The sequence below is a fragment of the Dasypus novemcinctus genome, chromosome 2 (genome assembly GCF_030445035.2).
Source record: "Dasypus novemcinctus isolate mDasNov1 chromosome 2, mDasNov1.1.hap2, whole genome shotgun sequence".
In the NCBI taxonomy this organism is placed as follows: Eukaryota; Metazoa; Chordata; class Mammalia; order Cingulata; family Dasypodidae; genus Dasypus; species Dasypus novemcinctus.
In genome coordinates this window covers 91,119,759-91,408,116 of record NC_080674.1, presented here as the reverse complement: position 1 = coordinate 91,408,116, position 288,358 = coordinate 91,119,759, and the positions used below count along the sequence as shown (strand labels likewise).

At 36.3% G+C, this 288,358-nt stretch overlaps 1 protein-coding gene and 1 long non-coding RNA gene across 45 annotated transcripts; one reads left to right on the top strand and one right to left on the bottom strand.

Moving 5' to 3' along the window:
* Window positions 1-129,723: 129,723 nt before the first annotated feature.
* Window positions 129,724-279,812, top strand: MEF2C (myocyte enhancer factor 2C). 44 transcript variants are annotated; one of them, XM_071208969.1, is made up of 11 exons: window positions 129,724-129,820; window positions 187,624-187,816; window positions 205,193-205,396; window positions 238,448-238,591; window positions 247,834-248,020; window positions 250,479-250,526; window positions 266,524-266,696; window positions 268,153-268,176; window positions 269,063-269,192; window positions 269,791-269,926; window positions 275,358-279,812. In XM_071208969.1, the coding sequence occupies exons 2-11, from the start codon at window positions 187,763-187,765 to the stop codon at window positions 275,581-275,583; spliced, it is 1,326 nt and encodes a 441-aa protein (XP_071065070.1). In that variant the 5' UTR covers window positions 129,724-129,820; window positions 187,624-187,762; the 3' UTR covers window positions 275,584-279,812. The 44 variants fall into 44 exon arrangements, with proteins under 44 accessions (XP_071065070.1, XP_071065035.1, XP_058131734.1 ...); XM_071208934.1 differs by having other exon boundaries at window positions 275,262-279,812; XM_058275751.2 differs by having other exon boundaries at window positions 187,621-187,816; window positions 275,262-279,812.
* On the bottom strand, window positions 249,884-255,174 carry LOC131273311 (uncharacterized). The gene is made up of 2 exons (XR_009180501.2): window positions 252,189-255,174; window positions 249,884-250,598 (listed from the first exon to the last, which is right to left on the bottom strand). It is a non-coding gene; the product is annotated as an uncharacterized lncRNA (long non-coding RNA).
* Window positions 279,813-288,358: the final 8,546 nt, after the last annotated feature.

Sequence of the window (288,358 nt, the reverse complement as noted above, 5' to 3'; positions counted from 1 at the left end):
ACAAATGAGGACATAATCAACATTAAAGGTTCAACTCCAAATTTCTCTAACTGTAGTGACTTTTGCCAAGTGGAGGTTAGCTTTGTAAAAGCATATTACCAGAGCATTTATATAAGTCTGAGATAACACCCCAAAATCTAAGTTAGAAAGATTTAGAGCCTAAGAAATAAAGTAAAAATGAAATAAAAATTTCCTTTGAAAACTGGTGGTAATGTGCTCTGATTTGTAGACAATTTTCCAACCTAGCTAATATTTTGACCATCAATCCTGTGCCACAAGAGATTATTTAACAAGAAACTAGATATTGATCTGTAGGATTGATCCCATCAGGTGTGGATGGCAAAAATAAAACATGCAAACTGAGTTGTGTTGAAAAGATACTAAGACACCGCATACTTTCAGTTAAGCTCTAAAGAAGCATTTTAATGAGTAACCTAGGACAATGGGGCATTCTAAAATGAATTTGGGAAGGTAAACTGGGGAAAGTGACAGGGTCTAGAAAACTAAATATAATGGCTATGACAAATTTTACACTACCTGGAATGTGATTATATCTGCGTAGCGTTTCTGCATAAACTTTTTATTCTAAGGTAACCATTCTAATTCAAACAATTGCCAAGTCAGTCAAACAACCAGGTGGGCTGACTTCCTTGCTGAATTAATTGCCTGATTGATTGAACTAACTGAATGTTTAGGAATGAAAAAGATTTTGTTCATGATTTAAAGTGGCCTTAGAAGTCAGAGTATAGCTGTAAAAAGTATTTTCTAAACTTAAAGTAACATACAGAATGCTATGCCACAAACCACCAGCCGTCCACTAAAAGAGTGCACCCGTTTGTCCATGGAGAGTTGTTGCTGGAAAGCGGCTGCAGCCCAGGGACTCCCAACCCCCCTGCCATTCAGGTGAGGCCGTGTGACCAGCTATCATCAAAGAAAAATGAACCTCAGTGATGTGGGTTATTTAGCGGATGAAATATCTAGAGAAGAAAACAAAACAAACAAACAAAACACCTATATGTTTTCTACAGTCTCACTGCACCGACTAACCAGGCTCCTCTTCTCCCTTATATGTTTTGTTTGTTTTTAGAAAAGGGATGCTTTGCAACAATTTATTAAGACAAATGCCATATTCTAAAGTCTTTTCCTTTTAGTCCTTCAGAAAGAAAAAAATTATTTCAGTTAAATCAGCTAAGCAAAGAGCTCCAGCAGGCTCTTTATAACATCAGAAAGGGAAAGTCATATAAGCCTATTGCAACTTATTACCCCCAAGGCGTTCATTGTTCAGGCCTCCAGGGCACTACTGGAGCCAAGTGCTAAAGTCACTGATTTAAACCACAGTCCACCCAAGTAAGCTCCCTGCAGTGCCCTAACTACCACCCCATGCACAGATTTGTGTTGTCTTTCAAAGCATCTAATTTAGCATGAACATATATGATCTCTTATCTACACTGCTGTCCTTGGGGAAGGCAGCATCACTCTGAAACCCGAACAGGAAAAAGTATAGTATCAGGTACTGTGAACTGGAAAGGAAGGAGTCAAATCCCATGTGTCCAGAAGATCTTGGAAATAAAACACACTTTACCTAATTGCTCTATAATTTCTTGAACTGTTAGTTAATATTAGCAATTAAAAGGGAAAATAGGAAGTAGTTTAAGCTTAGAGTCCTATTGTTTTTTGTGTTTTTAAAGAAAACATATACAAGAACTACTTCATCTTGGTTTGAACTCATTTTTCCCTTTTCCGCAGCTTGTGCTCTGTTATTTGGGGTTTCCAAATATAACAGCGTTTCTGACCATTCTTAATTGCACCTTAATGGGTGTTAAGCATAGGAGTGTGTGCAAACATATTCGAGTTTCCTAGCCTTTGACTGCTCCTTGCCTCTGGCCTCTGTCAGGGAGGCTTGCTAACTGCATCTCAGGGGAGCAATCACAAGGCTTGACTCAGCCCGTGGCTCTGACTATTGGGACTTCCCGAAGTCACAACCACTTTGGCATCCAGAACTGGGAAACAGCATGTCTACTCTTCATAAAATCCAGAGATTGCAAGGGAAGTGTGAAACTTGAGAGTTGATTAGGGATGCACCTTAAATGGTATCAAGGGAGCCAGTTAGCAATGCAAAATATGAGATAATATAAACATAACATTCACTGCCAGTTGATCACTTATATGAATGTCACAAAAAGCAAAATACAACAGAGAAAAAAATCTGGAGATCAGCAAGAAATACAAGATTTTCTCAAAGAAAATTTTTTCATTTAAGTTCAATTTCATTTTAAAATGGGTAATAAAATGACTTGGAATGACGTGTCAGCAAAATTTGATATGTTTATTTGTCTTTCTGGAACTTAGCTGGTGTAATAATTTCTAATGGGCATATCTAGCTGTTTTAAACATAGATCATGCCTTCCTTGCATCTTGCTGATTGGGAGAAGTCGAAGTTAGAAGATGCAATTATTTTGACTGTATTTTACTTTCTTCTGTGACTTTAATATAGTGATTCCATTTTCACTCATAAGAAACCAGAGTAATTTTAATTCAGGAATTTCTTTTTTAATCATTTGTTTTTAAGAACATAGTGTCATATTTAACTGAGACCCCCAATTTTGCTCAGTATTCTGGTACAACTACTCTTCTGTCAGCCTAAGCTTTCTTAGCTAGGAGAAAAAAGTCTTTATAAAAGCCTTGGCCTAATTAACAGGAATGAACTAGATTTTATGATGAACAATTTACAGGCAGTTAATAGAGCTCATACATGGTAGCCAGAAGCTAGATAATTTATCATAAAAGGAATCTCAGTAACACTCCTAATCCCCACTCTCTTGATATTGCTACCAACTGCATTCACAATTGCCATTTTATCAGCTTTTATTTACTGACAAAAGTTGCTGCATTTCATAGAGTCACAAAGAAACTTATAAATGCAAGAAAAAACTTCCATCTTTGCCCATATAAATTAAATTCTTTGCCAAACAATTTACTCTTCTATAATGTTATCTCTACATAAAGCAAATTGTTCAAACATCTCCTAAGGATTCTTCATTCTAGCGCAAATAATAACAAAAACAGATGATTATTAACCATCCTTGGTATTTGTTGAAAAAGAAACTAATTTATTCTTAAAAGAACAATGCACCCGATGTAATGAGTTATAAATGAGGATAGTTTTCAAAATTATGAGGAAGACAAAAGACCAAATATCCAAAAGTCACTTCCCAGGGCTGAATTTAAGGTAAGCGAGGCCTACGAGAAGCACAGACATGGTCTCTTACAACATGATGCCCTGCTGCTGTTCGTGTTTTAAAGTTATAACAAATTACAGCTCACAATGTTTGGGCAATCTTGGGTTACTGCATATGTACTGCTAACATATCAGGCTACATCTGCTTTATCCAATGCTCCCTACAGGGAGTTCTTGAAGTCCTCAAAGTAGACACTTCCTTCAGGAAGGTTCCCCTGACCACCTTATCTTTCCCAGATACTTCTTACCACACTGTTTTTCCCCCTGCCAGGAAAAACACACAACTGAGTTTTAATTGCCTGATAACCATCAACATCCCCCATTAGACTGTGAGCTCCACTGACAGAAGGGATCACCATGGTCTCAGTCCCGAGCCCAGCACCGTGCCTGGGACAGAATGTATTTGCTAATGAATGACACTCTGGTTTCCAAAGGCTGCTAATGAAAGTGAAAATAAATCATTCCAGCTTTATGTATGAGCCCACAATAAATTTAGTGAATAAAATTGACAGTGAATTAGTCTCTATTTTTAAAAAATAGGAACATTCAAAACCCATGCCTTATTCTACTCCTTTTGCATTATAGATATTATTAAACATTCTGTTCTCTTTGAATATTCCACATTTTAAAAGAGACACATTAAAATAAAAAGGGTAATAGAGAAAATAATAAAAACAAGAAATGACTAGAATTGAAATCCAGAGGGAAGGTCAGAGATGGAGAGTTGGTTGTTTAACCTGCAGCAGATGTGTGCTAAGTATTACATTAATCATGGTCTCCAGGGACATGTAGAAAGTGCTCTCCACTCCTTGAAGGGACAGGGCTACGGGCCATTATAAAGTTGTTCAGGCCCCATAAGTAACAGCTTCCTGACCTAATGGATTATGAGATATGAGATTATGTATCTCTGGGTTCACTCAACAGACCATTTTTCAAGTGATTATGAGATTTAGTTCTGTCTGCCTAAAGACCTTTTTTTTTGTATAACTGGTCATATTACAGGCATGATGTCAATTTTATTTTATCATCAAGTATTGTCAAATATCAGGAATACTTCCCTTCAATCCTGAGTTTCTTATCACCTATCTAGAGGTTATGAGTATAGATTCTATATTTTCTATTACAGCAAGACGATTTTTTCAGAGTAAAAAGAGATAAGATCCCATCCCTTCTAGTTTCATTCAGTCACCACAGAGAAGCCGAAGCTCTAACAACTGTTCCAGAAGGCAGCCCACGGCCTCTGACTCTCCCAAAGAAGAATATCCCCAGCACATGCAAAATGGCTAACAGAAGAATGAGGCTGAAAGGCTAGGACTAGTTCCCTGACACCTTATCCAGTGCATTCTTCTCATGGAGATGCAGACCCAAATGCAGAGCATAGCCTTAGCAATGTTTGCTAAGAACGCTCGGCCATTCTCTCTAAAGTGAAGGCCCCGACACCTGTAGGCAGATGGACCCAATAACTTTCTTGCCTGAAATCAAAATAAAGCCTAAAAATGCTATGTTTTATGTTCCTAATGTCAACTAAAAATAACAGAGTGGTTAGTTCAGACCTAAGATTCACCTTGGAGATATTTCCTAATTGGACATATCCCAGAAAGTGTCTTTTTTCCAAATGGAATTGGTCACTGACATGTGGATATGCTCCTAATAGCAAAATAAAAATACTCCCTGCCTGGAGCATTATAATAAAGTTGTCTTTTTCCATTTCATTGCCCCAGAAGATTTAATCAATTGACATGACATTTGGCACAGGTCAAAAGAAGGCACCTCTATTAATTTATAATTTCAATAGTCATTAGCTATATTGATGACATGCTCATTACTTTAACTTATTTTTAACAGTTTTAGTTTGGGTGTGCGTGTATGTGTTTAATGTTTTTAAACTGTAAGCTCTCTTGGGAGTCAAGGACAGACGCCTAGTTGCTTTTTAATGCTGGGTTCCCATTTTGAAAAAAAATTCATCCCCAAGGAAAATTCTGAGGTGGGCATATTTTGCCTAGAAAAACCTGGCCTCCCATTTAGGAGGGTCACCTAATTTCCCACCTAATTTCAAGGGCCTAAGAGCTTCCTTTCACCAAACCCTCATTCAAGTTTTCTATTAAATGAAATTTTTAAAATGTATTTTATTCTTCTAAGACAGAACTTGGCACATAATAGAAGCCCAATATTTATTAGCTCCCTTCTATCTCCATCTCAAAAAAGGATCAGTTATCAGTTGTTTCCAAATCTATGAAGGTATCAATAATTTTCCTTTACCTGGAGTATTGTCTCATCTCTAGTTATGCAGTTAAAGCCTTGTCTCTTTATTAAAACTCTGTGTGTGTGTGTGTGTGTGTGTGTGTGTTTGAATGGGAAAAAGGAGAGGGATAAACGGAATGAAAGAAATACAGATACTTCCCAGAACACTGAAATGGCACTGAAGTAAGCAGTTCCTTAGCTCCACCTACATATAAAACCAGCCTTGCACCCTTCTCCCTCCCTTCTGACTTCTGAGCAGAAGACTGCTTCTCCGTCTTTATCTTCCAAAGTTTACAACAGGATTCTGAAGACCCTATCTCAATTCTGGCAGCAGTGGGCTAAGCACTTAACTGACAAGACAAGGCTTATCCCAGGCAGACAATGGGAAGTAGATAACTGTTTAAAACGCTTAATTCCAAACATGGGAATGAATTAGCTAAACTACTTTGACAATGATTTCCCCCAGTAATGAATACCATCAGGAAAGGCATTCCTTAACACAATGGTTTGTATATGACAAGTGGTTGGGTTCATTTACTTAGCATGTTTTGCATAAATTGTGATCAATAGTCTACATTTTTTTCTGATACTGTCTCCATCTGATGGTGAGTTTTAGGTCTTAAACAATGGTTGTGTTTCAAATATTCAAGAACCAGACAGGCATCCCCCACACAATTACCAAAACAGTATAAATACTAGCTAACTTGGGAAATCTGCATCCCATATTCCTTCCCCACCAAAGCTTATAAAATGTCTGTGCATATGTGTATTCACATGCAAATTTTCTTGCTGAACATAAGTGTGCTCACAAAGCCATAGTCACGTTCTTATTTGTGCAGGCAGAAAGTCTGTTAGAACAAGGGCTGAATTGCATGTGCAGTTCTGGGCATCTTTGAATGGCACTCCCCCTCTACAGAAAGTGGGCCACTCATCTAGACATCCTAGTATTTTGACATAAGCCCTGTCAGATAGAAGATTCCATGCTACCAGATACACTTCTTTTGAAAATGTCATCCAGGGTAGAAATTGATTTTCTGCCTCAAAAGCAGCTGCTGCTCTAAGAAACCTCCTACCCTATTAAAAGTGTCCCTGTTCTACTTCTATCTAGACATGGACCATATGATGACATATTCATAGGAATGCAAAATTCCCACTGATTCATTCATTCATTCATTCATTCAACAATGTATATAAATCACTGTTCTAAATGCTATGGAGATAGCAGTAAACATAGCAGTAAAGATAGCAAAGGTCCCCGTTCCCATAGAAATAAACAAGAAGATTTCAGATAGTGTATTATTATGAAAAATGAAATAAAAGAGAGTAAAGTGATAAAGAAAAACTCTTTTGGATTGGACAGCTAAGGAGAACCTCTCCCAAGGCTGTGATTGTTGAGCAAATCATACAGAATTATAGATGCTAAATTACCTGATAGAGAGGACACAGGATTTGGAGACCAAAGACTAGTTCTTAATTTCTTTAGGCAAGTTCCAGAGTATTTTTTACTTTTTTGTTTTGGCATAGAATTGGCAGTCCAGTGAGGACAGTTCTCCTTCTCCATAAAAAGGTTCTTATTGGTTTAACTTGATCAATTTTCCTACTGTGATATTTATATCACAACCCAAACCCACTACTCCCAACTTTTATATATGAAGACCTTAAACTAATAGTTCTCAACTGGATACACATTAGAATCACCTGGTTGGACCCCACTACATACCAATTAAATCAGACCCTGAGGAGAGAGCCTGGACATTGGTATGTCTAACAATGCCGCCAAATTATTTTAATCCTAATCCTGCAGGCCTAGTGCTAAACACTGACATAAATAATGTGAGATGAATTGACTAGGAAGAATTTACAGGTGCAATCCAAGACTACTGCAAAAACAGGTTAACTGCAGTTTGGTGCTTTCAGGAGTGGTGAATCCATGGCCCCACAGCATTATAACATACTGCCTGATGTAAGTGAGGAAATTTGAAACAATTTAACATTTTAATAGCTTTACCACCACCACCACCTCCACCACCAGTGATTCAGCACTAGATATCGGGGGCGGCAGGGTGGGGGTGGTGGGGGAAGGGGACTCATAATATCATTCAGACCAGATTCTCAGATTGAAGGTGATGTGTGTTTGTGGTGCTATTACATTTTTTTTTCCAAGTCATGAAACAGAAATCACACTCTTTTTGGGGTTAAATACTGCCCTAGTCCCTTCAAAAGATTTAAAATCTAACACCTCCACCTCCACATTAAATTAGTAGTCCAAACCTTTGGAGGTTAACGTTTTACAGTTAGAACAACTGTCTTGCTCAAGTCTGTCCTTGCATTGCCCATTATTATTGCTTGTACCTTTAGCCTAATAGTGCTTTGGTTTGTTTCTGACATTAAAGTTCATTTAAGCTGTTCTAAATTTTGCCCTGAGCTATACAATCTTCCATGCCATGCCATGGCATTCATGGAATGCCTTAAAAAATAATATATTTGATCCGTCATTAGGAGGAATTGAGAATGAATTCAAAGATGAGTCAGAAGCATTTTGTAAACAGGAATATTCACATGCCAGCACCTTTGCATATGTTGTTTTCTATCTCACCCAAGAAAAGGCTATTTCTTCTTTCTACTCATCCCAGTCCTGCCCAGTTTTCAAGGCCCAACTCTATCCTCATCTCCTTTCTCCCTCTATCAACCATCAAGAAAGCATAATTTTGGTCCATATATGTTTTTGTTACCATTGGCTTTTCTTACCTTCTCATTGTTTTTTATGTTTCAGTTAACCGAAGTGTAAGTGCTTACAAGAATCATCTTACACTGCTGTTTCCTCAGTAGCTTCTCTGTAATTCGACCAGAGTCAGGCACACAGCAGGGACTTTGGAGATAGTCAATAAATTGTAGAAGAATCTTCTTGCCTAGGGCTATGGGATTAAAGTTTGATTTGAATCTTGTATTCATAAGGGAGCAATAGAATAGACCCAGTGAGTATGTTCCTGGCTAGAAGCCAGTAGTTTAGAGACAGAAGGGAAGATCTCGGAATCTGAAGGCAGAACTAGATTTGAAAGGTAGTTCAGTCACTCCTCCTCTATAAAATAAGGTTGTTAATTACAGCAGGCATAGACATAACATATGTAAAGCTCCATGTAGTGACTGTCATACAGTAGGTGCATAGTAAATAATACCTATTATTACAATGATCCGGTATTTCTATTCAAAGGTACTTTTCATATATCTTTGTCCTGAAATCCAATGTGAGATAAGATACAAATAATTACAGATGCAAGAAAAATCTATGGAAAAGATTAACTGGGTCACAGTGAATACTTGGAGCCATGTGGCATTTGGATTTGTGTAGGAAGAGGGCTTCTCTTTTGCTTTTCTCTCATTACCCCAGAAATGTATGTTTTGGCTTTCCTTTTGGTTAATCTTACAAAGCAGTAAAGCCTCCATGTTCTAGAAACCACAACAGTATGGAGGTACAAAGGGAAGAGTCAATGTTCTGAAATGAAAATATGTGGGTTCCAGTCTCATGGAAAATTTTAAGCAAGTATCTTAATCTTACAACCCCTCATTTTGATCGGCTGGGCACACTTACTCCATGACACTCTTGAGAAAATTAAATAAGATGATGTATAAAACTTACTGAGGCCTTAGAGCTGAGACCAGTCAAATGATTCTACAATCAAACAACAAAAACCATTAATCATTCCTGAGTTGGTACTTATTATTTACTCTAAGCAAAGAGCCATGAAAGATCCAAAAAGAGAAACCAGAGCCAGAAAACCCAGCCTAAGAGAGCTAGCTGCCAATGGGACTACAATATACTTTAAAAGGGCACGAAACTAAATTAAAGTTGTGCCAACTGTGAAAACACATTCTTCATGGTGCGATCACCCACAGAGCTTGAGCGTTAATCTCCCAGGCATTATCACTGAAAGGCCACCTCAACAGAGCTCTAACCCACCTCTTAAAGGCCTCATTCCCCAGGTCTTGCTTGGAAATCGCTTCTACCAAGTTGGAGCACATGCTATTCCCAGACATGTGCTGAACTTTCACTATGCTTGTTTGCTCATACTCCTTCACACACTCTACCCTCAACCACCCAGAGCCTTCCCAATTCTTAAAATCCCCCATTTATTATTGCACATCTTAAATGCTATATTTTCCAAGAAGCTTTTCCTAACTCTTCAAACTAAGGGCTAATATTCCCATTTTTTAACCCCCATTTCATTCTGTTAGTTTTCCTCTGTGGCAGTTTGCCTTGTCTGCTCACATACTCCCTCCTGGATTGTAATGCAAAAAAAGTACCTCATTTACCTTGTATTGCTCCCAGCAACTTGTACGGAGTAGGTATTACTTTTTGAAAACTGAATTCACTTACCAGATTTGATTGAGCTGCTTATAAATCATGCAACTTTAATTTTAATTTAGACAAACAAATCTCTTGCTGCATCACTTGTTTATTCCTTAAATACTTATTGGTGCCTGTGATGTGTCATGCACTGTGTAAGCCTATGGGATATGCGCATGTAAACAACTGATTGAAATACCTGTGCTTTGATGAATGAAGCTTTGAGGGAAAAAAAGGAATTAAAGAAATACAGGAGGTAGAGGTAGAATAAATGCTCATTCCTTACCTTTTTCTAAATGACTTTTAATTACTAAGACCACTGAACTACATCCTTTCCCCCTAAGAAAAGAATCGAGTGCCCATGAATCAGAATGCTAGCTTTAACAACAAATCTCTCTCTCCAAAAGGGATAGAAGCAGAATAATTCAAGTTTGGCCTGAGAAGAGATGTGAAACAAGGGTGGAGGAAGTAACATATTGAACTTGTGTTCCTCTGTCACAGGAAAATATTGGGCAAGCTGATAAATATTTTCATCTCCCATTAAAGACTTCATGGTACATACAAGCCTTCTTATCACAATTATACCTTTTCCCCCTTATTTCTTACTGTTTCAAAACAACCGGTGGTATTGAAATATGGCAAACATCTTACTTTCAGCAGTACTAAACTCAACACTGGAACATAATATTTGTTGTATCTTCTTTCCCTATTTCTCCTTTTGGATTGTAGATTATGAAAGAGGGATTTTATGCAGCAGTTGGTGACAAAATATATTTCTTATTAATGTGTAATATTTGAAACATTAATAATTTTATGGCTTTAATTATTGATATGGACTTAATTGTGCTCCATGTCCCTTTTTCTTGCAGCTCAATGAAAACTATATATTTCTTTAATTAGGCTTCATTTGAAGACTGGAAGACAATGTAGGAGTAGTTTCTTGCTAATTCACCTATCTACAGCCAGGAAAGAAATGGTATTAGTGTCTTGAATGTGGTTTAGTGAGAAAAAATATCTAACTATTCTGAAAGTGTGACTTTCCTCTGCACAGTTAACCTCACCCTGAGGCTAGGAAAACAAAGCCGAATGAAACTGAGCCCTGTGGCAGGGGATAGTTCTTCCTGGCTCTGGGGAGAAATTTCATTGATTTCAGTAGAGATGGAAAGGGAAAATTGGGGTCACCTACGTGGTTATCGTCCTGTCTTCCCTCTGTATATGCTCTGCTTTACTAGAAATGTAATCTTATTCTTTCCTGCTTGACTTCAACATTTTGTTGTGGTGCTTTGGCCACTTTATTCTGAGCCTGATTGTTCCAGAACACCTAAGAAAGAAAAAATGGAGGGAAACTAACATTTATCAAGCACCTGGTCCAGATTACACTAAATGCTTCTAATCCTTTACTTCTTTTTTTTTTTTTTAAAGATTTATTTATTTATTTAATTTCCCCCCCTCCCCTGGTTGTCTGTTCTTGGTGTCTATTTGCTGCATCTTGTTTCTTTGTCCGCTTCTGTTGTCGTCAGCGGCATGGGAAGTGTGGGCGGCGCCATTCCTGGGCAGGCTGCTCTTTCTTTTCACGCTGGGCGGCTCTCCTTAGGGTGCACTCCTTGTGCGTGGGGCTTCCCAGCCTTGCGTGGCACGGCACTCCTTGCGCGCATCAGCACTGCGCATGGCCAGCTCCACACAGGTCAAGGAGGCCCGGGGTTTGAACCGCGAACCTCCCATATGGTAGACGGACACCCTAACCGCTGGGCCAAAGTCCGTTTCCCCCATTACTTCTTTAATCACTTGGGTGGGTCACAATCACAAATGCCAACAAGATCATTAATGAAGAAAGCAGATTGGGTGTGAGAAACAAGGAGTCCTCTGAGCTCCATCTTTCATTTTTCCACTTTTGATGGAGAAAGGAGCGCAGAAAAACATTTTTCTACTTTAAGAATAACAACAAAGCAAGTCCAGTGAAAAACTGCACTTGATACTCAATCAGTCAGACCATAGGGAGTAGCAGGACTGTGGCAAACTGGGAAGTACACATCCCACCTAATGGGGGATGTTGACAGGTATTTACAGTTTTAAGCAAAGCTGAAAAATCTGGTTTTTATATGAAACTCCCTGGTTCTAAACGTTGTCTTAAATTTTCTTAAAACCATATACAAAACATATATGGAGATGGATATGGCCCAAGGGCCACTTTTACTCTTTAATACCTCTGCTACAGAGCTACTCAGCACAGATGAAACACATGACTCTAGACCTCTGCATGTCAACCATCCTACAACCTCCGTAATAATCGCCGTCTGTTTACCCCTAGAAGGCAAGGGGTCTTGAATATGATTTTCCTGGGAAACAACAAGTTCTTGGGCATGGTTTGCATTTTTTTATTTACTAAAAGGAAATCATATATACTCATTAAAGATATTTGAAAGATAACAAAAAGAGAGAACAAAATATTAAAACAGAAATACCAAAGTCCCTCATCCAAATAGTCACTAAAAATAGTGTTACACATTTCTACCCAGGATTTTGTATTATACCTATCTTTGGGTAATTTTTAAATCAGTACAATCATACAGTGTACACAATTCTGCATATTTTTCCCCCTTAACTTTTTTTATACTAAGTATTATTTCATATGATTAGTCTTAATTTAACATCATTTTTAATGGTATATAACAAGTCATTGAGGGATTTTATACTAGTTTATTTAATCAATCTCATTTAAATTTTCATTTGGAGTGAAATCTGCACATGACATAAAATAATGCAGAGAATACTCTCTTGCAGAAAATATTTTTCATATCTTAATTTATTTAGTATAGATTTCTTAAAAGTATATCATTGGTTAGTAGTTATGCATATTTCTAAGACGACTGAATTTAAAAGGTGGTACCAATTTATACTGTGACACTTCAGTTTACTAGTATCACTACATCCTTATCAGCCTACTAGTGTTAAAAATTATCAGAATTTTAATAATGAATTTCATCTCATAGGCATAAAGACAGTCAAATCTCTTTTTTCCCAATGTTGACCATAAATAATTGATGCCCACTCAATTGTTTTAATAACTTGTACATTTGCTCATTAATTTAATTGAATGAAAGATGCATATCTTTTACCCCCTTAATCTCTAGATATAGATACAGATAAAAATGTTGATAAAGACAAAGAGTTATAGAGTCTTATCTTTGAGATGCATATAGACAAAGATCTAAGATATTTGGAAGAAGACACAAAGCATATTATTCCATATGCATGTAAATTTGATACGAATTTTTTTTTAAAAAAAAGGAGAAAGACATGAAAAGAAGATACAAATTGATTTATTCTCTGGATTACTACTGGCTAAAACCTCTAGAGTCCAGAGCCATTTATAATCCTGCAAATATACTGTCCACATAAAAGCTTCATTTCCAGCTAGACTTATTTTCTATTGTTGTGTAAACACTCACCACAAACTTACTGGCTTAATACAACTCAAATTTATTATCACACAATTTTTCCTGCTGAGTAGGCTGGGCACAAGTTAGCTGAGTCCTCCACTTAGCATCTCGCCAGGCTGAAATCAAGGAGTTGGCATGGGCTACAGTTGTTGGCATGGGTGACAATTATCTCTGAGGCTCCAGAGGACTCTTCCAAGGACTGGCTGTTGGTAGAATACATTTCCCCGCAGTTATATGCCTGACAACTCGGTTGGCTCATGAGCTTTCTGCTGGAGACTGCTCTCAGGTTCTAGAGTCTACCCTCAACTTTTTGTCATGTATCATCTGACTACAGAGAAGCTTTCTTCTCCAAGGATGGTAATAGATTCTCTTTCATGCATCAAATCTCTCTGCTTTGAAAGTTTTCCTGATTAGGCCATGTTTACCCAGGATAATCTCTGTCTTTATTAACTCAAAATCAACTGATAAGGGATCTTAATTACATCTGGAAAACCCTTTCAGCCATATCATTTAATGGTCATAAAACTGATGTCCCATTTCATCCACAAGTCCTGCCCATAAGCAAGGGGAGGGGACTACACAGAGCATGTATACAATAGGAAATTCTTGGGGGCCATCTTGGAATTCTCTCAACCACACTTTTTCTCAGGCTTCCCACAAAAGCATTGCACTCTTAAAGTGAGATCCTGCATAGCCATGAATATTTTCTTAACTTCCTTTCATTTTCAAAAACTGCTTTGACTGCTTAGCACGATCATATTATCTGAATGGCCTAATGCCATCTACATGTAGTGCCTGTCACTATTTTTAAAACTTTAGTGTTGGAATCTTTTTCCTGCCATTTGATAAGTATAATAAATACTTGTCACCAAATAAATTTTAACAAAATCTGACTGTGATGTCAATAACTGGTACAGTTTTTGTAACTGTAATGTAGATTGATTCTTGAAATCCTAAATTTATCATTAGTACACTCTATTCAGAGGGACTGACTCTCTTGAGATACATAGAAATTCAAACATCAAAGCATTTTTAAAATGACAGCCATTTGAAAGTCGCATTTTTATTTCAAAGAAAATACCTTTTACAAAGAAGTAAAAATTTCCCACAAAATGTAAAGCAACTTAAACAAAATAAGGGAAATAAAAATCGCTATTATTCTCAGTAATATAACTCTTAAGCATGTTGATTTAGGAAAATCTTTGTGGATTTACTCAAGCAGTTGTAAGGTAAACTCAGTTCCCACAGTGACAGGAAAATGCTTTGAGGAGTTTGCTGGGGTTCCTTTTCACCTTATTTATTTCTTTGCCTATTAAGATCATTTATACAATTTTTAAGGTCAAACTATAAGACATATTTATGTTTGGAGAAGAAATCCATCTACAAGAATTCAAATTTAATTTTAAAAAGAAGTAAACAATCCTGTAAACAAAATCAGTGATTTCCCCAGATCCTTTTTGAAAATAAATAAAAACAATCCTGCTTGGTTGTCTTTTGTTTGTTTCTCAAACATTAAAGAGCAAGGCACTAGGATTTAAAGAGTAGTTGTATCATTTTAATTTTACAAATCATAGTATAATAATTCATGGTTTAGGAAAGAACTAGCTAAACTATGTAGCTATTCACTTTAAAGAGTCAACCTTCAGCTCATGTCATGCATTGAAAAGAATTCTAACAATCAGCTCACTTCATGCATGGAAGAGAATTCTCCAAACTATTCTCCTCAAACAAATATTCCTCAATGACATGTTTAAAAGAGAAGTATTTTGTGATTCCCAAATTTGTATTGATCAATCTCTCATTCACCATTTTTTAGTTCATCATGTTACCTAATGGCTATAAATGGATTGACTCAGACTTTTTATAGTACATGGATTTATTGGTCAGTTTAACCAAATAAAAATACTTCACCCCATTTGACTTTCAACACAGTATATTGATAAAATATATAAACAAAAATGTTTGCAGATATTATTTGCACCTTGGAGTGTCAATCTGACAGGGTTACCCAAATGTATTACTAACATAGAAGCTTAATGTGATAAGGAATCATTGCTGTACACTTTGTATAATTGTTCCAAGGGTGATTTTCCAAGAAACATGTGATGAATTTATTTAGACTTGAGAGAAAGTGGAATTAGCAATAAAACTAATTTTTAAAAGTATTTTCTGGTTTTGTTTTATATGATATTTTAAAATAAAAGTAAGGTTAACTTTAAATTTTAATCTGTTCCTATTTAACTCATAATTAATTTTAGAAACCCATAAAAGTTAAGCAGACATCTGGAATTCAGACAAAAACTTACAGAACTTTTTTCATATATCTAGGTAGCCTCTAAGTGTAATTTTCTTCACACTTAAGTAAACAGAATGATAAGCTTTCCCCAGATTGCATCTTAAATCCAGAGTACAATTTAGTACGATGGGAAATAGAGCTACTGGTTAGCAACTCGAACAATCACCACCAAGTAAAAGATTAAACCAATTATATATTTTTCGGATTTACAATATCAACATCAAAATTGGACAGAGTTTGAATTGAAATCCACAATATGTTCCTTGGGCTAGAATGGATCTTTAATTTTGCTACCTAGTCATTTTACCCAAGATGGTACAGATTCCTCAACAGCATAGTAATAAATTGACAAAATCATGATTGTTCTCGATTTATTTTTGCCTCTCAAAGATGATTTTTTAATGCAGCACTGTTTCTCAGAGTATTTTTCCCTCCCTTATTTCATGTGGGAGAGAAGAAACAAAGCTTGTTTGCATAGCGCCACAAGATCTAGGGATTTGTAACACAGGAAACTGTGCAATTGTTTCAGTATTTCCACCATCAGCTTTCTCATGGTGGATCATACAACTGTGTTTGATCAGAGGAACTTATCAGAGAAGCTCAGGATATGGATGTCAAGACATTGGACATGACCCAGCATTGCCTGTTACTATACAAATTATCCCAGAGTTCAAAAGAAGATCCACTGGAAAGAGCTACCTGGGGAAACCAGGGACTTCAAGATAATGTTTTAAATCTACCTACTCTCTCCTTCAGTGATGAATCATATCTCCTTGATTCAAGATGCCTGTATTTCACACTTTATGGTTTCCAAAATCAGGAAGCAACTTTTAATCAAGTTGTACTTCTAATGTGGCATAACTTTTGTTTTCCTTTTTGAAAATTTAATCAATGGTGAAAATAAGGTATTCCAATAAATAAATACAGGGTCAAACATAAGAAAATAAAACATTATGAGAAGACCAATATTTGCCTGACATTGTCAAAACCTTAGCAAAATAAATAGATTATAGAAAAACTAAAATTCCACACCACAATAGTGATCTTACCTATTAGATCCTAAATCTACATTTAAAAGCAAGTGGGATGCCTCATCAGACTAAATTTAATATATTGGATGGAAAATTTACTTGTTATTTATAAGAATACTGTATGCGTGTGTTTCCAAGTAATCCAAAGCATGTTAGAGACCATAAGACCATACCTACAGTATGACAATTTTTACTTTCATGAAAAATAAATGATTGCATGCTGTTAAATGTAATGATACCGAATGAATTTTTTTATTGAAAAGTTGTAACTTGACCTGTTTTGATGCATTAAAGGGAAGCTTCCGATCTAAACTTTTTAGCTAACACATGAATCAGTCAAATAATTCTAACTGGGGTGCTAATGGATCATATCAGTAATAGAAGGGGACTTAAGATATTAGCTAGAAGAGTTGGCTCATTTTACAGATAAGAAAAATGAGGTCCAAAGAAGAAAGTCATTTGCTTTGTCCAAGGTTGCCTAGTTAATCAGTGACAGAACCATGAATAGAGCAAAGTATTTCTGTTTTCCAACGTAATAATCTTTGAATTAGGGAAGAAAATACAATCTCCCTCCCTAAGCATTAATAGGATACTGTGGTTCGGTGCAGCTTTACAGAACCTAGAAACTGAACCCAGGTCCCAATGGAGTATTGAGGAAGCAGAGCTCAATTCCACCATAATATTTCAAGTTTTGCTCTTTACTCTCCTGGCCACTGGGCACAGATGCAATGTTTTTATAGTTTTTATAGCAGATCTGGGGAAACTTCCATTAAACAGCAGTATCATAAGCTATCAAGAAAGTCTCTTAAAAGTTAAAATCATACATCATTCTGATAATTGGAAGACTCCTTTTCAGTAATTTCATCTAATTCTCTAAATTTATAAATAAATTTATAGCAGAACTTATTGCTGGAAAACAGTAACTTTTCCAAACTTAATGTTTGGGAAAGTAAAATGACCTATCACATGTTGGGCAGTGCAAGGCCAAGACTGGAATACAAATGTTCCTTGCCCACTGCTGTTTCACTACACCGCAGCTTCATCATGAATAATGTCCAGGAAATGGAAAGATGCAAAGGTCACATGACCTAAGACAGCTGTCCTATGCAAGGTTCAAACAAAACAGTATGATATGGGTGATGCTTATCCTCAAGGCTGTCTAATACTCTGTTCTTGACACTCTCCATGGTCATTGTCCTCCCTCATGGGCTTTCCCCTGACTTCTTACTAAAATATGTTCTCAGGAATGCTTTTACAAACTAACTTACTTATTCTTCACTGCGTTCTATTGTAGGCATTAGTATTGTATCACCATTTTAGAGATGTAAAGTGAAAAATGCTGGAGAATTGAGTTACTTCTGCATGGCTTCAATGTAAGTGGCAAATAAGAATTCAAGCTCAGAATCATCAGGATTCAAGCACCTTTCCTTAAATACTGCTAATTTAGCACTGTGCCTAAAACATAGTATGTGCACAATAAATGTGGGCTGCATGAAGGAAGGAAGGAAGGAAAGGAAGGAGGGAGGGAGGGAGGGAGGGAGAAGCCTATTAAAACTAAGTTGTGATGAATAGCAGTTGAACTTGTTATCTTTCCATTTTCGTGTGAATAGGGAAAAATATTAAGCTAAAAAAGTAAGTTAGAATTTCAAGCATCTTCTCTCAAGGTGAGAAATTTGGTGGTGTAGCAGTTTGAATTTGGGGAATCCCAAAAGAGATTATGTTTTCTAACTAATCCATTCCTGTGGATGTGAGGCCCTTGATTGCATTGTGTTTGCTTAAGGGGCCTTGATTAGATTGCTTTATTAGATTGCTTTTGATTGGACTATGTCAGTGAGGCATGACTCAGATTGGATTTCTACCCTCTGGTTGGATCTTATATAAACTGAGAACACAGAGAGAGACACATACAGAGAAAGGGAGCCAACATTTTGATACTGCCTTGCAAGAGAGAAGACTATAGGAAAATAGAGAAGGCCCAAGAGATGAGAGAGGCCTTTGGAGCCTGGAGAGGGCAGCACACAGAGGCAGGGAAAGAGGTCTCCAAGGGTCTGGGCCCAGGGAGCAGTTCAAGGCTCAAGCCCTGCCAAATGCTTAATTGTCCCCAGTTGAACTCCATGAGATGGTGAGCCTTGAAAGAAAGGCAGGGACATCACCACAGATCACCGGACATCTTACTTCACAATGTGACAAGGCCCCAGGATCACCAGTAACTGACTTTGCTGTGAAAGCATCTCTGATTGTGCTTTGATTTGGACATTTCACAGCCTTGGGACAGTAAGATTTTCCCCTAATAAAATTCTCATTATAAAAGCCAACTCATTTCTGGTACTTTGCATCAGCAGCCTAGTGGCAAATTAAGACAAGTAAAAAGAAGATAAAGATGTCCTAAAATTTCACATTACCTGATGTCTCCTTTTCAGAGCTCAACAGATACAAACTCACAATAAAGCAGTTCTAGGAGTGTTTCAGGGAGAACTTTTCATAGTGCAGCAAAATTACCAACCCTGTTGCTGCTCAAAGACCACAAGAAGAATATTATTCCAGGAGGTGGCTATTTCCTGGCTTTTTGGGTGATTAGCACAGACAACCTCAAATCCAGTGGTAGTTAATGAAAAAAGCTCGTTGCAATCATTGTGGTCCATGACCACCCAGGGAAGACCATGGTGGGAACCCAGGGTCAGAATTCAGGTTTTGGGGAACTCATTCTAAATATCTTTAAGGTAATTCCCAAGATTTGGCTAAGTACCAGGGAGGCCTAGACATTGAGTCCAAGGACATGTTCCTGGAAATTTCATCAAGTTCCTCCATGTTCATCAAAATGGGCACCAGGAGTGAGGTGGGAAAGGGGTTTTACTAGAACACAAAAGCAAACAGCGAAAAGAAAAAGAGGAAGACTTGGGCATTCTTGTTATCACCTCACCTGAGCTCTTCAAGGATTTCAAGATTTGAGGGGTCTTCCAGATCATTCTAATATGATATGTGCTAGATTTCCTATGGTCCATTATTTAGTAGACAAACAACCAGGTTCTAGGCTCAGGACAATTTAACTTACTGATCAAACAGTATTGGACAAATTACCACCTTTGTGTCTCAGTTTCTCACTTAACATCAATGATAATACCCGTGTGGCCAACTTCAACTTCACTTGATGGATGTAAAAAAATATCACTTTATATTGTAAAATATTCTGCATCCATTATTATTATTTTGCTTTATGAACAATAGAATGTTCTATTATTCTCCTTGGCCTTGGATGTGTCCTTACCTTTTTTCGCCTAAATTTTGATATGAAGAGGAAACACCTTGTGTGGGGAAAACGGACATCGAGTGGCTTCAGCTGGTTGAAATGGCTTACCATATGAGGATATATCCTGATGCCTTGTCACATTTAACATTAATCGAAAACCTATTAATATAGAAATAGGATCCTAGCTTCCACCTAATTCCGATTAGTGCCATCAAACAAATGGTCAAATTCGCCAGCACATGAATACATAGGTTTAGAAACCTTAGGGTAGGACAAATTACATATATTTTGTAATAAAGCATTTTCTATTTAAAAATGTTTAAAATAGTCAAAGGCAAAATGTGAGTCATTTCTACTTTATAAAGACAGGATATATAAGATAGAGGAAGGATTAAGAAGAGCAGGACATCTAGATAACAAATGAATATGCTTCATATATGTATATTATACTTTACGTCACATATATAGTTATATATATATATATATAAATGGTACACAGATTGCAAGGCACAAGCAATAGGTTCTTCATTAATTGTTAATTACTGTCCATCATTTTAGAAAATAGAATACATGGGAAAAGGATAAAATTCATTCAATATTTCAGAAAGCGTGCCATAGCTGCCATGGGCAGAATAAGAAGCATACAGGGAAGTGGATGTGGCTCAACAGATAGAGTGCCCGCCTACCATACAGGAGGTCCAAGGGTTCAACACCCAGAGCCTCCTGGCTTGTGTGGTGAGCTGGCCCACACACAGTGCTGCTGCGCGCAAGGAGTGCTGGCCCATGCAGGGATGCTTCCATGTAAGGATGCCCCCCACGTAAGGAGTGGCCCCTGTGCAAGGAGAGCTGCCCCGCGCAAAACCGCAGCCTGCCCAGGAGTGGTGCCACACACACACAGAGCTGATGCAGCAAGATGACACAACAAAAAAAGAGACAGAGATCCCCAGTGCCACCTGATATGAATACAAGCGGACACAGGAGAACACACAGTGAACAGACACAGAGAACAGACAATAGGGGGAGAAATAAATAAATCTTAAAAAGAAAAAGCGTACAGATAAAAATTGGAAATCTCCTTGCAATAGTTTGAAGCTGGGTGGGTCCCACAAGAACATGTCCTTAGAGCTAATCCATTCCTATGCCTGCAAACATATTGCAAGTGGGAATTTTTTATTGAATTACTTCATTTGGAGGCCTTTGATCAGATTAGTTCAATGATGCATGACCCAGGGTGGGTTGTGGTCCTCTTGCTGGAATCCTTTGTAGACAGGATTAATACAGAGAGAAAAAGGTACAGAGACAGAGCAACCTCCAGAAGCTGAAGTGAACAGAATCCAGGAGAGAGAAAAGCCACAAATGGAGCAGCCCAAAGCTGAAAGCAACAGAGCCTAGAGGAGAAAGCAGAAAATGACAGATGCTTCCATGTGTCTGATCACTCATAGATCAGTTTGGGAAGAAAGTATCTCCTAAAGAAGCCTTGATTTGAACATTTTCACAGCCTCAGAACTGTAAGCTTCTAAGTTAATATATCCCCATTGTAAAAGCCAACCAATATCTGGCTTATTGTTTCGGCAACCTTTATCAAACTAAAACAGAAATCGGTACCAGAGGAATGGGTTGCTGTAACTGCAAATACCAAAAATGTGAAAATAGATAATTGATTGAGTAAATGAGAAGAATTGTGAGATGCTTGATAAAAATGGCCTAGATTGTTTTAAAGAGACTGTGGGTAGGAATGTGGTTGTTAAAGGTATTTCTGATGAGGCTTTAGTGAGAAATGAGGAATGTGTCATTGCAAACTGGAAGAAAGCAATCCTTGTTCTAAAGTGTCAGAGAACTTGACAAAATTGTGTTCTGATGTTAGATGGAAGGCAGTATTTGGAAGTGATGAGCTTGGATATTTAGCTGAGTTTTCCAAACTAAATGTGGTAAGTGTGGCCTGGCTTTCCTTGCAGCTTATAGTAAAATGCAAGAGAAACAGGATAAGCTGAGAACTAAACTTCTGGGCACAAAGAAACCAGAAATTGGTGGTTTGGAAAATTCTGAGCTTCTGGAAAGTGAGTCCCCAGAGAATCATGCCCCATGTGAGGACTTAATTGAACATGGAACTAGTCAGCCATTTCACTGCAAGTCAGAATTGGAAATGCAGTTATCCAGGAAAGATTTGTGGAAAGTCACTATCCAATGGCTGGGTCCTCTGTTTGCTGCATGTGAAACCAACCAGTTTTTTGCAAGAACTGTATGAACAGAACCACTGCCAGCTGGGACTAAAAGAGACAGAAAAGGGAGAGATTGAAAGAAAAAAGACTTCAGGACCACAAAAGCTGAGATCCAGAATTAAGACAGCTTCTTGGGCCAGGAAAACAGACCCATGCACAAATGTGGAAAGGGTGAGTATGCCCCAGCACTTGAAGAGGGCAGGCTTTCTGCCCATTATTCAGGGAGAGTATTACAACCCCAGGCTTCAGACAGGGTGTAAGGGGAAAGTTTGACTGCCACCCCATTGTGGACGTGCCCTGGAGATTGGGGAGAGTCTGGTTGTCACCCCAGTGTTCTTGGAGGGTGGGGCCTAGAGTTTGATCACCATCCAAATGCTTGATGAGGGTGCAACCAAGAACATAGCCACTGGACAAACCTTTGGAAAGAGTGAGACTGCCATACCATGAGGCCCTGAGGACAGGACATCATTCCATGGATGACTCTTAAACTTTGGAATCTAATAGAATATGTTCTGCAGATTTTCTGAACTATTTGGGACACATGACCCCTATTTTCATTCCAATTTCTCCTTATGGCACTGGGAATGCTTATTTTGTGATAGTCCCTTTTTTGTATATTGGAGGCGCATAGCTTGTCTCTAAGTTTCACAGGTCCACAGCCTCAGGAGAATTGTACCCAGGACAGACCAAGACTACATGCCTATATCCAATAATGATAAGATTTGTACTTAATATTGTTACTGAAATCTTGTAAGGTTTTTGAAATATTGTGATGGAATAAATGTATTTTCACATGGAAAGGACATGTTTAAAGATAGGTAGACCCCACCAAGAACATATCCTTAGAGCTAATCCATTCCTGTGCATATAAACCCATTATAGGTGGAATTTTTTGATTGAATTCTTTCTGTTGGGCGTCTTTAATTGGATTACTTCAGTGCCACATGATCCAGGGTTGATTTGGACACTGTCACAGTCTCAAAACTGTCAGTTTATAAATTAACAAACCCCCATTGTAAAAAACAACCAATTTCTGGTATATTGCCTTGGCAACTTTGAGCAAACTGAAACAGTCATTGTAAGCAGTATTGTTTTAAGATTTTTCTATAAAAGTCAGTTATTGTTTGCCAATGAAGTTTAAAAGAAGAGAGAGAAGTTTAAGCCTTTAAATGTTGTTAACATTTAACTAAATATAACATTTCTGTACACACATTACTTGCTAGGAAGTACATGATTTTTCCATAATAATTCCTCCCCCCACATACTTGTCTCTGTGTCTTCTCCATCTCAACACAATACAGCAAAATACCAAAAAACAAATGACACCACATTCTCACTAGATCCCCTTCAGGAGATAAAACAAATGGACAAACTCTATGGAGCAACATCAGTGACATAGAATGCCTACTTGTTAGTAATCTAGTAGCCACACTACTTTGCAGTTACACTGGCAATTGCTTAATACAGTGTGGCCAGAGGAAAAGGAGAAGAAAAATTGATGCAAGAGAAGAGGCTCTAAAAGGCAAGTTAAAAAGTTCATGGAAGTCACAAAGATGGAGATAATAACATAAGAACAGAAGCTGGAAGGATGAGGTCTAAATGGCCTGATGAAAATCAGCCAAAAACTACAGAAGGGAGTCAGAGTCCTGCCTTTCCCAGCATGCACTACCCAAAGACTTTAAACAATAGACCCACCTCTGCCTAGGGTGGAACTCTCTACTGGGTAGTCAGCAAGACAACAGAGGAGGTGTGACATCATAGGCATCTGTGGTCAACTTCAATTATTTCCCTGCCTCTGTTAATTTGTATCCAAACTCAATTCTTAGAAAATTTAGCTCATTTGTTGTTGAGAGAAACACTGGAATATCTAAGATTCTAAAATGAGACTACCTCTTATCCTCATTCAAGCTGAAATTTGATCAGACATATCTTTCAGAGAAAGTTGTCACAGGGTTATAATAAATTTCCCTCTGAAAAATCTCTAGTAACTAATTTTAACAATGACTTTTATACCTTCCTCAGTTGGATATTTTATTTAGCTCAAAAATAAATGACTATACTATTTCTGTTCTGATAAAGTCAGGAAGTTTCAACTATTGCCCAAAATGAAAACATTTCATTGTAGCCCAATTTCTCTCTCCATTATACAGCATAAAAGCTAAGAACCACAGGAATTATTATTTTCCTTATAATTTCAATCCTTCTGTTTCATACAGGAAAAGAAGAGAAAGAATGGAATCACTTCTCAGCACTCCCGAACTAGTTTTGCTTTTGGATTTTGCATATTCAGGCAGCTAACTGTTGGATGCTTTACTGGTTGGAAAAACCCATCCAAGGTACAAGAAAATCTAACTTTTACATTACAATTCACATCTGCTTATGCTAGAATGAAAACCCATCTGAGAATCAATGAAGCACATGGAGAGGGTCTAATTATAGCCCTATGCCATTTCCTCTAAAACTGTCAAATTGAAATTGTAATCGTGTATTCATTCACCCCCAGTGGTGTAGTGGTAATTTTAGAAGTGGGAATATTTAAGCAATAAGACCCAACAGGGTATGTTTTGCAAGGATATCAACAAGACTGGATAGTTCTTAGGTAAGCAGTCAATAGCGTGAAAACAAAACCTAAGTGATGGGTGACTCACAAGACCCTTCTGTAAGTGCACACCACACAAATGGCAAAGTCTTAATTCCATATTAAAATGAGAACATGTAATAGTTGTATTTATTAAATTATACCACAAAATCATCCTGAACTACTTAATGAAAATAATACAAAGCATTGATACCTTAAATCAAACTGATAATATGTTCAATAAATTAAAATCACACTTTCAAACTTACTGACTTTTGAAGTCACCATAAAATACCAAGTACTTGTTCTGTCTGCCTTCCTCTGTCTTTTTCTGCTTAATTTGACTATTGCCTTGAGTAATTCCCAACTAAAATCTAATTGAAAAGGTATAAGAATGTATGCTTTGCAACTTCATACTGCGGTAATCTCTCCCATCATTTTAGGGGACAGCATTACTTTAAGGATGAGTCTGTTTGTAACATGGATTGAAATATCCATATACTTATAACATATACTGAAAAGGTATATAGCTAAGAGCCACAATTACACAGGATGCTTTTTGGACTACATTTAGATTACGAATAGTGAAGAAAGAATACCACATTATATAGCTGGTTAACTGTTTCATGTAGACATATCCTGAATTAAGAGACCATGAGGGCATTTACGGTCTTCAACAGAAATATCTTTACCTTCTTGCTTTTGAGCTATAGAGCAGCTTACTGACTAAAGAGGTGATGACCAAATCCTTCAGAACAGATTGTTCAGTTGTTTCCCTTGAACTGGAAGATTCAGTAAACCCAAGTAGAGAAAGCTAGCAGGCTAGCATCCTAACAGTCTACATATTACAAAATCCTCCTTTGTATTTACCTTTCCTCATTTTATAGCCTCCTCTCCTCCTCTACACCCAACCCCAAACATAAACACATCTGTAGAGTTTGGGTGTCTGGGTGTTTTGCAGATACAACCCAGGCAGAAAAGATCATTAAGGTGGGGCAGCAAGAGAGAAAAATGAAGCAAGGGAATTTGATTCTGCATTAGCTACCCTTACTCTTTATGCCAGTCTTCTCTCTACACAAAAGTCTCTTTAAAAGCTTTCGTCGGTCAAGCAAGGCCATCCTCCTAGATCACTGTGTACAAACACAGAAATCTCAGAGAAAATTGAGGGAGGTTCCATTGTCCTGTGTATCCAGGGAGTCCTTCAGGAAACAATTAAGACAAGCAATGTTGACAGTAAAAGAAAATAAAATTGAGTATCACTTCTGTAAAAAGAACTATGGAAAACTGAGTCAAATTAAAGGTCACACAAAAGAGAGAAATAACTAGATAATGGAGGGCACTTTTCACATCTTCCTCTCCACTTCACTTAAGTCCATCCAACTCCTCATGCCTGGAGATGGGCAGAAGGGGGGGCGGGAGATGGACGCTTAGGGGGATAGAGGAAGCCCACCACTTTGATCAAATAAATTCTCCTTTTCTGAGCCCACTCTCATAGAATGTGAAAAACATTCACACAATCAGGGGAGAAAATCATAACTCCAAACCACATTATATTCTCTCCCTTACATTGACAACATAACTCTATAGAAACTGAAAGAATTTCAATACAATTTAAAGAAAGATGAAATTTACAAATGGTCAGTAAGAATAAAAAGGTATCAGAACCCCAGAAGGATGCATAAATTGCATCACTCCACAATAAGTCAGATCCTCAACCTCAGAGTCAGTGACAAGGAGAATATGTACAGGGTTATGACAAAAGTCCAACATGGCGCTCTTGTAAAAAGGAGCAGAAAACTTAAATGCCATGAGACTTCAAGAGAAGGTCGACATTTGAATTATAGGTGATTGCTCTTTAGGCTCTTATTTTACCTGAGCCATTTTGGTGCACACTTAAAAAGAGCACATTACTTTTAAAGAGCATATATTCTGACTTACCAGGATTAGTGATAAAATTGCTTTAAAAATCACCTGCAAAAACTAAATTATAAAATTACTTATTTTCAACATTCATTGGATAGCATAGTCATATGCCCAAGTAAATCAAGCATTGTCCAACAGATTTCATCAGAGGTGTCAAACAATGACACTAAATTGATTATCTTAAACTTTTATTTCCACAAAAGCAGAAATAAAGTGATCAATTTCACTGCTATAAAGTTACTATCCCCTAAACTAGCATTAGCCATTTTATTTTCTGTAAAGGATCCATGTAAGTTGGTTCCAAAAAGTATCTTTCACTTACAACTTTATAGGATATCTTTATCATTTTTGCCAGGTTTTCAGTTTTATGTGTTTTATAAAATATTATAAATGTCTACAGTGAAAGGGATGTGTTTGCATTTAAATAAGTGTGCTGATTACTAACAACTTATATTGACAGGAAATAATTTTAAAGCATTCAGATGACTCATTCTTTCATATATATCCAAAACAAAATGGGCCGTGTATAAGTGCTAAGCATTATTAGCTCTCTAAAATACAAGTGATTCTGCTACAGTGTAGGCAGGTTGATAAGGAAAAATAATTAGTAACCTAATTGGTCGTGGCCAAATAAGAGGCATGTAGAAGACACACAGGCCTAGGCATTGTAGATTAAATAACACCTGCCTTACCTTGAGAGAGAAAAATAACAAAACTTGTAAAAAATCTCTGCTGTTTTAATTAGAGATGTGGTATCATGTAATAGTTACTATTTGCTTTTCTCCTGCTGGTGTAAAAACACCTGTTCATTGCCTATTATCTGATCTTTCAGTGCCCAACGAATGGAGAGCAAACATTGAATATCAAATAGCTTTCTGAGTGTATGTCTCAACGAATTTTTACATATGGAATGATAGCTTGATAGAGGAAAAATGCTTCTAACTATCCCAGTAATAATTTTGCTGTAGAAGTTGAAGTATTTGTAAAATTTCCTATTTTATGTAAGGTTTTTGTCATAACTGCTCTGCCTTGCCACAAAGCTGACTGCAATATCAAAGGTGGGTTGACATGAAAAATGAAGTTAACTGGAATTGTGGTAAACCAGTGTTAAGAAAATTAGCCTAGCTGTAAAGTCAATGCTCAAAGAAGCAATTAAAGATGAAAATCTTTCATCTAAGGGGGCATCAAAATTCCATATGTAAGCCTGGCTGGTGTTTATATACAGGAGGCCATATAGCTGAGAGGCACGACAGCAGGGACTGGTAAAGCACTTGCAAGAGCTATCCAAGCGGTAAGTGTACAGCCAAAAGACTGGAGGTCATGGCAGGACCCTAGATGCAGCCCCTAGAACTAGATGACACTCAAGAAAGCAAGCACAGGGTAGCGGACCCTGGCTTAACAGATTGAGCATCACCTACCATATGGAGGGTCCAGGGTTCAATATCCAGGGCCTCCTGACCACCCGTGTGGTAAGCTGGCCCACGCACAGTGCTGCCAAGTGCAAGGAGTGCCATGCCATGTAGGGGCGCCCCCATGTAGGGGAGCCCCACGCGCTAAGAGTGCGCTCTACAAGGAGAGCTGCCCTGCATGAAAACAAAAAGTGCAACCCACCCAGGAGTGGCACCGCACACATGGAGAGCTGATACAGAAAGATGACCCAACAAAAAATAGATGCAGTTTCCCGGTGCCACCTGACAATGCAAGCAGATGCAGAAGAACACACAGTGAATGGACACAGAGAACAGACAACAGGGGGGAAGGGGAAAGAAAGGAAAAAAATGAAAGAAAGAAAGAAAGAAAGAAAGAAAGAAAGAAAGAAAGAAAGAAAGAAAGAAAGAAAGAAAGAAAGAAAGAAAGAAAGAAAGAAAGAAAGAAAGAAAGAAAGAAAGAAAGAAAGAAAGAAAGAAAGAAAGAAAGAAAGAAAGAAAGAAAGAAAGAAAGAAAGAAAGAAAGAAAGAAAGAAAGAAAGAAAGAAAGAAAGAAAGAAAGAAAGAAAGAAAGAAAGAAAGAAAGAAAGAAAGAAAGAAAGAAAGAAAGAAAGAAAGAAAGAAAGAAAGAAAGAAAGAAAGAAAGAAAGAAAGAAAGAAAGAAAGAAAGAAAGAAAGAAAGAAAGAAAGAAAGAAAGAAAGAAAGAAAGAAAGAAAGAAAGAAAGAAAGAAAGAAAGAAAGAAAGAAAGAAAGAAAGAAAGAAAGAAAGAAAGAAAGAAAGAAAGAAAGAAAGAAAGAAAGAAAGAAAGAAAGAAAGAAAGAACAATCATAGGAAAGGAACAGGAAAGCTACCACCAGATCAGGAGTTGTGGCTACAGCCTGGCAAGCTATGGATTGCTTATGCCTTGGCCAGGCCAGGCCACACATGGGACAGATGCAGGGTGACAAGACTAGAGCCCAGCCCACATGCTGGTGGAGATGTAGGTCATATTGCCCATTCAGTCTTAATTCTCCCGGACTTGAGACTGGACAGATATGAGACTTCAAGTTAGAGGGTTTCAATATCTAGAGTTAAATGAAGCTAAAGAAGACATGAATCTATCGTTCTATGATCATTTAAGTGTTTTTTATAAAAAATGCTATGTTCTCCACACCCACAGATGTACACACACACATAATACATTCATACACAACAACAAATTGTTTGTTAATATAATATGAATGATTTTGTGTTAAGTTTTAACTTTTTCAAAGACATCCAAGTCTTCCTAGAATAAGAACAAATAACAAATCACACGTACAATTTAAAAAAACAGAATTGGGTATGAATATATTTCCACTGGTTATTCCACAACTCTACATTTTGCCCACTAACTTTCACACTGTGATCAAGTAGGAACCTGAAACTCATCTCTAAATAAACTCCATTATTTTACAAACATTTTAACAATATTCCTGAAAGTGAAAGATTCACAAACTTAATGTGTTTTGCTAAAATGCATCATCTCAGAAATATAAATGTAAATATAAGGAAACAAATGTATATGAGCATGTTGTACATCATGCCTTGTTATCTAGAAGCAATATCCTTGAGCAATTTATTATTCTAAAGAAAGAATATACAGATATGCCTAATTTACATCCCACATAACAAATAATTTTTAGTCTTAAATTAAAGCCCCCAGCTAACCTATAGTGGTAGAAATCTGATCGGTGTTTGCCTGGGGCTGATGTGCAGGGGAGGACAGAGATTACATGGTTTGGTGGAAACTAAGAGGAAAGTGCTATAGTTGCTGCCATGAAGATTGAAAACTGCATAAACTTAGGTTTTCCTTTTGTTAAAAGTTAGAATATTATTAGAGAAGTCAATGCATATTTGCATAGTACAAATATTTGTTAGCTGAATATTGAACATGAGCTGTCACACAATTGTATTTGTATCTATTACACACATTAATCCCCCAAACCAGACACTGAAATGGAACCCAACGGGTCATCCAATTCATTCTCTGGCCCAAAAGCAAAAATCTCTTTTGCAGCATCTGTGAGAGATGATCATTTAGCACGACCATGAGGAATGTTATTCGAAAGACAGTCCAGGGAGCGAGCCTGGGGTGGTACTAGGACTCCAGAACTCCACCGCCCGGGCCACTGGAGCGCCAGCCCCATCCGGCGCAAGGTGGGGCGCAAGGCCGAAGCCCCTAGGGGCGTCCAGCCAGCAAGGCGTCTCCTCAGGCACTTCCTTCCGTCAACACGGTCTTTGGAGACCGGGGATTCTGAAGGAGACCTGAAAGCTGCCGAACAGCACAGATCTATTGATAAGGGACCGGCCTCTCGGCTTCCTGGTAAGAGACATGCGCTAAATTCTCTCGCGGTGTGGACCTCATTTGGCCAGCGCAGGCCCTTCGGCCCCACAAGAGGCAGCAGAACTACGCCTAGTTCTTCTCTCTGAGGACGCCTGCCGCCTCTCTACGTGCTGGCCGCATCACTCTTTTGCCCAAGGATGTGCAACTGGCCAGGAGGCTCCGAGGCATTCAGGAGGGACTCGGCTGAGCTCCTGCAGCCGCTGCGCTGTAAGCCTTTCCTGCTCCCTCAGCGAGCAAGCGTATTTTGAAGAGAAAACACCTAGCTTCTCATGGCTGGATCTGAAGTTTCTCTGAAGGAATTTCCCTTCAACCTCCTTAGTCCCTTGTCCTCTTGCTCTCCCTTTCTTCTTTAGAAAAGCCTGGACCTGTTTTTAACTTTGTGCTTGGAACACAAAAGCTAAGGCCCTTTTGTACAATGTTAAAGATCTTTTTCTACTAAGTAATGACCAGACAACTTGAATCTCTGACAGTTTTAAGCTTCTCCATATTATAAGGAACAGATGACCTCATTTTGATTAAGGGAAATTTTTCTTATATATGAAAGTGCTTTGTGAGTAAACGTGTTGGTGAAATTTTAAGGCTGATGCACACCAAAGACTCTCCCTAAAGCGGAGACCGGATTCGTGGAGTCTGAGTGCTGCCTGGAGACAGCTGGCCCTGGGCGGTATGTGCACATTGCTGTGTCGTTCTGGGCGGTATGTGCACATTGCTGTGTTGTTGCTTTTTTTCCAAGAAGAAGATTGAAGATTGCGTGGCTTTCCTGTGCAACAGAGGTTAATATATGAAATAATCAAGATAATTCCAAAGACCTCATAATTATTTTCAGATAAAGAGACTCCAACGTTGACTTCAGTTCACAAATTATTTGTATGACTATTGTAATGATTTTGAAGACATGGAATTTGCTGGTTAATGGAGAACAGGACGCTTTACTTGTTGCTTTAGACTTTTCTGTACTGCTTACAATTTTTCTCATGTGAATATTTAATTTTATTTAAAACAGAACAAAAAAAATTAAGAGATGGCCACTTCAATCAGTTGCCTGGGAAGGTCCAGCATCGCTAGCAGGCAAATCTCCACCCACCAGATTAATCTTATCTTCAGTGGTGACTTAAAGTTATTGAGTGGCCTGTGCATGTCAACAAATGTATAGCTTTTCAAAATCTTAATTGGGGTCAAAATAGAAAAAATTTGAGATTTAATCATCTAGTTCCTTCCAGTAAATTATTACATTATTCAGAAATTCTAACCTGTAGAATTTAACATTTTATTCTTATTTGTAAATCAAGATTTGTACTTTGGAATTTTGCATAATTCTCTGTGGAGAGGTAATAAAAATAATGCTTTAATGAAAACAACTTAAAACAAAGGTTATTAGAGGAAACAGATTACATTTTTTATATGTTTATTGACATTAAGGTCTATACTTATATTTTACATGTTTATAAATTTAAACAAGAGAATTGAGCAATATTTGTGACCCATTGGAGTTAATATGAACAGATAAAAATGTTGCCTTATTGCAACTAGAGGCAACTTAAAAGATTTCCAGAGAAATGAGAAGTGCCACCCAATGATTTCAGATTTTATGCATGGTAAAAATGACTAGTGATGGGGGCTACTCTTAATAAAGTGTCTGTCAACTGAATTCAGAGACAAACTGAAGGGCAGGACGAAGTACTATTGTTGGGAAACCTGTAGTTGTTCCACATTGTCATATTTATGCAGATGTTGAAATAAAGCACATCTGTCTGTGGAATATATATGTGTGTATATATATATATATATAAGAGAGTCCATTCCATTTGTGTTCATATTTGTGCTCATATTACTTTTTCTCAACTTGAGCCAAAAATTTGTTTCTCTATCCTTCACTGGCCCCTTTAAGCAATTTTAAAATCTGAAACATACTATCAATGGAAATTAAAGATTTGATATATCTTTTCTTTTGGAATGAATCATTGTAATTCTGGATCAAGAACTATTTTGTTCACAGTAGTGTTGCCATTTTCAAGGTATTAAAACAAATGCAACTTATACAATGCTACATGCAGTACCTTCCAATATTTATAAAGTCTTTGAAATTTAAAAAAAAATTGGAAAAATCTCTAGTCTATATACAAATAAAGCTGCAGATGTTAGCTTCTTGCTCTTTACATCCTGATTTATCAATCGTAATCTTTGAACTTCTCTAGTTGAACTATTTCTTAAATTCTAATGTAGAAGGATTTATGTATACTCCCCATTGTTTCATTTGCTTAAAAAACAGATTGAAAGAACAATGATGTTGGATTTCAGATGTCTGGAGGAAATACTGTATGCATGACATCTGTTTTCCCTGGGGATTTGATACACATTTGCTTTAATGTACTAGTGTGTTCCTCATTACCTTAGAAGCTATATTCTGAAAACAAGAGTATGTTCCAGTTTTCAAGAGAAGAAGGAAAAAAAACATAAATCCCAAAGCCTTTCTCTCTGGAGAACAATAAATTAGGGGTTAAGCTTTCAAAAGAAGACAAATGCAAATGACTTTGTTCCTAACATGGCCCAACTTTTAAAGATTATAAATAAGTCTTGATAAGCCTTCTCTACATGTAAGCCTTCCTTGTTATTGAAGATTTACCCAAAGCCAGAAAGTCCATGCTTTTGAAAATCAATAGCTAAAAGAAATAAGATCTGCATCTCTAGATAGATGGTCCAAGCCACCCATTTAAGATGTTTGTGGTATTAATACTCTGGAAAATTGTTAGGTCTCCAGAAGAAATGAATTGTTAAATGTCTTTGGCAGATGCACTGGAATTTTGCCACAAACTGACACAGAGTTCCACACCAAACATGGGATGCCACTATTCCACACTATACCAGCTGGCTTGTAACATCCACATTATTTGCCCTTAATTTAAAACATATAAAATATTCAGGACATTTTCATGATTCTCATGAACCAATTTTTAAGTTAAGGAATGTGTCCCGACAAGGTCACCTAAATTAAAAAACCATAGTAGAGCATATAAGATTCAGTAAAGGAACACAATTCAGTTTGATAGCAAGAGAAATAAAATATATTGCAAGTTGAAATTCACACATTGGTAGTTGAAATAAGTCTCTTTTTTTTTTTAACTTTTCGCCCTTTGCCTGAGATGACCACATCGAATGCTTCTCTGCAGCATGAGAAATTCATGGAGCTCTAAAATCAAATGTCTCAAATCATTTCATAAGTTCAGACAATGATAATAAACATCTCTTGAAGGGTCTAAGCCAGACCCATTAGTGAACATGAACTGCCTCCCATCAGCTGAAAGGAAAGCTGTCTCCTGAAATTAAAGAGCATCTGATATCAACATTTGCTTTCTCCTGGCATCATCCTCAAAATTTTGGATTCTTACCTTTGACCATGTATCCTGCTGCACTTAAATAAAACTAAAAAAACTGCAAAATTTCTCACTCAGTGAATGGAAGTACATAAGTGAATTTATTTTAAAGTGCATCCACACAATTAAATGCATTTCACAACTTAATTTGGGGAATTAGACTTAATTTTTTATTTATTATAATGCCATTTTCTATTAAAAATGGAAATATCAAGAGGGAATAGAATGAGCTAGGAACAGAGGTTAGAAAGCCCTACTGAAAGGATTAATAAAAAGTGACTTAAACATTCCTATCTCCCTGACAAAGTATCTAAGTGATATTTTCAGTTTGACTTGAGAACTCCATCCTTGTTTGTTGATATTGAATTCTGAACGTAAATTCTACAGCTTTCTGAAAGAGATGATATGGGTACACTTAACAGCTGAAACACTGACAGACTTGGAAACCAAAATCTTCTGTTCATTCAAAGATTAGGTACAGTGCATTCAGTCACAATACTAAGAATACCTATATGAGCTTGCCAATGACAGTCATAAGGCAGAAGAGTAATTTAATGCCCACCTTAGCTAGACATACAACACAGATGGTTGGCCAAATCTAGTTTACTAGGCAAGTTTTTGTTAGCAAATATCTCTGCTGAAGATGAAAAATAATCATTTTTATGGTCTGCATCTCCTTTGTTTCACTTTTTAAAGGCCAGGAAATGACAAAAAGTATGAAAGAGTTCTTTATTTATGGAATGAATAAAACAATAAATTGATAGATGACTGGATTGATATATGAGTCTTTCAAAGACTCTAATTTGCAATATACTTTTTAAACAAAAGACCAAAATATTTGCCTTTTTTCTTACAGAATTAGGTATGAAATTGTACTCCATAGCTTGAAGATAGCTGAAGAACAATGGGGGAAAATTTCCTTTACTAGACAATTCATTGTCTGCATATCATAAATGTTATCATAGAAGGTAAATGGAAGAGTTCCCAAGAAGGATAAAGGCTTCCAGGTACTAATTTTTCAATCAAGAAGTTTATTCTCACAAAACTCCATTGGTTTGTGGTTTGTATTTTTTATAAAACTGTATTTCAGACATCTTGGCTGGATATATATGAACTACATCAGAGCAAGTAACTAGTTCCTGTAAGCTAGATTCCACATACCACCAGGGTCATCTATGGTTGTAAATTAAGTACCAATGGAAGTCAAATCAGCAGAGTATAATTTATTAAGCTGCTGCTGTGTTAGTGTAACTTCCAAAGGTGGCTCACTTACTATCCAGAATTTGATTAGGCCCACCAAGTATTGGTTCATTTTATTCAGATAAGGCTATTTCAAATCACACACTTCACAAGTTGACTCTCAGAGAAAAAAATCTGTGAATTTAATTATGTTGGAAAATCTGTAAAATTCCAGTTCATTCATTTGCCACCCATATTGACACCTTGCTAGTTATAGAAGAAGTTATAAAATACATAATCCTGCTGTATTTCAAAGATGTGTATGTGGGGAGGCATATTTTTCTCAGCGATCCTTACACCATTATGACACTACCCAATATGTAATGGCAATTGTAATACTTTGTAGACTGGTGGAAAATATATCTAAAAATAACTGTGCCATTTCTGAGCAAAAGCAGAAGTAATTGATGTTTCCTAGAAAAATGATCCCACCTGGCTTTGTAGAAGAGCAGCATGAGCGTTTCAATGACAGGGAGATCCAGAACAGAGCTTTGTCCTCAATATCATTCCGATTCTCTGAAACCCCAAAGCAAGGTTCATAGAGATTCTTTAGAATGCTCTACTTGAAAGCCAGATTACATTATTTAAGTGGCCTATAGAGTTCTGTATTAAAAGCTCCCTGCTGCTCCGGCATTTTTTTCCATTATAATATATTGCTGTAGATTTAACACTGTAGATGTTCTATCATTTAACTTATATGGCTCAAAAGATTGTCATTGGGGACACTTCTAAATTATATCACTGCAAATAAGCCTTGCTATGGAAGGAAATGCTTATTTAGCAAAGACATTTTATGGCATATTAGCATAAAAATACTACTTGTCTTTCAAGTCCATTGGTATCATTGCTGCAGAGCAGAAGAGCATCGGATGTGTTACAAAGACCAGCAATTTTGGCAGCAAGCTGATTTGTAAATGCATATTTGCAAACTTTAAGGGCACTGCTCTACCCTAATTTATATCCTGTATAACCTAGAGAAGTTTGCATAATAAAAAGAGAGAAAAAAAAGTACTTATTACTGAGCTTTTCCATTTAACTTATAGGAAACTGGTAATCCACCCCTGGATGTTAATGTCGGCCCCCACCCCCCCAACTATATGTGCCCTGCAAAAGCATGCGAATGAAGCAATTCAATGGAAGGCAGTTTTCAGAGGAGAATTAACCATTGGTGGCATAGTTAGATTGTTTGAAGAGATTTTTTTCACTCCTCTTCTGAAACCAGCCAACAGCGAACATAGAGCTGACAAGAGAATGCAAGCTAATTCAGTAAGCATTTTCACATCCTTTTGATCCCAGTTGAGTATCTGTGCTTGCTGGATATTGCAGAATATGTTAATAGCTTAGGTTTTAGAATCAGAGAAGCTTGGGTTCAACATATGCCTTAACCTTTGTGTTATATGATCTTAGACAAGTTGTTTGAACTAAAATTCATTTTAAATGTGCATGACAGGGATTTTCACAGATAAAAGAAGTTAATAGCTTTTTGAAATGGACAAGGCAGATATTTTTATCCATATTTTGCAGATGAGGAAATTAAGGCTCTATGACTTTAAGTGATTTGCTTGAAGTTACACACATAAATAGCAGAGTTAGGTACAAAAATCCAAGATTTCTGACTCCTGGTTTAAAGCTATTTCCATTTCAAAATGTGGGATTCTCAATTCAGCTAGTTTTTGCTGGGTGTTCTGACTTCACTAATGTACACATGAGCTATTTTCATTTTCAGCCAAGTAACTCTCTATCTCATTCAGTCAGGTTACAAAAGGAAGAAAAAAATATCAAGCAGTCAGTCAAGTCAGATACCTCTCATATCTGCTATATTAGAATCTGTGCCTGGTCCTCCTAAACTGGTTCTGCTTTTTACAGACCTTTCTTTATTTCATTTCTGAACTCAAAAATATGATAAGGCTTCAGCTTCTCCCTAAGATCCCAACAGTGTCGTATGATACTAGGAAATAGCAGAATGAAGGAGTCACCTGTAAGTATACATCTTTCACATCACTTATTAACACAAGTATATCATACCATATAATTTTATGTATTTATTTTGTATATTGTTTGTGTCCCCTCTTTAGTACTAAAATGCAAGAATTTGTGTCTATTACAGCTACACTTATATCCCACATTTCTAGAAAAAGAACCTAGGAAATACACTTTTAATAAATATTTGTTGAATGAATGATTCTTTCCCCAACCAATCCATCCTCTCACCTTCTCATGCTCTTGCAATCTGACTTCAATCCTGTTATAATGTGATAAACCCCCATCTAAACCAGTTCTGCCATTTTTTCATTACATCCCATCCATTCCTCTTTGACAATTTTCTCTTCTTTTTTCTGTATTAATTTATTCTTCTCTCTACTAAATTCTCATCAACCTACAATCATACATTAATATATCACAACTTTTAAAAATACCAAAACTTCCCTCTAGTTATGTCTTCATTTGTCTGTCCCTTTCACTAGGATCTTTTGAGAGAGATGTCATTACTTCCTGAATCCACTTTCTCCCTTCTCATTATTTGACACACACACTTTAGAACTAAAATTGTTTTTAACGCCATCATTAACCTCCTGTTGTCAAAGCTAGTGGTCAGTATGGTTTTGAAACACTTTCTTTGACTTTTGACCCTTCTTTCTCTTCCTTTTCTACTGATAACAACTCATCTTTCTAACCAGAATCATTGGAATGTCCCAGAACTCAGTCCTCAACTCTCTTCAATTCCAGTCTCTATTGACATTCACCTTCCAGGTTATCTCATCCAGTTCAATGACTTTAAATACCATCTACATAGGAAAGTCAATTTGGCTCAATGGATCTCTATCCATTGGTAAGCATCTGCTTACCACATGGGAGGTCCAGGGCTCAAACCCAGGGCTTCCTGACCTATGTGATGAACTGGCCCAGTGCAGTGCTAAAGTGCACAAGGAGTGCCCTGCCATGCAGGGGTATCCCCTGCATACGGGAGCTCCACGCGCAAGGAGTGCGCCCCATAAGGAGAGCCACCCAGAGCGAAAAAAGTGCAGCCTGCCCAAGAGTGGCGCCACACACACGGAGAGCTGACGCAGCAAGGTGACAAAACAAAAAAGAGACACAGATTCCGGGTGCCACTGACATGAATATAAGCAGACACAGAAGAACACACAGCGAATAGACACAGAGAGCAGACAGCTCCGGGGGAGGGGGGAAGGGGAGGGCAGGGAAGGTGAGAGAAATAAATAAATAAATCTTTAAACACCATCTACATAAACTAATGAATCTTAAATTTTAATCATGATCATTAATCTATTTCCTGAACTCTGGACTTGCACATCAAATGCCTCCCTTGATGTGTTCCCATAGTATCTCACATTTAACATGTCCAAACCCAAATGCCTGATTCCTCTTCTACCTCCAAAACTGCATCTCATCCAGCCTCCCTCATTTCAGTAAATGGAATGTCCTTGGTTTCACTTGTAGAGGTCACAAACTTTAGTACCATCACAGGTACCTCTTTTTCTCTCACACCCCACATTCAATCCATTTAAAAAGTCCATAAGTTCTTCCTTCAACACATATTCCAATCTAACCACTCCTTAACACTTAGAGTTAGCACCCAAGTTGAAATCATCATTACCTCATACCTATACTACTGCGATGAATCCTTAAACTAGTCTCCTTTTTTTTAACCACAACCCCCTTATAGTCTATTTGCTACACAGTATCAAATGATGTTTATAAAACATAAACAAGATCATGTCAAAACTTTGCTGACAACATCCATTTTCTTCCTATATCACTCAGCATGAGACCTAAAGTATTACCACAGTATACAAAACCCTAAATTATCTCCTCTGACCCACCCCACAAATCCTCAAATTTGACCCGCTATCATTCTCCCGCTAATTCTAATCCAGGAACACTGGTTCCCTAGATTTTCCTAAAATATTCCAAGTATTCTGCTGCTTCTTCACAATTATAGTTTCCTTGCCTAGAAAAGTCTCTCTCAAAATGTCTACCTGGTTTGCTCTATCACTTCCTCAAGTTCAGTGCTCAAAGAGTACTCACTGAGAAACCTTAATTGAACTGTCAGTATAGAATAATTTCCTATGCCCATCACTCTATATCCCCTTATCTTTTCTTCAAAGCATTCATTCCTAACATAGTATATATTGTCTGTTTGCTGTCTTTCTCCTGCTTTAGAATATAAGTTCCAAAAGAGCAGAGATATTATGTAAACATTTGTTTATTCCTCTATACCAGTCTTGGGACAGTGATTGGTACATGACTGACACTTAGCCAATATCTTTTGGATTAGTTGAATGATCCCACTTAATTATGAAAAGATAGTGTAAGAAGAAACCATTGATTCTAGACGGGGATCTTAGTCTGACTTTATGGTCTGCTAATCCCTGAAATTCCTTTGCATTGAGAGCTCTAAGGTAGGGTTCAAACATTTTGAATAAGCACACCAGGGACCTTCGTGGAGGCAAGCTACCAAGACTCAGCTTCAAAATTTGAAGTTAGAGAAAAATTTAAGTATACCAGACTGATTCTGAGCACAAGAACACCAAAGGCCCAGGAGGGATCTCACCAGGCGGGCAAGGGGAGACTGGGCTGGAAACCCAGACTCAACACAAGAGCCTCTATGCTCAAGAAGCATTGTTGGAGCTAGAACAGATGCTTTCAACTGTATTCTGCTCTGGGGAAAAGTGAAAGAACAATGACTCTACAATGGCCCTCTAACATGAGTGCCCAGTGTGGGTCACCAGTGATCAACGGTAGACATCTAGCAAGGTGAGTCATCTTGACCAGCTTCCATTAGATTGTGCAAACCAGCCTTCAGCAGAGGGAAATCAGACTTATAGTTCACTCTCTACTCTATGTTTGGAAGCAGAAAAACCTCCTTTTGGACTTAGTATCAGAGTATTTAGACAATTCAAAAGAATTGGGGTGGGTAGGGACAAATATGTTGGCCAAAACACAAGGATCCAAGTCTTTAAATATTTTTTTTTAATAAAAGAAATATAACTGTTTTTGCATTCAGGATTTGTGCCTCAAATCAGATTGATTATGTGAACATTTTGTTACCAGATTTTGTCTATATGTTACCAGATTTTGTGTAGGTTCTTGATTATGTTGCATAGTGATCCAAGCAGAGGGAGAAGGCAGCCAGAACAGGGTCCTAAGGTGAGAGAGAATTCAGGCTTTACGCCTGCTTTTTGAAACTGTTAATTATTCCATCCCTTTGCTAATGGCCTAGGAGGAGTCCCAGCTGTTTACTGTTTTGTTTGATTACCCCACCCATCAATCCCCCATAAGGACCCAACAATAAAGTCCTTGGGGAATATCTGGGGCTTCTCCTGGCTTCCGGAGGAAATCTTGTTCTGAGTGGCAGAATCTTGGGGAGGGACTTCCTGGGACTGATGTCTATGTGGACATCTTGTCAGGTTCCAGATCCATCCATTGACTATCCATCCCTCCAGCTGGCCTCAATTTTGCAAAGTATTTTCCATGGACTTCAAGTAAGAGTTAACTAAAAAGAATTTTCACAGGATAAAGTAGGAAAACATAGGTTCAAATAAATTTAAACAGCTTTCTTGACTTGAGGACTTCTCAGAGGCTAGAGTACCACATTTCCCAATTTTATGAGATAAAGAAAACCTTCTGTTCAAGGGAAATTTCATGAGATCAACTTTCTGGGAAATAGTTGGAGAAATGTTCTCAAGTCTAAACTATATAGAATAGAATGTGTGTTTCAAGACAGTTTTAGTAAAGATTTAATTAAAGATTGCTGTTTTGATCCTGTTAGATATGGCATCGAATTCATACAAAATAAATTATTCAGTGAAAAATATTTCTCTAATTCCATAGCTATGGGAAAAAGAGAAATACTCTAAAACCCCTAAAGGTAAGAAGTTAGGAAGGGAATAAGCTACTATATATGACAGCTATGTTATTCAATTTATAGAGTCCCTTATTTCATTTTCACAGCAACACTCTATGTATTGTTATCCCTATTTTTCACATGAGGGAATAAAACTCAGGGTATTTAAGTGACATAAAAAAAATTAATGGTAAGACCAGAGTTTGAACCCAGGCCATTCCAATGCTAAAATCCCAAGGTTCCTTACTTACTTACTTCTTTCCTCTCTTCCTTCCTCTCACATACATTATGCTTCCCTAAAAGTAGTAGAAAGAGGAATGAATAGACAACCAAACAATCAAAAATCAGCAGTTTAAAATTCTGTTATGGGAGAAGTACTCTACTTCGGAAATCAGCAGTAATTGTACATGCTCAATGTAAAGTGAATAATGATTGTTTTATAGGACCCACCCTGTTTTTCCAATATTCTCCCCAAGCTCCTGTTATTTCATGGGAGCAAAAATTTTCTTCTCTTAAAACAAAAGTCTCATTTAAAAGAGCAATTAATTATTATTTAAAAGTCGGTGCAAATGCTATTTCAAACTATTTACTATTTCCTTTCAACCAAAACACTCTACATAGAATTGGACTGATTCAGTGGGACACTTACTATTTCTTAAATCGTCATTTCTTTCCAGTACATTTTCCAATCAGTTGTGTGGTAAGAAGGAAAGCAAAGACTTCATGCAGATGTGCTCAGAGACCACTTGAAACCAGTATTTTGCATTCTTGTTTTAATTTTCTCTTTATAACCACACAAAGGGCTATTCAAATTTGAAAGTTATGGCTGATCTAGAACTCAGTATATAAATTCAAACAAAATATTCAAAATAAGAAAATATATTATTTTGCCTTTATCTTCTATCAGTTAAAATTGATTATTATTTTGTCATTTTATAATCAAAGAGTTTTTTGCCTTAAATATAGGATCTCTCCCCCAAGCCAAACTCTATAATACTACTGCTGCAATAAATTCTGACTGACAGAGTTTGACTTCATAATTTTTTCTGCTGGCAAATTAAGGTGCTTTTACATTATGGGAAAAATGTTGGTCTACCAACTTTGTAGATTCACACTCATCATACAGCACCAAATCAGATGAAGGTTTCCACTGGAATTTTAAACATAGACAAGTACATAAATATATATAAATCCATATATAACATTCATCAAAAATAATACCAAATGATAGTCATCCTAAGAAAGAGGAGTATAAATTGTGACAGCAAAACACTTTAAAGAGTACTTTGACAGCATCTAGTCAAATTTCAAAAGGAAAATGAGCATATGCTATGATCTGGTAATTCCACTTCTTGATGGAGAGCAACTTTTGAACATGTGCTCATGGAGACATGAACAAGCATAGTGCTTGCAGCCCTGCATGTGCTATTGAAATAGATTTACTTATATATGGTTAATTCAAAAAAACAATTTTGATTGAAGAAGGGAAGTAAAAATGATAAAGGTAGTGATGCAATTAATATAAATATTTTAAAACAAAAAAAGTGTAGATTATTTAGATTACAACAAATAGATATATAATAAACATTAACCTGAAAGATGCACATCAAATTCATAGTAGAGTTTTCCCACAGGGACAGGAAGAATGGAGAGAAACTGGCATTGGCAGTCAATGGGAAACAAATATACAAAATATTCTCCACATCAGTGCTACAGTTTTTTCCATTACTAGTCACAATAGTTCTATAGTAGAATACCAACAAGTCCACTCTAATCCATATTTCATTCCTCCATCCTGTGGATCATGGGATGGTGATGTCCACTCCATCTCTATATTGAGAGGGGGCTTAGAATCTACATGGTTGATGGATGTGATTCTCCTGCTTGGAGTTGAGTTGTAGGCAATCTTGGTTCCCTGTTGTGGTGGTTGACCATCTTCACCTCCCTGTTAGCTGACATGGGTAAACCCAACAAACTGGAGCATAGGAACTACAACTCTGCTGAGGCTAAGGGCCCAGCTGACACATGTCCAGTCCAGAGATTCAATCTCCTGAGTACATCAACCCAGCACCATCCACAGGTCCAGTAAAAGTGAGAAAAGAGGCATTTGTAGAAAAGTCACATCTGAGTCCAAATCCATCACACTCAGGAACACAAATTCCAAAGTAGGGTCCACTACAAGGCATGGAACTCCAGAGCCAACAGCTATGACCATAGAACCTATGTGTCTCTGTAGCCCTCAGGAGTACCAATACCTGGAGAGGTATCTACTTCATCTGTCTCTGGGATCCTGCTGAGGCATTGTAAGCATGACCCCTCTGATGACTTCCTGACTCTTTTTTGAAGACTCTTAGCCATATAAATTCATTTGTCTTTACCATTTCCCCTTTTTATTCAAGGTCTTTTTCTAGTTGCATCACAGTTAGTGATTGGTAGTAATCCCTTGGTGCCAGGGAGGTTCATCCCCAGGAGTCATGTCCCATGCCAGGAGGAAGGTAATGCCTTTACATGCTGAGTTTGGCTTAGAGGGTGGCCACATCTGAGTAACATGGAGGCTTTCAGGAGGTAACTCTTAGGCACCCTGCGGCTCTAAGCCTAATTGAAATTTCAGGCACACAGGCTCATAAGCATAGTCATCAGTATCAAAGGCTCATCATTGGACCATCCTTCTTCACTGGTCTTTGCCCTTGCATTTGGGGGATTGTTGCTGTTCCATTGGGAAATGTGACAGAGATCCCCTGGCTAGGAACTCAGCACTCCCTCAGTTGTCATTTGTAACTATAACTACTATGGTAGCTGCTGAGGGCAGGGAGAGGGAAGAAGATAAGTGATGTGGGGGCATTTTTGGGACTTGGATTTGTCTGAAATGATATTGCAGGGACAGATGCTGGACATTATATACCCTGCCATAACCCACTGAATGTACTGGGGAGAGTGTAAACTACAACGTAAACTATAATCCATGTCATACAGCAGTGCTCCAAAATGTATTCACAAATGCAATGAATGCGCCACAATGATGAAAGAGGTTGTTGATGTGGAAGAAGTGGGGGCGGGGGGTATATGGGAACCTCATTTTTTTTTTTTCTTCTTTATTATATTTTTTAATGTAACATTTTTTGTGATCTACGTATCTTCAAAAAATACAATAAAAAATAAATAAATGCTCATAAAAAATACACAAAATGTTAATAATTGTTCTGAATGGCTGGATAATGGGTGTTCTATTATTCTACATACTTTTCTGAAATATTTACAGTTTTAGAATTAATTTTTTTAAATTCATTAGAATCATAGTACTTTATAATTAGCAAAAAATTACTGGCTAGACTGAAGTTGAAAATAGTCAGCTGAGGATTAGAAGGTTGGAGGAGGGAAAACGGACTTGACCCAGTGGTTAGGGCGTCCGTCTACCACATGGGAGGTCCGCGGTTCAAACCCCGGGCCTCCTTGACCCGTGTGGAGCTGGCCCATGCGCAGTGCTGATGCATGCAAGGAGTGCCCTGCCACGCAGGGGTGTCCCCTGCATAGGGGAGCCCCACGCAAGGAGTGCGCCCAGTAAGGAGAGCCGCCCAGCACGAAAGAAAGTGCAGCCTGCCCAGGAATGGTGCCGCCCACACTTCCAGTGCCGCTGACGACAACAGAAAGCGGACAAAGAAACAAGACGCAGCAAATAGACACAGAGAACAGACAACCGGGGGAGGGGGGGAGTTAAATAAATAAATAAATAAATATTTAAAAAAAAAAAAAAAAAGAAGGTTGGAGGAGTTCATGTTATCTTTGTTCATGAATATGACAAATGGGGCTTATATTCGAAGAATAACCAGAATTGTTTAACAGGACTGATAATGATATATTAGGTGTTCCAATGAAGCATTTATCCAATCTGAATGTTGGTAAGACATTTTCAAATGTAGAAAAAGTGAGCAAATGTATACTACAATATGCTAAGACCACTAGTTGGCATTCATAATGTGTTACATGATTGTATTAATTGCAATATGGGTAAAAAAAAAAAAAGTATAATTATATCCAATACTTATCACCCTAAAAGAAGAGTACAGTATTATCAAAAGGTGGAAAATATGGCTGTTATTAAAAGCAATGCAATGTAGACATGCATTCTAAACTAAACCACCACTGAATTCATACGCTGAGTTTCAAAGCAAGTTTGAGGTAAGGGATATTTTGCAAGAAAATACATAGAATAAAGGAGGAAGTATGGAAACATATATGTAAGCAGGGGAAAATGCATCTCTCAAAACTACAGGTAAGCTGGTGGTGAATATTTTAAGTCCTATGTGCTTCTCCAAGCAGCCCACTTTAAGGATCTAATGCCAAAATTTTGTGTATCAGATATTGATGCATATTAGCATTTTACTGAAACATGTTATACATATTACATTTTTATTATTTAAGGCTTGTATGTAATAAAGCAATATCTTTCCCAAAACTGTGAGTTAGTTGGCTCAAGCCTCCTCTATTGTCTGATTAATCTTTCAACTTATCCCCTACCTCTGGTTCCTACTCTCATTTAATTCATTCTTCATACCAATATCAAAATTCTCATTTTAAAAATTCTGATCATGTCAGTCAACATTTGAAAATCTATTTTTAAAATTCTCCAATGAACTAGTCCAGCTGAATCAAAGAATAGTTGAGTAAGAAAAGCAAGATGAAGAAAAATAGGCAACATTTTTTTATAAAGCTAACAATGGCCAAAAAAATCTCCCTCACTATGTATCTAGATATTAAATACATATACACACTGTGTACTTGAATATAATTATATAACCAAGTGAAAAATAAATAAAAGATACAAAATTTGTTAACATGAATTGAAGGTGAGAAGAGATATGAGTAGAGAAGGGGGAGAAAATGGGAGAAGAGAAAAAAATAGGAGAGAGAAGCCCATTAAAAAGGAAAAGGAAAAACCAGTATGCATGAGATAATCACAAAATATATGGATATATAATGTGTTCAATATTTTTAAATAAATTTTTTCTTAATTTAAATAAAAAATTTTAAAGTAATTCATAAAAACTTCACATTACCTATAGGAAAAAGTTAAAACTCCTTGGCATAAAACAGAATTTTCTCACTTCAAAGTCTTTACCTCACCCATCACACCAAACTTGTATACCGGCTACAGCTTCTTCACTTTTCTCAGACCACACCATCGAAACACTCCCTTTATTACTTTGTCATAAGCCATTGTGTATCTGGAATGCCCTTTCCTCCTGTCTCCGTAGGGAAGCCCTATCTTTCTTCAAGACCCAGTAAAATGTCCTTTAGGAAGCCATTCTTTAATTCAGATACTGTCTTCTGTGCTCCCTTAGGTCATTGTAGATCCCTTTATTGTGGTGTTCAATTGTATTGTGATGACTTCTAGAGGGATGTCAGCCTCTGATTCTCTCACTAGATAGTTAATGCAGGAGAAAAGGAATCTTACATTTAACTTTTGCACAATGAGCACCCAGGATGATGCCAGGATCTAGGAGATGATGGTAAACAGCTTTTGTCTAATCACTTAATTGCTTGCTGTTTAGTTATACATTTTAAAGCCCCATAAATCAGTTAGTTTTATTCTAGTTGTTGGCCATGATTTCAAACATCTCCAATGTGCCTATGTAATCATACGTTAAGAAGGAATCCTTTCTAAGTTTTGGGTGAGGCCAAAAAAATAAATCAGGAACAAAAAGACGATAGGTGGCAAGCCCCCCCATATTCCAAAATGAGGAACTAGACCTCCTCTTACAAAAAACTTGAAAGGAGGTGAATAAAACTGCTTGGTACCTTGACATCTACCTCAAAGGTCTAAAGGAGTTGAACTGAAGATGCTGAAAGAGAAATCATTTCTCTAGAGAAAGTTGGAGGCTGAGGCATTTGTCTATCTCCCTCAATATTAGAGAGACTTTGAGAGCACTTTTTGGAGATCTTGATGATTATTCCCTAAAGTTTGGAGAACAGAGGGCACAAGTGTTTAGTCCACTCTTGAGAAATTTAAGATAAAAGGCTCTATATCTGGAGCTGTCTCTGGGTGGTAGAGCAAAGAGTTCACTGGGAGCCAACTGCACTTCCACTGAGAAGCGGGTAGGGGTTCATGTTTCCATTGACCAAATGTGAGACCTATAACTAAGAGCTAGTTTGGGGTTCTTTTAAAATGATTTTTTTCCTAGGGATGACACAATTTTGGCCCTAAAGAGGCTGATGCAGAGGCTGAAGGAAATTAAAGCATTCAGGCAAAAGAGAGGTGATTGAATAGTTTGGGTAAGGGCAGCTGTATACACACCACCAGCCAACACAGATCACAACCATCCCTGCCCCTTTCCTTCCCTTGCTCCCTCCCCACCAAGGAGGGATAAAAATCCCAGAGCTGGTGGATGGGGAGATGGGAAGACATTTTCTCATCTACACCAGTGTCAACATAGAGAAAGTGAGAAACATTTAACTTTACATGAAATTTGGGGTTTTGAATGTTGTAGATACTAGTTGTTTTAACTACTGAAATTTGATTGTTGCTATGACTAGAATGCCCAAAAGCAAATGGAAAAGCTATGGAACTCATCTAAGATTTCAACCAGAGGTAGGAAAAGAAGTAATTCATATAAAGGGTTTTTTGTTTTTGTTTTTTGTTTTTTTTATCTGTGCTAAAATATTTTAATTTTTCTTTCAGCAGGAAAATAGCTCCTTTCAACATATTTTAAGAGATTTTCCCACAAATACTCAACAGCGATTTTGCTACAATGAGAAGCTACAATCAATAATCATTTTACAATAATGAAATGCTACAATCAAAAATAAATCTCAACAAAACCATTTTTCAAATTGCCACAACTTCATAGTTGGTACATATTAAACTAATGAAATTTTACTGTATTACTAACTCATATTCTAACATCAATTTTTTTTTTTTTTTTGCCAGGTCATAAGCTTCCTTTTTTTTTTTTTAATTATTTATTTTTTTTTTAATTACATTAAAAAAAAATGAGGTCCCATTCAACCCCACCGCCCCCACCCCCCACTCAGCAACACTCTCTCCCATCATCATGACACATCCATTGCACCTGGTAAGTTCATCTCTGAGCATCACTGCACCCCATAGTCAATGGTCCACATCATAGCCCAGACTCTCTCACGTTCCATCCAGTGGGCCCTGAGGGGATCTACAGTGTCCCGTAATTGTCCGTGAAGCACTATCCAGGACAACTCCATGTCCCAAAAACACCTCCACATCTCATCTCTTCCTCCCATTCCCCAAACCCAGCAGCCCCCATGGCTACCGTTCCCACACCCATTCCACATTTTCTCTGTGGACATTGGATTGGTTGTGTCCATTGCACACCTATGTCAAGTGAGGGCTTAGATTCCACATGGGTACTGGATGCACTCCTCCCGCTTCTAGTTGTAGACACTCTAGGCTCCATGTTGTGGTGGTTGACCTTCTTCAACTCCATGTTAGCTGAGTGGAGTAAGTCCAATAAGTCAAAGTGTAGGAGCTGAAGTCTGTTGAGGCTCTGGGCCTGGGTGTCATATTATCAGTCCAGAGATTCCAAATCCCCTACATATATCTTAAACCCAGCACCAACTACAATTCCAATAAAGTAGCATGCAAGTCTTGTGAAAAGAGATCCCCTCTGAGTCCAATTCCATCACGCAGAAACACCAGCTCCAAAGAAGGGCCATCTGTCATGGCAGTGAACCCCTTCTGCCATGACCATAGAACCCATGGGTCTCTTTATCCCTCAAAAGAACCAATACCTGGGGTTGTATCTACCTTATCTGTCTCTTAGACTCTGTTCAGTTGTACATAGGGGTATTCCTTCTGACAACCTCCAGACTCTTTTTTAGAGACTCACAGCCTTATAATCTCATTTCTCCTTTCCATTTCCCCCTTACATTAGGTCAAACCGCTTCCCGAAGTCATGTTATTATATGTAGACAGGTATATTCTGCTGTTCCGCATTGAATCTTTAATTCAAGGTCATTTTCTAGTTGCTTCTTCAGCTGGTATGTGGTAGTGATCCCTCAGTGCCAGGGAGGCTCATCCCCGGGTGTCGTGTCCCACGCTGGGGGGAATGCATCGCATCTACACGCTGAGTTTGGCTGTGAGAGTGGCCACATTCGAGTAACATGAATGCTGTCAGGAGGAAACCCCCAGGCAAAATGCTACTCTAGGCCTTGTTCTTATTGCAGGTGTATAGGCTCAAAAGTTTAGCCATTAGTATCAAGAGCCCACTGTTGGGCCCTCCTTCCTTCCTGGTTCTTGCCGTTGCACCTGGAGGATTGCCGCTGCTCTCCCAGGGCCCACAGCAGTGACCCCCCAGCCAGGAGCCCAGTACCCCCCCAGGTGTTGTTTTTAATTGTTTCCACTATGAGTATATATAGACATTACCATATACCCTGGGCATATGCCCTGTATAACTCCCTGTCAACCATACATATCCTGTCAATAACATCCCATATCAGTATTCCTCCGCTGCCATTGTTGAACCACTCTGTGATCCAAAACTTCCTGTAAAGTGAATCCCAACATAATGTCAGCTTCAGAAGAGTCTTAGATCACCGAAATTCATATATACAATATACAGTATTTCCCCAGATCCACCATAAAACCTTTTCCCTTCCACAGCAATAATCTTTTAACTTATTCATATCATATTTCCTGAAACTGATGTACAGATTCCGAAACTATAGTTTTCAAACAAGGTGACATTTGTGCTTACTATGTGGTCCATACTTTAGGTTGTACAGTTTTCTAAATTTTTTAGTTATCCTATGTTTTGTCTTATGGTTTTCATTATTAGTTTGTCATCCCCTATATGTTTTTGGTGTAATATTAGCTGTTTTATATTCATCCTCGTGTACTCTCACATAACTCCTCTTTTGCCCCCTTATTTACCTTTGTTCTATCCATTGCACATCCATTTTCCCCTCCCCTTAGGGCCCACAACACCTGCCAATCTAATGCCCTGGGAGCCGTCCTTTCTCACGAGAGATACAGTTCTCTCTATTCGACGGCATTAGTCTTCCCCAGGATATGGGTCCACCCCACCCAATGGTAGAACCCACCTTGGCAAAATGAGCCTTCAGCTATTCCCTCCGGAGTCCGTCCCGCATCAGACCATACCCCCTGAGCGTCCTAGCCAGGTAACCCTCCTACTTATACTTTGATATGTTTTACTCAACATTTAGTTCTCAACGAACTTCTGACACTCTCCCATGTTCGTATGTTGCCCCTCCCTCCCACCTATTTCTTGAACCATATTACCCCTCTTCCCATCCCCAGCCCACCTCAAACCCAGAAAACCCCACCCGAAGGTAACCCCTTGCCCCCATTTTGTCCCTTCTTTGTGCTCATACTTACCGCCAGCTCATCACAGATTCCACCCCTGCAGACATTAACTCACATCCTTCCTCCACCCCCCGATTTCCTGTAAGCCACTTTTCCAGACTCTAGCTCTCTGAGGCAGTTAACTTATTTCAAATCATTGAGGTCATATAGTATTTGTCCTTCAATGCCTGGGTTGCTTCACTCAACATAAGATTCTCAAGGTTCAATAAAGGGTTTGAGTGTATCAAGTTGTAGTTGTTCAAACAAACTGGCCGTATATGCTATTTTACACAACAGGAATGGAAAGAGAATTAAGTATATTTTGTATACATTTATTGTAACTACTGGAAAAAGAACTCAAAGTGCACGCTTGGCTCAGAGAGTAAATATTGAGCCATTTTTATTTTAAAGGCCAACACTAGAGTAGTAAACTATGTCTGTTTCTATGTATGATTGCATATGTGTATATATATATATACATATGTATGTATATACACACACATATATATTATAAATCTGAATAATAAATCTTATTTTTATAAATACAAAATACCCTATGATTCTCTTGACTTAAATTCACAGTTAAATCATAATAGCAATTCCAACAGAAAAATCTTATCTTCATAAAGAATTTTAAAGCTATCATATAATAAGACACTCTCACCATAATCCAGCAGAATAATTAAGAGAATATTTTTGGAAAATAATATTTTTTCTCTGCTCTACTAATTTACTGCAATATAGTAGACCCAAGGGGCACAAAGGTGAACAAGATCACAACCTAGTTATTGAGGAATTCGAAGCCTAGAAAGAGCACAGACAGGTAAACAAAAAATGCCAGCCACTGGGCTAGTGATGGCTCTTGGCAGATCACATCTGGACTATTTCAGTGCCTCCTAACTGTGCTTCCTGCCTCCAGAATCACACCTCTAATGTCCATCTTCTGCACTAATTTCCAAAATAAATCTAATATGAACATGGCGCACACCTGTATGGAATGCTCCACTGGCTTCTAGTAAATGTCAATATCAAGTTCAGGTACCTTAATCTAGGTTATCCTTTATGATCTACTCTCTGCTTACTTCTCCATCCTCCTTTTTACATAGGTTCTTCTCTTTTCTTTTTTTTTTGTCTTTATTTTTTTAATGTTACATTAAAAAAATATGAGGTCCCCATACACCCCTCACCCCCCTCACCCCACTCGTCCCATAACCACAACCTCCTTTATCATCATGGGACATTCATTGCACTTGGTGAATACATCTCTGAGCACCACTGCACCTCAGGATCAACGGACCACACCATAGCCCACACTCTCCCACAGTCCACCCAGTGGGCCATGGGAGGACATACAATGTCTGGTAACTGTCCCCACAGCACCACCCAGGACAACTCCAAGTCCCGAAAACGCCCCCACATCACATCTCTTCCTCCCACTCCCTATCCCCAGCAGCCACCATAGCCACTTCTTTTTTACCTAATTCTCCAGTGCTTCCAACTATACCACTTTGCTTCATACCTCTGAGCCTTTGCCCTTTGTCTTGGTTTCTAGGATACCATGGCAAATACCACACGATAGTTTGGCTTAAACAGTGGATATTTACTGTCTCATGGTGTCGGAAGCTAGCAGACTTACTTCCTCCCAGGGTTGGCAGCATTCTGACTGGCCCATAAATCTCAGGTCCTTGCTTTTCCATCACATGGAGATGCCCACTCCTTTCTCTTCCTGGAACTACTGGCTTCCAGCTCCAGTTTCTCCCCATGGCTTTCTCTCTCATGTTCAAGCTACTTAGAAGCTTATCTCTATCACTAGCCTTTTAAGTATCTAGTGTAGAACCCAGAACACTATACACAATGAAATACTTCACTGAACCAAGCTGACTTCATTTGAATTATACGGTGGTATCTTTTGACCATTATTAGAGTCAGGATAGTGGTTTTCACAGCCTGCTGATCTAGGGTTCGCTCAGGACTCAATGGAAAGTTGTTAAAAGACACTCCTATTTCCTCTGAAGAAAACTCAGAGGAAGCAGTTTGGAAGAGAGCTGGCTGGCTCACCTCTCTGTGAATCAGGCTCAGGATGTGTATGATGGATCTTGAAGTCCTTCAGAGAGTCCAGGCCTACAAAGAACTGGGGATTAAAGGAAACAATTACCTCACATTACTGAGAAATCAAACAAGAAATTTCTGTGATCTGCCACGATGTTTATCTGAACTTTGGTCATACTTTAGATTCTGTTTGTTTATTCATATGGCTTCCATGCTCATCTATCTTCCCCCAAAATCATACTCATGTTTAGAGAACCTCTAATAAAAAGATTAGGTAAACAATAACAATGGCTGCTTTTCACATATTGGAAATTCACACAATTTATATAAATGTATAAATGTTCAGGAAGATTTATTGACCAAACACCTCCCCTCCAGAAAATTACTTGATATTTTTCTTCTCCCACTTGATTCAGTTTTTTAAAAGAATAAAGGCTCATAATCTTTCTCATGATTTTTATTATTTCTGAATATAATTGAATGGTAAATATTTAAAGTAATTATGTCAGGGAAACGGACTTTGGCCCAGTGGTTAGGGCGTCCGTCTACCATATGGGAGGTCTGCGGTTCAAACCCCGGGTCTCCTTGACCCATGTGGAGCTGGCCATGCGCAGTGCTGATGCGCGCAAGGAGTGCCGTGCCACGCAAGGGTGTCCCCCGCGTGGGGGAGCCCCACGTGCAAGGAGTGCACCTGTGAGGAAAGCCGCCCAGCGTGAAAAGAAAGAGCAGCCTGCCCAGGAATGGCACCGCCCACACTTCCCGTGCCGCTGACGACAACAGAAGTGGACAAAGAAACAAGACGCAGCAAATAGACACCAAGAACAGACAACCAGGGGAGGGGGGGAAATTAAATAAATAAATAAATCTTTAAAAATAAATAAATAAAGTAATTATTTCATAACACCACATAGTATTTTCATTTTAACATTCATCATTAATGATGATAATTAGTCATTCCCCAACTTCAACTGCCACCACTACCATTCGTAGTTGAACATTCTCAGAAACTGCTTCTCCTGAAGGATACACTCTTATTAATTTTTAAGACTGACATGCACAAACAAGAACTAAGCAGTCCATATGGACATAGATTGTGATCTTGACTCTCCAAGTCCAAGAGCCAAACTACTGAGCAATCTATTCCAAACTAACTGAGAGACTAACGCCTAATTGTATAGTTTCTGACCATTCAATATTCAACTGACGTTTAGTAAACTTCTGAGGGCAGGCACTGTACTGTAAGTTATAAATACTAAGATACAAAGCACACACATTGCCCTTAGTGAATTCACAGGTAATTACAAATACTTACAGTAGGAGCTATGCTAGAAAATGATGGAAGAACTGAAAGGAGTCTTCCCAGAAGAGGTCATGCTTAAGCTAAGTTTTGAAGGATGAGTAAGAGTTAAGTCAAATGACTGGGAAGGGAATTCCAAGCAGCAGGAGCTGCATAGTCCAAGATATGAAATCATGAGCCTGGTGTACTTTTCATTTCAGGCTTTAGATGAAGTTGGCGCTGGGGTGTAGAGAAAGAGATGAAGCTGGATGAGCAGGCAGACCATGATGGTCAACAGGCTCTTATGCCATGTTTAGATTTTTACCATGATGGTGATGAGGAGTCACTCAGAAATTTAGCAGACAAATGTCTTGATCAAATTTGTGTTTTAGAAAAATGATTCCAGCTAAACTGTAAAGGAGACAAGAGAAACAGAATTACCTGCCCTAATTTAAGTTAAATAGGGGATCCTGAGAAATGAGGCAAGATGGTGAGGTCATTTTGGGGCAATGTGAAATATCTGACAGAAAATTGACTAGAGCACGCTTCCAGGTTTATATAGCTTATCCCTCGAGGCCTTGAAAGAGGATGTATTATCAGTTTAGCAGTTTAGGATTCTCACTGCATATGTTACAGGAGGGGTAAAAAAGCCAGTAAGACCATAAACTGCTACTAACTTTCAACTTTCTATTTTGTATTTTGCTAATATTACCTGCTTTTTTTTTTAAAGATTTATTTATTTCTCTCCCACTCCCCCCTTGTCTGCTCTCTGTGTCCATTCACTGTGTGTTCTTTTGTGTCCACTTCTATTCTTGTCAGCAGCCCAGGAATCTGTGTCTCTTTTTGTTGGGTCAACTTGCTGCATCAGCTCTCTGTGTGTGCAGCGCCACTCCTGGGCAGGCTGGACTTTCTCTCACACTGGGCAGCTCTCCTTACAGGACGCACTCCTTGCACATGGGATTCCCTTATGTGGGGGACACCCCTGCGTGGCACAGCACTCCTTGCCACTCCTTGCATCAGCACTGCACATGGGCCAGCTCCACACAGGTCAAGGAGGCCCTGGGTTTGAACTGTGGGCCTTCCGTGTGGTAGGTGGATGCTCAATCTTTTGAGCCAAGTCTGCTTTCCCTAATATTACCTGCTTTATCACGTTTGTGCTATGCTTGAATTACCCAAGCTGCAAAACATGGTCTTGGAACCTATAACTAGTACTAGAGTTGGCAGGTGTACGTCCAGGAGCCATAAGTCTTTGGGCTTCCTTGTGCCAGCTAGACCCTGAATCTCAATGGGGTTGCAACACCTACTCTCCAGTTCAACTAACAAGGAGGTGATGATGAACAACCACTATGCCAAGGAACCAAGACAGTCTACAACTGCAAGCAAGAGAGTCCCATCTCATCCTATGGGATCAAAGCCCCCTCTCAATTAGAGGTGGAGTGGACATCCATCCCAGAATCCTTAGGATTGGGGAGTGAACTCTGGACTAAAGTAGACTTACTGTTATTCTACTATAGACTTACTGTGATTCTAGCAACGGAAGAACTTATATCGTTGATGTGGAGACAGTGGTCGTTGGAGATTCTGAGGGGAGGGAAAAGGAAAACAGGTGTAATATGGACACATTTTCAGGACTTGGGAATTGCCCTGAATGACATTGCAACAACAGATATAGGCCATTATATATCTTGTCATAACTTACAAAACTGCGGGAGAGAGTATAAACTACAATGTAAACTGTAATCCATGCTTAGTGGCAATGCTCCAAAATGTGTTCATCAATTGTAACAAATGTACCACACTAATGAAGGATGTTGTTAATGTGGGAAAATGTGGGAGGGATAGGGAGTGGGGCATATGAGAATCCCCTATATTTATTTTTTGTGTATAATAACATTTATGTAATCTAAGCATCTTTAAAAAATAAAAATAAATAAAAAATAAAAATCAAATCTCCAGTGAGGGATCCTAAAGGGGGTGAGGGGAAATGTGCTCTAGGAATTTTAATCACTTTTGCTTTAGCCTTGAATCACAATGGAAGAAATTTGTTCTAGCTGTCTTGCTTACTGGGATGTCTGGTGAGAGAAAAAAATCAAAGTAATGTTAAACCTTCCCTAGGATTGTGTTTACTAACCAGATTTCCACAAGGACACAGGAAGGTAAGTTCAGGTAGAGGTAATCTTCTCTTCTGGTGTACCCAGAGGGAGAGGCTTGTAGTTCCTCGGGTTTTGGTCATAAAGATCTTTACCATGATTTCTTATGGGAAAATTACTTTTGATAAATGCATTTATGGATTGCTAATGCTTTCCCAACTATAATTCTATCAAATATGTCAAGGAGTTACTATATATGTGCCTGGAAATAAGGAAAAAGATCTAAGTTAGAGATATTCCATTATAATTCAAATGAACAAAGTAATGGACAATTTTTTCATCCTATACTCTAACATTTTGCATGTGAATCAAGTATTGTCTCTAACTCTATCTTAAAGATGAACCAGCAAAATAAATAAATGGCAGTGAGTGCCAAAATTTCAAATTATGAGATACAGTAACTAAAAAGGCATGTTTGGTTTTTTTATTTAATGATCAAAAGCCAAAATGGTACTATGCAATATTTTCTTATGTGAATGAATGTAGAGTTCAGTAATTATATCATATACCCTATTAATTTCGATTTCCAAATTAACTGTGAACTCCTTTTAAATGTTTTAAATATGATTAACAACAAAACTGTGATTTCAGAAAAAATACTTCATTACACTTAGGTTTAACAGAAAACAAATTTTAAAATAAGATTTCATCGATCTAAGATTCTACTCAGAATATTTAGAATTAAACTAATGAAACTATTCTAAGCACTAATTCATTAAAAGCTTTACACATTTCTAAACATGTATTGTACAAAAACTTAGGATTATTTATGGTGATTTCAATTGGTGTAACAGGGAAATGCTGAGCTCTTAAGTATTGCTCAGAAAACCCTCAAATGTAAATGCATTTTATTTCTTCATAAACCTGCTTTCTATTTAAAGGACTAATATGAAATAACCCAAGAAATCAGCACATTTTCTACCCCTTGATAGTAGTGGCTGGAAATAGAATTCTTTTAAAAAAGGAAAATAAAGTAAAACTGGCTTCTTAGTTAGCAACTTCAGAGTTCCCCTGATCTGTTCTGTGGTCAGTCTACTGCTGGAGAGTCTGGGTTGGGCTGGCCACCCATCTAGCTCTCACTCTGCATGCCCAGCTTGTGGGTGTCTTTCTGCTCTTGCGTTTTTGAAGCAGTTTGCTTTTTCACTGACCTCCTGGTATGGTGACCTGTGAAGCAAAAACATCACTACTCCCCCCATGGGCTGTGTGTAAGGTTGTTAAAGTTGAATTAAGTATTGGGCAGATGTGGGACCAGGAAGAGGTAGCTGAAAATCCTTGTTGGAGACCAAACAAATTGGAGAAAAAGAGAAAAATCTAAATTGTAAACTTCTGAGAATTTCCCAGGAGCCTCACACCATTTCCACTTTTTGAAAAGAACATAGTAAGAAGTTTTGAAAGACATAGACTGATGGAAATACATAGCAGAAAGACAGGGGAAGTATAATTAATTTGCTTAAAAAAAAGTACATTTTCGATATTGTTTCACCAATGCCTAGGTATCTTCCAGTTGCTACCACATGCCTTCTTAGGGTAGCCAGGGTTTGGGCTCTGCTTTGCTGATGATGTGTGGAGTGTGAAAACCAGGAAGAAGCTTAGAAACCATCCCAGCCAGAGGAGGCTTGGGGAGGAGAACCGAGCAGGGTTTCTGTCCACCATGGCCACCTCTACTTTAACCTGGATAGTGCTCCTCTTGTCTAGTTTACAAGAACCATCCATTCAGACAAAGTATTTCATAGCTTTGAGAAAAAATCGAAGTCACCAATCTAATGTGGAGCTCAGAAAGATAAATTTTATGCAACTAAAAAGAAGTGGATTTAGAAAAAGAATTCTTTCTCCTAGCTGCTAGTCTGGATTTTGTTTATCTGCCCCCAGTGAATGTAGTTCAAATGAATTTAGCCAACAACTATGAAAGAGATTATCACAATACAGTATAATTATGCAATAGGTCAGATCTTTTTTTTTTTTTTTTGTCTTCTCAGATACTCTACTCTGTGTCCATTTCCAAATGTTTTATCTTGAAACTTTGAGCCAGACTTTTTTTTTTTTTGAGACCTGTAACAGAGATTATTAGCTGCCTACAAGATATGCAATTACTCTTTCTTCCTTACTAACAGAACAAATTTTCCTTTGGGGTTGCAATATAATTAGATAAAAACTATGTTTCCCAGCCTTCCTTGCAGATGGGTGGCTCTGTGACTACGTCCTGCCAATAAAATATAAGCAGAAGCTGCTGGGTGGAACTGATTCAGCTAATATATGTCTTTTGGCCTTTTTCCCTTTCCCTATTCTTTCTGCCTAAAATGGACACATTTTGTAGAGAACTTCAGCATCGACACTTTGAACATGACATGTCCCTGAGAATGGAAGTCAGCGGTATGGCTATGGAACAGGAGGCTAGAGGATCCTAAGGCACTGGTGACATCACAGAATGAACACACTAGCCCTGGAACCTCTGACTTTTGTCTTGGTTTGTTGCTATTAAGCACAATCTTAATTGATATACTTTGCTACAAACATATATTGTAAAAAAATTTTCAGTTTCTCCCAAATTTAATAAGAGCATAGTAACAGCAGCACAAATGTATAAAGCCTTTTCAGTAGAGTTTATCACTCATTGGTTAAATTTAATAGCGTAATTTGAATCTTTGTCATTTTTAAAAGGAACCTCAAGTTCCACGGTAAGACCATAGATATTGCTTGACATGTGGGAAACCACTTTTCTGGAAATTTCCTGTGAAAACAACTCTCTGAAGAGTAAAACTGATTTTTATTCAGATTACATGAAGAGAAAGACCTGGAGTAGTCCGATATTCTGAGTTAAATTATGTCTATAAAAATATATAGTTTTATTGTTTTCCTGAAGATAATATCCATTTATTTGTAGCAGGCAATGTAGGGGTTTTGTTCATATGTTAATTAAATATATAAATCACATAATATCAGAGCCCTGGAAAAACCTTGAAGATGCTCTATCCCATCTTCTCATGTTTCAGAGAAAAAGACAAAAACACAATATGCTGGGAAACCAAGCCTGAGCAAGTGATATTTCTTAACTACTCACTATTCACTGGATTCTTTCTCAAAAGAAAAAAACTTATTAAATAGTGGAAGAAGAAAGTACTTCTACTACTTGTTTAGATTCCTCCTCTTTGTCTTGTATCTTACCTCCCCCAGATGTGAGCTCCCTCAGGAAAAGTTCCAAATCTACATCCCACTTCTCTCCGCCTTCCCACTGCCCCCAATACACAGCATAGAATCTGACAGAAAATACTTTCCCTAATACTTTCATTTTAGAAAATACGTATCACTGAACTCTAGTTCAGAGAGGACAAATGCTAAATCAGCAAATTTTACCAGGTTCTTCAATGGATTTTCAAGGCCTTTCTTCTATTGACTTCCATCCTACAGCTCCATACTCTCAGGGGAACTGGCCCCATATGTCCATAAAAAGTTTAGTAATACCAGAAAATTTTTAAACAACCTATACTAATGCATGGTCATACAATACAAAGTACATAGTTTTCTCTTTTGGGAGAGTGTAAGAATTCACTTTTAAAGGGCAAATAAGGGTATTGAGTAAACAGAACACACTAGATAAGATCATCTGTGCAAGTCTCTGATTGCTCAGGCTTGGTTTCCTAGCGTGTTGGGAAAGATACAGATTTTTAAATTAATAGGTTAATCTAGGCTTAAGAAAGAAAGATACAACAATGGAAAGAGCACTGATGCAAAATGCTGCAGAAAATAACTATTGGAGGAAGCATATTTCCCAGAACATACAGATAAAGGGAACTAAAATGTTCCAAATGATATTCATTAGATAACAGATATTAAATTTCTTCTTCAACATATCAATTCAAATTTAGTGATTTTAGTTGAAGAGATTTCTAAATGAGAGCCCTCTGATAATTTCCCCCATGCTTTTTAATGAATATTCTTTATCCATTCATCATATTTTAAATGATTCTATAAATAGTTTTTTATGTTAAAAATTGTCTTCTCTTAATAATAGAGTATTAAAAGGGGGTCCTATATAAAAGATCCTACAGAGTGAAATATTAGGAAATAACTTAACCAAATAATTGATAAAGTCATTTTAATTGCTACCTTGGTATCTATGACCTAGTTTGCTTGGTGGTTTTTAAGAAGCCTGATTCTCTGATTTAGTGGAGGATGTTAGATTCAGAAATGATGTAAGAATATTTTGAGCCCTCTTGTAGTTCTACTGGATTGACAGTATTTCTGTATTAGCAAATCAAGCTGATAAAACCATTTTTATTATTTTTATACAATATTTTAGGTTCAATTTAATAAAGAGGAAAAGCTATTTTTTCTATCATTATTATTCCCTATAGAACATATATAAATAAAAGCAGACAAGAAATAAATTAATTTTATATCTTCTCAGAAACACTACTGTAAACAATCAAAATTAATCTGAAGCCCACTTGTTTCTTTACAGGCTGATAGCAAGCCTGAGACCTCCTGGAGCCTGAGTCAGGTACAATGCCTTGGCTTTCTATTCTCTATAGCAGCTCTTTAGTCTACAAACTCTTCTTAAAAATATTCATCTCTTTGAGTCATTCCATCCAACCAATACACAAAATGGCACTCATTTGTGATTACAGATGTTCCCGTTGGCAGACTCCATTCCCAGAAAGTGGAAAAGGTCTGGATGAAAATGGTATGGAATTTGCGAAAAATTGACAACCACAGGTATGTAGAAAGGCTTTTTCAGCAGTGTCAGTGAAAATAGTAATAAACAATAGCACACAAAGGGACAGACATAGAACAAGATGTTAAGACACACACATACATTGACACACGTGTGTGTACACACACACATACACGTGGTTTGATTACAGGCTTCTGACTCTGATCAGTCTCCTTATCTGTCAGTTATTTCTTAGTGATGACCCCTTATCTCTCTGGAGAGGGTGAACACATGGACTGAGGTGGAGACCCATTTCTTAATATTTTGTTTCTTTGTGCTAGGTGGCTGTGTGGGCACCAAGCATATACCTATATCCAAGATGTTAGGAAGGCAGAATTTAAGCCAGACCATCAGAGACCTGTACCAAGCACCACAACCAAAGGACGTCATAAGAAACAAGCTGTATGAAACTATCACATTGTGGTTTGGGGCACTTCTGAATACCTGGTCTGTGAATTGAATGACTATCCTCTCTTTACATTGGCTGCTGTTACTTTTGTCTTTAAAGTCACACCTAGTCTCTTGTTTTCATGCCTCATTGGTCTCCACTTTCACTCATATATGATATCTATTTAAGGGGCTTAAGTCCTTTTTAATTACTTACTATATGTAAGTGTACCACTTTGACTCTTTTTGAATACAAAGCAAGGAAATGGAGGTGGAAAGAGAAAGACTGGGAGAGGGAGAGAAAGAGAAAGAGAGCAAATGAACATATATTCTGGGCTTTGGAGTTCATTCAAGTCCAGACAGGAATCCACTCATTTCTAGCTGTTTGACGTTGGGTATGTTATCTAACTTGTAATTTTTTTAACTTTTCTGGCTTCAACTTTTTCATCTATAATGGAGAGATATTAATATCTACCTCAATGAAGAATGAGTATACAGTAATAGATCAATAATGTTCATTTCTTTCTTCCTGATATTCCCATCAACATGTAAATTATCTATCTGTCTAACTAAAACAGATGTTAACTGTGTTCTTAGATAAATATTACAAAGAGAGAAGTATATATACATATAATTTTATACACACATAAATATATACACACATATGTACAACCTCCCTAACAATGACAAAAAAAAGCTGATTTCTGGGATCAAAACATTATCCAGAAAATGCCTCTTCACCAATTTCCAAAGGATTTCGAGGTAAGCTATTAGGAGTCTAACCTACCCATCACCAAAAATGCTGTTTAGTTTTTTGTTAAAATGATCTGCTGAAGATATTGGAAAAACGTCTAGGAAAGTAACCATTTTCATTAATGCAGAGTTTGGGTAATCTCTATGTATTAAAGAGAAGTCTAAAAGAAATCCCTCCCTTTGGGTCCCCCACATACCTCATGATTTACTTTCCCTGTCTGCTCCCACAATCATCGCCCTGCGCAGCGTTCACCACTGACCTATTGCAGACAGTTAATCAAGAGCAGAGAGAGCAGTTTTCACGTACAAGTAGTTACTTGTTCTCAACTTTTTAAAGTTCATAATTCAGTCTTACTGTCATTTCTTTCCTTTTGCTGGTGCTTTTATGAAAGGTAAAGCTGAACAGAAAGAAAACCAGAGTCATTAACTGTTTGAAAGTTTGATGTGCTACCAAATCAGAATTAGATGTGATAATGAAATTTCCACTGCTGAAAACAGGCTTTGCTAACTGATATATGTAGTGAGAAGGTGGTCACATAACCAATGCAAATAAAATTTGTGCTCATTTATCATATTTTCCGTTCATTTTTGTTTGTTTAAACTGGCCATATATCAAATTAGGCTTCAGTTAAGATACTTTAAAAAGGTGTTTAGTAAAATTCCATTTATTTTTCTTAGAAAACATATATTATACATTTACGGTACAGATGTTGATCAATTAGCCTTATATTTAGTGATACTGCAGAATAATGGTCAAGTTTTTAGCTTAACATTGCTAGACTCTCTTTATTCAGTCATCTTAACTGGTCGGAAAAGCCATCCAAATCACCCAGACCCTTTCCATAGAGGCACAGAATGGTCCATCCTGATTCATGCCACTCCTCAGTCTGACATTCACAGTATTTCTAAATAGGATTCCAATTTACCTTTTATAACTACATCACTTTCCATCCTCTATGTGCAATATAGTTAAAATGGATCACTAATTGTTCCCTAAAGACAACACATTCTTATCTTACCCCTTATCTGTGTATATACTATCCTCTCCTATAGTTTTCAGCCACTGTCTCTAATTGTTTCCCTCCCTCCAAGATTCCCACACTCCTTCTTCCTTTGTTCCTATTACTTTTATTCAGGGACCTCTCACATCATCGTCTTTTGAAATTACACCATTTGAAGTTCAGTTAAACTGCCCCTCTTTTCAAGAAATTTTTCTTTCCAACCCATGCCAAACTGACCTCATCACCTTCTCCTCTCCATCCCGAAGTACTTTGTATAACACCTTTCATAGTCTTTGACACACAGTAGGAGCTCATTTACTATGAGATGAGTGAATCAATGCATTACATATTATATTGCACTTTCATCTACCCCCTAGTGCTCTCCTCTATTTTAGCTTTAAAGCTTCTTAATTGCAGAGACGGGGTTAGTGGGAGAAGGTTGCTTATTAATCTTTATAGCCTTACATGATCAAATAGGTTTTATTGCACATAATGAAGACTTGATAAATATTTCTTGAATTGCACGATTAAACTGGGTCAGTCAGGCCAGGTTAGAAGTGTCTCGGGATCACCCCCTTGATTTATCAGGAGCAGAGCCATTGATACAAGAAGTAATTTTCTTTGCTGAATCATAACTGAGTTTATATCACATTAAGCTTTGGAAGGTACCATTTTTCAAATTAAATATAAAAACAATAACCTTTCTGTTTGTAATATTTTAAGTTCTCCTGGATCCTTTCAGGCATAGGGGGCATTTCTGTAAGGTGTTGACCTAAATTTCTTCTGACCTAATTTCCTTGTTGCAAAAGGAACTCGATGCAGCCAGTCCCCACTGCGGAAAGGTTTTGTTCTACATCACTGTCACATTTCAATGACAAATGGGATGAACCTTGTTAGTCCTTTTGAGTTTTCAGAAAAGCTCAGGATATTCCCCTCCAATATCTAAGAAGATTTCTGCTGGCTACAGAGTATAAAAGGGCCACCGCTTGTCCTGTGCATCCCCCTGAGCAGTTGGGCTTCCCTACATGGAAGAACCAGATACTACTTTCAAACATTTTTACGGCACGTTAGTTGGAAAACAAGGTTACTTATGCAATGGAAAAAGATTGGAAGGGGGAATAATTGACCCCTTGGACTCTCAAATCACAAAAGAGAATGCTTCTCAGCATTAACCAACTCTACTTTGGCTCTAGTTCTAAATATTTTGTATCAAAAACAAACTAACCTCTATTCCTGTGATAGGAAATAATAATTTTCCTCCTAATTATCAGATAGACAAAAAGACTATTTTCCCACTATTGGGAGTGTTTGTTATTTGTGTGTATATATTTTGAGAAGGGGAGATCTAGTGAAAGCACAGGACTTAACTCAAAAATTCACTAACTGTAAATAGCATTAAGCAATAGACAAGAATATAATAAATGTTTTTTCCTTACTGTCTTTTTTTTTTTTAAAGAAAAGACAGTCTTCTACTAAGAATAACTTCAGTCCTTTACTTTCTGGAAGAAGAGGGGTGTACCAAATATTCCCCAGGCCTTCTTTCTGGTGCTAATAACCAATGGCCATTATCTGAATCATGGATTCATATGTAGTGTTTTCAACATGGGATCGTTGATTTTAAGATTCAGAATTTTAACAATCGTTTCAGTAATACGGTGGTGCCTTAAAATGCTTAAGATTACTGGAATTCTGTCATGTTGATCTCAAATTATAACTCAAAAAGCTTCCTCCATTATTTCCATTTGGAAGCAAGTCTCTTGAAAGACCTAAGGGCACCACGCCCTGCCAGCTGGTGCTGTGGTCAGCAGAACCTAGAGGAGGTCAAAGAAAGCAGCTGTCCCGGCAATTTAGCCTGAACCTAAAAGGCAACATGAAAGAGAGTAAAGGGAGAAAAAAAGCTGACAGAGGAAAGAAAGAGCCCATTTCAAAAGAAAAAAGATGTTGGAAAATAAGTAACAGATAATAAAGAAGGATAGGCAGCAAAAAGGTATTGCTAACAAAAGTCTAGAAGGAAAAGAACTTGAAGAGGAAAGGGGATGAGGGGATGTTAACAACTAAAGAAAAGGTTGAACATCTTTTGGGGAACTCCCCTAAGAGCCAAAATCATGGGCATTGTGAAAGATGCACCTAGATAGCAGGTTATACGAAAAGAAAGCAAGCCAAATGAGAGTCCTCAGCGAGCAAAAAGTCACAGAGCACCTACTAGTAGTTGGCACTGCTCCAGGTACCAGGGACCGTGATAACCAAAACAGGCAAACTCATTACCAATGTGCCATCTGGCCAAGACTGTGCCACCCAATGGCCAGAAAAAACTGAATATGGCTTACACTTGCATTTTTTGTATTATACCCTGGTGCACAGTATTCTTAATCATTAAACCAAAAGAGAGAGAAATGAGATTGAGAGAGAGAAAGAGGAGATGCATAGAGCTAATAGTACTAGTTTAATGGTCGGCTCCTGAGTAGAGAGGGCTAATATTTTATCCCGATCAAGCTGAGTAAGTTCTCCCTTGAGAAATTAGCCAGAATACCTGGACAGATCATCTACTAAAAGGAAAATCGTATGTGAAATCAAAGGAAATTATTATTCCAGGAAGTTACTTTTGATGGAGCAATTTCCTGGCATATTTCTGTGAATTGTAAAAGATCACATGGATTTCCTAGCGTGAAGTAAAATTTGAAAAGGTAAATGGCCCAGTAAGAAATGGTGCTCAGCAGACACCATTACAAAATAGCACAGGATGAGCTGGTATGTAAATCAGAGACCTTGCCCAGGTCTTTTCCATATCTTTAACATCTCCTCTTTCTGTTTAAGAACTTAGCATCACCTCTCCACTTTGATTCACATATAATGCAGTAAAACGTTCATTAATCCAGTAAAATATGAACTTGAAAATACATGTCAACACATATGTAAGCTCTGCGGTGAGCTTAAAGCCATTTCCTCTTATGGAGACTATGTTTCCATGAGACTTTATTGCAGGATCTATTAGAGGAGCAAAGTACCTTAGGCTGTTTGGAGATTGTTTACCTAGCCTGGCATGCTGGCACCATTACTCTCTGATCTTGCTGTGACACACACCTGTTGCTCCAGAATCTCTTCTGTAGCAAACACATGGAAAAGCGGACAACTTCTGAAATCCGTTTCTACATTACGGAGAACAAAGATGACAACTGAAGCAAAAGCAGGGTCAAAGTTAGCTCTTCGTAAAATTGGCTGGGTCTGCCTCCGCTCTGGGGAAAGCCTTGCTGAATCTTTGCTTTCGGAAGCCACACTATATTGAACAATCAGACTGTTTGAAAAACCCATCATCCCACAAGGATTGCTGAAGTGTTGAGTATCTGGCACTAGGGTGTTCTGAATAATAGGATTTTGCCAGCAGTTTTGAGATCAGAGATCCATGATTAATTCTGACTGCTTGGATCAATAAAGATTGTTTTCCTTTGAAACAGAGCACCTATAAAATTATGTAACTTGAGGTGTAGGAAAATCATTGCCGAACGAGTAAAGAGTACTTTGCTGCCCGCAGAATCCATTTGGTAATAATTTCAGCATGAAAAGTAAGACCATTATTTTGATAGGACAAATGCATTTGAAAGTCATGAAAGATTATATCAGTCAAAAATTATATTTGCATAAAATACTTTTTTAGCACAAACTCACTCAGGTGTAGCACTATTCACACCAGAAATGCAATTCAGTGTGAGCTGTTTCCTAAAGGAAAAGTACATGTGAGAATTTAGATTATTTTGTCTAGCACAGCTGCTGCTTGTACTGCAAAAGCAGAGATGCAGCTGATGACAAGGTAGAATGGAACTTGACACCTCCACTGGCACACAGCCAAGAATACAGAATGTTTTAGCCAGTCTGTGGCATGTGATCCATTTCTTAATTGTTGATAACATATAATTAGGACAATCTAAGCCAGGTTTAATGAATGCAATAAGTTAAACTGCAGCGCTTGACTATACTTGGATAGACTTTGTTAGTCTTGGAGTATGAAACTGCAGAGTAACATTTTATAAACAGTACAAAATGGAATCTTCCCTTTACAAACTATCAGCTTAGAATTATGGCCAACATCCTAAGCCACAGTATAAATTCTGTGCACTGTATAAATGTCAACTGATATTCATGGCCAATGTGCCCAAAATAAATTTTCCCCTTGAAGATTTTAAAGGTAAGATTTATGTGAAGAAATTGGGCGCATATTTAAAAGTGACAGACTACACGTTCTGCTAATCAGTTATCAACCTGATTTATTTTGACAGACTTCTTTCTAAGCTGATCAGAGTTCAGTCTACTGTACTACACCTTTTTAAAAATGCAATGATTTTTCTCGAAAATAATGAATTGATTAACTTTTTATTAAAATATATTCATTGCATTGATCTTTTCACACTCCATATTACTACCTGTAGGTTTTATAAAACTTTGCTTTGTAAAATATGCAAAAGAAATTTATGCCATAAATAAATTCAGATGGATTTTTCATATCTCTGGTAAAAGATTTATTTTTTCCTAAAGGGGAAAAATCTTACCTAGACATAAAATAAGAAATGAAAACTTTAGTTTTGACAAATTTTTTCTTAAGGGTAGCTCTATTTATCCACGGTATGCTTTCTTTGAATTTTTTTTTTTTTTTTTTTTTTGGTCTTTAAATTTGTTCTAATGTTATCAGAATTGATTTTTAGTCTCAGTCTTCCCAAAGGAACGGTCTTGAGTGAAGCTCTTATCGGGGAACTGTAATGAAGAATCAGCTTGCAAAGCTGTTACTATGGTGCTCACATATCTGAAGAAATTTTTAGTGGAAATAAAATTCCAAAGCACTAAATTTAGAGGTATTTCGTTTCCTAGTAAGAAATATAAAAATAGTACTACTAGATACAGTTTAAATTCCAAGGGGGAGATATTTATTTCTGTACAATGCTCAACCATGTACATTTTAGAAAGCCAGTTTCTTTCCACAGGCCTTGGAACATATTAAAATAATGTTAACTAATTCCCTGTTCAGCCCCCCAAAGGATAATACTTTTTTAAAAGTAGATCCTCTTCATTTTCACATTTTCAGATTAGTGTTGCTTTTAAGATAAAACTTTATCAAGTGAGGGCATAACTATCTGAAAATGTATCATTTTTTCATACACTTAAAAAATTTTTGACAATATCTCGCTCTATTTTTAGAAACTAAATTGTCTATTATCACATGTACAGCACACAGAGTCAAAGAACATCATCAGTGCTTTGGTTGCTAGAAAGCTCAGGTTTACGCCATATTTTCCATTAAAAGCAATAATTCCTATAGTGTGCACAAGTCAATGAAATCTCCTTTTCTAAAAATAAAAAATAAAATATTTCCAACAATGTGACAAAGTGTACTCCTGAAATTAAAATTATTATAAATATCACATATAAATTTTTTTTCATTTATCACTCTTTAAAAGCCTCTGCCTACTATTCAAAAATGCACTGAATTCCTCAGTTCAAATTGTGTTCCAGAAGAATTGCCTAAGTTACTACAGAAATAGAAAGAAAATTTTTTGAAAATCATCTTTAAAGTTTTATTTTTAAGATTAAGACACCAGAAACCGCAGAAATAAGTCTTATAAAAATATTATATGGGTGAGAATATTATATTATATCTGCATTTGTAGGTTCTTAAGAAAAAAGAAGAAATTGCTCTCTCAAGAAACAAAACAAAAGCAATTTTAGATCTACACTTCTGCACAAATGATAGATACACATATAATTACTGAAAGAGAGGGCAATAAAGAATATAGCCAGAATTCTTCCATCCATTATGTGTAATTTTATACATGTATATTTGAATTTTAAAACTTTTAAACATTAAGATTTGACAAGTGAAATAAGGAAAAATGTTCTGGATTTATGCTGTTCTGTGCACACAGGAGAGAGGAGAAAAGAGTTTATGTGATAACCGACTTTGGTTTTATTTGTTCTTTCAAATTGTCCTTAAATGAAATTATTCAGAGAGGCAATCCACAGCACCATCATCTAAATTAAAATTCAAGCCTCATGTTAACATGAATAAATGTGCCCATCATTTCAGAGATTCTTTTAGGTATGTGATCTTTATGTGTTTCTTTTTATGACAACTTTGGAATTTGGGAGATATTTTGGCTCCTAATCTTTGGAATATCAAGATTAAGAGATACAGTAAAGCCCAATAGTGGGTAATTCCCACTATACTTTTACAAATATCTAATTCAATTCTTCTAATTATCAGTTTGCATCGCAAAGGACATATTCCTCCGAGTAAAGCAAATGTACCGCCTTCATTAGAGAATTCACACAATTTTCTAGGTACACTGTTCATGTTACCGTAATTTAATTTTCACCTCGTTTGACAAAGCCCACTACAAATAGTGAAATCCACAGGGAAAAAAAAAGTATAAAAGAAGCAAGTTTATCTTGCTATCACATAAAATAGAACTCTAAACTGAAGTGTTTGTCAAATAAAATTTACAAAAGCTTTTTTTTCTGACAAACACTTAGAAAACAGTCACTGAAAGTGCCAGTTTAAAAACAGTTCAGGAACATTGTGCTGTAAAAGTTATCTTTTTGTTAAAGTGTTATTTATTGATAAAAAAAAGTATTTGCCCTTCTTTCACTATGGCTGTAATTTTTTTTAAGATTTATTTTTTATTTATTTCTCTTCCCCTTGACTGCTCTCTATGTCCATTCACTGTGTGTTCCTCTGTGACCTCTTCTATCCTTATCAGCGGCACCTGGAATCTGTGTTTCTTTTTGTGGCGTCATCTTGCTGCGTCAGCTCTCCGTGTGTGCGGCGCCTTTCCTGGGCAGGCTGCACTTTCTTTCGTGCTGGGCGGCTCTCCTTACGGGGCGCCCTCCTTGCGCATGGGGCTCCCCTACACGGGGGACACCCCTGCGTGGCAGGGCACTCCCTGCGCACATCAGCACTGCGCATGGACCAGCTGCACAAGGGTCAAGGAGGCCCTGGGTTTGAACCGCGGACCTCCCGTGTGGTAGGCGAACGCCCTAACCACTGGGTCAAGTCCGCTTCCCTAATTATTTTTTTTAAAAGCTGAGTGTAATCTACTAGATTTTATCTGTTTTTAGTGCACAATAAAACCAGCTCTCTAACTTTGCTACTTGCTAGACAAAATGGATTAGAAAGTGATTCTCTGCTGATTTTACCAGAACCTACATAAATGCTTAGTGTGTGCAAACTACACATTAAGCTACACAGATGTCTGGACATTTGACTGTGTATATGTAACATACCAGGCATGGTATTTTGCAAATATTAAACCAAAGTATTTCACAACATTTCTTAAATAATATCTTTGCCATTCCTCACCTTCAAGACAGAGCCAGAAAACATTGCCCTAGATCAGGAAAGGCTAAGAATTTAGCTTAAAAACAAGGCCTTGTGTAAAAAGAGAGGATTTACTAGATTTTTTTAGTTCCTATTTAACCTTTCCAGGGCTAAGCCGGCTACACTCAGCCACAAAATTCTCATTGTGTAAAGAGGATGCACCCTCAAGCTAGGGCATCTGGAGGCATGATTTGGCTGCCTACTATACAAGGACTTGTGAATAAAGGGGACCAAAGCCCATCTCTTTTTTTTTTAAATACTTTTTTTAAAGTACTTTAGATTGCATAAATGGTACACTAAAAATATAGGGGATTCTTATATGCCCCACTCCTTACCCTTCTAACACTTTCCCATATTAACAACATCCTTCATTAGTGTGGTACATTTGTTACTATTGATGAACACATATTGGAGCATTGCCACTAAGTGTGGGTTATAGATTATACTCTGTCCTGCACAATTTTGTAAGTTATGACAAAATATGTAATAGCCTGTATCCATCATTGCAATGCCATTCAGGACAATTTCAATATCCTGAAAGTGCCCCCATATTATACCTGTTTTCCCCTTTCCCTCCCCTCAGAACCTCTGGTGGCCACTGCCTCCACATCAATGATAAAAGTTCTTGCATTGCTAGAATAACAATAATTCTACAGCAGAATACCAGTAAGTCTCCTCTAGTCCACCATTCATTCCGCAATCCTGAGGATTCTAGGATGGTGATACCCACTCCACCTCTAATTGAAAGGGGCCTTAGCAAAGCCCCTCTCTTTTATTTCTGGAGCACAGGATGGGAGAATATGGAAAGTGTTCAGAGCCTGTATCCCAATTTCCCCATTGTAGCTTTCTCTCTCAGTGGTAAGGTACAAGGAAGCCCAAGAGTAAAGCAACGTCAGCATCAGTTCTGTATCTGACTGTAGAATACAGTCTCACTGGGGCTGCTCAATAACAACCTCTTGAAAGCTCATCTATCAGCCTTGAGGAGTGGCTTTCCTGCACTGCTTTTGGGGTTAACATGGCCACGACAGAAATCAAAAGTTCCCATTGTATCACACCCATTATCTCTAGGGAATTGACAAAACAGCCGAATTGAGAGCAAGCAGGCAAGGTGCAGCCATGGCAGAGGTTCAATTTAAGCCTGGAGCCACTTGGGGAATATAGCAGAGTTTGGGGTTCTGTAGAACCAACCCAAGCCAAGATGAGGCCAAGTCTACTGCATCAAGATAAAAACTTCCCATATCATCTGTGAATGCCAGAAAGGCAACAAACAAGGGATATCACTCTGAAAACCAGAGGATCAAGAGGACCCCCACCGAAGGATGGCAGCTCTTCTCCTCTACTCCTAGACTGTGATAGTCTTTTCCCTCTACCATATACTCAGACACCAACTTGAATGGGTACCTAGGAGTGGACAAAAAAACTGAGAAATATGGAAGACTAAGCCTGTTTTCCTAATGGGACAACACTGCCTAAAGGGAGAGCTTTAATTATTAGATTGGCCTGAATTTTAATCTGCACTAGACTCTAAGGGAAAAACAGAGTAGTTATAGACTAAATAATGGAGCTACATTTTCCAGGCACATCAGAGTTTCTGTGTGACTGAAATGATTGTACATTACCAACCCAAAGAATAAGGTTTTCTGGAAGTAAAAGTAATTCCCTCTCCAAACACAAATTCTTATGCATGTATAAATTCACAATTCACACATCGTATTTGGTGGGGAATGAGGGGTGGCCTTTTTGACCAAATTGTCTGTACTGGGAGACTATATTAATTAAACTGGCCAAAGAGCTGCTTGGGTTTCCTTTTTGCTTTCTCCATGTATGTATTAGTCAGAATTATCAGGTTTTTAAAACTTGCTCTTTCTCTAGATTGACAATCTTAGATGCCTATCTAAAATGTAGTGTAATAGAAAGCTCATGGGTGTTTTGGTCAGAAGAGCAAAATAGGAGTTTAATTATAGGGACCTTCAGGAAAGTGGCACAAAATTTCTTAGTTTATTCATTTGTTAGAAGGGAATAGTAATACCCCATCTGGTTATTGGGGAATTAAATAAGATGATTTACATAAAGGTAAAGATTTAATGTAAATTGGTTAGAATAGTGTCTGGTGCTTTTTATCTCCAGTCTCTCTCCCATCCAATCTTCATGCCTTTTCTGTAATCTGCTAAGTTCAAACCTTCAGCATTGCTAACACTTTCCATCACCATCATTTCAAAACCCTAATCACTGAGTTTCCAAGTTTTCTTTGTTCTTCACCTAAAATAGTTCTTCAACATAACCCCTCGTCTCCTTTCTCATAGCCATAACAGTTGGGATATTATCTCTTCTCTCCTACGCCCCTGTTAGAATTACCTTCTAACAAGCATCTGCCTTCAACTGCAAGCTGCTACCCAGCTCTGAGCTTGACCCTCTTTTCTCCAAGTCCTCTCTGTTGTCCTTTCTTCTTGCCTTTCTTTTCTCCTGCCATGTTGGAGATTGAATCATACACTCTGCAAAAGACATGTTTAAATTTTAATCCTGGCAAAGTGAGTCAGGGTGTGGACTCATTTGTGAATAAGAACTCCAAAGATCCGATTCATTTGTGACCAAACTGAGTCAAGACAGACCTTAATCCATAAGACCAGAGGCCTTCAAATAGAGGAAATTCAGAGATGGTCACTCAGAGAAAGCAACAGAAAGATGCCAGAAATCAGTGTAAACCACAAGAGCAGACACAAGGGGAGAGAGAGCTGTGTGATGGGAGGCAGAGATGCAAGCCAAGGAACCCAAGGACTGCAGCAAGCCAGCACCAGAACACTTCAGACTTCAGGGAGAAAGCATGGCCTTGCCAATGCCTTGATTTAAACTTCTGACCTTCCGAACAGTGAACCAATAAATTCCTGTTGTTAGGCCAACCAGTGTGTGACATATGTCACAGCACACTTGCAAACCAAGACATGTTCTCTTCTCTCCTTTTGTCTTTTCTACTTTCCCCCATCTCTTTCTTTTTGCATGTGTGACTTCCATAAAGAATATGAGACAACTTAATATTGAAATAGAAAGAACATGAATCAATTAAAAGCAAAGCAGAATAAAGATGAAACAAAAGAAGCAGAGAAATAGATGTTCCAAGAACTTGAAATAGGCTTTTTCTCAGCTAAGGTCTAAATTTAATGCTGAGCTACATGGTAGGTCAAGTGAAAAAGGAGGTATTGTTTTTGGTGGACATTAATTCAAAATTTCAAACAATCAATTTTATGTTTAAAATTTAAGTTTCAAAAAGTTGAAATTAGCTACAGAATAAAAAAATTTTTTAAGGAAGTGCTGAAATTTTCTAATTTTAAAAAATGTTCATGTATTAGTATTATCACATTACAAAATTATCTATATATCAAAAAATACTTAGCATACAATTTCCTTACCATAATACATATATACCAGAGCCTCAATTAACTGAAACCTAGTTGACTTAAATACTTAGTTAATTGAATTTTTATTCCCTCATTTAAATAAGGAAAGATGGAAGGAAGGGATACTCCAAAAACAAAAAAAATTTTCCAAATATACCCTGGAAAATGCAACCCAATTTCTAAAAATAGCTTTATTTTTATTTTCTCTATAGAGATAATTAACATTAATATTTATTTGTACACACTGTATTATTAGTGTAACTAGCACAGAGCCCTGCCCATTTCAAAATTTTTGCTTATGAATAATTAAAACTCTGATACACTACAAAATCTTTTAATGAAGATCCAGAGTGACATTTGTACTGAAGACCAGCCTTCCTATTTTATTTAAAACAGTAATAATGATAATACCTGGCATTTGGGGAATTTAGGAAATTATCAGCAAGCTTGTAGAAGTATCTAATTTGATCCTCACAAGAAAACTGGGTGTCTGAGAAGTTAAGTAAATTGACTTGAATTCTACATCTTGTACATGGTAATGTGAGAGCTTGAACACAGCTTCTCTAAACTCTTTTCACAGCCCCAGTCATCTTCAATTGATTGATTAATTGAGAGTGATTAATCGCAAGCAGCTGGAAGCCATGTCACTGAGGGTATATTCTTTGTTGCAGTCTCATCCAAGCCCATTTCAATATTAAATTGTCCTCATTCCCTTTTTTCTACTTTTACCAACTAGATGATGGGAGAGATAAATGGTGAAGAAAGAGGAGAGTGACAGGTTGCATGTATATGAAGTGTGCTTCCAACCAGATTGATAAGATTTAAGGATATATTTGCAGAGGACTCCTGGGAAAGAAGGTTCCTCAGTAGCTACCATGTCTCTGTACGACATGAATGAGAAAACAGGTGGCCCTGGTGTTGTCCACTGGCAATCATTTTGTGACTATTGGGGAAGGGGGGGAGAGGCTGTGGACAGAAAAAAATCAAGTTTCATTGGCAGAATGGTGTCATCTACACCATCTTTCAGATAAGAAGTCCTGTTCTCATTTAAGCCAGTTTCAGTTGGGTTTTCTGCTATTTGCAACCAAACATATACATATACCCAGGAAAAGTTACAGTGGAGATGAAGTTTACAGTTTCAAACACATTCCAGATTTACATGTAAAAGTCTTTAAAGCAATATGGTACTTAATTTATTAAAATTAAAATATGCATGAGAACCTTTGGATTACACAAATATGACTTACAAGAAGTGGGAATTGAAGTATACACAGTGCACAAGGAAAATGGCAGATGCCTTCACAAAGGCTGAAGGAGGAACACAGAACAACCTCTCCACCCCACCCTCTACCCCCAGCCCAGCCCTGTACAACTCATTATGTCTGTGTATGTCCCATCTGGTTTACAGAAACAAAAAATGTTGAGGAAAATTTAGACTAAAGGAAAAGTGTAAGTGGAACGTCCTCTGCCACTCAAGAGGAAAGGGGAAGTTTTCCACCTATACGCAGAGCATTCTGTTTCACTTTTATAGGCTGTGCCCTACTCCAGTCCCTTTTCCCCAGTGAAAGGCAATGGGGAAAATAGACTTCACCAAAGCACAAGAGAGAAAGACCCACAGTGAAATTCTGGAAGACAGCCAGTTCCCCAGCATTGATGTGGTCCCACTTAACTCCGCTGGGGTGGACACATGTAGAGGTTTAATGACAGCAAACTATCACAGCAGCTGGCGTAAAAGGAATTGAAGTGGAGTCACTGCAAGTAGGGTGGGCAGAAGAAATGCTCCAGAAAATGCCAAAGTGTAATTTCAAGCAATGCCACATTGTTTTGGAATGTGGGAAACCACAGGAGTAAACAGGCCAAGCTGGCATGCAGCAAGCACAAATATGGTGGGACATTTTTTTCTGACCCAACTGAAAACCTGGATCAAAGTTGTGGAGCAATTGGCATCTAGCTCTACAATATTGAGTCATTCTTTTAGCCATTTATTCCGTACCTACTAAGTGCCACACACCCTGACACAGGAGTATGACAGTAGAAAAGGCATAATTCCTCTCTTTGCTGCACACACACCTACAGACCTGGAGCCGCCAAACACAGATGCACTCAAAATATATAATTTTATTTTTTCTGTAGTAATTTAATTGTGATTTGAAGTCCCCATTCACACAGGAACATAACCAAGGCCTCCTTCTAGCCTACTTTTCCCCTTGAGTTGCCTCTAACCTCCAGGGAGCTGAAAAGGTGCCAAGGAATCTGGTGAGCAGGGAGGGGGAACAGCCCATTTCTTCTGTGCTAGTGTGGGTCCGTCCTCAAATCCCAGATGCAAGGACTGTCCAGATCCCCTTCTGCCAGGGCTGCCATTTCCCTCCTCCCTGACATTCCTTCTCTGCTTCTTTGTATTCCAGGGCCTGTCTGGGCCCCTTCTCAGGACCCACCAGCCTGTAAGCTCTTGTCTTCCCTTCTCCACTCTCTTCCTTTCCTCAGACCCATGAAATCTTTACCTACACTGGGCTAAAGAGGGCACAACAGAAACGGACTCCATATTCTTTAAAACTCATTTTTCTCATTTTGGAAGTTAACTTTGAGTTCCCCAAACAAAGGCAACTCCTTCATTATCTCTTGTTTTACTTTTATGTCCCTTCCCCTAAGGTAGCCTCTCTGCCTGAATGCGGTGGAAGGGCAGGAGTTATAGGAAATACTAAGAGAAGGGATGCATTGGTTAATATCTCAAAAGACATCCCATGATATTAGGGCTATAATCTTCTTTCGGAAGTTGGGGAATTTTTCACTAAAAATTCAGTATGTGAAATGGGTCTGGAAAATGGATAGGTGTTCACCAAACGCAGATCAAAGAGCAAGACTTTCATTGTAAACTAAATTAGCCCAAGACTATTTTTAGCTCACAAAATAGTATAGAATTTAAGACCAACATTCAAAACCTCATAGAAAATGAGGATTCAATTTTCAAATGAAAAGTTCACCATGATTAGGAAAATTGACTATACACCACTATATTTTCTATGGTTAAACGTCAATTTGAAATTTATATCCCTTCCCTCACTTTAAAAGTGAAACACTGGAAAGCTTTATTGAAGAAAAAATAAAACTTGGGTAAGGTCCCAAAGCAGAGGACAGATGCAAATTAGGAACTTTATTTTCCTTTCCTTCTGAGGCAAAAACCTCTTTGACCAGAAACTTCCATTAGAATAATTGAGTAATGGAATATTTCATTGTGTATGAAGAGATCCCCAATAATGTTTTGACTTCTAAATTAGAAGTTTTTAGGTGCATGTTTCATAACTGACTTGATCAACTGTATCGTCACAGAAACATAAAGAAACAATAGACAAAAGCAATTAATTTTCATCACCCATCAATGTAAAATTTCCTACCAGCAACTTGTATTACAAATTTTATCAACACATGCACAACCTGCCCTTACATCAGCGAGCGGTGTCCATGCGCTGCAAAAAGAACCTCAAGAGCAGCACACATCACTCTTCCCAATTCACATTTGCAGTATCCTGAATTTAACCGTGCTCAGTGAATCTGACAGGGAGTGCTACCGAAGACTCAACTCTAAATAAATAGTTTAAAATAAAAAGTCGTATAAATATCAGTGTGTGCCAATGATGCGGTTTCAGAGGGAGTGCTATAAACACAAAGTAAATTAAATGGGATCTACTTTTGTGGGGTAAAAAACTACTTAGGCTGATTATTATAGAGAAAATTTTGTTGTGTGGTGCGACAGCACGTACCCATGTGGCTAACCTACAACTGGTAGAAGAAACAAATCCCACCCATACCTAGGAGCGGTGCCACAGCCAGACCACAATTCCTATGAGGGACGAACTTAATTCGCTAAAAATGAAGGCCAGGCTCTGTTGCAGCTCATTAGCTGGTTACAGACACACTGCAAGGGAAGAAAGTGGAATTTGGTCGATGTTCCAACTTCTACATGTGCTGTGAATAAAACAGACTATTGTTTTTTTGATAAAGAAGTATTGTTTTGAATGTGCAGAGTGGCTAAGTAAAGCCAGCAGAATTTTTTGGCCAAATATAGTCTCTTGCTCACTCCTAAAAATCCTAGCTTTCAAATAGGAGCTGAAGTCATTGAAAAAAAAAAAAAAAAGGTTTACATTCCTGCAGCCTGCTGCAGCAAAGCCAAACAAATGTTTGGCTTAAAGCTCACTTACATCTCTTTCATTAGCCTTTTCTTTAACATGGACGTCTGAAAAATACCGTTCCTTTTATCGAAACATTTAATGCTGTGTGTGTGCATGTGTGTGTGTGGTTATGTGAGGACACGCACACTCAGCAACTATACTATAGGGTCAGTGTAGTGGTTTTGAGGCATGTGGGTCATATTTGAATTTAAAGAAACCATGGTTTTACAGCTTCTGGCATAATTTAGGTCACAGTCACAAACTGTGATTTTTTTAGGCATCATTAACCACTGAATGGACAAGGAATGTGTTATTTTCAAGGAGTTTCTTTGGTGCCAGTTCAAGCAATAAAAACCTAAGGACAGGGGTCAAACTGGGAGGGTAACCTAGTATATAGCTGTCCTCCTGACGTACTTTTTACCTTAAAAACTACATGCTTTTCGGACTTAAGTTTCTGAGCCCAAGCTGGATAGTATGGGGTAACCTCATCAGTTTGTTGGAGGCAGGCATCTCAGTGGCCAATTTCTATACAGTCAGTCAGAATGGCGATTTGGCACTCTGAGGAACCCATTAAGATTACAAAATCACAAAATTGATTATGCAATGGTCTAAATTTTCAGGATCCACAGGTAGACTTTTACAATATCCTTTTACAATATTCTTCATGAGATGTCAATTTTTGCTGTAATTCCATTGTTTTGTTATAATGATGACATTCATAGGAAAAAAATTCCCAGGGTGAGAACAGAAAATGAAATAGTTTATATGAAACCTCTTTACAACTAATTGGCACCTGGCACCCAGAGCTGAGGAAAGGGAATTGGAGAAAGCTTTGCCTGCACCATCCTCATCCCTCTCCATCTCGGTGCATGTTGATAGAGTTATTTTGTTTTCAAGAGTAATTTGTGTGTTAAGATAGATTTCCCAAGTGCAAATGATTGGTGTGTTTGCGATGTGTCGAGTTGAGGAGAGCAGAGACTAATTATGCCTTGGTGGTCAAACAATAGCATGATGAACAGCTGAGAGCCTCCTTACACCAATTCTAGTTCCCTTCTCACCCTTAAAACACTAAACAAACGAGTATTTTCATTCCAGAGGGCACATGTTACAAGAACAGGGATAAAATGAAGCATTTGTTCTAAATAGTGCTCAATATTTATATTTACTATAAATATTATTTATTGATTACTTCTTTGATTTACATTTTATATATTGGTTATTCATACTGAATTCTTTTTCAGTGTAATAAGAAATCAATTGTTTTTTTGGGGTCACATCCGTAGAATCCCCAAACTATCTCTTCAGATGCCATTTTTTGTAGTAGCATTGGCTTTGTTAGATTTTACCTACATAGATTCACCTGTATAGTTTACAGCAATGATATAACAAACATATTAGCATCAAAGGAAAGGCAGAAGAAATGTGTTTATTGTACATTTCTCCAGATGTCCCTGGTATTGATTCTTTTGCTTTTGATGTGTGTTTTAAGATATTACAATCTACGAAAGAATGTTTTTGATTTATGTCAAAACCTCTGAGAATTAAATCTGGAAGGACTATAAGAGCAACAAAGAAAGTCATCTTTTGAGAGAATGAATGGGGACTGCCTTCAATTCTAAGCACAGCATCACTTGATTAACAAGATGTGTCCGAGACATACGTTCTCCAAAAAAATCTGTCTAATGTATAAAATAATAAAACACTTTAATTTTCACCACTTTATTAAATAGTTTCTATAATGCTTTATAAATGTTCCTGACTTCATAAAGAAAGGATTTTTTTGGTCTTATGAATATCCACTATTGTTATGTAACTACATGTTCTATGTTTGCCCTTTAAGTTGGCTGCTTCCTCTTTCACTTCCAAGTTCCCAGTTAAGAACTTTCTACTGCTGTGTCTAATAACATTCCACATTCTTCCTTCCAATTGGTTCTGAGATGAAAAACAGATCTAAGTTTGTAATCAATTTACACTAAATAATAATCAATATGACTCTGGATCAAGACCTAATATATAAATTCCTTTGCATTTTATGACATCATGTTCTGCCAAAAGGTTTGAGTTGCCAAAAAATCAGTATTCAGGTAAGTGAGGCATAATGTAATATACAAGTTGTTGGGAATAGACATGCCCTCCACAAAGACATGTTCAAACCCTAATCCCTAGTTCTATGGGTGTGAACTCATTTGTAAGTAGGATTTTCAAAGATCTTATTAAGAAAAGACTAAACTGAATCATGGTCAGCCTTAATCCAATATGACTGAAGTCCTAATAAGCAGTAGGGGTGACAGAGGCAGAGATTGAGCTATGGATTGCTGTCAGAACCATCAGAATGCTAGAGACATCAGAGAAAGCATAGCCTGCTGATAGTTTGATTTTTGAACTTCTAGCTTCCCAAACTGTGAGATAATAAATTCCTATTGTTTAAGCCAACCAGCTTGTGGCATTTGTTACAACAGTCCTGTCAAACTAAGACCCAAGTCCTAACTACCTTTAGATTACAACAAATGTCAAGGAAGAAATGTCTTTCAGGGTTGCAGCAGGCTCCTTCTTCAAGAATGTTTGAAGGGAAGCCAGCACTAACCCCCATTGACTGGCTGCCACTTCCCCACAGACCCTCAGACTCTGCTACTATCACCATCTCTCGTCAGCCACAGGCCATGAAGAACACGTCCCCCCCTCACAGTTACACTAGAAGTACAATGAAGATTTGGTGGCTGCCATCAACTTCCAGATCTACCTGGAGCCCTACTCCTCTTGCATCTACCTGTCCATGTCTTACTACTTTGACCATGATGATGTGGCTCTGAAAAACTTTGCCAAATATTTTCTTCTCCAATCTCACAAGGAGAGAGAACACACTGAGAAAATTAGGAAGCTGCAGAACCAACGAGGAGGTCAAATTATCCTTCAAGACATCAAGAAATCATAACTGGGAGAGCAGGTTGAATGCAATAGAGTATGCACTACACTTGGGAAAAAAGTGTAAATCCATAACAATTGGAACAACACAAACTGGCCACTGAAAAAACAACACTCCCACTTATGTGACTTCATTAAGACTATTACCAGAATGAGCAGGTGAAATCCATCAAAGAATTGGGTAACTATATAACCAACTTACACAGGATGGGGACCCTGGAATCAGGCTTGCCAAGTCATTTAGGAAACAGTGATGGTGAGAGCTAAGCTTCAGGTCTGCTTCCCTAGACAGTGTATGCATGTTGGGTTTAACTTTACCGTTTCTGTAAATTGTACCAAAACATCCAATAAGTTCCTTCATTTTTACCATTTCTTCAAATAAAGTAATTTGATCTTCTTCCTCTCCAAAAACTGTCAGGGAATGTATCTTGCAACCACCAAATGAAATTTCCTCTAAAGAACATTCAAGCTTTGATACCAATTTATTTCCTAAACTGCCCAGATCTTACCATATATTTGAAAACTAGTTTACAGTTTACAAATAACTTCCACATGATGTATTATTTTATTTTACCTTCATAACATCAGTATGCTTGGCTTTTTCACATCATAAGGAATAGAAACATATTCATGTTACCTTAAGTTATAAGGCACCACAGAAAAGTAAGGAATACAACCATCTTAAAAACAAGTCAAATGTACACTGGGAAGTCACTTATAGATGGGAAGAGTGTTCAGAATACCGTGAATCTTCACAAACCTGATTATCAACTTGTCACCTCAGCAGCAGGGGCCCATTTCTTTCTTGACTGTGGCTTTGCCATTATTCTCACCTATTTTCTTATTTTGGTATGTTCTAAGTAATACGAAATATTCATTGCGGTGGTTTGAAGATGTACTTACCCCAGAAAAACATGCTCTTGAATCTAATCCGTTCCTGTGGGTGTGAACCCACTGTAAGCAGGATATTTTGATGAGGTTTCTTCTGTTAAGGTATGTGTGGTCAAGCCCAATCAAGATGAGTCTTGGGGGGAAGCGGACTTGGCCCAGTGGTTAGGGCATCCGTCTACCACATGGGAGGTCCGCGGTTCAAATCCCGGGCCTCCTTGACCCCTGTGGAGCTGGCCCATGCGCAGTGCTGATGCGCGCAAGGAGTGCCCTGCCAAGCGGGGGTGTCCCCCGCGTAGGGGAGCCCCATGCGCAAGGAGTGAGCCCCGTAAGGAGAGCCTCCCAGCGCGAAAGAAAGTGCAGCCTGCCCAGGAATGGCCCCGCACACGCGGAGAGTTGATGCAGCAAGATGACACAACAACAACAAAAAAGAAACATAGATTCCCATGCTGCTGACAACAGAAGCAGACAAAAAGAAGAACACACAGCAAATGGACACAGAGAACAAGACAGCTGGGGCAGGGAAGGGGAGAGAAATAAATAAAATAAATCTTAAAAAAAAAAAACAGAGCTGGGCCTCTTCCCACACACAAAAAAAAGATGTGTCTTAACCTTATTACTGGAATCTTTATAAATGGAACAAACTCAGAAATGAAAGAGAGCCAGAAGAAGCAAGAAGCTGAAGAAGGGAGAGACCAGGAGATGCTGCCGTGTGCCTTGCCACGTGACAAGCTAAGGACCCCAGGATCACCAGCTACCAGCCCAGAATGCCACAGTCTTTGGAGAGAAAGCATCACCTTGATTTGGGCTTTCTTTTAGCCTCAAAACCATAAGCTAATAAATTCCCATAATTGTTTAAGGAAAACAATACCCCTTTCATGGTATTTGTCTGATTAGCTTGCAAACTAAAACACTCATTTTTGGTAATACATGAAATATTAAATGTTGCATATTTTTTTAAATAAACAAAAACAAAGGTGGTACTTATTCCACACACACGCGCGTAATAATATTGCTAGTGGAAAAATTACTATTCTACCTGAGTTCCTTGTATGGCTTGGCATTCAGTTAAAGATAAAGACTTGAGATGCTACCACTTTTATTTGGCCTAATGAAAATGAAAACATTTAGTTATCAAATCAGCTCTTGGAAAGGAATAACAAGAGTTTCTGGTCTCTTCCAAGTCTTCACTGTGTACTGAGGAGCTCTCTTATAGTCAGTGCTTTCATGCTGAAAAGACCAATTTTCATAGAAGAGAGGCAAAAAGAATCTCAGCCAAGAAACAGAATGAAAGCAGGTGAGGAAAACTTTGTCAAAGATAAAAAGTCAAGAAGTAATAACACCACAGTCTCCACAGAGGGATAAGGGAATGTATTGCCATCTCTTTGCCAACTTTGCTTCCCTGATTTGAGTTTACTTTTGTAAAGTTTCAGCCTTGGGATCATGAGAAAAGGAGAAACTCAAAAGGAAGTGTGGTGGAAATTTCCAAAATACAGACAGGCTCTTTGGATAAACACAGTGAAGACAGGCATCTATATTTAATGATGGCCCTGGGTTGCCTCTCTTCTGTGATCACTGGCGCTGTGTGGTACACTTTGGTGAGTTTATGATGGTGTCATCCCCCAATGAATGAAGTACTCCCTTCCCTTCAGTGCTGTTTTTTCTTAGCTTGTGCACACAAAGAGCAAAGGAAGTTGTCAACAACACATCCAGTTTATACATGAGCACTGCTAAGAGCTAGCTGACTCAAGTGAACCAAGAAGCTCTTATATCCTGAATGTCCTTCCTTCATTCATTCACACACACACAAATATTTACTCTGCACCTACTATGTGCCAGGCACAACAACAGAAGAGGTTAGTTGGGGAAAAGTGAAGAACAGGACATGGCAGTGGTGGAGAGGAGAAGGAAGAAAAAAATAGTTTGTATTTGCATTAAAAAGAGAGATTCTTTTCACTGTAAACTCTCAGTCTCCTTTCTCAGTCTAATACATAGCAGTACAATTTTAACTTGAGCCATAATTTTCTAAAGGGCTCTGTGTCAATTTTCCCATTGTTGCTGAAAAATACATCCATGCTAGTTCTTTAAAATATCAAAGCTACAGAATATACAACTCCCAATATTTCAAGGGTAGAGAATAATGGAGATGATAAATGGTTTGTTGCATTTATGAAACAAACTATTAGTTTCAAAATTATAAAAACTACTGTTGCTTCCATTGTACTGTTAGGAAATTAATAGATTACTGTCACAACATCTAAATTGTAATGTTTTTGATGTTAATAGTTTGGGAGAAGTTAGGAGGCAACTGGAAGACACATTTTTATAACCGGATTTGGAGGAGTTGTGGATCACTTTATACCTGTAAAAAATGAAGGCCTGGCCTTAGGAGAAAAAAAAAATTAGTAGTTCTGGCCAATGATAGGCTGTTTTAATATCATTCTGTGAATTGGGACAACAGAAATAGCACTTTTTGGAAAATGTTTTCAAGTCATGATTTTTAGAAGTCACGCCACTTACCACTATGTCAGAATATTTTTCTTCAGCCCTTTAGAAGCAGGTTTTGCCTTTACACTGCTTTCAAGGATTCCAAAGGTTCACTCACAGTGTCAGACTACAATAAAATTCAGTGTAATGTGAACCACTCTATGATATTGCCTTTCCTTATTGCCTTTCAGTTACACAGTTCTAAATGCAATAAAGGAGAAGTTGTTCTGAATGGGACAGATAGAGAAATGAGTATCATTCTTGAGTTGAAAAGTCACAGACTGGAATACACTAACAGCTTAGAGGAGAATTTCTTATATTGGTGGTTGGTTGTGCATGTTTGAACATGTGAGTAACCTGAAAAGCATGTAAAATTGCCCATTTTCAAACAGCAATGGTTTTTATTTGGCATGCATTCCATAATGGACAATAAAGCAGTGTCTCCACCAGATGCACACATATCTGTGCATTTTTCTGAAGTTCAAACCCAAGCAGCAGTGTGGTCATAGGAAAGAAGAACGAGTGGCCACTTGGTCTGCAGAGAAGCCCCTATGAGAATGAGGTGCTTCTTGTTTACACAGTGGCTTGACTCTCAGCAACAGGTCAGAGCTAAGGAAACAAGCGCTTGCCCAAAATATCATTCTGGGGGCTGGAAACCAAGGAATGCTCTCAGCGCAGCCAGTGCTGCCCCAAATGCTCCTGAGCAGTTTGCATACAACCTTGGCCCAGTAAAGACCTGCCTCTCTGGAGTAATTAGCCCAAGGTGACTTTCTTGAGAGGATGGCAGAAACACACAACATGGCCTGATTTTCTAGGCCTCCCTTGAACTCCCAATCAAAGCAGAACTTGAGGATAGCAGCACTGATCATTGTAGGTGATGTTGGGAGCATTCCAAGCATAAAGGCAGGCTTAAAATATTTAGAGTATATAATGGTTATTTGACATATGGTCATCTGTTTATTTGAAGATGAAAAAAAGAACTGCCAAACAACTCTGGCCTATAAATACCACTAACCCTGGTCATTATTTTAAGTGTTTCCTTTACCCTCACAGAAAAAAAGAGAAAAAAAACACTCAAGAGTAACATTTCAAGGGTAATTATACTCATATTTTGAAGGAACTTATCTTAAGTATATGAGTGATTACTGTCCAGCTCACATTTTGGGTAGTTTCATGCAGAAATCCCACTAAAGACTCTCTTGCCCAGGTCTTAAAATAAACTCATCTGTTTCTTCTCTCAGAAAGAAAACAACAAGAATCTCAATGGTTGCAGTGAAATTATCCCCTGTGCCATGAGTGAGTCATCTAAGCCATGGCAAGCAAAAGCTCACTTCTTTGAAAACTTCTTCTCTATCTCCCTTCTAAAGAACCTGCATCATTGCACCTAACTGGAAAGCATAATGGCTTTACTTCATTTCCTGCACCAGAAACAGTCCAAAGAACTTTTGTTTAAAGTTAATCCTTGTATATAAAATTATGTTTTCCCATTGACTTCCACTATAAAGTTAAAGCTGTAGATCCACAGAAAGCAGTTGGTCATTTTAGGTCTTAGTTAAGAGTTTGAACATTTCTTGTGCATTTTTATTATCGTCTTGAACTATTAATTTTGCAAAATAACAAACCTCATTCTGAGTGCACTTATTAAAGCACACTTATAAAACATAAAATATCCCCATTTCTTTCTATTTTTGACTTTCTGCAATTAATATTTAAGAAGTCAATCTATACCAATTTTATGGCTTTTTAGTGTATTTTCTGACTCAGGCTTTAAGAAGAACAATAGAAAACATTAATGAGTGTATTATAAGTTCCTTTTAGAGGTGTAAATGCTTGCCACTGTCTGTAAAAATTTATAAATACAATGGAGAAAGAGGCAAATAATGCCATAAGCTGAACAAAATAAATTTACGAATCTCAGGTGGGTGCCAAAAAAAAAATTACCGAATGGTTTTCTCTGTGGCATCAGCTCCCTTTACCAAAATGGCACCTATATTCAAGACCTCAGACTGACAAATCACTACTTTGGCACTACTACCCAAATAAGAATCAGAACCAAACATTTTGAGAAATTTCATAAGAAAAAATATAATTAATCATAGGAATAAAGGGCTGAAAGGAATTTAAGAAATCACTTGTGATGAAATCACCTATTTTCAAGAAATGAAACAGTCAGAGAAACCATAGCATTCTCTATATTTTCTGTAACTATGAAAGGTACCACACTATTGCAAAATGTTAATAATAAGGAAAATTGTAGAGGGAAGATATGGGAATGCTGTACTTTCTGCATGGTTTTTCTGTAAACTTACTAGCTGTTCTAATGAAAAAAAAGTAAAAAGCAAGATGAAAAAAGTGAATGAATATATGTGGCCTGCCAATAAAATGCCCTGGAAAAAAAATTAGAGCCAGCACCAGCATGACTCAGTGAATTAATTATATAACTAGGGTTTCATGATTTCTATAACTTAGATAAAATGGGATAATAGACACACTTCAGAGCTCCCCACTGTCACTTTTAGCATCTCTCTCTCCAACTTCTGTTGTCCCTTCCAAGTGACATCTATATCTCCTATTTCCATGGACTCTCTTTGGCCAAGTTGACAACCGATTCCAATTACCATTTTCACTGGCCATAGTGTAGAGTGTTATGATGGCAACAGGTAGTTCCACCGAAGAATACAAGTCCTCAAGGCCCCAAGGAATGATTAGAAAATTTCAAATCAGTGACATAATATTTAGTTCCCAAAAGGTTTTAGTTCCCTCAGGGGTGGCTGTCCAGTCAGCACACCTGTGGCAGACCTCCTGATGGTGGAAGTAACTGCGTTATGGAGATGATATCTGCACCCACACTGAACGGGAGGGTTTTGTTAGGATTAATCAATTATTAATTGTCCACTTCATAGACCAGCTAAATAATAACTAATTACACACAGGAGCTGGCAGCATTCTTTCTGCTAAACATTCTCGTATGCAGTTTGCGGAGAGTGGGGGGAAGAGATGGCAGGAAGTGTGCCTTCCCTTGTGAACATACACATCTTAATTAATTAAGCCATGTGTTGTAACTTTATCTAAGCAAGCAAGAATGCCCATAAAAGTACCTAAATTTTACAATTAGCGCTCAATCTAAAATATGAGCATGGACTGGATGAGTAAATTATTCTGAGTGGAAGGTGGTAACACTAGTACTTCAAAATTCATAGCAAAGCAACACTAAGCCTAAATGAAAGCTGCAGGCAAAAATCTCACTTGGGTGGCAAGGCAGAATGCTGAAGAATCCTGTCTGTGGAGGGAGGTTCATGACAGCCAGCAAGACAAGCAAAGAAATGCTCAACATGTGTTTGTTAGAGGAGAGTCATTCTTTGGAGAGATTATCTCCATTGTTCGTGGCCTAAAGGACAAAACTTCCGTGAAAAGTCCTCAAGTGCTGTGGTAATCTTTGCCACTCCCCTGTGCTTTAAAGCCATTGCAACTCTGGGAATTTCAGTGCAGATTTTTAATGAGCCAGCTACAAAAGCCAAGGTTGCCTTAATAGTTATTACTTCCAACTTCCATACTCAGGTTGTTCAGAATTAGTCAGCAGTGGAAGGTCCTAGGGAGGGATGGCTGCATCCTGAGACCAGGCAGACCCACTGATCTGGCAGGACAATTACTGGAGGCATTCGAGCAGCTGGGAGGAGCCAGAGAAGGATTGGGTATGTCTGGAAGGTCCATGGAGAATTAGTAGGGGTGACAGAGATTCAGAAGCAAGAGTTTTTACATGCAGTGGCAATGCTGGTGGTGGTGGTGGTGGTGGTAGTTTGTGTGTGTGTGTGGTATATAAGTAATGAGATATTTAGTTTATATATTGACCCCATGCTCATGTCTTCATGTGTGCTTACCTCCAAAGGGAACACACATACCTGGCTCACACCAAGGTTTTGGGAAATAAGATAAAGCATTAGACAGGGCAAAGGTATCTATGAGAGGGGAAGAATTGGGTAGATGTTTGGGAGGATAGAGGAGGAGGTAAGGAATGTCTGACAGGATTGGTTTTTTATTTGGAGGTGAGGATAGATTGGCTGGAACTATACTGAAATGTCCCACAGACACACAAGTCTTTTTCTTGTATGTTTTATATCATTTTCTCTGATGCTCAGAATCGTATTATCAGCTGGCATTCTTTCTGTCTTTTATTGGCCTGAATCTATAAATCCTATGGTCCCAAATCTGAGTAATATGCCCCTTCTAATCTCCAAAAGGCAAGGGAAAAATAAGTAAACAAAAGCTTTTTAGAATTGTATGTAAAATAAAAACAAGCTGGCTCTGAGTTGAAGAAAGACGGATTCTTCTACTAGTACCTTTATAGGCATTGTGAACATATTTTCCTTTCCATTTCTAGCACCTTTTGAGTCTATCTTGATTCCTAGATGGAATGGATACCAGGATATTTGGAATAATGACCAGTTGTTACATGGGACATTAGAATTTCAGGTTTACTATTCATTTTTTTCTACCAAATTTAGTTCTGAACAGCAATGAATACTTTTAAATAAAGATGTTGGGCATGTGGTTCTGATACTTCTTTGTGAGTTTCAATATCCCTGAATTAGCTCTTCTATACAAGGAGTGATGCTAAAAGCAATGATGCTGCATCTATAAACTAAACCTCATGTGAAAATAAACACATTATTTAAGGTAAATGAACCTTGTAAGGGTTTTGGAATAGCAATGATATGCATGTTTCCCTTGTAGAAAGATTTTCCAACATAACTAGTATGGGAGATTTTGATGAGAAGAGGACTCTCATTAATTATGAAAGGCTGGAGTACAGAAATGGTTCAAAGCCAAATCTTCTTGAACAAATATTTATATAGAACCTACATAAAATGTATAGATATAATCCCTACCCTCAAGAGGCTCAAAGCCTAGCTTGGGAGATAATATATCTTTAAGCATTGTACAGTGTGATAGATTATGAAAAAGTACAAAAATAGAGATAAAGTAGAAAGATTGACTGACTTCCTTGGTCAGGGAATGTTTCACCAAGGAGGCATCATGTGAACCCTATCCTGAAAGAATGAATACATGTTCCAAAGGTAGATAAAATGAAATGTTTTCCTGACAGTAGACATTCCATACATGGCCAGAACATAGCTGATTAATATTTGATCATTTGTAGCTTGAAGAAATAGTGTAGAAAAGACTGCAAAGTAGACAGTATACGAGGTCTTTGTGTGCCGCACTGGAATCTGAACTTAAACCTGTAGGTAATAGCAGGCCATTATAGCTTTTTAAACATATTTCATAATCTTGTCAAAAGAACAAAATGCAAGACTTTTAAATATTGTGATGTTCTTTGTCAACCTCCACCCTCACTCCCTTTGCATATTATCACTTCCCTGAAATAGAAACAGTAGAATGACCCTGGACTGCTTATAGAGTATCTGAGCCCTGGAAAGACTCTCCAATCCCCGAGCAGGCATTTCATTCCCAAACCCTGGTTAGTATTTTTCAGTATACCTCAATGAAATAGAACCCAACCCGCCAGTAAAATATTTCACAACTCTTGAAGTATTCAGTACAAGATTTCAGTTTGCACATTCCAGAAAACCATAATAAAACATATTTATAGCATGATGGACATCACTTTCGTCCCATGAAATTGTCAATATCATGAAAAAGTTCAAAAGCAAGTGAGATGCCTTCATGCCCTCCTTCATCTACCAGTAAAATCCAGTTGCCTTGCAAATTGGAGTTTTATGGCCTTGAAAAGTGATAGGGTAATAATGGGAAAGGCGATTGTTTGAGCTCATCATGTAATATATTTCTGATGCCTCACAGGAGTCCCTGAAGAACAACTTATTGTCACCTCTTCATTGACAATTGATATGTCAGGAGGTAAGCTCAAAATTCTGAAGACCGTGATTGTAAATAGAGACTCCAAGAAATTTCTTTTCAAGCTGTATATACAAACGATGGTTTTATTTTCCTTATACTCTGCTTTTTCTATCAATGTCATTTCTATAAATGGATTGAACCAAAGCCTTGGGAAGATACTGGCATTGAGAACATCTGAGTACTACCTAGGTTACACACCATTGCAATTGAAAACAAAATCAAAGTTCAGGAAGAAGTGAAGACCAAAACTTCATAAATCTCATAAACAATACATTGTTATATTGCTTTCAACCTATAAACCATTATGGTATTCAAGTGCAAAATGTCATTATCGATATAATTCTAATGAAAGTTTATGAAATAAAATTTTGTTGAAATGAAAATTGGAAGCAAAAAAGAGCAAATCTGTGATTTCCCAACTGGTATGCTCTTTTCTGTTGATATACATTTTACTTTTCTATATTTACTCTGACTCATTTTTATAAACCATTCATTTTTTTTAAAAAATCAGTTGCTTAATAAGAGAATCTAAGTGCCCTATAGCAAATTTCTCCTTTCTCCTCCCTTGACTCTATGAAAATAAATATGCTAACTGTGACAAATATTTCACAAGGATTTTTGCTCATAAAATATTTAATTGACAATGGAAATAAGACAGGCATTAAAGATTATCACAATTATATTGATTTTCATTTTATTTCCATTAGCAACTTTTTGTTAACTTTTCAAATTATGCATTGTTACCTTGACCTATTTTTTAGTTGTCTCAATGGATCTGAAAGGCAGTAATTTGGGACTTAAGATTTGAATTTTTCAGTTGCTATATTTTTAGAACTTAAAGGTATTCACAGGGAAACATGGATGTAGATTATAAAATAAAGAGTGTTTTATGAAAGCAACCACCCTTTCTAGTTTGTCACTTCTCATCCTTAATTTTTCCTAACAGAAGTTTTTAGTTGAATACCTGCTCTTAACCATTGGATTAATTTTTTTTCAGTGGATTTTCAAATAGTGTCCCTCTGCTAGCTACAAGAATAAAAATATTTTTAAATTATGTATACTAATTTAAATTTACCATTAATAAGTATACACTTTTAACTTATAATTTACAGCATAAAGGTTCCAGACACTGTACATGGCATGCTGGCTCCTACAAGAAATTGTTGAGATTCAGGAATCATGAACCATGCCGAAGTTCTTGGAAACTATGTGTCTGCTATGGTGGCTGTTGGCTCCTGTAAACGGAAAAAAAAGTGCCTAAGAGAATTTGAACCAACATGAAGCAACTGTTCCAAAGAATGTGGCTTAAGATTTTCAAAGACAAGTCAGACAGTTAATGCATGCAGCTGTACTAGAAGGTGACCAAGAAAAAGAATAGATGAATCAAATAACAAATGCATTACCACGAGACACGTTTGAATTGCCAGGACTAACTTAAGTTTTGTATTTTCACCTGGGGACCATTCATAGTTCAAAAGAAACTGAATTTAAAACTAATATAAACCTACAAGGAAAAAAATTTCAACAGCGAGCGGTAGCAAATAAAATGGTAAATAAACCAATGTCCCAAATTAAAGGAATTAGAAATTATCTAAAGTTACCTTGACAACAAAAAACAACTAAATCTTTTATGTTCTTTTGAGGATAACACATACAGCAAAATTTAAAATCACACTAAAATTCAACTACAAAATTCATCCAGAATAAATTAGCTTCCAAAAATCAAACATTTTCTGAGAGCTTATAAAAAAGATAAGTGTGAACTGGAGGCCTTCTGTAGAATCACCAAAATCTCTTAGCTCTTTATTCTTCTTTCTAAAAAGTTTCCCTACTGAAAAATAATTTAGAGAACTTGCAGAAAATAAATTTAAGATGGGCCAAAAAAGTATGAGGCCTGGAGCTCCAATGACAATTTAGAGAATAAAAATGTTATTAAACTTCAACACATCTCTTCTTGGTGAACTCAGCTCATTATTTCCTGAGGAAATCAGTCTCGACCAAGACCATTGTGAATTACTTATATAAATTAAATATGCTACTTCTATAGAAAACTTTAGGTCAGCAGCAGATGTTGGTAAATTCCTACAGAAATGCATGCCCAGAGAATTTTTTTTTTTAAATGGCAGAAATCTGCTAGCTATTCCTGCCTTATCTGCAACAGCTGAGCAATCTTTCAGTGCCACGCGGAGACGGAAAACTTGGCTCAGATATAGCGTGGACAAGCTTGCCTTAATCACATTGCTCTTTTACATGTGCACAAGGACATCAACATTGACAGTACAGAGTAAAGCAGCCATTTGCTGAAAACAACTGTCAACGTTGTCAAGTTTTTGGAACCTCTTATAATGTGATTTGTATGACAAATCTTGTGGCATTTTGTTTGTCAGCAACAGTAGTGAATTTCCATGTATCTGGGAAGGCAGGAGAACTGTTCAGAGTGGATTGGATTTCTTTACAGAGGCTGTGTTAAAGGAAAACACTTATTAATTTTTAAATGAGAGATTTCAAATAGATCTTGATTTTTATTTTAAAGAGGGAGTTTCATTTTAAATATTGTATCATATCAAGGGAGTATATTTTCCTCTTTCTGCTCAAATCTTAGAAATCTGTAATAGTTGTTCTATTTTCCTTTATTGCCTTCTACATTTTGGAAACTGTTCGTGTAAAAATATTAGTATCTTCCTAGGCTCAAATCTCTGGCAGTAATTAGTAGGTTGCTGTCTAAGTGACAATAGTAAGTTTCTGTCCTTTCCTCAAGAACTAGGTTTGCATTGCCACATAGCTCATGAAACTGGTTGTAACAAGTTATTACTAACCTTGCACACACCAATGTTATTCAACAATGTGCCTGTTAAGAGACGTTAGCAGAGACCTTATGGTTCATTACTTTTTCAACATTCCCCTTATTCCTACTCTGAGCTGCGTTTTTCATACAGCTCTCCTTAATGTGCTTCACTCGTGTGTCCTCAGCAAGGCCTTCCTGCACATGGGTGGAGTTAGCTTGGACAGGCTTGTATGCCACCACACACACCTGTGCCAGCACATGCCAGAGGGCCCTGGGGATATGTGATATCAGCATGCTAATCCCACCAGGAAAATCTCAGGCTCTTCACATCTACGTGAGTTATGGTTCCTACAGAACAGATTTGACCAAGTCTAATGAGAGCATTTTTATCTTTCTCTTTTATGCTTTCTCTAGGCAAATCTGGTAAGAGAACTGCAGAAAAGATATTCTCTCCCTCTGTCATGATTAAAATGATTTCCCTTCTCCTGCCCCCGAAGTAAGCTGAACATAATGTCTAGAGCCACCCTTAAAAATATTAAGTGCTTGTTGGGTTTTTTATTTGATTGAATTGAAAATGATAGACAAAACTGAGATATATTCTTATCACTAAAGAGTCAGTGCGCTGCTTCAAGCCTCATAATACCCAGCTTTCCCTTCTTTCTTTCCTCCCTTTATTATTCTGGAATAGTACTGGATGAGGAGCCCAAAGCAGGCATGGAAATATAAGGCAAGCCATAAATGCAAGTCCAATAAATAATTTTAAATTTTCTACCAGTCATATTAAAAAGTAAATAGAAACAAAATAAGTGATAAAATTATTTTATGAAATACTGTATTTAACCCAATATATCCAAAATATTATCATTTTGACATGTAATCAATATAAAAATTATTGATATTTTACATTCCTTTTTTTGGACAAAGTCTTTGAAATCTGGTGTGTATTTTACACTTACAGCATATCACAAATAGGACTAGCCACATTTCAAGTGCTCAATGGCCACATGTGGACAGCAGAATTCTAGAGAGCTCCATTCTAGTACTACTTTGTTCACTTGTTTATGTGACTTTAGGTAAGTCCCTTTTCTGTTGAGACTCGTTTTCTGCATCTATTAAATGGGGTTTAATAATTCCTATCCTATCCTACCTGTGTATAGTTTATGATAAGAACATGGAAAAATACATGTAAAAGCAGGTTTAAAAAATAGGAAGTTCTCTGCAGTTTTTAATTTTTGTTGCTGTTTCCTCTTTCATTCTCCAGAATTCCTTCATTCCCCACCCCTTTTTTTGTAGCTACTAGTTAAAATCATGTGGCAAGGCTTAACGTGTTTTATGGTGTAAAGAAACTACTGTCAAATGCATTAAAAGTACCAGTCTTTTTCTCTTCTCAAAAGCAATTTGTCCTCATGAAATCCCAAGCTTAGAGTAATATCAGCACCTTGCCTTTTCTGTAATACTCAGTATTTCTGAAAGACACTCACACTCTTCAGTCTTGGTCTCCCCCTTCATCTTCTAGTTGTATTTTGACACTTCTAGACTAGAGATTAGCTGGGTGCCAAAGACATGTAGAGATAAAAAGGGAGGATCTCTGTACCTAGATTTATTTTAAACATCCAGCTTCCTCCCTATTCATAAAAATACTTAAATTGAAAACTATATATATAACTCAATGCATGAGGGTCTGTCTCATATTCTACTGTGCCATTTCTTTAAATTCTAAAAACCAATTTTGCCATCCAATGATTCTTATTGGCTTTCCTCCTCCTGGTTATTTGAAATACACTGTCATTTCCTGTTCACCTCACCCCTCCCTCTCTTTCCTTCCCCATCCCCCTCAATCTCCTCACCCCTTTCCTTTTTCTACCCTTTCCTGAGAGGCGCTTGTATTCTGCACAGGGGATAAGTTGGTGGTGACAAAAGAGCTTTTAATGTTTTTTTGTTTGTTTTCCAATAACATTATCCTCTAGCCAATAAATACCTAGTTTAAAGTAAATTGTGAATTTAATATAAAATACATTAAGTTATATAACCTTATCACTTAATCTAGCAGAACCTAGAAGTATCACTGGTTAGCCAACTCACCTACTATCCCAGCAAATGCGCAATCTATCTGAACAGTGACCTAAACATTATGGGGTTATTTAACGTTTTTGAATACGATTTTAATCCAGCAGTGTGTCTACATAACAGCTACTGCTTTGCTGATTAGAACATCAATACCAATTGATTGTGAAAAACATACTTGCAATATCTATGGTATCTCATTGCACACTGTACACTATTGGTATTTATCTAAAGCTAAGAGGAAAAACAGAAAGATTAAGTGCAGAGCACATGGGCCCTAGAGAGTTTCATAATCCCACAAGAACAGAAGAATCAGGTATTCAATGTCAGACTAAATGGTTTCTTACAGCTAATGTGTTTGGTGGCCACAGCCTCAAATAATTCTCTTGTCCAGAGCCAGAGTTACTCAGCTGTATAATAACCTCTAAAATCTCTCCTTCAAAAAGAACTCAGGATTCATGGCTTTAATTTTGCCACTGATAACATGAAAAGTAGTCTCCATATAAGACTGTACTAGCATTCACTCTCAGCTTCTACGATAATGAAATTCTAATTGTTTCTAAAGTTTAGGAAGGATAAAATGGTTAATCTCCATGATGACAAAAGGAAGCCAGGAAAATAAAGTGACACACTTGAATGAACTGTGAGGAAATAAAGTGCACAACATGCGATAATGCCATGACTCCGTGTTACTGCACATTTCTGGGCTGAAAAGATATGGCTTGATGGGTAATTTGTCATGCTGTGCAATAGAGAACAACAGTAAAGAGACTTCAGACAGAAGAAAATTACACAAATAGTAGGGTGGAAAGGTATAATTGAAGATGGCAAAAGATTGAAAGAAAGACATTTAAAATTACTGTACTGACCTACTAAATGCACTTGGGCGTGGAATCCTGGCCTCACAAGAAGAAGCATTAAATGACTGCGGGCTGTGACACTACTGCGGAGTCATGCCAATCTCCTGAGCTCTCAGAGAAGAAAAACACAATGCACAGCCTAACCGAACAGCTTCAACCCAGCTTTCTTTCCAAGAGGAGCCTGGGCTGCTTGTGAACTTAGAGAGGAAAAGTTTCCTAAGCAATTTTTTTTCCATTTAATTATGAGTACATCTAATTTAGCATTTTGGGGAATTAACTCCTTGATTGTCTGAAGTCAATAAATCTCACCCTGTAAAATGGCAAAACCAGTTCTACGTTCTTTTTTAATGAGTTCAGTAAAAGGATTTGGCTTCTCACATCTGGTTAAGTTTCTTTCAGGCTGAGGAGTCCAGAAGAGTGGCCATGCGCTGTGGAAAGCACACCCATTGGTCCGAGAATCAGGAGACAGAAGCACTAACCTCTCCTCTTTCGCAGGCTCTTTCATCCTGCCCTGCCCTGGACAGAGCTGGGACTCGCTACGGGAAAACATCTAGACTTGCCTCCAAGATCTTTGGAGGCCTGACAAACAACCAGGCTGCCCCATGACAGATCCCTTAACATCGCCAATTGAATTTTGGACTGGATCGCATCACAAAGACATTACTACATTTTTGTCAGTCCTTATATTCTTTTTCTTCAAAGGAAACATTTCAGACTTTCAAATTTTGGTATGTTTTTTACTTGTAAATTACAATACCGATGATAATGAACAGCATAATGTCTATAACTCTATCCAAAAAGGTCTTTTCGTTAATTTATTTCAATTTATGTGAGGCTTCGTTCAAAACTTTAAGTGGAAAATGCATGGCAACGGAATCTAGCAGAACCTTTTCAAAACTTCCATGATCTGTGATCAGTATTTCACACATAATAGAGCAGACAGATAGGTAATTCTGAATAGTATCAATAAAATCATGTACTGATTACTTAATTTGAAATTCCACCTGAGTTGGAGCTCTATACACATGGAGTAAATCTTTTGAAGAATATGGTGAGCAAAGGCTCAGTCATCTAATAAGCACAAGTTTTGATGACTTTTAAGGTTTCCACTAACTCAGGGACTATATGGTGTACAAAATACATAATCTTGCTCAGGAAAATTATATTCAAAATAGTTGGTAAGATCAGAGCCAAAAACTCCTCAGTAATCCTCACAACTCAGTTTTACTGCCCACATTTTATGACCATTTATGAGAGGTCTACACAGGGCCATGAAAGTTATCATTCTTACCAGCAGAGGAACCACCAGGTACAAATTCTGTTGGTTAAAAGTAATAATAAATCACTCATTCATGCATGCCTTTAATAACCATTTATTAACTGCCTACTGAACACCAGCATGTGCTAGGCACCAGGAATAGAGGGGGAATTCAACTAAGTTGGCCCTGCCCTCCGTGTGTAGTGGAGAATAGCAGACAGTCAAATGAATAACAATGAAGTGTGATGAGCATTAAGACTGGATAATTGTGAGGAACTAGGAGATCATTGCAAGGAACTAGGAGATAACCCAGTCGAAGACTCTATTAAACCTCCTAGAAGATATGAGATGAAGCCGAGACCTGAGGAATTAGCCGCTGCTTTCGTGCAGTGCATCTTGCTTCCGCATCTTTGCACATGCTGTCCTCTCTCCCTACAGTGCCCTTACTTTATCACTCCTTCTCATTCTGTAGGATTCAGTTTTAGCAGCACCTCTTTAAGGATTCCTTGCCTGACTCCTGACCCCCACCAATCGAGAGCAGATGGCTGTCCTTGATGCTTTCATGGAGCCTATATATATTTGCATCCAACCACACTATAACTGCCTGTATAATTTTCATCCCTTGAGCTTGTAAGATCCATGAAGCTTCTGGGAAACCTCTTCTAGCTCAACTGAAAAGTTCTCAAAAAGCCCCTTTCTCCTTTTGGCCATCTTGCTACCACTCACTGGTGAAGCTGATCCACAGAGAGAGCTTGGAGAAAGATTGGAAGGAAAACTAAGCCAAAACTGCTGGATTAAATCAACCTAGAAAGCCACCCTGTCTTTGGATTTCCAGGGCTTGGGCTAACACATTTCCTTATTTCTTAAGCCATCTGGAGTTGGGTTTTCTATTACCTGCAGCCAAAAGCAAAGTGACTGACAATCCTTATGAATGGGGAGCATGTATTTGTTTCCTCAGCATCCAGTACACTACTTAACATAGAGTAGTTGCTCAGAAAATGTTTTTTGAATAAATGAAGTAGGTACTTCAAAGAAAATACCTGATAGCAATGATAATATGTTTTTCATATCAAAATAAAATGAAAAACAAGTTCAGCTTTTCAACCAAGTTTTATAAAAGGTTTCAAAATCTTTTCTTATATTTTCTTATATTGTAAAGAAATACTACCACCTTTCATGGCCACAGGCAGTTCCTCTCATTTCTTAGTTACCCAGTGTTCCCATATTTCTCTGTATTCCCCACCCTCACCTTCTTTCTCCAGAAAGAGCTGGTAAACTCATTCATTGAGTTATATCTGATTGAAACAAAGTGTTATTTTTAGAGACATGTGCATTAATCCAAAAATGATAATCTCTACACAAATTCAGGTATCAGCAAGCAGGTAAAGGAGTGATTTGTGGAGAATGATAGCCGACTCTGTGGTCGTGAAACAGTGACAATAGATGCCTGATGTCCCTGTGTACAAGTGTAATCCCGGACATTGTCATGGGTGGCCTGCCCTACTGCTTGACAAGGACCCACTCTCATTTCATTTTCTTAAGAGCAAATACATTCAGAAACCAGTGAACCATGTCCATCAAGTGATATTTGTATCTCTAAAAAGTTCTGGCTGTAGACAATCCCTGCGATAGGATTTGACACCATCTGTTCTATAACCCATTTGGAACTGAGTAACTTCACAATTATCATAAGCATCTATATTAGAAAGTCCCCTCCTCCAAATACTATCAGCTAATTATACACAATGCTTGATTAACCCCAAAGATGAGCAAACTCGGATACTCTGTTATAGACCCCAATGCTGATGAAAACTAATTTAAACTCTTTAAAAAGTAGATGTCCTACTTAAATGTATCAATCTGGAGCAATTACAAAATGTTTTAGCTTCTTCTTTTTTTTTTTTTTTTTGGCAAATCAGATATTCCAGAGCCACCTTTATTGCCAAACATAAAAGCATCCCTCTGCACACCTCAACAGAATTGCCTGTATATCCTTAATGTCTTTCCAAGCAATTTTATGCAGTCAGCACCCTATACATTAGGGAGGGAATAGATGTGTGCTCTATGGGTTTCTTATAATAGCAATGAAACTTCATAATCAGAAACATACCTTAATTTTGCTTACTATTTCATGCAGCTGCATAATACAGAACTACATTGCCAGACAAAGACAAGGATGAACATGAGACCTAAGTGAAAAAGAAAAGAAAAACAAACAAACAATAAATACCGCCATTGAGGGAGCAAGTGCTGAGCTTGTGAAAAAAAAAACAGCTCCCCCTTTTATTAAATAATCGTGTTCATGCAGGGATGTCTGAAGTACTCTGCAAGACTAATTAGGACAGATCAATGTACACTTACCTCTCCAGAAGGCTGAAAGGTGTGTAGTGACTATGTGTCATTAAAAATTTACCTGACCGTGGGCATCAAATGTCCATGAGAGGATGACCCTGGTAAGCACTCTAAGTTTCCATTTTACTCATTATCCTCAATGCATCAAAAATACTGTAGACACATTACTATCACCCCAACCTCGTAACAGCTGATGTGCTATATGTGTTTGAGAGGCTGGTATCAATTAGCTATATTATCTATAAAGCCATGCTTGCAATTACTACCACTTCACAATTTATCATGAACACATTTGGCAGATTTTTTTCCAAAGTAACATTTATTTAAAGGTTAATCAAAATTCTTAGAACAGCATTTATTATAATGTGATTTTTGATAATTGACTAAATCAGTGGCTCTTAAGAAAAACACCCTTGTCTCAGTCCTGCTCAGTATACACCACAGTGCCATTTGGGAAGAAGAAATACATATTAGAAATGTTCATTTCAGACCTCGTCATGGAAGATCATATATTAATGTAATCAGGTGGTACATTTACATGCTCATTAGTAATCCATCATTAGTCCAAATGCTCACTATTAGGAATAAATGTACAACGAGTTATTCAGAATACCCAGAAATAGTAATTCTTATTTAAACATTCAGAATAACCTGACTGAAATAAGTGCACACCTTGAATTTGAACTTTCAAGGCACATCACTAAAGTCAATCAGTTATGTCAGGACACTCTTCTTAATAATCTCAATTATAAAATTCCTGCACCTCCCAAGCATGGGAGATGGGGGCATTCAAATATCTGAATTTTTCTAATTCACTGTAGCTGCAAAAATTCCTGGTGAAATGTGTGTTTAAATTTTATGCTTTAATACATAGCATGCTGCTAAAACCACATTAGTTATGCTTTATGCTGTTTAATCATATGTCAAAATCTGTAAAATCTGTTCTTGCATGCTAAGGTAATTTAACTGCAATTAATCAATCAAGGAAATAAATAAAATGTAATAAATGCCAAATAATGTAACTTCTTTAAAAACAAACCACTATCTACGTATTTATTCTAAAAATACTTACTAGCCATAGAAGGAAAACAGAATGAAGATTAGACCTTACTGAATCTTTTTCCCATTAGCAGCACACTCTAAATTTATAAATGTTGTAAAAGGGTCTTTGGCACACTCTGACTTTCCAACTAAAATGTGAGCAACTTAAGGGTCAAAACCTATGTTTCTTTTAGCCTCTGTGCCCAACAAAATGTTTTAATCGTAATAGGTGTCTAGTAAGTGTTGACTAAAACAATGAACATTTGAAATCTTCATGAATGGATTCTTTCATCATAATATTTAAGACCTACAACAATAGCCATACTTTCTGTTCTAACGGATATTATCTATTATTCTTTATTGGCATTTCACTAAAGGTAGCAGGGCTCTCTCTTCCTTAATGTTGTCATTATTCATAGAGTCATTTAGGAATCAGCAAGGTAAACTGGTGGATGGGTTTGTTTGTATCTGTTCCTCCAAATTGTAACAATAATTTTCCTTTCAAGTATGTAAAAGAACATTTCAACAGCTATAGTTTTGAACCAAGAGGCCAATTATAAGTTCTGGGTCCAGTCAGAAAGAATTAATTTAACATCAACAGAATGCCCCACATTATGATGGTAGCTCAAAAGATAGCAAAGGACTCAAAAGCATGTCCCTGCATTCCCGACCCATTTTTCAGGTGAGGAGGCACATGTATGCACATTCAACAACCATTTCTGACTATACTCCACTCTAAGCAAAGCACTAAAAGGGGAGAAGGATAGTGAACAATGCAAAGTTCTAAACATGGAGTAACAAGGGATTAACAAATAACTACGTCAAGCAGAAAGTCATGAATGTCATTGAAAAGTTATAAACTAATTCCCATATAAACCCCAAGGAGTGAAGGAAGGTAAAATCATGGAAGTCTTCAGGAAGAAGATGGCATAAAACTACTTCAATAGACTGTCCCATACAACAAAAATTGATGTATTACTAATGAGGGAATTGAAGGTAAGGGTCCAAAAGTTTTCAGAATAATTTATTCATTTTCTTGAAAACCAATAGATTTTTCTCATCAAATTAGTTCTGGTGTTAGAAAATAATGATAAATTTTGGATTGATGATAGACCCACTACAAAGAACGCTGTAAAATTTTCCTTTTCAAGTTTCCTGATGGTATCAGCAACTGAGGAATCTTAAAACAGAAAGTATCACTATGTTAGTACAATAACATCCTCTTCCACCACTTAAGGCTATGCCTTGAAATGTGACTGGTCCAAGTTCAATTGTGCTGAGTGTAAAGTACATGCTGAACTTCAAAGTGTTAGCTCAAAAAAAAAAAAAAAAGTAAACAATCTCAGTAACTTTTCTTGTTCATAGATTACCTATTAAAATAAGATTTTGGATAGATTGACTTAAATGCAGATATGATTATATTATTTTCATGTGTTTTTACTTTTTATTTTATTGTGGCTACTAGAAAAAGTAAAATTACATATGTGACTCCATTGTATTTCTATTGGGCAGCACTAGTCTACAAGCATTCTAAAGAAGGAAAATTTTGTAAATGTATTATGCTAGAAAAGGCAGGGTAAGTCAGCAACATGCAGATATGTTAATATGATTATCAGATATAAAAACTTATTATAATGAGCTATTTAATACATTCTTCCCAAAAATGCAGAGCTGGATAAAACAAGAACAAGTCTCATGATAAAGTTGAAACTCCTGCCCCAGTCTTACCTGATAATAAGTGGCATTATTTCTTATGCCTCCCTTTTCCACTGACTGGCAGAAAGCTAGAATCTAAAATTCAAGTGAATCAGCTGCAGGATGTTGGTGAGATGGTGAAGACCTTGATTTTCTGGCTCAGTTTTATCCCACACCATCATTAGCATTGCCTTAGTTTTTTCCCTTATTTTAACGGTTTCATTAAAAGTTATAAAAAAGAAAAAAAAACTGCTTTGGGGAGGGAAGCAGATGTGGCTCAGGTGGTTGAGCTCCCACCTACCACATGGGAGCTCCTTGGTTTGGTTCCCAATGCCTCCTAAAGAAGACAGCAAGCTGGCACAACAGGCAGGCATGGCAAGCTGATGCAACAAGAGACACAAGAAGGAAAAAACATAAGAGACACAGCAGAGAGCCAAGGATCCTGGTGCCTCCTAAAGAGAATGAGCAAGACAGTAAGCTGTCATGATGGGCAGGTGTGACAAGCTGACACAACAAGAGATACAAGAAGAAAAACACAATGAGAGACACAACAAAGCAGGGACTTGAAGTAGCTCAAATGATTAGGTGCCTCCCTGCCATATTGAAGATCCCCAGTTCGGTTCCTAGTTCCTCCTAAAGAAACAAGGGAGACAAACAGACACAGCAAGTATAAAACAACGAGGGGGTAGGGAGAAATAAAGTTTAAAAATAAAATAAAATTTAAAGAGTTTTGGGGAACTAAGAAGTGCTAAATAGCAAATAAGGGTAGAAGTGAGCCCCTTAACCATAGTGAGAGCAGTGAGATGCCACTCTTCAGAGCAGGTGGAGATTGACCGTGTCTGTTACCCTCTTCCCTGATACGCAAGTGAGGCACAAGGGATGTTTACCAGTACGAGGCCTGTACCCACATTTGGGGTCATGAACACGGAACTGAACTGAACACATTCATGGTTGCCACCCAATAGTCAGTGAGTCAAATAAGGCCCAATGCCCAAAGGTCACAGGGAGCTCTGAGTCACGTAAGCAGCTGTAAACAATACAGTATTCAATCAAGCAGAGGTAGAGATGACTCTCCTCAATACCTGGAAATCAGGCAGCCAGTCATCATTATCAGAAGATCTGATCCTGTGCTCTGAAATTATAAAACACCAGCGTAGTCTGAGGACCTGACGACAGCATCCAAAAAATTATATTGGTGCTTAGGCAATTCTCATTAAAAAATTAAGGTTTCAAAGATGCTTTAGCTACTTAGAAAATAAATAAATAAAAGCTCATCAGTAGCCTCCCAAATCTATGAAAAAGTTACTGCTTCCAGTTAATCACTATTCTTCTTTAAAAAGATACTTATGATTTAATAGTATAATAGGTCCAGACTAGTGCACAGCCTTATGATTGTAGAAAAAGTACAGAATACGTGAACCATAATATAACCTTGAGAGTCCATATTTAACTGCATTTTAAGGAAGTAAATGAGAACAAAAAATAGATAATAATTTTCTCAGCTTAAGAGAGAGGTAGGATAGGAAAATATTACCTACTGATCACAAATTACTGGAAGGTAAGAGAAAGGGTGTTTTAAATCAGCTGTATTAGTAACATACTCTTGTACATTCTTAAAACAGTTTTAAAGAATTTAACATACTAATAACAAGTATTTTATTTCAGAACATCAAAATTAATAAAATGTGGAAAAGAATAGTAGCACACAAAGGAGCAAAGCAAAAAAAAATCTCAGGATCTGGTCAATTGTAATTGACCTGATAAATGTAAACTATATTATTTATTATTTCTGTACTAGCAATTCTTTAAAAAAATTTACTAAGGCATGATCACTTGTTTCATCAATTTTAAAAAAGAAGCATGATTCGGAAATGGAAGTACATGGGGAATTTCACAAAGTAGATTTAGGTAATTTCAAATTGGTTACTACGCTGATCAAGGTCAAGGACACAGATCAAAGCTATCTATACACATACCTTGTGATCCTATTTCAGGGAGACTCAGGTCAAATAGAAATGCTAAGAATGAGTTCTTCCCAGTAAATATTCCAGTAACACATTGATCTGGAGTCAGGACATGCTCCTTAGTCCAATGACAACTCCGAAGAGGTTTTCCTGACTTTGAGAAGAGGGGTGAGTTTCTGCAAAAGATCAGACTACTTTATTTCCAGGTTTCATAGTTGTAAGTCCACCTAGTCAGATATTTGTGAAACTTAGAAACAGCCTAATAAAAATTTCTGAAAGAACTGAGTTGTCATAATGTGACAAGAGCATAAATTCATATTAGTTGGCTTTTCTAGTGCTTCCTACTAAATACCAAAGAAAACAAAATAAACATTTCTCCCAACATATCAGAAATAATATATTTTCTACTTAGTTCCAGGGAAGAAAAAAACTTTTATAACTTAAGAAATCTCAAAATATGTGACAATCTGTCGCTGAATTAAAATAAACTACAGACCAAGTGACAATGTATGTACAAGCTCACTGCAGCTAGGCGTTCACATACAAAGGCTATTTCTAAACAGGTCAGAGTAAAGCTTTGGCTGATTTGTGCTGATGGCAGGATAGGGCAGAGATGAGCAAATGTTGTGTGTAATCCAAACTCATTGATATTTAAATTTGGAATGGGTCTTTGTACTTGCATTTGAACATGTTGTGAGAACATGAGCCTCCTGTTATTTTATGTGCGCTCTTTCTTATAAAACATTTGCCTTGTATGGTTGAGGTATTTTACTGAGGCTGTAACGAGTAGAGTTACATCACTATGTAAGTGGGGTGGAAGGAGGTTCAGTCGCATCCATTCTGCCAGTTCTTTACTGCTAACACATGCCCCTCGAACAGAAAAGTCCAGTGGGCAAATGAGTTCAAACATTGTCTTTTGACTTGGGAATGGGAACAAGATATTCCTATATACTTACACTCTGAAACTTCCCCCTAATTGAGGTATTATAATCGGTTATTTAATTCTGTGTATCTATCCACCAAATTGCAAGATTTAAAAAAAAAAAAACTTTTCATTTTGAAATAATTAAGTTTCACCAGAATGTGCAATGAAATGTCCAGCAAGGACCCATGCATGCTTCATCCAGCCTCCTCCAAAGTTAACATCCTGCATAACTACAATGTCACTGGGAAATTGACAATCATTAGTGCTTATTCAGATTTCACCACTTGTATTTGTGTTTGTGGTGTGCGTGCGTGAGTAGATCTCTATGCAGTTTTATCACACATGCACCTTCAAGTAACCACAATCAAGATATTTAACTGTACCATCGCCACAAAATGTCCTCTTGCTGCTCCTTTACAACCACACCCATCTCCTCCTTCCCCCATCCCTGACCCTGTCAATTACTAATCTGTTCTCCATCTCTATCATCCTGTTCTTTTTTATGACTGTTGAATAAATGGAATGATGTAGTAAATTATCCTTTAAGACAGACTTTCTTCTCTCAGCATAATTTCCTTGAAGTTTATCCAAGTTTTTGCATGTATCAATAGTTTGTTCCTTTTTACTGTTGAGTAGTTTTCCATGGTATGGATGAATCAGCATTTAACCACTGGCTTGTTAAAAGACATTTGGGTAATTTCCAGTTTTTTACTATTACAAATATAGCTGCTATGAACATCCACATGCAAGTTTCTATGTGAAATAAAATTACAGGCTTTTGCAAGAGGAAAAGTAGTGTTTTATTCACCAATGTATCCTCAACACTTTATATGACAAATATTTGTTGAAAGAAAGAATGAATGAATGAACTAAGAAATTCTCTCTACATGGCCGAAAATAAATTAGGACATATCAAGTGGGGAAAGCATAGTAGTTGGGCAAGAAAATGCCAGAAAGAAGTCTTGGAAGTTGTGTTGTTAGTTTTAAGTTTACAGTAGTGTTTCAAAGGAATTTCTTTATACACACACACACACTTCAATCAGAAAAAAAAAATAGTTTTAAATATTAAATTTCATATTAATATTTTGTTTACATTAATGAGCTAAGGCTGAACTTTTTAATAAACATTTGGAAAGATTTCTGATTCAAACTAAGATGAAACGAAAGAAAATCACTAACAAAATATATGAAACAACGAAAAACCAAGGGTGTAAATCCTTTGATTGCACTGGCTTATTGTCTTATTCTTATTTCTTACAGTGGCACTGGGAGGGTAACCCAAGAAGAGCCTGGCAAACTCCTTGAGTTGAGGAAACAGAACTGAAAATAAAGGAGAATAAGGTGGCTAAATTTTACAAGACAGAGTACTAGAGAGGAGAGAGCTACTGCTCAGAGAAATATTTCCAGAGATCTGCAGAGGGTCACCTCAAGAATTCAAGAGGTGAAGCAGATTTGGCTCAAGTGATTGGGCTTCTGCCTACCATATTGGGAGGACCTGAGTTTGATCCCTGGGGCATCTGGTAAAAAAAAAAAAAAAAAGCGTGCCCACGCGGCAAGCCAAGTGCCCACGCCGTGAGCCAGTGCCTGTGCAAGTGAGTAACACAGCAAGATGATGCAACAAAAAGAGAGAAGAAGGAGAGATCAAGGCAAGGTGAGACAGAAACCAAGAACTGTGATGGTAAAAGTGACAGGGAACCTCTCTCCACATCAGAGGTCCCCAGGATCGAATCTCAGTGAATCCTAGAAGAGAAAAATGAGAAGAGAAGACAAAAAAAGAAATAGATACAGAAGATCACACAGCAAATGGACAGAGCAAAAAACAGCAGGGCAGTGGGGAGGAAGAGGGTAAAAAAAAAGAATTCAAGAGAATACCAGTCTGGGCATGTGTGAGATAACTAACAAGAATGGGAAAAGAAGCATCCAAAAGAATTAGAGGGAACAATGCCTGCCACTCAAACAGAACCAGGAAGATGCCTTTTCCCACCAGCCAGAATGGGAAACCTTATAATTCATGAGGAATTGGGTAGAGCTTCAATAGTGGGAAATAATTAGCCCTAGACTAATTAATATTTTATTTATTAATATTTTATTCCCTAAAAATTGAAAGCAAAAGAACCAAATGAATAAAAATGTGTATCCAATTTGTGGCATAATTATACCAAAAGAACTAATTCCATGTGACCTAAAACCACATTAATGTGTACATTCCTACAGGGTATAACATAAAGACATAATTAACTCCAAAAAACATTTTTTTCAATAATCACATTGATGATGGTAGTCTTGGTATTAGTATTCTGAATCTGTTGTACATAAAGAAATTAAATATATTGATATCACTGATAACTGAAGTTGTCAGTTTGGGAGAAAGAAGACATAGATATAAGATTGATGTGACTAACTTAAAACCTGTAGTCCTGGGCAAGCGGATGTGGCTCAACTGATGAAGCGTCCATCTACAATATAGGAGGTCCAGGGTTTGACCCCAGGGCCTCTGGGCCTATGTGGTGAGCTAGCCCACACGCAGTGCTGCCCATGCAAGGAGTACCATGCCACGCAGGGGTGTCCCCCCCATAGGGGAGCCACAGGCACAAGGAGTACACCCTGCCAGGAGAGCTGCCCCATGTGAAAAAAGCACAGCCCACCCAGGAGTGGCGCCACACACACAGAGAGCTGACATAACAAGGTGATGCAACAAAAAGAGACAGATTCCTGGTGCTGCCGAGAATGCAAATGGGCACAGAAGAACACACAATGAATGGACACAAGAGAACAGACAATGCAGGTAGGGGATGGGGGAAGGGGAGAGAAATAAATAAAGTAAATCTTAAAAAAAAAATCTGTAATTCTAAACTGAATTGGACAAGTTAGTATGAACTGCTGCATTTTTCTTAAAAATGAAAATACATATTTCCTAGCTTTCCTCTCAAAAGGCTTAGAATAAAGGACCAATTCAGTAGCAATAAGCTCCCCTAATTCCAAGACTGTGGTTTCAAAATAACATTTCTATGACCACATGTGTGTGTGTGTGTGTGTATGTATGTCTTGGATAATTGATTGTTCCAGGAGGAGGGAAATTGTTGAGGATTGAATCATATCCTCCACAAAAAGCATATTTTGGTCCCAACCCCTGGTCCTGAGGGTGTGAACCCATTTGTAAATACGAATTTAGAAGTTAGTTAAGGTGTGTCCAAATGGAATGAGGGTAGTCCTCAATTCAATATGGCCAAAGTCCTTATAAGGGAAGGAAATCGGACACCAAAAAAGAAGTCTCGAGGAGCAGGCAGAAGCAGGAAGTAAAGGGGAGGAAACGTGGCCAGGCAGCCAGAAGATACCAACCCCAAGAGGAAGCAAGGCTTCTAGTCTCTGAAACAGTGAGCCAATAAATTCCTGTTATTAAGCCAACCCATTGTATGTTATTTGTTTTATTAATAACAGCTAGGAAACAATTACAGAAATGTTCAGGATGACCCTGGTACATTTTGTTATACTAGTAATCATGGATGTTCTCAAAAACCTGAGGTTCTTTGGAAAACATATAGGAGCCAACTTGTGTAGTGTTTGACCAGTCAAAGACCGGGCAATTTGAGCATCCGTAAGCGGATTAACTAGAATGGATTGAAACACATCAATATCGATATTCATAATAATATTTTAAAAATCATTGACCAATTGAACCTCAAAACAACAAGCTAGTTTATCTTTACAGAAGTATCCCAAGGGAGCTTCTCTCCCACTCTGGAAGATCCCAGGATTGGTTGCTGGTGCTGTCTAAAGGGAAGACAAGCAGATATAGAAGAAAGCACATCAAATGGACACAGACGCAGACAACAAGGAGGCGGGATTGGGGGACGAAAATAAATAAATCTTTAAAAAAAGAACAGAAAAGAAAAAAGAAGTATTTCAACAGATATGATAGAATTATAATACCACTATTTTGCAAGCCGTAAGGAATAAATGATCTAGGCAATGATCACCAATACCTGCTAACATCTCAAAAAGATAGAGTCAGTAGCCTTGTACCCCTCTCCCACATGAATTTGATCAAACTTCGAGTCTTGGTTACCAATTAATAGGAATGACATGGGACAACTCCACAGGAATGTTTCAGCAAATTCAGACTATGGAAAGCCCTATAGCACAAACACTCTGGTTTTTCATCAAATAAGGAAAAATAAATTACGAGAAGGGAAACAGAAGAGTAAATGAGAATTAAGAGACATAACAACTAGTTGCAATGTATGGATCTTATTTGATTCAGAATTAAACAGTGAAAAAGTAAGGATGATAGTAAGGAAATATTAACTGTAGGTGTTAATTTTTTCAGTTAAAATACGTCCTAATCTATTAAAGATACCTAAGGAAATATTAATGGGTGAAATGAAGTCATGTCTGGGATTTGCTTCAAAATAATTTGAGGTAGGGATGGAGAGTGGAAATGAGCCTATGATGAAACAAGATTGACCATGAGATGATAGAGCTTGGAGGTAGATGTAGGTAAATGGAACTGTGTTGTGCTATTTCCTCTATTTTGAATATATTTGGAATTTACAGACAAAAAGTTGGAAAATAAATACAGAGAATGAGAGATAGGCAAATAGGGAGAGAGATGATTGATAAACAGGTAGATAGATAGATAGATAGATAGATAGATAGATAGATAGATAGATAGATGATAGATAGACAGACAGACAGACAGATAGATAGATAATAGGTAGAGAGATAGACAGAGCCAGTAAGGACACAGAGGGCATAGTCTGTTTCTGAATGAAAACAATTCTTTATCAATACTTAAGGCATGTAGATATCAGAGATGGTATTTTATGAAGACATTGAAGACTGTCATTTGTAACATTCCATTAATGGAGGACCACGTTTTCTCTATACAGAACACTGACTTATTTCTAATCAAGTATAGGCCTTTTTTCTGAAAAATAGCTCTGGCAGTATGAAAGTGGTTGACTACATAACTGAAGAGGTCAACAGATATAAAAGGAGACCAAAAACTGCAGCTAAGTATGTGGTATCTTTTTGAAAATCTACAGAGCATATAACCATTATCCTTCCAAGAACATCCTTGCAAATAGAACCCGTACTATTCAATCCTGCCATTCACATCATTCTTGTTTGCCCATTACTCTCAACTCCAGTTTTTGCTCACACTTTTTAGATTTTTCATTTGGAGGAAAGGGCTTTTGTGAGGCAGAGGGATTTTTGCAGATTTCTGAAAATTTTTGCAAGTCTAATAATCCATTAGTAAGTATGCTTTATCTAAAATCTGATTGTTTTGCATCAGAAGGGACAGTCTTTGTACCTTGCCCAAGGTTCTGCCAAAAAAGTCTCTTCTCTCCTTACCTGAATCCTACTCATATAAAAGGATACACCCAAGTCCTATAAATTCTGGAGTTACTAGAAGATGGATATTATGTCTTCCATTTTAAAAGTATTCCTCATGGTCTCTAGTTCAATGTCCTATATTGCTGAAGGAATTAGTTGATTTGCTTATTTTTTCAGTCTAGATAAATTTTAATTTTCCCATATAATTTGCCAGTAATTATTCGGTCCATGATATTTACTGCACTAGAGCTTTTATAGAAAATATTGCCATGCATCTTAATGTTCATTTTCACTAAGTGACTGAAAAAAACTATGGAAACAGATTTAAAAGTGAATGTGTGCTTTGGGAGTAGAATCAGTGATGGGGAAGCAAGACTGGTGAGCATTTTTGTAGACTGGTTACATTTTAGGAATTATTTGCAAAGATGTATTGCAAAAATTGTAACTAAACTTTTAAAAATATTTATCACCATGGAATTTCATTAGAGTATTCTTCTCTTTGACACAATCTTGTTTATAATGGTCATTTTAAAAGTTGCTATACCAGGCTTATAACGAAATGCTATAACAATGTCTTCCCATCAACAATATTAAAAACATTCATCTCCAAGAGAGAGTTATAAAGAAACTCCACTGCAATGATCATTCAAATATTAAAGTAAATATAAAAATGATATTGTATAATAGAATGCCAAGATATTAGAAATTCTTTGCAAATCTTTATTTTAATTTCTAATGAAAGCACAATACTACTCTTAGAAATTTAACCTATTACATAATATTTCTGAATATTCTGTTTCATAAATAAAGAAGAGCATGGTTCTTCTTTAGGCAACAATGATTTCAGTTATGGTCAGTGGTAATTTCTATTCATATAAGAAATAACTGACAAAGATATAAAAGCAAAGCATCCTTGAATCCCTCCACATTTCTAAATGGTGTCAACTAGAACTACACTCACTCTCCAATATGGTAGCCACCAATCACATGTGGCTATGTAAATAAAAATTAATTAAAATTAATTAAATTCAACTTATCAGTTGCACAGCTACATTTCAAGAGTTCAGGAGCCACATGTGAGTAGTGGTTACCATTTGACAGTGTAAATGTACGTCCATCACCACAGAGAGTTCTATTGAACAATGCTGGTCTCCTTTAAAGACACCACTACTAATGAATGGAAGGTCTCAAATGTGCAAAAATCAATTTATTTCTATAAAGGCATTCTTCTTTTGGTATGGAACTTTTAATTAAATCTATCAATTTTAGATGATTTTTCTGGAAAATCTATATTCTAATATAAATAGACTGTGCCACAAGCATTGAAGTGTATATTTTCTTTTACCTCTCAACTACCAGCAGAATGGATTTCAAAGGATACCTCCATTTTCCTTAAGATACTGAGTTACAACTTTACAAGTCTTCCCTTTCAAATTTGTGTTTCCTTTTCTTTCTTCATGAACATCAATTCTAATCCTGCTCTGCCTAGGATCTCTGCCTAGGAGCTTACCCAAAATACAAGGTAAGCCTACCTACCTTGTATTTTGCAGCAAAGAATTCCTAAGGCAGTACTTCAGGCCTCAAACTCCACACTTCTGAAGTTGGTAACTAGTATAAAAAACTAACTTATTAATAATAGTCAGGTCTTCCTACTGGGTAAACTATTATCTCCATAGGTCCTTTTAGAGTACCAGCAAATTCCTAAGTTTAACATAAAGACTTATCTCTCAATTCAGAAAATATATAAAAAGACAGAGATATGGAGATGCATAAACAAAAACAATTTGGAATAAATATGTGATAAAATGAAACTGTGAGTGCGATCATCTCTGCTATTTATGTTTTGTGAGGAAAGGTAGAAATACAAGAGTAACAAAGGTTAAGGATATAATACGAAAATTTCCCAAACCTCTGGGCTAAAGTAGTTGTATTTGAATGAAAACACCTAGAAAATCTGACTAAAGGTAATATGTCTGTAGTTAAAAGACTAGCTAAATTTAACTTATCCAGATGGTTAAAAAAGGGATGTATAATTCTTTGAGTTATAGAAGTTGTTTAATATTTTCATGAGAATGTATATAAAAAGTAATGATTAATCACTTTATATTGAAAATCATTTGATTTTAAAAGTGGACACCATGTACATTTGGCACACCTAATGCAAATATGAAAAAATAATAAAGTTCAGACAAGGAAATACTTAACAGAAAATTTCAAATATTTTGGAAATAGATCTTTCTCCAGAATAATAGCATGTTGTTTGGATACTAACAATTTCCAAATCAGATTTCATAGTGCCCTGAACATGTACCTGAAATCAGATACAGAAATGTACACTAGTTTGGGGTCAAAAGCAAAAAGAAAAGAATATGCCACCTCCCAATTCTCTCCCCAAACAGGTTTTTTGCACCTTAGTAATTACAGTTAATTTTAAGGTTCTTTGCAGTGTTTAAACACGTAATCTCAATTCTCAGCTCAGTTAATCGCTCTCAAAACAAGCCTAAAGCCAAATAATTTGCTATAAGTGTTTACTAATAAATTATTATTTTGAAGCAATTTTTTAAAAATTTTAAAATTTAAAGAGTTTTTCTGTAATTAGGGAGCTATTCCTGGCACAAGACTTCTGAAACATTGTTTGTCAGACACTAATGGATTTGGGAAAAGTTTGGAACTCTCAGTTCATTAAGACCTTGAGTATCTGTTTTGTACCTAAGAATGAGAACTGATGGAGAGGTTCGGTCTAAACACATAATTTTTTGAAATATGATAAAAACATAAAGGTTTTGTTATGACGCACATAACAATCAAAAACCTGTTTCTTTTTTAGCGAGCTCCTAAAAAGCACCTCCCGTATAATTATTAAATAAAAACACTCACTTATTCAGTATTCAGCTAGCTTTTAAACTCTGAATAAGAGAAGTACACAGTGAGAGAGGTACTTACATGGTTTCCTTGGATACTAGATGATGCCATTCAGGTCTATGTTTTTATCTGAAAGTGGTGCCCTGTGGAGAAATGAGGCTTGGTGAGTGGCTGTTTATACATGGTAAGTAAATAGGAACTTTGTTTATTTTACAAGGCATTTTTCGTTTTGACCCAGATTTCTTTTTCTCATCACACCCAACCTTTTTAAACAGCAATAATATAACAGAACAGGTACTTTGCACAACTCTTTTTAATACACTTAAGAAATCATAATTATTAAGGTAGTAGCTCAGAATGCTTTGGCTCATTAGGGCAGAAGTTCAGAATGCTTTCCTAAGCACGTTACTCCTTGGGTCACTTTGTATATCTTGACTACTATATTTATGTCAGACATATCAATGAACAGTGCCAGCTCTCTATTTTCTTTCAAAAGGAATTTCTTTCAAACCATCAATGAAGACATTCGTCTAAAAAATTCACATAAATGATAAATGCCCTTACCTTAATCAAAGAGTAAGCCAACTGTAGCTTTAGCCAGCTTCTAAACATCAAGGGTTTCCACAGGCATTAGCTGCCATTTTAAACGTTGTTGTGGGATCATAGGTTCCCAATAGTTTAAGCGCTTGTGCATACCATTTTGATATTCAGTCTCTGGGAACTACATGCTTTCTAATTTTGGTAGCTGATTAATCCTCCTATGTGATAAGTTTTAACCTTTGAATATTTCTTTGGATCAAAAAGAACAAATGAGCTACAATAAAGAATGGCAACTAACCTTAATGCTTAACACAGTTTAATAACCCGAAATGAAGAGTGTGCTGTTTCCATTAAGTTTCCAACCACAATTAATTGAATGAAAACTTGCCTTGTTCTGAGATTATTCTGGGAAATGTAATTTTAAAGTCTGTGAAATGAGGAAACTTAGTTTTTGCCATATGACAGCATTTTTTAGGAATGATTTTGGAATAGGCTACCGATTTGATATTTTCCATTTGAACTGGCCGCCTGGGTTGTTTTTATTTTTTTATTTCTTTGCGGGGTGGGGGTGGGGTGGGGATTGACTAACTTCTGTGTTCTTTTGCCAGCACTGACAAAGGTCTGGTTGTCAGTGATACCTTTACAGCTAAATTTACTCCAGAGTGACAGGAACAGGTGCACCTCGGCCTGCCAGACACTTGTGCACAGGGATCACGCATCTTACGGCTTGACGATCAAGGGGGGAAAGCCTGGGTCTTCATAGAAAAGGAGAGGAGGCAAACGCAGCCCAAACTGGGGGGTTTCTCTTCAAAGCCAGCTGGTCTGGCTTTATTCTACAGGAATTTTTTTTACCTGTCAGTGTTTGAACAACAAAGCCCTCAGCAGGTGCTGACTGGGTACAACTTCCTGGAGAAGCAGAAAGGCACTGGTGAGTTTCAATTGTCAAAAAATATTTTTTTTATCTCTAAAAGTTGATTTTGTTATCTTGGAAGAGGCACTGCTGAGGTACCTACAATCACAGAGTTGATGAGACCGTTGGAATCAGAGCCAACTAATTCAAGAGTGGGTTTGCCTGTTGTAGAAAGTAGAAATGTTACCATTTGAAAATTTTGTAGATTAAAAAAAAGATTTTTAACGAAAATCATTTCTTTTTAATGTTGGTCTTTTTCATTACTATCTTCAATATTGAAAGAGGAAGAATTAAATATATAAAATTAGATTATTAAACATATGAATATCATCTTAATCACTTTTTATCGGCCATAATCCATTCTGAATAAAATGTTACTTTTCAATAAATCACCAAATAAAAATACGAAATGTTATACGCTATTTACAAACATTCCATGTGCCAGTATTTTTTGTGTGTGCATGTTAGGTGATATGATTAGAAAGAATATGGAATTAACTTTATTTTTCATACATTCTTATAAAACATGGACTGCACAAGAATATTTAATTATTAAAAGTGACATTTTCTCATTAGTTTAAAAGTTTCTTTAGAGAACAATCTTTGCAATTAACAACCAAAAAGACACTACTAAAGTAAGTTTTAACATCATTAATTTCCAAAATTAGTACATTTATATATTTGGTGTTTTTATTTTGTGAATTCAAAAAGTTTAGGGCAAAAATATTTTTCAAAAGAATAGAATTTTAATTAATGCAAAAAATGAGACCACATGTTAGGACATATTTTTAAAAAGTGATTCTATTTCAAGGGCTCATTCTTTTAACTATGCTTTATAGCATTTCTTTACAAATTGTTGCACATAGCAAACTGAAAACATTTATTTAAGTAAGGAGCTCAAAGCTAGAGACTATACATAGTAAACATATGAAACCATTTTAATCACCAAATTCCATATTCACAAATAACAAGGGCTAATGAAGGTAAAAGGCACAACACAAGCATTCATTGATCAAGAATGCTATAAATTATTACAGATAAAATCAATTTTTTGGGCTGTGGAGGGTAGAATTGGTGCTTAAGAAGAGAAAGGTTCCTACCAATATAAATTGCTAATACTACAGTTGCAATTGTTTTAATTTGATGATCCCATAAATAATTTTCAATCTACATGCTTAATACATAGTTGTATAGTAGGGAGAAAATAAGATCTGACTTTTTAAAATGACCATTATATCTAAGACGATTTAAAAAATCAATGATGACAAGGTCATGCCACAAATTTATAAGTAGCATATTTTTCTAGACTGGTTTAATTGCTGACTAAAGTTATGAAAATATATGATTTTTTAATAATTATCAGAAATCATTCCCCAACCAAAGAATCAGCAATTTCTAAATGTACTCTTACTTATAGATATTTTGAACTCATATTTTAAAAAATTTAAATCCAAATATTTCATACGTAAATTAGAGTGTATAGAATATTCATTAAATAATTAACTTATTTTATTTTTAAAAAGAATTATATTGTGGTTTCAAACTGTTATTTTCATATATTTTGTCATGCTTCATTATATTGGTTCTAGCACCTGAGTAACAAAAGTCACTGTGAATTTTTTAGATAACTTTTTTAGTCTCTTAAAGAATAAGTATGACCTCCATACACTTAATGATTTTTAAATTTTCTAGTCTGTTAAATACTATGCAGCTAAAGAGTCAGAACACTCACTTTGAAAGATGGAAAACTGAACATATACTAGTAAGTCAACTTCAGAAGTATATTTGTTATATTTTATGCACATTACCATTGCCTGTAATTATTCCACTGCTTTTCATGAACACTAAGTATAGGCAACACAAAAGCTTCTCCCAAACTATTGTTTATGACTTTGTCCATTATCTAAGTGTAAATGGGCCTATTTGAAACAATGTTAGATATAGCCCAAATATTTTGAAATAACTAAAATTTATACTGTACTTTATACATTTATACATTTATACATTTTAACTGTACTCTGAATTGTAGGTTTAATCTAAAATTCCATGAATTCTTCTTTTAATTATGGGAAAGCTTCACTCATAGTTTGACATGCAGCAACATGTTTATCCTTTCTAATAAACCCTCAACTTTTGTACCATGAAAATACCTATGCCTCAATGTATAGGGAAGTTTCTTTTAATCAGAAATTATAGCTTAGAATAATTATGGCTCATACCTGTCCTAAAAATTAAATTTTGTAACACTCCTTAAAGCATTATTTGCAATATAACTTCATATCTTAAGAACAGCTTATGTAAATTCAAACAAAATTATTGTCCTGCATCATAAACACACTTGAAAAGCACTTTATTTATCTTATATATTCATAGGGAAGATCTTCCAGCAAAAATTTCAACAAATTATACCATGCATATCAGTTTATTAATTTCAAGGCATCAAAGTTTTCTGCTAAAATGGTTTACTTGTTTGTATTTAAAGGAACAGAAATATTTTGGCAGATTTATGTGTGTCTTCTCTTTGACCAACCACCTGACTGACAGCTGTTGACTGTCAGTGGGCCAAATGTAATGCTGTAAAGATTAAAATTACATATTACTCATCCCCCTGTTGATAATACCTGGTGCCAGTAGGTTTTCAAATAGGAATAACTAGACTGAAGATACAAAGAATTAAAAGAAGAATCATTTCAACTGCCTGCCACTCCTTTTTTGTCTTTAACTCATTTTTCCCTTATTTTCTTATTTATCCCTCTTCTCTGGATGTCCTTTCACACCTCTACGGAATTAATTTCCTTAAAAGAACTTCCAGAGGTGTTCGTTTAAGGTAACAAATGTGTGTCAACGAAGATACTGGGCAGCAAGGTAATGCTGCCCACATATTTTTTCAATCAAGGATTCATCTAAACTCATGAAATCTCTAAGAGTTGTGTAAACATTTTATAGCTCGGTTAGGTCAACCTCCCATTTTAAAGAAAATGAAGCTAAAGCACAAAACTAAGATTTACCCACGGGTGAGCAGGTAGATGCAGACTTGGGTCTGTCTTCACAACTCCATACCCAGTGATTTTTCTATTAAAACTTTAAAGCATTATTACAGCTATAAGGAAAATTAATATCATTACATGCCTTTGAAGAACTTGTTTTTAGTTGCCAAAACTTATATCTTATTAGAGAAATACACATTTTTATTGGAACATATTAAAATGTAGTTCTAAAAAAAGAACACAGACATTAAAATATCTATGATTTAATGATTTTATTAATATAAGTATATTAATTCATATAATTATTAATATATTAAATATTTACATTGATAAAACATGATTTGTTGATAATACTGCACAATATACTCATTTATCAATGCCATGCAAATACTAAATTCAAGCAAAAAAACTTTTAATTATCTTCATCTGGCCCTCCAAGAAAGAAATTGTGTGAAATCTACCACATTCTGAATTTAAAATCCTGGTCTTTGGAGCAGTAATTACCTGTGAGAAGTGTTAGCTTTAAAATTCAGACATTCAAATGCATAAGAAGGGAGAGAGGGGGTGTTAAAATTGTGACATGTGATATGGAAGGAAATTGTGGCCAGGGTTTCCCTGGAAAGGACTGGTCTAAAATAACCACATTAAATCCCTAATGGTTCTATGACTAACACCACCTTTTGAGAACTAAATTATATATCTAAATCTACAAATGTATTTAGTCCAAATCAACATCAGTCATTAATCAGCAAACACTTAACAATGTGTAATAACAGTATGCAAATAATTGCAAGCAAAATATTCAGTAAATAATATCCATTTATAACTATTGTGAAAGGCAGGGATGCCAAAGTAAAATCTGCAAAATTATAGACTTTCAATAAGTTCAATCATTGCCCTGCATCCCAAAGTGGCTTTAGTGAAAGTGAGCAACTTGTCTCTTATCTGCTTGTAAAGGGGTCATAAATGCTTCTCTTTAGAGCTGAAGAGTTCTGCCCAAAGAGCACCAGAGCAAAGTAGGAAGTCTACATTGTAGCCTCTAGTCCACTGCTAAATAATTTTGTGACTAGAAACAAGTCACTTAACCTTTGTGAGGTTATCAAATGCTTGATAATGTGCAACTCGTAAGAATGGAAATTGAAGTCTTCCAATAGATGGTGAAGGGCCTTTTCTCTGTTTCATGTGAAGAAAACCTAAAAGGGCTCCTGTTTGCAATGGCATGACCTGCCCTCTCCCTCCTGCTATAAGTAGCTTACTTATAGGCCATATTAGTCATTAATCAGCAAAACACTATACAATATGTCATCATTAATCAGGAGTTATTTAATCATTCCAAATATTAAAACTGACACCAGTACTTAGCCTGTGAACTCACTGGGTAAAATGAGGTCACTTTGCCCAAATATGCTGGTCATATTTTTTCTACTTAGGTGCCCTGGTTACAAAATATGAAAGGTCTTACCCTCAAAATTATACATATCACAAACATTATATTATGTTATCTATTATAAATTAATATATTGTATTATTATTTTATCACACAGAGTTTCAAGCTTTTAAGTAAGCACTATAAACCTGAGTTGACAGAATGGACTAAATGGTCATTTAATATTTTTCACTTTTAAAAAAAAAGGTTTTAAAGGGTTAAAAATTATGCATCGCACATAATGCTGTGAGTTGGTGTGCTGGTTTGAGTCTTTTCTGGACCCGTTTCTGTGCATGTTAACCTGTTGTATGTGAAGCCTTTTGGTTAGATTCTGTTAAGGGACCTTTTGATTAGATCACTTCAGGTAAGGTCCTTTGATTAGACTGTGGGACCCAGGTGGATCCAAAACCTCTCACTGGAATCCTACATAAATGGATAAGAAGACAGAGAAAGAGACCTGCCATTTTACCCCACCATGAGAGAGAGGACTCCAGGATAGCCTGTAGCCACAGAAAGAGAAACCCCGCAAGGCTGGGGGAGAGGCCAGAGGTTGGAATCAGTGGAGCAGCTGAAGTTGAAATGACAAAGCCCAGAAGAAAGGGGAAAGACAAGCCATGTGCTGGATGTCCCACAACTGAGCTCGGGGAGAGAGTGAGCCTGGGGAAGAAGGCAGAGCCCAGCCACCATTGTGCCTTGGTTTGGACGTTTCACAGCCTTGGAACTCTAAGCTTCTACTCCGTAAATTCCCATTATAAAAGCCAACCCACTTCTAGTATTTTGCTTTGGAAGCTTCCTACAAACTAAAACAGTCAGTATGAGAATAGGTTTGTTCATGTCAGAAAAACATTGGAACAAAAAACAGATGCATCAGAAAACACCTATTTTGAAGTGTTAAAAATATCTAGATACAAGAGAGGTTAATGACAGTAACTGGGTACAGAGGGAGGTTAAAGGGTTAGGAATACGAGGACCACATTGCCTAGGAAGGCAGAATTGTAAAGGCCCATTATGTTTGCTTGACAGTCAGAGGTAATTAATCGTAAGGAACATTTGCATTGATTGAAAGTCTCTTTACTAAGAAATCACATTTCTCCAGTGATCTCAGCTCCAGTGATCTCAACCAGTAAGGAGGGTAAGTCTTAGTTGAAAGTAATCCAGATTCACAAATAGCATGTACAAAATCAGTTGGCACTATAGTAGAGGTCTCCTGATCTCAAGGCCATTGTACAGGTTTTGCTGAGGCACCAGGATTCAGTTAACATATCCCATGCAAGAAAAGATATGGCTATCGTCAGTTAAGTAAAATTAAGAATTGTACAAAAATTTGAGAGAATTAGCTCTCCATATTGTTTAAAAACTCTTCTAATATCAATTATCAAAATACATGTGACCTGTCTTTTTTCTTGTTTAAATTTTGACCAAAAGCAATGGAAAATTCATATCATTTTGAATTCACATTGTGACTATTTTGAAAGGCATTTACTAATTTAAAAATTCCATAAAATGTGTAAAGATTAGTTGAGAGAATGGGAATAAGTAATGGAGAGAACTAAAGGTTATAGAATTAAAAGGAATTTGCAGGTCTTAGGCTTATTCTTCACCTAAAGCAGTGGCTTGCAAACATTTATGTACATAAGAAACAGTTTAGGAGTTTGTTAAAATGCAGATTCCTGATACTGTGACTCAGTAGGCCTGAGGTGGGGCCAGGAATCTGTATTTTAACATGACAGCTGGGTGATTTTGAGGCATTCTTATAAACATCCTTCATGAGAGACTTTTCCTGTCCTCACAAAAGCCTTCTCTTCTTTAACAGGTGCTTCTCCTACTCTACAATAGCATGAAAACTGGTACTTCATGATCTCAGTTCCTGAGAGATCAAAGCAAGCATAGAACACAGCTACAACATTATATGACAGTTTTTATTCATTGTCTCATATAATTTTCCTTAAGGAGTTCATTTATTTAAATAATTTTATGTGGATTGGCAAATGATAAGTTAACACAACACTAGTGAAATGCCTAAATTCATACCCAATTTCTACTTGAGTGTAAGGAACTGAATAAAATATCTTGAAATATGAAAAATGGCTTTTCCTTACTTAAGGAATATCATTTTTAAAATGGTGTGGACAGTACTTATTATGAGAAGTATGTATGCATTGATACATAGTCATAAAGTTTTAGAATACTCAATTAATCATCGATGACCTAGAGAATTTAAAAGGTGATGATCTAGTAATTGTGTAAGGGAAACCACAGGTTTGCTTCATCTGTGGGCAGGTTACTTTGCGGCCACAGCTATGCAGGTTACAATCTCACAGCTATGTGGGAATGAGGTGAGAATGGGCCACTGGATCAATATAAATCCTTTACAAATACTAAATAAACAGCATGAGCACGTGCCTTATTTGTTGTGAGTTGATTGTTATTGTAAACAAAGAGTAGATATAGTGAAGTTTTTAAAAAATCATAGAAACTCTTCTATGACCATGTTGTCTACAACATGCAGAATCAATTATTTAGAAATAAGTTCCTTTTTTTAGCAGCATTTTTTTCAAATGATTCAGATAAAAAGAAAAAAGTATTAATACCCTATGGTTCTGAAATAGAAAATGCAACTTTCCAAAGCAATTAAAAAATCTAACTCATTAACTGAAATAACTAGTTGTGTCTGTTGCTTTACAGAGTTTACAACTGAAAATGTAGAGATGGAGCTGGAAAGGAAGGAAGGGAGAGAAGGGAGGGAGGCAGGAGAGGGAGGCAGGGAGGGAGAAAGGACAGGAAATGAAAAAGAAAATAAAATGTTGATTAGCTATTTAGTTATTGCTGAAGGGGTCAAAAGGAATGAGAAAGTTCTAGAATCTTATTAAGCCCTTTTTAGGTAGTATTCAGAATATTTTACTTACAATCACATTTCTTCAATTGATGAATCTCTTCAGAGTAATGATTTTTAATACAAAACACATTCGGTTTGATATGGGTGCTCTAAATTTATAGGTTAAAGTTATACAAAATTGGGAAATATTTGATTTATTTATATGCCCCATCTCTGCACAAAGGAAGATGTTTTATTTATGGATTCATAGAGGAGGCCAAGGGGAGCATGTATTCCCTTCATGAAGTTCTCAGGGCCCTTCAAGACATTTCTGGAGAAATAATCCCTAATCACACCTCCGGCGACTCATGAGGGACAGGATGCAGTGCACACAGGACAAGTGCATGGCATACAGTAGCTATGGCAAAAGGACCATGAACGCCTCTTACACAAAGCGGGAGAGAGAAGACTGGAAACACAGGTGCTAAAATGTACAATATTAAAACCAAACTAAAGAAAAAACTATACAAATTTTCAAGGAACGTCTGATATTTCACTGCTAGAGAGTTCATCTTCCAATCCCAGCTTTCTCAAAAACCATACCTTTCCTTCTTCTTCAAATAAGGGCCAGGCTTCGCATCCCCTGGCACCCAGGGCTTACCTATGTGTTGGCACAGGAACCTGCTGGGAGTGTCCTGAGACGGGCCGAAAAGTCTCCTCCCTAAAATGCCTCCTGACCAGCACAGCCATGTGTGATCATGGGTACTCTTTTTCGGAAAACTTTTGAAGATGTTCATTTAAAGAGGTGCCACCCTGATACTGCATCATAAATTGGCCTGTTGGAGTACCTGGCTCCTTTGATGAACACAGTCTGAGAATTCTGGAACATAAAGGGGCTTCTGAGGAATGAAAGGACCTTGTGGGTCACATCAGTGGAAGGCCATGAGGACACAGAGGACACTCAATATAAAGCTGTTATTGGTTTCAGAAATTGCTGCAGGGTGAGTGGAGCATACCAAGACACGTTGAAGGTGGTAGAGAGTGGAGGGTGATGCAATGACAAGCTTCTGTAACTTTACCGTTTTGCCTAAACTACACAGATATCATTGATTTAAAAGGAGTTTTTTAAAAAACCCTCAAATTTAATAGGAAACCACTCATTCTACATTTTTATGCTAAGGTTCCCGAGATTAAGTGTAGCCCTATGCAATCAATAAGCAATTTAGAGGATATCTGGGATAACTGAAAAATCTTGGAGCCTTATTCTGGGCTTATTTATTTTCATAAATGTGGTTAAAATTCAATATGAATGCAAAAAAAGTTTCTTTGAAAACAATTTTATATGGAGCACTGACAGGGATAATATAAAGTGGTAAAACAAAAGTGTAGGATTTCTTGGTATAATATGTGAATTTTTAATCAATATACCATCATAAATGTTTTATATTTATTTCAAATATCAAATATTCTGTCATTATATAAAAACTGCTTTGAAGCATGAAATCTGATAGAAAACATTTTCTAAAATATCATTAAATAACTAACAAATTAAGATGCTTTGCAGGAATACAAGACACTCCTTGAAAGTAAAATACTATAATGATAGCTAACATTTATGGAGCATTTTCTACATGCCAAGCATTAAGTGGCTCTAGAAGTACAATTTCATGCCCTTTTCTTAGGAATATTATCATTATGGGTTCTCTTGTCACCTTCCCCGTTTTACAGGAAGGACATTTAGAAAATTAAGGTGAAATGGTTATAAAGTGTCTGAGTCTGAATTCTAATCCAGGGCCTCTGATTTAACCTTCCCTGCCTGCAGTGCACTCTTTGAAAAGGACAATTTTCATTATGTGTATTATTAATTGGTGAAACTGACATTTTAAAAAATTATCAGCCCTCAATGAGTGTTACTTGCCAAAGCTGTCTCCTTAAAGTCTACAAATTCCTATCAAGGATATCCTTGAAATTCCTCTTTTGTATCTGTGATTAGAGTCAATTTATGAACCAAATATCAAATAATCTGCTGCTTTATTATCACACCTTAGGTTTCATGGAGCATCCTTTTAATTATGTTTGGTTTATATTTTCTTTTGGCAACAAATTTATCCTTAAGATAATGATTTTCAAATAATGAGACTGATCTTAAGACTGTAAAGCATTTCCTAAGAAGATTTTTAAATAGACTTTGAGCAAAGACAACTTTACTGCAGTAAGCAAATAGCCTCCTGAAGTGTTTACCTTGAGGAGGATGACATGTGTTTAGACACATATTACTGAAATATTTTCTGGAGGAAAAAAATTATATTGATTATTACCAAATCCTGCTGTCATCATTCCTGTAAGTGAACAAAAGTTATGAGCACAAGAAAGCAATAGAACATCATGGTGAAAGGTGTCTGGAATTAAACCTGGTTTACATATCCTAAGTCTGGCATTATTATCCTGGCCAGATTACATCAACCTCTCTAAGCTTTAGTTTTTAAAATCTGTAAAGTGGAGATAATAGTAGACAAATTACCTATTTCAAAGGTGGTTGTTTGGATAAAAAGAAATAAGGTTTATAAAGCAGTTAAGTTAGAGTCTTACAAAAAGTAAGTGGCCCTTCAGTATTAAGCATTCAGAACTTATTTCAACTTACATTTCTAATAAGATAGTATCGTTTATGCACATATACTCCAAATATAACAAATAATATCAAATTTATTAATGTGGAAAAGATTTACATTAAAAATTTAGTTTGAAAATTCAAGAAATTAGGCCACTCTGGTTTGGGTCTTTGACTAGCATACTCTGGTGAAATAACCTGATTTTAATCACTTACTTAAATTTAAAAGGTTTATTGCATTTCACTTTTAATTCTCACTATATTCCAAAATAAGTTTGTGAGACTTCATCCCAAACAATGAAAATGCATTCCCCTGGCATATTAGAATATGGATATAATTATGTATCTTCCTGTTTTAAAATCTGTATAAAACTAGGTGTATTAGAAGCATATACATCTATACATGATCTTGACTTCTTGAAAAAAATAAAGTTTTATATTATTTTTGGTTATAAATTATATAAGAAAGAATTTTGTATGCTCTTAGTTAAGTAGAATACAGTCATTTGGAAAATTACCTACAAAGACAGTGGAAACAGTTTTTCAGTGTGGTAGATTCAACTCCCCTTTCTGGATCCCTTCTGTCTTGGTGTTTTTAATAAGATTTATTATGAATCCAAGATTTTAAAAATTAACTTTCTCAGAGTCCATTTTTCCGCCTGTAATATATCCTTACACCTACTATAAAATCAATAGTAATCACAAACATCCCAAATGGGACTTTATTAAAACCAAACATGCAAAATGTCATGGCTTCTGTTTTTTGAGAAGTGATAAACAACCTCCTCAACAAAGCTGTAATGTTCATTAGGAATCCAGCAGGGAACTACTTCTTGGTCTCTCCTGAACAGAATGCTCCATTAGGCATGCCATGGGCTCCCCCTTCCCTGCAGTTCTTTGCCCAGTCAAGTTGCCATAGATGGCCAACAGACATTTGGAATGACATCAGGAGATAATCTGAGCAGGCTCTGCCCTTAAGGAATTCAAGCTAGCAGGAGACTGAAGATATCAATATCTTCTTGGCCGACAACAGCATTTCAAAGGTCAACCAGGGTAAAAAGGGGATGAGCTTGGAGTTTCCAGTGCCTTTTCAACAGCCAAAAAAAGCTAACAAGCATAAGGAAGTGGCCCTCAATTAAAAAAAAAAAAAAAAAAAGGCAAAGGAGGGCTGAAATTATCTATTCTACATGGACAAAACCTGTGAAAGGGAATTAATACAACCTTTACTCACTAAGTCATTAAATTTTAGGACTGAAGAGATTTCTACCTCTTCTAAGGTAAAAACTCAGCAACAGTTTTCATCCTGAACTAATTTCCATCTCTCTAAAGACCTTCATTTCTTTCTGCTGCAACAGCCCCACTGTGGGTCTATGGAAATTAATGGTGTAGTCTAATCAGTAGTCAGCCATGGAGAGGTTGAGACCTTCTAGCACATCTGCAAGCACCAGAAAAACTGAACCATTTCCTCATGGATTATTAGATTGAGGAGAGAATGGAGGAGAAGCCTCTCTAGCTTGAATCACATACAATTGGTAAATTAAGAGAAATAAAGACCATAGTCCAAATATGGATCAGTTCGGAAGTCCAAGCCTTAACAAACAATTTATTATTGTTTTAAAATTACGCAACATTTCTGAGTACACTTATCTGGATGCTTAGTGGTCCTTCATTGAGGATTAAGTTAAAAGAAAATTATCATAAATGGCAGAATTAATATCAGTATTCCACCTCCAATTAAAAATAAGAAATAAAAGGAATAAATACATCTGTGGCAAAAATATAACATATACCTATGAAAAGATATTTGTACATAAGCTTAACCCTTGTCTAACTCTTTAGTAAGTTTTCTTTTGCCTTATATATGTTTCTGTGATTTATAATTAAATTTGTTCATGTTATTAACATTTCTGATCAAATTCCAACCTATTTTAACAGTCTAATATATAATCAATATATCTGATAATATCTTTATTGAATCTGAGGAACATTATACTTGACTAAAAAGAATCTTATGTAAACCAGCCCCCCTCCTTCACCAAGCCCTAAGAGAACTTTTAGGTTTTATTTTAAAAGGATAATCCCATGTCTCCAGAATTTTCTGAGTATAAGCACAGGCTTATACTGTAACAAGGTTCTTAGAAAAGGAATCATCTTTAATGACACTATCAATAATACATTTTTAGTTTTGGAGACTATTACTCCCTATGCACCTTAAGCTTTATTAATTGAAATTTCTTCCTGGAGGATTGCTTAGAAAGAAGTATTTTCTCTTGTTGAAGAGTATTCCTGCCTAAAATCTGTCAGATCACCTTTCATTAAAGTTAACCAACCCAAGCCAACCCAATGCAAAATTCCCTGGTCTGGCACAAAATGTACTGGACCCTGTCAGGAGAACGGTACCCTCTCTCCAAATTTATGGCTTAATCAGAGGTTCATCACTTAACTTCTCTGGGCCTGACTTGCCTTCCTGTAAAAAAAAAAAGTAGGTGTTCCCCACCATCTCTTTCAGCATGAAGATGTTGAAACTCTTCACTTTTAAAACTTCTTACACTAATGCCAAATAATGGAACCACCGAGAATATTCTAAACTTTGGCTGAAATCAACCAGAAATCAGTTTAGTCCTTTTACCTATTTAGTTTTACCAGCTTTCATTAAAAACTCTTTAGAAGCACTCTCCAACAAAACGCTTTGCAATGGTGGAAACATTCTACATTTCCTGCCCAATAAGGTAGCCACCGGTGAAATGTGGCTATGGTGCACTTGAAATGTGACTGGTGTGACTGAGGAATTTTTAATTTTATTTAAAGTCATTTAAATTGCCCCATGCGGCTAGCGGCTACCATAATTGGTAGCAGCTTATGGCTCCAAGAACATAAGAACCTGACATAAACATTTTTACACCCTTGATTTATGCAGTTGAGTAGTCTACAGTACCTTTTGGAGCACTAATCTTTCCACCATGCTTGATTGCACAAGCGTCTTTTATTTTGTGATCCATTTTTGCAGGGGATCACACGTGTTCCCATGACCTAACATATAAAGGGGGATGGAAAGAGAATGGAAGCGTTTGTGTTTTATGCCTCTTATCCCACCTCTCGTTCTCCCCTCGCTAAGGCTCACACACACCCACCGTGGCAGTTTAACAGCTAAAGCCGGCGGCTGACTTTTGGTTTGTCAAGAATCCTAGACTCTGAGAACGTGGACTATAAAATCCAGTTCCGACCTCGTTCCTTCCCATTGATCTGTAAGATGATCGACCAAGGCTTGCTTGCACGGGACTGGCACAGCGGCGGCCGGACCTGCCCTAGCCATTCCAGCTCTCCCCTCCTTGCAAAAATACTCGGAGAACTTCTGGCAGCCTGCGCCGCGGGAAGCGGGCCGCTCGGTGCTCTTTGCGTGGGTGGGTCTTTTCACTTGCCCCTAATGCCTAGGTGGGTCGCTCGGAGCTCATCACCGGCTCGTTGTGGTAGTCTTTCCCTCGCCAACCTAGGAAAAATGTTCCTAGGATCCCCAAACCGGAACAGAAGGGCAAGTTCCCCGACACCGCCCACTCCCAAAGCCCACCCACCGCCGCTGCGCCCTCCTCCGTTCCGCAGAGCCCATCACGCAGCCTCTCCACAAACAAGCCACCAGCGGCTTTCCCCCAGGCCAAGACATCCGTCCTCTAGACACAACTCTCCAGTCCCCAGTCCCCCCACTCCCACCCCCGCGCTCTGGCTGCCCCGCCGGCCCCTGAGAGCACCCGGGCCCAGCAGGCCCCTGGCAGGGCCGCGAGCCCGTCTTCTCGCCAGTGGAGCACGCACGTGGCGCACTCACCCCCCACTCGCTGCCTGCGAGCTCTAGAAACACTCCGGGGAGGAGGCCCAGCCTGCTCCGCTCCATCCGCCCAGCGAAAAGTGGGTGGAGGGAGGTGGAGACCAGCAGAGAAAGGAGTATATAGGTGGCGAAAGCAGTGTTGGAGAGGACCGACAATAATTGGGCGGTGTGTGGCTGTTGCGCCGCCGCCGAACGCCCAGCCCGCTCGGATTCTCTTTCCACACTAATCATCCAGAGGGATCGTAGCTGTCTGCAATCAATAACTCAGCGGAGTTGAGCTGCTGAAACCAGAGGCGTCCCTAGTCTGGGTCTTTAACGCCTTACAGACTAAATCCCAATCCTTTGCTTCCCAGACAAAGGAGTGGGCACCATAACGCAGTACGAGATTTCTAACCCTCACCCTACATCTACGCTGGGTAAAAATCTTTAAAAATTAAAGGGCACCCTCATAGGAGGAATCTAGAAAAAACGGTTAAAAGGGGAGATATGAAAATCCATTCCTTTAAGTGTTGTGTGATATTTCAAGGAACTGGACAGTATCAATGTTCTAATGAACATTTAACAATTTTATAAGTAATAAGGATCCATTAAACTTGGCTATGCATATGGATACTTTAATAATCAGCCACACTCTCGCAAGCAAATTACTGATCAAGCCTTATTTGGGCATAATGATACGGAAAAGGAAGAAATGTATCATCATTTGCAGTGGCATTTTTAAAAGCCTTAACATATCTTTCAGACATTATTTCATGAAGATTGCATTTCTATAAGGTGAAAAGGCCCTGGGGACGTGTATTACGATTTCCATTTGGTAGACTGTAAAACCAAGCAGTGCTGGGAGAAGGACAATTCACCAGGTCAGGTTACCTGGTAGTGGCTACCAGTCATCAACTTTAGATTAACCCACTGTGGACCTGAGTCCAAAAGATTAAACGCAACTAATGCCCCTAGATAAAATTGGCCAAACCTTCTTCCTCCTTGGCACCGAAACAACTTAAAAGATAAAAATAAATCTTAAGGTTGTCAACCCAAATATAGAGGCTTTATGAATCTTAATGACCTTTCACTATGAAAAGTTCTCCTGCTAATACAAATGAGAAAATGGGTATTGACTATCATCATGGTCTGGTACATCTCAAGGTTGGTTCTTTCTGGGACTAGTCCCAGGCTGAAGCCAAGGGACTGTGGGCTCAAAGTCATGGAAAATTAGTCTCAAACAGAGATTAGAACATAGAAGTATTTGTCTGTGCTCAGTCCAGTTAAACACTAGTTAAAAGGATAAAGGCCATTATTGGTAACAGAATTCATAAACAGCACTGAATCCACATACTAATCCCAAAGTATTAAAATTGGCCTTTAGGCAACAAACAGACTAAAGCTCTTTCAGCAACTTCGGTTGCATGTAAAATGTTTCCTAATTTGACAAATTTTGTTAGCTTGGGATATGATGCATTTTGCTTTTTTCTTCATCAGATATAAAATGAAAGGTATAGATATAAAGATAAATATATGATCTTTAGATACAGGAAAAGGATATGATTAAACCTTGTTTTGGAATAATAAATCTTTTATATATTGCAGATTTTTCAATCACAGACAGTCCATATGGTGTATATTCTGCAAAGGCTACTAATGCTATACCTACTGAATTTTTGAAATTCCCATATTTCACACTATATTGAAGGTTTTACATATGATCACAATTAATGATCATTTTAAATATTTTATATACACACATTGGTTTGGTTTAAAATCAGAATTAACGTTAATGTTATTTCAGATCAGACATTTTAGAAATAAACCTATTCAAATGTAGTTTAGTATCAGCATTCTTTAAAAAAAATAAAACAACTATATACCTTTATATGCCTTTTTGTTTTCACACATTTTAAGGTGCCAAAAAAGAGCTGCAAACTGTGAAGTAACTTCTATGAAGAGATGAAGTAAAGAATGGAAGGCAAATGACTGTGGTAGTAAAGAAGTGTATGTGGTGAGTGCTTAACATTATTTTATCGTCTACCACAAAGTTAATTCATAAAAGTATAACTGCCAAACTCTTTGTCATTAGATATTTATAGCTATAGTGTAGACATGTGTAAAAGTGGTAAAGTTGTGTGACTATTATATGCCTTCTATTATTGCATTTTACCAATTCCATATCATTTTGCTTAAAGCTCATGTCATCTTTCAGGGCCTACCTTTGCAAGTGTATTTTACAATTAGTCCATTTCATGGGAAGTTATGTAGATCAACCATACTGTAACAACAAAAAATATATATGTAAAATATGTTCAATTCTATTAGAATTTGTATCTTGCTACTTTTGAGATTTTTCTGAACTTCCATGTTCAATTATCATGTATGTGTTGAAAGTATTATAGATGAAGAACAAATACTATGCAGTTGAATAATCTTGAGGGGTAGATTAATCTATAGCCTTTCTTCATCTCAGGGTGGGTTGCTGTGGCAACCGCCCTAGCTCACTTTAAAATAATTTTTTAAAGCTCACTTCAAGAGCTACACCCAGCGTGGGCCAAGCTTAAAAGCAGGCAGACCCAGTGAACAGGGCTTTAGTAGACTGCTGCTTTAATGCGGGGAGGTGGTGGTGAAGAGAGGAGGGTGGAGTAAGATGGTATGCGACTCTGAACAGAAATTGAAAATTAGCTTTCCCTAGAGTTAAAATCCTGAGGACCATGGTCTGTTAACTTCTGTGGCACTTTAATTAAATGTATTGCTAAATGTAATTCTTTTGAGGGAAAAAACAAGTGAGTGTATACTTATATTTATAATAAAAGTACTTATGCTAAGTATTAAATGAAGGAAATATTTGGTGATTGAAAAAAATCTCAGACATCATTTTCTCTTAAAGGAAGTGTCACATTTTATTTAACTAGAAAGACCACTAGTTTTCATTTGGTTTAAAGGGTGTAAGAATTTTTTATTTTCCAATCATAGAACTAGAAGACGTCAAAGAATTCATTTTGTACCTAAGCAAACTGAAGCCCAGAAAGGACACACCCATTAGTTAGGCACAGATCTTGAACTAGATCGATAATTCAGGTTCTCCTAATACCAAGCATGGGAAAAATTCTGATCCTAGCCAAGTCCCATTAGATAGCAAGGATCAGGTCACTTTAGTAAAGAATAAGTCTCAGAAATATTTTTAAAAAGAATACAAAGCACACTCTGGAACAACCACTGGGTTGGATTATTCATGAATACCTTTAAATCTCAGGTAACTTCCCATTGTATATTTCTGAGCAACCTCTTCTGTTCTGCTTCAACTATAAAGGCTCATGGGAAGGAAACTAATGTTAATATTAACTGAGGTCACACATAATTAAGATGCTAAATGTGCTGAGGCGGGAAATCTTCTATTTTTAAAGCCAACTGTGATACAATTACAGATCCAAATTTTTTTAGAATTATCCAGTTTGGGGTTATAGATGCTTTTGCGTGTTTGCACTATCATTGATAATTATGGGTTTATTATTACAAAATTCTTAAATTATGTTAAAAGGTAACAGAAAATAGTTTCTGTTTGAAGGGGAAAAATTTTAAAACTGAAGTGCATGGTGGCAAATAGAAAGACCCTGGATAATCCATCAAAAAATAGCATGTTGAGAGTCATGTATTGACTGTCTTTTTGTCCATGTAAAAAAGGCTATTCCAATTCATGACATTAATTTCAGGCATTATAGCAATAAATTCAGATGGCCCTGAAAATAGTTTGGTTTGTCAGGGCCTTTGTGAATCTTGAAAAAATTTAAATTGATGCCGTTTATTCCCCCATAGATAGACAAGATCCTAGAATTCAAAATTATCTGTGTGTCTTTATATCTGGATTTTTTTAGACCTTATACCTTGAGTGAAAACCTGATACAGGTAATCTCAGCCATGTTACTAAAATGAGTTCATTGTTGTAGTAAACTCACCAGATGGAAAAGAAAAAAAAAAAAACAAGGCAAAAAAATTATTGTAAATACCACTCTGCAAGAAGTAGTACTATTTCTGATGATTTTTGCTTTGTGACAATTTGCCATGTTTTCCTATAATAAAAGCAAGGGGATTCATCTTAACTGTGCTGTCCATAAGCCAGAAGCCTGAAGCCTGTTGTACTGGCCTCTAAAATCAGCCTTCCCCTTAAAGTGAAGCATTGGGGATGGTGCCTAATTTTGAGCCCACTCTTCTGAGAGAAGTTATTCACATAAAGTAGTCCCTAAAATGAAAGGAAGTTTTTTGAACCACACTGTCCTCGTGCATTAAAATAGTAATGTGGAGGCATACTGCAGAATTTAACAGGAAATGCAACTAGTCATTGTGTTAAATACATAGTGCTGAAAGGCTTTTTTTTCAGTAAGGAAATACATTTAATTAGCTAGATACTTTAGTATACTCCTATTGTCTACTCTTGTATATCCAATGTTCTTATTTCTTCTATGGATTTTCCCTTCTTTTCACAATATTCAAAAATTCACTTTCGCGTATACAATCCTATCTTTTCATGATTGGAGTTCTAGTTGATATATTTTATCTTTGGCTTTGATATATTTTATTGGGCGTGGTGTAATTGGCTAGGGAGGGGAAAGCCCAATCCCTATTATCCTTCCCTAAATATTAGATACTAACCTAATTTTTTTTTTCTTAAGGGAAAGTACTTACTATGCTAAAACCTTAAACTAAGTATTCTTCCTTATCAGTTACTATGTCTTCCTGTGCAGCTGAAACTCTTCAGGATAAGTGAAGTCTTCAGCTATCGGATAGGGAAGCCTAATGCATTTGTAAAGTTGGTTTGGTTTACGTGTTGAGGACCTGGATAAAGTCCAGTAAGGTGTGGAAGAGATAGAACGCAGAGAGGTGGGGGATCTCCGAGAAGCTGCCGCCTCGTAAATATTTCCAAACTGATTAGAAAGTTCATGGCCCCATAATGAATCCGAGAGTTCAAATACTGGTGATTCTTTTATTATTCTGTGCATTACTAACACTCGAGAAGCATTTCGGCTCGCCTTCCTAGCCCTACTACTCTCAGGGCCGAAAACCGCGGATTCTGTGCGTGCAGGAAAAGCGCACTGGAATCAAGAGCTGGAGGCATCTTGAACAGAGGCTTTTACGCGTGAGTAAGAGGAGCGCACGGACCGGTGGTGGAATGAAGTGGTTAAAGCGTCTCCAAAGGGGAGAAAAGCCACCAGAATAACAATTAGGGTCGCGCTCCTATTGGTCAGAGGGAAGATCCCGACTTTGGAAGGACTTTGCGCCTGGCGGGCTCGCAGCGTCCCTGGGGTGTGGGGCGCACGGCAGCGGGAGACTCGGTTCTCTCCGAGCGTCTTCGGCATCAGCGCCGGCGGAGAAGCAGGGAGGCGCCGTTCACGGTGTTGTCTTCATTTCGTGCGATAAAGAATTGTCATTAGGTTTGCGTATGGCATGTGCCATTACCCCACCGTAAAACTAAAATTAGCAAAATGTCAGGAATGGAAAGATTGATTCACCAAGAAGCAATTATCATTTAAAAGTGCTTGATTGAGGTACTGATGTTCAGTGATTTATTCTGCATACCATATACATAATTAAAGTAGTGTAGTGGAGTAATTTATCAATCTAGTTGAGACTGGAGGGGTGAGGAGGGAGCTGTTGTATGTTTGTTTTATTAAAATGCTCCGAGGTCTAGTCCCGCCCCCCTTTTGCAAGAGTGAAACTGATGATTTCTCCAGCTCGAGAGTACAGAGTAAACGGTTTGGGATTGTGGGGGAGAGAGAGAGACAGGGAGGAAAAGGCTGCGCGAGGCAAAGGCGAGGGTAAAATAAAATAAACGAAATAAAAGAAGGAAAAAGGCACTTCATCGGACGTGCTGTTTAAAACCTCAATGCTGCGCGCTTCGTTTTTCTGCCCCCCATCCTCCCCTTGCAGTATCCTTCCACCACTCCCTCCCCCTCGTCTTTTTTGCACGATGTCTCAAAGGCTGTGAGCTGCTCTCCTTTTCCCATTCGTCTTCTGTCACTTCCTTCCTGGATGCAGTTTTCTGGACGAGTCTGGTTACTTTTAATCCGGCTGTCCGCTGTGAGCCACTTTCTCCTCCTCCTCCCCTCCTCCTCTTCCTCCAAGCGGCCTTGGCGCGCGCTAATGCGCGGCCCCGCGCCTCCCCCCCACCCTCCACGCCCGCGCGCTCCCACCGTGCGCGCACACACGCACGCATCGTCTCCAGCTCTCTGCTCGCTCTCCTCGCAGTCACAGACACTTGAGCACACGCGTACACCCAGACATCTTCGGGCTGCTATTGGATTGACTTTGAAGGTTCTGTGTGGGTCGCCGTGGCTGCATGTTTGAATCAGGTGGAGAAGCACTTCAAGGCTGGAGGAAGTAAAGATTATTGTTGTTATTTCTCTCTCTCTCTCTCTCTTTTTTAAGAAAGGAAAATATCCCAAGGACTAATCTGATCGGGTCTTCCTACATGTAAGTACCTCTGAAATTTTTCGAGGAGATAGTAAGAGCCTGGTTATTGTCTCAGAAATCTGCATCAGTATATTCACTGGGTCTAGCTCTGTGCCTTTTTGAAGGCTGAAATTGAGGCTTGTTGTGCATTCTTTTCGTTAGATTCCTTGATTTTCTTGTCTGTAGCTAAAAGTAACTTTTAGATAGTCGTATCCGTTTGCCATCAGCTATTGAAATCACTCCTGACTTGTTCCTGTCACACCAATGTATTTAAAGTTTCATGAAGTTAGTTCACGTCATTAGTATGTTTGATATGGTGGACCTTGTGGAGCCTGGTGGATTTTAATATTTCACAGAAGGTTCTGTGACCTTGAAGTATATGCCTTAAGATTTAGCAGTTCAGTGTGAAAAGATGCTCTCTTGAGTCCCTCCAGAGAATCAGATTTGCCCCTGGTTATGCTCCTGAGCCACTAATTCTTGGAATTAGTTTGAGATATAAAGCATGTTAGTCTGTCAGAGTATGTATCTTTGTGCATCTCCTTCTCTCGCCAAAGTATTGGCTTGGTAGAGGGCTTCTTAATTGACATGGGTAAAAAGTAATATGCTGGTTGAGGGTAGTGTAGACATTTCAGAATTCACATTGGGATTTTAGCATATGCATTTTTGTTTAGACCAAAAATACATAGCAGTTTAAAAACAAACAAGATTAAATCACCTAAATTACCTTCTGTTTGGACTTTGAAGGAAAGTTACCAAACTCAGTGATAAAGTTTGGCACAAGGGAAGCATATATAGACACTGGCATATTGTTTGTTGTATTATTAAGTATTATCCAAGTATTTAAACATAATGCTAATATTTTCTCCTCAGAATATGGCTAGTGAGTCTTAAAGGGAATTTTATATCTGAATTATTTCTGGCAGTTTGGGTTCAGTAATTGCCATTCTTTGGGAAAAGCTTTTTTTTCTTCACATTTTAGGATTCTGTGCTTTTGTATAAAATACCTTTATATGTAAATGCTGACAGTATAATAAGTAGAATCAGGCTCTCTGCCAGTTTTTTAACCGGTCTTCAGTGCAGAATTGCTTTGACACAAAGTACATTTTACTATAGTGAATCTGATGCTAACTCTAATAGTAAATGTCTTATGAAATGTTTTGTGACTTAATGTATTTTTTAAGTGCTATGAAGGAAACTCCGGCCACCTCATTAGACCTATCAAAAAAAAAAAAAAAGTGACCAGCCTCCTTTTCACTTGGCACCTTGCTATGGAATTGTGGTTGCAGAGTAAAGATGTTTATGTGGAGTATAATAACTCCAAACCCCTAGGGACTTGGTAGGACATGGAAATGTGACCACCTGTGAACCCCATTTAACCTCTATATTGCTTACTAATTTTAGCTTTAAATAAATCACCAATCTCCAGTTTGAAACTGAAACATTTTATTAAACTTTTGAAATAATGTAAGTTTTGGCTAATTTTTGGAAACTGCCCAATATGTACAATCAATATGGCACAAGCGATGTATTTCTTTCCCCATCAATTTTCCTTAAAGATAGTACAGCTAATAAACTATGTTCTTGTCCTCCAGGATATGCATGAAATTATTTATTTATTTAAAAGTAGTTCCAAAGGGAGTGGATTCAGAACTTGACAGGTAAAATGAGATGTCCCTATGTAGCATCCTATATCAAGGGGGAAAGATCTCTTAACTCAAATATCTTGTTCTATTTGTAGAAAAGTACATTTAGCTATAAATTAGACTACTAACTCAGTTCTAAAATTTTCCTCAGAACACACTAAACATAATGCCTGTTTAAGATATGTTATCTGCTCGATTTAAGGAGACAATAGTTAGCAGTAATCTTTACTTCAAGTCTTACCAAACTTTGTAAAAATCCACTATTTTTTCCTACTGTAATTCACACAGCTTTGTAATACTTGTGGCATATTTTCCAGACTTCTTAGTAAACACAGTATTTTACTTTGTTCATTGATTATGCTTTCTATATCCTTGTTAGCTGTGTATGTGAAATATATTAAAAGGTAGTATTAGAGATGTAACTTTTATGATATATTAATTTGTTTCTTAGGTTTAAATAACAAATGAGCCTTTTATAAGAAAAGTTCAATTTTCCATCTTTCCTGAGTTGTTCATATTTTTAAAGTATGCAATCACAGATATTACCTTTTCAGAAAAGAAACACATCAACATTAATTTGCTACATGAAACTTCAATAACAGGAGTTATTGTACCTTGCCTCTTTTCTTCTTTGTAAACATGTTCATTTTGCAAGATTTGGGGAAATGGCTCATTTCAATAGGAAGAAGGGCTAGCTAATGATTCAAAATTTAATCTTGAAAAACTGTCATGTTTTACACTTTTCAAATTTCTATGAATTTCCTCCTTGAGCTTTACTTTACTGAGTCAATAAATTGAACAGTGTCACAACCATATATTTCCAATAAATAACTTATTATATTTAAATTTATTTTATAAACAACTAAGCTAAGTAACTCCTTAACATGTATTATCATTATTTTTTTTAACTTTCTTCTGTTTATTATAGTATATTTTGAGGTTTTATTTCCCAACTCTGTGTGTGGTATATTTTGAGTCTATGAAATCTCAGAAAGTGACAAAAATGGGGAAATATCTGTGCAGCAATACTTGAGCTACATAACAACAAAGAAAGAGTTATTAAACAGAGGACACTGGGTTTAGGGACACGATTCAGAGCAACATGGAAGACGTTTAAGGTTTGCAGAATGAACTTTAAAGAGGTTATTAATAAAGATGTACTTTTTTTTCCCAAAAGCACATGTGAGAAGGTACCATGCCAGTTAATATCTAAAACATATAAAACACATACTTCACTTTACAAATATAGCAATTGCATGGCCATGAAAGGATTGAATCACTGACGTTGAATCAGTGTGCTGCATGTGGAGGGAAAAGTGATTAGATCTCCGGCCTCAGCAATGTACCTTAATCTCAGGGGCGCGTGGCCTGCCCCACACGCAGCAAAGCATGACTGTTCACCAAGATCTGTCACCTTTAAGAAATCAGACCAGATTACAGAGGCGATTCACAAAACCAGAAGCGACCACAAAGGCAATGCACCTTACAGAAGGTAGATTAGGCAGTTCACATGTTATTTTTCATAGGTCAAAGATAAAAGCTAAATGCTGAGGAAAGGCAAGACACTTCAGTTTCAAATGATTGCTTGATAAGTATACCTCAACCTTGTTGCTTTATCATTTCGAAGATCCGTTCAAACAGTAGAAAACTCAGTTTTCACATGACAGGCTTTCACTCGTGAAGTGAGAGAAAAAACATCCTTTTTATGTGTGACTTTGTTCTTTAAATTTTAAGTTCCATCTTACATACATCAAGTTTTGGATGCTTACATGAAGCAGGTATTATAAGACTCTTATAAGAGTTATTATAAGACTCTGAAAATGCATTAGACATTTTCAGAGGCGTTGTAGAAAGCAATAAAACAGAATTTGCCAGAAATGAAACATATACTCATGATATCGAGTAATTGAACAGAAAATGCATAATAGTCAGTATCCATCGTGTTATTCTGTTACCAAATAGATTCTTCATAAAATGCGTAATTAACACAGCTATGAATCCACACACCTGAAATATGTCTTGATAGGTATTTATTGGTCAAACTGTATACATTTGAAAGATGGGATTAAAAGATCATCCTTTACAACAGAATATGATGTTTTGACAGTTTATCTCAGAAAATAAATTTTGGGTTTACATAATAACATTTTGAGAACTCCAACTTGTTATATACCCAACTCTGCAGTAATTTCTTGCTTTTTCTAAAATTGAAGTCCTTTTTTACCCAACTGATGCCTCCTAGTGTTTTGCACAATAAAACACTAATGAGTCACCCATAAATGTAAACATTGCATTTTCATTGCCTACATCTTCTATAATACATAAAATTAATATTTATGCGTTTAATTTTCTGTGCATTGTTAGCATAAGATAGGAAATTTCAGTGAACGAGATGTTTCATCTGAGTGAAACTGTAGCACGCACTTATGGGTTTTATTTGACCATAACAATATCCATCTTGCTAAGTTTTAATAAGTATATTATCTTTGGTTCCAGTTTAAATATTCACTGTTTGTATTCACTTTTACTCCAAGTGAAAAACATAGGCAGACTAGCAGAGCTTCCATTTTGTAGGCCTGGAAACTATATAGCTGAGTTCATCCTCCAATGCCTATGAACGAAAAGGAACTAACCATTTCATTTAAATACTAAAAAGAGATATATTTTTGACTACTTTATGCCTTTACACTTGCAAATTTCTTTATAAAAGTTGAATAAAGAAAAAGAAAGTTTAGAAAAAATACGAGCAAAGGTAAATGCACAATACCCACAAATACGGAATATATCACTTTATTTAATTTGAAAATAAACAAAAACAAAAACAAAAAACAAACAAACAAAAAACCTTTGCCTGAGAGTATATTGTTTTGAATAATGCAAGGGAGACTTGTTAGAATATAATTTCTCATGATTAGCGTGGTACCTTAATAAGGTAGAAATTAGTGGATTCCAACTTTATAGCATGTATACCAACTTTACTTTTATCAGGATGTTGAAAGGGGACTTGCAATATCCTTGTACTTCTGTGATTTCAATTTTCTGCTTCTATTTAATGAAAATAATACTTTAATTTCTGAATGTTTTTTCCTTAAAATAGTTAGGAAAGGGAGATGCATCCCCGTTAAGGGTCTTAAATTCAAAGAACATGTTAAAATAAAACAACTGTCACATTTATGGGCCTCTTTATGGGTTGTCATACAACATGCACATGCATGATAACATTCACCAATTTCTTCCACTGGTATTTAAAAGTGTTCCGTGAGTCCAAATGTAGACTCTAGATTGAACATAATTTGTTTCTATTTACCACGTATCCATCATTTATTTGTGAATCAAAATACACAGCCTATTAAGAATATTTGACTATAATTTAAGATTTTCTAACTTTGTCAATAATACAGAGCTATTACAATTCTTTGAATGTTGGACTCATTTCAAAGAATGCAAGGGGGTGTGTTCCTTTCGCTCAAGGAAGCAAACATGTAGAAAGGGGTGGACCTTTCCCACAAGAGCCACATTTCTTCCCTTGGAGAGTTAAAGGAAATATGCACCATGTAAGTGAATAACAGCATGAGAAAGAAAATAATTTGAAATGATCTAATGCAGTTAGTGAGCAAAGGAAACTGTCGGGTTTTTTAAAGCAACTCATTGATAACTTCTCACATCGAATGCTGACAAAACTCCGAAAGTCTTGTAATTTTATTATTATTTAACATTCGTGTGTAAAATAACTATAAAGTGCTCTAGAATAATTTTGGTCTTGCTCAAAACAAGAATTCAATATTAACTATCCTACTTTACAAACAATATTAAGGCACATAAAAATAAAGGGAGCTAGAAACACCCATTCTCCACCCTTTTCTTTTAAGATTAAGTAGATATCATTGATGTTTTTATGTTAGTTTTTTTAGTCGATGCAAGAAAAATAAAGGCCATTCTATGACAAAGAATAGCGTTGTAAGATAATTAAAAGATAAGATAATTAAATAAGATAATTAAAAGATTATCCAATATAGTATTGTTATCTCACATTTCCTTGATAATATTTTAGCATTAACTGCAAAGGAAAAGTCATAAGCATGGAAATTATGTAATGCCTGTAATATAAATCCTTTTAGTTTCAGGGGTTATTATGAATAACGTTTATTTGTCATCACCATAATCCATTTGTTTTACATTGCTGTTCTGTTGCTCAAGTTAAATTTTGTATTTATTTTTAAAATACAGCCAATGTAAACAAAGTTCAAAGGGCACACAAAGAGAATCTTTCGGGGGACATTATGAAGGGATTTGGTGATATTACAAGCAATAAAAACAGTTGTAAACCTGTAACAGGCAGATTTCTGCAGGAATCATTACTCTTTAATAATGCAAACGTTATAGAGACTTTATTAATTCTTAATGTTGTAAACTTGAAATGAATGGAACAGTGTTGTTCATAGTTGCAAGTGGTTGCGATTCATATAGAATGACAGTGCAAGTCTTCAAGCAATGATTTAAATAAAGTACCTTAAACTTGTTTTTAAGGACTAGAGGAACTAATCTTTGAAGCAGTTCCTAGTGAGAACCAGCTTTTTCCATATACCATCCTGAGCATGGTCTGGTTTTCCTCTTGTATCTTGTTGTCATAGAAGATATGCACACGAAGAATTCATATAAATTGTTCTCAGATATTATGGATCTCTAGCATATTGGCTTTTTAAAAGCGGTAGGTATGATCCCTTGATAAAAAGTAAATAACAGCTAAACACTACCCCTGTCTTTTTTCAGATGTCTGTGATTTTTTAGCAAATTAGAATGATAGCAAGAGAATGCATCATTCCTAAAACCCTGAAAATAGGTAGCTTTGGCTATGATCTGGTTATTTAATTGCAAAATTAGAAAATAAATTCACTAATGTAAATATGTGTGGACAGACAGGGAAATTAGTCTAGTACTTAATAGATTGAACTTATTTTTTACCTTCTAATTAATTGTTGATCCTGTGTAAGGTGTACTACCAAGGCTTATTATGGAAAGCTAGTGTTATTGCTTAATATAGCATGAGGGATTGGAATTTTTTAAGGTAATTTTAAAGATGTGATTATTTACTGGAGCATTTTATTTTTAGAAATCATGGTCACACAAGGAAGCCTTTATAGAACCGACTACCTAATTGCAGTCAAAGATCTCTTTAATGAATGTACACACACAGAGAGAACATGCATTTTAAGAATATAATGGCTCTATATTTTTAAATTGTTGCCGTGATCCTTATGTCTGAATGGAACGTATGTGTCTAAGCAGATGTTTTAAGTTACATCTTTCATGTAGGTGAGTCTGTAAATGTACCATTTAACTTAAATGGCTTTGTGGAAAGGTGGTTTGAGGTGTTTAAAAAGGAAAAAAAAATCCAGTTACTATAGTTTCAGCTCTTTCTTTTAAAAAATAGTAATTATTCTCAGAATAAAGAAAGAAAAATAAACTCTTTTAATTCTTTGTAACATCCACAGTTTCTGAGGTAAAGCTCTGATGCATTTTCATTTCTGAATATGCAGGGCAGGTACTGGCAGCAGAACTACAAAAAGAAAACTTCCTGGCTACAGACCAGATACAGTACACAGTGCCACATCATAAACTTCTCCTATTCTGTCTCGAGTGATTTCAGCCTTAAGTAATGGCCTTTTTTCCCCGTGTAGGCTAAGGAGCAGAGGGCCTTCTTCCTGGGCAATAGCTTTGGGAAAGGAAAAGCATGTTTCCCTTCTTTAACTTGAAAATTCAACCTCTTAAATCACCAAGACATTAACTGCAAAGTGGATTCAGAATGTTTACTTTTATTTTCCCATATAGCAGTTGAGAATGCATAAAACAAAAGGTGTGAGATAGAAAGTAAGACCTCTTCCCCACCTAGCACCCGCCCCCCAGCACACACAGACCCAATCAGATGCCTGTATTTTTCTGTTTTGCAGAAGAAAAAAAAATAATGGTTTCTTTTCAATGAAGCCTGTGCATTATACTCCAGATATATTAGGTCATTTTGTGACAAATTAACAGTGAGATGGATTTTTTTTTTTTAAATTTATCTCTGGAAATAGCGATGTTCCTTCATAGTATATGATGCTACAGTAATTTTAATGGGTAAACACACTTTCAATGATGATTGGGTCTGAATACAGCATACAGAGAGAAAATATGGGTTTTAGTCTTCATATTTGGTTATTCATCTCATTTGAAAGGTACAGTGCAAGTAATGCATTTTTTACCATGTAAAATAAATTCACTTTTAATATCTGCCTTAATAGTCCTTGCATTTGAAAATGTAGTCTTAAAACTTGTACTTCCCCTTGAAAAATAAAGTAAAAAATCATTAAAACTAGTCTTTAATTATCAGTTACATTTTCAGCCATTACCAATGCGATTTTTAAAAATCCTATTAAAAAATAATTTCTGGCTGCCACGGCTCCTTTCAATCAGTAGCAGAATCCTCATTTGTGTGAGGTGTAGTCAAATTATTGCCAGCACACATTTCTGAAACTAGCCCTCTGTTTTAGAAAGGTATTAAATAGAAACATTAAGTAAAAACTGCTACTATATAATAAATGTTTGTTCCAACTCTATTTTTAAACTAAATTATAGATTTAACAGTATACAGAAGGTGTATAAATGTTAGTTTAGGTATTAAATCACTAAACCAGTTATTAATTACCTATTCAAAATTTATCAAATCAGACCAACAATTAAATGTAAGTTAATTTTTTCCTTTAAAATAAAATAGATAACTTCAATTATGTTTAAATATCAAAGCAACTAAATTTCCGTGGATGTGAATGTTTCCTAAAAAGAGTGTCTAAAAACTAATACAACATAAATGTTAAAATGTAAAAGGTACCTCATTATAAAAATACAATCAAGAGCCCTACAATGGCACACTTTCAAGGCCCATTAGCAAGGGGAAAACATGTTAAACTTTTTCTGTCCCTGCATATATTAAAATAGGAGTCAATGATTTTTGACATTTATTTCTTGCAAAATTAAGTTTATATTTAACAATTTGGATTAAACCTTTAAGACTGAACTGTAATTTAATATAGGGCACAAGACTTCTTTTTCTTGGAATTTCTTTCAAATAATGGGATAATTTGAATCATCACTCTTCAAAAAATATTTTTAGACATATTGTAAAGTTTCATTTGTTTATAGCCTATGTATTGGATAGAAATTTTAAAGTAGAAAATAAGCCATCTTGCTATCTAAAATATACAAAACTATACCTGATTTAAAGCATGAATCTCTTAGAGGATCCTATATTAGGTAGTTCTCTGGGTAGGAATTTTTAAAAATTTAAACCATGTTAACCAATAAATTTCCAGTTATTTTCTTTAAGGTGCCTGATTTCCATCCACATTCTAGGAGGCTTATTAAGTTGTTGGGTGGTCTTCTAGAAAAGGTTTTGTGATCTAGATTGTAGATTTTTCACCCTTCTTCTGGAACAGTTAATATTAATATGTTAAAGAGGTATAAATGCGACCTAATTCCAGTCTGAATTATTTTTCTTTACCACATAAAGGCTAAAAAACCTAGCTATTTATTTTTTAATGTGATTTGTTCATTTCTGTTATTTATCAAAAGTCCACTTAGAGTCTGTATATGTTGTAGGTTAAGGAAATAATTTTGACCGCTTTTCTTTCCTTTCACATGTGAATTTTTCTCCCCTTACATAAGCCAAAAAGAAATTCCCACAGTGACATTAATAAGGTTGCAAAGCGAGTAGTATAAGATACTTGTGTAAGATATGGTACTTGTTGCTTGCTTCTCTGTGGCCCTTTAGTTGAAATGAGTTGGCAATGTCCCTCCAGGGTTGCTTTGATCTTGCTTGAGTTAGTGTGAGTGCTATGAGATTTTTTTCCCCTTCTCTCATTTTATAGATTCAAAAAAATCTAAGAATTCTTAACTTCACTTTTTTTTTCTTCAATTTTTGTTTTTAAATTCTTTCCTTTTGGAGTTTCCTTCTTACTTCAAAGTATTTGGTATTGTGACAGCAAGTGCACTTTTAACTTGTTTTGACTCCATATGTGAGGTCATAGAATTACAGGTGCTAACTTCTTATCTCCTTACACTCAGGAGATTGATGTGGTTCATCACAACCCAATGCACCATGTCATGAAAGAGCTCCAGACACTGATCTTGAAACTGTGAGTGCTGTAGGATAGTGTCTTAGTAAGAATCGCTGGCAGCTTTACAGTCAAGTGAATGGTACATCCACAGCAAAAATGCACAGCATAGTGAAGCTTGAGAAGGTGGTAGAGTTATTGGACAAGTCAACCAAAATGCGACTGTCTTGATGTTGGACCAAGACTGTAAGGGTCTGTATGTATGTGTGTATGCATGTAGAGAGAGAAAGGGAGAGACAGAGACTGAGAGAGAGCGTGGAAGAGCAAGAGAGAATGAGGGAGAAATAGGGGGTAGGAGTAAGTGGGGAAAGAGCAAAGAGAGTGAGAGACACAAAGCATTGGAGGATAAGGATGAATACAAGAGAAAGACAATCTATTAAGCAAGCATGAAGAGTTTGAAGACCTAATTTCCATAATTGTCATTTATTTGATTACACATTTATGTAATATTACACAAGGGGTCCATAAGCAATAGAGTAATTGTTAAAAGCAAGGACTAAGCTGGGTTCCAAATCCACCTTCCCATTTACTGGTTAGTGGCTTTTGGCAGGTTATTTAACCACCAGAAAGCTCAGTTTCATCGTCTGTAAAATGGGGATAATAGCATTTTAAGGATTAAACAGAGTTTAATATTAGAGTTTTAAGGATTAAACAGAACAACAGCACATATAAAAACACAAAGCAAACATATCGTAAGTCATCAGTAATTATTATTATTGAATTATTATGGAATTACATTCTATTTTAATCATTTTATCTTCCTTCTAATGGTAATCACTTAGAAATGCTTATGGGATAATTGTTTTGAACTGGATTTTTTTTTGTCAAAATTTGTTCAGGCCAGTTTTAGTAATTTATTCACTTTTAGGCCAGGTCTGTAATTCTAGTGCTATGTTAGGTCAATTGTAATGATCACTAACTACAATATACTTCTTTCTTTTTTTCCCCCTTTATTATTTCTCCCCCTCCCACCCTTCTCCATTGCCTGCTCTCTGTGTCCATTCACTCTGTGTTCTTCTGTGTCTGTTGTATTAGGCGGCTCTGGCCACCCACCCTGGGACCTTCCAGAGTGGGAGAAAGGTGATCATTCTCTTGCTCCACCTCAGCTCCCTAGTTAGTTGCATCTCATATTGTCTCTTCTCTGTGCCTCTTTGTTATTGTTGCATCATCTTGCTGAGTCAGCTGTCCGTGTGGGCGGCACCACTCCTGGGTGGGCGGCACCACTCCTGGGTGGGCTGCACTCCTGCGCAGGGGAGAACCCCTGTGCGGGGCAACATTCCTTGCACGTGGCAACACTCCACATGGGCCCGCTCACCACACCGGCCAGGAGGTCCTGAGTATCGAACCCTGGACCTCCCATATGGTAGGCAGAAGCTCTATCAGTTGAGCCACATCTGCTTCCCTACAATATACTTCTTTCTCCAAGAAAATCAAAACTGTTACAGATCAGGCATTATTAAATAAATATCATATAATTTTTGAATTAGAAGGGAAACAAAAAAAAACACAAAATAATAATAAAGATTTTAAGTCATTTATTCAAACTTCTGAATTCCTGATAGATTTTTGCTTAGTTTTAAGCTCAGTTTGGAGAAGTGGTCAATGTACGTAGAGTTTTTAGAGGGGGTTATGTAGTGAAAAGAGCTTCACCAAGAAGCCGAGGGTTTTTCCCATTAGCTTTATTTAGTATTATCCACTTTTGAAGGATACGTTAGCATTCCCAGTCTATTTTTCTTATTGTGCAGTTTTCGTTGTATGTGGAGATAGAAGTGAATTAATTTGTTAAGAATGTGTGTCATCTTAATCACCTTTATATTCCTCGCAATCATTCATGCATATAGTAGTTACTCTATAGATGTTTGTCGAATGAATGCATGAATTGTATTTACTCATAAAGGTAACTTCATTTTTAGATGAACAGATAGTTAAAAAGGAAGTCAAGGAAATGGCATTCCTGTAGTCCTAATTTCCTTCACCCCAGATTTGAGGGATTGTTCATGTTAACCATAATCTATTACTTTTGAGGTGATGAACAAATGAACTTGATTTGGGTATTTATCTTCTTGTTATAAGAAATGTAAAGTAATGCAGAAAATGCAGGATTTTACCTGACAATTACATCTTTTGAGGACACATATAAACAAACTTAGGTAAAATATGGATAAAATGGGAATATTATTTACTACTTATTTTTCCACTTTTTAAAGTTCATTTAATTTCAGGAAATTCCTATTTTGGAAGACAAGTAATGTCGATGAGGCCTGCCCAGTTTATGCAGCCTGGGAAGGTGGAAGTACTTGAAATTTTTCTCATGCTACTGAGTAATGCCTCCCTAGTGTGCACCTTGCATTTCAGCTTTCTTTTCTAACCCTATTTTAATGCCTGGCGGAAGAGTGCTCAGCTCAAGGAATACTTGCAGAGGACTTCCCTATGGCAAAACAGCATGGACAGCTCCTAACGCTGCAATCAGAGATGCCTCTAAAAGCTTTAATTTAAAAATAATAATAATAATAATAAATCTGCATGAAGGCGATGGAGCCCTCTAAGGCACATGGGCTTGGAGAATTATCCCCATCTGCAACCTCCTCCCCCTACTTAGTAGCCCTTTCCAGGGTTATGATTACTGGAAAATGGCTGTTAATCACCAGAATTTTTTTTTGAGTGCAGCTGCTTCAGTCAGACTACTAATGTATTAAACAACTTCGTCTCCAGTTTAAAATTTGCATTGTATACTGTATAGAATAAATTTTCGTTGTAATCAAAGCATCCAAGAGAACTTTCTCATATAATTTATAGAAGCACATTTGTTTTTATGTATGGACCTCTCTCTAATGCTATTCAGCCAACTGTTAAAACAATACTTTGGTTGATCAGCATAAAATAAAATATTGTAGCACTATTGAGTGCAAGTAACATTTATAGTAGTCACATTTGCAGAATATTTGAATTGTGGCATCTTTAGCACTTGGCAATGTAACACCCACATAATTCAGAACTTAACCCAGCTATTTAAAATTTGAACCTGAAGAGGTTTTCAGAAGTTTAGCGTTCTTGTACCAAACCACGATGGAGTGGTTTGGCCTCTTCTCTGCTCTAATGCTTATTACATTTGCTGTAATTTGGAGAAATTGTCCAAAACCTGAGTCAATCTTGAGTGCCAAGAAAGGACAAAGCGGCTCTAATTTACAAAGGACGCCTTTAAAACACATTCTTATATGTAAAATTGACAGGCTACAAGAGGTGGTTGGATGAGACTCATCATGTTGGAAAGAATGTTTCAATTAAAGTTGATCGCTTTCTCTTCCAGGTCTTTTTTTCTCCATTTTTTACTTGCTGTGCCAAGGTATCCATGTGCGTTTTTCCACTGTCATCTGGCTCATTCCCAGCAGATGCACACAATCTGTTCTGCTGTCACTAACAGGGTTCGGTTTATGAAAAGAATGTGTCAGAACATGCCACTATAGTCACTTTTACAGGTTTTTTTTAAAGAGTAACTGAGAATATATGCATTGCCCTAGATTTATTGTATTTAGCCCTTAAGAGATTTCTAAGAAACTTTCATAATATTCATAGCCTTCTTCCAAACCCATTTTTAACAAAGTATTTATTTTCTATTAACAGTAAAATTTTAAAAGTTCATAAGCATCTTTAATTGTGAACATTAATTGTGAACAAAATGTATTGCATTTAAATTTATTTTAAGAGTAGATTTATATAGAAATGTTTAAAGTCAAAGATTTTTTTCAGTGAGTTTTTACATATTCCAATTGTGAAATTTACTGTGTAATCATTAAGTATGTTTCTATCCTTATGCTAAAAGCAAACCTACTTTCCTACTCAAACCAAGGCTTTGTTTAAAAAAACATTGTATTAGAGTATTTAGGGTGTGGTCATGAATGCCAATTATTTGATGTGATAGATAATATTGGTTCCTTAAGTCTTTAACCCCATTAAGCTAAACCAAAAGCAGTTAAACTGTCAAATACATTATTAGCCTGTCTAGAGAAACTTGATAAACTATATTCGCCCAAAATCATGTGCCATTTTTCTCTGTGTTCAAATTTTAAAAACATTATAGGTAAATATTTCCAAACTTGATTTTTATTTATTAATGTTTCTCTGTACCTATCAACAATTCTTAATGATAACACTTTCAATTCTTTGCAGTCTTCTTCACAGGAAATAATTTCTCTTATTTTACATAAATAAAAACTTATAAGCAGTGGAAATTTACATTCATCCCTGAATTAATGCATTGAATAAGTTAGCAGAATTTGACTTTTTAAGTATGTATAGTAAGTATGTACTGCATTTATGTACCTATGCGATATATAACAGACACATTTGCGTTTTGTGTACAGATGATGGTATTTGAATATCTCCCAGAATTTAGGGTTTTAAAATTTACTTAAGTGTTAATTTTTGATTTTGGAAATAATTTTTTGACATGGAAAGCAACTCAAAATTCAGGACAATTCAATATTTTTCACCAAAGTTGTAGTTCACATAAACAAAAAATGCAGACTCCAAAACTATATTAAGAAATGATAACTTATACAAATTATGCATTAATTATATATATTTAATCTAGTACAAGTGGTTATTAGATCTCAGTATAAAGAGAATACTTTTTAAGGCATAATTTGCATCATTTGTTTCTCTGATTATGAAGCTAAATATATTGTCATGCAGACAACTCAAGCAATATAATTCAAGACCTTGTGAAATGACTTTGCACTTCTTAGCATGAAAATAATTTATAATTGGAATCATTGATTCTCTTGTCATATGGATTGCTAAATCACCTCTTTAGAGTTATATTATATATTTGTTAATAATACTAAGTTTTCTTAATTCCAGAAGAAAGAGAAATCCTTGTTCATTATATTCCAAACACTCTAATATATACAAGCCTGTCATAAGTTGATTTTGTAATGTTCTTGATGAGGTGAGCATAGCATATATAATCAAAGCGAATCATAAAGGACAGTTCTGGAGTTCATCTTTTCCTGTCAACATTTTAATTTATCCATGACTTTAACATGTCAGATAACTTTACTTTTTAACTGTTCTGTAGGTACTTGAGTTGTTTAATTTTAGTAATCCCAAATATTTGAAAAATATTACACCAAGACTGATAGGTGGCTAACTGATAAGAATATTCAGGTGTAATTCCATGGAATGTTACAAGTTTTAATTCACCTCATCAAAACCATCAGCAGCGGGCCTGGGAGAGAATTGTAGTATATTACAAGATGTTAGACTTAGCTTTGCTAACTACTGCTAGTTTCGGAGGCAGAGTCACATGGACTTGGAGAACAACCAGAATTTTCTTTCTTGCAACAAAACATGGACTTGGAGAACAACCAGAATTTTCTCTCTTGCTACAGCTTAAATTCACATAAGATCATTTCAGGACAAATCTCCATAGACAAACTTAATCATACTTATCCTGAATTACTAATTTTTAAAATCTCTATTTATCCCTCAGAGTGTCAGTACAATCCTAAATTTCACTGAGGAAAAAAAACACCTACTCTTCTTTAGCTAGATTCATAGAATTTAGAGAATATTTAATATGGTTTGTCTTATGAAATACCTTCATAAATACCAGATCTTCTAAAAAGATAGGCTCTTTTATTTAATAATGCTGCTTTATAAAGAAAAAAATCAGATTGCCCCCCTTATTCTACTTTTAAAAATTAAAGGAAGAATAATTTTGATGCTTGAAATATTTCCGATTCTTGAGGACATAACCTATGGGGCCATTTTGTCTCAAAAATGCTTTTTAGAACGTTGCCATTTGCCTCTGTTTTCAACGTGGGTTGGGGGACCACCCTCCTTTGTGGTTGGGAGGTGTTCTTTCTTTGCTTATTCATCAGTCTTTCTGGTGCAAAGACAGATTATTTTTGTGACGCTGTCCCCACAATATGTATTATTCATAGACTAAGAGACCCATCAAAGCATCTCACTGCACACGTAATGATAGGTTGGACTGCAGTGACCAGAAGGCTCTCCACTCAGCTTCCTTTAGGGAGTTTAAAGGCATTTGTATCCTTTTTCCATCTGCATCAACATATGTTGACCAGTTGTTTTTCAATCTTTGCTGGCTTCGTGGTTGGAAGTAAGGCTAATCTTCTGTAAATATAACTGATACTTTTAACTATGACCTAGGAAGTCTGTTTTTAATTTTATCCAGTATTACTAACTCAAGATATTTCTAATAACTAATAATGTTTATAATCTGTGTAAAAAAACTGGTATTATTAATTTGAAAGTATTATCAATTATAATTTTTGTGATATAATCGCAGCTAGCATTTACTGAGCGTGCACCGAATACTGGCACCGTACTAATGGCTTGAGGTTTATATGTAGTAGCTCATTTATTCCTCACAAACCTAGTGAAGTAGGTACTGTTAATATCTCCATTTTACAAATGGAAAAGCTGAGGCTAAAAAATTAAGCAAATTGTCTAAAGTCACTCACTTAGTGGCAGAGCCCAAACCACAACCCAGAAAGTCAGTCTCCAGTGTCCACTCTCTTGCCCACTATGACAATATCTCACATACATTATCTCATCTTTTAGATAAGAAAAAAGAAATGACTCAGCTATTAAATCTTAATTTTTCTGGTGCCTTGGGGGAAGTGTCCAGTAACCCCAGAATGACATTATAACTATGGTTGTGTAACTATGTTAGCATGGTTTTAAAAGAGAAGTGAATTAATTCTTGGTCGATATTATATTTCCCTATTAACCTAGAGGAAAAAAATATATTTTACCAAAATTACATCTCCTTTTCACAGTGTTTTATTACTCTGTGAAAATGCATTTTCTTCCAGTTACAATATTACCATTAGTTATAATGTAAACATGTAGTTTTATGTCAAGACCTCAAGTTTGCTTCTCATTTCTTCAGATGTTTTAATTTTTAACCTTTACTTGCTAAGGATCATAGTAATGTATATCTTTGTAATTAAAGACTATGACCTGTATGACCATCTATAAAAGGCTGTTAAATCGATTTCAGCAGTTACATAATTTGTGCAGATGCATATTCTGGAGAATTTGAATTCACTTTTCCATTGTAGTAAGAGAAAAACACCTAAAGCCAGAGGCAGATGTGAAATAAATACTGAGAAGTCTTAGAATAAATTTTCTAGATTTGAAAACTAGAAAATATTATATCCAGTTTATTAGTCAAGTAATGACTTTTAGTTTATAATTAAATATTTCTGTATTCTGTTAAAAGACCTTTTGAAAAAGGGAAAAAGATCAATTTTAGAATTTTTACTATGAGAAACAATATGCACTTTCTTTCCTCTAATAAAAAGTTTCCTTCTTTTTTCACAAAAGTATTGCCATGCTCTCGGCTAAAAGTGAAGACAGAGAGGCTGGTCAGAGGTCAAACAAGACTCAGATAGTTCTGAATTACCAAATTTATAAGCTTTGGACTTCAAAATTAATAGCTGCCATGTCTTTAAAGTCTTGCATTCGTTGCCAAATTTCCACAGTGAATTTTAGAAACTACATTAGGCTCTGCTTTATTTCCCTGTTGAAAAGAATCAAATGCTTATCTGGATTACCATGCACACACCAAAATAACCTACGTTTTCTGTATTTAAAAATGCCTTTATTAGAAATGTGACTTGAAGTTTTGGGGATTAGCTGTGTTATTTGTAATGAATTGGTTACAGTAATAAAAAGCTACCATGTCACTTTGTGGTACCCACTGGCAGGGAGAGTTTTGTTTGCTTTATGCAATATTAAGTGCCACTGGTAACAGTCAGTGTTCATTCCTCTCTTTCTAATGAAACCACGGAGGCCAGTTATGTCTACTTCCTAATGTGATTTTGACTACAGTTCCTTGAATTCCATATCTTTGGAACCTTTCGACGATAGGGCACACTCTTGAGACTTCATAAAACACTGGATTTGTATTTAGTATCCATTTGAGTTCTGTGTATACAGGAAATAAGCGTCCACTATAAAGGCCTAGATTACCCAAAAGCTGAGGAGGAAGTCATAGCTTTTGTCTTAATTCCTTAAGAAGAGAATTACATGAAGTTATTACTGATATTTCTAGAAGAATATTGTAATGTAGATAATTTTGCATTTCTAAAACCTTTTCAAAAGCTTTAATCATACAAGGACTAAAATCAACTGTAATTTCTCACAAACAGAATCTCTTTCAAAACCTTGAGCTGTAATTGACTTGGATGTGTTAAGTGATATGGTCATGGGTAAAAATAATTGAATTTCCTTTGTACAGTTAGTTTAGAGCAATGGTCCTCAATTCTAACTATATGTTAGATCCACTGAGGGAGCTTCGCAAATATACCAATACCCAGGTTCCACCTGCAGATGGCAATTTAATTGACCTGTGGTCCGGGCATTGTTTCTCAAGGCTGCCCAGGTATTTTAATGCAAAGCTTGGGTTGGGAACTACTAGTTAGTATAGGGAGAATGTGAATCTTGAACTTGGTCATTCAATTCCAGGCATTCTGAAAGTTAAATAAGCACATAAGTTCAAAACTATCTTGGGCTCTGCCTTAAAATATCTACAGCTATGCCCCAGCACTTCTCCTTAGACATCGACCACAGTTTAATTAATACGTTAATCAATTTATTCACTAAGTGTTTAATGGGGAGTGGCTTGCTAGGCATTACGGGTGTAAAAGTGCAAGGTGGAGTTTCTGTCCCTGAGGAATTCAGTCTGATGAAGAAGATGAGCATGACAAGTGCAATTATAAATGTAATGTGATACACAGTATATACAGGTAGTATGTTGATGGTGAAGTGGTTGCCTAAGTGATGGAATGTTCAATTTTGAGGGGATGACTGGCAAGGTCAGTCTTCAGCAAAGGAAATGACACCTAAGAGGAGACTTTTAAATGAGTCAGATCCTGGGAATATTCTAGAAAAAGGAATTTTTTTTTTAACTAGTCTTCCCTCAAAAAGCACGGCAGATCCTTATATCGTCGTTTTATTTTGGTTTTGTTTTTAACACGACCTGCTGTATTCTCAACTCTTCCTCCCCATTTAGAAAACCTGCCCAGGCCTTGCCCAGGACTTTCGGTTCTGTTGACGTTGTGGGTAGCTAATGAAGCTGTGAGCATGGCACCCAAAGTAGGAAGAACCTAGCTTATCCCTTATCCATTCCCTGGTATGCCAGTAAAACCTTGCATTCTATGTCTTGAGCTAACCTGAAGGGCTTGCGCCTCCTCCACTCCCAGTTATGCCCTCATTCCTAGACACAGCTGAAAGGAAGGATGACCTGATCCAGTTACTCCCCTGCAATTCACTGTTTTGACAAGAGATGTGAAACAAGTTATGAATGAGGGAGAAGAGCACGACAGGGAGATACCACCACAATAATACTTTATATAGTAGATTTTCAAATTAAATTTTATCTCTTACTAAAAGTAATTTTTAAAAGAACTTTAAAAATCCTTTTTTTTTTTTTTGGTTCTAGAAAAGCAAAAATAAATAAATAAAAGTGCTTGAGGAATATCATAACCTTAGGAAAAAATCTTGTGTATTTCAAGGTATATTCTAAAGAACTGAATGTGTGAAACACAGGAAATCATGGTCCTTTATGACATATAGAATCAGAGAAAATGGACCTGTTCCTTCTGTGTTACCTAATATAGAATATACTTGTTCTACAAGGTACATAGAAAATCGTTTTATCATTTTATAGGACTTCTTACCATAAAGCATACCACATTCAGTTTTGTATAAGGTGGGTTAGATGAAGGTCTTAGTTATAATGGAACAAAATTCTAAGTCTGCAGATCTTGGTTCCAGGTGCCACCTTTAACTCCTGAAACCAGCTCTTGAAATAAGCAGCCCAATGTCATATCGGGAGGTAGGAGGGGGAGCTCGGCTGTACTATTTGATTATACAATTTCCTAGTAATGGGTAGAGTAATTAAATTACTTATGAAAGAGTAAGAAATTTGATCAAATCAGTTGACTTTTTGGAAATCATAAAATGTAGTGAATTTGATCTTAAACAGATAATACATTAGTATCATACATGCAAATAGAAACTTTTCACCTTGAGTAAATTAAGTATATGGCATTGAATTCAATTAGCCTATTATTAGAGATTTGCAAGTCAATAAATAACATAAGGTGAAATTTGTTGGTTTTTTTAAAATGCCAGTGGAAACCCTCCAAAGATTAATTGTGATCCAGGTAAAAATGAGTGACATTAAAGCCCTTTCTCCTGTACTAGTTCTGGAGAAAAGGGACATATTTATCAGAGCTTCCTATAATTGCTACTTTAAAAATCTATTGAGAGTCACCCAGTTTATTCAGATGAATTTTTTCTTTCCTGTCATGCAATAGCTGAGAAGCTCTTTCAGATGATTCAGTACAAATGGGTAGACTGGTAAATTTCAAGAACATACTGTATCCAAGTGAGATAATGCTACAATACATCCATATTGGGCTGTTGTATTTCTAAGACAGTTTAATACAGTGGTTTCTCAGTTCTGGCTTCACATGCAACTCCTTTGGAGAACTTTTTAAAAAATTACAGTCGTGAGGAAACTTCCAGAGATTTTTATTTCATTGGCCTGGCATGAGTCTAGATGTTTTTTGTTTTTAGTTTTTTTAAGTTCCCCAAGTGATTTAAGTGTGCAATCCTTGTTAAGGATCTCTGTTTAACAGAATATTGAAAATCTTTAGTACTTTGAATTGTCTTTCAACACCAAGGTGAAATAAATAAGAAACATTCGTATTACTTCCTTTCTGAATATAGAAGAATTGAGATAAAATAAAATTGATTTCTCAATTTTTAACAGGAAAAGTATCTCTTCCATAGAATCTTACCAGTTTATGAGACCAGCTGCGACCTTCCAGTGTCTAAATTATTGGCATTTCTAAAGATGAAGTAACAGGGGAAGTGATGAACTTTATAAATAGACTTTGCCTAAAATATTTGGCATGAGGGGTCAAGATGTAGGCGAAGCTGGGAAGCTACTTGAGGATGGGTATTAGCCAGAAGCCAACAGTTGTTAAATTCCCAAAATTTCCTTAAGAAAGGGAAGAATAAGAATCCCTTAAGAACATAATTTTTTTTTCTCCCATGTGTAGTCAGTGAAACCAAGAGTGGGGGAAAAATGTACCTTTTGAGCCAAACTTAGGTCATGCCAACCACAGCAAATTGGAAGCTCAACTTAAAATGTAGCCTTGCAGGATTGCCGTGGATCATCTTAATGTCACGCACGTGGTGGGGCCGGCGCCCCCAGCTTGTGGCTGCCAACACGCAGACTGAGTCTGGCCCCTCCAGCCAGGCCACAGTTGGCACCCAGATGCGACTGAAGATTGTTTTTGAAAGGTGTGCTCTGGAATACTGTATTTTTTTTTAATAGTGAAAAAAGAAATTACGGTTTCTAAAAAAAAAAAAAACCACACACATTTCATTTTGTTTCATGATTCTAGAGGGGAAAAATGTTAAGATAAACAAGGAAAGGACAAATCCAGTGTATTAGCCAGCAGGCATGGCTTCCGAGCAATTAGAAAGAGGATGCCAAAAGAGCTACCTTGCCATTTTAAAAAAACAGGAAAACTACAAAGTAAGGGTTTCATTCATTTATTCACGCTATTTACACTAGAAATGGTAGGATTGTTCTTTTTCCAGCCTTGAGGGATGTGGGAGAAAATTAGAAGGTTCATTCATTTCTTTGGCACGTCTCATCATTATTAGAATGTTGAATCTACTGTAAAATGCAATAGATTTCCATTATGTAAAAGAAATTGCTCCTTTTTTTCCTACCTAGGGAACATAACTTTCCTTGGTGTTTCTATTCATTATTAGAATGTTGAACTGGCCATAAAAATGCAACTTATTTCCATTATGTAAAGGAAACTTTCATTCTTTCCTAATTGCAGAAGTATTTAATAAAATGGTAAGGCCTTTCAGGCTTAAAAAACTTTATCCATGGAATGTGCTAAAGAACGTTATGAAATTGTATAAGGAAATATAATGTCTCTTATAGTATTCATGTGTTTGTCCTCTTCGTAAAGAAAAAAAATGAAATATAACTTTTGTTGAACTAGTGAATTCACTCCCACAAAAAAAGTAAATTACAAATTTTTGGACTTGTTCCTAAATGAGCAAATGTTTTTCCACCTGAGGCCCTTGTAGCCATTAGCTTTACATCTGTCCTATCTGCGAAAGGATATCTGCAAAAGTAAGTTTGTCCTCTCCGAGTGTGTGTGGTTATTTGTAGCAGTCTAGTTTCCAAATTATTTGCATCTCTTAGGGTGAGATAACAGTAGGTATATAATATTTTGTCTGCTATGAACTGGGGAATTTTTCAGGAGATTGAAAACATAAATTCTTCTATTGTAGAGTGCTGCATTCTTCAATTTAATACATGAAATTTCATATATTAAATGGCATTCTCCCTGATATTTCTTGCATGTTGATTCTACTTTCTCTGATAACAGAGGAAATAAAGGAACAAATGGCACACTGCATGAGTATTCTGGAAATGCTTTACAGAGGAGAAAACACTTGAGCTAGACCATTAAGGAAGAGTTTGAATTTGTCTTGACTTGTCGACACATCTTACCTTTTGAGTATAAACTCTTGCTTATCACTCTATACACAGTAATATAGTATGCCCTGACATGCTAATATTATGTTCCAAAAATGTGCTTTAAAAATCAAGGCTGGGGGAATGGATGTAGCTCAAACAGTTGAGTGCCCTCCTCCCAAACAGGAGGTCCTGGGTTTGGTTCCCTGTGCTTCCTGGGGAAAAAAAAAGCAAGCAAGAATAAATGGTAAAGTTAAGTAAGGGAAGCCAATGTGGCTCAATGGTTGAGCACTGGCTTCCCACATATGAGGTCTCGGGTTCAATTCCCAGCCCCTGCTACCTCAATAAAAATTTAAAAATAATTTAAAAATCAAGGTTGGGAAATCCAAAATTGATTTTTCTCATGAGAACAGTTTTTAAGAGGTAGCTTCTCACTTGAGCCCACAGAATCCACTGTATATTTACAATAGAATTGTCTTTTAAATAGTAGGAAACCATACTGCTCTTATAATACAAATAATTGAATTAGATTGTCCAAGTTTGCCTTAACTGTTAGTGCTTAGCCAAAGCACTCTGGTGGATGTTTTGTAGAAATCATGAAAATGCTTTCTAGATTTCAGAGTGTAGTCTGCCAAGCATAGGCCTCAGAATGTTCCTCAAAGTACAGATTCCTCGCTACCACCTTCCTGAGGAGATCTTTCAACATGATTTTTAAGATAATTAGAATATTTAATGGTGTTTGAGAATTACAACTGAAAGACTGCAAAATAGTTTTCGTTTATAATTTCTTTAAAAAATAGTTTTTCTGTTCCTTAATACAAGTGTATAAGAAGCATCACTCTGAATGCTTGTGAACCTTCTTTAGCTAACATGTAGAACTTATGAGAAAAGATCTCCCCAAGGGATAACTGAGCAAGGACTAAAGAAGAAGAGAAGAGAATTAACAAGAATGAGTGCATGTATGAGGATGCCCAAGAAAGGTTTAGTAAACTAGTGTTGGAACTCAGGAAATTGGGTCCCAGACTCCATACTATTGACTGCACCAGCATCCTCCTTGTCTCATAGTAAAATCTTCAGGTTGCCTTGTCCCTGAATGTCCCAGGCAGACTTGGAGCTCGTTTGCCCATATGCCCAAAACAAAAACCTAGATTCTTCCAGGCACATGGTTAATAGATACTTATTAAATGAATAAGCAAGTGAAAGTTGCCGTTCCCCTCCTTCTGTATTAAAAGTTCTGTGGAGTATCACTTATTTGGGGACCCACTGATATGACTGGGAAAGTGCCTTGTATATATTATAGCTGGATAATGCACACGAATGGATTGAATTGAATTGAATTAAATTGAATTGGAGGGAGGGAAGGAAAAAAAGATTGATAGGGCTGGAATTAATAATCTTTTCTAAGCCGTGAGGTTACATATGTGGGAAAGTGAAGGTGAGATCAAGGAATATCCTGAGTTTTGCGAGGCTGTATACACTGAATTTATTCAAAATAGATATTCGCAAGCTGAATTTCATTATCAGGAAATGCCTGAATTTGTTGAAATTAAGTTAATAGGAAGAATGTACTTCACTGAATATTTTTTAGTCTAAAAACAATGTGCATATTTCACTCAGAGTTTTTTGTTGGTGGTGTTTATTAACTTCATTGTTTTTAAAACCCTCAATTGAGATTATTCTCTATACCAACTAGAATTGGACCATAAATTGTGCACATATTCAAATACATTATGAGAAATCTGAAAGAAGGGAATGAAATCCATGCAACATGAGGATTTTATCAACCACCTTTTAAATTACTCTACCCATCAGCCCAACTAGGTATTTTATTCTTTTGTATTAGAAAAAGAATCTGTGAAGAGTTAAAGAAAAATTTCTAAATTGTTAAAAAAGAAATGTATTGTCTTATTAATAACTATATGTTGTACTGTCCTAAAAACTTTAAAATTGTTTTTATAAAAAGTGATCAATTATATAATTTGGGGGAGGATAAAATATTTGCAGATTATTTAAGAATATAAACTTGAACATAGGATGTATTTTAAGTGCTTATTCTATATAAAATTTATCAGAATACTTTAATATCCCCAATTTTAATAATGGCTGTTAAAAAGTAAGTTATAAGCTGAGAAAGAGTCCAGAGCTTCTTTTAAATTTGTATCTTGATTTTTCAAGTTTTTTCAGCAATGTCTGCACTAGAGCCATTGCCCTTCCAGGTCGGTCCCACCCTGCTGTGCTCCCTGCCTACACGTAGAACCACTTTGGAGAGTAAGCCACATAGAGGCCAATCTAGAATGTTACCATCCATTCACATAAACACTAAAATGACAGTTATCAATTCATTGCAGTCCTTTTTTGTATCACAGTCAGAAAGAATATTATTGTGTAACGTCAGTAACCATGATTCTAAAGGATTTAATTAAATGTATATGTGCAATAGCTTTGTAAAATGAAAATACTATACAAATTAAGTTATTCCTAGCCCACATTAGATAGTAAGTTCCTTGAGCATGGCAACTGCACCTATTTCATCTTTGTTGTCTCTCTGGTTAAATGAGTCTGTTACATGTAATAAGTGTTTCATAAATGTTTGCTAAATTGAATTAAACCAAGCAAATGAAGGGTAATAATTGTTCCCAATTCAAATGAGAGAGACGTGGGAAAAACAGTTAAGTGTATTTCTACCATAAAGACTTTCCCAGTGAAGACATCTGACTTTCAGAGGACCTTATGTGTGCCTATTTTATTGTATTTACTAACTTTCTATCTTGTACTAAAGTTATTATTTATAGTAGTGTTTCTAATCTGTGTAAAATTTAAACTCTTTGGGAGAAAGGGATTATGTTTCATTCACATTTGTGTTCTGAGTATACCCCCAATGGTAGTATAATCACCCAACAAATCATTTTTTGCACCAAACATGTTACACTGCCTAACTGGCTAAACAATGTTAATCCTAAGCAGAGATCCTTCCTCAGGGATAGACATTCATTTCTTGTTTTAAATGCTACAGCTCACTACTCTGTGAACCCTGGTAAATAGTATCTATTTATTATATCCTAAAACACATTTTACAGATGGGAAACTGAGGTTTTGAAGGCACATAGTTTAAAACCTTGGCCTCTTGGTTAGAAAGCATTCTTTTTATATCACTATAAAAAGGTGTTTTCAGTGGCCTTTAATTCATTTTGTATGCAGGTAATATGCAACTTTCTTAAATTGGAATTTTACTTTTAATGATTTTACCCCTCCCATGGAAAAATTATTAATTTTTGTGGTTCCTTGTTTATGTCATGAGTGAAAGTCATGAGATACAATACTGTTGTAACTGATAAAACAATGTTGAAAGACACATTTATGACTCATTGAAAGACATGGTGCATCTTATTAGCCCATTCAAAGCTTTAAGCTTTACATAATTGATTAATGTTAGTTCTCTTTATTTTGTTTTGATAGGCATCGGACTAGATTGAGTTCTTACTCCTGTAAAAGGTATAAGGAATTGAAGTGCATTGGAAAATATTTGTATCATATAAATCTCTGATGTAGACATCTATTAATAACAAAAATCATCTGATGCCTTTTATGTATTCTACTGCTAGCATCAGTTGATGTTGAGAATAGGAAAAAAAAATGATTTTCAAGTCATGAAGTTTTACTTTTCACGTTTGTTTTAGTATTGGTTTCTAAAATGGTTGTCATTTTTATTTTGCATGGATTTAACCAGGCAGTTTCCAATTCCTTGTATCCACTTAACTATTGTGACTTATTGCTATTTCTAATTTACTGAATATCTAGACATATAACTAAAAGAATGGTTCTTCTCAGTAGTATTAATGGAAGATATTTTGACTACCAAGTGTACACAGCTGTTTGATAATTGACTCTTGGCCAAGGGTGTATAAGTCCAGCCCAGAAGACCCCGTTACCAGTTAGGTACTCACCTCAGATGGAGCAACAATTTAATACTGCATTCTTAGGTTCAGAAGACCCCATTATCCATTAGGTATTCACCTCAGCTAAAGCAACATTTTAACACTCAGTTCTTAGGTTCAGCGTGCATATCATCTTAATTATCCCTTGGGAAATGAAGTAATTATGATAAATGTCTTTATTTAGAAAAGTTTGCTTGGTGTATAGTGCACTTATTTCAAGAGGTGGTTAATACAACCAGATTCCAGCATTCAAATAATATGAACATTGCCTGGAATGATTTTTGCAGAAATTGACTTTAGAATATTTTGATTTTGATATGATTTTGATTACCTTCTTTCATGTTTCATAGCTTTTCTTCATTTCGGTTTTCATCTCTAGCACTAGTTCTTTTAGATGTGTGCTTTCCTTATATTTACTAATAGAAATAGTTTTTGGATTACCATTTTTATTATGTAGAAGAGATCTAAAAGGAGTGTGTGTTTTTAAAATATTATAAATTTTGAGTTTACTGTTGTTGACAAATGTTGAGCATGCATTTCACTGTATGGTTCTAAAATTGTTTTAATCATGTTATTATATCTAAGAAGATAAGTTATTTTTTTAATACCAATGAATGTAAAACATTCTGCATAAATTACTTCCATATACAATCATTTTGGTCATTTAAATTTCTATTTGTCATTTATAAAGATATGGCAAGCTAAAATTCAAATACAGTTTGGTATGCTAGAGGTCTAAATCACTTGTGGATTGGGTCTGATTGTATTGATTGCATTATAAAGTTTCAAGTAATAAACACCCCAGTACTTTTTTTAGTACATTTGGAATGCTTTAATCATTTTGAGATGCTAAAAATAGATTTTATAATTTCACATACTTATGGTAAATATTCACATAAATATAAATGAGTAAAATAATTATTTCCATTTTAAAATGAGATATTGCTGAATATGAAATATTACTAAATATTGTATTTTTATACCATAAGTTATCAAGCTGGGCATCCAGAATGTGAAATTATTAACAATAGCAGTTTATCAATGTCAGCATGTATAAACTGAAAGTTAATAGAACATTAGCTAAGTCCTGCCAATAAGTAGTTTCACCCTGATAAATTTACCAAGTCTTTATGTAGTACTAGTCCGAACAGATTGATTGAAATCAAAGTGTAGATATTTGCTGGAAGACAAAGAAGACAAATCAAAGTCTTAATATTATCCTAATAATGAAACAAAGTTCTTCATTTAAAAAATAAATATATATATATGCGCACATATGACATATCTATGCCATTGGGAGAATCACCCTATGTAGACTGTATGCATGAGGCGAGCCTGGAAATTTCACTTGCTGCTTCTTCAAGTGAAGGACATCCTGGGATTCATAATGGCTCTGGAGAACGACAGCCTTCTCAGTTACATCCTCTCATTACTTTGGCAGTTACCACTCAGATGTTGTACTCTTAAAGTAATAAAATGGTCCTCAGTTTTTTCATTAAAATGTTGGATTCTTTTAGCATGGTGGTTCAAGAGTTGATTCTGGAGTCAGACTGTGAAGGTTCCCATCCCAACTCCCCCGCTTATCTTGGACAAGTTCCCTTTGCTTCAGTATTCTCATCTGTAAAGTGGAGATTATACCACAGCAAGGCCATTCTGAGGATTAAATGAATTAATAATGTAAAATAAATTGAATAGTACATGGCACAAAAGAAGGATTAGCAATTATGATCCTTTTTTAACTTTTATGATCAAGAGATTTTTGCATTGAAGGGCTTTTGGTTTTTACTTTTTGAGGGTATGTGCTAGGAAATAGATTTTGTAATTACATTATATACAAGCTAATATCATTAAAGGCAACTTTACTTTTTTATTTTACCTTTTCAAAGCTTTTTTGTTAAAGCTTGTGGTGGAATTTTAATGATTTCAAGTCAGATGTTTAAATTAAAAATGGAACTAGGGAATTCCAGAATTACAAATTTCTGGGCATTTCTGAATTTTGAAGTGTTGATTAATACTAGATAATTTCTTGAAGGAGCATTTCTGATTTTTGAAATCTTGATTAAAAACTAGATAATTTCTTTAAGGAGCTTGCTGATTTACCTCCCTGAAGCCTCAAAGTAAATTGAAGGAACTTTAATAGTGGTCAGTTGTTGATCCAAATGATAGAAACTTAGACATTGGCACACATTAAATGGGATAAATGTGTTCAACTTTTTTGTAGATTTTTTAATTGAACAATTTGCAGCAGTCAAATATTCATTTTCAGTAAATCTGATCATGTCCGTGTGATATTTGTTTATTTATTTTTAGCAAACACATCTCATAATCCCTGCAAAGTAAACAAGAGAGATTCCTCATAGAATTCAATAGAATAGCCATAATCATTTGACTGGCTCTTAGATATGGCTCTTAGTTTGGAGCATGTGAATTTATGAATACCTTTTATTTTCAAATTAGCGATTTAGAAACAAGTAAATTGAAAGTACTCTAAAGTGCTTGGCACAATCATATTCTTTTTAGAAATGCGTTGCAACATTAAAGAATTTTTGTACCATCAGAGAATACAAAATACTACCACATGGCCCATCTGTATCTAAATTCTAAAACCAGTTCATTGGCATAGGGAATGTTTTAGCTAACTTTTTCTCAGGGAACAGTGACATTTTATTTGCAAGACGACCAACGTTTGACCAAAATCTAAAACGGTTTTTCCTCACCAGTGTTCCACCATTTATCAATATTATTGGAGATGAATTCATGACATTTTTTATATGCTTATCCAAGTTGCAAATCACTGGTTAACAGTGTGGAGTGAAAGGTTACATTAGTTAAGTTTTCAGAATAGGCCTCAATTTATCTTCCATATAGTGGCTGAATTAATTATAACAAAATTGATTAATATATGTATTGCATTTAGCATATCGCTTATTGTCATTACTGTGTAGAAGAATGCAAATATGTGGAAATATGAGTTTTTACCTTAAGGAGGTGGTTTTCACCCACATAAGGTTATCCAGTGTTCTACAAAGTAGGAGATACTGCCTAACTAGAAAGATGTACCCATTCAACCAAACTTCCAGAAGGATTATCTTTTATTAAAATATTTGCAGCCACCGTAGCTTTGCACATTGAAATACAGATGACTATTTCATTTTTAAATCAAGCAATCTGTCTCCACCACCTCCTCCTGCTATCTGCTTCAAATGGCAAATTATTCTACAAAATTTTTGTAGAAGTTTTGGTAGTTACAAAAAAAAAAAAAACACTAAATAAAATTTCAGCTAAAACATTATATATGAATTTGTTACTCACATCACCCTGTGCCCAATTACTAGTTATAATTAAAAGTTTGCAGGATGGGTTTTATTTGTACCCAGTATATTGCCAATTTTCACTCATCAACTTTATGAACAGAATTTAATTTGAATCTAAATTTTGTAATTTAGATGATAATTTTTTGTATTCGACTTCTAATTTGAGAAACTCCTTTGTAAAGCATTTGTGATCCAAGACATTACCAAAATTGTTCATCTCAACTATATTTATTTGAATATATTTTGAATATAAATATAGTTGAGATGAACAATTTGAAGGCTTATTTGAAGGCTATAGATTATCAGTGTTTTAGTCTCTTAACTATCCAACCAACCTACTAAAAGTATGTCTGGAGGTCCTGGGACTATTTTTTTGTTTTTAGTGTTGTTTTATAGATGAGTCACTAAATGAAAAAAGAAAAGTGGTGATAGAGGAAGTTGGCATGGCATGGAGAACTCTTGCTGTACTCAGCTCTTTTATCTTTTTCTAAATATAGTTTTAAAATATTGTCCAGGTCAGCTGATGTAAGCAGAGGAGTGCTTCTTCACATCTTCTTTATTTTCCAATCATTTCAATAATGTTTTGATGAATTAAAGTATGAAAGGGAATCAAATCATCACTGACTTCTAATATCAAATTAAGAATTGAAATTGCTAATTCCCCAGGTATTTTAAATATATAGCTAATCTCAAGATCCAGTACTAAATTGGTATTCCAGGACTAAAGTGGTAAATTTGTAATAGAGATGTCTCTGACAAGCAAGTCTTATTATAACATACTAGACTATCATTTATTCTTTGAAGGTGTGATTTATTCTATTTAAATATAAGCCCTGTAAAGGAGATGTGTTAATCTGTTTTTACTCTAAGTACATAAATATTTCTATTACACTCTAGTGACTAGATATATTCAAAAGCCAATATGCCTACACCACTCACATTTCTTCTGTAAATGATGAATAATATTGATAAAGGAAAATTACAAATCTGTAATAGAGCTTAACTATTGAATACTAAATCATTTTGTTACTAACTCCATGTTCCAATGACATTTTCTAGATTTAAAGAATCGTCATTCTTACATTTAAAAAATAGTTTGTGTGCTTTTGCAGCAATGTAAGCAAATGTGCGTTTGAAATAAAATTCACAACGCCACAAATAATTCTCATTAATACTAAATGTGCCATTTTCAAAAGTGGTATACACTTTTCAGAATAGAATGTTTAAAACCTCTCCAGCCACACTTTACATTCCACTTGTTTGCTGCAATTAAAATAGAAGAATGGTGTAATGGAACTCTTCCATCTGTATTTTGGAAAAACATATTCACTCACCTCAGTTTGTCAGAGTGCATTAAGAGGTTGGTTATTATGCACTAGAAAAAGAAGAAGGAGGCAGCTCTAACTCATGTGACTGACATGTTCTTAACGTTCGCACTAATACAACTTGACAGTGACCTTGGTGGCATTAAGGTTAATCTCCTTGTAGGGGTATACTGTATTTGAATGGTTTTTCTAACATGTTGAGCACAGACTTCTCTTGGGAACCTTACTGCTTAATTTTCTTTTATCCTAATAAAATATTTTTAAAATGACCCTTATAATGATGTTTTTTTGTCCTTTTACGCCTTCAAATGACAATTTGCTCCAAGTCATTGTTGCTGTCATTTTTCTGTCCTTTATTTATGGAGGACTGCCATATATTTAGTAACACTTTCATAGGCTTTGAAGTCAGTTTTATTTTATTATAGGTATAAATCTGCAGTCAAGTTTTATTATAATCACTCATGAGCAAAGTTTTAAAAAGCAGAGAATACATATACAGAAGATAACTGGCTGAAAATTTGACTCTGCAGAACATTCTTTATTATAGATTTTATAAAAATTCTCGGCACTCTGATTATTACTTTCACCATTTAAAGTTTATTTAAATTATTTAAGATAAAACATTTTATCACAGCTGTTAGATGTTTGCATTAGAAGGTTCAATGTGCATCATTGCTTATTGCATGCTTTAGATGCAGAGAGCAGTGGTGCATAGAAGATTCTGGTAAATGAATGTAGATCTTGACAAACAGTAAAGCTGTAATTTTATTTACAATTCTACTGATGTTGTAATCTCATATTTGCCAATACTCTCTACTGAAATGCCTAAAATAAAAGAAGTTTTACATATTGGAGTTAGGGTTTAGTAAAAATCCCCTAAACAGAAAATTTCTGACTTAGAATTGTTTCTACATCATATATCAACACAAGAAATGACCAATGCATATAAAAGAAGAGTATCTTTTTCATAACGTGGGTCCATTTAAAAACTCCATTTTCCTGAATTGTTTCTGGGGTCTTTTAACAATTGGAAGCAGCTGCTGTTAGCAGAAACATTTACAGAAGCCAGTTACATGGGAGGATATGACAATTTATGTTCAGTGTTCATTATTCTAGATTAAAAGTCTGCAAACTTTTCAGATAAATTAATTTCTGTAATTAAAGAAAGTTCACTGGTTAGTGACATTTTTTAGCATCTCATGTATGTATTTGCAATCTAACTTTTAGAAAGTTGCTTACAGTGGGTCCTTTCAAATGCACAAGGTGAATTGTTATCATTCATAGAACGTTTAAGAATCCTTTGAAAAAAGGACATAGAAGGAAGCAGCTGTAGTTCAAGCAATTGAGCTTCCATTTACCATATGGAGGACTTGCATTCGATCCCTGGAACCTCCTAGTAAAAAGAAAAAAGGCGTCCCAGACTTGTGCGGAGCGGCTCAGGCCCCTACGTGGCACAGAGAGATGCACCAAAAAGATTATGATGCAGCCGGATAGAAAAATTAAAAAAGGACATAGAGGGGGAGCAGGTGTGGCTCAAGCAGTTGGGCACCCAGCTCTCACATGAAAGGTCCTGGTTCAGTTCCTGGTGCTTTCTAGAGTAGAGAGAGAAAAAAAAAAAAAAAAAAACAATAAGCAAATAAATGAAAAAACAAACTCAAGGGAGCCAGTGTGGCTCAGTGGTAGAGGACCAGCCTTCCCACATATGAGGTCCAGGTTCAATCCCTGGTCCTGATCCCAGTACCTCAACAACAACAACAAAAAAGGGACATCGAAATGTATTAGATAAGGCATATTCAGTAAAATATAGTATACTATATTTCTCAACAATTCATCTATGAGTTTGTTAGGGCACATATTTCCAATTCATTGTCAAGTTGATTTATAGTCAAAATTCTTAATTATGTTTTAATTTTATACATCACAAGAACCATACCCCAAATCAAAAATTAGAGATGTCTTATCCCTGGCTGTAAATGATAGGTAAATGCTTATGGTAGACTATATCACCATTTAAAATCTTAACCATGGAGCAAAGAAATGTCCTCAAAAATGGCAGAAAATAGAAAAACATTAAGATATCATTCAAATCCGTAAAAAAAAAAATTGCTTAGTATTTTGATGCATTATATTTGAGCTACAAATAGTAATGTATTTTAATTCAGTTTTCAAAGCATGGCATGGAAGAGCCAAACAAATAAAAGAAAATATCTTTCTATAAGTGAAAATCAAATTTTCAAGGTTTGTTTTTAGATAAAAACTCAGATCATGGATGCATTTGAATTTGATAGATTTTACTACCAATTTACTTAGGACTTTGACATATAAAATTTTAAAGCTAAATGATGAAATATTTCCTTAAATTGTTCAAGGCCTCCTAACTTGTGAGGCATTATAGTAGAGGAGGTAAGAGCTTGCAATGTGGAGTCAGACTCACAATTCAGTTTTGCTAATTATTTGCCCTGTCATGTTGGACAAGTTCAATATTTTTCATAATTATGATTTCATAGTACCTACTTATCAGCTATAAGGCCCAAATGAAATGGCAGAAATAACATCCCAACAACATGGTACATGTTCATTCAGTATTGTTTCTCAGGCACAAAATATCAAGCACAAATTCAGGCATTCTTGCCAAAATTCAAAATGAACTATTTTTCAGATTTGCCTCTCTTCTACTCCATGTTTCCAATTTGAAATATAATCTCCTGACATAACAATTCTCAGAATCAGAAAATAAGCCAAAGATATTTATTTCATTAGATTATACATCTTAAAATCTTTAATTTGAAATGAAAGAAACATTATCTACTGAAAACATCTTTTAGAAAAAAAATCAATGAAAAACAAAAATTAAATTTCAGAGAGATGAAAAATGCTGATTAAATGTAGCCATGTAACATACATTATCTACCTAATAATTGGTCTGTTTATTTTTTTGTACAATGTTTCAATAGAGTTCCAAAGATAGATTTTTATTTTTTTTAGCTCAATTCCAACAATTTATTGGGTCACCACTGAGTTTTTTATAATAGAATTTAAGTAACACACACAGAGAGACATAATTTTAAGTTATAGAACATGTCTGTGTAGGCGTTTAATCATAGAATCCAGATAAGTTTTGAGGAAAGGAGAGGGCTGATGGAATGAACAAAACAAATAGAAATCTTTTTGATGTCATCATTTCTTTTAAGACAAATGAAAAGCACACAGAATACTAAAAAGTCGTTTTACAAGACCCTGCATCCAAAAAGAAAAAAAAAGGGATTAGGAGAAAAGTTTAGGTAGCAGAGGCAAGGCATCACACTACACAAATCGGGATTTTCCGAAACAAGTCAGTCTGTGTATCTCCCAACCAGTTGCCACTGATATTTGTTTCTCCACATATCCTTCTTCTCTTCTAGGGTAAGAGGAGTGCTAAGTTTCTGCAGGCAAATGGTTATGGTGAGCGTTATTATGTACCCTCTTCAGGTCAGATATTTCACTGTCAAAATGGTGTCCACCCTTAATTTCAAGGCTTCTATAGATGGAATGTTGCTTTCCTTCAAAAAAAAATTAGTAAGAGATCTAATCTAGAATATCATCTTTAGAAAAATTAATATTTAGATTTTAATAAATAAGTGAATGATTTTCCAAAGAAGCTCACATACTGGTTTTCTCCTTTATCTCATTTTCTCTCCCGAGAATTTTTTAAACATATTAATGAAAACTAAAATTGTGACAGATCATCACAGTGTTTCCCACTTCTTTATTTACTATCATTTTTCAGACTGAAGCTATATTCACAGATTCCCAGGAAAGAATTTTACTTACTGTGTATCTTTTACCTAATATTTTCCACATGGTTGATGCATCTGATTGCCTTTTCTTTCTATTCCACTATATTTTATTATACAATGGAGAGTCATTGATCACTTCTTCTTATCCTAATATAATAGAAATATTTAAATATTACAGTCACAAATTACCCAGCCATATAATGTCAGAAAACATGAAAGTCAGTTGGCTTCTTGATTTATCTAAAGAGAATTTTTTTCTCTTTAGATAAAGCTGAGAAAATATTAGGCATTCATTGGTTTAATTCGTTTATCAAGCTTGCAGATTGGCTAAAGATTCACAATATTTTAAGGCCCAAATGGGGGATAGAATTAAAGATTCGGAAAATTCAACAATAGGGAAAAAATGAATTTTAGTGGAGCAGATTTCAAAGGTCTTGGAAATATTTAAAAGGCATTTTTAGACAACTAGTAGGCGGGCAGAGACCTGAGTCACAGAAGTTGAAATGGGAAGAGACTATCTGGTTGACTAAAGAAAGATCTTCATGAGGAATGCAAATAAAAACCATTATGAGAAAAAAAGAGATATTAAAAATAGTATGAGGCAGAAGTCCTAAGAAATACTGAAAGTCTGAATGAACTTGGATAAGGTGAATTAGAAATGAAGAGATGCTATTTAAAGATGTATTCCATTTAATTGGCAACAATAACAAAGGATAAAATAAAGCATAGCCCATTTTTTAATGCAGAGGAGAAAGAAGAATTAGATCATACCAGGAACCTATAAATTCCACAAGTTCAGGAATTTTTATCTGTCTTATTCTATGATGGTATCCCTTAGAAGCAATATCTGGAACTTAATAATTAATCAAAAAATTTTGTTGAGTGAAACACTGCTCTACTTTAATTTTTACTTTATTAAGTAGTAAAATGAGCTCTTGCTTTTGGCCTCATACATGAAATGTGATACACACATGCATGACCTGTGGAAGCAAGTGATACTGAAAACAAAGTAAATTTCATGGAACTCCTGTGTAGTTAGTTCTAAGGCCTAAGATAATTTAATACCAGAAACTCTCATAGCGTAATGGCATTGCAGGGCCCCAAGCTACTATTCTTAAGAATCTGTGGCTAAGGTTTGGAAGGTAGCTATCACAGTGATACATTATTAAAAGAAAATGAAGGATGACCCTGGGAACCGCAGTTAGTAACTCTCTTATTTGCAGATTTGAAAACATACAGGGAATATCGTAATGCAATCCACGGGTATATATCATGTAAAACTGGGCTGTGAATATGAACCAACATAGGATCAGAAAGAATCAGTCATACACGGTTATTTTAATAATCAGTGTTAGCATCAACAATGGGTGATCCAGGAGAAAGGGATATGTTGATCTCAGTTTTCCAAGGCTTTTGATTTTGTTCTGCATGACAGCCTCATCCATAGATTGGAAAAATAGCCCTGAAACCACACAGATTTCAATGGTAGCTGAATTATTTGTGAAATGAAATTTAGAACTTTAAAAAATGCTAACAATCCTTGTGTAAAGGGTATTTGAGGGCTGGCCCTTGAGAGGTACGTTTGGAACTCGGAGTAACCTTGATAAACTGGAGAAGAAGTCAAAAATCATGAAACCATGGGGAAAAAATAAAAAATAAGTGCTCTAAGTACATGTGGAAAAGAATTGGGTAGAGAAATCTCACAGGAAAAATGGAAAATTAGAATAAATAAAAAGGTTAATATTTATGTCAAATTTATGCAGTATGTATATAATTGAAAATCTATATTAGGAATATACAACTAGAACCTTTTTGAGTAGTTTGTGTATTTTTGGACTCCAGAAGTAAAAGAGCAGGTAAGACTTGAAATGAACCACAGAGCTTGGCATAAAATAGATACTAAAGCAAGTGAAAGTTCATTTTTTTTAAAGTATATTTTAATACACAGCGTTAAAGTGTATGAAGTGAGGATGTGATCACCAAGTGTCGTTCTCTGTAGAGAGGACTGAACAAGAGGAATGGTCATAAAGTATTCTGTGAAGGATTAGCTATAAGTAAGAATTTCCTGAGAGTGAGAGTTGTGAAATATCAAAATAGGTTACTGAGGAAGGTTGTGTTGCTCCTTTTCCGGAAGGCCTTAAAAATAGGATAGGTGGAATCTTTGTGAAATAATTTGGGTCTGGTATTATCTGAAGGAGGGAATAATGCTATGACCTTGTGTGCCCCCTGCCAGTAATAATATCCAGCATTTCTACTCTGACCCTTGGCTGAATGGATGCAGATAAGTACTTCTACCTCAAAAAAAGATATTTTGCTCTTTTTGATATGGCAAAATATCTTTCTCATAAAGACTCTTTTTAAAGGCAAATGACTTTTCTAATCCTGAAATTCTCAATACGTTTTGGAAAGCATTTATGAAATACTCATCTTAATTGATTTTTTTCAAAGAAACTTGATCAAGTTTGTGCTACTATATTCATTCTTCTCCAGTTCATGAGATATAAAAGATGAAAAATATAATATCATTTTGAATTTTAGAATCCTTGGGGATGTAGCAAAATAATGATTTGATATGTTCAGTAGTTACTGGGTGGGACTGTTCGCTTTTCTAGCTTCTGAAAGTAATGTGCAACCTTCCCCCACCTCCGAACATTTTTGTTACTGGACTTACTAACAGGCCTGAGTGATATTGATGTAAAAATTATTCCAGGGGTTTCTTCACTTTGAACGACAATATTTGCCAACAGGTTCATTCTTAAGTGTGTTAGAAATCTAAGAAATTTCAGTTTAGTAAAGGCCTCTTTGAGTGCATGGCATATAGAAGCAGACTTTTGGGGCTTTCAACTCTGCACAGTCAATTTCCTAGTCACTTAAAGTGAATTCAGTCTTGGATATAACATGCCATTGTTGCCAGTGGACTTTTTTGAGTGGTTCTGACTAGCTGTAGTCAACTATACAATAATAAATGTAAACACACAAAATTATTTGTGCCTGTACATGTACCACTGTGTCCTGTCCATGAACTTAGGAACAAAATCTGATACATGCTTAAAATATACAAACTATTAGTTCCTCATACTCTATCAGTTCTGATAGAGCAAGACTACCCAATATGTTGTGAAAAAATAGTGATTCTGACTTCTGTAATGCAACATGTGTGTAATTTTTCCTCAACAATAATACACATTTTATCGATTATGTCAATATTTTTATAATTAATTAGTATATTTTGTTAGATGTGTCTCAAAGTTGATAGCCACAAAGTTACTTCTGAAAATATATTTAAGCAACTCCAGTTACAGTTATGCCCAGAACTCTCAAATAAAGAATTCTTAAAAAAAGCAGGTAAATGTATAATGTCCTAAGGTGGAAACTACATTGGAAATGGAAGAATACTAGAGTAGACCTTAATTTGAGAAGATAGAAGAAAGAAAAAGAACATAAAGAAAGGGAAGAAGGAAGAGTAGAAAGGGGAGAAGGAATGAGAGAATGGCCAGGGTCACACAGAGTTGATTGGGTCTGGCCAAGAAACCCACACATCATGCTGTCAAGGTGGGAAACATGATGATTAAAGCCTAGAGACAAAATCTCTTAGAACTGTTTGTAATTTGCATCTTCATCGTTATTGAAGTTGCAATTCAATTGACCCATTATCAGGAAAACACCTGTTTTGATTATTTTTCTCAAAAGTCGGGGTGAATATATGCCGATTCGTACTCACTCACCTGGTTTTCCTTTGAAGAGGTACATTGATTTGTGGAAAGGAAAAAAACAAAATCAACTGCTGATTAACCATTCGGTTGTATTGTTCTAATGACAAATACCTAATTCAAATTTCATTTCCTTCCCCTTCTGGTAATGAAGTAAACTCATTTTTGCCATCCAGAATAAGAGAATGTTAGATCCGAGTTACGGCTCACTGATTTTTACAGTGCTTCTTAGGTTCCATTGAATCCCTCTGAATTCCAATGAATCCCACTTTCCTGCATGGCAATTTAATTTTGAGTACTTTTTTTAATATTCTTTTGCAGCATGGGAAAGTAGCAGAGTATGGAGTTCGGAGAACTGAGTCTGGGACTGGACTTACATGGGTTCGAATTGTAACTCTCATACAAGCTGCATGACCTTGAGCAAGTTACTTGACCTCTCTGTACTCCAACCTTATCTTCTGTAAAATGGGAATTATAATAGTTGACTAGAGTTAATATATATGTAATGCTTTTGGTACCTTAGTAAGTATTTTATAAGACAAATACACAAACTCTTCAATAAAAAAAAGGGGGGGAGGGGGAATTATATTTATCCAGGCAGTTAAATATCATTGTTTAGGTCATTGCTTGTCTAGGAATATACTCTTTTGAGAAGTTTTCTGATATGGTTTTGGTTTCCACTTTTATTGAATTTATGCCATTTGGGAACTTCAGTTGGGTCTTAGAAATTGAATCCAAGTTCCTTAATATTTATTAGGAAAATGAGGCCCAAAGGGATTGACTGACCCAAGGACACTCAGCTAGTGACCCATAGAAGCCACCCAAAAGCCTGACTCCAAACAGCATTCCTTCTTCTGTCCTCTACCAATTCTTTAGTGCTTTGGGCTTTGGAAACAAAATGCATTCATTGTAACTGCTAAATATTTTATATATTTTTACTTTAAATGAACAGGAATAGTTTGTATCTGGTATCATGTTTATATTTCTTTGTAAATCTAAAAGGTAGTTTCCTCCTGTTTTATCCATTCATTTATTCAACAAAACAATAAAGTTTTCCTTGTGCCGGGCACTGAACTAAGTGTTGGTTTGGGGCATTTTAATGGTGCAGTGTCTTCAACAGCCAGGGGAAGAAGCTTGTTTCTTTTCTTTAACTATCTTTACCACAAAAGACATTTCACATAAATTGAGAAATAGTGCAGATTCTGGCATCCAACATATTGAAAAATAGGAAAAGCAAAATCTGTTTTCTGAATTTATTTGATTTCCTGACCTTTTTTCTTTCTTTCTTTCTTTTTTTTTTTTTTTTTTGAAGTCTTTTAGCATCCTTAGTTAGGAACCCAGTGATCTTTGGAATCCACTTTTGGGAATGTCAACTTAAGGCACTTTGCAATTTCTATGGAGAGTCATGAACTAGCCTCCACCTATGGGTACTTTCTTTCAGAGCTGAGAGAATCTGGCTAAAATGTTTCCCATTTTAGTGGCCTCTGCTCTGTAGTAACATGGTCTTCTTCACTGGGGACATTGTGTAATACGTTCCATTTAGCATTGTCTGTCAAGGATATCTCGAGCTATCCTTGAAAAATAGCCTGCGACAGAATGTGTAGACATGCTGAGATAAGGAGCGCCCGCCAGGCCTTTGGTCTCGGAACGGTCTCAGCTTACCCCTAGCACAGCGCTCTGCCCCTCCTCAGTGCCCTGGCCCCTGCTCTACCCGGATCTGAGGGAGGAAACTGTGCTTGTCTGAGAACACCTCTATTCCTAGCTCTTTGACAGTTTCACTTTCCATATCCCCTCAGTTCTAACCATGAGGAAAAAGAGATAAAGGTGATGAAATGAAAAAATGGAGTGGAAATGCTGCAAATAGAAGAAACTTGTATTTTTGTGCCTGATTTGTATGCAGTTATTACTGGGTTTTGAAGGGCAAAGTGAACGTACTTCAAAGGTCATTATCTAGAGAGAGAAAGAAGAGGTGAGAATGCCATGGGAAATTTTATTGGTTGACATTGAGAATAAAACAAAGCTCTATGCTACTTTTTATTATAATAAAGATCTACACCAAGATTCATTTTGAAAAGGAAAGAAGAGTACCTTGACTAGAAAAAAAACTTCTCAAATTTAGGATTCTTTTACAGGGCATTTGATCAATTATAAATGAAAATAGATTAATGTTCATTTAGGCTTCATGTTAAATTTTTACCCTATTTCAAAACTGATAAATTATGTCCACCAAATAAAAAATAAATAAAATATGGCTTGGGATAAAGGATCAAATTTCTTCCACCCCTAAAAAAAATGGAATGGGAGAAGAAATTGAAAATGTATATACTTTATTCCTTAAATGAGGTTTCATTCCATAGGAAATTTTGACCCTCTCCCCTTAAAAAATCTGTAATTTTTTCACTGGACATTACTATTTCACAACTTCTTAAAATTAGATTGTGAGTCTACTGCCCTTTACTCTAATTTTCTATTTATTAAAATTCATAATCCATAAAATTGGTATTTTTCCTCCTAAAAATGCATTTTTTTTTAAGTCCAAGATGATTAAATTTGTCTATTCATTCCACATTGGAAATTAATCTGTTTGACTTTGAGGCTGTGTAACTAATGCTCATCAGATGGGGGATGTCCAAAAATAAGTGAATATTTCTGATACAGTGAGACACTGGGATTTTCAGATATTGCTGCGGTCGTAATCAAAGCTGTGCTGATTTCTTGGAGCTTGGGCACTTTGAGAAAGGAAATAAATCACTCTCACCCAACAACTAATAATGTACTAATGTTGTATGATTGTTTATTTCTAAAAGTAAACAAAAGTGTGTTTTTATATAATTCTATATTTTAAGTTTGCAGAAAGTTTGTATTATATTTATCAGATTGTGCAGGGTGCTATCCACATTTAGCATTATGAAATTATATCCACATACCACTTCAACCAATGGGCGTTGCTTTGATGAAATATCCATATTTCAAGGGAAGACAGGCATTTGGAATCAAATGATATCGTTTAAAATTTTTTGCATTATACTGTATTCTCAGTACTTTGAAGTACTTATAATTTTCAGAAAATTTTATAATGTGAAATTGGAAAAACAGGTTTACTCAGTGAATTTATGAAATTGAAATACAGCCAACTAAATTGTTACAAATGAGTGTGATTCTGTTTTTCATTTGAGCATCACAACCTCATAACTGAATATGTTATTACTCCCATTTTACAGATGAGGAAACTGAGGTTTGGTAAACCATGACTTGACCAAGTTCATACCACCAGTGAGAGGCAGAGAGCTGGAGGACTCATCCTCCACATAACTTTCCTAGCTCCCTCCTTGATTTGGGTCTTTCCTCATCTGTCGTATTAAAGAACTCTTCTCAGGCAGCACTATCCACCCAGTGCCCACCCCTGCCTATGCCTACTCATTCACCAGCAGGCTCATTCAAGGTGGTATTTTTTATTTTTTATTTTTTTTATTTTATTATTTTTTAAAGATTTATTTTTATTCCCCCCCCCCCCCCCCCCAGTGTTCTTGTCTGCTTCTGTTGTTGTCAGCGGCACGGAAATCTGTGTCTCTTTGTTGTTGCGTCATCTTGTTGTGTCAGCTCTCCATGTGTGCAGCGCCATTCCTGGGCACTCTGAACTTTCTTTCACCCTGGGCGGCTCTCCTTACAGGGCAAACTCCTTGTGCGTGGGGCTCCCCTACTTGGGGGACACCCCTGTGTGGCACGGCACTCCTTGTGCACATCAGCTCCACGTGGGTGAAGGAGGCCCTGGGTTTGAACCGCAGACCTCCCATGTGGTAGACGGACTCCCTACCCACTGGGCCAAGTCCGCTTCCCGAGGTGGTATTTTTTTATAGCACGTCTCTGTCCAAGATCACTGTAGTGGTGCTCTTGTTTCTTGTCTCTTTGTTCTTTTAGAACATAAACTTCATGAAGACTAGAACCTTCTTTGTTTTGTTCACAGTGGTATCCCTGGCACCAAACATCAAGATTTATGCATTTTACATCCTCTGTGACTGTCTAACGACCAAACTTTCTCAATGACATCTGTGATATTAAGTGTCATGATCTCAGCTCATGCGATCTGATGATGGCAATTTAGGCAGGATTTGAATACCCACATAGTCCAAGCTAGAGTTTAGTGTGAAATCTATGATAAGAATGCACCAAATATATTACGTGCAGTTCATCTGTTTGGAAACCTATTACAGGATGTCTGCTGCCTGCATGTGACTTCGTCTTACTCTGCCACTTAACTCACACCTTTTCTGCCCACCACCCCTGACAAAAGTTCTTAAGTATTAAAGCTGTGTGTTACATGGTTCAACCATGTTTTACAGTGAGAGACAGTCATATAAAGTCCTCTTGTGCTGGAGCACTGCACAGATAAAGGGAGGATATAGTTTTGAGAGGAATGCTATAACTACAAAGTGCATCCTGAAGGCCATTTAGCTCACAATGAAGGTCTGTGTTTTAAAATAGCACTATAACAAAGTAACTACAGAGTTTTGGCAAGGGCTTCAACTATTTATAGAACTAAGTAAGGCATAGTAAATAGCGGCCACAGTATGCATTTCTCCCTTGCCATAACCCCAAACTTTTAAGAAACACTCTAATTATATTTTTCTACTTAAAAAAAAAAAAATCATAGTAGCCATTATCAGTTTAACCATACGGAAGCTCAGGCTGAGATTTCTCTTTTAAATGCATAGTTTTGATTTTCAACAGCTGCACTGGGTCTTTAATCATATATTATCTTTATGAAGCCTTTTTCTAACATATGTTAATTGGCTGTTTTCTGTGACAAATTATGAGCTCTTACTTTGATGAGGTTCAATTGCAATCATGTTGGAGTCGAGTACGTAGAGTTTCCACCCCTGCTGGCTCCTCGAACCACTACAAACATCCGCACGTCACCGCAGTGCTGAGTAATGGCAGGATTTGGGCTGGCTGATTTCGCTACAGATTTTTTTTCCACAGGATATTTTCAGCTTCTTTGTACTAAATCTGTTGCAGGGTTTGCCCTTTTTAGCAGAAGCATGCTCTAAAATTAACATCAAATCGTATTGGAGAGCACCATAATACATTAAAAAATATTTTATGATACAGCACCCCTGCATCTGTTTTGCTTTATTAAAATTTTAGTATATTTATTGCACATTTTTCTAAAAGTCAGTCAGTTGTGACTTGGTAAGTATTTTTCTAAATCATCAGCATTTTTTAACAAATATATTTAAATTTTCTTCTTTTGAAGCAGGGGTTCTTAACAAGGGGTCTGTGAGCCTGAATTTAAATTTAAAAAAAAAATTTATGCTTGTGGGGACATGTTGGTGTAGGTATGATATATTTATTAAGTAATACACAGGATAGTGTGGACTTCATAAGGGATCTCTGGTTTTCACTTGATTGGCAAATGAGTCCATGGAACAAAAAAGTTTAGGAGCCCCTATTTTGAGGGGAGGAACAGTTATTTTGAGTAGATATTCAAGTATATATTTAGGTATTATAAAGAAAATATACATGCTGATTTTTTCTAGATATTCCCAAATATATGAACATGTTAAAAAATTCCATTGTTGTTACATCTCTTGGTCAAGTACTAAAACGAGAACATGCTCCATCAAGACTAATGACCTATAAGATTTGCAACATCTATTCCAGCTCTCTATCTTAACGTCAGTTTTTAATGTACAGTTAGGATGAACAGATATATTCTAATCCATCTGCTCTGAGAGCTGTGACAGTCTGCATCAGATACCAACAGATGATCAGTGATAGCTATAATTAGAATAAATATAAAAATACAGTGCATTTGTTTGTTTTCGTGGGAAGGCAGTCAGTGTAATTGATTAAGGCCTTCAGAAACTCTGTCAAACAGCAGTCATATTGGGATTAATTTAACTATGTTTCTGCTTTAACATCCACGGTAAAGGACTCCGTGTAAACTCTGGTTCTCCAAAGCCATAACTAGGGGTCAAATTTCCATACAGGTATTAGAGTTTAAAATAAGAGGAGCCAGATGTGCATAGGAACTACTCTTCCTCATGAGGCTGTTTTTAATCAGTCATTTCCCTGGAGTAGCACACAATCAGTGAGCTCTAAATCCTGAGGCTACCTGCGCTCATAGGAAGGCCTGGAAACATCATTACAGAACTTACAATTGAGCATATGTGAAAAAATTAGAGCAGAAATTAAGGGTAAGAAAGGTTAACTTCAGAATTCTTACTCTGGTACTCCTTTTTTTTTAGAGGAAGATAAAGAGATAACTTCAAATGTTTAAAAAGGAATATGAACCCTAACTTCTAAATGCATATATGCTCTTCATTTAAAAGAATCATTGTAAACAAGCCAAATAAAAAGTTATCAATTTATGTTATCCAGAACTGTGCAGTTGTATTATTTTGAGAAGATACATATGTGTCGAGTTCAGCATGAATAACTAAATGTCAAGATTTTCTTTTACATTAAGACCACTGCAGCTAGAGAGAAAGGCTTCAGAGTCCTGTGTGAAACTTAAGTGTGGCTGCAGAGTCAATTGATACACTGCATCTTGAGTTACTGTACACAAGGAAATTCAGTTCCACTTGATAAGACATGTATTTAATTGGCTTTAAGAAAATAAATGAAGGTGAAGAACGATGTATAAATGACTCAAAGAACTTGGCACTTGACTGTATGGAAGCCCGTGAGCCATGTGGTTTAATTGGGGGCAAATTGATATCGTTTAATGATTGCTGTCAGAAAATCAGATTTAATTCTCCATATGAGAAGACCATGGTGGGATAGAGCTAAAACAAATTGTCATCAGAGGTTTGAGATGAACAAAGCCTTAATTAGGTCGATTAGGGTGCTGTAAAAGTAATGAAAAGAAATAAAACAATTGATGAATCACTGGGTTCCATGTTGAGCCCCATGTAATAGTAATATCAAATATCGACATTTTATGAGATACTATTCTGGTATTTTGAAGATATATATCTGTGTGATGTTTTTATGTAAACTTTCTGAATTTCTAAAGTTTAGCTTCTAAACTAAAACTTCCAAAGTTTTTTCAGTAGACAAAACTAAAGGCATTCAATGTAAACAGCAGATGATTTTTCAAGCATTTTACACTTAAGTGCACAATGAAAACGTTTCTTCCTACACCAAGGTCATCTTTAAATCTTACATAAGTTGGGAAATTAAAATAACAAAAGCAAGTTATTTTCAAGGACATAATTATCAGTCTTTTCCCTTTTTGTTTGAATACGGACTAAAACAAAGCCTTTACTTAGAATGTCCCTTTAATCATGGATATTACAGTCTTAATATTATTGTGATTATTTACTGGCAAAATACTGAAAACTACTCAGGTATCCTCAAATTTACTCTTCTTGTTTCATCAACACATTAGAAAAGACTAGAATGTGTTTCCATTTTTCCTTTAGTTGCCGTACTGCAGAAAATTTTCTCTCTACACATGTGCTTACACACACACACACACACACACACGGTATCAATCCATAGAGCTGAAAAATATGTCTACCACATACAGGCTTTTGAAAGAAAATTTGTAGAATATTTCCGTTTTAACAACGAAATATGATATATCAAAGATTAAGAAAATAATGTAACAGGATCATGAGATGCCTGGGAATTCAAATTTTGTTATAATAAGATGAAAATGTATAATGGCAACATCTCCCACTTCAAGCTTAGCTTACTTTGAAGGCTGACAATTTCATATTTCATGGATGTTTGGTGTTGTGTAGTGCTTAACTTGCTTTTGTTCAATAACAGCAACAAAAAATCCAGCTGCATGTGCTTATTGAGAGGTTACAGCTGGGGAACAGAACACAATCTGTGATGCTAAATAGTAGCTCTTGCTTTGTGATGAAGACAGTGAGGCTTTACCTTTGTAATAAGCCCTGCCGCATCACTAAGTGGCCTTTGAAAGAAAATGTGGTGGCTTGCACTATTGTAAAAAGTTAAGAAAAATAAAGACATGCTAGAACCCTGAATTAATTACTTAATTTGATGTGGAAAGACTAAAAACCATGTGGTTGAAAAGCACAAGGCTTTTGACATATTTAGACCATTTGGAGTTTATTTTGGCACATGGAATGGAGAATGCTGTTTTAGCTGCAGTGTGAAAAAAATGTCCAAGGCAAAATACACCATGGATAACTGTGACATTAGGGGAGCTGTGCTTTCCTCGTGTTTATTAAGTTGGTTATAATATAATACAGTTGTTAAAAGATATGTGACTCCTAAATTCTGGAACTGTGTAAATAAAATGAGTTATGTCAGTGATAATGGCAGGTTAGGCCCACCTATTAAATTAATTGCAGGGGTTTTCAAAACGAGTTCCTTTTTAGCCTTATTATATTTCTGACATACATTTCATCTCCTTTTGTCCTTGGGGAAAGATATTAAAGTAGGACTAGAAACATTAATGTAGTGTTTTAGGCAGCTGTGGTCATTGGGAAAATTGATATATTTCCCCAGTTATTTCTACTTTTGCAGCCTGAAGCTCTTCCATGGCTGATATTTAGGAGAACTTCTTAATTTTTATACCACTGTAAATTTTTGTCTTCATTTAGTGATTATTTTTAAAAGATAAATGAAGCATTACCTGGTAGAAGTTGCTCATCATTAGCTTTGCGAAGTGAGATCTTCACGGTATATGAAAGACTATCATTCAATTCATAGCCTTACCATATGGCTTTCAGTTTATGCCTCAAAACTAAAGCAATCATACAAGTCGTAGGTCTTGTTCCCAGTAATGCGAATACCCGGCTCTTCACATATTGTACTGCACTTAATTATCATATCCATCCTGGCAATTGAATAAGAATTTTCCCAATTCTTGTAGGGCAAAGAAAAAAAGTTCCAAGGGATTAAACAATTAGTCTGTAGCCACCCAGATGCTAAGTATCAAGCTAGCATCCAAACCCTGAGCTTCCTAACTCTTAAATCGGCTCGGCTTCTACTTCTCAGTAATAATTATTCTTATTCCACATGCGAAATGCTATATAATAAGGTGACAAAGAATTGAGGTTGTCAATCTGCTTCTGTATAAAAAACAAAAATAGGAAACTTTTCTTAATAGTAGTCATTAAAAATAGCAAACGAATGAATACTTCAGCCGAGAGATGAAGAATCTTAGTCATTTATGTTAATCAACTAATTGTTATTAAGCTTCAACTATGTGCCTGGCCCTGGAGTAGTTGTTGGGAATACAAAGGTGAAACAAAATGGACTTGGCATCTGCCCTTAGGGGACCCAGAGGTATTAAGGAAGACAGGTAAACATGTAGTACTACCCTGTTTCAACTATGGCAAGTACAAGGGAGAAAGATGTGGTACTGTGAGACCTTTTGATAGGGGGATTTGATGTGGTCAGGAGGGCAGGGCGTGTTTCCTAAAAAGGTAAAACTGGAGCAGAGACAAAGAAAGAAAAAGTTAAGAAGGAAAGGAGGAACATTTCAGGCAGAATGTGGTAAGCTGGGTCATGGCAGGTGGGAAGAATGGAAAAATGGCCAACATTATTGGTTGTTTGTATATGTGGTATGGCTTCACTGAGACTTGAAGATGACTCCAAAATTCACCATATACACTAAAATTGGAATAGATTGGAAAAATAACTTCATGTTTGGTGTGATGGTATTTATCCAGTGTGAAATAATGGCTGTTTTTAAATTATCCTTATAGGATGAGTCTTGGCCCTCTGGTTCAGTTGATACTCATAGCTAGGGTGATACAACATTTGACATGATGGGTGGTAAGCTTAGAGAGAAATGGAATGACTTTAATGACCTATGAACTATTCCCCGACTGATAAGGCATCATGTAGTCAGGCACCAATAAGAATAATTGCTCAGTTACTTCTTTTTGAACTTCAGAAGAGCTATTAAGGGGGAAAAAGTAAAAGTTCTACTTGTTCCTTTTAACCAAAATATAGTTATACACTATTTCTGTTTTTCAAACAAATTATAAAGTAAAACGTTAAATGCGTCTAAATTGCACCATAAGGAACAAAGTTTTCCACTTAAAATGATGATGAGGGGAGACGATGTGGCTCAAGCAGTGGAGCATCTGCTTCCCACATGGGAGGTCCTGGGTTCAGATCCATTGCCTCCTCAAAACAAAGACAAACAACAAGCAATCAAATGAAAAAAACCAACTCAGAGAAGCCGAGTGGCTCAGTGGTTGAGCACCGTCTTCCCATTTACAACATCCCGGGCTTAATCCCCGACCCTGGTACCTCAAAAAAAAAAGATAATGAATCATTTAAATGTTTGAATTAGTAATACTAGACTTGCAGCAACTGGACTTATGATTATTTTTGTCCCTTACTGAGTGTCCAGCTTGTATTTATTATACCATTTTACTTACGTGGTATATAGTCTATGCTCAATTTTTAGCCATAAGTTTTTACATTTTACAAAACAATATCTGACGATGTTAGTGTTAGCTAAAATGTGAGTCAATGAAAGAATTCCTTGCTAATATGAGAAAAACAATTCTTTCTTTGCAAATTGACATATATTTTAATGTTTCATCATGATTCATAGACTGTTTTTATTTAAGTAACTCACTGTGCCTTATTGTAGCAAAATACATGCTTTTGCAAAGATAAATTTAGCAGAGGAGAATTAATTTCTTCCCACATCTTTTAATGTGGCATGGCAGTCTCACTCTAAGATCAAAACACATAACTGAAGGTTATGTTTAATTTCTAAATCAAAGTGTTGTGGGAAGATGATTGAAATCGGAAGATGACTCAGATTCACTTGATATGTGGTTTTCTTCCTACAGAAACCTTATGGTAGACTGCCATTTCCATGTTAGAAAGAATCTAATAGTGATGAAATTAAAATAAATAGTTTGACTATATACTGAAAGTTTATGTTCGTACCTTGGTTCTTAATCTGCATTTTTTAAAGAACTTTGAAAACTTCAATAATATCACAATCTTTCTCCCTCCTCCCATTTCTTTTTTTTTTAATTGTGTGTGTGGAGGGGAGGAGTAATCAATGATTTTATCAACAAACTTTGACTTTTTTGATAATTTTTGCTATTTGATTTTTCCCCCAAAAGTAATAACTTACACATTTTGATGCTCTGTATACGTAGAACTCTACATGTGCTGCAAAGGGGAAATTAACATTATATGGCTACAGAAGGTATGTAAGATGATTTTTTGTAAGACATGATACTTTTTAAGTACTTATTGCGATATATGTGCTACTGCACCATAGTGAACTTTTCTTATTTTTATTTCTTAAAGCAGTCATACAGAATACTAAACCTAGAGCTGAAATGGATTTTTCTCAGGTGTTTTAAAAATAGAAGTTAAAAATTTTGTCCCCTGGTCTGGATTTTCCTCACTGTCCCTTATCTGAACCTCTCAAAGGCCTCTTTCCGTGTGGGGTGTCACAGCACAGCACACTCAGACGGTTCTGCTCAGAGAAGGAAGTGGAGAGTTTTGGTTCCCATTTTACACTTCTGGAACAGTTTAGGGAAGGAAGCACCTTTACACCTTTTATTGTTCGTGGTTGCTGACATCATATCCTTCCCTGACCAGTCTGTGCGTGTTTCCTGCCATTCTGTCAAGATTCTTCTGGGTTACTGGGAGGGATTTGTAAGAGGGAGGGAGGGAGGAAGAGAAAAAGAGAGAGGGAGGGAGTCAAAGGGGGGAAGGGAGAGGAGAAGGGGAGGTACGTGTCACACTCAAGGGAACTTGTTTGTAAATGAGAGAAGCCCGGGTGGGAGAAGGATCTTTAGCATCTGTCCAGAAGAAATTCTTCATTGCACTTGCATCTCAAACAAGTTTTCCTTCATCTGTCTGCTAATGCCAAACTCAAAATTGTACAGAAGCCTGCCATAATGAAGTTCCCCTTTTTAGTAAGCAGCCTGATTTTATTTTTCTTATCTTTAGGTTAGCCGGGGGTGGGGGTGAATGCAGAAGCCTGTAACTATAGAATGTAACTCTGGTAGAGCATTTTTTTTCTTTTTGTTTTTAAATTACTGATTGTTTATATATAACTCTGTCATTTTCCAAGAGTGCCTCTTTTAAGTGGAAAGAAGTAGTAGCAAAGCTGCTGGAATTATTTTAAGCTTATGGTTGATTGTACATAATGAAAATTCTCAGCAGGAAATTCTACTACATGTAGTTTAGTTGTTATATTCTTTTTTTTTTTTTTTCATATACATACAAAACAGTTTTACAGATTACTGCAGTTATATAATCTTTCTTCATCTCAGGCCTCCTACAACTTAATACTTGAAACAGACCATACAGTATGTTTTTGCATAAAAACCAGGTTAGAGAAATAGCTATGCTAGGGTAACAACTAGTAGGCTATTGGTGACCTTCCTAATTCTTTTAATTTTTACTGACAGCCTTGAAATGTGGTGACCCATAATCAAATGTTTTATGCCACCCTGTTTCATGACACGTTTTACTTCATGGAAACTATCATCTCAGTCTCATCATCATCACGTATTGTTCTACAAGAATATTTAGTAATACCAAATTTTGCATTATATAAATGTCTATGTATATGCAAAAGGAACCTGTTTTTGCAGAAAACAAAAAAGTTCAATTTTATTGAAATTTAAACTTGCTTCTTGCAGTTCCTTAACTCTTTCAAATAGGAAAATATATTCATTGATATTTTTATCAATTATTTTGCTTATATGTGTATTCTTTCGTGCAAAATATTTCCCATCGTGTTTTAAGAATTGAAAAAAAGAAACACAAAACCCTTGCCCTTCCCTAATTTTTAAAAAGTGCCTCCTGTTACAAAGTCATGAAATACAGTGGTGATATGGAGGAACTCTTCTAAGTTTAGTTCATCAGGAACGCTCTATGACTTTCTGAGGAGACTTTTCCTGCTTGTTTGGTTACTTGTATTTTGAGATCAGGATGAGTAGACGTTCTCATCTTCTCTGCCTTGTCAACCGCACTCTAATCTGTTCACGCTGACCTTCCACCTTAAAGTGAATAAGCGTTTAGACTGGTGTAGCCCTGTAAGCTGATAGTACCACGAGTCTCAGCCAAATGAAAGGAAAGGAAATTGTCCCGTATGCATTTGCTGTGAATTCATGGATTGGCTTTTCTGTGATAGAGAAAGCCAGTTTGTCTCTTTGGGGTCTTGCTTGGGAAATACCATTCTAACATGCTGCTTGTTGCTTCTGAGGTAAGACTATAGGAAACGCAAGAAAGTTGTCCAGTTGAGTGATAATTAAGGCAATTTCTAAAAATAGTTGAGAAGTGTTTGGCAACAGTGAATATATGATGCAGTTGTGCTTTGTGGATTTTTCATATTTTAATGTGATTTTAATATATCTTATATTAATAACTATACATTTACATCTAATTTTATGTGTACTTGTCAAATGTGTGGTACTTATATCTCCTTGCAACTTTTGAACTACTTCCAAATTTTTAAAATATTGCTGGACTAATAGTGTTTGGTGAGTGCTGTGTGGTTATGATGCTCCTCAACATATATATTTCTCAGAGGTAGAACTGAGCTGCGGATTAATAGAAAGGTATTTGGCACAAAAGAATGGATAGTCTTAGTATTTAAGCAATGCTTAATCCACCAGAACTAATTATATCATAATAGCTCTTGCAATTAGATAATCACAGAAAACTTAAATTAAAAAAAAAAATTACTCAAGGTGATAGAAATTTAGAAATTAAAGAAATCCAAAGACAGCTGATGATCAGACCATGTGTACAACAGCTTTCCTGTTCCAATAACTTTGAATTGGAGCCAAATAATCTATTAAATAGCCAGGACATTGGCTTAATGTTACATAATACATGTGGGAATTTATCAGGTCGCTTGTCAGGCACCAACTAAAATAAACAGGGAAATTCTGAGCAAGTAGTTGTATTCATTGACATAAAATGGGATGGAATAATTGAAGCTGCTGAAGAAGCCGTTGTAGGATGCTTTCTTGTTAATTTCCACATTTCACAGCAGTTCACTTTCATTATGTTAAAATATTTTCAGATATAACTTTTTAAAAAGTAAAATGTATACTTTTAATGTTCTGGGTTCCTTGGGTTTATCTTAGGACATGGATAATATTTCTTTCATTTTAATTCATGACCTAAAGTTATCTAGTGTAAAATAGCAAGTTTCTGTAATTTTGTATCACTCTCCAAAGGGAAATGATGCTTTTTAAAAAATATTTAAATTTAGAGGACTGCTAGCTTATTGTAAAAAGCATGCATGGTTACAAACGGAAAAGTACTCTTATTTTTGTACCATTTATTTTCTATCAATGATTATCTTTTTCAGTTCTTTATTCATATAGCTTAAGTGCTTTCAAAGAAAAAAGATCATAGTGCTGATAGATGCTTGTTATGTAAGATTAAATGTCCCATATTATTTTACAGTGTTCTCCTAACAGTGATTTTTAAAAATAAGATTAAAAGATTCAGATTTAAATTAGTTGACATTTCCATGTATCAAATAACACTTTCATAATAGTCCATCCTATTTGCATAACGAGGGACGTTATCACCTCTGCTGTCAAAACACAAGATTGTTTTCCCTTCAGAAATGAATTAGCTGCCCTATTTAGCATACACAGGTACATAAAGGTTCATTAACTCTCTGATTTAGGTAATTTTTCATAACCGAAGGTTGAAAATAGTCACCTAATTTCATTAAAAAATATTAAGAAACTGTTTGCAAAAGATACATTTCAAGAAAGCATAGTTTTCATTTCAATGACTTGCTTAAATTACTTATTTTAATTATAAAAACAATCCATTTCTATTTGTTAAGCCCCTGCATCTGACAGACTGTGTACTTTTAATAAATATTTGTTTTTGTTTATTTTATTGGTTTACTTCCATATAGTTTATTTTCTTTATAAAACTAGACTGTGATAATTGTCATGAAACTGGTTTGTTCTTCTATTGGTATTTAATTTTTCTTTTTTTGTTTAGCAGGAATGAATGCAGGAATTTGAGAACTGAGCTGTGCAAGTGCTGAAGAAGGAGATTTGTTTGGAGGAAACAGGGAAGAGAAAGAAAAGGAAGGAAAAAATACATAATTTCAGGGACGAGAGAGAGAAGAAAAACGGGGACTATGGGGAGAAAAAAGATTCAGATTACGAGGATTATGGATGAACGTAACAGACAAGTGAGTACAGTGAACTTTTCTTTGTATCATTAGTTACATGGACTATTTATTACATTCTCCCCAATATGTTAAGGGTACAGAAAACAGTTCCAACTCACAAACAGCTATTCAACATAATTAAGAGAAATTTTAGTGAATTAAATGTGGACAGTTTAAGTAAAGGGAAAAAATTACCTTCTCTGTTAGAAATAGTTTACACATTGATGATTATTCATTTCTTCAACTTGAATTTTAAATGGGAGCTATACTTGCGTAACATGAATAGCTTAATAATTAAGAGGTAATAAGTATAACATTGCTGCATTGCATGCATCATCAAACAAAAATATTCTTGCGTTCATGGGTAAATTTATAATATAGACCAAATATCCTGTGTACAAATTATTTTCATTCTATTCACAATAAAAGGGACTTTGAAATATATCCAGACATTTTAATATTGTGCTGATGACAACAGCAAACTCACTTAAAATATTAGAAACTTAAAACATAAAAGGCAAGAACTATTAACTAATTTGTACTATTTTCTTTAAAACCATAAATAGTATAAATATAGATGCAGATGATGTTATGTATTTTTTCCTAGAACTCCAGTGATAACGTCTGTGTGATGCATTTAGCTGAAGATTTTACACATCCAAATGCTCTATTCAGCAGTAAAGTCTTGTATATCACAGATGTCTGTGATTTGACTATTTTTCTTTGCACTTGAGGCAAGTGGACTTAGGTGATGTAAAGATAGCTGAGTGGTTTGCAAACATCCTAATGTTAACTATCAAATAGGGATCCTTAAGAGAAGTTCCAGTGCTGCTGTTTCATTTCAAATAGATACTAGAACCTGACAGAATAGGCATCACTGGCAGCGAAAGAGAAGACTGTTTGCCAATTGTGCATTTATACTGGGGAAAGTTAAGAGGACAGGCTGAGGGTTGCCCTACTAGACTGTAATTCTCCCCAAGTAAAGCTACTCTCTCTCCCCCTATTGTAGTTTTTTTTAATTTTCTTGGCCCTGTAAGTGAAACTGGAACTAATTAGTTTTTTTAAAAATTAATGTTGCTGTATGTGTAGATTATGATAAATAGAAATTATTTATGCCATCAAAGTCCATATGCCATTCAGAAGTAAAGCTTTTAATTGCTTGGTTTTCAAGATTGCACTCCTTTAAGTTATTACATATTTTAAGGTATGCCTGACTTGAACTATTTTTAGCTAAATATTGAGCTAAAGGGCATATAATACTAAGATTTATGATGGATTCCTTCCATATTTTCCCTACACATTGCTTGTTGCTGTAGGTTAAGCCATTAAGCCAAAGAGCTATCATTCTGTCAATATAAAACTACAGTATTTTTCATTGGTGTATAGCTTGAAATTGGAATTAAGGCAGAAATATTGAATATCATGTATCATTGACCATTTAGACTTCGTTATTTGGACTTGAACCTATTGATATGAATTCACAATTAACATTTCGTTAATAATGCCAGGTAATTTTAAGTTCATGAGATTTGTTGTATTTCATTTCACTTAAAAAGAGAAAAGAAACTTTTAAAAAAAAATTTCATGAGCTTTCATTATACTTTATAAAGGAACATAAAATTCACACAGGGATGTGAGAATTTTAGCACCAACTTTGCAGCTAGTAATGGAACATCTTTCTTGATTTAAATGTAGTTGCATGTACAATTGATGTTACATCAGCCATGCTAGAAGTAATGATAACTTTAGGAGAAGAAAAACTGTTTAAATTCAGTTTAGTTTGACTCATTTTTTTAAATCCTGGAAATGAATTCCTTGATTTCATTCTGTTAAACTTAAGGTCTGCTTATTCTTTTCTCCATTCTTTTATCTAGGAACATTTGTCCCTTTAATGTAATACCCTTAAATGAAATTAGTATAAATGAAAAATGCCATGATTTAATATATATTTGGTGATTACTTTAGATGGCTATTGAAAATTTTAGACATCCATCTTATATATAAATGTTTGTAATTCATGCCCCTTACCTACTGTGAGAGTGGTTGTAAGAAGTATTTGGGAGGGAGCCTAAAAGATATAATTCATTTCTTAGCATCTAATCAGCAAATTTGCTTCAGCCTATCATACTAGCGTTGGAGGCACCACTAACCCGGGTTTCTTTTGACCTCTGTGTGTTCTCAGGTTATAAAGAAATATGTCACTTGCATTGCCCTTTCTGTAGTTTCCCCTACTGCAGAACTTCCAGCAGAACTTCATACAATGGCTCCCTCTCACCTCTTCTTAAAAGTAGTAAAGGACTGCTCAGCTATGGCAGGTGTTTATGTGACTATACACAAGTACGTTTTTACCAGAATAAGAAATTATGCCTTAGAGTGTGATAATAAAAAGTTACCATTTATTGAACATTCATTCATCGTGTACAAAGAACAACATATATATTATTCCATAGGCCTTATTAGTAGACTACAGTGTGTCTAACATTAAATATTGAGTAGTGAACAAAAATCTCATCCAGCTTTTAGTCTGCTCCAGAGGTCAGCAAATCTTTTCTTTGAAGAAATAGAAAATATTTCAGCCTTGCTAGCCAAACAGTTTCTGTCACAATTACTCACCTCTGCCATTATAACAAAAAAGCAGCAATGCACAAGATGTAAGCAAGTGATCATGTCTGTGTTCCAATAAAACCTTATTAACAGAAACACGTAGGCTGGATTTGGCCTGTGGCCCAGAGTTTGTGGACCCCTGGTCTAGTGGGATGAAATGGATATGAAATATGCAAGTATATATAACAAAAATTTTGTTTGTATGTGCTACAAATGAAAATATCAAAGTGCTATGAAATAGTAGGTTATGGACCATAGACAGCAGATATATTTTCATGATGTTCTTTCATAATCTGTAAAAAATGTCCCACAAAAATGCAGGGTGTTGGTGGTGGGGTGATAGATGGGAATTCTGCACATTATGCATGACTATTCTATAAGCTCACAACTTCTGTAATAAAAAAAATGTAAGAGCTATGAAAGAATATCAGGAGGTACCTTATTTAGATTGGGGATGCAAGAAAGCCCTAAGTCTCATGCTGTATAAGCAGAGTGCTAAAAGGTGAACGACATTTAGGCAGGTAACAGCATTCCAGGGGAATAGTATTGGCAAAGCTCCTTTAAAGTCAGAAAGAGCTGAGCTGAGACTATGAAGGCAGGCCAGTGAGACTTGAGCTCAGGGTATGCCCTTAGACAGATGAGAGAAGAGGTTAGAGACCAAGCAGAGCCCACAACATGCGAGGCTGTGGAGACCCTCTTAAATTCCAGGTAGCCTGCCCAAAATTGTACAGTTAATATCAGGAAGTGGCCAGGATTTGAGCCCCGGTCTGTCAGAGAAAGAAAACCATGCTTTTTTCAGTGCCATGCTGCATCCTGTATAATGTAATGACTGAGAACATGGTTTCATGTCATTGCTTTTCCCCATGACGTCACACCATATCCAATACAATATAATGGCTAAAAGCATGGCTTTTAGAGTCCCACAAATCTGATCTTCATTCCATATCTCCCACCTACTAGCTATTTGACCTCCAGCAATTATTTCACCCCTCTGAGGCTCAGTTCCCTCATTGGTAGAGTGAAGATTAAAAAACAGTACCTACCTCACTAGGTCATTTAGAGAATTAAATGAGGCAGTAAATATGAAGTGTCTAGCACATAATAAGTGCTCAATAAACCTGTTTTATTAGCTATTCCTGTTGAGAGTCATGCTCTTTGAACCATTGACTATTATAGTCAATGTGATTTCCATCAGATCAACTCCCTGAACCTTCATTTCAAGAGGGTTTTCCCTTAAAAGTGTGTCAGGGAGACGGATGGAGAAATGGAACAGAGTAGAGCAGGAGCACAAAGGACCCTTCAGAAGCTACCGAGGGGCTGAAGAACCATACTGGAGCAAGAGACGCACTCTTAGCAGAGCTCGTTTTGTAGACAGGAAGGGAAGATCACACAGAACATTGGAAGAGAGTAGCTCATGACAAAGTGAGGAGCAGTTGTTTTCTAAATTCAATCCTTGTGGGACTCTTGTTCAAATTTATGTTATGAACCAAGTTATTTTGAATTATTTCTCACTACTTTTATCACAGCTGCCTCCAGCTTATTCTAATGCTACAATTTCATTCTCTCCATCTGCATTTTTTGTTTTTACCCTTTAGATACCCTCAAGAATTAGGCCACCATAATCTTCCCTTCTTTCATATGGTACCATTTTTAATGATATTTCTGAAAGAGCTGGATTTTTAAATAAATTTTTGTCCTTTTATGACTTCTTTTTAAAAACAGAATATAATACCTGTTATAGATGCTGTATAAATAATAAAGATACATTTAAAAAATAGTGCTCAGCATAAACCAGCTTACTTGTATGTTTGTATTTCAATTTCTCAGCTTTCCTGCTTTGAAAGGATAGGAAAGGTAGACCAAAAATTGATTTGTGTGACTTGTTATATAAAGACATGAAATGCTTAAATAACTATTAAGGAAAAATATTTGCTGAATAACATAGTTAGGGCCTAAAATAGTCAGTTATGAAAGAGAGATTTTTAAATGCCATATGTTCCTTTCGTTCATCAGATCTGGCATACTAATAGTTTTTGCCAGTAAACAGAATTTCACATAATTATTTGTGCAATAACTGGAGCACAAATTATACACAATTAGCAACGTTCTCCTGTTAATAGGAGAATCCACTTATGACTAAAAAGAATTCAGAGTTCATGACTATTAAATTTTCTAACTTTTCCTCTCCGGGTACATCCCTATCTCAGATTCTTTAAAAGACTTATGGATAATTTTAACTGAATTAGGAAAAACAAAACTGGAAAAATTCTGTCATGTGTAGATGTAGCCTCTGACAGGTTCTACATACTAATGTCTTTAAATTAAACTGACATTTTCTTAACTAAGCTGAAAAATAAAACATGTATTGATTCCCTCAGTGACTCTTTGAAAGGAAAATATTTTACTCCTTCCTTTCTCAAAACTCCTTTCTACAGTTTTACATTCTTCCTAGAATTTTAGCTAAAGTTTCAATGGCATTTTCTCCACATGATATGCAGAATACCAGTAAATTAAAAGTTTACTTACAGTTCTAAATTTGGGAGTTCTATCCTAATAATCTAATATAAAATTTGTTAAAATTAAAATATACTTCTTAAATGTGAAGAACTGGGTAATTTAGAGATACAAATGAATTGCTTCAAGAAAAAAATGTTGCGATGAATTCTGAACCTTGAATAGTCAGAGAAGAGAATGATCCAGTCCCACTGTCAAAATGCACACCCTTTGCCATCTTTCCACAAAGAGATCTTCCAGACTTGTCAGTTGCTTTTTTGCATGTCAAGCAAGTAAATATTATTAGGTAATAGGAAATTCCACTTTAAATACCACAGGAGAGTTATCCATGTTAGTCTAGGAATAAGCCTGCAGACACCTCATAATAATGATTATCATACTTCTTTTTTTTCAGTATCATATCTTAACCTCTGACTTTCTCTTATAAATTCATCTTTAAAATATATTAAACTCATTTTGTGTAAATAAAATCAGGTATAGTCCAGTAATATGTTAGGACATAGTATATCTTAGAATTGAATTACAGGATGTATGGACATATACTACAGATGTCTACTTAAAATTTCTCCATGCATGTAAGTTAAATCATCCTTTCATTTATCTTAAAGTCATCCAGGGAAAATGTTTTTATCCAATGTGTTGGAATTACTGGTAGTTGAAGAGATTGAGAAAGAAAACTAGAAGGAAAAACTGACATAAGATAAGCTTATAAATCAGAGAAAGCAGTAGGTAGAATGCTCAGATGTATGTTTACCAGCCATGGCATCAGACCATTCATTTCTGTTCCATTTCTAGCAATTTGAGAACAATCCACAAATGGTCTGCCTACCATGTAGCTGAATCCTAGTGATACTGTGCCACACGCTTACTCTACATTCCACGGTGATGTGTAGTGTTTATATTTAAACCAGCTAGAGCCATTCCTTTAGTACCAGGAAGATAGTGTCGTAACTGCCATCAAAGTCATTCGTTAGCTTTTCTTTGGTAGGAAACCCAAGAGATGCCAACATTTTTCAGAGGGAAAACGATAGCTGTCTCCTCCACTATTCTGTCACTGTTTGATCCATTTAAGAAACTCTTCCTTGCATGTGAGGGTTTCAAGAGATTTTTTTGTCGTAGTTCTAACTTGTATAGCTCATACAATTTCTATTTCAAATGGTAATTTTTAAAAACTCTGATGCTTTTATTTATTGTATGTCAATCATTTTATGTAGAAAGTTGACATTGAATGCCCCCTTCCACCTCTGTGAATGCATATAAACACCATTGTTTGCTACAAGTCACCTTGTGCTTTTCAACTACACAACATTTGTGTGACATTGTATTACTGAGAAACAAATACTAAAGGTGTTAACATTATAAATAGACCACATAAACCAAGAGGTTTCTTACAAACTGTGAATTAAAGAACACATTGCCAATTGTTTCAAAAGCCATGTCCTTTTCATTCTGGACTTCTTTTAACATTATAATTTATTAATTTAAAATGAGCTCCTTTTATTTAAAAATGATTATGGCGAAAGTATTTATTTTAAGTCTACACTGTTGAGGACAATTTAGAGACTTTTTTTTCCCAAGAAGACTGGCTTTGGTGCAAAAGTAAATAAAATTTAAAAATAAATAACAATTCCACAATATACAATTGATATTTATGTTTATTCTTAATTATAGCGGACCATTAATAGAAATAAGGGAAGCAATCTAAATATTTGAAAATTTGGCTTTTAATTTTAAATTGGAACCAGTTTAACTTAATCACTCATATTTAAATAACATTTCAACAAATGTAGCTGTTTGGAAACTACAGTGGAGACAGCCTCCTGCCTTCTGTCTTGCAAGGATTGATTTGGAAGGCCCTGAGGGAGAAAATATTGGAGTTAGGAGGTAAAACTGAAGCCATTGTGGAAAGGAAGAAGTTATACTCTTCCTGTTATGACAGGAAACGTAGACAAATGTGCTTCCTGAGCATTTGCTCAGCAGGGAATGAAGTATTCTTTGACCTTTACCTTAGGTACATTTTGGCTTTTTTGAACTGGTAAACATGTTTTGCCCCCAAAATATTAGTCCAGTTTATTTGATTCTTCTCAGATTTAAATGATATATTTTATGTATATGAGGCATGAAGGAACAGATATTTATTTTATGACTGCATCTACAGATGGATTTAGAATGTAAATCAGCCCTTTTACAAACAAAGCAGACCTGTGCAGGAGACATAAAAAATGTACAAGTATAGTGTATTACAGTCTTTTTATAAAATCCAGAAAAATCCTCGACTTAAAAATGGATCAGATAAAATATTTTAAATCCTGATAAATTTAATAATTTTAGATCATTCTTCTTCCCTTTTCTCTTAAAACCAAATGTATCAAATCAGCTGTCACCAATTTGTTTGAGTTTGTTAATATAAGATAATAAGCACTCATATTTATTACTATATTAATTTATCAAGTTATAATCTAACCCGCCATGGAGTATTTTTCCTCAAAATAGTGTGCAAAGCACAATATTTAAAGTTTTATTGGGTTTTAGGGTATTGGTATAGGGTGAGGGACTGATAAAGTTTTAACTCCCAAACTCTAAGTCCCCTATTTTAATCCTTTTATCATGTTCAGAATTTTAGGAACTACCACTTGGAAACCCTGTTCTTTGGAAATACTACTACATTTCAGTGAAACATGGCTCAATTTGCTTGAGGCTAATGAGGACAATAGTCTTCTTTGCAGCAGAACACACTACTGTCTCATCCTTGCAAGTTATGCTGGAGGGTTGCAAGCACATGGTAGCAGTCTGCTTAAAAGAGTCCCTCACTGCTCTTTAAAGAGCCTTTCATTTATGATGGCAGGCCCCAGCATTGTATAAAGGAGTACTTGTCTAGAACACAAGTCTGCAGCGGCGTTGCTTCCTCCCACCAAAAGTAATCATCAAGCCTGAAGCTTGCAAGCCTTTTAATGACAGACTGAATTAAACAAAATAAAATTGAAGAGGAATAGTTTAGAACAGTTGTACCATTACTTACTGTCAGGGACAGTCCAGGGGAAGAAAAAGAGCATTTAACAGGGCATTTCCTCTTTTTTCCAATTAGAGATTGTCGCTGCAGACTCTTGACTCCATCCCTAACCCTTTAAACACATAGGAAAACCTAGTAGCTCAAGGATTACAGACTGCATTTGTATCTACTAACCGTCCATCTTGTCATTCATTAGTCGTTCGGTTTACTGAGAGAGGAGGAAACGGAGAGATTATCTAGGTGTGGGGGATGAGGAGAAAGAGAAGATTTAAAAGTTTCCTAGAATGAGGGTTATATTAATTATGACTACATTTGAAGAAAAATAAAATAAAATAAAATCTCAAAACATTAAAAACAGAATTAGCTGGGCATCCCAAACATATTCTAAAACAAATAAATTATTATTATTTTATGAGTTAATGAAATGGTTTTTAAAAATTCCCACTCATCTATTAGACTAAGTTTCAATTAAGATCAGGCCAGAATTATTCTGATTGGTGGAAGGAAGTAACTGGGATCCATACATAGAGTTATTGTTGTTTCTCATAGTGATAGGGAGATAATTCCCTTTTTTGCATTTGAAGCTGTTTGGATTTAGGCCTCAGTTATTCTTATATATGTGTGTGGATGCTGTTTCCAAAGATTCTTTTACTTTATTTATTCAGAATCCTTTCCTGTAAGGTTCAAGGACTCCCAGAGTTAATATGGCAGAAAATTCTTCTGAAATGACTTTATGAATGGAGCTGGGCCAAGGAGGGTAAACGGAGGCGGGGTGTGTGTGGAGGAGACTCATGAAATGCCTTTTTGGTTCTGCAGTACTCAAATTAATTTCCCTACCCTTTGGGGAATGATACAGGACTTGTCCTCCAATTTTGGAACTTACTTACATTGCTTGTGTGTAAATCATAGACCCTCTTTTTCTATTCTGTCTTCCATAAGCAGACCAGTACTAAATAATACTTTTTTGTGTGAAGTTAGTAAACAAACATCCAAAAATATAGAACTAGCATGTGCCCGCCTGTGCTGATGTGTGGTTCTTGCATGGGACTGGCATGAGTATCTGAGGGCAAAGTTTGCTTCATGGTCCCACATAAAAGTAGCTTTCTTTTATTGTTGAAACCAAGAAGCCAACTTATATATAGTATTATTTTATTACTTCAGCCTAGAAAGCTTTCCTTTCATTGGTTAATATGTTATGGACTACTCTGTTGTCATCAGAATTTCTGATGATTCTTAATGTAACATTACAAACTGCATATGGTACCTGTACCTTGCTCAATTTAGAGTTGACCGCATACATGCTGTGCTGAACTTCAGCCTGTGAAATGCATCATTATCTGAAAAGAGGAGGCAACTTTGACTAATAGAAAGATGAATTTTCTGTGAAGATCTATTCTATTTTTATTTCAGCCAGGGACTCATTTTGTGGCTTTGGGTAAGGCCGTTCATGTCTTTGCAGTATTCATCTGAGAAATGGGGATGATAAACTGTGCCAAAGAATAGCTTCAAAGAGATACTGTCAAATATAGCAGGATAACTTACAAAGTCTTTGAACTTCTTAGAAAGAAAGTCACCAAATAAAGTCAACACTCTTATCTGAAAATGGAATTTTAAGAAATATGATGTGTTTGTATTTCATCAATAAACCTACACTCAAAAAGTTGACCCAGTCCAATTTTTATCCTGCTCAGTTTTACCAAATGTAAGTTCTTACTATAAAATAAATGACAAAAATCGACTGTGGAATTTCCTCTTAACATAGTCTGAGCATACAACAAAGAAATTTATTTTCAGTTATTCATTTTGGGTCCTCCAAAATGCCTAAATCCGCTATCCATCTCTCCACCCATTCATTCAACAGACATTTAGCCAAGTATTGTGCCTGGACTTCAGGTTACGAGCATGTGTAAGAGGGTCTGTGCTTTCACAAGTTGAGTGGCAGCTTCCCACACGCGAGGTCCTGCATTCAATCCCTGACCTTGGTACCGCAAAAAAATACATAAATAAAAGAGATATTCTGTGCTTTCAAGGAGAAAGACACTCTAATCTATGCATAAGTAAATAATGGTAACATGAGTTGACAGGCACTGGAGATAGCCTTTACAGTATGTGACAAGAAGTGACTGGGCCTAGAGCATCAGAGAAAAGATACTGCCTACCTTGTACAGTGCTTCACAGTCAACAAGTCCCTTGTGTTTGTATTACATCCCTTAATTTAGTTCTTGTAATAGCGCCATAAGATTCCTGTTATTTCCTCCATTTTGCAGATAAAGAAACTTGGGCTTAGGTAAATTAAGCAATTTATCCAAGGGCACACAGCTAATAAATGGCAGAGCCCAGAGTTAATTTTCAGTGCCCAAGTTTTGCTTCTATGTCATGCTGCCCTGTAAAGATGCATATATATACTGGTTTTGGAAAAATTTATTGGTAAAGTGAATTTTGTATTTTATCAATCTGGGCAATTATTTTTCTATGTATTTTCGTTATTGTACATCAATTAGTATTCTCTACTCCAGTTTTTTACAGTCTTTTGCATCACCTCTAAAGGCATTAAAAAAAGGGACACCATTTTATTTCTTGGAATATGGAAATTAAGGGTGATATGGTAACATATTGCTGGCATTGAGTAACCAAAACATAAAGCAAATTTTGTAGAATGAAATGCAAGAACTGATGCTGTTTTAAACCATATTATCATTCACTCTTACTTTCCCTTTTACCTGAAAGTTTAAGCTAGCTGCCTATGTGTAGAATGAGGACGTCAAAAAACTGAAATGGATCTTTTAAAGGTCTCTAGTCCAGATTTTTGCTTCATTCAGGAGCACCTTTTACATCTTCCTCCATATGTAGTTCTGCTTAGCTGTGTCCAGGAATGAGCTGCTTCCTGCTTTATAAGACCCACTCCACTCTTGGACAGTTCTCATCCCTAAACTTTCCCCTATTTTGAACCTCCAAATGATTTCCAACAATGCTTTCTAATTCTGCTAAATGGAACAACCAGAATAACTCATCTGCCTCTTCACATGACCACAACCCTTCAAACATTTGAAAGTGTTTAATATGTCACTTCTATTTTCCTGAGTTATACATCCCAGATGCTCTCAGTGCTTCCTCCTGCAAAATTCTTGTTTGCCATCCTCTGGATGCTCTAACTTCATCAATACCTCCTTAAAATGTAAGCCTCAGAACTTAATACAGTAAAAGAGATGGTTCTGATGAATAAAAACCTTGGTAGAATAATTACGTCTCACTCTGGAACAATGTAACTTTAGATCCTTTTCCCAAAATCAGCTACCACGTTTACTTTCCTCCAACTTAAACTTGGGTAATTATTCTTTAAAAATATGAATGCGGTCTTTAAAATTAGCTCTTTGTGTTTCATCTTGTAGGTTGTGACTCAGCTTTCTAGTCTGAAGAGCTAGCAATGGATATAGACCCTACCATCTATTAGGTTAACTCTACCACCACAATGCATGAAATATACAGATCTGATAAGCATGCCTTCTACATCTTCATCTAAATCTGTAAGGAAAATGTTGCCTGGGACAAGGAAAGTTACTGAACTCTGTGGCACCTTACAAAAGAGACTTTCCCTTAAACTTAATACTACTCAATTAATTCAGACTAAGTGTAGTTCTGCAGCCATATTTAAATCATCTAAATTATTATCTGTCAGTCTCAAATTTATAATTCTGTGTATGAAGATTTCATCAGAAATGTGGTCTTTGAAAATCTCAGCTCATCTGAAAGTTCAATAAATTTTTGCTCAATCTCTGCAGACATCCTGAACCCTCTTCTCTCTCTCTCTTAAGTCCTGTGATTGTAAAATTAAATTTTCAGACTTTTCCATCCTTCAGTATGAATCTTTCAGATGAGGAATAAAGACCACTCTTCCCTGAACTTTTAAAATGTTCTTTTCCTGAAGTCTAGAGCACATATGTATTTCTTGTCAGACATTCTCTCTGCTTCTCTACTACAAATTCCAAAATGGTGTAATTACTTTCCCTCAAGATCTGCCTTTAATAAACTGAACTTTTTATTTTAAAAAAAAGGTCCAGAATCCTTTTTAAGAGATTAAATTGTCAAAAAGGCAAGTGAAAAAAAAAGTGTCTACTTTTAGCAGAAAATTACATTGAGGCATTCAAACTTTAAAATAGGGTATTTCCATTCCATAATCCATTCATTCAGTAAACAGTCATTGAGCATCCACTGTTCAGAGTCTGTGTGCGGTCTTGGGTCTTCAATAACTCAAAAGCCAGCAAGGGAGGCAGACTCATAAACAACCAAATCTGTAATATCAGAATAAGTCTCATAATAAAGATTTGTGAAAGTGCTACAGGACCACAGCCAGGGAAGAATAGGTTTTAACTGAATGTCACAGCAAAGCTTAATCAAAGCTGGCATTTAAGCTGAGCCTTGCAGCATGATGGGAGCCGTCCAGTGGCCAAATGGAAACGGGGTGGGGCGTAATACCACAGTCAGCTCTTATGAGTACTATAGGATAAGAAATAACCAATATGGTAGGTTTCATTTATTATTATTCTACTCTTATTTTTCTTGCTTGGTTCTCGAGAAAAAGTTGGTCAGAAAACAAAAACTGACTTCATCTGACTCCAAATAAAAATACAATTTCATATAATTAGACATTACTGAAAATAGAACTGTATTGACTAAAGTAATGCATTTTGTTTCACATAAAGAAAATTCCTTTTAGGTATTAAGAAATTAAAAGACTTTTTTCCTCCAGCCATGAGGAAGAGACATGAACAAGAGAAATATATATAGGGGAATAGAAGCCCCAACACCTACCACAAATATCTGACATTAGAATTCTCAATATATATTGCTTCGCATAATGCCTGACATGTAGAAAATGCTCAGTAAATATTGGTTGGGATTATATTTGTATTTCCATGCATAGATTTTTCTAATTTCCTTAAATTAAATTGTTTGCAACTGTACTTAATGAATGTGCTTTTCCTCAATTTCAAATTCCAACGTCAATTTCTGATTCATACATAGTGGAACCTACAGTTGTCAGCTAAAATGTGTAATGACTACCCTAATGCTAGCCTTTAAAACTCAGGGTTACTGTATAAAAATTAATGCTGAAATATCTTAACACAGCATCATCATTACATTTGGAGCTGTTTAAAGATTCAAGTGATAAATGAAAAATACCATAAAATGGCCAATGTCTACAGAGTAATTTTGCTTTCCATGTATATATCACATATTAAATCTCTTTAATTCTGAAAAGCAAATGTCAAACTAGACAGCATCCACTTAAATAATACTGGCTTTATTCTCTTTTGGATGTACCTTGATTGATATATAAACCAGGAAAGAGCATCTCTCTGCCTAACTACTGTAAAACCAGTTTTCCAAAGCAACTGAGGTTCAAAATATGTTATTGAAATAGAAATATGGACTTGTCCCCATTCAAACGATTGTCAAGTTATGAAAAGTGTAATCATTACAATACATTATTATATTTAAGTATAAAAGCTCTGAATTGCAATCGTTGTCATTGAGTGGCATATTTTAAGCGAAGAGTAAGATCCCAGGTCTCTTTGGAAAGCTTAATGCTTAAAAACAATTTTTTCTAACTATGAACAATGAGAAAAAGCATTATAAAGTACATTTTGAGTATGCCATGAAGAATATGAAGATAATGCAGAATTAAATTTAGAGCAATTAAGAGTAGATTTTGAAGATTTTTCTTAAATGCTTTAATATAGTCATCATTTCAGTTTGCAGTTTCAATGAAAAGAAGCTATATGCACTGATTTTTTGACAGGTATTATTAAATAAGTATGCATTATCCAGCAGTCTATTTGGTTACACAAAAGTTAAAGAACACCTAACAGTAAACACAAATAGTGGCTTTAATGATATTTCTGTACTGAAATGTACTTTGATGATGAGTGCTATAATGTGCTAAATTCTGAAGTTTGAAGACAATAGAAACCATACTTTACTGAGACATTCTACCTGCAGTTTATGATCATGAAGTCTGATTAAAAGTAGTTTTACATATATGAAAGTATTTAGGGTCATTGCCTTGCGCATTAGATGTATTCTGTGACCTCTTTCACAAATAAAATAACAATGTGCAGGTATATTTACATAACTAAATAGCATCTAAAAGAAATATTAAAGACATTTTGCAGAGAGCAATAAAAACAATGATGATTCTTCATCCATTAAAAAACTGATAATCATTATTTAGCCTATTCTGAATAACAATCAATAAAAAAGTTTCTAAAAGTAGTATGATAATCAGATATGAAAAAAATACTAGTTATGTTTTCTCAGAAGCACTTTACTAAGACAATCGATAAACATAAAACAGATGATGAGAGAAGCAGATGTGGCTCAAGCATATGTGGCTCCTGCCTACTACATGGGAGGTCCCTGGTTCAATTCCCAGTGCCTCCTAAAGAAGACAATGAGCTGGCACAACAGGCAGGCACGGCAAGTTGACACAACAAGAGATACAAAAAGAAAAGCATAATGAGAGACCCAACAAATCGGGGAAGGGAGGTGGCTCAAACAATTAGGTGCCTCCCTCCCACATCAGAGGTCCCAAATTCAGTTCCCAGTACCTCCTAAAGAAACAAGGAAGACGAACTGACACAGCAAGTGCAAACAAAGAGGGGGTGGGGATAAATAAATAAATTAACCCTAAAAAAAAAAAAAACCAACAGGTGAAACATTTGCAATTATTATAAAGAAAACTGTCCAAGCTGAAATAGATAAATAACTTACTAAGTAGATTTTGACTAGCTGATTTGGGTTGGTAAATACCTAAACACCATATTGTCCAAAGGAAGATCAGTAAGAATATTAGAGTTTTGCCTTATCATTCTATCAGGAACAGCATCAACAACCTCAAATAGCCTCCATTAGTAGCTTCTCCAAGCCACCAAGACAGATACATTTTGTTGGTACTTATTTTCTGTAAGTCAACTAAGAAAAGGGTGAGAACCAAGATTTATTGAGCATCTATTTTAATTAAGCACTTTGCCTGATACTTTACATACCTCATTTCATACCATCCCAGAGCAACCCTAAGTGTAGGCGTTATCTCCATTTGACTAATGAAAAGTCAGACTCAAAGAGGTCAAGTGAATTTCTCATGGCTATTAAGCAGCAGAGTCAGCACTCATATCCATACTTCTCTGAATGCAAACCCCCTGTTCTTTCCTCTCTACCATGTGGCCTTTCATTCAAATGTGATAAAATAATGTCATAAAAATACACATTTATCTTTTAAAAATTCTACTTACAAGTTGCTAAAAAATGTCAAGGGGGAAATTTTATCACATAATTTTATATAAGGTACATCAATTTGATAGTTCTAAAAAGTGCACCTAATAGTTTCCCCTTATTCAATTTTTTATACCACAGATCTTCACTGTGTGCCCACGTGTCACCTGTTTTAGGCACTAGGGGTGTGGCAGAGAGCAAAATAAAAATGACACATTATATACACATTATAAAATGTGACTATGCTATTAAGGAAAAATAAAAAATGGTAGGTAAAACAACAAACATTAACTGAAGTGTGGAGGAATGAGTAGAGAGGGAGGTTAGATTTTCTGTCCCGTAGTCCACAATTCCTTTTAACACATTTATTCAGGGTGGGGGGGGGGCGATACTTAAAGTTTACAATGAGGTCTCTAGTTTGGGTGACTGAGCTTATGGTGAAATAGAGAATACAGGAAGGGGTTACAGACTTGAGGTAGAAGATAACGAGTTTGGGCTTTGTTTGAGGTTCCTAGGACATTCAATAGATATAGGACAAGAGGACATCCATTGGGAAGTCTGGAGACTAAGAGAGAGGTAAGGAGTAGGAATCTTGTAGGAATCTTGATTTAAAAATTATACACAAATAGGTGACAGATAAACTGAGCTGATCTCTGCATTATAGGTTTTATTTGAACAAAAGAAAAAAACTAAATAGTCTTTATTGGAAATAATAGCTAGAGTATGTGCCTCAAAAACCAATTTTGAAGACTGATTATAAGTGCTCCTCAAAACAGATTCAGTCAGCGATAGGTTTGAGAAGTGGATTAAACAAAAAGTTTGAATATTTCTCAACCTTTAATATATCTCTTTAAAGATAAATTTCTTTTCCCAAACATATTAGGTCAATGAACTTTTCTCTTAAGGAGTGTTTTATCAGAGAGGCATTTTGCAGAAGCCTCATTGGGAAGCAGTGGACTTTAAAAAGACGCATTATTCAGAATGTTCAGGACTTTTTGGTGGGCAAGCTGGAGTGAAAATTTTAACCAAGAGAAAGTTTAAATTGGGAATAGTGAAATATATATTTGCATTGGTAGTATTCGTGGGTAGGAAGTATTCCAAGCTAGGGGAAGAGGTCACTGGAGATGCTGTCAGGAAAAAGGCAGTAGGAAGAGTGAAGTTTTGGAGACTGGGATGAATTGAGGAGGGAATAATTCCAGGCAGGGAGATCAGGTAGGACAGAAAGCTGCTAGGCTGTCTAAGAGAACAGTGATGAGGACCTAAATGATACAGTCATCTGGGAAATAGAAAAGAAAGTGTGAACCTGGGAGCCATTTTGAGGGGAGAAATTATAGGACTTGGCAATAGATTAGATTAAAAGAAGGAAAAAATCAAAGATAACAATAGAGTGTTTGACCTAGTTGAGGAGGAAAGATAGAATGAAACCAAAACCCTATGGTATTATGGCTGAAGCACTTCCCATTGCCCTGGTAGATTTCTAGAAGCCAGAACACAACATTGTCTGAGAGCACTGTCATATCCATTCAAATGCTTTCAATTAAATGGCATAAGACTAAACAATTTAAGGATTCTTTTTGAACAAAATCTAAAATACTGAGTTCAGATTGCCATGTCCATCCGCAAGTGGTCAAGAAAAGAAACTCCATACTCATAATTGGGGAAAATGTTAGCTATACTGAAAAAATTAATTGCTTTAATCTTAAATTGCTCAAAGAAACAAGAGCAGTTTTTCTGGTCTTTTTCCTTAAAACACCTCACAGTAAATCTTGAATATATAGTTTCACATTCAGCAACAAGCTGGAACTCACACATTTTCAAATTCTAACTAGAGATTAGTTTTAGATAGATTTGTTTTCCTTCCAAATGCATTAGTGCCCAAAGGCTCTGACAACTACGAGTCTTTGTTTTACAAAGAGAAAAAAGTATGGTTCAAAAAAAAAAATGGATGTCTGATTTTTGTTCATAAAACACCAAAGCCCACCTTTTTTTTTTTCCAGGTGACATTTACAAAGAGGAAATTTGGGTTGATGAAGAAGGCTTACGAGCTGAGCGTTCTGTGTGACTGTGAGATTGCCCTGATCATCTTCAACAGCACCAACAAGCTGTTCCAGTACGCCAGCACCGACATGGACAAGGTGCTGCTCAAGTACACGGAGTACAACGAACCCCACGAAAGCCGGACAAACTCAGACATTGTAGAGGTGAGAGGACAAGCTTGGGGAGCCCCAAGTGTCGGCAGTGCCTGGGGGTGTTTGATCCCCCTACCACACGTGCAGGCACACCATCTTCCTTTTTGGATGATGCTCAAATTCCCACAGATACCCCCAGAGTTATCAATCATTATTACTGCACCCACCCTTTCTCTCTCCCTCAAAATGCAAAATAAAGTGATACTATGATAGGGCAATGTAGAAGGTGGTCCTTGGTGGAAATCTAGGGCCCGTGTCAAATTATCGTCCTTCATTGAGTGTTCATTGGCCAGCAGTATGTCGTGACAGTATGGTTGGGAACCGTGTCCAGGAGACAGCGCACCCACTTTTTAGATTTCTTCTGATGATTTCCTTTAAGTGTCTTAATTGTCTCCCAAAATAACCAAAGGAAAAACGACTTTTATATGCGTTTATCCCAAGCTTACAGTTCAGTTTTTCACCTTATGTTTCTTCTTTCTAACTCTTTCTTCTTGACGCATTATTGCTAGAAGAGTAAAGACAGTTATTCTCACATTTTTTCCCAAAAATTATATCATTTTATATAGCACTGAAAACTGTTAAAATACATGGAATCAGAAACCTCATGAAAATGAATTTCTCAATATTTACTCATTCTTTTTTCAATGTTAGTTTTTTATATTGCTTTATTGTGCCAAAACTAAATCAGTGTCACGCTAAAACTCAAACTTTTTTTTTAGATTCATTAGCTTTAGTAACTTTGTTGTAAAATTTGGGTTGAGACTTTTTAAATTTTTCATCTTATATTCTATTTAAATACTGTTGCTTCATAGTATTCTTCATAAGCAATGAATACAAATCAAAAAGGAAGAAGTATAATGACAATTGTTCCCATCTGCCTGTTTTCCTTCCTGTCTACTCCTGGTTTGTCCTTGTTTGTGCCTGCTTTTCCAGAATTAAAAGAAAATTAATAACTGTTTCAAATGTATGTATTCAGAGTCAGTTTGCCAGAGGCCAAGTCACTCTCGTCATTGTGAAAACTGGTTCCAAACAGTGAAAAATATCTAGTGCTAATCCTAATCAGATTACTTTACCTCCCACATTCATCTTCCCTTTACCCATCGTAATTATCTAAGACAATTGCTTTATTTGGAAGTTTTTGAAAAGTGTACAGCTGACCAATTTTTTTTTGCCTAACAAGGCCAAGCAATAACAATATAAATAAATAGATCTAATGTGATATGTGTTTAAAATACTTTTAGATTTTCATTCCTACAGATCATTTTAGTTAGCTTTTCCTCGACTAATGATTTAATTGTGTGCTTCCCTTGACCTTAAATTTTAAGATTGCTTATAAAGTTACTTGCTATATATTTCAGATGATATTTTACTCATATGCACATATAAATGTAAAGATACATATGTACACATGAATGTGAATGTAACTAGACAGTTATCAAATCTTATAGGTGTTTTTATGTTCACACACAATGAACATACATTCCATAAACAAAACAACTCTATATTCCAAACTCCATCTCTTTACCAAAACAATTGCAACCAGAATTTCAGGGTAATGGAAGAATTAGAGTTGGGATTTGTCATTAGACTTAACTGTTCTAGTCCTTAAACATGATGGTTAGTACAGTAGTACTACATTGAACTAATGGCAAAATGTGTCGACTTTTAAAGCTTGCTTTCTTAAAGGAGTTTAAAATCTAGAAAATTCATCTTCTGAGGGTTTACTGAGTATGTATATAAACCCTTTTGTATAACTTAAAGACTGGTTTATAATTCATACGCCGTATGAGACTTTCGTAATCTTGGGCATATGGGTGTCTGAGAGTCAGAGTTCTTTAAAGAAAAGGCCATTAGAGGAGCACTGGGTAAAGAATTAGAGGCCCTGCATTTGAACACTTTTTAAGCTGTTATGCACTATATATGTGACAAGTTAGCTAACTCTCTGGGATGATGTTCACCCATCTCAAAAATAAAAGAGTTGAATTTGAAAGCCCTTCCCAATATGATAATCTTTTAAAAGAGAATAAAGCAGCAGCTCCATTTCCTTCCATTCAATATCAGTAGAGCAAAGCTTCTGAATATCTGAAAAAGAAATTCTTGGGCTCGTTGGCCAAATCTAGAGACTTGATGACCTGATTCTTTAGGTGAACATAACATGTTGTAAGTCTGACACATTATGAGTCTGTCCTGTTCAACTACCTGAATCACATGTTTCACACATTTGGCTTTCCACATTTTAGTAATAACAGAGATCATGGAGAAAGAAGTGAAGTAGAACCCCTAAGCCTGATGAAATTTTACATCCTCCCCCTGCCACCGCAAGAGGATTTTTTTCAAAGTACAGATCATTGAAATTGGGACGCTTGATTGATAGAGTAAAGGGGAACTGGGTGGAAAGCTGCATTTATTACAAGTTTCTCAAGTCATTCTTAGACACACTAATATTTGAAAACCTCTGCAGCACTAAGACATAAAATATGTTGGAGACTAAGACCTGTGGTACATCAGGGACTTGAGGAATCTGTTCTCAAAATGGATCTAACAAAGTTGAGAATTAAGGTTGTTTACTACTCCTGGGTAAAATTTTAAATCCTATTTATTTTAATTTAATGAAATACATTTAACTGAGTAAGTTTAATGAGGAGCATAATATGTTTCATGAAGGGTCATTAGTTTTATATTTCCCATTTGGACCATTACTCCTTTCCCTTAACCCTCTAAAAACAATTTATTCACAAGGTAAAAAAAAAGGGGCGAGGGGGAGAATAATATGATTCCAGCATTTAGACTGAAATACAAATTTCTGGGCCATACCAGAGGAGTGCTGCAGGTCACAGGAAATTGTGCAGCACGTGGGTGTTGAAAAAGATTCCTTCTTTTAGCAAAAAAAGCTCTGCGTAATTATCATGTCTTTGCTTAATAATTAGCATTACTGCTACAATGGCACAAAGACTCACAAAAGCTTAACAGTCAAACCAAGATAGGTTTTTTTTTATTATTATATTATAATGCAGCCTGAATATCTGTTTAGATTCGATATATAAATATGCCAGATTTAGTAAACGTGTTAAATTTTTAATCCATTGGTTAAAAAATTAAACAAAAACAGTTATTGTATTAAAAACGCTTCTTTCGAAGAAAGCCCACTTTATTTCACTCTGGATATTTACTCAAAATGCTGCTGCCGAGGCTGTTGAAATTCAGGAGGGATTCTGATGGTATGAATGAACTGCCTCTGCTTCCCTCATCACTTCTAACTCTCTACTCCATTCCTCGTTCTCTTAGTTGCCTTCCACCCTAACAGTCTTCGTTGGGCTCTCTTCCTGGAAGATGTGACTGTTGACCTCTTCAGGATGACCCGATGAACGCATGTCCCTGCGGATTTACATGCTTCATTGAGCAATCATTTAGCAAGCGCCAGTTTGTTCTCAGTATTGTGCAAGGGATTCTGTAAAAAAAACAAAGGACAGGCATTCTTATTAAGGATGTAAAGCATATATACAAAAATCAGCTTGCTAACAATTGGAGGACAAAGAAGCAATAACTTCATTAATGTAGTACAAGCTACCGAAACGAAGGCATAGACTAAACAATTCAACAAAACATTCATTCAGACATATGTGCTCTGCCACATCATTCCAGGGGGTCCTTAGAGTGACGGAAGTCCCAGCCAGGTTACCTCCGTAGCTAGCACACGTTCTCCAGCCATGAAACCCATATGGGACTGTCACTTACTGTGACCAGGAAGTTGCTTTCACCCCTCAGTGACTCACGGATGCTCTTGAGTGGCTCATCCAGTCCAGGCCAGTAGTGAGGGATCCAAGATTGAAGGGCGGAAAATGAGAGGCTCATGCTCCTCGAGAAATTCAAAGATAGATTGTAACTCCTGGGGAAGAATCTTTCGATTCATAACTGTTTCAAACAAGGATTATTGGCTTTGATTTTGTTTTGTCTTGTTTTCTCTTAAGTGAAAGAATGGCAAGAATTACGTAGTATGTGTGGGTGAGAGAGATAGGATATTTACGTGAAATTTTATTTTCTGACACCTAACTCTTGTTTGGATTTACAGCCATCTAAGGATGAAAATCAGCAAACTATTTCTATTGATAGTAATAATTAAGGCCTAAATTGAGACAGGTCTTAATTATTACTCTTATTATTACTATTAAGACCTTGAAATAGCTTATAACTTTATTGCTTCACAGTGCTACTGGAGGTTATCAACAAACTCATATCATTTGGTGAAAACTGGTGAGTGCAATTTTTGTGGTAAAACAAATGCAGTAAATAGTAGAATGGTCTTTTTTACAAACTCAGTATTACAAAATTCAGGAACAATGTAAAATACATTTATTTTACTTGCACTTTAAACCAATTGAGCTTGATCCAAGTATAGTTTCCAATTTGATACTTTTTAAAATATAGATACACAAAATTATTTTATGGGTGCTATATAGATACATATTATACACAGATACTTTTCTTAAGAGAAAAATACATTCACTTGTTTGCTCATTTGTGGGATTTTCATTGTTTCATATGTTCAGTGAACAAAGATATACTGAATTCCTCCCATGTGCTACGTGCCGTGGAATGCCTATAGATACAAACATGAAAACTTGGACACTCAGTCCTTGAAATGGCTCGCAGAGGTCCCTGTACGCCTCTCCCTCTTTGTGTCTTTTTCCTCTTTCCACCACTCAACCTTACCCCACCCTTCCTGTCCTATACTAGAGTCATGCTAAAGGTATTTATATTCCCCACCTTCTCTAACCTCTATTTGTTTTGTCTGGAACTTTCCTTGCCAAGTCTTTTCCTGACTTCTCCTTACTGTCCATTCAAGTAATGTCCCACTTTATGCTTTTGGGAAGTCTTGTTTGAATGCCTCCCCCTCCCAAAATTGTGTTAGGTGCTTTTCCTACATAACAGACTGACTTTCCCCATAAACACTGTTGAAGTTCTCCAGTTGCCTCTTCCACATTAAGGCACATTTGTCTACCACAGTATCCTCAGTGCATAATGTGATGTCTAAAAAATGGTAGGCCCTCAAAACATTCATAAACTAATGCTACTCATCTGAAATATGAAAAATATTTCTATAGTGCCAATGAAACAGGTCATTAGAATCTGACAAATTTTAATAAATCAAAAAGCTCTGAAATAATCAAGATCTGTGCTGTCCGATACAGTAGCTACAAGCCACATGTAGCTGTTTACATTCAAATGAATTGAAATGAAATAAAATGTTCACTTTAGATCCTCAGTGGCACTAGCCACCTCTCAAGTGCTGCCTGGCTGAATGTGACTAGTGCTTCCAGCTTGGACAAAGCAGATAAAGAATGTGTCAATCATCGCAGAAAGTTCTATGGGTGTGCGCTGGTCTGGATTATTGAAATGTGAAGAGGGAGGCATTTAAACTAATTGTGTACTCAAACTAAGACCAATATAAAATTTGGGGAGCTCATTTCAGAAGTGAAGAACAGTTTAGCTTTGTGTGTGTGTGTGTTTTTTTTTAAAGATTTATTTATTTATTTAATTTCCCCCCCTCCCTGGTTGTCTGTTCTTGGTGTCTATTTGCTGCGTCTTGTTTCTTTGTCCGCTTCCGTTGTCGTCAGTGGCACGGGAAGTGTGGGCGGCGCCATTCCTGGGCAGGCTGCTCTTTCTTTTCACGCTGGGCGGCTTTCCTCAAGGGCGCACTCCTTGCGGGTGGGGCTCCCCCACGTGGGGGACACCCCTGTGTGGCACGGCACTCCTTGCACGCATCAGCGCTGCGCATGGCCAGCTCCACACGGGTCAAGGAGGCCCGGGGTTTGAACCGCGGACCTCCCATATGGTAGACGGACGCCCTAACCACTGGGCCAAAGTCTGTTTCCCTAGCTTTGTGATTTTAGAATCCAGAGCATAAAGGTTCACTTTGAAAGACACGGTTTGGAATTAAACTCTCAACTGTATGCCTTAACCCCTACAGCAATAACCACAGAGTCATCAGTAAACTTGATAATCTGGTCAGAAAAGACTTGCAAGTTGTCAGGGCTGACCTCGGGAGCACAAACTATGTGAGCTAGGTAAATTTTGTTCGTTTTGTTTTGTTTTAATTTCAAGTTTGTGAATGGAAAAATGGTCTTGTTACTCTTTTCAATTCACTTGAAGGAACTCTGGGCCAGTACTTAGCTTTATAATTAGTAAATTAATTTCTTCAGAAAAGCAAGTGCTTTCTTTACGAAGTAACTTGAAATAATCTTTAAAATAGTAATCTTGTAAAATATAGTTGAAATGTTCTTGCTGCAAGTGGCTAAGACTCCCTTCTTCCATTAAACCAAGTATTTAATTGTTTTTCAATAGATAGTATTGAAAATGGAACAAAAGATTAGTATATTCCATAGATATTTAAAACTTCAATGCTGAGGCTTCCAAGGAAAATAGGGAAAAAATTATTAATAAAAAAGAAGAAAAAGTTTTGCCTATTTTTCTGTTCATTTTTGTTTATATGTTTTTAAAAGACTTTTTCTAGTACCTGTAAGTCATATTTACATTTGTTCTCTAGAGTCTAAAAGAAGAAATTAGTCTAAAATATTTTAAATGTATTCATCTTTCTTATGCCTTTACCACATTGGATTTTTATGTATCAAATTTGAAGACCCATTTTTTTTTAAAAACTTCTGCTTGCTTACTTTGCCTATGTTTTATAAGCATAAAAATCTGATTCACATCTCATTTATTAAGAAAGTAAATCACTGTTGAACAAATAATAATGTGCATGGTAGATTACTTGAGTCATCCACACAGGGAAACAGAATTTCCTCTCATCCCTCTTAGTGCACAGTTCTAATGACTTGCAGGCATCAGTACTAAAACAGAGTCAATAAAGAATTATTTAAAAATAGTGGAAGCAGAAAAGACAGTAGGTTTCAAAATATAGCCTTTTTTCAGTAATGTAACTTCTTTGTCAGTATTAATGACTATTATATTATTATTATTTTACATGACTATTCTTGAACTAGAGCAAACCAAAGTTCTCATGGTTTGTTTGTTTTTTTTCCAATACTTGGAAATGAGGAGAAAAATATTTAGCCTGGATCATAATCATCAGTTTTTAATGATCAGTCCGTGGCATGTGGGACTTGGTAGGTTGAGCAGCATATTTGAACCAGAGGCTGCATTCTAGCTGCTCACTGCACCTAACTAAAAGTAGCATTGTTTGCCTTGAAAATACATCAAATAAGATATCAAAAAATAGAATAGTCTTACTTTCTCAGGGTTGGTTCCTGAATATATACCTATGAATATCCAAAATTTAAGTTTTAGGAATAATTCCAGAGCCCTGCCAGAGTCAAATAAAAGATGATGGCTCTTTTAATCAGAGGAGTGTTTATTATTTCAGTTACCTCACTTCATTGTATTTTTTTTATTATTACAAGTCTCTTTTCCTTCCCTGAAGGCCATGACAATGTTTTATTCATCTCTGTAACTCCAGCCTCCAGTTCAATGTCTGGCACTTTGTAGACATTCAATAAATACAGTATGTATAAATTATATATAAATAAAATTATAACAACATGCAGTGGACTGGCAAATGCATTCTTTCACTATAACAACTTGCTGACAATCATTATAGTATAAAGAAAGTAAAAATTTTTACCAAGTTCTCTTTGTAGAAGTCCAGATATGTTCTAGCAATAATAAAAGTGAGACTTTTTCAAGGAAACCATAGATGAATAAAGGCAGTTGTTATCTCAGAAAAAAATTTAAAAGGTCCCAAGAAACCAAATAGAGATTTGATTGTAGTGCTGGTGGAAAATAAAGGACTTCCAGACCCACATAGTCTGATTTCTGGGGAAGAGAGAAGCACCCTGTTAGTGCTTTGCCCGTGATTTGGCAGGAGGGATCAATGAGTCTCAAATGAAATGCCTCCAGTCCATGCCAGATCACTGGGGGAATCTTGCTAAAATGCTGATTCTTATTCTTGCTAAAATGCTGATTCTTGGGACAGGGCCCAAGAACCTGTATTTCTAACAAGCTTCCAAGTGATGCCTATACTGCTAGTCCGTGGAACTGACTTGGAACAGCACAGATCCAGGCTTACCTTTTTGAACATCTATTTTCTTCAGCATGGAGTATTAAAGTACATGTATAAAGCAATTCCCCTTGTTAGTTTTACTGAGAGTTATAATTATACCATAGAATAGATTCTTAAAATTGATACCCAGTGAAACTAATTCTTGATGCAGATGCATTAGATTTTCTTGGAAGAACGATATAAAGAAGGGTGTCATTACTCAGTGTAGTGAGTCTTTGAGCACCACCTCTCCTGGCCTGCTCCCTGCCTGTGTGAGTGCCCATAAATTGGTGGTGGCTGCTTGGAGCACATGTTGAAGACTCTGAGTCTATGTCTGGAATAGGTCGGGAACTGTAAAGTCATCAGTAGGGATACCTGCATGGTTGCAGAGAGGGTAGAGGCAGCCAGACTTACCTATTTGTCCCCACCATCAAAATATTTCAGAAGACATTCTGGGATAAGCCTTAAGATTGTAATTAGGCAAAACTGCATATGTATACAACAGATTAGGTGGGTGGATTATATTATTGGAAATATATATGTATATATATCCCATTTTATTTGGCTGATACAGTCCTATCTCAAAAGCTATTTAGTACATTCTGTGTTACCCTTCAATTTAGCCACCTGATAGTTCTGAATAAAGAAAAAATAATAAATTCTGTCAATTATTTCTAAAGGTCAAGGAGTTAATGACTAGCTGGGAGGTTAATTAGATTCTGAAAGCCTCTTCATATCAATTAAATCTCTTATCTTTATGTTTTAGTAAATAAACTAAGTAACTATTTATAGAGCTACTGTTTTAGGACAAGAAACGTCAATAGTAAACTGTACAATGGGTTCGGTATTTTTTCACATCTAAGAAAACATTATTACCAAAAAATGTTATCTGAATTAATAATAGTAATTCCTACTCCAGAATTATTAGATACTTTTTTCCCAAAACAGCATGCAAATTGTGCCTTAGTCATCAACAAATGCCATCTTCATGATCGCAAGGAGACTATTTCATAAAAAAACTGAAGTCAGAGTTATCCTGAGAATGAGCCACTATTCTAAAACCAGCTCCCACTCGTCTCTTTTTAGTTCCAGAAACCCAAGTCCTTTCAAGGTTACTGTACTCATTTGTAAATAAATGGTATGTTTAGTGTCTATGATCTGACAACTCCAGATCCAATCCTTTCTGTCAAGTGAATTATCTTTGAATAGTGTAGTAAAAAAAAAATTCAGGTGAAATGCTGAAAGTCTGCACTAAATCAATCAGGTAGCCACTAGCCAGATGTGGCTATTTATGTTTTAATTAATTGAAATTTAATAAACTAAAAGTTTAGCTCCTCAGGCTCGTTACCACATTTCAGTGCCAGTCGCATGTGGCCAGTGGCTACCATGTTGGTTAGGGCAGCCATAGAACAGGTCCATCATAACAGAACCCTTCTGTTGGACAGCATTGATGTAGATGGGGAACTGGGAAATCTAGTGCTCTTGTTGATTGAAGTAACTGGTGCGACGATGGGTGGATTTAACCTAATAAAGGGCTATAAAACTGGAGGGGATGCAGGTGGCCATTTCATCTTCAGTTCCTATAACTGACATTTATTTTGTGCCGACTCTGTATCAGGTTCTGTACCAGGGAAGAAAGACCAGTCAGGAAAGCCGAGTCACTCCATCAGTATATTCTCCAAGAAACAGAATAGTGAAGTAAATGTGATTTTGTAGAGCAAGAGGAGAGGAAGGAGAGGGAAGAAGCACTGAGGATGGAATTACCTGAGGAAGAGGGAAAAAATGGAGGCAGGGACAGAAGGGAAGAGGAGAAAGGAAGGAGGCAGAAACAAACTTGATTCCGAACTTTTCCAGCCAGAAGCAAGAGTATGCATACACACTAGTTTCTTCTGGCTTTTCCTAATTAGATATGTGAGAAATTTTATCTTCATACAGGCTTCATGACTGGATGTTCCTTAAATGTGATTGTTCTGAATTAACTTCATGTGGGGAGGGGAGCTGCATAGTTATTTTTCTAAAGAATGTTATTGAAGCATTATTATTATGAGAGTTTGCCTTTTAAATTTTACTTTTATGAAATGGAACCTTAAAAAGAACCACAAATGTGAAGGAAAAGAGAAAGGAGAAATTATGTTCCAGTTGTAGCACCATCACACTCTAGTTCTCTAACCTGGGGTAAGTTACTGAACCTTGCTGAGCCTTGGTTTCCTTTTCTGAGTTTGTATTGTCTAACTTTCATTCCTCACGTGGCTTTCGTGAGGAGTACAGGTTACAAAAGGTGTCAGAGTCCACTGTGGACTGTAAAGTTACATAAGGTGTTTTTATTTTTAACATGATAAGAAAAGTTCTGGTTCCAAAAAAATGTTTAAGTGAAGGACAGAAAACGAGCAAAATTTTAACTTTGGAATGATTATACAGCATTTTATATTAACAAAGAGCATTTCATATAAATTAAGGAGATCCAGCAAAGTTTAATGAATTGATTTTTTCCCTTTCTGCAAGCATTTTTGAAATGCTTTAAATGTGCAAGGCGCTGATCTGAGTTTTGTGCAAAATACGCAATGACTATGACATGTTCACTGCCTTCCAGGGCCAGTAGTCCAGTGTGGGCAAAACATGCCCAGCATTTGTTCTTTCAGGAGATAATGAGGAGCATGAAGACCATGTGTCAAGCATTGTGCTACTTCCTGGTGATGCATTTGTGACTCAGTGCTCTGAGCCGTAATAAAACAAAGGACAGACAGATAACAGAGAAGAAAGAAAGAAATTCCAACCCAGCATCTGAAAACATCTCATGATGGATTTTAGATGATAGAGTGGCCTTGAATTATAGGTAGAATAAGTTAATCATGCTAAGTCTGTGAGCCATTTTTTCTCATTTAAAATAAAAGTGAGACTCATAAAAGAAATGACAGACATAAAAATGCATAGTTACACATATATATACACACACTTGTGTAGTGTGTGTGGTATATGTAGCAGCCTTTATTTTGGCTTCCCATTGGCAATGGATTTTTTAATATATAGTTTCTTTGTAAACATGTGGTTATAATTTCTAGATAATTTCCCTAGACTACAAATGTTAGAAAAATGCAGTGAATATAATTGCCTTTAACTTTGATAAAAGTTCTCTCTTACTGAGACTGGAAACCTTAAAGCTGCATCCCACATCCTTGGTTTAACTTTACAGATGAGTTTTCCCCTTCTTCTAAATTCTAAAACATGATACATCTGGCTGAGAGACTGGAAAATTGTTACATGCTTGTGTAACATTCTTATAACCTAATAGTTCTACAACTTTTCTTGCAATTTAATCATTGGAGAATGTTCTTTGTTTTTGTAGTCACTGTTTCACATAGTAACAGCTTGTTGTATTTTGGTCTGTTTGCCAGAGGGTAGGTTTATTTTTAAAACCCTGAACTCTGAATTTTTCTTTATTTTTCCAAGATTGAAAGCAGCTGAAATGCCTGGAGTTACAGGTTGAAGGCTGCTTTACAATATGTGAAGGGAAGCTTCATTCCCTCCTCCCTTTGTGTTGTTTTTTTTTTTCCCCTAACAAATGTCTTCTAACTGGTAGTTGTCTAAAAATAGAAAACTGCCTAACTAAAAATAGCTTGGCTCTCAGTCGTGCCAAGGAAAATGGAGAGGAATAGGCGTGGAATAGAAGGCTGAGTAATCCAGTTCTATTCATTCAGAGAAACCTTTGAGAATGCGGGCGATGATAAAGTGCCCTCAAAAAACCACAGACCTGACTCTCTCTCTCTCTTCAGACTTCTAGGTGCCAATAAACATTTTAGCCCTAGGATAATTTTTTTTCCTCATGGGTTGTAAACATTTTCTGAAAGACAAGGCTTTGTTTCACAGAACCTGACAAACTGCCATATATAACTTTCTTATAAGGTCTTAAAAAAATTCATCATTGTAAGATATATTTTAAAAGAGCATCTTAAATGAAAGTATTGTAAAATAACATGCATCATGTAATAATTAAGAGAAAATTCTGTTATAATAAAAGCTACTTACTGCTTGTGATTAAGCTTTCAAAACTTGAAAGAGTTTCACAAAAAGAAAATTCTTCCCATGACTCATTGTAGCTTTAGAGAGCAGCTGCCTTATTTTAGTTTAGCTGGCTTAGACATAAAATTCTCTTGCTGAGTAGATATCCCTTGATATGCCAATATTTAGTCTTTCTCTTACAATGGTACTTTTCACCCAAGTTGATTTTTGCTTTTAATTTTTAAAAGAGAGTAGAAACTACTTGGGAAAAGAACACTTTGAGAATGGGCTGGCTTTCAGTTGAGAGAAATGGAATAAATAGTAAGCCATTAAAAAACATATAGGCCAGTTTTGCAGTGGCAACACTTTTATTTTTTCCATTTTGTTTTGCTTAAGTAGTCTGAATAACCAGGTCAAACATAGCAACAGGGTGTGGAAATGTCAGCACAGTTCACGGGGTTATATGGGTCTGAGCATTGTTATGTTCAGTTCCTGTAATGCTGCTGGTGATAAGACTCTTGAGACAAAGGACGATAATTGATGGAAGGAGTCTTAAATCATCGCTAGAAGAATCAAGGTCCTTGTATCTGCGCACATCGACTCTTCTTGTCTCCTTCCGTCTTGCAAAGCATTTGGTCGTCTTGCATGTTGGCCCCCCACTGCTCTTTGTAATGGATGCAGACCACAAGTGATTCCTTTATGCAGTATACAGGGTGTAATTGTGTCTGTGTGGTGTATTAGTAATTACCAAGCTGAATTCCCATATTGTATCTTTACTGCAGGCGTGGAAAAATAGGACATACAACCCTGCATAACCATTTGCAACCTAGATAGCAAGCCACTTAGAACGATATTCCAGGGACAAAGCCTTTTATACGCACGCTTTCTACACAAAATTTTCATTGTTGAGTCATTTTGCAATACAGGATAAATTCAATTTTTGGAAATAATTACCTTTGATAATGTATTATTCATTTATGATCCTTCAGCAAAACCTTTGTAAAATGAAAATTGTTGGCTGTTATTAATGGCTAAAATAAAGAAGCATTTTAATATTGCTAGATATAATAGCGTTATGAGTAACATTAGCTATACTAGACCATCATATAGGGAAAATAGTACATGGATTTGTACATATAGTAGAAATATAGCATTTATAAACATTAAATAACGTAATTAGTAGCATTTTTTTCTTAAATACTGGTATTTTCATCTATAATTTATTGATCTGGGCTCAAGGATTGTTAAACTTCAGAAAAAGCTGACAGCAATTTTTGTTACAGTAAACAGATGTAAATTAATTATTAATTTCTTTGTGATAAAATTTGCATCCATCCTTTATGTATTATGTAGCTGATATTGATTTGACTACCCTCTTAATCATTAGGGATTTGAAATGCCTACAGTATTATTAATCTGGAACAGAAACCAAAATAATGCAAGCAGGTTTGTTTAAACAAAAGAAAGTACGTTTATTCATACTTCCATTTCATGTTATTGCATCAAATGCTTATATAACGACAGTTAGCTATTAAATAGAATAGTGAAGAAATGAGCATGACCCTGGCATTAGTAGTAACCAATGCAATTAGGTTTATTTTGTGAATTATTAAAGTATGCAAGATTTTAGTTTCGTATTTATCTTCAAATCTATATATAGCCTTCCAGTTTGTATGTTTTTGAAATGTGCTTCCACTTTTATCTGCAGTCATTTTTATTCAAGCAACAATTATGTATAGTACTCTATAGTGATGGTAGAAGAGGTCCAAGTTTGAAAGACATAATCTCTGACTTCACAAAGCTTACAGTCTAGCTGTGGTAAAAACAAACAAACAAATGAAAAAACCTATGGGAGTCGACTGGACAAACAATATAACAAGAACTATGAGATATTTAGGAGAGTTAGGAGAGCTTAGTGTCTGGGAGCATCAGTTGTAAAGATGGACTGAATTCTTACCAACTCCACTGCTTACCAGTTACAGCAACTTGGGGCAAATTACTTATCCTCTCTGTGTTTTAATTTCCTCATCTATAAATGAGAATTAATAATGGGACCTACCTCACTGGGTCATTATGAGAATTACATGATTGAACATTTATAAAATGCTTGGGAACAGAATCTGGTACATAATAAGGTTTATAATGATGATGCCACCATGTAACCAAGGAATAACTACTAGGAAGTAGAATATAAAAAAGTCAGGATTGGCAGCCATTACCAACAGTGAAATTTAGGCTCAGCAAGCAAGTTCAGAAAGATGGATATGAACTGTTGAAGAGCGTGTAGACAAAATCTTTCAAAAGACTTTATGCCAAGGTCCACAAGAAGAAATGAGAGAGGGAGTGAAAAATATTAGCTTAATCCGAATAGAACATTCACATATGGAAAGATCTGTAAGGAAGATGGCAAGGTGAATGAGGAAGAGAAGACAGGAAAATCAAGTGCTCAAAGTGTTTGGCTTTAAATTTGATGAAATATAATAGGTCTGAGAAAGAAACTCTGTGATCTCAGGCCATAGAATGACATAACAACCAATTCTTGAAATATGTACACTAGAAAACTTGGGTAACTCTCTCTAGATAGAAGCAATTTATTTGTAAAAAGTAAAAGTTCCCAACTATTTTTTAAATGTTTGTAAGTAACATATGCATGTGTGTGCATGCTCAAAAACCCAAAATCTTTCACTATTTAAGATGTTTGTTATCCTATAAATATCTATGATTATATTTTAAATTTTTTTTGAACTGTGCATATAATTTCAGATTGTACTGATAGTATGTACACATGCATTTCTTTGAGGATTACTTATTTATCATAATTTATCATAAATAATGTGCAAAATCAAATTATTGGGACTTCAGGAGGTACATTTTAAACTATATAAACTTCTCTAGATTTAAGTGAAGAAATCAAAATTTGTAAACTTAGAAGTTCCTAATGAAGCACATGGACTTTTAATAACTCCATAAACCCTTCAGGGTTCTGAATACAATACTATCAAATATATAAATTCTTCCCTTACACTTTCACGTCTATAATCTGAAAACCCGGCCTTTAATTGTTAAGACAGTGTGGTGTAGAAGGGGCAGGCCCAACTTTTATAGTCAGACAAACCTGGTTTCAAATGCTGGCCCTACCACTTTCATAAACTCTGTGATCTTGGGCAAGTTTCTAAACCCTCAGTGAACTTCGGCTTCCTAAAGCAGTAAAATAGGAATATTAAATCTCACAACAACTACCTCATTGTTGGGCACATGATATTCATAAACATGTTATGTGAGAAGCGGATGTGGCTCGAGCAGTTGAGCTCCTGCCTTCCACGGGAGGTCCTGGGTTTAGGCCCTGTTCCTCCTAAAGAAGAGCAAGACAGCAAGCTGACGCAATGGGCAGGCGCGGTGAGCTGGCGCATCAGTATGACGCAGCAAGATACACAAGGAGAGCATGGTGGGAGACACGACAAAGCAGGGTGCGGAGGTGGCGCAGGCAATGGGGCGCCTCCCTCCCATGTCAGAGGTCCCAGGTTCTGTTCCCAGTGCCTTCTGGAAAGAAGACCAATGCACGACAAGCAGACACAGCAAAATGCAAACAGCAAGGGGCTAGGGAGAAATAAATAAATAGAATAAATCTTAAAAAACAACAACAATAACATGTCCTTTCCTGCTTTGTCTTCTACTAAAATATGTCCCTTGAATACTGAACTCTTCCACTTGAAAAAAGAATTATAGGTTTATTCCACAGAGGTAGAGTTTGTACAATGTCCCATTTTAAATTGTTACATATATTCCATATATAACTATTTCTTTGGTTAATGAAAATGAAATTCTTCAGAGATAAGATCCTTACAGTGAAGATTTAAACACTAAGTGAAAGGCAGAGAAGGGAAAATCTCAAGAGTTTTCACAAAGTAAACTCTATTGTTAAGTAAAGTCAAAACAGGATTGAAAAAAAAAGAAACGGCACCCTGTGAAATAGAGGAGCTGGCGCAAGTTCTATTGGTGAACTCTGTTAGTTAGGATGTAATTTATTTCCTGGTATCCCTTTTGAACTAGTATGTGTCCAGGGAGGAGCACAGTTAGACAATAAGAGAGGCAGAGAGAGGTTGGCATTTTAAGACAATGAAAGCATTTAGCAGAGCTACAACATTGTCCCTACACTGCCAGTTCTTTTCCTGATAACAAAAGCAAATAATGCATTTCATTAAAATACTAGCCAAAGTGTTTAGTGATGTGATGGCATTGCTAGCAATAAAAAATATTTTTTTTTTGCTTGCTTCTAGCATGAGACTGAGTATCTTTGCCCTGGTTCCCTCAGTATTTTGATGGCAATAAGGATATATACTTTTGGCATTGAGCCAAGCACATGCTAATGTATTACATACTTGGCACAGTTCCAGGTGAGCAGGTGTTTTAAATATTCCAGTCACATAGCTACAATGTATATTGCTACTGGGAAATGAATCTCATTTCTGAACCACTAACATTTGTTTGGCACTCTGTTGTGAACCACACCTGTTTCTCACTGTGAAGACCTAGCTTAGGTGAAATGTGATTTGCGGAAATGACCGTCAGAGCCCTACTTTTACTGATAACAGCTACAACAAATTCATAGTTCTGAATGCTGTCCTTGGGTATTTAAATATATACATAGCTCATTGCTTGCATCACCCAATGTCAGGGCTACTAAGGTCAAAACACTTGTGATCATTAGGAGAAAGAGAGAAACATTTCAGAGTTTTCTGCACTTGAGATCCTATAAATATGAGAGATATCATCCATGTTAGTGAAGAATGTAGCATTTATGTGATAGAAATTATATGATAGCAAATGATTTGTTATATTTTGACTAGGGAAAGAAATTTGTTTTCCATTAGAAACCACCATTCAGCTTGCAACTTTCTTGGAGTCCAGATCACTAAATTGAAATCTTTCCTTTCGGAAGAAAAAAAAAAAAAGATTAATTTAAAAAATAGCTGTGCAGAAATACTTCCGCTCAAAAGTAATTCTGAAGATTCTTTAAAAATTCTTGGGAGCAGATGTGGCTCAAGCAGTTGAGTGCCTACCTACCACATAAGAGGTCCCAGGTTCAGTTCCCAGTGTCTCCTAAAGAAGACAGACAGACAACAAGCAGATATCAAGCAAAAACAATGAGCAAAAATAAGCAGGGAGCAGATATGCTTCAAGTGATTGGGCGCCTACCTCCTACATGGGAGATCCTGGATTTGGTTCCTGGTGCCTCCTAAAGAAAAAAAGAATACACAAAGAGCAGACAGCAAATGCAAACAATGAGAAAACAAACAAACAAATGACAACAACAAGCAAAAACACTGAGCAAACAGATGAGGGCGCCATCTCAGGGCTGGGGGATTCTTAGCTACATGACTGTGTACACAATCATGCACACAGAATGACTCTTAGATTGGCACCATTTCCAGCAAATGAAGCCCCAGATACATAACTTTCATCTCACTGTGCACAAGTCCCTGTGTCAAATCAACAAAACTTTCATTGACTTCAGCAATAAACTGAGGCAGAAAGGGGGCCAGGGAAGGTTTCTAACTTCTCCCAGCCATTTACTTGCTTTACCTTCATACTTTGTCTCCGTATTGATTGGATGCCTTTGACAATTAGTCAATAGTGCACATTACCTCATGGAAACTGATTTTGAACCATGTTTCGCTTCCTCTTTTAATGGTACTGTTTCCCCTCATCTGTTAACACTGGTCTTTAAAAAGCAGTGAGATTCTATTCAGAATGATGGTCATGGCTGTTTGAGGCATTTTCAAACTATTAAGTGGTTAATATGTGGTTAATAGTATTTGTTCAACAGAAAATTGACTTTAAACCCATATAAAAAGCCGAGGATCATAATTGTAAACTTCCTTTAACTGTTGCACAACTCTGTTTGATTTCAGTTTCTTAAAAAAACTCCAGTTCCCATCTGAAAGAATTGTGTATTGGCTTGGCTGTTAGGAGCTTCCAGAGAAAACAGGGGCTCTTAGCTCCTGCGGAAGCAGTCAGTGACTTTGTGGGTGGCATTTTCTCTGCTGAGTCAGGCCCAGGCCACGCCCTCCCTAGGTTTTTACTTAGCAGTGCAGATTTTCTGACGAGATGCAAAACCCAAGTTTCAAGCTGTGGTTCTTGAAGTTCTCCTACAGTTTTCCTCTTTTCCTTAGCAGTTTGGAAATTTTTCTTAAGAAGATCACATCTTGCCATGTCTCCCTTTTACCTGATTAGGGGAAAAATGGGAAGTTTTACAGTCATTCCTTTTACTTTCCTGCTTATTAGGCTTATAAACTAACACAGTTATCCATATGGTTTTGAAAAGAAAAGAGAATGATTTTCTGATGGAAGAAAAGAACGTTTATAGTGCATGCAAGATTTTTCTGATCCTATAGCTTTTTCCAGAGTGAATCATTTCTCCTTAGAAACATGCATTTTTCTCTTTTCCTCAATCCACCCCCTCAACCCTAGCAAAAATATAATCTTGTACTTACCAATCTCTGCACCCCTGTGCTCAAGCAAACTGAAGTGAAGAGTTGAGCAATTAACTTGTGAATCTAAAGAATACAGACTGGAAAATACAAAGCAAGCTTTTTTTCTTGGTATCAGAAACTTAAGGTTCTTGCTAGAATTATTTTAATAATTACAGCAAACCTACACTTTTGTTTTATCTCGGTAGATACAGCCTAAACGTTATTGTAAAGGACTTCCTACTCTTAAGACTATTGTAGTCGAAAAAATTAATCAGCCTTATTTTTCTTCAGGTTTTCCACAACCTACTCTTCATTTTTATCGAGGTAGATACGACCTAAGTATTACTGAAAAGTCCTCTCATCTTTTGTGGATATTATAATACAGTTATAGGAAATATATTTGTAGACAAGATCATTCATCAGAAAATGAATTCTCATACAAAATATCCCTTTATGAAATAAATAAGATTTTTCAAGCATTTCGAAAATTTTAGCTGAGAAGTGAGTGTTCAAAGGACACACAGGCATCGTTTAAGCAAGCTTTATAATTGGACAGACTTGCAGAGGCAGAGTAGTGCATCAGCTGAGGGGCAAGTACATGGGTCCATAAACTTTGTTCTACCACTATCTTTGTGAACTTCAGCAAGTTCCTTAACCACTTTGTGCCTCTTTTTTTCTTCATCTGTAGAATGGCACTCATAGTCAAAGGGTGGCTATAGGGATTAAAAATTAGATCCACAAAAAGACCCAGGCTCAGTACGTGGCACATTTCAATGCTTAGTAAATAGGAGGTGTTATTACTGAGGGACAGATTCAGTTAAGGGGAAAATTAATATTTTGGTAGTACGGGAAAATTGGTTTAATTTCCTCTGCGTGCCATAGAAGAGGAAATGTTGTTTTTATAATTACCTAATGAAGAACATAGAAGGATTTATTGTGCAAATGAAAAAATCTAAGTTCACCACTCAACTAACAAAATTGTTGAGATTTCATAAACTGTGGAAGTTGAAATATCACACTTAAAAATCAGGTTGCAGCACATTTTCCCTGATAGTGGCCTTCAATTTCCAACAATTTCACAACCACAGAAGCAGTCAACTGAAATCCGTGGGGACGAGGAAGCACCCCAGAGAAGCCCTCCTAAGTCCAAGGCAGTAGAGCTGTCTGTGGGGTTGGCAGTGCCATTTGGCCTCATTAATTTAGACTACAGGTGCTGAGCCACTGCCATGGGTGGATACTGGGATGAGCAAAATTGTTGATGGCTTGTAATAAAACTTTATGTTAGATCATAAAGTGCTGTGCCCAGAAGGATAACAAGGCATCTCACATTCAGGGATCACTTGATGTGTTCCCTTGATTATTTTTCCCTCTCTCTCTTTCACAACACCCTCAATTTCTTTCTGATTTCATATTTTCTCTGGTTCATATTTCTCTCTCTCTCCCCTTTCTCTCTCCCCCTCTCTTTAGACTATGTCATTCCCTTTCTAAAACATTTACTCTCTATTCCTCTCCATTTTTTTATTTCATAATACTCTAGCTTTTGTAACTCTGTATGAAATCTGAAGTGATCAAATGCAGAATCTAATACTATTACTATCTATATAATATATGAAATCATGAGAAATGTAATTTTGTGAACTACAGTTTGGTCCAAGATCTTGGAACCATGGATTCATATGTGGATACCATTCTTAGCATGAAGAAAATAAGTTGAAATGAAATAATTTGATCTTAAATGATTCATTTCATTTAGGGAACATAAATTTAGGAAAATGTAAGCCTGCACGTAAAATAATACGGTAACTTAGTTTATGTAGACCTTGCTCAGCTCTTGATAATTAATACAGTAGGTTTCCTAAAATATTTCTGGTGAATTATATTCTATTTGTAGGTTTTTAACCTAGAAGGAAAGATCTGTTTTCCATAATGAATTGTACAGTAGTTGTTTTCAGAATGTGTTGTACATGACTTGGGACTTAGTTATTTCTTTTCTATCTTTTCTCCCTTCCCTCCTTCCCTCCTTCCCTCCTTCCCTCCTTCCCTCCTTCCCTCCTTCTCTCCTTCCCTCCTTCCCTCCTTCCTTCCTTCCCTCCTCCCTCCCTTCCTTCCTCCCTTCCTCCTTTTCTCCCTCCCTCCCTCCCTTCCTCTTTCTTTCTTTCTTTCTTTCTTTCTTTCTTTCTTTCTTTCTTTCTTTCTTTCTTTCTTTCTTTCTTTCTTTCTTTCTTTCTTTCTTTCTCTTATCCTCTTTATTTCTAATCATTACACTCAATTCATAATTATCTGTGCTAATGAGAAAGAACCACTCACATCAGTACTCTAAAATAGCAGGAAATAACAATGTGAGTCTAGGAGACAGCAAACTACCAATAACAAACGAGTGAGGAAAGTAAAGGGCAAGTCCCAGAGGAAAGTTAAGCTAAGGGTCCCAACTCTGAAATGCACTGGCACTTTTGATGTCTATCCTATAAATACTCTTTGGTTATTTTTCTGGTACCAGCTGGAAATAATTATATTGTTAGGAAAGCACACAGAGGCTTTTTGATTAATGAGCTCAGAATTCACATTGCTTTATGAAATTTTAAGGGCCAGGTCCTAGGGATTCCCAGATAAAAAGCACAGCACCTGCCCTCAAAAGGAGCTCCATCTTGTATGGTGACAGAAGCAGGCACATAGTCACAGTGCAGCACGAAGAACTGTGATAGGACTGTAGAGGGGGCTAGTATGAAATAATGTGACCCGAATGAAGTCCATGTTTTTAGTACAGAAGAAGGTCAGAAGGAGGGCCGAGACTGAATGGTCTGCAGGATGGAGGTTTCTGCAGCGCTTTTATTTTTAAGCACCTATAAATGACCTAAAGATCCTTGATTATTAAAAAGTCTAATCCTATTGACTTTCTTCCTTTGGGCACCTATCCAATGCAATTAAGCATAAATCCATCTTTTACCATCAGTCCCCATATTAGGTCTGTGGTAATGATGAGATAACAGCTATAGAGGCTAAATGGATTAGACGGATCCTTCCCCACAAGTAGTTTGTAGAGTGATGGGAGAGATAAGAGGTGTAAACCAATATAAACTTACTTGCAGAAAAGAAAGGAGGGGCTTTGTCTTAGTTTCCCGGCTGCTAAAGCAAATACGGCATGATGGGTTGGCGTGACAACAGGAATTTACTGACTTAAGGTTTCAGCGGCAAGAAGGCTGGCTTCCTCCTGGGGTGGGTATCTTCTGGTGAGGCAGCAGTCTTTGGGCTTCCTTGGCGTTCCTGTCACGTGGTGGCCTCTTCTCCTTTCTTCTCTGGTTCCAGCAGTGTCTGGCTGCTCTCCATGACGTCTCCTCACTCTGTCTGAATTTCATTCTACTTTAAAGGACTCCAGTAATAGATTCAAGCGCAGCCTGATTCAATCAGGTCACACACTGAAAGGGGAAACATCTTCAAGAGATCCTGTTTACCGTGGGTCCACACCACAGGACGAGGGGTTGGGACCTGGAACATGCCTTTGGTGGGGGATGTGACTAGATCCCCTACGGTCATTGTAAGGGTACTCCTGTGCATTTTGGAGATGTGTCTGGGGATTTTTCTGATATAGAGCTTTATATCTTGACGGATTAATAATATTGTATAAACCTTATATCAAATACAACATCCTCTACCTCCAAGCCAACCCTTTGAACCTACTAGGAGCCTTTTGTCCCCAGATGTCTGCTTTCCTGCCATCCTTTCTGGCCTCTTGTTTGCTTGGTTTCCTGAGCACAGACCAGGGCTGATGGACCCTATGGCATTCTTTATTCCGCTGGTTTAACTGGTCTGGCCCTTGATCACTGACCATCCCACCCATAGTTATATCTTGAGCACCATCTGTTAAGCAGAAACTATCAATGAATAAAAAAGAAAACATTAAAACTGCATTGTTTTTAATGCTATTTTAAATGGAATTTGAATGGGATAATAAATTTGTACTGCTTTTTAAAAAAACTGCATTAACCCAGTCACAGGAGGAGAGCAACAAGTAATCAGAATAAAACTAGGGAGCGGCTGTGACTCAAGCAGTTGAGTGCCTGCCTCCCACATGGGAGGTCCAAGGTTCAGTTCCTGGAGCCTCCTGAAAAAACAAACAAGCAAAACAAATGAAAAAACCAACTCAGGGAAGCTGATGTAGCTCAGTGACTGAGCGCTGGCTTCCCACATATGACACCCCAGGTTCAATCCCTGGCTCCCGGTACCTAAAAAAAAAAAAAAAGAAGAAGAAGAAGGCAAAAGGCTAGAGACCAAAGCTGCTAGCCTTTGACAGACATATCAAAAATTACTAATGCTGTAAGGAGAGAAAGATGGTTCATTGTTAAAGGCAGGGGAAGCTTGGACTCCCACCACTGAGTTTCACTTAATCTCTCTGAGCCTCTTTATTCTATCTCATCAGGCTCTTCTTAGCAGGATTCTCCTTTAGGTCACTGACCCAGAATAATTAACCAACTTGCGCCAACATTCTACTGTCAGATACTGTGCTAGTTGCCAAGGATAGACAGGCCACAGCAACATTTCCTGTCTACAAGGATCTTATAATCTATTAATAGAAAATGAGTTAAAAGTAAGAATACAGGTAGCAACAGTATGAAATAAATGTCAGTTGCTAAATTCTGGGGAATTCAAAAGAGAGACATTAATTCCATTTATTCTGTAATCCACATGATTCTTTTATAATTTAAATGAATGTATGCGGATGGCAGTGGTGGGTTTGGGGTGGGGGCCTGGTGTTGCGAGGATAAAAGCAGCATATACCCTGGTTACAAATGTATATACTGCTCCCTATGTGTTCAAGTTACACCAAGGCATTGCCCTTGTTTCTGAGGAAACCTAGAAATAGAGAAGAGAATGCAGGAAGGTATGTGTCTCTTGCAGTAACTTTGATTCTCAAAATGTTTGTCTTCCTGGCAATAACTTAATTAGGCTCAGGAGCTGGAAAAGAACAGCCCGTCATGCCCAGAGCTCTGCAAAGGTGGAAACACAGGGAAACCTAATCTTCTGCTCCCCAGGTGCAATAGTCAGCAGCCCCCTTCACAGATCCCTCACTCCCACAGGGGAATCATTCTGCAGCAGCCTTGAAGTGATGAGATTGCTTTAACCTGCCAGAACTTGTACTCCTTACATTTTGGCATAATAATCTTATTAAAACAAATAAATAAAGCAGTCAGCTTAGGAGACTAGTGGACTTATTTCAGTTAGTCTATCTCCATTAGAAAGTATGCCTAACTTTTTTTGCTTGTTCTTCTATCCAATGGACTGTTACTGGGAACCTATTGTGAGCTTGCATATGTTAACCACACCCTGTGCTAGAGACCACAGATACCCACCCAGTCCTCATAGAACTCACCATCTGGTGGTGAAGCAGATATTTTAAAAGATAAGTTGCAACATGATACACAACATATAAAAAGCATGAAGAGGACAAGGACTGTAGGGGTACAGAGAAATGAGGGCTAAGTGCCTGGGAGCGTTAGGAAAAAGCTTCACAGAACAACTGATGGTGTGAGGTCCTAAGTATCCTGGGTCATTCAGGTCTGTGTGGCAGACAGGAGGAGAAAACAAGGATATCCCAGCCAGGAGTGAATGATCCAAATCAAAGACCCTACCTCTTTTGGAAAACAGTAAGAAGTCCCACTTGGCCAAATCACAGAGGGCTGGAGGAGTAGAGGAAATGATCCTGGCAAGGTAGACGGAAGACTTGCTGTGCCAGCAAGGGCGTATGGCTGTGGGGAGCCACCCTGGTTTATAAGGAAAATAGTGATACAATTAGATGTGCAATAGGAACGATACTTGAATGGAAGGTGGGGGTCAGAGGACAAACAGACCAAGGACAGGAGACCATATAGAAAGAGTAGTGATAATTGAGTCGAGAGAGGATGCAATCAAGGATCATTTCTGGGTTTCTAGCTGGGGTGTGAGATTTGCTGGAAAGGGACCAATGGAAGGGGAATGGATGAAGAAAAAGGTCAGTATCAAGAAAGCAGGGAAAATAAATGATGTAGTAGAATAGGTCATGGGAAATCCTATAGAAATGAGGAAACATGGTGACTGGAAAATGGTAGCCCTGAGCTAATTGATACATAGGGAGGGTACCAGGTGTAGGCTACTCTTATTTCAAATGGCTAATCTTACATTGACTCAACTTGTAAAAAAAGACTTTCACAGCTAGATAAGAGCCTCCATGGAAACAAAAATAATGATTTGGTCTTACTCTCTTTACCCAAGATAGCATATACATCTTCTTTTGTTAAAGTAATCTATAAATGGTTTATAAAAGCTGCTTCAGCATGTTATTTATAAAGCATCAGTACCCCAGGATTCTGCTTTTTGGTCCCTGAAACCCATTTACAAGTAAAATGCTGTAGTCTAAAAAGGTTAGTGTGTGAAGTTATATTCACATTTTATACTTTGAAAAATCCAGCTTCCAGATCTTTGCTAATTTGCACTTCTCCTCTGTCTCTCAACCTTCGTTTAATTTATAGTTCTGTCTTCTCTTTTTCTTCCTTATTTAAAAAGTCACTGGTATCAATCTTTCTTCAAAACTACCTGTACAACTTGATCTTTTGTTTTCCAACTACTTTGTATTTCATCCTTTATTTTAACATGTTTTGTAGAGATTATTAACTGTCTATGTTATCATGCATTTCAATTATTTTATATTAAAATACTCCCTTTTTAGCATTTCACTGAAAATCTCTCTTGAACTCAGAATGTCAGGGAGAGTTCCGTGGCTAAAGTGAGCCGAACCTCCCTTCCCAGTCCTGTTCCAGGACAGCTCTTATGCTGCGTGCCTTGTCCAGGTTCCAGAAGAGGTGTGGTGGAAGAAGCCTTTTAAAAGCCAAACCACTGACCCATCCTGAGGAAACCTGAACCATCCAACTGGCCCTAAAATCACCCTGATTTTCCATGAATCCCACAAGCTAATGTTGGCCCAGGGTACGACTAGTGTCAGGAGAATAGTGGAGCATCCAAGAATGGGGATAAGAAGGTAAACTTTGCCCAAGAATTCTAAAGCATGCTTATTTCGGATTTATAGTATCTGACTCACAATCACAAAAGTTTCCCCATGCCCTTTCCTATGTAGTGTCTGTTTTTCCTTTTGCAACTCTGTTCATTGTGCCTGAAATACCACTCCCATTTTACTTCTTCTTTTGCTGAGTTCTGTGTCCTCTTTCTTGCTACACTTTTGATCACTGAGATTATTTGTTTATTACTTTTTGCTCTAAAGATTACTTGCATGCTCAGTTTTTCTGACTTTCCATATTTAGGGCAGTCCCCCCATTTTTAAGTATTCAATGATGTAAAACCCCCAAATTATAATCCATTTCATATGGAGTACATATTATGTCTGTATGCTTACTGTGCTTTCTAACTTAAAAGAAACTGTGTGTTTGTAAAAAAAAAATAGTAAATTTATAACAGTTACTTAGAAGAGGTAAAATAATTACTGGGTTTTAACATAATGTGAAATAATATAAAAGGGCAAAAAAAATCAATAATGGCTGGAAAAAACACTGCTCTTTCTCCTTCTAGCATCTGAGTATTATTTCCAGTTCCAATCTTCCATCCATTGAGTCTGCCATTAATGTTGCAAACATTTATTAGGCTTCTACTGTATATCAGGTCCTGCGCTCAGTTCTAGTGATACTAGATGAGAAGTAATCATTCCTTAACCTCCAGGTGCTTATAGCAGTGGGAAGAAAAGCATGCAGATACAGATTTTCATCATATATTCTGATGGAGCATCTTTGCATCTAGAGACATAGAGAGAGCACTTAGAAAATTTGCATCAAGAGGTTTAGGTTCCACTCTTGTCTCTGCTTCCAACAAGCCAGGCAACCTCAGTCAAGCCACAGAACCTCTGCCAACATAAACTTTGAAGCAGAAATGTATGTTTCCTTCATTCAGCAAGCGTTTATTGAGCACCGAGCTATGTGTCAGGCCATGCTATGTATTAAAGCTCCAGAAGTGAACAAAGGGGTGTGCTATGTTAAGGACTTCTTAATCTAATGGAAGAGACAAACATATCAATAATCAATAATGTGTAGTAAAAACAATAATAAAGAAATGTGCAGGGTAGAACGAGTGTGTGACCATAGGTGATCAGAGAAGTCTGCAGAGAGGAGAGGGCATTTCAGCTCTGCCTTGAAAAGATGACCCTCCTTATGCAGGGTACAGGTATCAGTGGGCTCACTCCAGGAAAGGCATGTTGCTTTTACACCATGATCCCGCACCTTCTGGAAGTTGTGAGGCGAGACCACGTGATTATGGGTGGTCCCTTCCAGACTAGGGTACCAGTCATTTTATGAACTGTCACCACCTGAATGTTTATATGAAATAATTTGTGACCATTAGGAAGCAGTTGGAAAAGAATCAAAATGAAAAAAGAAAAGAAAATAAACAAAAGAAGCACTTGGACATCTCTTTATGTTCTATACATTAAGTCCTTCAACACTTTAGTCCTTTTTATGTGCATTATTTGAAGCCGAATTATTCAAAGAAAACAGTTCTGTGTCTGATATTAGATTATCTTTTTGAGGAAAGGAAAAAGAAATAATGAAAATCTCCAGCTCTTTCTACCCTTTCCCCAGGATGCACTAATACCTGGTTAGAATGAACATTAATAGCCAGAGAAATACAGTGTTGGTAAAGATGATGTTTTCAATTTTTCATTAAAATTTTTGCCACAAATCAATGATTTTGGTAAAATTTAATTTTTTTGTACTCTGTCCTCGATGTGGTTTGCTCATCTTATTAAAGTCACCCAATGATTGTACTAAATTCACAGTATTTTAATGTGTCTTTTCATTTCTATATTAAGAACAAAGAAGAACTAAGATACAGGGAGAGAAAGTACATGCTGTGCTTACAGTTTTGATTATAAAAATTTGTGGAGATGTTTCTTGCCGCCCAGTCTTTCCCCAGCCTAGGTAAACTGTGCTAGAAATCATGAAAGACAATAGATTATTATAGGTCAGTTTGGAGCTTTTTAGTTTGAATTTGTATTGCCTGCTTCTCTAAAAGACAAATGCAAGAGAACAGTATCTGCCATATGGTGAGTTTTTGATAATTTTTTGCTAAGTACATATAAAATGAAATAAGTCATTTGTCACAGTTCTTAAGGTGTGCACTTCCAGATACCGAAAGGACTGTAAGCAGCAGTGTCCTAAGTGTGAGCACCATGATTGTGGGAGGATAATTATGAAATATTTTCAGAAACTTCATTTATAGGCAGTATCCACTTCAGCTGCACTTCCTGTTCTTGTGTGGATTTACAGCTTAACTAAAGATTATTCAACTTGTTAAGAGTAGGTGCTTGTTTTCATAAAGTTGTGAAAGACAAGGAAAAACTAAGTTTTAGGATCAGATGAAAGGAAATTACCTGTTCCTAATTTACACAACATTCATGCAGCTAATAGTAATAATTTCTGTATGTGTTTTCTTTGCACATCAGTACTCTGAAGTAAGAATAATGTTAACTGTGTAAGAAAAAGGACACATTATTTGGATTTCAACGGAGGTTAACAGGAGTATTTGGTTTTTTTTTACAAAGGGATTTGAAATTTCTGTTTTGCAATGAGTAGGCACAATAAAAGAAAGATAATGAATATGTACATTCTTTAAGAATGACATTGCACATAGAAACTGAGTGGTTGGAGGTTTTTTATATCAGTGATGGTGGTTCTCTGAAAGCAGCTACATTTCATTTAATGTGAAATATAAAGCTTTCTGTAATTGAAAAATGCCAATAATTTAGTTATTTCTTTTTACTAACCAGGAAATAATTAAGAAACAGAAACCAGTTTTAACTGTTGTACATGAAAGAGATTTTCTAGTTGATAACATAATGTCCAAGACCTGAAATGAGAGTTCCATGTGGCATTTTTTTAAATTTATGTTCCTTTTAGTAATGGAATAGAATCTGTTCCCCTGCATCTAGTTCATTAGAATTTTTGAAGCACCTGTCACCTATCATCATCAGCTTATACATATTTCAAGTTTTTCCAATGAACAAATGTAATAGCACAGGGTCCATATGTCCACATGTCTGGGAGAGGAGACTCCACGTGGTTTTGGATTACCTGTCTGGATTCCTTTTCCCATTTATTGTTTGGAGTATGTCACCTTCTGTCAGTCTAATTACTTCTCTAGGAAACGGCTGTACTCAGCTCACTGTGTGACAATCACTGCCTTGTGAAAACATCCCAGAAGCCTCTGCAGTCAATTGATCTACCCCAAAAGTGTCACTCTCACATGGAAAGCTGACTTCAGTGTACAGGCTTCTTCAAGATTTACAGAGTTCTCTGAAGGAAGAGTTTCTTTAGATACCCAGCAAGAGAAGCTGATGGTTTCAGTAGATCTCTTGCCTTACCTTGACTACCAAAGAAATCTTTTCAAAATGTAGTCAGTTGGCTGAGAGACACCTATAATATATACATCCCGGACATCTGGCCCCTGCAAAAGAACAATGATTTAAGTGCCTCCATTACCTGACCACTGACACTTGTTAACAATCAGAGCTTTCAAAGGCCAGCAACAGAGATTTTGATTTTGCTAGAATAAGGAGGTATAGTGCTTATTTATCCACTTAGTAATTCCTTTAGTTTATTTAGACTATTCATGACTGTGATAACGAACAGACTTGGCTGAATCTAACAATTCCTTTGTCATCATTAAACAGTTGTAGATTTTTAATATAATAAAAAGAAAATTACTCTAATAGTTCCACATTCACACTGTGGTGTTCAAGTTTATGCCATCGCTTCCATTTTCAGAGCTTTATAATTCTACCATAAGCATTTGTTCTTGGCAGAAATGTATTCTCCAAGCTCTCAGCTGAGAATAATACTTTCCATTTCCCCCCTCAATGTTCTGGTTATGTGACCACGGTAATTGGGAACTCAATGTTAATTTGCTCTTGAGTTTTGTGTTTTTGTATCTTGAAATGCTCCTTCTTTAAATAACACAGTTTTCAGTTTTTAACTTGAAGTAATAAGACTTTCAATGATAGAAATAGTTCATAACTTGAATCCTGGTGATACTCATTGAAGGGTAAGTAACCAGGTACAAGAATGCTTATTGGGAGAAAATGAGCATTGTTTTTTGTTTTTACTTCTTCATCGTTGATGTTTCCTTTGTGACTTTATGCCACCTGCTTTGTCTGCTTAATAGTCGATATTATTCTTTAGGTGGGAAGTGAGCTAGTCATCTGATTTTTTTTTTAATTTATTGAAATATCATTCATACATAAACATACATAAACAATAAGTATATAATAGTTGTGAACCTTCAAAACAAACATATATAACATCAAACAAACATATATAACATCTCACCCAACCACCAATAACTTGACTTGTTTTTAAACCTTTTTAACTGATGATTAAAGAGCATTGTCAAAATATTACTACTAAACAAAAGTATTTTTGCCCTAGCCAATTTGATTATTGTTATCTTTATATCACTTATATATGAACATACATAAACATTTAAGTGTATAGTAAAATTTGTGAACTTACAAAGCAAACATGCATAACATCATACAGGGGTCCCATATATCAACCCTCTGCCAACACCTTACATTGTCATGAGACGTTGTTTACAAACTATGAAAGAACACTGTCAAAATCTTAACTACTAATCATAGTTCTTATCTTACATTTGGTGTGTTTTTCCCCCGACCCACCCTATTATTATTTTTTAAATATATATTTTATGACAGAAGTTGTAAACTTATAAAACAATCATGCACACGTGCAGAATTCCCAAACAACACCCCTCCATCAACACACCACAATGCGGTGTCATTTACTACAGATAAAATAATGTCATCTGATTGTTACCATGTCCATCTAACTGATTTTTTTAATCCATAAGCTGATAAATGTTTCACTGACCGGTAGGCATTCTCACTCTGACTAAAATTTGACATCTAAGCATCAATATTTTAGGCATATTTCACACTTAAAATAGTCTCGCAGCCCAATTTTTTTTAATGCTACTAAATTTATTTCCGGGTTCATTCTATTACTGCAGTTGGATGTGTGTGGGAGGGATCTAGGTCACAGGTGTGGGAAAGCCTGGCCAGGAGAAGGGCTGCCCCAACAGTGTGCTCAGGGAGCTAGGGAATCGGCATTGCATGATGCTTCTCCACGCTGGTTTGAAACGTGGCCATAAGGTTTCCCTAAAATCATGGAAGATGTGTGAGAGATAATGAGTTAATATTGGTGAAGATCTTTCAATAAAGTGTAATTGATGTTTGAATTTTTATAAACCAAACACATTATCCACCCCCAAAAGCTTTGTAAGAATATTTAGCACACATGTATGTGCCAGATGGATTGTAATGACAGTTGATAGGCCTCTCCTAACCCTTGCGTTCTGTTGTCAAAAATCTGCACATCAAAATAAGTATAGTTTTTACAATAAGGTTTATTGGATAAAAGATGCGGGCACACATTGAAGACTCTACTGTCTAGATAAGACTATAAATCAACGTTTTGTAAGATAAGACTTTATATTAAAGGTTTACAAAAGAATGCTGTTGGTGTGCATTATAGAAATAGAGGTAGATACATTTTGAAAACTATCATATAGTATTTTCTGGATCTTGCATATTTTTCTCTTCATAATTGAATTCTTATGGGGAAAAAATGTAGTGAAGATGTTATGATGCAAGACTCTCAGACGTTATTCTTTAAAGCTCAAGGACATACAGAGAACAAAGCAGAAACAAATCATAATACAACAAATAGTTATCACACAGAAGAATGCTCTTATGCTTGATTTATGTTAACAGATACTTAAAAGTGTAGGAAATCAAATTAGTAAAGTGATTATTTTAATGTTATTATGACCTCTTTTGTAATAGTAGTATAGGAACACTCTAGGATTCCTTATTCTGGGTGAAAATAATAACTGTAGATCCATGATAGGGGGACAGGTGGCCCCACAATCCCCAAGATTGTAAATGTATATTTTATCATCTTGTGTCAAAATATTCCTTTTAATATTCAAACATCTTACCACATAATAAGCTGTAACCATATGTTTATTTGTTATATTATACCACTATAACATTAATAAATATTTACAGAGCCACAGTGCATCATAGATGTATTAGAAATGGTAGCTCTCTTAGTTTGATGTTAAGTGAAAGTCATCAGTGCCTAGTAAACTAATTTTAAATAATGTTACGTTTGCTACACATTGATAAGGGCCAAGGAGCTTACATTTTTAAGGCTGACACCCCCTTTTTAACTCATGTTGTTTTATTTATTTTCCCCAATTGCGTGAATTAAAGATGGAGTGTTTTCTCAGTTTTGGATTCCTTAGCTTGATGTCGCAGCTTTTGCTTTATTGGTATGTGAGTTCTGTCTTTAATAAAGATGAGCTCTGCTGAACTTTCCATTAATGAGAGGCACTTTAGTTCTCTTACAAAGGGTTTTTGTAGTACCGGGAAAATGCAGAAATGTTGATAGCTTTTTAATAATTAACGTGGCAGAAGTTTTGTGATCTCTAAAACATAATGCTATCTCTATAAATCAGAATGTTTACAATTAAGCTGACAACCATCAGCTTAAAAAAAAAAGCAAAACTCAGGACTCTTGACTGAAACTTTTTCTAACTGTTACAGTGTCACATTAGTTTTTATCCTGCTGTGACAGCTGAGACTAGACCAGCCCTACATTTGGGAGACAGGAGGTTGGAGATAAGGTACTTACTCTTCACTTCCATGTGTCAGGAGACGGGCTCCAGGTGATTGCTACTCAGCTGAAACCAAGAGGAACTTTTGCTAGCTATGGACATGGTATTTTGGCGTCCCTCCTCGACTCATAATGAAGGCCTAAGCGCAGACATTTTGATTTTTCTTTCAGCCTATGTTTAGGCAGAAAACTTCTCAGTATTATAAATCTCAGTACAGATTTTCACACATACATGTAACTAGAACCACACTAAACAAAAGGAATTCTCCAAATGAGTGCAGTGCCTGGACACTGCTAATCGCACTTGGTGAGAATCTTAGCTGGGTTCTCATCCTCTCTTTTGCTGTCAAGTGCACATCAGAAGGGGTGGCAAAGCACCGTCATGTCAACCATTATGTTCAGTTCAAATCAGAGGTCTCTCTTCAACATTTTCTCCTTTTGTCGTGATCACAGATTCCGAAATAATTGTGTGATGTCCTGACTTTGAATCTCTCCATGAGAAGATAAGATACTGCAATTTGTAACTTTTCTTTTTGTGAAGCACATGGGAGCTCCATGTCACAAAACTTCAGCTGTTTGTTCATTGACAGAGTTTGGTTGCAAAAGGAATATTTTCCTTTTTCTTTTTTTTTTTTTAAACAAGTAATGAGTGCTCTATTGAAATGACTCACGGTTTCTCTCTGTGGTTTCTTTTTCCTAATGTAATAAAGCAAATGTAATAACCTACTTCTGGACAACTTGAACTTCTGTAACACCCCTGCCTGTGTCTTTCGGCCTTTGTCTAGGTCTGAACTTTCCACATTATGTGTTTCAGACGTTGAGAAAGAAGGGCCTTAATGGCTGTGACAGTCCAGATCCCGATGCAGACGATTCAGTAGGTCACAGCCCTGAGTCTGAGGACAAGTACAGGAAAATTAACGAAGATATTGATCTAATGATCAGCAGGCAAAGATTGTGTGTAAGTACTCAGAGCACCCTTCATTTTTTTTACTCTTGGTATTTCTCTGAACCTGGCAGGCATTGAACAAGAAAGAAAACAAAGGCTGTGAAAGCCCCGATCCTGACTCCTCTTATGCACTCACCCCACGCACTGAAGAAAAATACAAAAAAATTAATGAAGAATTTGATAATATGATCAAGAGTCATAAAATTCCTGTAAGTACCAAAGGTAGATGGCTGGTCTGCTGATAACTGCTGCAGTAACATACCTTAACCCTTTCAGTGATGGCTTTCTCTGCGAAGCATTTGAAAGTCAAACATAAAATAGCCATCTCACCCTACAGGCAGTTCCTTTAGAGAGCAATCTCCAAGGGATGCTTGAATTATGTAATCTAAAAAGTTGCCATCCAGTAGTTCATTCTGAGGTAGGAAAGACACAAGAGGAACAGAAAGAGCCTCTGTGACACACCCTGAATTTACACAATCTTTTAAACTCACAGTGCACACAAATTAAAATACACTAGTAAAAACACTAGAATCTCCTTCTGTGAGCAGGTTTAAGAATTCACCGTTTTAAAAAAAAGAAAAAGCAAACTTCATGCTGAGACCAGATACACAGTGAGACAGAAACTCTCTCATGTAATCTGACAGTCATCACCTCAATTAAAGAAAGCTTCTTTCTGAATAAAATTTCAGCCCCTCTCCCTATATGTGAAATTCAGCAACAGCACTGAAGGGTTAAAGCTACTGCTCGCTGCAGGGAAACAGACTGCATGAAAACCTAATGGTAAGATTCCAACATGTTTGTGTGCTGGGGTGATTTTTTTAAAGCTTTATCAGAATATTCGCTTTGCCTACACCAATATTTTCCATGCTTTAACATTTGGCTAAATTTTGTCTTAACCAAGTCAAAAAACTTCTAACATTCAATCATATGCCTTGCCAGATATTTAAGAGAAATAACTCTGCATGTATTATTTTTGTTTGCCCACATATATAGGGGGAAAACATACCCTTTATTATATTCTGTCATCAATCAAATGATGTTAATTTTGTGACAGAAAGTGATGAAACTCAAGGCTCATGTGCTTTTAGAATAACTAATGTAAGTGTCTGAGCCCTAATTGTCTATGTAAGCTCCTTAAGAGATAATTAATTCCTTTCTCAAAAAAAGTACATTTTTTTGTAAGTTAGCAAAACAGCCTAAACCTGAGGATTGAGAGAGACTCTGAAGTGAAAATATGCTTCAGCAGTTACAAGCGCAGATATTTGGGAACAAAGGCTCTAGACCAAATCCACAACTGGATTCTCGAGATAAATTAAATCTTTACTCATAGTAGGTACACAACCAACCTGTATTGAATTAAACTGAACATTTTAACTCTTTTTAATAAAATGTATGCGTATTAAACTTCCTATCCTCATAAATACATGTCTGCTTCTTTTGTCAAATGAAACTGTCAGCCACAGAGCCTTTGTTGAATCACAATTATTGCACTGTATCATGAAGGAAAGCTAAGTGCTGTGAATTCTTAAAGGTTTCATAAAACCAAGTACTATATAGCACAATATTCACAGTGGACACTTTATCAAATGTAGTATTTCCTGTTGTATGCAGCTGACACAAACGTTGTGATCCTCAGGATTCTTAAGTGATGAAATATCCATTGGGATTTTATTTGGCCCCAAAGCAGGAAAGAAACAATTCCTTTGGGCCAATTTTTAATTTTTACAACCTTAGTTTCTCTTGATATGTAGGGCACTAATTTGGACCTGCTCTGCACAGAGGTTTGTGAATGCAAGATCTTCAGGTGAAGCCTGTAGACATCTTAAAAGAAAGGAATTCCCTGAACAGTTAGGAAAGGGCAAATAGATGCCATACTGCTGACCACCCTCAGGTGGAAGTGATCCTAAATGTGAGTGGAGCTTTAATCCCCAAATTTCTGGAAGAATGCCCATATTTGTGCACTGGATCATTTTTTTCCATGTTTTAAGGAGAAGAGATGTGTGGTGCATACCTGGACTCGCTCCCAGTGTCTCACCCTGTTATGTAAAGAGTTCAGAATCAAGAAAATGGTTTCTTAAGAGGTGCAACAGTGTGTAGCCAGGGGTGAAAAGCCACAGTAGGGTTGACAGGCTGCTGTGAAAAGGATCCCCAGAGCCCCTCGCTGGTCCACAGGGTCTTCATCTCTTTAGTAAGGGTAGCAATCACCACGATGAAAAGCCCAGGCTGTACACATCGCTTTCAGTTGCTGGAAGTAAATTTTGTTGAAAGTTTCCACAGCTGCTAAAACATTTATAGCAGGGCAAGGACACTCTGCCCTTTGTGTGTAGAAGAGTGTCTCCACCTCTTCAAAAACATTACAAGATTGTTTTTCTATTTCAAAGACCCAGTTTAAAGAGCTTCCCTTTTAAAATAGAAAATTTAATATTGCAACCACCTGTTTGTATAATATAATTTATACCCATATTCCTCAATTACGTGAAATAATTCATGGATGATTTGGAATCTTGTCGACCAGCATTTCCTCACGCAGAGTTTGCCACGGTTCATATTGGGCTTCACAGCAGGGAAAAATAGCTCCACTTGAGAAACCAGGAATTAGGAAATGGACTGAAAGAAGGGGAGGGGCAGATGCAAGATTGGGTGAGAGTGAATGAGAAGGGAGGAAGTGGAAAGAAATCATGTATAGATTCTTCAAAACAACAGAGTGTGAAGAGAGAGAAATAAAGCTGTAACAGGATCAAGAGAGGAGTTACAATGAAAAGGACTTGAGATGATTTATATGCAGAGGGAGGGATGCTGAAAGAAAGAAAAAGATCAAAAATATCGGTGCAATGGGAGCAAATGGAGAACGCTCCTCATGGGTGGGAAAAGGAAGGGAATCTAAGCCAGAGAGATAGAGTTGAAGATGGACCCAAGTGTGGCTAGGGTGGAGGGTGGGTGGAGTGAAGGTGAGTAGGTGACCACTATTTGCCTCTGTTTTTTATAGTTATTGTGCCTTCTTTTAGATATTGAGGTGGCCAGTGGGGTAGATGCTTGAAAGAGAACTTGGGGATGGTGAAGGTTTGGATGTTTTGAGGAATTGGGGGTAGAGAAAGAATCAGCAAGTCATGCCAGAGGGTTTCAGGCAGGCTTGAGGAAATTTAGATATCAGAAATTGATAATGTCACTACGTCATCAGAGTTGTGTGATTTTTTTTTTCTCTTCTGCTCAGCCTGGTAATGGTTGATCAAAAGCTAAGACTGTCATTAGTGGCAAAAATGGAAATCAGTTCAGCTGTTCACATTAAATAAAAGTTCTCTTAACTAGAAATATTGTATTTAAAATATTTTATTGGACTTTTTCCTTATGGTACATTTGGGAAAATAATGGTCTCTGGATAAGAGTTCAGGTGTCCTTCTAACCATGATAACTCACTTCCATAACCATAAACACTTTGTTCAGAGATAGAAAAACTTAAACCTATCACAGCTGTATCTCTTAAAGCCAGTGCTAGCTTTGTGAGCATGCGGCCTGTGCAGTTGTATAGGTGCCTGCCCTCAGAGGTCCTTAGCTTGGCTGGATGCTCTGCTGCCACCATCTTGGAATTCTTTGCAATTTTTTAATAATGGGCCTTGCATTTTCATTTTGCACTGGGCCCTGCAATTTATGTACCCAGTGCTGCCTACAAATTCCCTTTTCCTTTCAATCTTTAGTGTTCCAAATACTAGGAGCCTGGCTTTCCAAGTTTGGAGCTTTTAAATACTTCCTCGTTTTCTTTTTATTTTTTTGGCAAAAAAAAATTGGAAGTTGATGCTTTCAAGTTTCTTAATTATGAAAAGTCAAAGCGAAAAAATAACACAAATTTATTGTCTAAGTTTATACAATATTATGGTCCCTTCACGTTCCCCAAAATGTTTAGAGCCAGTTAGTCTGTTTATGTGGATGCAGACACTTCATTTTTTAGATAAGGAGATCTAGGTTGAAGGAGATTAAATCACATGCCTGGTTAAAATTATAATTTATTATACAACCTGGACTGCTGCTGAGGTTTCTCATATACAGGCTGATGTTCCTTCTGATTTGCTGAGATGTCTTAAACTTAGAATTCGCTTTCTAAATTATTATGGCTCGTTCATGGTACAGATAAGGCAACCAGGCAAGAGACAGAATGCAAAGATACTTGAATATTTTATTAATTCCAAATTGCCATTGTATACAATGTATACTCAGATATCTCTGTATGAGATAGGAGTCCTTTCAAGATTTTGTTCCACTGCTGTTTGGCCGACCACAACTGAGTTTTACAATATTCATCATGAAATTGCTTGCAGGCCAGAATGCTGCAAACTGAAAACTTCTTAGGGGTGATGGTCTGAGGAAGAGAAGAGAAGTAGAGAGACTATCCCTGAACGGTTGTTAAGTGGGTTTGGAATTCGTTATATAATTATTAATAAGCATGCAGAAAAAAATAGAGGGTTTTGCTTACTAATGAGAAACAGTTATCATTCAGGGAGAAGTGGCTTTATAGGTGGTCCTTAAGTCCCAATAATTTATTACACATTTGTAAGTAGTAATATTGAATACAAATTAAAATATGTGTAACAAAATAATAGCTTTTAAAAACCAACCCTGAGTAAATATGGAAGAGGTGAGTCTCTAGGCTTTATTTTTTCCCAAGAACTAAATAACACCCTGGCAGTTGGACCCCAGTGCGGCCATTCAGCCACATTCCATGAGAAGTCACTCAGTTCATTCTTTATGTGGCTCAGAAATAGCAAGCTACTCATATCCAGCCCTTATTCATTAGTTCAGTTCTGACTGCTTTTATTTATTCCTATCCAAAAATTTGTACTGTCTTGTGCAGTTACTTAGTACCAAAAGCAACAGTCAGTCAATTATTAGCTAGATGACCTTGGGCCACTTAATCTCACTGATGTAAAATGGGAAGAATTTTATCCCCATAGAAAGGATGCTGAAGAGGTTAAATCATATCACACATATAAAGTGTACAGTACAGTGCCTGCTCAAAAAAATAATACATAGCAAAAAAATGGGTAAACCTGTGCTTATGTATTACGAGTATTTTCCTACAGAGACTCTTTTGAAGGAAATGATTCAATTTGTATGATAAAAGGTAAAGGAAACTCTACATTTTCTTGTAGCAAAAGAGCTTTATCACCTTGATCAAAAGGGGCTTTATTTGGCCAACATGACAGTTGATTTTATAGCAGAGATTATTGTACACCAAGCATCAGGAGATGGCTTTCTGAAATAAAACAGTATCTTTAAATTGCACTAAACAATGCACTTGTTATTTTAGAAGAAATCATACTATATCTTATAACAACTTAAAAGCCAAAGAAGTATTTAGATACAATATAACATGAAATTAAATAGAAAAGACGTTATCTCTGTACATATCTATACATTCAAGATACTGAGGTCTAGCCTATAAGTAGACACTGGTAAAGAAAACACTCTGGCAATGGTTGTCAACCCCCACCCTCCTTTTATAACAAATATTTTTAAATCCATGCTTTACCATCCTGAAATGAAAATCATAGGTAATATAACCTACACATGGCATTATTTCATTAAAAATCAATATAATGTCCTAACTACATCATAATGAAGACATTAAACAAGAAAGCAATTAATAGTAAAATAGCATATACGTCACTGTGCGTGCTTGGACATGACTAGAAGACACATGCCCCATACATAAAGTCACTGAACGTGAGAGCCGCAGGCACGCTCAGAGTCATTCATTGATTCATTGAGTAACCATCGACTGAGTGCTCTGTATGCTGTCCCAGGCACCGGATAAGGTGCTGGGGAGGGGACGGGGCAAGTTTCAGGTTTAATAAGGTGGTCGGGGGCTTCCTTGAAAAGGCCAAATTTTGAGTAGCAACTTGAAGGAGGTGATGGAGTTAGCCATGGAAATGAGGTAGGAAGGGGGGGTGTGTGACAGGAAATGAGATAACAGAAATAAATGGAAGTTGAGACATACAGGGCTTTGTGGGCCATTGTAAAAACTTGGGGTTTTACTCTGCACATGACTGGAGCCCTTTCAAGGTTTTGAGCAGAGGAGTGTCATCATCTGACTTGTACTTTTAAAGGATCATTCTCATTCCTAGGTTGAAAGCAAACAGGACAGCGAGGCTAAAGGCAGGTAAATCTGTTAGGAGGCAACTGCAGTAATCCAGGCAAGAGATGAGGGTGCTCAAACCAGAGTGAGAGGTGGCTAGAGCCCAGATATAACTGAAAGTTAAGCCAATTGGATTTCCCAGTGGACTGGATGTGTGGAGTATGGGAGAAAGAAGATTCGGGAATGGCTCTAAGGGTTTTAGTCTGTGCAATTGAAAGGATTGAGCTGTCATCAACCTGAAATGGGGAAAGATATGGGTAAAGCTAGTTTGGGGTGAAAGATCTAAAGTTGAATGTTGAATATATTGGTTTGGGGATGTCTGTTAGACCTCCAGATAGAGAAGTTGAATATGCAAGTCTGGAATCAGAGGCAAGACCTGCACTGGAGATAGAAAAGACTGGGACACTTCCCATTACAGAATAAGGCAAAGAGGCAGAATCAGCAGCAAAAGCTGAGAAAGAGCAAGCATTGAAGATGGAGGGAAAGTGTGGAGCCTTGGAAGGGAAGAAAGTTTATCATCGTGGGAGTAATCAGCTGTGCCCAAGTTCTGGACTGGAGCAGACACCCTTGGATTTGGCAAACTGGAGGTTATAAATGACTGTGATAACGGCAGTTTCTGTGAAGTGTTATGGGAAAAACTTTACTGGAGTGGGCTGAGAAAATAGTGTTCTGTATTTACAACTCAAGTCAAAAGAACAGAATTGGCAAACCTGTGGCATGGTTTTCCAAGTTGGTGAAAGATTCCTAATGAAGTTCCATATAAAACAAAATAAACCATTCTTTCAGCCTACAGAGTAATTACATCTCTGGAAATTTCATTGTATCCAACATTCAAAAGTTGGATAGGATGAGAGACAATTCTTTGTTGTGCAGAACTGTCCCACATAATAGGATATACAACATACCTGGTTCCCCACCCAGTAAAATGCCAGTAGCATCCCCCCATCATTGTGGCACCTAAAAATAGTTCCACAAATTTCCAGTATGTCCCCTAAGGAGATGGTCCCTCCTGGAGAGAACCACTATTTTAGTTAGAGTTACTGTTTAGTTCAAGGTCCCTGTGGAAAACAGATGACATGCTTAAAAGGTTAATTGAAGAGAGTTTATTAAAAGGACTGTTTACAAATGGGCATCCAAAACATGAAGGAATAATGAAGCTCATTAGAGCTTACAACCCAGAAGCAGCTTTAACCCCTAGGCCTGAAGGAGCAAGGGGAGGGAGAAGTTACCAGAATACAGCAAGATCTAGGTATGAAGGAAAGGGCAACCCAAAAAGAACTGTGCCCTTCACTAGGGGAATGCAGCCTTTGCCAACATTCAACCCAACAGGGAGGTGGTGACTTCAGTTAAAAAAAAAAAAAAAAAAAAAAACCTGACCTCTCCTCCTGCTGAGCTTCTGCTGATGCCTTACTTGGCCAGGCTGAAGCCAGAGGGCAGGGACAGCCTGCTCACTGCAGTCTAGAGGGATCATTCTCTGGGGCACAGAGTGGAGTGAAGCAGGACAGGGTACCTGGAGGGCTAAATGGAGGATACCCAGCGTAGTTTACTTCAGTTCCTTAGGTATGTTAGAATAATTCTTATTTGAACTTCTAGTGAAGGAATTGAATATTTAATTCACTCCTTCGGCCGTTATTCTACAATATATGCTAATCATTTTTTGTTTAAAAAATCTCCAAAAATTTGGAGAAATATTCATTCTTTGATGTCTTATCAGGCATTCGTATTTCATTTTGTCATTGTGTCTATTCCAAAATTATTTTTGTATTCTTCTTACAACAGATAAAGCCTAATAAAGAATGCCTATATTAATATATAACTCAAGCAGTTTTGTTTCCTCCTGAAACAATGGAGAATCAAAAACATAAAAGAAAAAAGTTAAGAAACATTTGCTCTTTGTAATTTTGACATGTCCAGATCATGGAAGAAAATAAAAATAGGAAAAACAGAGAATAAGGAAGCATAACTAATACAGTATCATCAGCAGGATAAACACAGATTTATTGCAGAGCAAGATGTGTGGTGCAAGCCAGCCCATTGGCCTCTAGCAGAAAATTGATGTTAGGGCTCCAGAAAGAAAAATCGTGAAAAAAGATGACTTTGAGCTACATATGTGTATGCATTTAAACTTGCACAATGGTTTATTTGAGGACCCCTGATGGATTGTTCTATATAAACTCCATTTCTGATATATTACCTGTATATATATATCCATTTCCTATTAAGAATGCTGTGTGCTCTGACACTGAGTCCTCTGTCAATATATTCAAACAGTATTTTAATTTGTAATGTTAAAAAAAGGAAGATAGTTACAATTATGAATTTCTAGTTAGTGCAAGCAGAAAAATAAACCTGGTTTTGCTTAAATGGCCAAAATAATACCAAAAAAAAAAAAATCAATAGTCAGAACCTGAATTGCTCCATTTACACATCCACACAGCTTCATTTCACTAAATATTTGCCAACTCTCTCATTTTGAGATACAGATCTTACCTGTCAGTGGCAGTACAGCCCCAAATGTGCAGAAGCACATAAATTCTGAACTATAATTTTAAAAGGTGTTACATACTCTGTTACCGTCTGTATCTTAAAATGTCTTATCTTTAGAGTTACTTTCAAAGGACAGACTTTAAAAAATAACAATTAAGGTATATGTGCTATTCATATGCCTGGAGATGATTTTATATCATTAAACTTCTGCATAAATATGCTTCAATAAGCAGTTAAGCTGAAGGCTCTGGTTTGCATTTTAATCCTCCTTTTTTTCCCGTTAAGTCATCAGAATCATGTACCTTCGATCTTGCAGTCATTTGTGGCACCAGATTCAGATATCACAAATGAACAATTATTAACTTAATAGAATGGAATTCAAAGACAATGGAGTCTAATGAAATGGGGCTTTGTTTTAAACAAAAGTGAAACATTGTCTAATAGTTGTAAAGGAAGTGTTCTCAGCACATTAAAGAATCAATTTATGATCGGAACACCTTGCAAGCTCTTCTTAATGGTCTTCTAGACACCAAGCAGTTTGGAGTTGGAAAATTTTCTTGAAAGAGTACAGGCTGTCTGCACTAGAGGGCTTCTGTTAACAATTCCTTTCTTTTACCCTTGTTTCTTCGTGCTCCCGCAGGCTGTTCCACCTCCCAACTTTGAGATGCCAGTCTCCATCCCAGTGTCCAGCCACAACAGTCTGGTGTACAGCAACCCCGTCAGCTCACTGGGAAACCCCAACCTTTTGCCACTGGCCCACCCTTCTCTGCAGAGGAATAGTATGTCTCCTGGTGTAACACATCGACCTCCCAGTGCAGGTAACACAGGTATGTCCTGATGAAGACGTAGTGTCAACAAATCATTGGAAGGAGCCACTTTTGGAAATGCCAAGGCTACTTTACCTACAAAATGTCAGGTTTTCCAGTTTGCTGTTTATTTCCTTCATTGCTTAAATGTCCATCCCTGGCAAGGTCTTCTACATGATAAAGCCTTAAACCCTTGCAACATATCTTTCAAAATCTTTCATATTCATCAACATTCAGCCTATCTGTTAACAGCTCCCTCATGTGGCTATCTTTTAACCACGTACTATCCCAAACACATCATCAGATATCCTGTCTCCAGGCTTTGGCTTAAGCTCCTTCCCTGCCTTGGATCCATTTTCCCTCTTCTCCTACCAAAATAGTACCTCTTCGATGAAAACTTCCCCTGTGGTCTTGATTCTGACCATTGGTACTGTTTGTCACATTCATCACTTTGTTCAATTATTTATTTTCACAGTAACCTATCCCAGATTTATGGCACAAAGGCCCTACAACAGGGTAACAATTTCTAAGTGTCAAAAAGAAACAAATTTGAGTCAGAAATGAAGTGATGAGCACATCAAGCACATGCACACCTGCCACAAATTTAGCTCTACAATTCTGGGAGATCTAGAATATCCTTGCTGTTTACAATTCTCAGGGTCGCAGAGAACAGAAATCGTTGCTCAGGAGAGGTTCACCCATTCTTAGTACTCAGATCAAGCAAAAACACATTGTGATATGGTTTGTTGAGAAAGTGTCAATTTCCCCAACTGGATTTAAAGCTTTTCAAAGGGAAGAATGATATCCCTGTTAATTTTCCAGGCTCACGGTTGAAACTAAGTAAATATGTATTGAATATAACTAAACCATTCCTTTATATTTCCAAAGAAAGCATCAAAAATCATTGTATTTCTAAATCATATACATCCAACTAGTATATATTCACATTTATTTTTAAGAAGGCATTCCATAGTAAGTTTTTTATATGTCTTAGGCATATAACTATATTAAAAGCAGTTTATTTGTAGGTGAATTGTTTCTTTAAAAGACTTAAACATCTTCCTTACTATAAGAACTAAACATATAATACTTTTTAATACAGATACTTTATATAGAACATACCATCAAAACAGCCAAATAAAATATCTTGATGAATCTTGACTCTGGAGCATGTCTATAAAGAAATACATTGTCCCATTCTTCCAACCTCTGAATATAGTTGAAATTTTTCATGATAATTTTCAGTAGCTGTATGTATTCCTTTCAGATCATACTCAAATTTAGTTGAATTTCACATTTGATGAACTTATGCTCATTGTTAAAATCTGACACTTTATTTTCAAAATATTCTTTGATTAGAAATAATAAGCATTTTCTTCAAAAATAATGAACATCTTCTAATTCCAAAACCAGAACTATCTAATAGAGTGTGACTTCAGAGAAATTAGAAAATAATCTAGATGATATTCTCATTGCTATTCTTTTTGCTAAATCTTGTTTCTTAAAAACTGAAAGTAATTTTTATATTCAGTCTCTTATTGAAACATCTTCTCATAAATAAACATTGCTAACTATTAACAATGTTAGCAATGAATAAGCATATGTTTCTAAATTTGTGATCAATGAAAACTTTGTTTTATTTTATCAGTCAGTAAAATTCAGATAGTAAATGTGATTTTTCACTGAGGATAGATTGATGAAATGACCAAAATTCTGGACAATTACCATACCACAAAATCAATCATATAAAAAGATATTTACAAAAATCTGAATGTCAAATATATGGTTAGCTCAGCATATTGTAGACCTTGCTTTCTTTTTTCTTTCTATGAAATATCCTCTTAGGAAAAACTAGGTTTGGAAATAATAAAAATGCAGAGACCATTCAAAGACTGGATTTTTTTAATGGTCATTTATATATATATAATTGAATTATATCACTCATACATGAATATACATAAATTGTAAAATAATAAGTATATAGTAAAAGTTACATAAAAAACATGCATAACATACTACAGGGCTCTCATACCTCACCTCACCACCAATACCATGAATGGTTGTGAAACATTTGTAACAAATGATAAAAAAGCATCCTAAAAGTATTACCACTATAATTCATATCTTACATTTGGTATATTTTCTCCCAACCCAATCTTTTTTTTTTGTTCAAAACCATACAATTTACCTAAAGTGTATATCAGTTCAATCCATAATGAAAGACTGGATTTTTAAAAACACAATCTTTCTTGGAAAAAAGGAGTCTGCAAAATGTCAATGATTGAATATACACGTTTTTAGTGTTTGAGCACAACATGTCACAATAGAATAAATGTCAGCCATTACATCTGGCTTAGGTAATATGTCACAATTGTTTGATTCTGAAGGGAGGACAAAACACTATGGTTGCTAAAGGTAAAATATTTTGTTTTGTGGGCCTTTAGCCTTTCTCCTTTTAATTTTCCTCTTCAATCCATAGGTGGTCTGATGGGTGGAGACCTCACATCCGGTGCAGGCACCAGTGCAGGTAAGCAGAGACTTCAGTTCTGCAGTATCTTGTTCAGGGTTCTTCTTCTAGGTGGATTGGAGGATTGTAAGTCTTTTGAACAAAGTAAAGTTAATAGGTCTGTGAGAGGCACCAAAAAATGTCCATAAGAATTTCTAAAGCACTTAACTGAAGCAGGAACAATTAAATAGCAACTTAGAAGATTATTTATTGACCAGAACTTTCCTCAATAAAATTTCCACCAGTTAACATAATCAGATAATTGAGGGCTCCCCTCAAATTAATTTCATCTGAGATACCACCTCTGGACATAAGAATACCTTTAGTAATCATTTCACATTGAATATGAGTCACTTTCCACCCAAAGTATTAAACACCTGTAAACTTCTAAAGGAAAATACATAAAAAAGAAGGGCATAAGCTACTTATAACCATTCAACAATACTGTTAATGAAAATAAAAGGGAATTAAATTGGACTCTTAGAGAATATGAATGTAATATATCCCAAAAAGAGCCTGTTAAATATGTTTCATCTATTAATAACATCTTACACTGTGGCTAATTGTCTCATAGTCACCCTTCTCCAGGGTACCATATTAATCGTAATATTGCCATTATTGAGATATTGATGTCATTTTTAATGCAGAGGCAAGACAGTACAAGACTTTTAAATGCCAGTTGCAGTTCACTATTGCCAGAAGAACTAACCATGGTAATTTCTGCACCTAGAACATGCTATACATTTAAAATAGAGACAGCAAGAATGAATGACACAAGGTTATGTTTGAAATGTCAGAAAAAAAAAGTTTAAGTACATGGAAAGCCTAATTAAAATATTTTGCCAGGCTCAGATATAAAAGCCTGCTAATTATGAGAAAGAAGGTAAAGAAAATTGGCATACAAAACTTTTTAATAATATATCCATTTGGAAATAATGCTTCTCACTTCTGATACTGACTTTTCACTAATTCAGTGAATAATGAAGAAAATTTATTAGAATTGCACATACTTTACAAATAGAGTGATTGGCACTAACTTCCTATTTTATCTATCTTTTGAAAATTAGGTGGAATCAAATTGAGTAAACTTAAAGTACTCTTTTGCTGGATGTGAAAATCAAATGTTCATGTTTTTTCCCCTCAAAAAATACTGTGTGATGTGTAGCCTCAAAATTACTGAGCCAGTTCAAAGCCAAACTAATGTTACTGGTATTCAAATATCTGCCAAACACTATGGTTAGAATGGTGGGGACTAAGAATTGGGCTGGCGTAAATACCAAGACATAATATAAGAAAAATAGTTGAGTCGTTATGATGTTTTACCAAATATCTCTCTGCAACAGTTGTTTGCTATTAAGGGAACAGCCAGTAGTGGTGATGGAAGTTATTAGAAGTAACAAAAAACATGTAGGAGGAAAAATGGGTAACTCAGCTTTGATGGAAGTAGCCTCTTATTACTGCTTACTAACTAGAATTCTTTAGAATCCTATATTGAAAATAAGTGTTTGCTTGTTCAGTTATGCTGTCATCATCAATTCCCTGACAATGTGCCAAGTTTAGTGGCCCTCCAGGGACAGAGAAGACATTCAGTCTTTAAAGCATACAAGTTAGCCACATGTAGGATATAGAATCATAGAATTAAAAAACAATAATTTTAAGAGCTTAGCTAATCCATCCTCCTACCTCAGAACCACTGCCATAGGCACGAGAATCTTCATTTCTAAAAGACAAGGAAAAGAGAGACTGAACTGCCCCACACTGATGATAATGAATATCCTGTCTCGATGATTATATCATGTAGCAATGAGCATAACATTTTCGGGTTCTGTATTGTTGTGAAATAGTTGCATACTCACTTTTTAAAAATAGAGGATGAAACCTTTTCTAACTCTGGTTCCAGGGAGCACCTGTTATAAATTCCAGTTAGTCTTGAGCTTAGCTGTCATGTCCTGCTCACAAGCTCAGCTGCCTTCCCTTCACTCTCAGGCCAGTCAGTATCATGTGTCAAAGCTGAATATATCTGTGCTGATGTCAGAGAGTCACATAACACCAGGGGGAAACGAGGCCAGCCAGAATGTCTCTGCATTTTCAGAAAAGAAAACTAAAGCAAAATGACCAAAAGATAGCTGTCAATTTTTTATTATTGTCATTGAAATTCAAGGACTCAAATAGCTAGAAACAAGAAGGCCAAGTGGCAAGACTCGACAGTCAAGTTCAGTACTTTTCCGTTTTGGCAAATTGTTTTCAAAATTTTAATTCTACATCACAAGTCACCTCATCATGTAAAAAGGGGATAGTTTTGTGAAGGAAGGAAGTAAGTTTAGCATGTATTGTATGCCTATAAATACCAAAACACCAAAAAAATAAGCATTCTCTTTCTCAGCTCAGCTCTATCATAAAGAATAGCATCTTTTCCATCCCTCATCCCCATCCCACCTTCCAGTGAGTCACCAAATCCTACCAACTCTGCCTCCATTGTAGTTCCTATATCTACTCCCTTTATTTCCATTCCTATCCTATTGCCCTGCTTTAGGCTCTTCCCAACACCCCAGAGCCTCCTGTTTCCAGAGCCTCCTAATTCATGGTCCTCTTTCTCATTTGATCCTGCTCCAGTCTCTCCATGACTGATTGTCCTTCCTCAAAGCCGTAAACTAATTGTAGATCATCATTCACAGGCCTAAAACCCAGCAGTAACTTGCCAGCTCTTTCAAAATTAGCCATGAACCTCTTATCTCTGGCCCATCCCTTCTCTGCAGGCTTACCTTCTTACTTTCCACCACTCCCATCAAGATCCCTGCACTCCAGCTCTAATAATAACAAACCTTTATTTTGTTCTTACTATGTGCTTTACAAAAATGTAACTCATTCCTTCTCATAACAGCCTGTTAAGTGGGTATTCATAGTACCTCCTTTCTACAGATGGAAGGACTGAGGCCCAGAGAAGTTCAGTAATTGCCCAAGGTGGAACTCAGGTAGTCTCCATAGTCCGTGCTCTTAACTGCTGCACTGTGTTGCCACTCTCCAAACAACATCCATTCCTAGCACTCCACTCCCTTCCTTGCTTTGTGCTGCTGAGGATTCCTTGTCATCCCTCAGAATTCAGTTCAGCCACTCAAGAAAGCCCTTCCTGACTTCTAGAAGGAGTGGCACACCTTGCTCTGCTCTCCTAGCAACCCGCGCCTGCATATTGACCTCGCTGCATTGTAATTGCCATGTCTGGGCCCTGTCTCTCTCCTCTACACGCAGCTAAGGGAAAACTGTCTTATTCAGCTTGTATTCCCAGCTCAAGGCACAAAAGTTAGCACACAGTTGATATGCAGTGAAAGTTTGTTAAGTGAATAAAGGAAAAGGTTATATTCTAAGCAAATTTTCGTTATGTTGATGCAGAGAAAAGAAAGAATATTTCAAGGAAAGTATGTCATTTTAAATAGAAGACCTTTGATCTGTAATTCATAAAAATAATATATTCTTAGAATATTTTATATCATGAATATCTAGTTAATTATCCAATTATTAATAAATGGCTGAACACCACTGGGAAGTAGACTGAGTTTTACTAACTTCTCTAACATACTTAGTGGAAAATCTAAAGAGCTGACATATGGCAGTAGATGAAATGTGGGTTGGTATCTCAGAACATCGTAAATCGCCTTTTAAAACAATCTTAATTTGCCGCTGCTTAAATTAAAATAATTTTTAAAATGAAGACAAGTGATAATAAAGAAGTAACAGGATGGGGTCGCACTCTTGGAATAAGAGAAATATACAGTCAGTCATTATAATACATTAGTAATATTGACATTTCTAGGTTTCAATTAACAGCTATTCGTCCACAACTTAATACTTTTCTCTCAACAACCAAAATGAAAAATCACTGCTTTTAAAATTACATTTTGTCATATCTCTGTATATTAAAGCTTTTTAAACTGTGCTAATCTTGGTGGTTATTGATGATTATAAGAGCATGTTCAGTTGAGTTTTTTTAATCACTGGATTTAATAGAAATAAGCATAATAAGCATAGGCACAGCCGTGCCTAGTATTGGATTATTCACTATCTTATTAGTATCCTTTGTTTTCACTTCAATAATATGGTTGCCTTTTACTGGGTAGACAGTACCTAATATACTCAAGGATTTACTGATTCATGATTAAAACAAAAAAAAATAGGCTTTAGACATCTCTCTGAAAATTTTAAGTGAATTTTACAATCTACATAACTGTTTAACAATAAGGCAAAGGAGATTTATGTATATTGGTTAATAATTTTAATTGGCATTTATTGTAAATTAGATATAATTTTATATAAAAAGAAACTAACAGCTGTTTCCTTATTTTGATTGTTAATTGTTTACTATTTTATGTGTTTGGTTGTCAAGCATTGTCACTTCTGGAATGCTTAATTTATATCAGCTAAATACGTGGAGGCTGGATAGTACCAGTGTAATGTACTGCTTGGGATAAATCACTGTTCAGTGAGGGAGGAAATTTAGTTTCTAGACCCTGAAAAGACTCCATCTCACAAGACCTTAGGCCAAAAAAACAGCACCTTTGAACTCAGTACTGACATTGGGGTAAGACACATATTTTGTTTAGGCTCCATTCATATGCAAATGCTTTATGATCATGTAATCATAAAATTTTACTTACATGGCATTTTTTTCATTCATCTAGCAGCAAAAAAGAAAAAATTAGCATATTTCAAAATAAGATTAAGTGGGAAGAGGAAAAGGTCATAGAATATTTCATTATTTGTACCACTATCATTGTTTTGCAAGTATTTGTTTTTAAGAATATGCATCAAAAATCGCTGGGCTGGCTTTCTTACCAGACATAAAGACTTATCTGCAAATCTTAATGATTTGAAAAATCAGTGAAGGGATTAAAAATTCAGCCTAAAAAGATTGGTTTTAATGAGTTCGTATTTTTTTGGCCTAACAGAACACACATTCAGACTGCAACATTCCAAAAAGAGGGAAGGATACCATTTAATTGCTCTTAAATAAGAAAACTATTTTTAACAGCATAAAGATAAATTTTATTTTTTTAAATATCATTTAGCAGCAAATGAAAAAGAAAACCCTAGATTAATAGTTCTTGTTTTGAAAGTTTTCTGCTTAAATTGCTCTGAATAAAACCTCTGAATTCATTTGCAGATTCTCTCTGGAAATTGACCCAAGGCATAAAGATCCAATAGCTTTGGTTTATTATTATTATATATGAAATTAAGTTACAATGAAATTTTTAACCAAAACTAAGGTTATCTAGATTTTTATAAATCTAGACCAAAAAAATCACTTAATCCTCTAGTAGGATGATCAGTGATAAAAAGTCACTGCCATGAGAATCAGTGCCCACTTTCCATATGCAAAAGCTTGCAAATTACAGATAAAGTGCAGTACCTTGTGTTCTCTTAGGGCCATGGGAAAGCAGGTCAAAGAGAAGACAGGTGAGGAATGTTACAGGTGAAGTCAGGATATTGTAAAATCTGCCTTCAACCCCTTTGGTTTGACTTAATTCTTAGAGAGTTTGATTTTGGGGCTAAATAAAAATTTCAAATTATAACTTCCAAGAGGGTGTTTTAGTGGATTTTAGAGCCCTTTTTGTCGTGATTTTTCTGATTTCACAAATTATATCCCTTGTTTCCCCTATCCTCCTATTACATTCAGTAAAGCAATGTGAAAATCCATCTCTTCCTTCATATCCCATTGATTTAAACTGAGACTGTGACTGATAATAAATCCTTAAATTAAAGCCCTTAATATTCAAAATTGTTGTGTGTTTTTTTTTCTTTATTTTAGCAACCTTTTTTGGGGGGGCACTACTAGTTTTGACTACTCCCCATTTTTGACATCACCATAAGATTTTATGTAGCGATAATATGGAAAGAAAAACTCTTTTCATAATTATCAGTTACGTGAAATTGTGCATCAGTAGAGGGTAGATGCTGAATGAGGGATGTGGTTAAAAAGCCCCTCTTTGGGAAATCAATTTTTTACCTACCAGGGACTTTCTCACTTGGGGGTTCAAGGCTGTCAGGCTAGAGTATAATTTGCTGTTTTTAGACTACTGCTGAAACCCTTGCCAGTCATATAAAATTTTGCAGCTAAACTTATATAGTATGTCCCACTCGAATTTCAAAGTTGAAGAGTATGTAGTGATACAGTGTCATGTTTAAAAGACCATTAGCTACTTCAAACTAAAGGAAACTATATTGGACCAAAACTTTGGATAAACAGTTTCAATTCATTACTATAGTTGTGGTCATTGGATGCTAAGTGTCCGCTGAATTTATTTATTATTGTTGCAGTTTAATCATTTTAACTGAACTCAATATTGTCCAGTTAACTAGTTTACTAGGCATTATGCCCTCCTGTCAAACTATCTTGACCTTAAAGTCCCTTTATCACCTCCAGTTGTGGTAAAGAACTTGATTGCGTTGTATTTGTAGCGTGAAAGGGGGGAAACCTGCTGTACTAATATGGGTTATTATAATTCAGTAATAATAGCACATCTAAATCTATGGTTAATTTACATATTCAAGCATGATAATATTGATTTACATAACAATTATGATAAAGGAATCTTTAGTTAAATACTTAGCAACTCAGAGAAAATTATAAAATCATGGAGCAGAATTTTTTACTCAAGAAATAATTTGGGAAACTATTTCAGAGGCAGATATTCAGAATAATAAAATAGCCAAAGAAAATGCATGGCATATGTAAGTTATTTTAGGAACGACATTATTGCCCTTGGAAACTCTATGAAGTCCTATTCTGCAAGATTGTTGTGAGATTTAAATGAGACAATCATTGTAGGGCATCTAGCACAGTTTCTGTCATACAGGAACTGCTATTTAAAAAATGTTAGCTATTTTTAATATTATAATGACCTGTATCTTTGATTTTCTAACCAAAAAATCCAATACGGTTGCCATAATACTTATTAAATGTGCGGTGAACAGGTAGCATGCTAGCAGACTTCACAGAGATGTCCACTGTGGCCCCCTGGCCTGCCAGGTTGGGAGGAAAGCAGATACATTGACAAATCTGGGGCAGAAAGTGAGAGCAGAACGGCGCAGTGCAACACATTTCACTTTGAACATTATGAACTTCTGATGTGTTTGCAGCAGTTGTGTAAATGTTAAAACCACAAGTAATTATTCTTTCTTTGCTGTCAACCTTCTCTCTAATTTATACTGTCTCAATATTTTTGTTTATAGAAATGATTGAAAGAATGAACGATTGTGTCAATAATGAAGACACCCCCACACTTTTGGCAAAGAGACAGCCCAAAAATCACAAGAGTGAACGATTACATGAGTCATAAATCTATCATTCATTGTTAGGTGGAATTTTTTAAAGATAGGGAAGTTCAATATCATTTTCATGATGCAATTAAAACTACCCCTTTGGTAAATCAGTACCCAAAGCAGAACATGGTTTGAGAGCCTTAAAGCACTGAAAAGATCAGATTGTCCATTTCTTCCTTATTTGCAAATGGATCCTTTATTCTGAGAGAGGGAGAAATACAAGGATGCATTCTAAATCTGAAACATCTGGCTTTTGTAATAATATAGTGGAAGCAGATTGCGTTTTGGATTCAAATCAAAGCTCTCCCACTTACTGACAGGGTGACCTTAAACAAATCACAGAAGTTCCCTGAGCCTCAGTTTCCTAATCAGTCAAAAATCAGGACGATAATGCCTAATTCGCATGACTGAGAACAAATGAAAGAGAAATGTGCCAGCACAAACACACTTCATGACACAGACTCTCAGTCTTTGGGAAGAAAAAATGTAATAAGTTAAAAATTGTTCATGTCTACCTCAAAATCCAGAGGTTATACTATGTGAGGTATGTTTTAAGTCCAGTATCTAAATGGCAGATGCTGTTACTTTTATAAAAGTTCACAAAACCAAACATAGTCCAAGAAACATGCCGGAGAAGTAGGCTAGATATGAAATTCATGGAACTGTGGTTCAGGATCTAGGTGGCATGGTCAGGCAGAAAAGACAAGTCTCTTTTTAGAATGTCTGCTGCCCTCTAACTGGTACGGCCAAGAATAGCCTTGGCTTTGATGTGTGCTCGGGGTGTGTTTCTAAGAACATACCACACCAGTCACTGAGGTTTCACAGGGGTTTCTTCACAGTCTAATATTATATTATCATATTATTATATTATTATTTCCCTAAGAAAACCCCATAAAGAGTGGAGACTTCGTTTCATGTTTAAGAATCTCTAATCAGGACTCTTGAGCAGGATAAGAATCAGAAATTTGATTTGCTCTCCTTCTACATTAGGCATATTGAAATTTTCATCATTCCCAGATTTCTGACCCTCAAGTGTTTTGTGGTTGCCTTTTCCCTTGAAACCATCCCAAGAAAAGATCTCCTTTCCCTCAGAAGAAAGAAAAAAAAAAAAAAATTCAGGGTGATTCACAACATCTGAATAATATAGAGTTCCTACAGCTTTTAATGAGGTTCCAGGCATTTAGGGCAGAATAAGTATAGGGCAGTCCAGAAAATCATAATATTTTTCCTCTAAAAAAATATTTTAGCAGAGTAGTGGATTGTATGAGCAAGTTTATGCACACAGTCTGAGGGAATTTCCTGTGAAAAGACATGTTCATTTGAGACACAAAACCATGTCCAGATATTAGAAACTAACTTCTAATTATAAAAGCATTTAAAAAGTCAAACGTGAAATTGATAGCTGTGAGCATTATTATTATGTATGTGACATCTCTGTTTTAAAAAGATAGTATGTTGCAAATGTTTTCTAAATTGTTCTGGTAAAGAAAAAAGTAGTAAAATATTTTGCTGAAATAAAAGGAAACAATCACTACCATCAGAGGTTCAGCTACACGTTCCAACTTAATGTTTTCCTGTGACTGTTTGCTCCAAATTCTCAAAAATCAGATACTGTTAAAAAATTAATAAAGCAACTTAATACATCTATATATTAAAAATTGTTTTCCAGATCACAGATAATAGCAGACAGTGTAAAATACTAAACATTTCACTTTCATGTTTAGTGGTTCTGATAGAACCACTTAAATTGACAGTAGTTAAGTAAGCATTTTTGCCCTCTGAGTCTATTATAGAGGAGATCATTGACTAAAATATTACAAAATCTACCTTTAAAATTATCTTTAGGGAGTGGATGTAGCTCAAGTGGTTGAATGCCTGCTTCCCATGTATGAGATCCCGGATTCCTTCCCCAGTACCTCCTAAAAACAAATAAACAAACAAACAAAAAAACCAGCTCTCATTGGAGAGCAGGATATAGCCCAATGGTTGAATGCTTGCTTCCCGTATATGAGGTCCTATGTTCAATACTTGGTACCTCCTAAAAAAAAAAATTTTTTTAAGATATATTTAATTATCAACTCAAAATTGCACACCAAAAAAAAAAAAAAAATTTGCTCTGGTATTGAATGTAACCAACCCAACCCAATATTAACTATTAATAAATATTTACTTATCCAGGAGACCAGCAATGTGACTTGGAAAATCACCATTCTTTGCCTCTTTATATAAATTCAGGGACTTCTGAACATGAACTGCTATTTAGATGCTCAAGTTGACCATGTAATGTGTCTCTGGAACTTTTCCTGCACTATTGTACCAAAATCATGGCTCCACCAGTGTTAGCCATTTGATTTGATGTTGGGCAGATTACTTGACCTCTCTGTTCTTCAGTTTTCTCTTTATGTAACTGAGGAATACTGTTAGCCTCTTATAAGGTTGTCCTTGTGAGGATTAAAAGTGCTTATACCCATCTATAATAGCACATGTTTACCTAGCATTCAGCAGGTGCCTGGTACTACTCTGGACACTTAGTGAATATGCTTCGTGTTCTTAATGTGAACATTGGTAACTAACAGTATATAAAGTGTTTGTTATTAATATTCTTGCACAGTCATGTTGGTGATCGCCACCTCAGAAGAGTGTCTGAGAGTCTCAGATTCAGCTTACTTTTATGCTTCTTTCACAGTAATGAAATCATTACATAGCAGAGATAAAACTAGGATTCAATAGGGCTAGAGGGACTTTAACAGAGACCTCATAACCAGAAACCTGGATGTGTTAGCTTCATCCTCCTTTGTCCTTACTTCCTGACTTCCTTGTAAATCATTCCATTCCTGCTGCTTCCCTCAGACCTCAAGGCTCAGGGGATTATCACAGAAGCGTCCTAACTAGCTTCTCTAATAACAGTCTAACTCCCTTTAATCTGTCTTTGCCATGATCACTTTTTAAATTTTCCTTACATTGGGTTAAAATGAGCTATCTTTGGTGCTCATTTTTTGTAATATAAAGTTTAGTTTTAAAGTTTAGTATAAAGTCTATAGTATAAATTTAACATGATTTAGGAGGCCCTCATGTTATCCATGTCTACTCTTCCAACCTCTGAAAACTTCATGTTCTTAAACACCCAGTATGTAATCTTCACAGAAATGCTCGTCCTCATATACACACAACTCTGAGATCTCTGTGTCATGCATTCTTTCTCTCCAGGAAGTCTCCTTCTCTGAACCATCTAATGAAATCCTATTCACCCCCAATTGCCACCCTCCTACCTTTCTTTTTCCTAGGAAATCATGCAGCTCATCTTGTAGTAGGAAGTTCTGTATGAGCAAATTGTTATGGAAATTCATCTTGATGTAGAGACAACCTGTGGTCACTGGTCATGGTAGAAGAAAAGATTAAGTGTCCCTTTGAAGTTTTCTTTTTCATTAGGGAAAATTTTTACTTTGTTTGCTTCTACCACTTGCAGTTAGCCAAGGTAATGTGTTATGAAATGATTAACTGTGGAACAGGTGAAAAAGAAGTTTCAATGAACTCTCTATAAACAAATTTAGCAGGTAGGCACTTGCATGATTTCCCAATTTTTACATTATATGGTTGATAAGCAGTTTGTCTCAATGGCATACTTGGGCATCACCATACAATCATTACCTGAAATAGAAAATCTCACAAGTAGCTTTAAGAGGAGAGCCCCTCAGTGTGTAAAATTAGCAAGTGACTCAATACATTTTCAGTTCTCATCTCCATCTCCTTCAGTAACTTAACTTTCAGTGTCATTCCAGAATAATTCCTCATTTTTTAAAACATACTCTACATATCTGTTTCATGAGTACTGAAACATTTATAGAACTAGTGCTTTATTGAGAGATCACTGCCTCAGATTGCAGAATGAGTTTAAAGCAGAGTGAGTTCATCATGGGCTAAAATTGTCTGAAAAGGTTCATAAAGAGTTAAAACTTTGATCCTTAAAAGATGAGTTTGAATTAGAGGGGAGAAAGAACACTCCCCAGTTATGGAATTGCTAGAACCTGACTATGGTCTTTGGAAATTAAGTCAGAGTCAAATTGTAGACAGTCAAGTTGAGAACCAGGCAGGGTGCTGACCCAAGAGTGTTAAGCAATATTTGAAAAAAGGATATAATGGAAGTGGCAGTTTAGGATGCTTTCTGTGGCATTTCCCTAAGAAAATGGGACTTTTCCCCTGTACAGTGTACTTTCCATTTTCCAGCATTAAGTGTTGGGAATATACATTAGATTTAACATCACGCATACACACAAAAGCTTGCATACAGCTGTAAGGCGCTCACAGCCTTCCTAAAGCCCATCTTAAGGCCTGGGAAAGAACCCTTTAGCTAGAGACCAGATATGAAGTTATTAAAAATCCTAGTCAAAGGGTGATGAAACCTAAACTAGGATGTGACAAAAGAGATGGAAGAAGATACAGCCAAGATGTGTTGTTGAAGAAAGATTAGCAAGGTTTTGTATCTGATTGGATATGGAGGTGAAAAAGAGGGAGAGAAGAGTCAAAGATGACAAGGTGTGGGAGATTGAAAAAAAAGATTGGGCCAATAAAAAAAAATTGGCCTTGGTCCACAGGGACTAGTTTCTGTTTTATGTTTATTAGTTGTATGTACTCATATATATAATTGACAGTTCCAGAAAAAAACTCTTAAAAAACAAGTGAAAAGACTCGTAATGTCTAAATATCCATTTAAGAGAAAGTTTTAGAACATTGGGCTCAAGGAGAGCTCCATGCGCAACTGAGCTCTGTGAGACAGGGTAAGTGTCCTCCTCAGGACATCTTAAGCCAGGAATATGTTCTTTGAATTTACAGCTTCTTAAAATAAGAGTCAATAAAAGAAGCAGAAGTATTTGCAAGTTAAAACTGGGGAGAAAAAAAGCGTATTTTTCTCCTAGCAGCACATTTCAAGTTCTGTGTATTTACACTAATTTTAATATGAGTGTTTAGAGACTTGCAACCAGTAGAGGTTGAATCCATTATCCTTTATACAGATTGTTTCATGAATACTTAAATTGTTTTTTTGGGTGTGTGAAACAATATTTTTAATCAAATGAAACTATAAAACAAACTCACTCTAAAGTTGGTCTGTTCTTCATTTTCTTATAATCTATAATCAGGAAATCCATTCACTCATGCCATATAATTTTTGTGCTTTTAAGTGGTCAGGGGAATGTGACATCTGCATACAGTCACATCTAAATTGATAATTGTCCAAGCGGAGGGTAATTTTAAAACCTAGCATGAAGAAAGGTTTAATCTGTATGCTAGAAGGCTGTTGAGGGGTGGTGTTTGCCCCTCGCCTCCGCCACCCCTGCCACCCCCGAGTTTGACTGAGTCCCTTCTCTTTGGTGAACTTCTCTTAAGGTGGGACAACAGCCTCAGCGCAGGCCACAGGCTTCTGAGTGAGGAGGAGGCTACGGTTTCTGAGCTGGTTTAAATGCAGACTCTTCTTAGCAGTAAACCACATGCATGTATTCATCATTGATTTTCAAATGATAGGTTTCTATATCACTGGTTTAGGATCCACAGTCTTGCATTCCTGAATCTATATTATGCCAAAAGAATAACAATTTGGTGGCTGGAAACAGAAATGGTTATTATACGGCTCCAAAATGCTAGCTGGCACAATATGCTAAAAACAGCAGAAATTCACCGGTAAAAGGCAGCATTTGTTTGTTCTTAAAAATAACTCCATGCTCTAAAAATATGAATTTAAGAAATGTCATCATGGTTCAAAATATTTTACATTCACTATGTAAACACCTTGAAATATGTGACTAATCTTCTAAAATGGCATAATTTTCAAATAACAAGAAATATTCCGGGAGAGAAATAGAATGCTCTTTTTAAATCAGTTTTTCAGTTTCGAAGTATTTATTGGGTGCAGAACTATCCTGTGTGTTTACTTTTTTCTCTGTCTGCTGCTGCTGCCCAAAATCATTGTTTAAAATGCGGGCAAAAAGACATAGGCTTTGTTGGAATTTCTCAGAAAGTTTACTGTAGAAAATGTTTAAAAAAAAAAAAAAAAAAAAGACCCTTTCACTGAGCCTCTGTGAAGCGTTTCCATTTTCACACACTGGCCCAGTGCTTGTCATATCATAGGACAACACATTTCACGAAGCGGTTTTACTTCCTTTTAGCAAAATAACTCCTTCATGCAAACCAGTATCGGCATCTACCGAGCTGGGGTTTTAGTTTCTTCTGATCTAGTCAAGCTTCATTGCACTGCTTAACTGACTTTTTTTTCCCCTTCTTTTGAAATTACCCAGCTAATTTTCCATTTAATTGTTTATTTAAACCAGATCTCACACAGGCTTAATAGATAAGTGACATGCTTTCAGTGTGTCAGTCTGAACCTCAGCTGACAGGAAAGTATAGTGCAAATTTTGCCTAGGTTTTCTCATCCTTTTTTTATCCTATAAAATGTATTAATTAAAGTAAGAGCCTAGCATACTAACAATAATGATTTAGTAAGACACATTAAATACAAAACTCATCTGAGTATTCCTTTTTGCCAAGCATTTTCCGAGCAAGCATATTCTTTGTTTTATATATCTCTTAGTAAGCAAAGGTGTGCATATATTTGTTTTGTGTAATAATTTTTGCCACAGAAAATTGTCCAAATTAACTGTAAAAGAAAAATTTTGGCTTTAGCCATATTTAACTTGTTTTAGAGAATTTAATTTTCATGGTGCTTTATTATAGAAGAATAATTTATATTCACGTTGAACCAACATTTCTTAAGTCACTACTGTGTACTAGACACACGATGTACCCTTTATTTTTTGGAATTTTTTTTTCAATAACCAGGAGAATTTTATGCATAACCCAACTGACAGATTTAATCTTGTAGTTATTTGTTGTATAGTCAGCCTGTTTATTCATGCATAAAATGAGACCGTAAATGAATGGGATATGGAGAACAAATGTGATTTTTGCAGTGTGCCTCAAATATATTCTAATTCAAAAGATGCTCCTGACAATCTATCCTGAAATATACCTGTGCTTTGCCATCCCAGTTCCTCATTGCTTGTATCTGGCACCATCACAGTAGTCTCCAGACAGGTCTCTGTACCACCAGACCTTCCCGATTCCGGGTATGCCAAGGATCAGTTACAGGCCTGTGTTATACCTGTGCTCTGAAAGCGTCATGGTTCTGAATGTCCACCATCTATGAAGCCAAGACATTTTAGCCTGCAGTTCAAGGTCTCCTCCATGGCCTGACCTCCGGGACCTCTGTCAACCCTCCATTTTCATGGGTTCTCTTCTAACCAGGCTCCTCAAAGTGTCCCAGACCATGCTCCATAAATTTCTCCATCAGCCCTTTCCCTTTACCCAGTCACAAGCCAGAAGCCTAGTGTGTCCTCCTGTCTGCTCTCCTTTTTCAGGACCCACATCGATTCCTGCCTCTATTGTGAATCTTTATTGGATTATCGCTTCCCTCCTAGGAACTCAGTAACCCTTCAGCTGGGTCATTCTGTGGGCCCTAGGTGTCTTGAATGGGGCTGCACCTTTTACACGTGTGTATACAGTGGAGTGCCACAAAAGGCTTGCAGGACCTGGGGAGCCTGGCTTTGCCTTCGCATCCCCACTGGGTAGCACGCAGTCTCATTCGTCCGGGGTAATTAGATACTTGTGTTTTGTGATAATGATAATGATGATAATAACAATGAAGTTAAACTATCTCCTTTAGAGAGCCTTGGAAAACAACTGTCTAGTGTTCTGGCAAGATTTGTTGAACCTAGTAGTTGGTTTCTTTTATTCTCCAAACAGAGGCAGTGGAGGAAGCCAGCCGATGACTTTGAGTCACTCTCATTCCAGCTCAGGTTGTATTTTAGATCAGCTCCCCCGGTAGGTCTCTTTCTCATGGAGCAGTGTATTTTGAAATATGAGAAATACAGACCTTCAGAATCCATTTTTCTGTCAGTAGGGGGCTAAACATTAGACCAAAGAAGACATTTTCACTCTTACTCATTACATGGCTGTTGCTGTACCTTGGTGAGTCAGCACTTCACTGGAGGCACCATCACTTCATCTCAGCTCCTGAAAAGGAGTCCTGATTTTTGAAATTCTGCGCGAGTAGGAAAGCAAGGCTTTAAGGGTTAAACACTCAAGTTAGTGAGGAGGGCAAACCCGACTGAAGGAAAATCACAGGAAGAATTCACTCAAGGAAAGGAGCTTCCCCTCTTCCTGCATGTCCTAGAAATTACAGTCTTGATGATATGCCCTTTCTTCATCTAAGGACACACAGCCACACAAAGTCAAACCCAAACCAGTAAACTGAAAGAGTGAGTCACGCCTGCCAGGCCTCTGCTATGCTAGTCAATTAAAGTGCAGAACCAATTCTGTGCTTTTCTTAGACCCTGAGCAACTGTCTGGTTTTTTCTTTCTTACTTTTTTTTTATTATGTAAAAAGTATATGCTGATTGCCGGGCTTGTCGATGTATTTTAGCTCTTCTCTCATCAAAAATTTTTAATCTTCCTTCAGGAGGATACTAAGTAATTAATGGATTTGGTTACTCATCACACGGAGGTTAAATCAATCACCCTATGGTCTTTCAATGTATGTTTGTTGTATGTCTTCTCTTGTTAAGCTTTTGTTTTTAATTACGTGTAGTGTGTTCTCTAGAAACATATCTGAGTCTAGATTTCTTCTTGAATGCTTCCACTGTTTTGTTTTTAACAGGGAACGGGTATGGTAATCCCCGAAACTCACCAGGTCTGCTGGTCTCACCTGGTAACTTGAACAAGAATATGCAAGCAAAATCTCCTCCCCCCATGAACTTAGGAATGAATAACCGTAAACCAGATCTCCGAGTTCTTATTCCACCAGGCAGCAAGAATACGATGCCATCAGTGGTAATGCAAAACTACATTTTAAATAAATGCTTATAATGTTTTTTAGATGTTTTGCTCTCTTTTTTGTCTAACTGTATGAGCTACTTAAGTTCTTCCAGAAAATTAACACATCAGTTCTAGAGCCCTTCTTCTGTGTGGCTATTATTTCTGTAAACTGGTTTGCATTTTCCTTTCCCATGGAAAAAAAAGAACCAACATCCAGTAAACTCCACTATAGGACTGGTATTCTGAGACAAAGAAAACATTTCCTTTTAAGGTCTCCGATGTATAATTAGAAAGAAGCATTATCTATTACTCTGCTCAAATGGTTTGACCAATGGTAGGATCAGACTCCATGGAATGATGCTCAATATATAACAGACTTACAAAATTGCCTTCAACGTGCTGGAAATGAAAAATATTTTCCAGAATTTCTAAATGCACTGTCTCCTATTAATTGGCTATTCCTTTTTCAGGTGCATTGCAATGATGTTTAATATATCACATACCTTAGGTACTGTCTCGATTAATCTTTCCATATATATATATACTTAGTGGATATAGCTATCTCTCAAAAGCAGAATGTTTAAAAAAATCCCAAATATTTTGAGAACAGTCTTATATTTTACATCAAAAAGAGATGTGGGTCCCTCTAAGAAAAAAGTAGAGGTATAAAATAGAAATACATATTTAATATCCCTGTGCCCTCTCGTTTTCATTTCTACTAGGTCTGCATGCCTAAGATTCAGATACTATTGTAGGATCAAATTCAGCAACAAAGACACATCAGTGTTCTCCAAATTAGCTTTGCTTGAGAGAGAGAACACTTAAAACTAAGATTCAGTAGACAAATTTAGATCATTCTGCAAACACATTTCTTTTTTCTTTTTGTGCTCTGTGGCAAGCTTCAGGGTAAAAACAGTCCTGCAAGCTGATTAGTTTATTATGGCACAGTGCAGATTAATTTTGAATATCAACCAAAAAAATCACATAATATGCAACGTTCCCTTCGGAAAAGACTAGATCTAATAAATAAAACCTCCCATAGGGCTACAGCCAAGCAGTGTGGGCCATGGAAAACTCTCTCTCAGGAGATTTATTCTAGGTCCCTTAACACTGATGCTTTCCCAGCGATTCTGTGAGTAGTCAGGTCTCTTTGGCTGCCAGGTGCGGCTCCCCCCTCCTCCAGCAAGTGCGGTTTCCAAGTACAATCTTCTTTTCAAAATGTGGTGGTGAAATAATGAATGTTGAGACACTGACCTGTGCTGAAACTTGATAGATGGTCTTCATATTTGAGACAAACAGCTCATTAAAGGAAACAAAGAATACCTTTGTACAGAGTTTATCTTTATAGTCTGGGGTTTAAAACTGTTAAAAGTATTGTGCCTTTCAGATGTTTTTCCTTTTTTAAAAGAGTTTGCCCAATTATAAATGTTTACATACACTAATCAATAAAACTCCTTCCCCATGCTCTCAGTCTGAGGATGTCGACCTGCTTTTGGTAAGTGGTGAGAGCTCTTCCCTTAAATTGCACATGCAAGGAAAAATCTAAAGCTAAGTTGAGGTGGTAACTCTGTAAAATTGAAAAATTTTGGAAGTTACCAAAGTGTTTCAGTATTGCTAAATGTTTAAGTATCATTATCTTCTACCGTAAATCACAGGTGAAAAGAATGTCAGGTTTATTTTTCTGGCTCAGCCTCCGTAAGTGAAAGCCATGTTTTCAATATTTTAGCACTTTTTTACAGTGAAATTTTAATACAAAAATTAATTTCTTCAGTTATTTAAAACTATAAAGATATTTCTTTTCTCTAGTAATTAAAGTCTAATGATTGTTAAGTTTATGTGGATCTTTAATCTCCTTGCTGTAAGGAGTTAAATATAAACAGTAGCTTTGCCATCTAGTTGGAGGGAAGTTCAGCGTAAGCTGAAAAAAAAGTGGTGAGAGCACCACCTGCTGGTCAAAATATAGCAGGAACCTCCACCCATCTGCTCCCTGCTGTATATAGCACTGAACATAAAATCCACCATGGTTAATTTTAATTTTTTTAAAATTTGCATTTGAATAAAAACTGAAACAATGGAAGTACAGTATACATATTTCATCAGTTTTCAACATAGTCTGTTTTTTACCCGTAATAAAGCTATGGTACTTGTTACTAGTTCAGTTGCCTAGGAGATACTGATGTAATGGGTTTCTATGGCAACAACTGGTCTCTTGAAGGATTGTAAATGATAGGGTTGGCAGAGTTCATAGAGACACATGTTAAATGATTAATTTAATGAGATTTGTACCAGTTATCTCTTTATGTGCAAAACTAATACTGAAATCTAATATTTTAAACTTTTTTTAAAAATCAGTCAATAATATCTTTTTATTTACTTCAAAGAATCAAAGGATAAATAACTCCCAGTCTGCTCAGTCATTGGCTACCCCAGTGGTTTCCGTAGCAACTCCTACTTTACCAGGACAAGGAATGGGAGGATATCCATCAGCCATTTCAACAACATATGGTACCGGTGAGTAGCTTCCTCGTGTGCAAAATAGAAAATTAGATCCTTTATATTAAAAGGCCAGATGAAACAATTATCTTTTTAGTCTATTAGGAAGCTTTATTTAGTACCTGTGGTGCCCACAGCACTACACCATTCCCGATGCCTGACTAACACAAAGTATATCCACATCTTTTTTTCCTTAAGTGACTACAAATTTCACTAACCCAGCCTGAGTTTAAAATAGAACAGTTTCCAGGAAATTGAGCCGTTATTTCTTTGGTATAATAGAAAGCTCACTTTCTCAGGATAATTAAAAAACATTTCTACATCATCAAATATGTATATATTATAACACAAGACTGCAGTTCTAATAAGCTAGAAATGCAGCTGTACTACTTAGAAGGTTGCACAGGATACTTATTTTTGCTATAAAGTATTCCTTTTAAGTTGAAATTGTCCCTGATGTTTTACTCCCTTTCCCCCCTCCAAAATAAAAAGAAAACTTAAAACAATTAAAAATCATACTAATACAGTATTTTAGAAATTGAAAACGTTTAATCTATTTGCCATTTGGTAATTTCCAAATTAACAATGTTCCTTCATTGTGTATTTTTTCATCCAGAGTACTCCCTGAGCAGCGCAGACCTATCCTCTCTCTCTGGCTTTAACACGGCCAGCGCTCTTCACCTGGGGTCAGTAACTGGCTGGCAACAGCAACACCTACATAACATGCCACCGTCCGCCCTCAGTCAATTGGGGTAAGCAGTATGATTTCTTTTACAATGTAATTTTACAAGGCATTTTAAAATAAGTGGCAGTATCTAAATATGTGCTTTAATTTACATACTTATCAATATCTGAAAGTAATTATAAGATCAGTACCTTCTACGGGAAACTCTGTAATAATGAGGTAAATTGTTCCCTTATTGTTTTAGGCTATATTTGATCCCACTTCTCTCAATGAAGGATAAAATTTTTATTTGGCTTAGCTTTCACATAGTTCATTTGGGACATAAAAAGAAAGGTGTTTATAGTTCTAAGTTATTTTAAGTTTTTAAGATATTTCAGAATTCTCACTTAGCACAAACCTCATAGTTTATTATGCTAATATCATAAAACCATAGGCTAATAGTAACCTAATGCTCATAAGATCAAGGATTCAATTGATATACAGCCTTCATATATTTATAATGTAATCAGAGTATATTTGTATATTTGTAGATCTTACATGCATATATAAAGGTATATGTCCATACCTTTACTAATTACCTAAATTTGAGTATAAAAATGATTTTCATTGTTTTTTGAAGTCAAAGGATGTGTATTCCTGCCCTCTTGTGGTAGTTTTGAGATAGGTCTTCACTACAGAAATGACTCCTGTCATTTATCTCCAAAAACATTCAAACCTTAAAAACCCTGAATTTACAATTCACTCTACTTCTGGTTAAAAAAAAAAAAGGTGAGGAAAAAAAGTTGAAAGCATGAACGAAGGACATGACTTTAATTTTAACCAATAACTCCAAAATATAATTAATTTTCAAAACAAAATACTGCTAGAACATAAAACCTTTGAAAATAATGTTTAGCATATAAACATTCTATGTCCCTAGCCCACTTTTATTTCCTGCTGAGCCACTTGAGTTAGAATAGTTAAGTAATTCTGTCCTCATATTCCTAAAGAGATCATGAGAATAAAAATTAGTCGGAATGGAAGTCACTTATCGATATCACAACTTCATTTCTCTTAGCCCCAACTAGCTTTCACTTGGTATCGATTTTACACAGATGAGTGGTCTAACTATGGAATCTTTACACCTTCACAGTTGGCTTTTGTCTCGTAATCACTTATCTCTGTCTTTGAAATTTTAACCTTTTGTGTAAATAATACAATAACCCAAGTTATTGCTCTTCTTTCTTAGAAAAAACCATTGACTTTGAAGCTTCATTAAATATTGAGCATCAGCAAAGGTCCTCTTTTGAGGGCATTTAAATTTTCTCAGGAAAATTAAAATCCAAGTAGATAATAATTGCAATGGTAACTTTTTCAGGGAATTATCACTAATTACATAAGGCCACCCAGGCAATTAAAAATATATATATACATGTGGCATTGTTACTGCTGTGGCTCAGCAGTGAATCCACTGTATGTGGTTCTTGTCAAAAATAACGGTAACTATTTCTCATTTTTCTTATTTTTTTGCATAAAATTCATCCATTGCGGGACTAGATCTCCTTAGAAATTATGAACAATAGATCAAAAGCTATAGTGTGGCTTTTTTTGTTTTCAATAATAGTACCTGCTAATTTCCATTTTAAAAAATAAATACATATGTATTTATGTATTCTAATTGTGCTACAATTCTAAAACTCTATTCTGTTCCGTGGGAAGAATCTAGTTCTCTGCTGCCCCTAACAGAGGCTTCAGTAAATGAGATAGGAGGAACAGCCCTGAACTAGAGAAGAATTGAATTATAACAGTGAAAGATGAAACGTTTTGTTTAGCACCAAGGTTTCTTTCAACACCGATTCTCATGTGCAAATTCTGACTCTGAATTTAGTCTATGAGTTTTAATCACACTTAATCACTTCCCTTATCCCTAGAACGGATAATTCTGCCAGTCCTTCCAATTTTGCCCCTCCTTTTTCACACACACACAGAGTGGCTTTCAAAAAGCCTTTTCCTTCATGTGGACTATCCCATGCTCACACAATTAAATGTTAAACTACAAAAGGAAAAAAGCCCTAAGTTATAATTTTTGTATAAAATAATTTATATGACCTACCTTAATTCCTTCCAATGTAAATCTATTAAAAGAACCAATAAGTTTTCCATGGCCAACATAATCTTATTTTACACACATATGGTAGATTCATAGCAAAGAGTAGAATATATTTCAACTCAACCAAAGTAGGCAGTCTCTGTGCCCAAGAGGATTACCATACTCTTTCTCAAAATTAAAATAGTATGATTGAGCTTTTGGCACTTTGTTCCCAGGAATACCTGTAAGTCTTAAAAGCTATACTTTTAAACAAGCTAGTATCTGATTTCATCTAACCAAGTGCAAGCATGATTGACCTGCATGGTACATAAATATGTTCGCATAAACTCATAGACAGCAGAGGTGACTGGCAGAAGGAAATTGCCATCAAGAGTTAGTGAGAGTCATTTGAATTCTAATATTTGGGAAAATGACCCTCAAGTTTTAGGGGTTTCTCTTGTATCACCTAAAAAAAGGCATCCTGTTTTCTGGACGTGTTTCACTACATTGCCCTTGTTATCGTGGGTGCTCAATACATACAGAGGGAGAAAACCTTGAGTAGCGATAACTTTTTAAAAAGATAAGGCTAAACGTGGTCTGATAGTCTAATTTTCAGGCAGAGGCAGTGAGAAATTTGAATAAAACTATCCAGTCATGTTTGATTTCTGAACAATTGTTATCGGGAAGGGTAGGCGTTTTCCCGATTCTAAAGTTGGTCTCAGTACTAAGGAAAACTTGCCGAGAGGGCTTGATATGGACAGTTTGCATATCTGGCCTCTTTATCTCCCCACCCAACTCTTTATCATGTACTATCCGTGAAGTATTTCACAGGGATCTGTTTTTGTTCTCAAGAATAGATAGACCAACATGCTAATATCTGTATCTAGCATCTATACAACTAAGTGATTTTAATGCTACTTTTTCTTTTCAAGAAAATACTTTTTTGGTAACAGAGATTAGTCATACTTCCACTTTCTTTTGTATCCTATATCAAAGTATAATGAAGCTAATCTTAAGATACGACTTACATTTCATTACTGTGAGTTTATTCCCCAGAACTACTCTCAGAATACTTAATATATGCTTTCAGTGTCAGATGCCACCAAAAGATAAACTTATGGACTGTTTATTTATAGGAAGGGATAGCCAATAATTGTTTTATCTTTTGGGTGAGGGAATGATATTATTTCTGCTTAATTTATCCAGTCAAACTGCCAATACCAGTCCACTCAAAATTTTTTTTTCTCATTTTCTAAATTAGAAAAAAACAGCCTGTGAAGCCACAAAGGACAGACAAAAGCATTTACTGATATACCCCTTTATTTTCAGGCTTCTAATTGGCATTCGTTATTAAACAGTTGTGTGCTTAATGGTAGAAGCTTTTAATTAAAATTTAGTGAAATAGTCTTTCTTACCCAGAGTTAGGAAAATTCTTTCTTCCAGAAATCAAAAGATGACTTCCTCTGACATCAAAATGAATCATTAAGTAACTTTGAACCAAGATAAAATAGTCCACCATGATAGCACCTTTTGAAATACAGGTGTTTCCTTCCCCTCCCACTTCATTTTAACACCTTCTTGATTTAAAGATTACTTAATTAAAACTCTTGAAAAATTAGTATACCAATATAAACTGTAAAAAATGAACTACAAATAAATAGCTCCTAGTATTAATAGGTGATTGAAAATTATACAAACTCAATGTATTATCTTGATATAATGCTAAGACTGGTTTGATCTTATAAGATCATAAAAGCCAGAAAAAGAAAGGCTTATTAGAGAAACAAATAATTCTCCTCTATTTTAATCTCTACATTAGTTTATCTATTAATAAGAGAAGGAAAGTAATTCCTTGCCAGTAGGTGGTGCTTTTGTATAAAACATCACTCAAAGATAAACTCATTTCTGACTAATTTTATCTCTCTATACATCTTTAGCCTTTATTGCATCTCCCAAAATGCCAGATCTAAGTTACTCCACTTTTTCCTCTGAAATATATACCCATTCCCTCACTGATCATAGCGATGCTTTTAATGCCATCTAATTCTCTCCATTGGAAATTACCATAATTACATGCATTACTAGGGTAGGCTTGTTTCCCTTTGTTTAAAATGGTTATGTCGATATGGATAATTCTTTACTTAGAATCTTCCTCAATAAAAGAAATTTCTATACGCTCTTGACAATGTGGTCAAGTTATGCTCACCCTGGCCGTGCATGTCAATCAAGTCAGAATGAAAGAAAAACAGTGAAAGCATCTTTAAATTGCTGCCGGCAACCTTACTCCAGTTTATCCTGACCAAAATCACTGTGGTTGCCAATCTGCATTTAAGGATTCAATGCTTTTTCCTCCAGAATTTAAAGTGTCTAAATTCTCCCACCTTTTGGAAGAAAGGCAAGTTTAGCTCTCTGGGAATAGATGAGAATTAAGGATTATAAACACAGCAAAATCACACTAGGTCCCTCTTTATAACAAACAGCCTTTCCTTAGGCAACCCCAGATTCATCAGCTAATGCCACTTAAAAATGAAAGGAGTGATTAGCCGTAAATTACTAAGCTCAGGTAGTGGGGGGAACCATAGTATTTTCAAATCATGAAACTGAAAAAGGATGAAAAAAGTCAAATTATTTACTGTTTTAGTGGGGTAGGAAGTCTAAGTGTTTTTAAACCAATATTTAAAATTTCTGCAGATAATTTTCACCCTTCCTCCTTCCCCTTCTTTCCCCTCTCCTGAGTATTCACCAAATATGATTATTATATAGCATTTTGTGGGTTCTATTCATGTGAAATTTTAACTCCTTACTTTCTCTAAAGAATCTGGAACCTAATATTTACATGCTTCTTGATTTGAAAGAATCATGAATATCCATCGTAAGATTCTTTGAAATAATTTTTAAACACACGCGTTAGTAAATCAAGGAAGTTTAAGTCAGAACTGTACACACTGTATCTAAAGGCTTAACGAGTAAATTTTGGAACTAGTGAAGGGAGCAATTCCTTGGACACAGAAAAATGCTTTCTCCAGCATGTCTCATTAAACCTTTCGGAAACGGTAACCCATTATGTTTGGGGAGCCTGTCAGAGACTAGAGGTATGATTCACGAGGCTTGGACCGGGTAAATACTGTACACACTACTACCGGGCAAATAACAGACGAAAGTCCTAAAGCGCGCCAAGAAGGCAACGACCCTAAGGCTTCTGAGCACGTTCTCCTCAGCTCTGGGCATGCTCTGGTGTCTATGCGAGTCTTTAAGCTGATGTTTTATGTAATTTTGAGTTCTTGGGGGCTCCAGGCCTCCTCCATCTGTAACTGGGTTTCCTTTCCTCCTACAGAGCTTGCACTAGCACTCATTTATCTCAGAGTTCAAATCTCTCCCTGCCTTCTACTCAAAGCCTCAACATCAAGTCAGAACCTGTTTCTCCTCCTAGAGACCGTACCACCACCCCTTCGAGATACCCACAACACACGCGCCACGAGGCGGGGAGGTCTCCTGTTGACAGCTTGAGCAGCTGTAGCAGTTCCTACGACGGCAGCGACCGCGAGGATCACCGGAACGAATTCCACTCCCCTATTGGACTCACCAGACCTTCGCCGGACGAAAGGGAAAGTCCCTCAGTCAAGCGCATGCGACTCTCTGAAGGATGGGCAACATGATCAGATTATTACTTAATAGGTTTTTTTTTTTCTTGCAGTGTGTGTGTGTGCTATACCTTAATGGGGAAGGGGGGTCGATATGCATTATATGTGCCGTGTGTGGAAAAAAAAAAAGTCAGGTACTCTGTTTTGTAAAAGTACTTTTAAATTGCCTCAGTGATACAGTATAAAGATAAACAGAAATGCTGAGATAAGCTTAGCACTTGAGTTGTACAAACAGAACACTTGTACAAAATAGATTTTAAGGCTAACTTCTTTTCACTGTTGTGCTCCTTTGCAAAATGTATGTTACAATAGATAGTGTCATGTTGCAGGTTCAACGTTATTTACATGTAAATAGACAAAAGGAAACATTTGCCAAAAGCGGCAGATCTTTACTGAAAGAGAGAGCAGCTGTTATGCAACATATAGAAAAATGTATAGATGTTTTGGACAGACCCGGCAATGGGTGGCCATTGGTAAATGTTAGGAACTCGCCAGGTCACCTGACATCCCGAGAACGCTCACAAACCTGCAGGCATATCATTGGCGTATGGCACTCATTAAAAAGGATCAAAGACCATTAAAAAGAGGACCATACCTATAAAAAAATAAATAACGTGGAGTTTGAGGGCTAACATATTTAATTAAATAAATAAATAAATCTGGGTCTGCATCTCTTATTAAATAAAAATATAAAAATATGTACATTACATTTTGCTTATTTTCATATAAAAGGTAAGACAGAGTTTGCAAAGCATTTGTGGCTTTTTGTAGTTTACTTAAGCCAAAATGTGTTTTTTTTCCCTTGAAAGCTTCGCTAATATTTTAAACAGTCCTGAAAAAAAAAACAAAAAGGACTTTTTGTATAGAAAGCACTACCCTAAGCCATGAAGAACTCCATGCTTTGCTAACCAAGATAACTGTTTTCTCTTTGTAGAAGTTTTGTTTTTGAAATGTGTATTTCTAATTATATAAAATATTAAGAATCTTTTAAAAAATCTGTGAAATTAACATGCTTGTGTATAGCTTTCTAATATATATAATATTATGGTAATAGCAGAAGTTTTGTTATCTTAATAGCGGGAGGGGGGTATATTTGTGCAGTTGCACATTTGAGTAACTATTTTCTTTCTGTTTTCTTTTACTCTGCATACATTTTATAAGTTTAAGATCAGCTGTCAAAAGGATAACCTGTGGGGTGAGAACATATCACATTGCAACACCCTAAATTGTTTTTAATATATTAGCAATCTTTTGGGTCAACTGATATCCATTGTATATACTGATTAGTTTCTTTCATGCTTTTTTTTTTTTTTTTTTTTGCATTTTTAGTCAAATGCAGGGCCCCTTTCTGATCTCACCATTTCACCAGGCATCTCGGAATTCAGTAAGTGCATATCACAACTTGCCCATATCCTAAATCATCTGGTTGGTTTACAGCCTAAAATTGGATATGCTTTTTTAGAAATATGCCCAGGATAGAGACGCTGCATTGGGGCACATGTCCTACAATATGACCCTAGATACAAGTGATATGAAGGTTAATCCATTGAATGAGTTATAAATTCCCACAGAAGAAAAATGTGAATGACTGGGTGCTAGACAAGAAGGAAGCAGGTAAAGGGATAGTTGCTTCATCATCTATTTTTAATTATTTTAACTGACCCTCAACAATCTGCTCAGCAATATAGTTGAACAAACCCGATGTGTCAGGACCCCCGAATGTCACTTCTGCATAAAGCATGTATGTCATCTATTTTTCTTCAATAAAGAGATTTAATAGCCATTTCAAGAAATCCCATTAAAGAACCTCTCTATGTCCCTTTTTTAATTTTTCAAGAAAATATGATGACTCTTGTCTAATACTTGTCTATAGGGATTAATTTTCAGACCCTTTAAAAAGTGAGTGCCATAAAAAATTATATATATTTGTTAGGTATTTCAGCCTAGGAATAACTTAATTTCTCTTGGAATGTGAGGATCTGTCGATTCATTCTCCAATTATATGCATTGACATACACAGCAAAGAAGATATAGACAGGAATATCAACACTGCTAGACCATGTTTAGGACATTTCTTACCCATTTGTTTTCTTTTACTTGCATAGTTGCTGTGTGTTTCTCATTGTAAAAGGCTGCCGCTGGGTGGCAGAAGCCAATAGATCTTATTAACCTAGGCTCTATTTTTCTTAACTTGATCTGAAATCCACAATTAGACCACAATGCACCTTTGGTTGTATCCATATAGGATGCTGGCCTGCCTTGTACGAAAGTTTTATATACTAAAAAGAAAAAACTTATGTATCAATCATTTCATATATCCCACTATTCAAGGTATCCATGGAACATGAAAGAATAACATTTATGCAGAGGAAAAACAGAAGATCATCCCTGAACTACACACACATGAACTACACATTCACTCCCATACACAGGGGGGAGAAAACTAAGAAAATCATTTTCTTCACCGTAAATTTGATCCCATCTTTATAACTTGATGTGTATAAAATATGCAAACATGTCACAAATGTCCTTTCTCATTTCAAAACATTTTAGTTTATCAATACCAGTAGAAACTTACCATTGGGTGGGAAAGGGTCATTATATGAAAATATGAAGAAATAGCCATATTCATTTTTTACCTGCAATTTGCCTCAGCAACGAAGAAAACAGAATTTCTAATGCTGAAGATAAAGTAAGCTAAAGTACCAGCAGAAGCCTTGGCTATTTATAGCAGTTCTGACAATAGTTTTAAGAACATGAAAAGAATAAAATCACTTGAAAATGGATGCCAGTCATCTCTTGTTCTCACTACTGAATTCCTATAAAAGTGGTGGCAAGATAGCGAAGGGATAATCTGAGACTTTTTTAAGCTAATTTAATGAGAAGAAGCACAATTTTTATTGTGATGAGTCACTTTCTGTAAACAATTGCTGTCTATCTTAACCTTATCTGTAATTTACCGTTTATTGTATTTACAAAGCTAGTCTGGGTTTTGGTTTTTATCACAGTAAATCCTTCGTATTCTGGAGTATAGGGCAGAGCCCTGAGGGAATATTACTCTCCATTAACCATCCTAGAGTAACATTTAGGCAACGTTCTTCACTGCAAGTAAAAGAACTATAAGTGGCATTTACACAGCTCCAAGTATTGTTATATCTAATCTTATTTTTAAAGATTGACTTATTTTTAACCCAAAGGTGGACTCGAACTTGTAATGATGAATATGAAAATACTTATCATCCTTCATCATTTGAAGGTTAACTAAAGTAAGATTAAAAAAAAAATCCAATACGCTTTTTAAAAGAATGTCTGCCCTCAAACTTTTTATGTATTTGTTTTTCTTTCATACCCATATTTAACTTAGAGATAACGTTTTTTGCCCCCTTATCCTTTTGTTTGTTTATGCCAAGAGTAAATGCTCTGTATTTCTTTCTTTAAAATGAACTTTTTTTTAAAGAAGAAGAAAACGCCACTTGAACCCTCAATAAAGGCTGTTGCCTAAGCATGGCATACTTCATCTGTTCCCGTTTGTGCCATCTGCTGTGATGTCGTCACTTACGTGGCGTTAATTTCCTGCCACTACAGATCTTTTGAGATTGATGGACTACTGGTGTCTGTTAGAATGCTTCAGACTACAGATGTAATTAAAGGCTTTTCTTAATATGTTTTAACCAAAGATGTGGAGCAATCCAAGCCACATATCTTCTACATTAAATTTGTCCATTTTGGTTATTTTCATAATCGGATATTGCATCTTGCCGTCCCTGTTCATACCTCAAATTGATTCATACCTCAGTTTAATTCAGAGGTCAACTAAGTGACAGATTCTGTTGTGGTTTGAATGCAGTACCAGTGTTCTCTTGGAGCAAAGCTGACCTGGCTCACTGTAGGCATAGGACTTGGATTGCTTCAGATGGCTTGCTGTATCGTTTTTCTTCTTTTTCCTTTTCTGGGGATTTGTTTCCATTGAATGACAGTAATTAAAATAGCTTGTAAATGAGGGCATACAAGCATTTGCAACAAATATTCAAATAGAGGCTCACAGCGGCATAAGCTGGACTTTGTCGCCACTAGATGACAAGATGTTATAACTAAGTTAAACCACATCTGTGTATCTCAAGGGACTTAATTCAGCTATCTGTAGTGAATAAAAGTGGGAAATTTTCAAAAGTTTCTCCTGCTGGAAATAAGGTATAATTTGTATTTTGCAGACAATTCAGTAAAGTTACTGGCTTTCTTAGTGATGCAGTGTCCATGGTGCATTTTTTTAATTAATGTTTTGCTGTTTCAATTACCACTTTATTCTGGTTTTTAAAAGCAGCTCTTACCAAACAAGCACAAATGAGCATTCTCACTTTTCAACTCAGAATATTGTACAAAAAAAAAAAAGGATGTGTATGTTTGGAGAGTAGGTGTGAGTTGGATCTCAGATCTTGTGGTTATATATGTATTGAGCCAGTGTGGGGAGTTTAACAGGTCTTATTGGGTGGCTTGGTTTATCAAAGCAGTTACATGGAAATCTTTGATAACCTGTTCTTAACACACGGAATCCTCCAAAAGTCGATGTGAAAGCACGACCATAAAATAAGTTAAATTATTTTGTTAACAAAGGTGTGACGCAACTGTTCCCAAAATTCTTTGTTTTTCCTTCATCAAAAAAAAAAAGGTTGAGAACTGAAGTTCATATCTGTTTGAGTATACTAGTGAATTCAAGCTTTTTGAGAAATGATAAAATAATCCATTACCAAAAGTCAATTACAGTCTCCAAAAAGAATGTCCTTAAAAAGCTCAATGTAATGACTAAGTTAGAAACCAAAAAAGTAAACAAGAAGGCACTGGCTGCCCAACTGGAGAACTTGTACATTAGCATTAGCTGTGATTCCTGCTCTGTAAGAAGGAATGCATCTGCTGAAATGTTGCCTGTAGCTTCAAAATAGCAGTGCTTATTCCTTTGTTCTTTTTATTCATTGCCAGGCAACATTTATTAAGCCATTGTGTAACTCATGTGATGGATTCCAGCATGAATGACGCCTTGCCCTTAAAAGCTTATAAACTAATAAGAAATTTAAAAGACTCAAAAGTGTTCTTAAAGACGTCACAGAAAGTGCTAAGAGAGAGCAACTTTGGCCATTTTGAGCAGAGAAGAAGCCCAGAATCCAGAGGACTCCTGCTCTGCGCAGGAGAGGATCTTTGAAGGGTGGGTAGCATTGAGAAAGGCCCAGATGGCTGGAGGCAGGCTGGCCTCAGGGACATGAAAACTCTGCAGTTGCACTTGGCCCCTCACTTGGTTTAGTGCATTGTCATTACCGCCTTGGAGTTCTTAATTTTATTTTTGAACTTAAGTGTTGTCAGGGAAGTCTCATGGCACAAGGGAATGTGTACATGAGCAGAGGAGATACACAGATAAAAGGGGAAACCTTTTTTATTTCCTCTAGTTGCACTTGTTGTTGCTTTTTGAAAAAAAGACTCCCACATTTTCATGCTGCACTGGGTCCCAGAAATTACTATACTGGCTCTCGGTGAGGGCATTTTATAAGGAGAAAAGAGTGAGTGCAAAGGCCCAGAGATGGAAAAGCAAGAGAGATAATTTTGCAGAAATAGTGAATTATTCTCTTTAGATAAATATAGCCATGTTCAGGGGAGCAGGGAGAGAAAAGACCAAAAAAATGGGAGCCCGAGTTTAAAAGTCTGGGGTTTAAGCAATTAATTGAATGACACAGTAGAGATAGGATTATTAGAATTCAGTGAATAATAAGGTAATTGGTAGATAAAGAATTGTTAAGATCTTAAGCTTAAATAATTAGGATCCTGGGGATGCTCAAACTGGAAATGAAAAGATCACTACTTCATGAGGAAAGTAACTCCATTTTAGGCATGTTGAGCTTGATTTATATCCAGATAGAATGAAGATTTTGTAGAGATTTGAACACAGGTTAGCAATTAATGCCACAGTTTTGGGTGTTACAGTTTTCGGTGTTACTAACAAAGAAATGACAGCGAGAACCATGCCAGCTAATGAGCTTGTCAAGGAGAAGAGTAATGAGAGATTAAAGGAGGCTTAGAACAGAATTTTGGGGAAAACCTGCAGAAGAAAAAGAATGGAAGAATGAGCAGTCAGGCAGAAAACCAGAGTGCTGTTGAGAAGAAGTATTGAGAGGAAATTTTTAAAAGGTAGCGTTCAACAGTGTCAATGATTAATTGGGGATGTAGAGGAGAAAGATAGAGGAAAAGACTTTGTTTGGGCTTTGGTAGTATCTGAAAGAGCCATTTCAATAAAATAGTATGGGAGAGAGGACAGTTTGTCTAGCAGGTGTAGAATCTCAGGGAGTTAGTGTAGACCAGTCTTTCACAACAGTTGATGGTTAAAAGAGTGCTGACTTGAAGAGCTAGCAGGGTCAAGGGTCAGGGAAGGGTTTTTAAAGGACAAGTAAGACCTAAGCATACTTGTAGGCTGAGGGAGACCTAAGCGGCAGAATGCAGGCAGGAACCATCCTAACCAATGGCTGGAGGATTACATCTTTTGCCTCAGAGGGCCAATTTTTAGATGTGGTTCTTTTATTTCAGTGGGAGTTTAGATTAAATGGAGACATTGAATTTGACAAAGAAAACTATCCAAGACAGAGCAGAAAATCCTTTTTCCATTTTGTTCTCATATTATTAAAGTTTCTATCCTACTTGTTATCCCTACAGATTGATTTCTAAGCAAGATCAAATGATAAAAAAGGAAAGCCAAGTTCACTTCTACCACAGTATGACAATGTGGCCTCTGACTACAAACTACCTTAAACTCCCAGTCCCAACAGAATCTCTCTGGCGCTCCCTCACTCCCTTCCTCCCCTTCTCTCCCCTTCCCTCCCCTTCAAATCCCCTTCAACTTCTCCCAAACACAGCCCCTATTTCAGAAATATATGTAGGAAAATGGTTAGTTTCTGGCCCTAAATTTCTGGTTTTAGCCTTGGCTGCCAGATAATCAGCTCCAGCCTTGATGTCCTCAGTCTTCAGGAAGAACCTCCAGCCCTGATGTACCCATCCATGGCAATCAAAAAGTAGGCCAGATGGAAATGACAAGAACCCTTTGAATCTGGCAACTTAATACAAGGACCAGGCTGAAAAGGAAATGTAAATCACCAGTGCAGCAATTCTATACTGACTAAATTTAGTTATGAAAGTGCTTTACTCAAGCACCCAAAGGCCAGACATGCAGGGGTTGTGTTAGTTCCCTTGCCCTCCCCACCACAAAGAGAGCACCAAGGCCTGAGAGGTTGCAATGTCAGTGACAACTGAGAAAACAAATCAAAGTTGGTATATGAGTGAGGGCAACACACTACCATATCTTGAGTACTTTCTCTGCAATGGACTTGGCCTGCATTATCTTACTTACCCTTCTCAGTGTAGAAGGTGTAGACTGTGTGGTTCTTCCAGAGGCCATCTAATATCTCAGTGGAGAATTCAGGCTCAAAATCAGACCCGGACAGTCACCCCACCTTTATTTCTCTCAAGCTAAGTAACATTTGTCAAGTTATTTCTCTCTCGAAACATCAATTTTTTCACTTATCACTAATCACGGGGTTGTTCTGAGGATTCGATAAAATAATGTGTGTAAAGCTCTCAATAAATGTTCCTTATGTTATTATCTCCATTTGGACAGATAGGGAAATCAAGATTCAGAGATGCCAAAGGCCCGTGCTATTGGATTTTGATACTCTAGAATCAAATGTTGTTGTCTGATTAACAATACTTCAGAACCTGACAAGGTCACCATTTAGGTAAACATCACTGCTCTTCGCTGTGCTTCATTTTTCTGCCCAATCCAGGCCCCACATCCCCTAAAGTGATCACTTTTAAGCTTCTTTTGAAGAAATCAGCACTGGGACCATTTAAGTCCTTTATAGGTACTGATCACTAAAGATTGAGATTCCTACTCCCCCACAAATTACTCAAAGTAAATGGGATTCTGTAATATAATGATAAAGAAGTCCTCAAATTGTGTTTTTCCTGTGATAACTACAAAGTCATTTTTATTTATTTTGCAATAACATCTTTCCCAAAAGAAAATTTGGTATGTCCCTGCTTTGCTGTTAGCCAAAGCACGTTACTCTACTTTTTGGAGAAAGCACAATGCTAGTATAGATCCCAAGTCCTCTCATTAGTGGTGCTAAATACATCAATGTACAGAAACTTCTGGAAGAAGAGAATGACTTTCTTCAAGCAATGCATTTGTACCCATATGGAGAATCCCATATGGAGTGCCTTGTTTCCCTCTACAAATAAGAGCCCTCCTTGAAAATGCAGACCTGTTTGTATGCTAATGTTTATGTAAGTCATATATGATTAAAGTATTAGGAAGGTGCCTTTCCATAAAAGAGTGTTTAAGTAAATGATGGAACAGCCACACAATGGACTACTATGCAACTGTTTAAAATAAAATTTTTAAAAAGGCACCAAATGAAAAAGCCTCTGTGTACAGATAGGGACCACACAATGGAATTCTATGCACCTGTTTAAAAGAAAAGACATCAAACAAACAAAAAACCTCTATATACTGATACAGAAAATTTTCAGAATATATTGTTAGATTAAAAAACAGCAGAAAAACAAAAATGGAATCATATAAACTATGCTGCCTTTCAGGTAAGCAAAGAAGGAGGTAAAAAATATATTTCTTATATTTAAATAAAGAAACCTTGGAAGAATATACAAAGAAACCGACAAAGCAGTTACCAAATTAGGGGTGCTGGGGAAGGGAGTTGCAGAAAGCAGTGAACAGGATAAAGGGAGGAGCAAGGCATAACCACATAGACATTTTTAAATTGTTCTGATATTTGAACCATATGAATATGCTGCTTATTAAAAGATCAGGAGAAGGCCTTCCCAAAAACGCAAGTGCCACGCAGAAGTGAATTTATGGAAAGCCCTCCTCTGACTGAAGAGGCCTTTGGAAAACGCCAGTACATAGAGCAACCTTCAGGGCTGTGGGCTTGTCTCCATGACTCTGGGTGCAGAAGCCTTCAGCTGTCTCTGTGGATGGCAGGTCCACAACTTTAAGATTATGAGGTTCCTTCTCTACTAACTACCCTGCCCTGCTAAAGAGCATCACGAAAGCAAGCAGTTTTCCATCATTAAATAAAAACTATTATTTTCTAACAATATGAGGGTTTTCTTTTTCATTTCCCTAGCCATTTAACTGCATTTTACCTGAATTCAGAATTTATCCTATAAGATTTAATTTACTCTGCCTAATCATTCAATCTATTCCATTGACACACCTAATTTTAAGACTTTAAAATGTAGGGATCTGCCTGGATTTCTATTGAATTTACAGCTGCCTTGCTCATTGTCATCATAGCCAGCTCCCACATATGACCAGTCCAGCTCCAGTATTATAACAGAGAAAGCACATCACCCTTACCAGCTTCTATATCCATAAAAATCAGGTGAAATGCCATGGAGATTATATTACTTTCTGGTATGTTCTAATTCATCAATTAATTTTCCAAGTAGGATTTTGGAAAGCTCAAAATAATTAGTTTCCTGTCCTCCGTTTTTACTATCATGATTTGTGTGCTTTATGTGTGCAGTACACTGCCTTTAAAACAGGCTAAGGAAATTACTTGGCCAAATAAAAAACCTTATTCTCTACTTCAGAGTTCTACTGATGATAAAGGGGTAATCATTTCCACCACCTCACTTCCAAACCCCCAGCCAATGAATTTGCCCTTTGAGTTGAATGATTATGAAAGAACTCAGGAAAATGATTTACTTCTTCAAAATAGTATGTCCTCCCCAGAGCTCACTTTAAGGTACTGACAACATCTTGAGGACATATACAATAGCCCTCAAGTGCTCACCTACCATAAGAAAGCCCAGTTTTCTTCCCATCCTTAATAACACAGTTTGTAAAGTCTGAGAATAGAAGATAAAGTTATTGTGAAACATGGAATCAATAAATAGTGGGATATGATGCATTGAAATTGTGTATTTAGAACATTATATGAGACTAGTTATTGAAGAAACCAGAATGTAACCAATCTTAGTGATAATTATAATAACAATTATTAAAACACCAATTATTAAAATGTATGCAAGGATTATGTTCAATGTAAAAAGCTGAGCTCCAGTGAGAGCATATTGTATCATTCCATTGATGTACAGTCCAAGAACAGACAAAACTGATTATGGGGATAGAAATTGAATAGTGGTTGCCAATGGAGAGTGGGGATTGATTGGAAGGGGACGCAAAGGGACATCGGGTGATGGAAATGTTCTGTATCTTGATAGGTAGAGTGCTTACAAATAAATGTCTGTCAAACTCATCAAACTGTATATTTAAGATCTGTGCATTCCATTCTCTGTAAATTTTACCTCAATAAAGTAAGTTTATGTGAAGAAAAATCTCCAATTCAGAACATTATATAGAAATATTAATAGGAATGAACACTCCAAGATGCTTCCTGTTGAAGTGTAGTGGCACCTGCTTCATTACAGATAATCAGTATACTTCCAGTGAGCCTCAATTCAAATCACAATAAGCTGCTCAAAAAGTATTAGTTCTCTTAAATACTTTGAACATACTCCCCTACAATGTTCCTTGCACTATTTATTTACCATAGATAAGGGAATCTAAATTTCAGTTCAATCTTGATCAAATTATCACAAATGCTAAAGTAGTACAGATAAATTAATATGATTACATTGAGACTGATCATGCAATGTAAAAATACTCATTAAATAAATTGACTACTTCAAGGGTAAAGGCATTATTTAGCCCAAGATATTAATGGCTAGACTATTTTGCCATTAAATTCCTTGTACCACATTCTTACCAACTTTTATTCAGCAAAGCATTAAAGTTCTTATGATAAAGGAGAATAAGAAAGCTAGAATATTTATCTGTGCCTACACTGTCTAAAAGGAGGCTTCATTTATTTTCCCCCAGGGAAACTATTAGAAGCATGTAATATGTGTAGCACAAAAACTGATAGTCAATGCAACCCATAATTTTAAGCCACTTTCCTATAAAATTGATCACCAACCCATCCATCCCTTGAGAGTTAAATAAAGAACAACATAAATGAAAAAAAAGGCTCAGGTGCATTTTGAGGTGCATTTAGGAAATTAACTGTGAGGCCAATCTGCTTAAGTACTCTAAAGCTACCAGTAGAAGTACATGATTATATGAATTTAAGAAAACTGCACAGAGAAATAAATGGCCAATAGAAAGTAGGCTTGAATGTGGGGTGGGGTACGGGAACATTGCATTTTTCTCTTAATTATTAGGGAAAAAAGTTCCCAAAACATTAAACAAAAACTTCTTCATAAAATATCAGGGTCTATTTGTTTTTATATATTTAACCAAATGCATGTTGTAGTTTGAGGCTTTAATGGACCTCAGGGAAATCACGTCCTTAAAGCTAATCCATTCCTCTGGACGTGAACCTGTTGTAGTTGGAATTATTTGATTAGGTTATTTTAGAAAGGGGTAACCCAGGGTAGGTCTTAATTCTCTTCCTGGAGTCCTTTATAAACAGGATGAATACAGAGAAAGACACAGAGAGAAACCCACAGTAACTGAAAGAGAAAGCCAGAGGAAGCCAGAACCTGAAGGCAACAAAACCTGAAAAAGAAGGGAGAGACCAGCAGATTCCACATTGTGCCTTCCCATGTGAGAGAGGAGACCAGTATCGCCAGCAGCCAGTCTTTGGCAAGAAGGCATCACCTCACCTGATAATGCCTTGATTTGGGTATTTTTTTCAGCTTCAAAACTGTAAGCTTGCACCTAATAAATCCCCACTGTAAATATCAACCCACTTCTGTAGCCAAACAAACCAAAACATATGTATATAATCCTGATTTAGAGTCAGCTTTCATATATACCATATATATATGCACAAATATATGTATACATATGTATGGGTATACATGTGTATATATGTGTATACATGCATATGTGTATGTATGCATACATTGTGTGCACATACATATATATACACATATATAATGTATATATAATCTGTGAGCATGAATAATATAATGGAAAACAAACCTTGATTTTGTCCACATGGATATCTGTCTCAGAATAAACTCCATGAGAGCAAGCTCTTCTCCATCTTGGCTTTTGCTCACCGTCCTTGGTCTATCACCACTCCAGATCTGTGTACCTTGTCGTGGTGATCAAGGCTGATTCCCAAGCATGCAATCAGTGCTTAAGGGCAGGCAGAAAGGGCATAAGAAATCCCCATTTGCTAATCTAGGTATTTGGGCCTAAATCAAAAGATCACCAGCTTCCTGTTCTATTTTTCCTGGATAGCATCGAAGAGTGATTCTTGAACTACCTCCCAGTGTTTCTTCACACAGAAGAAGAGGTTGTAACAGTGGACATGTGTAGAAAAGGTGACCAAATCAGGGTCCTGCAGAAATACCAAACCACCAACATCTATTTTATTATAAACTATCATATAAGATTGAAATAGTATCCAGTCTTGGTCTTGTACTATTTTTACTAAAAGTAATGTCTAAAGCCCTTAGTAATATCATACAATTGATTATGTATTTAAGAAACATCTTAAATCCTTGTGGTGTCCTTAGAGTGTTGTGGGCATTGGTGAATCAGCAGCATAATATGGTTCAAAGATTACAAACTGTGAAGCAAGCAAATCTGTGTTTGAATACCACCTTGGTCAACCATGAGCTGTATGGAAAATTGTTTTACTGTTTCCTCATCTGTAAATGGAAATAATATCTACATTTGGAGATGTTGTGAGGATTATAAAACATGTATGTATATATATAA

Excerpts from the sequence above, each read along its gene's own strand:
- MEF2C (XM_071208934.1), top strand. The coding sequence starts at position 187,763 with ATGGGGAGAAAAAAGATTCAGATTACGAGGATTATGGATGAACGTAAC. Across the intron at positions 205,397-238,447 it reads CAAACTCAGACATTGTAGAG|ACGTTGAGAAAGAAGGGCCT; the intron begins GTGAGAGGACAA and ends TATGTGTTTCAG. Across the intron at positions 268,177-269,062 it reads AGGATGTCGACCTGCTTTTG|AATCAAAGGATAAATAACTC; the intron begins GTAAGTGGTGAG and ends TTTACTTCAAAG.